Source organism: Cottoperca gobio, chromosome 24 (assembly GCF_900634415.1).
Source record: "Cottoperca gobio chromosome 24, fCotGob3.1, whole genome shotgun sequence".
NCBI lineage: Eukaryota > Metazoa > Chordata > Actinopteri > Perciformes > Bovichtidae > Cottoperca > Cottoperca gobio.
Window position 1 is genome coordinate 21,545,928 of NC_041378.1, and position 228,773 is coordinate 21,774,700.

General features: G+C 40.6%; 1 protein-coding gene and 1 long non-coding RNA gene across 2 annotated transcripts; both read left to right on the plus strand.

Moving 5' to 3' along the window:
• The first annotated feature begins 36,589 nt into the window (after positions 1 to 36,589).
• On the plus strand, positions 36,590 to 178,586 carry LOC115003977 (BCL-6 corepressor-like protein 1). Its single transcript, XM_029425918.1, has 3 exons — positions 36,590 to 36,745; positions 139,494 to 140,086; positions 178,325 to 178,586. The coding sequence occupies exons 1-3, from the start codon at positions 36,590 to 36,592 to the stop codon at positions 178,584 to 178,586; spliced, it is 1,011 nt and encodes a 336-aa protein (XP_029281778.1).
• On the plus strand, positions 66,403 to 67,544 carry LOC115003703 (uncharacterized). Its single transcript, XR_003831693.1, has 3 exons — positions 66,403 to 66,543; positions 66,829 to 66,945; positions 67,236 to 67,544. It is a non-coding gene; the product is annotated as an uncharacterized LOC115003703 (long non-coding RNA).
• Positions 178,587 to 228,773: the final 50,187 nt, after the last annotated feature.

The window sequence follows — 228,773 nt, forward strand, 5'->3', positions numbered from 1 at the left end:
ATCCCAGAGGTCAACAGGAGTGTTTTGAGTGGGTGTATGCCTGTGTGAGGGTCAGGGCGGGATTCTCTGCAGATCACCCTCTCACTGGGCAGCAATGTGAGCCATGAAGGGAAATCACAGAATGGCCTATTGTAAATTGTGCTGAGTGTGAGATGTGGGGCCAGCACTATGACACTATTATCTTTCCATCTGACATGAGATGTGCCACATTATTCATGGCGAATGAATAGATGGAGGATCTCAAAGGCTTGGGTGAGAGGAGACGGGCAAACAAAATAGTAGATGATTATTTATGCAGTCGCTGCAGTGGAAGCGCTGCCAGGAGATTACTTACAAACTGATATATAGCGTGCGTGATATGCCATCCCTTTAGGAATGATTAGACTGTGCAGATCTGCACATTTTCATAAAACCAACACCAATTGTTAACATCTGTCTCTTCCCTGCTTTTTCTTTTGCACACACACATTTGCAGATAACATACAGAAGCTCCTGAAATCAGCCACAATTCATTGCAACTCTAACACTGAATGAATAATAGTCTGGCCCTAGTGGCAAACAGCTGCTTGGCTGTCCTCTCACAGGACGCTTGATTTCGATAAACACAGCTGATAAACGCATCTCGCACAGTATCCAGTAATGACAGTAATAATAACAGTGCTCAGTTAGAACGCATGAGAGGTTATTAACACACGTGATGCACCTTTAGGGGCTGCAGCTCGATGGACGAGTGCTGCAGCAGCCGGTGGGGCCTGTAGGGTCTTTTCACCGAGCGGGGGTGGGCAGGTCGATGTTTAGAAGTCAGACCCTATAGGGGTCCCTAATGGGCCTGTATTGATCCTAGCATAGTGTTCACCCCAAGGGTCTAATGGAAAAAGACTACAGAAAAAAAGCGCTCTCCGCTCTCAGAATTTGGATCACACATTGGGACAGAAGTGTTCACTTTGCCATGCCCTTCAGATACACCAAACTGGTCTGGAAGAAGTTCATTTGAGAAAGTGAAAGTCAGAGTTGTCGCTCTGAGGTGAGCTAATATAGTAAAAGAGCAGCTGAGGAGGCTCATGCTGGAAAAACAGGCTGCCCTTTAGTGCTCACAGTCCCCAGCTTTGATAAATAGCCTACACGTCCCATAATGACCATGATGTGGTATATTGAATGTAAACTAGGTTTCATAGTATGTTTGTGCATAAAGTGTGGCCGTGCTACATGGTTAGAGGGTCATCATCAGTCTCAAGGCCAGATAAACAGGCACCTCTGCTGTGATTTGCATCAGGCGGCTTGTGTGGTGAAGGTGCAGGTTAAATAAGATAAGGTATGTGGCACAGAGCAGCCCACTTTCTCTGGGAATGACATTCATGGACAATTCTGCAGAATTCATGTATTACTGTATGAGAAACCATAGTCTGCATCTAGATACCATTGTCTTTTTTTAAACCACAACCACAATCTTTACCATTTCATTATCTTAAACACATTTAGTTGCCATGACCATAAAGCTTCCCGAGCCTCACTTTACTCTAGTTACCATACACAGATATTGTAGAAAGAAATGATTGTTAACCTGATCATCCAATGTTAACGCTGTGTCTGGTTATTGGGTTGCACATATGTGTGTGTGACCCCTAACAGAAGCCATATGCAGTCATTTGTATTTTGTTGTGCTAAATATGACCATGGTATTAAGTGGGTACAATTTAACATTTCAGGTGTTATATTTCATATACATATATTATATTATCCTAACGTGTTGGTATTATATTTAAATGGCTTTTATAAACAGCCTATTTACATTGCTTCAAAGTTGTTATAGCATGTGTGTGGCAGGACCGCCTCTCAGCTTGTAATGCTGTTAGTAAGCTAGAAGCATGTAGTGACACATGGCGTGAGAGAAACCCTGTGGATGCTCTGTTTCTCCACAATTGCAGAGAAGTTATACGGGTGCCTTGCAAAAGAAAGTACTTTAAGATCCTCTTCATTCCACTATACAACGCAACTCACAAGTTAGACCCACTAAACGTTCACCTGCTGACTTACCATGTGTGCACAAAGGGTGAAGATGGAAACCTATATGTGACGGTTGATTGATTTCACAGTGATAATTGTGTGTAAGGACTAATAAGTGTAAGTCCTGAAACTTTCCAACAGTATTTCCAGCAAAACAGTGTCTTCGGTTTTGTTCCTGTAAAGGAGAACAAAGCCAGGAGTCAGCGTTGTGTCAGCTTTGTAGTCCTTGGAGAGGGCTGTACTTTGTTACCATTTGTTTGGTTACTATACATTTGGAAAGTTTCTGCTCAGTAAATTTAGCACCTTTCTATATGAGACATCCCCAAAGTGCTTCACAATAAAAGACAAATTAAAGACATAAAATAGAGGGTTAGGGACACGATTTAGATGTAATAAAAATAGAGATAAAGCTAATCAAACTGTTCTCATGCTTAGTTTCATAGAATTGTGTTGTACATCCTTTCAGCTGGGAAATATCCTGGTCTTTTGATTCAATGTTAAATGTCTCCTGTCCATAAAATTGCAGCTACCATTATTGCAGATTCACTGATTACCAAATTAACCTTCAGATCACTATTCAGATCACTAATTGTTAACAAGAAATGTTTGACTGCAATTGCTCATTCTATTTCAGCCACTGACACAGCTGCAGCTGTCAGCTGCGGTGCACATCTGCAGGGAAATTGAGAAAAGAACGCGCAGCAGCCAGCAAAGACATGCTTTCCAACACAAAAAGGATACTATGCATTATACCGCCAACTTCTCCGCATCCTGCAGAGTTCGATCAGATCACTCAGCTGTGCTTTATGGGAAAGGTCAATAAATGCATGACAAAATGATTGCCTGAAGATCAAAGTGCTGTTCTGCTGAGGTTTAGTGAGGCAGACGTTATCTTTCCTAAAGAAAGACTCAGTCAACATTACCGCAAGACAGGCAATAATTCACTTCCATTTTATACTTGGAATATCCATGTGGAGTGATTTTAAAGCATGAAATAACTGCATTAGTGACCGTCGTGCAGCAGGTTTGACCAGAGATGTTTTTCTTCAATGCATGTGAACCTGTACCTTATGAATCCCATTCCTTGGGAAATGTGAACTAACTGAATGTTTTAATGTGTAAACTCATTTTTATTAACCTTGATTTTAAAAATGATCTTGGATTTCTTTCATTTGTTTCTCAATGCTGCTGTTGTTTAAGCCTTACTTTTATAGCAGAGCAGGAATCAGCATGGCGTGCAGTCTGAAGGAAGGCTGTGAGAAGTGTTGTCTTTAAGACTCAGAAACTTAAAGATTAAAGCTCTTTATCATAAATTGTAGTAAGCTCCGGACGTCTGTTAGAGTGCTAGATGATCATTGGTCATGATTAAAATATTTTTTGTGAAGTATTATGCATAACTCCGAATAGGACACAATAAGTGTTTTACATGCTGCTTTCTTATGAGCTGATATTTCCAGAAACAGATGTTACACTTATTTAGCGTTCCTCCTCTTGCAGCCTATTTCCAGGCCGCTTTTTTTGTCTGCACATGTCAGTACATTAAAGTGTATCATCTCTGATGTACCTCTTCTACCAGCAGCATACTTTTCTTCTTGCTCCAGGTTGGTTTTCTTTTTGTTTTCATTTCAAGTTGTTAAATCAAGTGTTAGTTACACATCATGTGGGCTTTTGCAGAATACATGTTATACTATGTTATATAATAAATAAGAGCTGTTCTTAAAAGTTACTGCTGCTCACTGAGTTAGTTGTTTTATAGATGTTTCTCTTTTAACTTTTAGTGAAACCTTTTTTATTTTATGAATTTGTTCTCTTGTATTTTTAAGTGAAATTCTCAGAACTTTGATAAATACCTCAGAACCAGGTTCACATCCTTGTGCTATTGTTTAATCATGGCCACAGCCTTCCTAAAGCACCTAACCTGACTTTACCGTAACATTAACAACACTTAGGTGCTTACAGATAAGAACAAAAGGGAGATTCTAAAGAACAAAGATAATCCAGGCAGCACTGCATCCCCCATAGCTGCATTTGAACACAACAGATCCTGTTTGTATCTGTTTACCAAACAAAATTTAATTTAATTGGAACAGCTGAACTGGGATGGTGGAGGGGTACACACAACTGAAATAATGCCCCAAAAATGTAGCATTCATCACACAAATGATAAAGGATGATGGATTGAGAGTGAGCAGCAGTGAGAGGAAACTGGATTCTTCCTGATCTGTGCGTCAGGCCATCAGAAGAGGTGAGGAATGGATGCAATTAACACTGTGTCATTGGTGGCATTATCATAAATATTGCAAGGTGAGGGGTAATTTGTATGATTGATTGGAGTCTCTGACCAAATACTCCAAATATTCCTTTCCCTGAAGACGTTGCAGTTGACGGCCGACGGGAGACAAACCAAATAATCAGGTAAAAATATCTCAAACATTATCTTTCTCATGTATGCTCATGCTGTGTAGAATGGTTTAAAGCAACATTATTTAACTAGTTACTCTAAAGTAACAGCTTCAAAATCATTGTGATGGGACACTGACTTGTACTGGGTAGACTGGTGTCTCTGTCAGTCCCACTCTGCACCCAAAATGCTTGTTCTTGTAACTTTGGTGAGCGGGTCGTACAATCTCCCCGAGAAGTTGGTTTTGGTGAAAGTGGATCATATTTTATGGAGTTATTATTTTACTGGTTTTATCCGGTGGACTGTTCGTGTTCACACCGATAGCACAGGAGATTTGGACTGCTGGGAGGAGGAGGTTATCAGACCCGGGCAGAGGAGGAATGCTGGCGAGAGTGTCATGCCAGAACCGGAGTGGGCAATGGAGCCTGGTAAGAAATATTAGCTGGCTTGGCACGTCTTGTGTTGTTGCACTTGTTTGGGTGTTAACAAAGTTGTCGACTCCTTACAGCTGTCCATATGTCCGACAGCGATGTATACGTGAATTGTATTTTGAAAACTGTAGTGGCGCTAAATAAAAAAATATCTTACATTAGGTTGCATTATATAGTAACTCTAAATACACACTTTTGAGTTAGTAAGAACCTTAAGTGCATTCTTTTAATCTGTGAAGGGGGCATGTCCAAACAGAAGTCCAGTGTCAAATTTCTCTTTTACTGTGAAGATCAGCCACATGTAGTCTGAGCTGTGGAGTGCCTCAAGGTTCAGTGCTTGGTCCGATTAAATGTTTCTGATTACATGCTGCCTTTGTGAAATCTTATACACTGACATAATACCAATTTCCATATTTCCGGAATTTATTTTTGTCATAATTGTAGAACCAGAGTCTACGCTGTGTACACGCAGGTGTTTCAATCGCGTCTTTCAGTTGTCCGTCTTACACATGTCTGATGTAAATATGCTTCTATTTCGATCAATGCTGCTGTCTATGCAGGCAGCGTAATAGCTAGCATTTGACTTGCGCTACATGCTTTAAATGCGACCCTCGTAAGCAAGGTCTATTTTCATCATTATCTGAATGTAACTACAGAGATTGCATTGCGAGAGCTATAAATGCTTTTTTCTAGACATTCCAAAGTTGAAAGTCAAGTGTTAGTTACACATCATGTGGGCTTTTGTCAGCCTCACAGGTTTCTGTTAGGGCTCCCAGACCCTGAAATGACAGACCTATGGAGAGCAGCACAAATCTCTTTATGCCGAGTAACTGGCATAGTGGTATTTATTTTACCTGACTGTTTTATTACATTGTGTTCTGTAACCATGTTGTAAAAAGTGCTAAATAAATAAAGTTTATTGTTATTAATATTATTATTATTATTACAATAATGACTCAATTAACCTCAGTTCTATCACAAACAGCTGAGCTGTGATCCCATATGTAAAGCCAGCTAGCTTTTAAAAGGGACATTAAACAGGCAAACTGTGAGACGAGCATGGTAGATTAAAACATCGTCTTGGTCTCCATCTGTACATAAGATTATTGTGGTATCTCTCACAGCGTGTGTTCATGCTGCAATTAATCCTCAGAATTGTATTTTCTGCATTTGCATAACTGATTACGTTAGTCTGCAGCATCCATATGTTCCACCTGTGTTAATTGCTTAATGGTGTCACAGGGGTATTTGGGACTTGCATGAAGATGATTTTTAAAGAACGCCTGTGGTGTTGGCTGTGTCGTCCCCAACCTAACTTGGCATTTCCTTTTTTCTTAATGTCTGGAGTTGAGAGCAGAAACGCCACTCTGTGGAAGAAGCTGTTGATCCTTTATCACACTTTATATACAAGGTCACTGCAACGGCGGCGCCAAGATCAATTGTATTCATGTCATTTCCACTGACGCTGCTGTCTTGTAGCAGGTGAGTCTACTCACTCGAGCTGTCACCAGACACTAACTCAGCCCTGTAGAGGATCATCTTGATCTCCCACACATTCACTAGGTCTTTTCTCCTTGTTGCTGCACATTTCTTTAACAGAACCACTGTAATGTTACCCTTTACACAAAACAACTACACTATAGGCCTATGTTTCTTTTGACGGCATTTGAGGAGTGGATAGAGGAAAAACTGTTTCTGAGTGTAACTGTGTAGGTATCCTCCACTGAAACCACATATGTCAAGGGGCTTTGAAAGAAATCTGTTTATCTGCAATCTGTCACTTCAGCTTTTTTTGTTGGCTTTGATCCCCATAAGTGAGATTGCAATATTAAGGTCATGGGCTAAAGCTGTCTCCTTGGCATCTTTTGGTAAGTGTGCCCTTTACTCATGGTAGCTACCAGCCGTGTGTTGAGTAAGGTGGGATGTAAGCATTAATTGCTTGTATACAGACATTTATGGTTAATTTCACTGCTAAAGCATAACGTGACCTACTCACTGCTTAGTAGGCATTAGTTAGCATTAATTGAAAAAGGGCGTTTGACTTTCTAAAGTGATCTATTTTTTTTTGCTTCTGATTGTGACAATAATGTGAGTGGGAGGCCACTGCTTCCTGAAGCTAAACTACATTAGAGTAGCGGGGCACTGGCTTGAATAGCAGCTTCATCTGAATGGCATGGCTCGCTCAGTAGTCCAAGTACAATCACTTTTGATCTAGTTCTAGCTTTACCAATCTGAAATGAGAAACTATTCCATCTGACATGACAGGTCATATAGCAGACACTCTTATCCAGAGCGACTTACAGTGAACTAACTACAGGGACAGTCTCCCTGGAGCAGCTCAGGGTTAAATACCTTGCTCAGGGGCACAATGGTGGCAGCCTTGGTATTGAACTCACAACCATCTGGTGTTCTGTTTGGAAGCTGAACCACTAGACCACTAGACCACCTCCTCATTCTCTTCCTCTCTCCTCCCCTCCCTCCCATCTTCTCTCTCTCTATCTGTATGTATTTATGTAAATGTATGTTACTAACTCATCATCCGGGGCATCATCCCCGGAGTGTCTGTCTCTCATGTGGCAGGTTGCCACTGATAAAGTTTACGTCAGGATCAGGAATCGTGGCTGCGCCTGCTGACCTGGTCCTGCTGGACACCGGGAAGCCTTTTTGACATTTTCCTGGACTCATCCATACTTTCTCTTTTTCAACACAACATAATTTCTGTCAAATGTTGTATTTGTACTATGTTGTTTATCCTGTACATACGACATCTATTGCACGTCTGTCCGTCCTGGGAGAGGTATCCCTCCTCAGTTGCTCTCCCTGAGGTTTCTTCCATTTTGTCCCCCTTTAATTATGGGGTTTCTTTTAGGAAGTTTTTCCTTGTGCGATGCGAGGGTCTAAGGACAGAGGATGTCGTAACCTGTACAGTCTGTAAAGCACACTGAGACAAATGTATAATTTGTGATATTGGGCTATACAAATACATTTGATTTTATTTGACTAGACCACTAGACCACTTAACCATCACCACCACCCCCCATCTGTGTTATCAAAAAAAAGACATGGTTTTAATATGAAGTTGTGTGTGAGGGTGCAGGCAAGCTGATTGAACAAGTTTGGCTGAGTTGGGCCCATGACACAGAGAATTCTCTACCTTCCAAAGTGAGCCGCATTCACTTGTATCTACATAGTCACCAGCTAACATCATCAGCTGACATGATGCTGGATAACAACATGTTGGCATCGGCGGGGAAATAAAACACAATTTTGACTCGTCAATCACCGGCCGGCTTGCCTCACTTTAGCGTTCCTATTGGCAAATGCAATAGTGCAAATGCAAACTGAAATAAGCCCTTAAAAGTATGTAGTCCTTGGGGGAGCTCCCCAGTGGGCAGTTCCTCTAAGGGGGTCCTAAAACAGTTTGGTCTAAAAAGGCCTATTGGTAGCATGCTGCTTGACCCATCTCGACTACGATCTGTAGAACAAGATCCCTCCAAATCTGATTCTAGCATATTGAAACCCTATTCATAAACTCATACATACATCATGAACTCTGCATCCAAAACAAACATTATTAAGTTAAGGTCGTCATAAATTAGATTAAAGTAGACTGAAGCACAATTTTAAACAGGTGATTATCAAGCTACAATTATATTGTACAATGAATCTCAATGAATGATATATCCACATAGTTGTCGTTATTTGGAGCTGCCAATGTGTAAACCAGCTCACACACAATTCAGTCATCAAATGGTGAATGGACTGCAGTTATAGCGCTTCATAACACAAGCCAGCATTCACCCATAGACACACACATTCACACACTGGTGGCAGAGGCTACCATACAAGAAGCCACCTGCTCATCAGGAGCGATACACATTCACACACCGATGGTTGTGCAATATCAGTATCTTCCCTAAGGGCACTTTGACATCTCTACCTCCTGAGCCACATCCGCCCCAAAACCTGAGTAAAGGTCATGAGCTGAGTTATAACATTACCCAAAATGCTATTTTGTGAGAGTCATTTCTTTTCTAATGGTGGACATCTTATTAAAGGCCCTGTCACACATATCCGTATGAGAGAAACGTATGCCGGCGCATACAAACATTTGTCCAAATATGTCCAACTTTTCATCGGATCACTTTTCCAGCTCCGTTGGCCAGACGCTCTGATACGTTTTAAATAAGTAAGTGATACGCTATCAATGTTTGACATACGTATAATAATTCATTATGTACTCGTTATGTATACGTCAGCTACAACACCGCTGTGGAAAAGTTGGACGTATTTGGACTCTGACACATTTTCAGCTCATTTTCATATACGCCGGCATGTTTCTGCCATACGAACTGTGTATGTCTGGCATGTTTGGCGTAACGTCTGCGTCCTTCAAACGATCACAACTTACCCTTAATTTATATCAACCTATTGCCGATATTTCGTATGCACCGGCATACGTTTCTGTCATACGGATATTTGTGACAGGGCCTTTAGGAATCATTAGCTCATTTTTTTTAAAGATGTGTTCACCTGATATGGATTTTGCCACTTGTGCTCTCTGCAGTACTGAGTAGCATAACAAATCAATGTTGACGTTTGGTAACCACACAGTAAGTAAATAAGGGTTCACATTGATATCCACTATGTCCCTATCATTTACACATGCCGTTTTAATTTCTGCTTTGCATTTTTTTATTTATATTTGGAGATATTTAAAAAACCCTCATACAATCAGAAGGGTCTAGGATTAATTTGTATTTTTCCAAGAACTCTTTTTCCAAAAGAGCAGAAGAGAGCAAAAATGTTTCTTTTACCACGTCTAACTGCAAGCTTGTGTTCAGCTGTGATGTGGGACAGTATATACTTTACATAGATAAAAACAACCAACTGTTCTCAACAGGAGGTTTACGTCTCAAGGTCTCGACTGGGACAAGTATCGATGAACAGTGTGAGCATGTAGAAAACACTCAAAGAGAACATAGCTCAAAAAGCCCCGATCCAAAGATCTTAAACCCGTTTTTCTTTTCACCATCACTGTAGATTTGGATCATTCCTCAGAGGGTGCACAGGCTTGGAAAGAGCACAAACAGAGAAAACATATTTAAGCAGCTATGATGCTTTCAAAAACACTAACACAATATGAAACAATGCTTTCGATAAGTGGAGTACTATTTTCTTGTATTTTGTGTTGATAATAATAATAAGGTAATAAACTTAATTTATAGAGCAACAGACAATACATTAAGACAATAAAAAGCCAGTAGATAACAATAATAACATACAGCTAAAATATGATATATATATATATATATAATATAATATATAGTATATATATAATATAAGTGAAATTAAAAACCGAGACCATTAAAAATAATAATAACTAGAGAATTATTAAATAACATAATGAGAATTACAGTAATTATAAGCCAAGTTAAAGGAAATTAATTTGGCTCATAATTAATGTAATTCCTTTTCAACTCAATCTTTCTGCCAATAGTTACATGACATTACAATGAGAGCCTTGATCTTGCCACTGCATTTGCTGATGTAAACAGCTAAGATAGAGTAAGCTAGGGTGCAGCTTATCTCCTAAGGAGTTAGCTTAAGTTGGTACCAACAGGCCCATAAAACGGCTCTTCAACCAGAGAGGAGGTGAACAGAGATAATCTGTCGGCCAGTATAAAGCCAATACATATTTTATGAGAATACAATTCTGGTCGCTCTATCAGCAGACAGTAATGCAAGTTGCTGATCGTGTTGCTATTTCTGCCTTTCGCCGTGTCTAAAGCTGACTTTCTGAAGCACACTGTCTTCTGCTGTGCCGTGTAGGTCAGTCACAGTATTGACTGAGAGTGTTTTCAGGCATATTAAATCCAGTGACAGTTCCTGAGATCAGGGGTTTGAGAAGTTGCTGATTATAGTATGTATTTGAAAAATCCCTGAGTATTTATTTGCTTACATAGTTCCACTACTAAAACCTAAATGTGTACACAGTGTGAGTGGGCATGTGTGTGGGGGGATTGATTTCATATTTATAGATTTTTGGGTGTGTTACTGAGGAAAGCAAAGCAAGAGAAAAACAAAGAAATGGAGCAATGTTGACCAAGTAATTCAGACTTGATTTTTATTTTTTATTTTGCAGCCTGACGCTCCTCTCAACTGAAGAACTGTTGAAGAAGTCAATATATGTGGCTTTAATAGACTACCATTAAAGACAGAGCTGTTCATCTAAAGTAAGTGCTAAATACTGAGAGGCTGGTGTGCCCAAGAGTCTGTTGTAGATGTAGTGAAAGGGAATCCTTGTCACTTTTTTCTTCTGAAAGTCCTACATTGGATGCACACAGTTTGTTCTGGATACAGATGCTAATTGCATTTTAATGTGTCATTAAAAGTAAACCCATAAATCAAAAGGTAGCACAGTAATTGAGGTTTAGAGACTTAGCGGCCCCTTAGGACAAATAATCCCACTTTTAGAGGAGAGGAGGGCTTCTGAACAATGCTGGAATTCAGGGCAAACACAGATATATAGCCAGCTTTTCTGTCTGACCACAGTATGTTCAATGGGGTGCTATTTAGCACCGAGGCATGATGGAATCAGCATGGAGATGATTCAGGATCCTCCGTGAATGAAAACACTTCCCCCAGGGGAGGTGAGTCAGGATGTCAGGAGCTTTGAATCCAAATGTGAATACAATCTGTTAAACCAACAGGGCACATGCAGGTTAAAATGAGCTAATTTCATAACTGTGTGTTTAGGGGAGTTACTCATAAGTCAAGGTGGTCTGCTGCAATGTCAGACTCCCTATCTGCAGATCAGTGTGAAAGAAAGCTGCAGATCCCACTCAAACCATGTGACTGATCCAGTACACAGTACAGGTTGTGATATATGTTTTGAAGGGGAGGCTGGCATAAGACTGAAAAATAAGGTTTACTTTTATTTACCTCCTTTATGAAATGTTTAAAATCCAAGCACCATGATGTTACTCAACTGTTCATAACAGCTGACCTGTTCTAATCACCTGGATGGTCAGTTCACTCAAATGACAAAATAACACATTTCTATCCATGCAAATAGTTTTTGATTCATGGTTGTGAGAAGTCTGTCTCTGAAATGTCTGCTGTTATCCCATAATGAAGGTAAATGGAGTGAAGTGCTGAAAACTGAACATTGGAAAAACTCAACAGCATCTTTCCCTAAAACATTTCCCAGGTTACTGTAGGTAATCCACATCTCTGTGATCACTTATAATAAATGCTTTCCACCAAAACAAATAGTACATAGTGTATTTTTTTTTTCTAACTGAACAATTCCACATCCAATCATTCAGAATCCCATGGTATCTGTGACCTCACAAAGAAAGCTGGTAATAACATTACAGGTGCACAAATCAATAAGTTTCATTTTAACAATGGATCAAATGACCATGAATTATCACCAACTCAACTCAACGTGACTGTTTTGGTGCAGTGGTACAGTTGTCATTAACTGTCCAGCAGCTAACAGCAGACAAGGTAAACAGCTAGCTGGTGAACATGGGGGAGTATTTAGCAGCCAACAAACAAGATTTATTTTTCAGCAGTTGGTGGAGACCAAAATAGAGCTAAAAGGCTTGTGAACATTTGACGCATATTTACAGAAACTCAACTCCAAATGAATGCTAATGTTGTTCTCAGCTTATTCTGCTGCCTCCATGTGGCCAGCATCAAAATCAATGAACGCAGCTTTGTGAGTGTGTCAGCTAGATGTACAAACCGTCAAACATAATTTATTCTAGACCTTTTGAAAAAACAGTTTGCACGAGTTAGCAGCAATTGCCACCATGACTAAACAAACAAAGAAGACTGCTTAAAGACAAAATCAAAAAAAGAAAGAATTATGGATCACCACTCTTGCAGACTCTATACATGAGTATGCACACACAGACATACAGTTAAACCATAGAGAAAAAAAGAATATGTATTTCATCTATATATGAAAGGTGGAAGATAAGCTGTTGAAATCTTCCTGTCAGACGTTGCTGCCCTGATCTGTTGTTTTAACGGAATTAGGAGGATCTAAGGTGGATTATTGTTGGGGCTGAACCAACACTGTGTAGGACTGCTGGGCTGTGCTTAGATGTTCCATGCATTTTATACTGTTGTCAGAGATGTGACGAGGAATGAAAGGCTTTTCTGTGCACACAGGCTGAGACGTCGGGAGGAGGAATGTAGCATGCTATTGAACTCTGCTGGAGACACAATGATTAAGAAAAAGACATATTACTATTCGCCCTATGAATTGGGGATTAAATAAATTCCAAACTGATTACATTTTGGCAAGAGAAACTTTTTCTCTGAAAACTCATGTTGCTTTGGTGCCGTGTCAAACTAACCCTGTCAGGCAACTGTTGAGTGATTTGTCATACAGTGATTATTTGGCGGGGCTGAAAAGGGAATTAAAACTAATCTGACGTCCAACTTCTGTTTTACACAGGCACATACACACCGCTGGAGTTAAAGGGAAACCCAAAACATTGTGCTGCTCTAACAAACAGTATGGTGTTTTATTTTAACAACACTTCCAGGCATTGTTCTCTCCTCCCTGGTTTTATTTTACTAGTAAAAATGATTATGCTTTTGTCTCCAGGAGATCAAAGAGAGCACCTGTGGGTGCTGTCAGATGTACAGTCCCTGATATCAAAGTACACGATGCATGGAGAGGGCCGGAGGATACATCCCAAAAGTAAGCAACAATACTTGTTATCACTTGATGTCAAAAAAGTATTAATGATACTTACAAACTGAATGATATTACATAAGAGTGATGTAACAATTGAATAACAAAAGGCATTAAGAGTATAAAAAGTATCAGAAGAGCCTATGTATCATAATCCTAATGTTTTGTGTGCAATATACTTTTCAATATATGTTAAGGTAAAGGTAACCTGTGAAGTTTTCAGTTATGTTTGCATTCAGTGTTTTTTTCAGAAATTGAGCCTGATTCACACAATTGCTTGTCTTAAATTTGTTTGGAAAAACTGAAAAAGAAGAAAATTGATCAGAAGTCTTAATTAGCTGAAAATACCTTTGGGTGTGTTTGCAGCCTGCAATACTTTTGAAATGTTTTATATTTGGTAGTTTCCAGCTGTTAGTTGTGTTTTATTGGTATGTTAGGGTATATGACTCAAATGTATCATTATCATACCTGCATTGTTTTTTAGATCAATGTTTACAATGTTTCCTATCATGTTACAGCCACCTAGCGTAAACTTATTTGCACAATTTGGTATCGCATTTCCTGATTGTGCACTTATACGGGCGTCCTTGTAGAACACATCATACAGTATAAACACAACAGGGAACCACTTTAGTTTAGTTATTTGTTGCAGTATACTTTTTACTGTTACTCAGTCCCCCGCTAACTGAGTTAGCACCGCTAACACCAAAATAGCTACATTTTAGACAAAAAATCAATTGATTTCAATGGTGAAAAGGGCAAAGTAAATCAGCACAAACCCTCAAGTTCAACTTTGTTGAAGTTGTGCCATTGACCTTTAGCAAACCATTTGACCTTTGAAAGTTAGAGAGTCCAAAACAGACATTAAACAGTAAACTGCTTCATGGAAGAGGCTTGGTTTACAGACAGTTAGGATACAACAGTTGATCTTCAATGAACTGTCCGGTTAGCAACTGCCAATAATCAAACTATTGTAACTTAGGCCTAATACTGCTAACATGTTTCCAGGTACCACTAACATGTAGGCCTACCCAGTTAGCTAGCAAGCTCACCAGCTACAGTAAAAGTACACACTGTGTTACGAGTTTCCAGTAGGCAACTGGATATCCGAATGTCTTTATTTTTGTTTTCTGTCAAATAAAAATAAATACATTTGAATAAAAAAGTTTATTTGAACCGCCAAAAAAACCGAAACAAGTGCAGATAAACTGGCCAGGGCTTCAGACTTTATACGCACACATTAAACTTTCATTATGTTATTAGCTTTTTTATTTTGGTAACACACAGTGATGATTTATGTTTGAGAATCCTTCTGATGCAGTGTTGGGTATACTAATTTATTCTTGTAACCGACGCATGAAAACGGTGAATGTTTACATGTTGTTGTTATTGTTGTTGTTGTTGTTGTTGTTGTTGTTGTTGTTGTTGTTTGGGTGGAGGGTGTTGTCTTTGCAGTATGAGCACAATTTGTAATTTAATTGAAGAAATGTTAAGTGTGCCATCTTGAAATAGGCATATAGTTGATAGTTGTTGTAGAGTGTGTTAATATGCTCCACAATAAGCCCTGCAAATTAGAATTAAATGTTTCTTTAACTGCATGTCCATGGATTTGGAACAAAAGTGGTCCAACAGAAACAAAAAAGTAATGAGATTACAATGGAGATTTAATTTCCTAGTCCATTCCATTACTAAGTACTATTTGAAGTAGATGTTCAGTGTTGTGTAGCAGATGACACTGAAAGTAACCTTCTTAACCCTTACTGTGACTGTCTGGAATAGAATGACGCCATATAGCTAATGGGAGTCTTTCAATTTGTGGTATTACTTTGTTGGTGGTAAGATTATTTTTAACAATAGGATATTACCTTAATGAAGAGCATTTTAGGGTAATGTAATGATCAATAATTGGAGAATTTATGGAGGGTGGATGAGTGAAAAGTAGTCTTCCATGAAAGAAAATCAGCCAAATTATGTCTGAGAGGAAATAAGGATGGAATAGTTCACACAGAGAGACCCTCAATGTCTGTGTCTTCCTCTCTTCTCTACTTATTTATGCAGAATTCAAGCAACAGCAGAAACAACTAGAAGAGCATGGAGGTGGGCGATAGGCAGTGGCTAGTGGGAAGAGACAATGTGTGTTTTAAAATTCTAGTCATTTTTGTTGCCATCCCACAGCAATGTGTCACTGTCAAATGGTTTATCTGTAAACTGCACTCTTGCCCATAGACAGCCCTGGGCCTTCTGGGAGACTTCACGGTTGCTTTTCTGTCCGTTCCCTCACGTCTGCCTGTGGCAGGTGTGGAGTCATCACAACTCTATTAGTTTTACCACGGCAATAAAAACACATTAACCTGCTACTCAGAGGACCGCACTCATTACCCTGCTGGGCTCTGAGGAGTTCTGTGGACTGGGACGTCTACTAATGGAGGCTGGCCAATGTGGGGTCCAAAATCCTCGAAACACTGAGCACCTGACATGACCCACACTGTCCAAACGTTCAATGTATATTTGTCTGAGGTTTGTTTAAATTCATTCAACCTGAAAGAACAAAAAACTACTAAAAAGTTCAGCATGATGACAAAACATAAATATGAAGGAATATTCCAGTTTATTAAAACTTGTTTCTCATTTTTGTAGTTTTCTCTCTGGTATGTAAAATTGTATTGAATAATTTCCAAAATTTAGGAACATCACAACATTCCTCTTTTTAGAAATGAAAGTCAAGTTATAGCTGTGAAATGCACCATGAACCTCTCCTTTGTGTCTGGTCAGGCTATACTCCAGTTGCTGTCAAGTCCACTCAGACCCAGAACTGGATCAAGCCCATCTTAGATAAGTCACAGGTAGTATTTTGAAGGCCTCTGGTATCAAACACTCAGCTGGAGTTAGTGTTAGATCACACTCTACTCTGAGGCCTGCAAAGACTGCCTTTTAAAAAGATGAAATCCCCCTTCACTTTCACCACCAGTGCCATCTTTCAACAAAAGACAAGCATAATAGGTAGCCACATTCCACACTTGGCCCTCTCTGCATTTCGCTCTGCATCCTGATAAAGAGGCCTATTGGTGCTCTTGTCGGGTGGGGTGGACGTCTGACTGGCTCACCGCAGGGGTTTGTTCAACTCCCTCGCTGTCCTCACTAATCCTAGTCTTGACAACCGGTGAGAGGACCAATCAGAAGATGCCTGGCAGGTCCTCCAAATCCACCCAGGTCAGGGATAATTAGCCTGTAGATTTCTCTTTCTATCCACTGTCTGAACATGTCTGAGAAAAGCCCACTGTGAGAGACACATGTGCGGAGTCTCAATGAAATTATGGAGGTGCAGAATGGTTAGGGTCAGCTTCTTGTGTCCCAGCTTCCAGGCCTCCCCAGGAGATCAAAATGTGGCTTTTTTTTTTAAAGAATCGTGTGTGTCTGCCTGGAGATTTGGCAAAGACTAAAAGCTCTGCAGCTCTATTCAAGCAAAACCACATTCTATTAAAATTCAGTTTACCACCATCCATGCTCAGTTATGTTTTGTTAACTTGTGGTTTTGTAATTAATTACTCTGGAATAATTGATTTACAAAATGTTTAGCCTGGAAGTGAGCCAACGAGAGCAATTTCTTCATGTAGTTTTGGGTGAAGTACAATAGTCCAGAATCAAAGGCAGAGAAGTTTTTTTCTCTCATCTTCCTCTCAACAGCCCTGAACAACAGAGGGAAATCTGGAAAACAAATTGCAATCTCCCTAAAACTAGTTCAACGAAACAGTTTCAACACAAGGTCCACATATTAGCTTTTTACAACACTATCAGCTGTATGAAGCTAAATACGGGCCAAAGGTACAAAGGAACATTGAAAAATACAATAATATATTTATATATATTTGTTTTTACAGTTCCAGATCTTTTCTTTACTTTCAGATCGTATTTTTTTGGCCCTGATCTGGCTTGGGGTGCGTGGCTTTGGCTGAGAGGGGCGTTGAAATGTGAGTGGTGGTGATAGACTAGTGGTCTGGTGGTACGCCTTCCAGGAGGTTGTGAGTTCAATACCAGGGCTGCCACCATTGAACAAGGTAATTAACCCTGAATTGCTCCAGGGAGACTGTCCCTGTAGTTAGTTCACTGTAAGTCGCTCTGGATAAGAGCGTCTGCTGAATGACCTGTAATGTAATGGCAGCAAGCAAACAGCCTTCACCATCAGTAAGTGAAGTTGGCTCAATTATCAAATCAAATGTATTTATATAGCCCAAAATTACACATTTGTCTCAGTGTGCTTTACAGACTGTACAGGATACGACACCCTCTGTCCTTAGACCCTCGCATCGCACAAGGAAAAACTTCCTAAAAGAAACCCCATAATTAAAGGGGGAAAAATGGAAGAAACGTCAGGAAGAGACAACATTTGACAGAAATGATGTTGTAATAAAAAAAGAGAAAGTTTGGATGAATCCAGGAAAATGTCAAAAAGGCTTCCCGGTGTCCAGCAGGAACAGGTCAGCAGGCGCAGCCACGATTCCTGATCCTGACGTAAACTTTATCAGTGGCAACCTGCCACATGAGAGACAGAAACTCCGGGGATGATACCCCGGATGGTGAGTTAGTAACATACATTTACATAAATCCATACAGATAGAGAGGGAGGGTTGTCAGGGCGATTGATTGATGGAAGTTCATTCTTGACATTGGAAATAGTAGTTTGGGTTATCCCAACTCAAGGTCCACATACTGGCCTTTTCCTGAGCTTTCAACATCTACCACTTGTGATACGTCTTAAATTTGAGTTAACTTACACGTCAACGTCCTCTTCTACTGACCATTCAGCTGCTTTTTGGGCTTACTTGTAACTGATGTTTCAATTCTAATTATGTCCATCCATCCATCCATCGTCTACCGCTTATCCAGGATCGGGTCGCGGGGTCAGCAGCTCCAGTAAGGAACCCCAATCTTCCCTTCCTAATTATTCTTCCTTTCTAATTATGTATTACTCTTTAATAGGGTTGGGAACTGAAACTCCAAAATGTCAGGTACCCCCAAAAAAGAGAACTACTCTAATAACACCAGCCATCATTCACAACCCAGTGGTATGTTTTTCTCTTTAGCGTTTCAACTCGCATGTTGTTTATATTGACCACCATTTCCTCTATGAAGTAAACGAGCCTGCCTGTGTGTCTGCGCGCGGCGTGCTGTACTCACATCCCGGGACTGCGATACAGACACGGGCAGAGCAAAGACAATTATTTGAATTAAGTGATTCTTTTTTTTTTACTTTTGCGAGCAGTGATGCGACCAGGCAGCTGGCTGATTGTGTTTACTGTTTGTTGGACACTGTCTGTGTCACTTCGGCAGGTTTCAGTGTTACAGTAGGGGAGACCGGGGGAAATTGTAACATCTCAAATTCCATCAGAATTAACTAGTGATTGAAAAAAAGAATAAACTGATTTTTATTGAATCATATTATTTCATTTCCAGCAAACAAATGTGAGTGTATGCATGTACATGTTCCATAAACCTTATGAAGTGAATAGTGAATGGTGAATATACATGTGTCTAAAGGTTTTCATAAATACCTTTTTTTCCTGAGAAATAAGCAAGTGACCTGTTCTGACCCCCTCAAAGAATCAAAATGAAGAATAATTAAGAACCAAATCCAAACAACAGCCAACCCTACTCTTTATCTTTCAGTGCTTATAAGTTCAAATGATACTTCCAATTCATTTACTGTATCATCTGTCATGCTTCTCTCATCACTTCACATTTTAACTTCTACTTAAACATTGTTTTCCTCTTTAAGATAATTGAAACGCTAAAAGTTTGAGCAGCAGTACAAATGTTCAGTTGTGAGAACAGAAAGTGTGTCATTTTCTAGTTGTATTAGTTTTCTGTTTAGAAACACTGATAATTATTCTGGCTCTACAGCACAATGCACACTCGTAATTTTCCTCTACGACAATGTGTCCCAACATGGTGATTTAGGAGCTCTGCAGACAAGCAGCACAAAGAGGAAGGTAACTGAAGCCACATTAGCAACATTGATATTATCAAACTCCAAGCCCCTTACTTCATTCTCCAACCATTCAAGAATCACATTAAGGTTACAGAGAGCTTTTTTTATTGCTTTTAGCTTTTCAATTAGGCCGGATAATTTGTGTCCACCTCCTTTAGATTAGATTTTAAATGAGAAACATGTTGTGCCATTAATTATCACAATTCTTATTTTGTGGGCAAAGCTCTTTAATGGCCAGCTGAAAAGAAGAGAAAAGAAAAAAAGGGAAGAATAAGATGGAGAGAAGAAAAAAGTGCTAATGTGATGAACAGCACAGGTGACTGCTGGGTAGTGGACAAGCTTAATGATTAGCTCAGTAACGAGAAGGACTAAGACAGTGATGCTCTTTCAAAGAGTGTGCTGCCTTATCTGCCGATGTGTCCATCAGACTACCACACACCCATGTCACTGATGTGAGTGTATATGTAAATTAGTGGTTCTGACCTGAGGTGATGTTAGTGAGCTGCTGAAGATGTTTGTTCCTTCGTCCAGCTCCCCGGCACCCCTCCTTCCCACCCAGCTGAGGAGCAAACACTTCACTCCTAGTCAGGTCTGAAAGTGGGTCAGGCCTCTGTGTAGCCGCAGCTGCGGTTTGTCTACAGCACTGCTGTTGCCTCTGGAATCTGAGAACAGCAGGATGTGCCTCTGCAGCAAGATAGTCATGAGATACTGCAGGCAGACACAGCAGCAGGCTCTGTACTGTATATGTATACATACATATACAGTATATATATATAAAAATATCTATATAATTATAGATATGCATGTACATATACAGATATACATATTCATATATGTATAGTTATAGTTATATAGTTATGGTTTACCTTTTGGGATAAACAAATCATGGGAAAATTGAGCTGAAAATATTGAATAAAAGGTAGAGAAGTTAAACTGACTATTATTAAATGCCATTTACACTATTTGGAGAAAAGGAATTAAAGCTTTATAGGGTGAAATAAGAACATGGATGTTATCTTTCTTCAAAGCTAGCTACATTCCTCAAAAATTGTGTCAGAAAAATGACAGAAACAGAGATAATCATGGATCAGATGATCTTAAGATATTCACATATTTTCTCAGGTGTCTTTATAGCATTCACTAACAGAGCCTCCTTTTGACAGAATGAAATTGTGCTGGCAGGATAGATCAGTGGTGGTTCTTGGGCCACATGCAATTGTAGCGGTACCAAATATATTAGACAGAACCGTTACATACCACTTCCACCACCCCCGTGGGTTTTGATATCCAAAAGACTAAAGATACACATATAACAACAATACACTCAATACTCATTCAGTGTTTACGTAAATTATTTTTAGCACTGCAAATTAATAATTACAATTTCCCCTCTCATGGGATAAATGTGAGGTGATAATGTGGGGGTCCAGCCTTAACATTATGAACCCTAGAACCGCCCATTGGATGGATATTTCACGGAGCATTTGGACCTGAACAAACAGTTTCAAACAGTGGACTCGCTGTCCACCCTCCACATCTGATAAATGCTACAAGAGCATTCAGGCTCCTGTAAGTTTGCTATTATTTCAAGAATTTCTACATATTTATTGATGTTGCTACTGTCACAACCATGATGTGTCAACACTGTCTGTTTTGTAAATAAATCATTATTTTATATTAGGACATAAATGTATGCATTTTAAGTGAGAAAACAAGATGGCTCCTGTATACAACTACCGTCAGAAGTCACCACCGTCAGGTTTTCTGTCTTATTTATGCTTAAAACATTGCAGTTGTACTGTAGATTTTATCTTGCCGTTCGCCATTGTTAATATTTACAGAAGGATAACATGTACATAACAAATAGTTTGTTGTAATTAGGCCACTGTCACCACCGTCAGGTCTCAGTCACCACCGTCAGGTCTCTCAGTCACAACAGTCAGGTCTCAGTCACCACCGTCAGGTCTCAGTCACCACCGTCAGGTCTCTCAGTCACCACCGTCAGGTCTCAGTCACCACCGTCAGGTCTCTCAGTCACAACAGTCAGTTCTCAGTCACCACCGTCAGGTCTCAGTCACCACCGTCAGGTCTCAGTCACCACCGTCTCAGTCACCACCGTCAGGTCTCAGTCACCACCGTCAGGTTTCAGTCACCACCGTCAGGTCTCAGGTCTCAGTCACCACCGTCAGGTCTCAGTCACCACCGTCAGGTCTCTCAGTCACCACCGTCAGGTCTCTCAGTCACAACAGTCAGTTCTCAGTCACCACCGTCAGGTCTCAGTCACCACCGTCAGGTCTCAGTCACCACCGTCTCAGTCACCACCGTCAGGTCTCAGTCACCACCGTCAGGTTTCAGTCACCACCGTCAGGTCTCAGGTTCTCAGTCACCACCGTCAGGTCTCAGTCACCACCGTCAGGTCTCTCAGTCACCACCGTCAGGTCTCTCAGTCACCACCGTCAGGTCTCTCAGTCACAACAGTCAGGTCTCAGTCACCACCGTCAGGTCTCAGTCACCACCGTCAGGTCTCTCAGTCACCACCGTCAGGTCTCTCAGTCACCACCGTCAGGTCTCTCAGTCACAACAGTCAGGTCTCTCAGTCACCACCGTCAGGTCTCTCAGTCACCACCGTCAGGTCTCTCAGTCACAACAGTCAGGTCTCAGTCACCACCGTCAGGTCTCAGTCACCACCGTCAGGTCTCTCAGTCACCACCGTCAGGTCTCAGTCACCACCGTCAGGTCTCAGTCACCACCGTCAGGTCTCTCAGTCACAACAGTCAGGTCTCAGTCACCACCGTCAGGTCTCAGTCACCACCGTCAGGTCTCAGTCACCACCGTCAGGTCTCTCAGTCACCACCGTCAGATGGAACTTTCTTTGTTTTAAATGAATATGACTACAATATGTTCCAATGCAGTTGATGTATTGAAGTAATTCTATTTGAAATCAAAACAATTTTTATGTCAAATTATTATTTTGTATATGTACTGCTAATGGTGAAAGTGATACTAAGCAATGACAGGAAAAACACATAATTTATGAAAAAATGACTAAATCAGGAGGTTGCCCAGAAATATTGCGCGATTGCTGAGACCTTGTTCTATAAACACATACGTTTAGATTTCTTAACAATAAATCTTTTTTTTTCAAATTCTCAAGAATCAGTGTAATAACAGAGCAACTGTTACATGTGAAAAGTGAGTTGTGATTTGGCACTATATACGTATATATATATTTTTAACGGTTTAAAACGGTGTTCCGTTGCGGGGGGGGCAGCATCTCAGACTTGTTCCTTTGTTGGCTGCTCGTTTATTGTTGGAACACTTAAGAGTGCAAATTGTTTTGCATTTCTGAGGCTGCTGTGTTTAGCACCAATTGAAGTTTGAATCTATGACACCGATTAAAATTTGAATCCCAAACTTCTTACCGTTGCATTTGTTTAACACTCCTGAATAAAATGTCTTTGTTTGGTCACTGGGCACATGGCGTATTAGGGCAATTTAAGGTAAAAAAAAACAAAAAGATATTTGAATAAAATAATATTTATTATTATTTAGAAATGCTATTATGTAACTTCAATCTCAGAGAATTTGAGTTTTTATAAAAAATGTATATAGCAGTCTAATAATAAGAAAAATAATATAGGAATTTAAATACAAAATTAATATAATACATATGTAATATAAGTAATAAATACTAAGAATAAAAATGGGGTGAGGGCAATCAGTAGCAAGTGGCAGCTACAGTTACTTGCAAATTACTATTTCCGTTTTACTATAATGACAGATTCACGGATTTCGGTTAGTGCATGTCCCATAGACACAGCATTTTGCGTGGTGTGGAATTTAGCATCTATTTCACCGAAAAATAAATATCACTGGGTGATACTGACATAATCGTTATTAACAGAATGTGGCGGTTTCTTGATTTAATCCAGGAGGTTATTTGGTGTGGAAATGCAGGAAATTTGTTTTAAATTACAATTTATCTTTTCTGTGGGACGATCCCACGTTTGCTTCCTCATTTTAAAAACCAAGCGCCCCATGCTGAGGATAATACATCTTTCCTTTCCTTTGTTTTGAGGAAAAATATGTGTTATATCTGCAGTGTATATCAAAACCCGACCCAAGAGACACAAATAAGCAAAAGGGAAGGTGGTCATAAGGCCAGAGAGGTTGAGTGGTTCAATTTAGCCCCGGAGAATATTAGCTCAGGGAAATGTCTGTCCCCCCTGGCCCTTAGCTTTCTGAAAATATGGCCCCCTGAACAAAGTAGTTGAATAGCCCTGGTCTATAGTGTCAGCCAGTCTGAACTTCTACTTTCTTCCAAACCTGGGGCATACACATTTAATGGGGCTATGACTTTATTGAAACCATACAATTTAATGGGTGCTTTTACACTTATGGGGTTAGACTGTAGCGTTGCTACCGTAAACGAGTGCATTGACTCACTCAAAACCCAACAAGCAGCGGCTTGAGTACATCCTGAACGGGCACTGCACTAGTTTATATCAATGAGAGTAGATTAACACAATAATATTTATTATGTAATGTAATTAAAACCACAAACTACACCCTCCAAAAATACCCAGTCCCAGGCTGAATTTAAACCGCTGGGTAGCCCAAGGCCAAAAAGGAGCTCTTCTTCAACAAAAATGTTTTTGTACCTGTCAAGAGTTATTATATTTACATTAAGAAATCTTGTGCAACCTACTTTGGCGATTAGTTGATTGCAGTAATTTTGTTTTTGAGAGACAGAGGAATCGTGTATGTATATGTACACGACATAGTGTTCATATACATACACGATTCCATGGAGTTTCTCTGGAGTCCCAGGCTGCTTAACAAGTGATAATGATCCCACTGGCTGAATTCAAATCAGATTACTGCGCTCTCTCAGGACAGCCTGCATGTGTCTCTCACATTAAAAGGTTCTTCTTCTGGAAACGGCTTCCTGCTGCAGGGGTAAAAGAAGCAGTGGTCTATTAGCTCCAAGGTGTTTTTACCCGCTTCTGAGGAAGTGACTCATATATGTTTTGGTTTGACAGGCAAATGTGATGATAAGCCTCACAAGCAAGAGGTGACTGACAGTATATGCGGCATGCACATGCTGACCACCTTAGAATTAATGTTTTTTAATGTGAATATAATACACCCAAGAGCACGCTTCTTGCAGCACTTCTTTGTTCTGCTTGATTGCATATTTGACTGAAAGTGCATTATAGTAAATCTTTTGTGGCATGTTCAGTTATTTTTTAATGAATTAAACTTTGTTCACAAACCGAAAAGGGCTATTAGAAAAGCTAAACCTCCCCTTTGAAATAGACTATAAATCATTATTATACTGTATTATTATATTAGCTATTCCAATTTCCTAACAGAGGAGGTTCTGCTTTAGAAGTGGTGCGGTGCAGCAGTCTCAAAAGAAAACACACCCTCAGGGTTTTTTTTATTTCACATCTCTGCAATTCCAGCACACTGACCTAATTGTAACCTGTTTTCCACATAGAGCATTTTGAATTTTCTCCATCGCCTTTTGAAGTTGAAGCAATAAAAAGCTGTTAAGCTGATATATTCAGATAAGCAAATATTTCTGCAAAAAGAGAAAGTGCAATATGTAATGAAAGTCTTACACTTTAAAGTCGTGGTTTATACCTACAGGTATATGCAAGCCATTATCTTCATTATCATAGTTGTTTAATCTGTTTGAAGATTTTAAAATTGATTGAGTAGATGTGTGAAAACAACAGATTTTATTGACATAGAGACGCGCCAGGTCTTGCTCTCTCTCTCTGCCTCTCTCTCTGCCTCTCTCTCTCTCTCTCTCTCTGCCTCTCTCTCTGCCTCTCTCTCTGCCTCTCTCTCTGCCTCTCTCTCTGCCTCTCTCTCTCTCTCTGCCTCTCTCTCTCTCTGCCTCTCTCTCTGCTCTCTCTCTCTCTCTCTCTGCCTCTCTCTGCCTCTCTCTCTGCCTCTCTCTCTGCCTCTCTCTCTGCCTCTCTCTCTGCCTCTCTCTCTGCCTCTCTCTGCCTCTCTCTCTGCCTCTCTCTCTCTCTGCCTCTCTCTCTGCCTCTCTCTCTCTGCTCTCTCTCTGCCTCTCTCTCTGCTCTCTCTGCCTCTCTCTCTCTCTCTCTCTGCCTCTCTCTCTGCCTCTCTCTCTCCTCTCTCTCTGCCTCTCTCTCTGCCTCTCTCTCTCTCTCTCTCTCTCTCTCTGCCTCTCTCTCTCTCTCTCTGCCTCTCTCTCTGCCTCTCTCTCTGCCTCTCTCTCTCTCTGCCTCTCTCTCTGCCTCTCTCTCTGCCTCTCTGTCTCTCTCTCTCTCTCTCTCTCTCTGCCTCTCTCTCTCTCTCTCTGCCCTCTCTCTCTCTCTCTCTATCTGCCTCTCTATCTGCCTCTCTCTCTGCCTCTCTCTCTCTCTCTCTCTATCTGCCTCTCTCTCTGCCTCTCTCTCTGCCTTTCTCTATGCCTCTCTCTCTCTGCCTCTCTCTCTGCCTTTCTCTATGCCTCTCCCTCTCTGCCTCTCTCTCTCTGCCTCTCTCTCTGCCTTTCTCTATGCCTCTCTCTCTCTGCCTCTCTCTCTGCCTTTCTCTATGCCTCTCCCTCTCTGCCTCTCTCTCTCTGCCTCTCTCTCTCTGCCTCTCTCAATGCCTCTCTCTCTCTCTCTCTCTCTCTCTCTCTCTCTCTCTCTCTGCCTCTCTCTCTGCCTCCCTCTCTCAATGCCTCTCTCTCTCTCTCTCTCTCTGCCTCTCTCTCTCTCTATCTGCCTCTCTCTCTGCCTCTCTCTCTCTGCCTCTCTCTCTCTGCCTCTCTCTCTATGCCTCTCTCTCTCTCTCTCTGCCTCTCTCTCTGCCTCTCTCTCTCTCTGTCTTCTCCACCTGTCTCCATGGACTCAGGCTACTGCAGGAGATCAGATCAAGGTTACCGCCATGCTTGTATTATGTGACTGATTACCTGATTCTATACAGCTGTTTGATCTCCAGCTGAGTCACTCCCACCTCTCCACCAGCAGCCGGCTCCATAACCACACCCCACTGCCACATATCCCCACCGCCCGACTCATGCCGGCAGTCTTTTCTACCTGTGGCCACACCTGCCCACCACCTAAGTGGTACCCCAGATTCCGTACCTCCCTCCACCCAACTGCACACTTATTCAGGTTGGCTGTGAGCCCTGCTCTCCTCAGGGACTCAAGCACCGCCCCAACCCGCTGCATATGCTGCTGCCTACTTGGATGACGTCATCATTCACACCTCATTAACCCTACAATAGTCCATACAGAACCGTATTGAACCGTCACACCAGTCACGGTTGGACTCTTCTATTACCCCCATCCCTAGCATGGCCTGAACAATTCCCCAGGGCAGGGAAACTCAGGGGGATGGTTTAGGAGCTGCGGCAAAAGTTTTTTCTGACTAGGAGGGTGACCAGGAGACAGGACCATAGGGTGGAGCCGCTCTGGGGGAAGGGCAGAAGGACTACAACATGAGTGGGGCTGCTCTTGGAGGCAGAAGGACGACCAAATGAGCAGAGCCACTCTGCTAACTCTGATAGCCACTCAGTTAACTTGGTGCCACTCGAGTGGCAGCCTGTTACAGCAGCTCCTACTCACCGCTGAGTAGTTTCTACTTTATCGTGTTTTTTATTATTCTGAGTTTACTGCTCTGCAACTTTGTCTGGGAATCATGGACACCAAACCCGCTATTTTTGCACTAGTTTTCTTCTTACTTTTCCTGTTAACAACTGTGACCGGGATCACACGTGTAGCCAACGCATTGTTTACACCAGGGATCAGCTGTTAGCATCCCTTAGCATGGCGGTGCTAACCGGCGAGAGACCCGATGTTCCTAACATTGGACGGTTTTCAACTGATACGGGCGGACAGGACGAAAAAGAGTGGTAAGAGGAAAGGAGGAGGACTGGCTGTGTTTGTGATTGATAGATGCTGTAACCCTGAGCACATCACTATTAAAGAGCAGGTTGGCAGTGGGGATGTTGAGCAACTAGCTGTTAACATGCAGCCATTATATTATAATGCATATATTCCCCCCTCTGCTAGCGCTGATGTGGTTTGGGACGTCATCAACTCCACTGTAAGCAGGCTGCCCACACAGCACCCAAACGCCCTCCTTCTGATCTCTGGTGACTTTAATCATGCCTCTCTTTCCACCACTCTTTCCACATTCAAACAGTATGTCACATGCTCCACCAGAGACAATAAAACACTGGACTTACTGTATGCCAACACCAAGGAGGCATACAGCTCATCACCTCTCCCTCCCCTTGGTAGAGCAGACCACAACCTGGTACACCTCCTACCTGTGTGAAAAGATGGTCTGCAGAGTCTGAGGAGGCCCTGCAAGACTGTTTTGACACCACTGCGTGGGATGTGCTCACAAACTCTCATGGGGAGGACAATAACAGCCTTATAGACTGTATCACGGACTATATCAACTTTTGTGTGGATAACGTCGTACCTACCAGGACTGTATGATGTTTCCCAAACAACAAGCCTGGTAAATCCTGGTGGTGCTGACATCGCAGCTGATGAAGACCCTGGAGAGGCTGGTCCTTGGCTATCATCGGCCCCTTGTGAGACCATCGATGAACCCACTTAAGTTCGCCTACCAACCTGGCAATGGGGTGGATCACGGTGTCATCTACCTGATGCAGAGATCCCTCTCTCACCTGGAGAAAGCTGGGGGCCCTGTGAGAATCATGTTCTTTGATTTCTCCAGTGCTTTCAACACCATTCAACCCAGGCTGCTGGGGGACAAGCTACCGTAGATCCTTTCTTCCTGCAGTGGTCAGCCTGTACAATCACCACGGCCCCTGGTAGACCACCACACCAAGAACAGACTATTCCACCACTGTTGTGCAATTATCACTAACATGTGCAATATTCACTCTTACAACTTTTTATCAACCACTTTGTACTTATATTAGTTTTACTCTATTTTATTCTATTTAATTGTTGTGTACTCGCCACTTTACTTTCTTGTTCTTTTGCTGTAACAAGGTCAGGCCGGATTTGCTCTGGGGGATGTCCAGAATGCCGAGGCGGGACCACCAACAAAGTCGAGAGAGTGTAGGGGGAAGTTGTTACCGCTGCAGCTCAGCGGAACAATTTTTTGACCGCTGCAGCTCGGCAGAGGGAACAGGAACAGAGTTCTGCGGCAGCTCTTCAGGGAAAACATGGGTATCCTTCAGCAGAGTCAAATGTCTGCGGCGGCTCGGCAGCAGGATCAGGGGTCTGCCGTGGCGTGGCAGCAGGACCATGGGACTGCCGCACCTCGACAGCAGGATTTAGGGTCTGCCGTAGCTCGGCCGGGGGAACAGGGTACTGCCGCAGCTCAGCAGGGAAAACATTGGTCTCCTTCAGCTCAGCAGGGGGAAGCAGAATCTGCTGCAGCTCAGCAGGAAAAACTGGGGACTGCCGCAGCTTGGCAGGAGCAACTGGGAACCGCCGCAGCCCGGTAGGTGAAACTGGAGTCTGCTTCAGGAGGGACTGCTGCAGCTTGGCAGGAAAAACTGGGGACTGCCGCAGCTTGGCAGGAGGAATTGGGAACCGCCGCAGCCCGGTAGGTGAAACTGGAGTCTGATTCAGGAGGGACTGCTGCAGCTTTGCAGGAAAAACTGGGGTCTGCCGCAGCTGGGCAGAATCAGGTGTCGGCTGGGCCGCTAAGGCTAGGACCCGATCTTGCTTGGTGTCAGCCAAGGAGCTGGGCAGCTGAGACTCAGGGTTTCTGGGTAGCGAAGACTCAGGGTTGCTGGGCAGCAGAGACTCAGGATTGCTGGGCAGATGAGGCTCAGGCCGAGGAGCAGACTTGAAGCTGACAGGATGGTGTCTGGAACGGCTGGATTTCTTCCCAAAAATACTGGAAGTCAGACAGAAGCTTCCAGGACCTCCCAGGGCAAGGTGAGTTCCCAGGAATGGGCTTGAGTCTGGAGCCAGAGGGTCGGTGGGCTGCAGAGTCAGGAACCCAAGGTTTATAGAATGGTGGCAAGCATGCTGAAGGCTAACAGGCCGGTGGCTAGTTGACTGAGAACAGGGTGTGAATCAGGATGGTGAATGTTCTTACAAAGTAAAACAGAAAACTAAAAAACTAAAAGGCAGGATCATGACATCCAGCCTTTCAGAGGAGAGGATGTCACTTTGTGACACATTGAAACATTGTCATTTTTTAATTAAATATTTTTTATTTTTTTAAATCCTTTATTTGTCTCACAACGGGAAAATATACGTTGTTTCAGCAAAGAGAGTAAAGTGACAAGTAACAATCAAATAGAATAAAAATACAGTAACAGCAACATAAGTAATATAAGTACTGTCATTGGAGGAAAAGAAAAAAGTGTAGGAGTGAATATTGCGCATGATAGTGTAATTGCAAAAGTTATAAAAAGTGAATATTGCACAAGGCATTGGTAATTGCACACTGTCGGAATAGACTTGTGTTGGTGTGGTGGTCTACCAGAGGCCGTGGTGATTGTACAGTCTGACCGCTACAGGAAGAAATGACCTACGGTATCTCTCCGTGAGACACCGCGGGTGAAGCAGCCTGTCACTGAAGGAGCTGCACAGTACGGACAAAGTGTCCTGGAGGGGTTGGGACATGTTGTCCAATAGAGATGACAGCATGTGACACAATTACTGAATTCAGGCAACAGAGGGAGGAGAACTGAAATGCAGACAAACCATGGGGGAGCAGGAGAACTCACCTGGTGGTGTTAAAAACAACACCACTATTAGAGGGTTTGTGGTAAGCACTGACTCCCTGTGATCTGACAGTCCAGCACTCTCTCCATCCTTCACCCACTGATAGGATGTTTTGCCCTTTGTGTAAGGGTTAATAATTAGGCTTTTACCTAAACAATTTACCCAAAAACATCACATCTGTTCAAAGCTAACAGTATAGGAATAAATAGGAATAAAACTGATCTTATGTTCAGGGAATTACCAAATTGTTTATGTCTAATTGTCTATTGTCTATTCTCCCTGAAATCATATTGTTGTGTGGAGAGCGACACAATGTAAACATAGAGCACCACAAATCTGCAGCCAGAGTCAGATGGTGTGTTTCTTTGGTTTAGTACAATAATGATATAAATATATAATACAAATTATTGGTTAGCAAGCCAATACTGTTTTGGTTGTACTTTTGAATATTATGTCTGAATTTGTCACATCATATATGGATTGATGTTAGTGTAAGTGTCTGCTTTGTAATGCATTTTAATAATAAAACCACTGCGCTAACAAAACCCCTTTTGCCAAACGCAAAGTTATAAAAGAAGCTGTGTCACACAGGATCCTAATCGATCAGACTGATGTCTGTCGAGGTGTGTGTGTGTGGTTATTCTGTAGCAGCCTGGTGTCATTGGCTGACTTAATGAAGGTAAACACAGTGGATGGCTGTGCGTAATGGCAATGCACTCTGACGCAGCATTTCTCAAATCAGAGGCCTCAGATTTATCAACATATCTGTCCCGCTGCCTTCAGATGGCTGCTGGGATTTAATAAACTGAAGGTGAAGCTTCTCATACAGTATAAAGTAGCTGTGAACAACACATAGTGAAATAATCATTCATATTCTCAGTCTATTCTCAGTGCATTCTTCAAAACCATTTTCCTCCTCCAGTTTGCACCGGTCCTACCACACAGTTAGTAAGAAGACATTGCTCATTAAAATTAAATGTTCCTTCTTATGATTGTAAAAACAACAGAAGCAGCAGCAAATCAACACAATGATATCAGCACAATTGTAAATGGGCAGTGGCTTAAAACTTTATCAATTATGGTTGAATTTAAATGTCTGGACTTCTATGGACTATATTAACAACAAACGCTGCACATACTATAAGTTGCATACATTTGTATTGTCAATAACAGTAAGAACTGCTCAGAAAATACTTTGAAATTGTCTACAGGGTCAAGAACTAGCTTTTATGTCCATGTATACAAGTGACGTTTGAAGTCCATACTACACATTTTATCGTCGTTGCAGACTTGGCATGACTTACGAGTGCTTGAAGTACATAATACGGAAGTTTGTGAGGGTTCAGTCTGTAAGACCAAAGTGTGGACATCTGAATTGTTATATGTCCATGTCTCTGCAGAAGGCAGATGACCTCACCCAGTGGCTGTTCTTTTGCCCCGTGGGTGAAAAGGGTAAGAGATATTTATTTAAACTGACCACAAAGACACTTCCAATAAATCAGCAACTACTGACCAGACCACTGACTTTAAAGACATTAGGCCAATTGAATCTGAGAGACAGTTTAACAGCTCCCTCTCCTTCCATCAAGAGCTCAAGCAATTTAATCCATGTTTTGCAGCTTTTGTAATTCCGCCTCCACTCAAACACCCCAAGATACTTGTAATTACTGACAATAATTGAGTTTGTGTCGATGTGAAACACAGCTTGGGCTGGACGGGACTGGGAAGAAAGTGCATTTGTTGTGCTCGTTTGGCAGAATGACAGTGATCCAAAGCTGCAAAGACAACAAGCGCTGCACGTATTTAAATGTTTGGTGAAATTAAATTAAATGTGACACAATGAGAGGAAAGGGGAGTGGACCCCACAGCCTCATCCGGGGTGGTTGTAATTAACTTGTGTGTCACAGAAACACAATTAATACACAACAGTCTTTATGACAGCTGTGCTAACGTCGCAGTGCCACGTTTCCATCAGTCAGGAGGGCTCATTGTTTCACCTATTTGCCTCTGATTGGAAAAGAATATCGTTGAACATTCTCCAATGGCAGACTGTGTACCCCAAGTGTTATTTGCATGCGCTAGAGTAATATTTGTCAGCCAGAAAGAGCTTATAGGAGAATTGGTGTATATTGCTTCAATTTTAATTTACTAAAGCAACAGAAGTTTGGAGATTAGGTAGTATCTGATCAAATGATTGCTGGTTTGGTTCACCATGATCACAATCTGGAAAGTGACAGAATTTTCCCTTATAACAAGACAATAAGCCTCCAACTGCTCTGGTGAAAACTGCAAAATAGAGAAATTATAAAACAATGGCTACATCAGGCAGCTCTCTGGTGTAATAGTGTACTAGAAAGTGAATGTGACGGGTAAAAAAGCAGAACTTTGTGCTCAGCAGACCTGGCTCATGTAAATACAGGTGAACCATCATAGCAGCGTTGGGCCGCTGTATCTGGCCTTGTCATTGTTTACACTTACATTTGTTGTTTTAGAGGCTCCACTCCACTGCAACACCGACATCTCTTGGATTGCTGCCTAGCCTGCAAGCGTTGAGAGTTGCAGTGTACGGGGAGTGCAGTGCAGCTGAGTCTGCGGGGAGCGCAGGGAGGGCCTTAGGTTGAAGCTTTGGCTGACCATCGTGCCGGTCCTGTTGTCCTCTAGAGTTGGCCAGCTGCGTAAATGAGCGCCAGAGCAAGATGCCAACAGCCAGGCCAAATCACACAACCAACGTAATGTCCTTTCACAGGTTGAGGTCAGGCTTTGTTTCTTTTTTCTATGTTACAGAGTGATATTGTCCTCGGGTACCATCTTCTTGTCCTGGGCCAGCTGGAGGAGAGACCCAGCATCGGGGATGCTTGAACTCTTTTTGAATGACGAATACAGACTACCTTTGGCATTGAGAGTTAGTTCCTCTTACGCAGAATTAGAACACACATGCTAGTTAGCCGTTGGATGTAGTCTTTGGCGGTGTGTTTAAATACGACTTTTTGGTTAAGATGCAGGCAATGGGAGGCGACGCAACAATCGACTTTGTTGCCGCTAGTTCTCTGATGTCTGCTTGGTGCGTCTGGGCCTATTGCGAGACTAGAGGCAAATCATGAGGGAAACTTGAAAGTAAGTTTCCTCTAGGAATGGATTTCATGGTCTGGCTTCATCCTACATTTGTGACCTTTTTTGCCTATGCGTTCCTACACATGTTGTACTTTACATCCTTCAACATAAGTTGTTGATGTTGTTATTGTAGTTTTGGTGTCAGGGCCACCAAACCCTGAAACAGTCTCCTTACTTTCCTTAAATGTCTACTAAAAACAAAATAATTCCTGTGCCCTGCTTGTTTTTAATTCATTTCAATAATTTTGGAGGTCTTTATGGATTGAACCACTTTGTATTTTCTTGTTGTACTATGTTATTGTTTTCATTTTAATTGTCATTTATTAGGATCCACATTAGGTGTAGCTGAATGTTAGCAACTATACAGTTGAACTGCATGTGTATATTGATGTAATAATATAAAACAAGCTAATTTTAACATGTTTTTTGCGTTATATCTATTTAATATATTTCAGTGAAATAAATTATTTAATTTATCATCTGATAATTATGACATGCTGAAAATACCACAAATCATAGTGTTATTTAAGTTACAATACTGAGCAATACTTTAGGATTAATGTACTTTTATTAAATTATTTCTCTTTATTTTATCTATGTACGTTATTTATTACTCTGAATAGGTTGCTATAGGTAACAGCATGTTATTTCCTATATTTTCACATATATCTCTGCAAGCACTTCCTCAACTGGCAAACCTTTGGAATCCTTAAGGGCCAAAAAGTCTTTGGGCTTGTCATATTTAGTCCATTTCCCATGGGTCCTGATATTTTTACCATGTGCTTCCTCTGTGAAAGGTATTAATCCTCATTAGGCTGTAGTGAGGCTCTCATTGACTGCTCGGAGGCGTGAAACACAGAGATGTGAAACACAGCCCAGTTCTGTCCAGGGAGAGTCGCCACCCCGAGGAGACGAGATGGGAACTGTTTCTGCTGATAATTTGTGATCTGTTGTGCTGTGCTCTTTTCTGTTCAAATGGGGAATTGCTCTACCTATTCATTATCAATGCTACATGTTGCATAATTTAGACATCATATACAGTATATGCGGAGAAGGGAGCCTGACATCAAAGCCTCCCTCTTGCTGCATCCCAATGCCTCCCTTCACTTGGTTATTCACACGAAAGGTGACAAAATAAGTTGTGTAAAGAATACAAACAGAAGGCTTGAGAAAAAAGCTCAAACCCCTCCTACTTTCTCACCTCACCAATCACTGCAAGAAAAACAAAAAGTTAAAGAAATGTTTGTACATAGTAATCAATTCTAACTGCGTAAAGATGTGAGGGGAGATAATTATTTGGTTGTTAGCAATTACTTTGAAACATAATGAGGCTCTTTATCCCAAACTTCACCAAAATCACTCACCCTAACCATAACCAAATGAATTAATCAAAAATACAGATGTCTGTAAGAGTCAGAGGGCCCCGTCTCCAGCCTGCACAAGCAGCGCTTCAACAGTTTGGTATACAGGACTGTCTCAGAAAATTAGAATATTGTGATAAAGTTCTTTATTTTCTGTAATGCAATTAAAAAAACAAAAATGTCATGCATTCTGGATTCATTACAAATCAACTGAAATATTGCAAGCCTTTTATTATTTTAATATTGCTGATTATGGCTTACAGCTTAAAAAAACTCAAAAATCCTATCTCAAAAAATTAGAATAGTTCCTCAGACCAAGTAAAAAAAAAGATTTATAACAGCAAAACAAAATCAAACATTTGAAAATGTCCATTAATGCACTCAGTACTTGGTTGGGAATCCTTTTGCACGGATTACTGCATCAATGCGGCGTGGCATGGAGGCAATCAGCCTGTGGCATTGCTGAGGTGTTATGGATGCCCAGGATGCTTCAATAGCGGCCTTTAGCTCATTAGCATTGTTGGGTCTGGTGTCTTTCAGCTTCTTCTTCACAATACCCCACATATTCTCTATGGGGTTCAGGTCAGGGGAATTGGCAGGCCAATCGAGGACAGTAATGCCATGGTCAGTACACCAGTTACTGGTGGTTTTGGCACTGTGGGCAGGTGCCAGATCATGCTGGAAAATGAATTCCTCATCTCCATAGAGCTTTTCAGCAGACGGAAGCATGTAGTGCTCTAAAATCTCTTGGTACACAGCTGCATTTACTCTGGGCTTGATGAAACACAGTGGACCAACACCAGCAGCTGACATGGCTCCCCAAACCATCGCTGACTGTGGGAACTTCACACTGGATTTCAAGCAACTTGGATTTTGCTCCTCTCCAGCCTTTCTCCAGACTCTGGCGCCTTGACTTCCAAATGAAATACAAAACTTGCTTTCGTCTGAAAAGAGGACTTTGGACCACTCTGCAACTGTCCAGTGCTTCTTTTCCATAGCCCAAATCAGACGCTTCTTCCGTTGTCTTGAGTTCAGAAGTGGCTTGACCATGGGAATACGGCTATTGTAGCCCATTTCCCGGACACGTCTGTGAACAGTGGCTTTTGATACCTGGACTCCAGCTTCAGTCCACTGTCTTTGAAGCTCCCCCAAATTCTGGAAGCGACTCTTCTTCACAATGCTGTTAAGGCTGCGGTCATCTCTCTTGGTTGTGCAGCGTTTCCTGCCACATTTCCCCCTTCCAACAGACTTTTTGTGGATGTGCTTTGAAACTGCACTCTGTGAACAGCTTGCTCTTTGAGAAATTTCTTTTTGTGTCTTACCCTCCTGATGGAGGGTGTCAATGATGGTCCTCAGGACAGCAGTCAGATCAGCAGTCTTCCCCATACTTGTGATTTAGTTTACTGAACCAAGCTGAGTGTTTTTCAAGGCTCAGGAAACCCTTGCAGGTGTTTCGAGTTAATTAGACGATTCAAGTGATTCGTTGAACACCCTACTAGTATACTTTTTCATGATATTCTAATATTTAGAGATAGGATATTTGAGTTTTCTTAAGCTGTATGCCATAATCAGCAATATTAAAATAATAAAAGGCTTGCAATATTTCAGTTGATTTGTAATGAATCCAGAATGTATGACTTTTTTGTTTTTTTAATTGCATTACAGAAAATAAAGAACTTTATCACAATATTCTAATTTTCTGAGACAGTCCTGTATATACATGTGGCCCACTTTAAAACTGTTTAACCACCTTTGTGTTCATTTAATTCATTAAACTGAAAAGTCAATTTCATAGATTTCCCAGGCCTAATATCATCCCTATTAATGTAGATGACAATCACATAATTTAACCCTTTTCATATATTGTGAAGAGATGTTAAATGCCAGCAGCACCCAGGTGGAACTATTGACACAGGAGCAGTTGCACCCCGGGTTGTCTCAGGGGGGAACCTCCGCCCACTACTCAGGTGCGATCTGGATGACGAACGGAATGTCTTCATCACTGCTGCACTCCATCTGCATTTTACAGGTTAGTAGTTGGTGAAAATGATCAATGTCAACTTCTTTAAGCCGAGCTTTATTTGGGCGAGTGTTATACATATATTTTGATATCTTTTTAAGCAGTTCTGTCGAACTATAGAAACTCTTTGATCTTCCGCCACTGTCGGCCAGTTCAGACGTCTCTGTCGCCACACCGCAATTTTGGGTGTTTTCTTTACCTGAGTATAGTCTTGCAGGCAGGCGAGTCGCCGAACTGTGGGGACATTTTTTAATTACCTGAGTTTAGTCTTACAGGCAGGTTGCCAGGTTTTAGGTTTATTTACTTTACACAGTATTTGTATTTTGTCTCACATGTGTATAAATAGCTAAAGGAAATGGGTATATTGTTCAGTGCTGAACACCCAACCGTTAGATGTTACAGAGCTGCACTGGTTAGTGTAAAATGTTAATAATGTAATGTGTGTAGTTTAAAGGTGTATATTTACTGTGATGTGTTTAAATGTAGCCTTATGGGTTTATATTGAAAATGTTTTCTTTTTCTTTTTGAGTGATAGCTGTGTCCACATTAAGTGTGCAAATCGTGAAGAATTGCAGATGAGCCATTTTCTTGAAATACAGTTTAATATTGCTGAACTTGCACTCTGATAATATAGAAGCCCTGAATCACTCCTATACAGGTGATCATGTGTAGAATGTTGCTGAAAGTTGAACACTCTTATGTATGCCAGAAATGTGAGAGCTATACCTGTGAATGTATTCTGGGAGATATTATGAAAATTAGGTTTATGGATGTTTTGCACTTAAGCCACAGTGATGGACTGAAATAGAAACGGACACTCAGAGAAAGGTTATGTGCATTTTTTTTGTCAATTTGATTAAGATGCAATTTGGATGACAAACTGCTCCGTGTCTTCATTGCTGCTGCACTTTATTTGTATTTTACGGAATTCTCTATTGTTGCTGTGGTACTAACTTTGGGACCCTTAACATATGTGAGCTTTAAATTTGCAGACCGTTTGGAGGTTCATTCAAAAATAGGCAGCAAATATGTATTTTGGGGGGAAATGGGCCTTCACCTCAGACGGGTTTGTTATAACTTGTTGTTCTGTTGTTTAGGAGGGAGATGTTTGATTACAGCAGCTCATTCATTCCGTGTGTCATTGCCTCCTATCCAACTTTCTTTTTTGCCACAGTTACATTTTAAGTTTTATTATTGAAATGCATGCAATGCAATTGTTGTTGTTTCACATGTTTAAGATTGTGACCATTTATGACGTGATAATTAAAATTATTATCATTGGTTTGGTTTGTTATACAAATTAATGATCACCTTTTTTTATTAATATCTATCAATTATCATAGTTCAAATTTAGTAACAACCCACATCTCTCTCAAAATAAACAAATAGAAAATATATATTTTTAATTGCAATATGAATGCCATCAAAGACCACCCTGCCCATACTCATCATTGTGTTATGAAGCAAAACAGAATATGGAGATTTTTATAAATGAAAGGTGATATCAGGCTATAATGAGTTAGAGGTGATGAGTAATACATAACTGCCACTGTCCAATTTCCCAAACAAGGTTATATGGAAGCATTATGTGAGAAGTGATGGCTGGGCTTTATTTCAAGCCAGCCTATGACTGATATGCATGGCTTACTTTTGTAATTGTCTTGGTGCATTGGACCCAAAGACGGACATAGTAATCTTTCCAGCCTAGTAATGTAGTATGTGTTAAAATGGCTTCAGATGTGAATTATCACTTTGCTCCCTGGCACAGGGACTCTAGAGATGAACATCACAATCACCTCCCCTCTGATGCATTACAGAAGACACTAAATGGTGCAGACTAATCTTACATTTCCAGTATGTAGGGTAGCAGGTAGCATGGCGCCCTGCTGGCGAACCGACCGTTCTGTAAGTAGAAGGTCGTTCTGTCCCATCTGGGAAATGGGCGCAGGTACATGTGTCTCAGAGGAACCTGTGAACGAATAAATTCCTCATTATATACTGCTGTAATGGCATTGAAAGTCCTCTAAAGTCCAGAATGGGTGTCATCGCTAATACAGTTGTTCTAGTGTTTAATGTTAGCTATACAGGGGCACCTTTATCACACTTCAGGTTTCAATTTGCTTCAAAAGATCTTTGTTGTAACATCCAACAAAGTTGAAGGCACAAGTTTCTATGTGTTTTTAAGTTTCACATTCAAAGGAGGGGTCAAATGCCGAATTTCCACTGCATGGTACAGCTCGGCTTGAATTCACTCGACTAGACTCACTTTTGGTACCAGGTATTTCTTTCTGTTTCGTATTCTACTGCAGATAGTACCCTCTTAATGTAGGCAAGATACTTAGCTGATTGTCATAGTAACACTGTATGAAAATGCTGTGACATAATCGTCAACGCTACACAAACACAGCGTGTCATCTTGTTGGGTCCTTTCATCAGCAACCAGGCAGAGGAACGTCTGCACTTTGTCGATTTACAACAGTGCGGCGAGTTTTTCAAATCAGGGCTGAGTGAATAAAAAAATTGCAGTTGCTATTGATGGTAGCTTGTTTATTTAGAATTGGCTGGTCTGTGCAGAGTGTCGCAAGTGATGATTCTAGTGACAATTCTGACCAATCATTGGTCAGGGTCCTTACCTGCTGCACCTCAGTACTTCTGCAGGGTTTTAACTCCACCTCTTAGACCTCAACCGAGGTGGTACCAAAAAATGTACCAGGTACTCTCCACAACTTTTGCCAATGGAAAACCAAAAAAGAAGGGTCCCGAGCCATGCCATACAGTGCAGGGTAAATGCAGCAATAGTCACCTGGCTGCATCCCCACTGTCTCCTCAATCACTTTCCAAAACTCTTTTGTGTCTTTTGCATTTCTTTTCAGCGTTGACATAATTAATTGTGCAAATGGGGATAATGGCACACACTTTCAGACAGTCTCTCCTTGAAAGCTTTCATGATGTTGCACTCAGTTCTTCATATGAAAAGTATTTGCGATAAATAAATAAAACTCCTTGAGAGAAATTAAAACCTTGCTTCCAAAGACCTGGCCAATCAGGAGGGGAGGGGACATGACACCTGCAAACACCCATGGTCATTTTTGGGAAACCGTGTGCGACATCCAAAGTTGTAAATATAAATACAGCAGCTCAAATATATTGCCAAGAGCGTATGAGTCTTTTAAAGTTGAATTCATGTTTCTGGACATGATGAAGGCAACAATCACCATGTTTTCTGTGGGTTGCAGGGAACAATTTTAATTGTGCGACACAATGATCCATACATTACCCAACTGCAGTTAGTGATTTGAATACAATTCGATTAAATTCAATTTCTCACGATCTAGAAAATAAATAGTTGCCTCTTTCATCTTCATATTGGCACATGATCTTGGTAATAATCCACAAATGAAATGAGGTTATTAAAATAACAGTCTTTTTTTTCCGGGAACACCATGATCAAATGTAACCCTAACAACCTCTATCCCATCATGTTGATCATCATGGATACATCTTCCTGTGTTGTAATTAAAATTAACAGGTGATGCTTTGACCAGTCTCATTAAAGCATTATAATTTCTGTATCAAATGACAACGTGAAAACAATGATAATTTTAAAGGGGTTTCTGTGTATTAACTGACGGAGATGTATCGGCTGAATTTTCAGCTCCCTTCCTCTTTACAGAGCTTTAAAGTGAGTTTCAGCTCATCGTCTAGCTGACTGGTCCACAACTTTGCTGATTTGGTTCACTCTCACTTCTCTCATTGAGTTGTTTTCAGACGTCAGCTCTAAAAACCTACTGCTAGCAGATAAAGAGTCTGATATTTTCCTCAGGAGTTGGTAGAAATTATAAACAGAACTAAAAGAAAAGTGAATTATCCACTTACATTCATCTGATGGCCAGAAACATGAGTAAATGAATAACATTGTTCCATAACTGGTGGATGTGAAAATAAACAACAAACGTTTGTAAATACTTTCACCATATCAACTTAAAGATATGCCAATGTTTTTGGATGAAGACATGATGGTTTTGGTTTGTACATGTTAACTAACGATGAATTATCCATACAAGCCAAAGTGAGTCATGGAGTCCCGCAAGGTTCTGTACTCAGACCTATTCTTTTCACCTTTTATATATGCTTCATTTAGGCAATAGTTTTAAGAAACACTTAACATAAACTTTCCATGTTATTCAGAAGATACCCTATTATATCTATTGGTCAAGCCAGATGAAACCAATCAATTAGCTAAACTTAAAGCATGCCTTAAGGACAATAAAACAGGGATAACCTGCAATTTTCTGATGTTAAACACATACAAAACTGAAGTTATTGTCCTCAACCCCAAACAACTCCGAAATGCATTATCTAAATATATAGTTACCCTGGATGGCATTACCCTTGCGTCCAGCACCACTGTAAGGAATCTCTGCGTTATCTTTGATCAGCATCTGTCCTTTAACTCTCACATAAAACAAATCTCAAGGACTGCCTTCTTTCATCTACATAAGATTGAAAAAATCAGGCACATCCTGTCTCAAAACGATGCAGAAACCCTAGTCCATGCATTTGTCACTTCTAGGATAGATTATTGTAATTCTTCATTATCAGGCTGTCGTAAAAAATCCCTTATGGCTCTCCAGTTAATCCAGAATGCTGCAGTACGTGTATTGACAAAAACTGGGAAACAAGATCATATTCCTCTCATTTTAGCTGCTCTGTACTGGCTTTGAGTAAAATCCAGAATATAATTAAAAATCCTTCTCCTGACCTACAAAGCCCTTAATGGTCAGGCTCCATCTTATCTTAAAGAGCTCATAGTACCTTATAATCCCACTTGAGCATTGCGCTCACAGTAGTAAGGGTTCCTTTTGGTTCCTAGAGTCTCTAAAAGGGGAACCAGAGCCTTCAGCTATCAAGCGCCTCTCCTGTGGAACCAGTTCCCAGTTTGTGTTCAGGAGGCAGACACCCTCTCCACATTTAGGACTAGGCCTAGGAATTTCCTATTTGATAAAGCTTATAGTTAGGGCTGGCTCAGGCTTGCCTTAAACCAAGGCCCTAGTCAAGCTGCTATGGGCTTAGACTGCCCGAGACTGCTGGATAATAAGTCGTGGCTGCGCTGTTGCAGTTGTCCCTCTTGACACCCAAGTTATTATTTTTGGTGGCGCCTGAAAGCTGTTTGACATCCTCCCAAATCAATCTTTTTCATATATGTTCATTATGGATTTTCTATGTTGTAATTTTATAATGTTGTTTATTTTGTACACACAACATCTTCTACACGTATGTCCGTCCTCTGAGAGGGATTCCTTCTCAGTTACTCTCCCTGAGGTTTTCTCCATTGTTTTCCTAATTGATTGTGGAGTTTCTCCACTGTAAGGACAGACACTGGCGTATGCTTTACAGACTGTATCCCCCTGAGGCAAATTTGTAATTTGCAATATTGGGATATTAAAGTGATCCTTAATTTTTCATGGAAATGTGTGTCAGTCTTTTTAATAAAAACTATGTAGAATAATGAATCATAACAGAGTAGTCTGATGTGCACATCACAAACACAGAGTTTTCTGTGGTTATTTTTGCAACAGTCTGGTGCTTGTTGTGAAATGATTTAACCATCTGCCGTGTGTAATTGATAGTGCACATCATCACTCTAATTAGAGTTTACAGATGGAACAGTTACCTATAGGCTACCTACTAACTGTTGTGAATTACAGAGCTGTTCAGAATCCCTCATTATTCTTTATATCTCTATGGCTGCTGACCCTGTCTTTGACATCTCTTTGAGATACAGTGGCCTCCAAATGAACATGTCAGGCAGGACGTTTTATTGGTGCATCTTTTTCAGGCCGATTTATTTCTGAATTTGTAATAGCTGGTTATTGGTTTCATGGATTAGCATTGAACAGAAGCTAATAGGATTTAGCACAATGCTTCCAGTTTTAGCTCCGTTGAATGTCAGGGACCGTTTTCGGGGATGTGACCATAATTCCTTAATGCAGTAATACTTTTATTCACTGGTCAGTCCTGGTGTGCTGCAATTGTTTTGCAATCTGGAATCTCCTTTTTATTTGAGTTAATACTGTGTACGGCCATTTTGTTGATGACTTTTCTTTTTGGATGAACAGTGAGCCTCCCTCTCTTATTACAGAGAGAGGTTGGGATTAGAACTACAGTAATGAACAACACTCAGCCAAACTCATTAGTGCAGTCACACACTGTTATTGTCCCACGTTGTGTTTCATGCACTCATTAAAAGAAGAGGCGTTCAGGGACAGCAAGGGATGGTGAAAATATGATTTATCAAAAACATAATGTAGGTGATTTTTTAAATTGTAATAACTAATGACAAATGTATGGACTAGCAAACTGTAAGCGCAACAAAGTAATACATAGGTGATATTCCATAGACCTTACATCAGGCATTAGAAGAGTACCCAACCCAGCATCACTTGTATAATATGGATGGATATGAATGGAAAATATGGAAGCAGCAGAAATATACTTTTTATTCCACACATTTTTCTTCATTGTTAAAACCTGGTGCCCACATTACCCACAATGCAACTCAACCTCTGACAGAGATTTGAGTATGTATGGTGTATTTGTACGTACAGTGCATTTCTTTGTCATGTACATGTTGTAAAATTGGAGAATGTGTATCTTTGATTGCTTGTTTTATTTCTTATTAGAAAAGGACAAAATAAGGATATAAAAGGAAATATGTTGTATTTCCTTACTTACTTACTAGATAAATATGTAGTGAAATGATAATAAAATAATATAAACTATTAATAAGTGTAAATAGTGTAAATAATATATTCTGGAAAATACATAAAAATAAATAGTTTTTTTTAAATAACATTTAAATTTAAAAACCAAAAGTTATGTATAAACCAGTTTATATTTACAGTATCTAGTAAATTAGTAGTACTGAAGTACATTACGCATGCTTCTTTTTATCGCCTACAAACGTGTATAGTATTGTACAGACAATACATTCCCATTAATTAAACCATTATTTAGTGTAAAGGTATTTGGCTATTGATAACATGATCAGACAAATGTAAGAGTTCTTGGGTTGATATAATCTGGTGTTACCTTTTAATTATTAAGAAAATACATATAAATAGAATAACGTATTGCAAACAAACAAAAACAATAGAATAAATAATAATAATAATAATAATAATAATAATAATAACATATATCTGAATCATATCCTGGCGATGGAGCATTAAAAAACCCAGCCTTTTCTAAATTTGTATTTTAATTGTTTTGTTCTAATACTTTAAAATAAAAATTCAAAAAAATAATTGCCGGCCTTTGCGACTGCTAAACCTGTTCAAATAAGACACAAAGAAAGTGTGTAATACTCCCTGCTGCTGTGCTGTTTGCTCAGATCTAAATGAGGTAATATGCAGAAATTTAGAGCAAAATATCCTATGTCACTTTCTATTCAAATGAGCCTTATTGCAAAAACAGTCCAATTCACAAAGAGTTGAAGAGTTGGTGGTGGAAGCGCATTTATAAGAGGGGTCTGCTCAAACTCAACACAACATTTTGGGACACAGAGATAGGATGCAAGTACAGTTGTGTCATCAAAAAAAGGCTCTGCTAAATATAATTTTTGTAAATACATGATAAAAAAGGTGCCTCGTGCGTAAATGTGCAATGCAGCTCTCTTAATGGAGACACAATTAATGTTTCTGCTGTGGTGGGATCGCGTAAGTATTGAATGAACTCAAAATATTCTGCAAATCTGTCAAAAAGTTTCCTTATTAACGAAGTTTTATTTCACCCTCCCGTGTTAAATGAGCCCCAGTGTTTCCCCTAGGTTAACTGCTTTGGAGGAGTGCTCACCGTCGAAGGGGGGGGGGATTGCGTGGTTTCTATTTAGTTCGCCCTTCCCTTCATCTGCTCTGTAGGTGTGTGCGCATGTGTGTGTGTCAGCTGCGAAGCCCCGCCCTTCGCAAAACAGAGCGAGGGAGAGAATGTGAATGCGTAAAGTAGACATTACAAACTGAAACATGCACATAAATTATATCAATAGCATAAGCGTTTAGTTTATTTAATAAAAGAAAACGTTATGTCCACGTTCGCACTGTAATATCATTAGCATAATATCTATTGTGAAATGGACCTTGAGACGAGGCAGATAGCTGTAAATGATGCACATTTCATGGAGCTATGTGCAGCTGCAATCCATTCTTTGTGAATTTGCCCCCGAGTGTATGATTTCATTGTGATCTTTGGATTTCCTGCCTGATCTTTCACACACTGACAATTAGTGAGAATTATAGAGCCCCGGTCTAATTAGGTTGTCAGAAAGCATGTATTTAAATTAAGCAGGATTGGTCGTTTGGCGAATGACGGCTGCAGTGTGATTTTCCAGTGGTTTGACACGGTGTGTGCAGCGGACACTGGCTCTGCCTCAGCTCTGTGTCTGATGAAATGACATGTTCATGCGCTTTAGACATTGATGGTTTACTGCCCACCCTCTGCCCCCACACACTGGGCTCTTGCTTAATGGGGTACTTTAGAAAAAGACAATATGTATTAAAATATATGTTCTCTCATTACTATAATTAGTTATTTTACTGCCATTTCAATTTTACAATCACATTAATTTACCATAGTTCTAAATTAAAAGTGTGTTCTCTTAGATCCAGCAAATGTGGCCCACTGATGTTGTGGTTCATGTTTCCCGTTGCTCTGATGTGTGTTTGGTGTTGAGAGGGAAAAGGGAGAGATTGGGACCACATTCTTTATACAGTATGAACATCTATGAATTGTGAATGTAAAACCTCTATACATTTATCTGTTTCAGACATGACTCCAGTGTTTAGACTATTATCTGTATTGCAGTTACTGAATTATCCATGCAAATTTCAATGTCTACAATTAATGTTTGTGCAAGCCATTCTAATGTTTTGTATTAGCACCCTTAACGTTAACATGCAGTGCTCACTTTTGTTTCCCTTTCAGGAAATAGCTGGGTTTTAAAGCTGCACTAATCCATGTTTGCATTTTTAAAATGAGTAGTAATGGACCCACAAAAAACCTGACTCTTCTGTTCTGCTCAGTTCTACAGAGCTTTGTAGCGTCTTTCAGCTTTAACCTCAACTTTACTGTTTTGGTTGAGTCTCATGGTTCTCACCAACCTGGTTTCCAGCAGCTACAGGCAGCTCTTTTCAACAAGAAAGCATTGATAAACCCACTGTACGCTACCTGTCCAGCACCAAACGGCACACATACTGTAGTTAGGAAATATATGTTGAACAAAGCAGAGCATGTAGCAGCTAAAGAGCCACTTTACTCGGGAGTTGGCAGAGAACAGAGGTAAAGTTAGACTTACGAGAGCTGGACTAACATTCATCAAGTGGACAAAAACATGATTCCAAATGAATGCTAATCTTGCTCTGTGTCTAATGGCTGTGTAAATAGGCAACTGTTTAGGCAACAATATATGGTGATACTATGTCAATGTTGTGTTTACAGCTTGTTATACTGCCCCCGGGTGGCCAACAAATCAATTCGGATTATGAATAGTTTTTATGGCAGAAAAAAGAAAATGTCATTCTCTAGCTTTCATAGCTCCCTTTTTAAAAACACTCATGCGTTTCATTTATTTCCCTTATACCTACAGTAATTATCAGTACACAAATGTATTTGTGTAAGAGAATACTTGTGTAATTGAACAACATCATATTGATTCTCTATGAATCTGTTTAATTTACTGTGCAGGTGATATGATGCAATTAAATGCCAATTTGTGCAGATAAAAAAAAGAGTCCATCCTTCATTTGTATTTCTTGGAACATCGTACTTCCTTCAGCTCCGAACATGAGAGAGCCATATCTACTTTGTGTGTTTGAAATCATTTCAGGGACATTGCTGTTTGGTTTCTCTCATCACTTCCCACTCGTCTGGCCGAGTCCTCCGGGGTAAAAACTGGCAGCAAGAGCCCATTCTAGATTCTGTTTGTGCATTAAAATTGACAAGTGAATCAGAAGTGTGTTACATATGATTATTCATTTCACAATGTGAGGGCAAAAAAAAGAATCACTGGATCAAACTTTCTTAAATAAAGCAGAGTGTCGGGCAAAGGTGCAGTAGTGAACCTCCTGCTTACCGATGGACTGTTTTAAGACCTAACTTGTAATGAAACGATGCTCCATGCACTCCACCCTGCTGACTTGTCTAATAGCCCACAGATCAGTTAGAAATGACCATAATGGTGTTATTCTCCAGCCGGGCCCAGACTGTTAATTAAAGGAACACCACAGTTTACAATTTGGGTTTTATTTCAGTTACCAGGGTCACCGCTTCTATTGGTTGTCATAATAATGTACTCGCCAAAATAATTTCGGAAATCTCAGATTGCGGATGAAATGCTAAAAAAAAGGTCAAACTATAGGCAATAATCAGAAGCAGGCAGACCCCCAGGTTGCACTCTGAATCTCGTTGTACTTTTTGTATAATGACAATAAAAGGCTTTAACTTGAACTAAACTTATTTTGACCGCCATCGTTGGGCACTTTTTTCATGTGCGCGCACAATGAAACCTATTGGTTTTTGTAGAGATAATCATTTTTGCTGCTCTTTGAACGTATTTCTGAGCGGCTTGGGATGCTCGAAAACTCACATAGGTTGGTACAGACATCAGGACCGGCGCAAATTGCAAAGTTCTGCAATGACTAAGTTTGGGTGTGGCCAACGAGCTTTCTAGCGCCCCCTAACACACACCATGGTTGATGTTCATGAGATTTGTTAGGATCGTAGGCCTCGTTTAGGAGACTATATATATATATATATATATATAAATATAAATATAAAATAAATAAAGAACACATTTTTGATGCATTAACTTTAACTGGTAGTTTTATGATTCGATGTTGCGATTGGGCATCATTATGGCACACAGGCTGTGTAGCACCGCTAGCTACTTCTACCCACTTTGGCCCCTCGGAATTCTCCAAAACTCACGAACAATTTTGGTTGGAGTAATGCGACGACTAATGTGACTAAATTGCGAAGGAATAGTTAATACCTCAAACGATGACGTCATAGTTCAAAGGACAACACAACATTTTAGACGATTTACATGTGTCAAACTTTTCTAAACTCCTCCATATATTCGCTTCAGGTTTGGTCAGTTTGACTGGACATGTGGGATAATAAATTGCGAAGCTTTCGAAAAGTTGTGTCGTTCCTCGCCATGAAACAGGAAGCTGTTGTAACGTCACTGTTCTTTGCCCGATCTGCTCCACATTTCACATACCACAGCGCCACCTACTGACAAAAGGAAATATTCACTATTATTATTATGTAACTACTCCTAAAAAGTTGATTAGATCCACCGCAAACTTGGTCACTGAAGTCTAAAGACATGCACCGCGATGTGGCGTTCTTCACCATGAACCAGGAAGTTGTTGTAACATCACTGTACATTGTCCGATCTGCTCATAGCTGCTTGATTAGAATCCAGGCCTGATGACATCTATACAGAAATATTGGGCCAAAGTCATAGCGCCGCTTACTGGAAGCAGGAAATATATAGTGCCATCTACTCCACAGAGTACAGTATAGTGTTCTCCTTCACACAGTGTCCAGTGGTCGTAACAAGACCGCGGCTAGCAAACACGGGGGGGTTGTATTGTTCATGAGATCTGTTGATAATAGGAAAAAACTGCAGCCTTATCCTTGAAATTAATTCTGACAAAAAACACATTTCAGTAAGCTCATCATACCGTCCTTCATGTGAGGAGCACACAGTCAGTGTAGGTGAGCCATATTTGGCACATTAGAAATGCATGCAATTTGATATTGGCTCTTATCCACATAAGCCATTAGGATTTGATCCCATGCTGTTTTACCTGTCATGATGGAATGTCTCAAAATGATTTACTAACGACTCTCATTGATAAGAGAACTTTTCAAATGTACTACTAATAAATACAATCTCTAATGTCGTGCAAAGGACAACCTTTAAATGGTGAGCAATACTATGATGGTAGTCAAGCCCATGAATACATGGATTGTTATCGTGAGAGGTGAAACAGTGTGTCGTGTGCCAACAATGTTACGGTTGCAGCTGAATGAGACTGCACAGTGGGTGAGATGGTGCAAGTGGTTTTATAGGTTTCTCTACTATTCCTTGAGGGATTTTGAATACTGATGCAGCACCAGCTGAGACGGTAGTTAGTGTTAGTTCTGCATTGTAACCAAAGTGCAATGATCCACGGATTTTTCCCCTAATGCTGACTCCAAACGTCTTCCCTCTGGAGGGACTGTGGACGCTGTGGAGCCCTTGCAGATTGGTACATAAAGTGACATTTCTATTGGCTCAAACACGTTGTTTTATATCCCAGCCCAAGTGTGGAAACCAGTAGTTGCGTTAGACTTTCTCATTGTCTCATTATTACCCGCTTTTTATTTTTATGATAAAAAGGCATATTTATAATGGAGAACAGAGACACTGACTGTGCGTCACTTTTCATGTCAACACACACGAAGCAGATGTCAGTGATGGCATCTAAAAACACTGCAAACATTGTGCCTAAACAGGCAAATATGAATAATGCCATTTTATAGAAGTAGTCCGTGTGTCTTTGCTTCGAAGAGACGACATATTGATCTGAAGGCTAACCCGCAGCGCTCTGCTGCCACACCGCTTCCACCGCAGACTGAAGGAAGTCAGAGCAGTCAGGAAACATTTCTCCCAAGGAAGTGATCAGAAGTTAGAAAGACTCTTTGAATGTGAGATTTACTTTAAAAAGCTCTTTATCGAGAGGAATGCGATTGACGGAGAGATCGAGTAGTGGCTGATGGTATGCCGCCCGTGTTCCACCGTCATACATGTTATTTATTATTCACCGTACTTTGAAGGCGTACCTGTTGCTATCATTGTGGCATTAGCCGTTATGAACACCAGCATACCACTCTGATCCACGGGCATTTTGTGTTTGTTTTATACCAGATATCAGCTGTATCAGTATACATATGTTGTCATATCGGACTATCTGAAGATGGATCATAGTGAGATCATTTCTATCATCTATCATTTCTGTGGGTAGAAAACGGCTCATGCCACAATGATGGCAAGTACTCATTCAAAGTATTTATGGTGAATAATTACGTAATATGCCATACGTATGCCTGGTTAATGTTCGGCAACGTGGAATTTGACTTACTGTTCCTGCAGCATGCGCTCCTCCTGCACCAGCAGCACCGCTGCTCCTCACGGAGAGGAGACGCGCTATGAACTACTTAAAGTTACCAGAGAGCCCCGACAGTCAATGTTTAATCCGTCAAAATGACGGGCAGACTTCAGATCTTTCCATCATTCTTTAAAACAATCTCAATGACGGAGAATATTGGGTTAACACAACTCTTCCAGCAGACACAGCGCAACATGATCAGTCATTTAGTTTGTGTTATATTGTGTATATTGTGTTGTGTGTCCACCTGATGAATGGAAGTGCAATATTCCTTCTCTTGAGAACTTTGGTCTCCCCCACTCCTGAGAAAAGGAACTGACTCTTGCTGCACTTTGTGGTCCCACATTGAACTACTTATTTTAGTACATGGGAATATAAATGTAATTCTTTTTTTTTTTTGATAGAAAATAAGAAAATTGCTCACGGGGAGAACATCGCATTAATTGAGCTGAATTGGCTAAACATAACAGCTCCTCTAAATCACATGGGGGAAACCATGTAAACCAATTAAAACCATGTCCAGTAGTGATGAATCGCTGGCCTTGGCAAAACTACCAATTTTTTGAAAATTAGAAAATAAAAATCAGAAATACTATAATGATGCATCAACTCAATGTTAACAACACTTTCATTTGTTATCTCACAAACAAACATCTACATTTATTTCAAATATGGATCACTTTATCTATACCATTGTTTTGACTGAACTTTTGACATGTATTTCATCCATATTACACCTAGTATGCTATGCTTACATCATGCCTGGCAGATTGCAGCACTTCCCTGTAGTGCACTTTGATGGAGTTTTGCACTCTGGAGAATCGTCAACATGAGATCAGGGTGAACTACATGTGCTCCTGTAGTACTGTAGCAGATGTAAAGATCAAAAGGCCACTAGTCTCTGAGATCCTGGAGAGGAAGTCAACATGTCAGTTTGATTTTCTATGAACATGTCTCTTTTACTGCTCTAAGTACTCTACTGTATATCCTGTAAGTGGAATCACATCTGAGCCCGGCATGGCTGCAGACACGCAGTCAAATATACTTGACGGCCTGTTTCCAGGTGTGTCACTGATGGAGTATATGTCTTGAAACTGTTGGCACTTGGCAGATGAATTTGAATTGTGTTTTTTGCATTTTAATGTTATGCTTGCCATGGTATGCTAGAGTGAGAAGTTTAGAATACAAGAAAAAAAGCAACGCTCACAAGGTGATCTTGTATGATATTGTATCAATAAAAAGTGTTTTCTATTTTGTTTATTGTTAGATGCATTTGTCAACATCATAATTATGGATTGTGTTTTTAAGAATGCGTCTACATGTCATAGTTTTGATATAATGATTTAGTATTATAAATACATTAAGCATTCCAGCAGATATTGTTTTCTCCTTCACTGCTTTATTATTCTGAAGTCCTTAATGAATTATTATTTTCCAAAGAGACAGTGTTCATGCTTCTTGTCTTGCTGCTGCTGAAGTTACTGTAGTTCCTTTAGATCTTCAGCACCTGTTCGGACAGTCAAAAAGGGACTGAAAACAATGGCTGCCAAAAATGTTAATTGTGCAGGCTGAGCTGTAGATAAATATGATTCTCATTTAATTTTTCTGGAACTCTACAACCAAACTTTGTTTACTACTGTAGTAAAGAACAACGTAGTGAAGTCATCGCCATGCTGACTTTTACATATCAAATATAAAATGTGTCCTTTGGAATGACCAAGTGGTCATTGGAATCAAATTAGTATATAACAATATAGTGTGTGTGTGTGTGTGTGTGTGTGTGTGTGTATATATATACATACATTTGTGTTTCACATTTCATTTGGGATTGTATTCCAGGTTGATAAAATATGTGAATTTGCTAAATCCAAGGTCTCTTATAAAATCTAATAAAAACATAATAAATGATAAAGCTGCAAACTGCCTGGTGAAAGAAGCACCACTCACTTTGCTCGTCCAGGGTGGACGCTGTGCTTTTGTAGTTCAATAATACCAACATATTGAGTTTTCTCTACAGAAACAATCTCGTTGTGTCTGTTAATCATTTCAGCGTATCAATCTACGTACTGTCTCATCTCATCCTCTAGAATGTGGATCAAGTAGCTCTTAAAAACAAGTTCAAAAGGCTACAACTTTAATTTTATTGTGCCAGACACATACATGTATTTAATATGTAATTCATATGTTCATATGCTGATCATCTAACTTTCAGATTGTACCTCTGAGTTGGGACCATTAATTAAACTGCCACTCAGAACTGTACTGTTCCTGCCTGCTCAAATCAATCCTTTTATTTATTTTTAAATAACCGTAATTATACGTTTCAAGGAGAGTGTTTATCTATGTAGAAATGTAACCTGAGGGTGGCACTAGTGGAAAGGTCAAAGAACCACAAACATCATTATGAGTCATCGTCATGAATACCCATGACAATCTATGTAGTAGCTTTTCAGACATCTCACTGAGGAGTGAGAAGCAAATGGCCGTCGGCGAGCAGTTCAACAATGTCTTTGGAAAAATGATTACTTTTTTTACGAGTTAACCTGTAACCATCCACAGCCTTCATCACGGCAGCACTGTGGAGTATCTACTTTTGGTAATATACATTTGAAGGGTACATACATTCACTGCATGGGCAGTGTATGTATCTGTGCACAAGGGCAGAGGCCTTCACTAATAGCTTTACTTATTTGATACTTTTCTATTTGTCATCCAATACTGCGTTTTTTCATTTGCTGCTTGTCAGTGTCATCTGAGATGGGGCCGGTAGGTCTTCAGCAGCTGTAGCACAGGCTCGCCTGAGGAGGCGCTGACAGATCTTTCTGGAGACAGTATATCTGTACCGCTGACCCACTCCAGCACAGCTACTGTATGTGCTGCCAGCTCGGCTGAGGTGTCGACGGAGGCGCTCATCCAAACATCTTTACATAACTGGGGCTTGTTCCAAAAGACCCAGCGGGTTCCTCCTGGCGATGACAAACAAAGGCTCAAAACAATCATTGGCAAATGTAGCTAACAAAACAAATGTGACTGAATAAAAGCTCTTCCAAGAGCACTTAACCTCCTTCATCCAACATATTTAGTTTTTAGTTTTTGTGAAGGTTAATAATGAGGAATACTTCACTACAACTCTTAGTTTGGTTAAGAAGTTGAAGCTCAGTCTGCTGTCCTTGCTCAGGTTGTCTGGTCATGCTTTTTGCATTTGTGACTGCCAAATGCTGATTGTGACCGAAACAATTGAAGCGTGGCCAGCCTTTCTGCCTGACAGCCTCTATACAGTACTCGTCCCGTTGACTGTGGGATGGACAGCTTTTTCTTTTCACATTTCAACTGCAAATCCAGGAGCTCAGACAAGTTATCTGCACAGTGACTTTGGCAACTGTCACGTTAATGTTCCACCACATATGCATTCCACCATTATTAGCATTCTCCTTCTCTTCTTGTTAATCATTCATTTCAATATTACAAGAACACTGTGTGTCTGGCTGGGCACATTTTGTTTTCAAACGTGTGCTTTCTTACTTCCATTGTAATGGATATCATTCATTGGTGTCAACTGATGAAAATGCATCATTTTAAAATATGCTTCTGGCTTAGTAACTCGTTGCTAAGGAGCTGAGTGACAGGACCATCATTGCAGAGAAAAAGATCATATTGTACCCATATCAACTCTCTTGGACTTTCTTAACATATACCTTCATTTTCAGATTTCTTCGATTTGTAAAGATTTTTTTCAAAACTTTTAGCATTTTTCAGGTCACTGATTTGTTTCCCGACCGGGAACATTTCTGTTTTGGTGGTCTCACACCTCTCCTCAACCTAGACTCCAGCAGCAGCAGTCAGCTGTTTCAGTCTGATAAAGCCACTGTACACTTCCTGCCCAGCAGTGAAGAGCAGAGATATAAAGAACCAGAGCTAAAAGAGTGAATATTGAACATTTGTTTGGTAGTTAGATACATGACTCCAAATGAATGCTGAGCGTGCTTCATGTGTAATATTGGTCTGGTCTTTGGGCATTTTGACCCGGGAAAAAAAATGGTATAAAGATGATTTTTACACCCCATAAGCCAAATGTGCCATAGAACAACATATCCAAAATCTGCAAAAATCCCCTTTGGGGAAAATGTTTTATGAGTGTTTGAATATTTTTGAACATTTTTGCATGTTTTTGTATGGAAAAGGTAAAAACGTAAGGATTTTATGGCTTTTGACGGTTTATTCACCTTCATTGTAGAAAATGCAAAGTCTAAGTTGCTGAAAATTGTTACTTTACTATGAACTATAATGGTCATTACCGCATTACCTCTGGTATAAGCACAATCCCCCCACCCCTACCCCCCGGCAATGGTAGAGTCCTCTCAAAATTGTATAAGTGTGCAATGGGCATGTATGTAAGTTTACTTTTAATTAACTATTGAAACACGATTTCTTCATTAGTGTCAACATTGTCTTCATCGTTAAGGGTAACCTCCTCGTCATTTTGACAACAGACTCCACAGGCTGTTACACATTTCAGTCCATGTTTACGACAATATCAACTGTTATTGCCACATGGATTTCTGGCAGAAAGTTTACATTTACATCTGACAAACTTCAGTAAGGTCTCTGGTGCTGCATCCAAGTCTGTCAGGACTGGTGCTAGTATGGTATCAGCAAGTTTCCAACCCCATTGCATCGGATCCAGGTCATTGCTCGTGAGCTTGTATGTTCTGGTTCCAGTGGTGCATCAAGAGGACAAGTACATCCGTGTCATCTGCTACTACATTTACTTCCCTTCCTTGTCTTGTAAATTGAAGGGCACATTCCACTATCATTGTGTCAGCATCTCCAGTACTGCTGTGCACGATCTGACCATCAGCTTCCAAGCATCAACTCAGCAACGCAATGAACTGACTTTTGTTCTTTTCATTGGAGAGAAAGGTTTGCTGGTCACCGTGAGCCTTTGTAGATTCACTAAGCTGAATATCTGCACATGTTTTTCTAACTCTTCGCTGGTGCTCGTGATCTTTGATTGACGGACCCTGTTCGTAGCCATCAAACACGATGCAACAGTCGCCATACCTTGCACGCACATAGTTGGCATATTGTATCGTTATGTCTTTGTATGTCACCTTCTTCTGCCATTTCACTCAATAAATAAGGGCCCCGCCATCAAGAACATGCATAGCTTGCACCTTTTCCGCACACGGTTGCACACCATTTCCTAGGGATTTAGCTAGTTGTGCCTTTATAGTTTTACGCATTAAATTGTCCTTGAATAGTGAAGTTGGCATTGTTGTAAGCTCATAGCCAAAGTATGGAGCCATGTCTTCCTCTCTCTGTACAATAGCTAGCAGGCGATAAAACAGATGATTTGGGTGGATATAAACTTTCTGTTTTTCAACCTGGATTCCTGGATACAGATGATCTAAAGATCGAACTTGATCACTTCTTTAAATAGATGCTTTGACGACGCTCACATTGTCAAGCTTCTTCTGGATGTGTGCCCCAACCTCCTCGGTCTTGTCGCAGTTTACGCCATCACCATCAGATGCCGTTAAACCAGAAGATAAGGACCGTAGTCTTGGCTCATTCAAATCAAATGGCTCGTGTTGGTTGAACCATTCTTGAATGTTGTGCAGGTCAGCGAAATCCCAGTTGCTCCTGGAAGTCCCGAGTTCCATGTGTTGTTCACTGGTTTTATGTTTTACCTTTGTCATGGATGTCATAGCATCATGGACCCCAGCACACTTGTTATTATGGTCGAAAGATCTTGTCGAAATTTCCGGGAAATTCTACATAAATTGTGCTCGAACGTGGATGACGCTCCGAACGGGACGCCCTTTTTTTATATGCATCGTAACCAGGCCTTTGTACCTAAAACACAGGCAGCCCATTGTAGTTCTGTTGACAAAAACTAGCGATACCTACATTACGCTTAATGAGTATTCAATGATTATTTTAAATGAGTAGCAAAGTAATTTAGATCCGCTCAGAGACGGAACATCTTTCATTAACAGTACGCTTATATTGATGAACATTTCTAATGCCATTTGTTTGTTTTTTAAATACATATAATAGAAATTCCCCAAAGGGGATTTTTGTGGATTTTGGATATGTTGTTCTACTCAGAATTCTGCTTCGTTTGACACCAAAACCAGCTTTAATACCAAGTTTTTCCGGGTAAGCACCTAAATTTACTCTTCAAGGACCAGACTCCGTATATATATATATATATATATCTATATATAATATATATATTATATACATATATTATAACATATATATATATATATATATTATATATATCTCCTATCTATATATATATCTATATCTATCTCTCTCTCTATATCTCTCTATCTATATCTCTCTCTCTCTCTATCTATTATATATACTCTTATATATATATTGTTTCTCTTCTATCTATCTATTATCTGTATCTATCTCTATATGTTATGTTGTCTTCTTATCTCTCTCTATTACCTCTCTCTCTAACTTCTATCTCTATTGTCTCTCTATCTCTTAATCATATTACTGTATATTTCATCTGTATACTATATACATATGTACTATGTATATATATATATATCTATATAGTACTACATCTATGTATAATTACTCTCTCTCCCTCTTATCTACACATACATACCCTCCCCCTCTCATTCATCTCTCTCCCCTCCCTCATATACCTATATCACCCCTCTCTATGCTCACACCTATCTCTCCTCTCCTCTATCATCTCTATACCATCTCTCATCACTCTATACTTACTCTCTCTCTATCTACTCTACTATCTAGTGTTCTATATCTATATCTTCTCTCTTCTACTCTGTGTGGTCCTCATCTCTCTACTGTGTCTCTCTGTCTCTGGTCTGATCGTGTCCTCTTCTCTCGCCTGTCTCTGTTCGTCCTGTCTGTCTGTGTCTCTCTCTCTCTCTCTCTCTTTTGTCTGTGTGTCTCCTCCCTCTTCTCTCTCCTCCTCTCTCCTCTCTCTCTGTGTCGTGTGTGTGTGGTCTCTCTTCTCTCTCTCTCTTCTGTGTCTCTCATTCTGCTCTAGTCTCTCTTCTCTCTCGCTCCTCCTTCTCTCCTCTCTCCTGTCCTCTCCTCTCTGGTCTCTCTCTCTCTCTCGGTCTGTCTGTCTTCTGTCTATACTGTTCTCTCTTCTTCTCTCTGGTGTGTGTCTCGGTCGCTCTGTCTGTTTGCTCTATCTGTTGGTGTGCTCTCGTCCTGTCTTCTGCTTCTCCTGCTCTCTCTCCCTCTCTCTCCTCTCTCTCTCTCTTATCTCCTCTCTCTCTCTCTGCTCTGCTCCCCCTCCTCCCTCCCTACCCCCTCCCTCCCCCCCCCTTCCCCTCCCTCCCTCTGTTCTCTCTCTGTCCTCTCTCTCTCTCTGTGTCTCTCTCACTCCCTCCTCCTGTCTCTCTCACTCCCTCTGTCTCTCTCTCTCCTCTCTCTCTCTCTCTTCTCTCTCTCTCTCTCTTCTCTCTCTATCTCTCTCTCTCTCTCTCTTGTTCTCTCTCTCTGCTCCTCTCTTCTGTCTCTCTCTTCTCTCTGTTGTCCTCTGTGTCTGTCTGTCTGTGTGTCTCTCTGTCTGTCTGTCTCTCTCTATCTCCTCTCTCTCTCTCTCTCTCTCTCTCTCATCTCCACATACATACTCCTCACATACCATATCATCTATTGATGTGTATCTATCTATATCATCTAGCTCATCTCTCGTATCTCTATCATATCTTCTCTCATCAATCCAATCCTATACTCTATATATATCTCTCTCTCATCCATCATCATATTCTTCTTTCTCTCTCTCTCTCTTCTCATCTTTGTGTGTGTGTGTGTCCTCTCTCGTACCTCTGTGTAGGTGTGTGTGTTGTTGGTGTGATCTCATCTACTCTCTGTGTGTGTGTGTGTCTCTCTCTCTGTGTGTGTGTGTGTCTCTCTCTCTTTGTGTGTGTGTGTCTCTCTCTCTCTTTGTGTGTGTGTCTCTCTCTCTCTGTGTGTGTGTCTCTCTCTCTCTCTGTCTCTCTCTTCTCTCTCTTCTCTCCTCTTACTCTCTCCTTGTGTGTCTCTCTCTCTCTGCTACTCTACCTATCTCTCCTTCTGTGTCTCTCTCCTTCTGCTTATCATTGTATATATGTGTACTGTATGTATATATATGTAGTATGTATCCTGTATTTATGTATGTCTGTATGTATGTGTATATATATATTATATATATATATATATATGTAGTGTGTGTAATTATATTAATATATATATAATATATCTATATATCTATATATAAAATAAGAAACAGCAGCTTTAGGCTTCAGTTTAGATGACTTTACTTCAGCTGAGGTGATGTGTGTACATATCACACAAAGAATAAATTCAAACATTTGCTGTCATCATCAAACTGAAAAGAAAGCTCAACGGACAAAGCCTATTTAAATAAGGCTACATGTGAAGCACTGAGGAGAAGTTTGCTATTTACCTGGTAAACGTGTTGGAAAGCTGTGTTTACAATAATAAACTGATTGACACCGGTGCAGAGCAGCTGTTTGGTCAAACATGAGAACAATCAATAGGGACTCTTTGTTTTGTTCCGCACACTGAGGGCCGGAGTGGTGCTGTACAATTTGGTACAATATTTGACGTGCTAATACTGTTTTGAGTGATCATCATTTCCCACTAGGACCACGTAAGTGGGTATACAAATATGAATTATGTGTGCGGTATAAACACTTTGCAGAGCCATCAGGAGACTCCAGTGACATTTTATGCATGGACACGCTGCAGCTCAGCTTCACAGTATCTTCAGTTGCATTTCAGACTGAACATTGTGAAGACGTGGACACTCGGCACGTTAAACAAGGGCTGACATGGTATTATATTATATACTATATATATATACTGTAGGTATAGTAATAATATCTTCTTAAACTGAGAAACTTTGTTGCAGGTCTCTCTTAACGTCCATACCAATGCACACTTTGGTATGTTTTCTATGCATTTCAGTTTGTTATGGGTATGCTAGTGGAATGCCAATTATATTTGGTGATGGTTTATTTTAAGTTTCAGCTGCATGCTGGTGTCTGTCTGCGAGGAGAAAGAAAGAGAAGTTCCCATCATGTTGCAGTTATTATAACCACACATGTATCTACCATCTGCAACTACTATGCTCACTATACTGTAATTAGGTAAAAGTGGGCATACTAGGCTACAAATAAAACATGCAAGCTAGCCAGAGTTATATCGTAAACTTGAGTTTGTTGATTGTTGGTGCAGTTTGTCTGCTTTGGATGAAGATACAAGTCTGGCGGATGTGTCTCAGCCAATCACAATCAAGGACGAGAGCCATCCGTTTTATAAAAGCAGTTACGTTATTGTCAGCCTGGAAGATTCTGGAGGAGCATAACGGGAAAGTAAATCTATAAAACTAAAGACCAGGCTCAGGATATTGCTGAAAGGTCTTGCAGTAATGCAGTATGACCCAGCCTGATGTATAAGAGGTTGGATAACTTTGGGATTCTTTAGATCTTTGTCCAAGGCTCCAAGAAGCTGCACATATCATTACACCCCACAATGCAAAATGATGGGCAGACAATTTAGCAAAGAGTAGTGAGGCTAATAACAAGTTGTACAAGTTATTGTTGAGCTTCCAAAAAGTCTTTTAACACAAAATTCAAAAGGTCAACTTGATTTCAGCTACAACTCATGTCCTTTATCAGTGGATGACGTTTGTTTAGTTATGTCATTGGGAGGAGGGGAGATTGTTTAGTTCTTATCAAGTGACCTAAGTATGGAATTTTAGAGCTTTGGTAACAGATGGTTGTATATATGGGGGGGAGGGATGAGAGACTGGCCTCCTTGATTATTCCTCATGTCCACTAAGTGCTGGTGAATGACTTAGAGCCCTTTTTAAACATGTATAGTTTTAGGTGCAAGGCACAAGAGGTGAAGGGGTTGTACTTGAGTCTCTTAAACAATCATAGCTGTGATTTGGTCTTGACATGAATCAAACCCACAGAATGTCCTCTCACATTCCCTTTACAGCCAGGTGGCTTTTATAAAACGGTTACTACATATACCTGGCAAGGTTACATAAAATAAACACACAACAACAAAACATTGAATCATCAAATGATCATTCTAACAATGTGGTTTTTCAACGACATAGCAGAATGGTTACCAAGCAACACAGACGCTGCAATAAACAGACGCTGTGGAGCTTAATTAAAGATCGGGCTGATTATTAACATTTATCTGCATATCCAATTGTTGAAATAATGTTCAATCGTGTCCGCACTTCTCTGCTGGTGCAGGGCTGTCTGTCTCCGGTGTGGTCCAACGCTGGAAGTCACAAATCAACTGACTGGCATCGGACTCCTTAGACTCTGCAGGTCAAACATCAAAGCTACAAAGCAAACAATATTTTATTGCACATTGCAAATACTTATTTTTTTATGTGGATCTGTTTACGGAGGAACCTCCATCTGGCCAAGAAAGCAGGATTTAGTGTTTAATAAAAAGGCAGTATTGGCAGCAGTGTGTGTCTGGAGCAGCGCTGGTGCAATGGAGAGCCAATATTTGATGAGTGGACTGCAGAGAGTCCAGTTGCCAGAGGAGTGGACAGCCCAGACTAGTTGCACACATCAAACCCAAGCCCGGTCTCTGTGTGGATATCACAGGGATGAGAGCTGGAGCAGATTCATCATGTAGAACTAATGGACAGGGGGGCTGAGAGTGAGGAGCTGCCGATCCAACCCCCCCGAAAAACACAGCTCATCACATCAGTGCTGACAGACAGACACACACACACACACACACACGCGTATATAAAAAAGTATGAGTAAGAGGTGAGCCAGTAATCAGAGAACACTTGAGCAGCTTAATCAGCATCGCTTGTCTGATGAGGAAGAACACTTCTGGTTTTTGTGGGCAGGAGCCTTCATTAATCATCCTCAAAAGAAACACCCCTCTACCACAACTTGAGTGGAGCACCCTCTTTCTGCGGCAGTCGATGTAGTGCACAGCTGAGAAAAAGTAATTCATACTCTTTTACAATCAGTCGGATCAGCTTCGGTCAGCTTCAGTGTCCACAGGTTTGATGTTTCAGAGGAACACCAGACATCTGCATGTGGTGGTTCGATGGTTCATATTTCCGTGAAGGAAAGACTTTCTAGTGTCCGTTACACACACATTACCTTTAGACCCTAAGGCTTACTTTAACAAAGTGGTTCCACTTTACCACCTCCCGAACTGCTGAAAAGTGTTTACTAAACATGTTTGTAATACATACCTGTAAGTAAACCCCATCATACAAGCTTAACATGTATATTTTTACCAGACATTTCAACCCAATCCATATTTAAGAGTGTAACATTAGTTATGGAGTCACTGTTCAAAGCTTTGCTATACGTGAGATATCTTTAGTCTATGGCACCAAGGCCTCACTAAATTCCTTGTTGGTACTTCATTGGTCGACAAAAAGAATTGCAATTTAATGTATTGTCTGTTCTTTGGGAGAGAAAACAGTTGAACAGAAACAGCAGTTTAGATAAGACAACATTCTTCTTTTACATTCTAATTCTAGTTTTATAATTCTAATTGTTTTCTCCCCTTTATGTGGTTCCTCTTTTATTTATGTTTCCTTGTCTTCCCAGTTCTTTTCAAAGTGAGAGTTTTTATTACTTATTTGCACACTTAAACACCTTAATATACTCTCTATCCTGAATCCTAATCCACACTCCTTCTGTTAGTTCGGGTTTCATTTTGAACCCGTTCCTGCTCCACACAGCTGACGGTGTAGAAATGGGAACTCGGTTCTGTCGGTTCTATTCTTGAGATAAATGTACAAAACAACTCTCAACACAGACTGTGGATATCACAGCACGGAGGGTCTGTAACTCTGCTATTCATTTAGCGTTTTCATGTAAGTGAGACTTCAAAACAAATGACATCCTTTGTGACATGAAGTGGCCTTCAGAAAATAAACACCCTCCAGTGAATCCAGGTGGAAGTTTGGCAGTTCATGTGTGCCCCTGCAGTCTGAGGAGCATTATAATTCCAGGACACGCACGCACCAAGAGATGCAATAATCTGATTCAACCAGGGAGTGGGATATAATTAATATCACAGTGTTATTTAATTAAAACCTGAGCATGAGTAAAATAAAGCCACTGATTATTATTATTTGCAAATGATCACACAGCACAATTTTAATACAGCCTGACATTGAGATTGATTGTCTCTAAGCATGGACAAGTATTAACTTTAAAGATTACACCGGTTTTTTTTCTCTTCTGTAAAAGTGTATTATTTTCTGTTTCCTGTTCAACAATGGAGAATTGGATTGTGTCAGTCATTTCCTCATTTATATTTTATATTTTAATTTGTGAGGCTGTGTGTGTGTGTGTGTGTGTGTGTGTGTGTGTGTGTGTGTGTGTGTGTGTGTGTGTGTGTGACCTTACATTTACCAGTCAGGGGACATTATGTTGTTTTTGTGACATGGAACTTGAACCATTCTAGGGAAAAAGCAAAACATTGACGAGACTAAAAGTGATTATATATTTGTGCCTCTGACCATCCTGTTGCTTGCGAGTCCTCAACTCTGGAATTGAAACGCTACATCGCTGCAGTGCCCCGTTTAGGAGAGTGCTGCATTAAGGGTTGTTTGTTGTGTGGCGAGTTTCTTCGGGTCTCTTAACTGCCGTTAAGGGTTTTTATTAGATAAACAAGAGCAGTTTCTTTCAGCTTGTGGTTTTTAAAGAAGAATCATGCAATATTACCCACTGTAACTCTACTGTGTTAAACCCCCCAGCTCTACTATCATATTAGACAGAGTTATAAATCAACAGTTACACTGCTTTTATGTAGGCTACGTTTAGACGGACACATATGTTATGTTGTATACTTTGTGAGCAGCTAAACTCATATATGCATATATAACAGTGTAAATGGCAGTTACATTACAGCAGTGTTGCACGGAGTCCAACTGCTCCCAGCTGTAGTGAGAATCTGTATAAAGTTATATTTTGTGACATAAACAAGCACATGTAGTAGCTTTGTGTTGCACCCTTCCAAGATACAGTTTAACAGTGTAAATATACATTTCACTGTAATAGCAAAGACAGGGCTGGCAGTCCAATGAGTCCTTGCACTGAGCAGGGCAGGATTTGGACGGGGGAAGTCTTGTCAAGACTCAGCTTCAGGTACTGGAAGGTGAGGCAGACGTGCATATCGGACACAATACAGAAACATACAAGATTACATATGAGTGTGTCTTTGTGTAGTACATCAGATGCATGTCTAATGCATAAATGATCTTCTGTACATGTTGCCTTCTGCCATGTTACTGCCGTGATTTAGCTTGACCCTACTGTGTAACACAATCCATACTCTCTGAAAGGAGTGTCTTTTTCTGTGGATTGCACTGTGTCCTGTGAGGACTAGTTAAAATGGTAATCATCACTTAAGCACAGAACTGAGGTTCCCTGAATAAAATCCAGCCTTCAGATACACTTTTCTGCCTGTGGACAGCACAGGGGACCAGCCAATATTGATCCACAAAATATCTGCACGTCCACTAATTCAGCCCATGTGTTCACTTGAAACACTGCAACGCAGATCTGCAATGAGGTTTGTTTCTTTATCGTTCAGTAGAAGCTTATCTATTTCCCGGAGAGATTTTCAATGAGGCAAAATTTAATTAAAAATCTGATTAAAATTGTGCCTCAACACACTATCTACTACCACACATCTCATAAAGGGAGAAGAAGCACAGCCGTATTGACCATTACACTCTTTCCCTGATGCCCTATAAAAGAGTTTGCCCTGTCATGTAGGGAAGTCAAGTCTGAGAAGACTTCGAGGAACCTCTTGTGGCTGAGATCGAATCATTCAGGTACTCTTTGCCCTCTTCTTTTAGCTTTTTTTTTTGTTTCATCAGGGAGGTGTCTGCACAATTCTGGTGCAATCAGCAAGCCACGCTGACCTTGGTTCAGCTATAACTACATCCTCCCAGACTCATATGACCCATATTTATCAGACTATAGCTGCTTCATATTCATGGCACAGTGCAATACTCAACATATAAACAAGGCATTCCTATAAAACACTGCAATAATAACTGACTTTCCGTTATGCATCAACGGGATTACAAGTCTTCCGCCCGGCGAGGGCTTCCTGGAGCTTGCAATGTTCATGCCACACAACAATACAAGTGTCGGATAGTATTGGATCAAATGAAAAAAGATTTTACTATTAAAATGTAAATGTGCTAAACACCTCATTGTGTTCGGGTGGTGCAAAAGGGCATTACAGAAAGACATGTAGTTGGTAAATTATATGGACAAGTACTTTCTTATACTTCCAAGTGATCTGGGTCCTAGTATATTGCGTTCAGTCTCATTAGCATTTTTACATTTTACAATATTTGTATTTGAAATTTACATAACAAGGCGAAGGTCATATTAACTGAGGACTGGCAACGCTCCACTATCAAGACATTAGAATCAGGAGTCTCTTCTCAGCAGTGTACAGACTTGTATTTCTTTCTTCCTGGATGCCACAGAAGGTCTAAATGCAGGTATTTCATGCTGTCTCCACAATTCACAGAACCTTAGTTAGCAGAGTCACTTGCTGTCTTTTCAAATTCCAACTGGAAACAAGAAGAGTTGCATGAGCGTGGACGACTTCAGTGGTCTGTGAGGTAATGCAGGCGCTGGCTTTTGAGAAGGAAGAAGAATGTGTGGAATAACACATATGATATCTCTGCTGTATTTTCAGTACATTAGCAGAGCCAAACATAACACCAAAGCAGATTAAGTTTCAGCCGTCTTATGTTATATGTGTGTATTCTTTCAAGAGCCACACTTCATTTAATGGTCAATCATGGATACCACATCGGCTTGTTATATAGATCTTATAGCACTCTTTTAAAGCTACTCAACAAGAAACAAAAGGTGAAACGTATACGTATGTTGAGTGGCTGAAAGTGTGAAAAACAACATTCTGATCTGATGGTGTGACATGTAAAAGGTCAAAGGGTCAGATCTTACTCTGGGGATCATTAGTATGTATCAAATGTCACTGCAATCTGCCCTGTAGCTTTCACACTGAGGATGAACCTGATCCTGGTGTGCACACTGAATGTGACAGAACATTTAGAGGCACAGCAAATTTCTACAAAGTCATGGTAAAGATGCAAACAGATTTGTTCTTGGAGGTGTGAACTGAGACAAAGAAAAAGCACAGTGTAGGCTTCATAGAGCTTGAAAGATTTGGATTTCTATCATAGCTCACACGATGGGAAGGAAGTGCCACAAGGCTTCATTTCACATCAACATGACAAAACTGGTGCCTCGTGTGACACTGATTAAAGTCTCACAATGTCCTGCACAAAGTATGACTCTTTCTTCAATGTGGAAAAACAGATTCAAGGCTTTTTTTGAGATGTGTCGAAGTATATGTCATGTTATGAACTGTAATTATGTTTTAGTTTATTTCATTATTATTATTATTATTATTATTATTATTATTATTATTATTATTATTATTATTATTATTATTATTATTATTATTATTATTACCTGTACCTAAAACGAAATCCCTGCTGAAGGATACATGGAAAGAGATTTAAAAGAGCATATTTAAGAATTCCCAGTACGACTACAACACTCACAACTCAACTTCTCAGATGAGATGATGACGAGGTCGCAGCAACACCCTTACAATTACTCTGACGTGAGTAAAGACGAGACTAAAATGTCTCGTCTAAATAAAAACTTTACTTAATTTTCATCACTTTACACCTTCTCTCTCGCTCTCGCTCTCGCTCTCGCTCTCTCAAAAGCACACACACACAGTGATCGCCGCAGCGCCTCAGTCTTCAGCCCTATAATGGTGCTACTATAATGCATAAAGTTTGGTGAGTGCTGGGTGGGTTGGGGTGGTTGATTAACGGGTCGGGTGAGTGCACCACGCCACGCGTCACTAATGAATACAGTCCGGAGGACTCGGAGTATAAAAGCAGCATTCTTAATCATTCCACTTTTTCACAAGATTAAATCCTATGTGAAATACATTTGACTAAAATGACTAGATTAATATTCAATATAATCTGATGGTTAAAAACAGCAAGCCTGACAAATAGCTGACTCAATTAGGAGAGAAAACCTATTGACTAAAATGTAATTTTAAATTTGAGTTGATCATGGGAATAACACCTCCTACTAGCATCCATGGATGACCTCTACACCCAGCTGTAACACTTGGTTACTAAGAGACTGATACAAATATAAATAATTATTAGTTTTATTAATAATTAATTAATAATTAAATAACTCATTAGTAACTTCAATATTCACAATAGATAAAAGAAGATATTGCGATTTAGAACAAAATTCATGATAGCACTCAAACTAGTGTGATTAGTTAAATCACCTGTCCATCTAAAATGCAGATTAAAAACAAGCCAATCCAAATGTAGCCCCGCCCCTGGGACTGCGTGTAGCGGGAAGTGACAGTGCACTTCCTTCTTTTGGACAACAGATTTAGTCGATGTAGCTGCATGTGAATTATTTGGGAAACATAATTGATGTGATTTCCAAGTGCATCGCCTCTTAAAAGACACAATTGGTGAGTTTTGTCAGAAAATGTAAATGTTTGTTTTAATGAAAAGATGTATGCTATATTTGCCGCGGCTAACCGTTGCTAACGTGTTAGCATAGTTTTGTGTGTGGATTTCACTTTGTTTTGCCGCCTGTTGGGGCATATTAAAGTGGCGCTGACCACAGCTAAGTTTGTTGTTTTATAAATATAAAAGTAAAGCTAACTGTAGCTGTGTGAAATAAGATGAAGAGATGTATTAATTGACATTTAATTGCATTTATGTGTGGCTTGACTCTTGGCCTTGTTGTCAAGGTCGGGTCTTTGTGTGAGTCTTGAAAGATTCTGGCTGCTCGTCCTTGCTGTGGTGCTGCTCTGCCGAGCCACCCATTGAGTGACCAGAAGACTGAATGTCCTTAGTTCTAAATAACGGTGATTATTTGTATGTATGCTGAGTTGATGTTGAAGAGTTCTAATTGTTAGAAAAGTGTTTTTATGCATTTTTGGTAAGTTTTCTTCATTTTAAGAATGAAATAAGACGTTGAGAAGAAACAAGTCCTGGTTTCTAAAATTAGAGAATAAATCATTTGTGTTTATATTTAAACATACCTGCTGTGTGTCTTGTTCACCATTTCTGCATTTTCTCCTGAGCAACCTACATCTTCTCATGCACAGGCCCATGAAATGTCTCCACTGATTTGTTGATATAATTCTGTGCTCAGGACTCTGTACTGGTGTTACACAGCGGTGCAGGAAGAAGGCACACAGGATCATTAAAGACCCCATCACCCCGGCAACACACTGTTCTGGTACCGCAGCAGACTCGGGGACAGTTTTATCCCACGGGCCATGAGACTGTTAAACTCCTGAACTCTGTGAAGTGTCACTACTTACATATGTTTATAGTACACATCTGTTTATTCCACATATTGATATATTATTACAGTATACAGTATTTATTCTACTGTACAATTTTACATTCGGTTTTATCTTATCTTATGTATATATTTGACTTATTCCTGCATTTTACTTGCACCATTATGTCTCTTGGACAATTTTTATTGCACTATTTTATTTTTTTCTCCATACAAATAAAATAATTTAGGAAAATGGTTCATTTTCCTAAATTATTATAATTCTGTTTAATCTAAACAAAAATATATAGATTCCATCGAACAATTGTTTCTCATTTAAGAAATACAATTTAATAATAAATATTGGTTTTATCCATTCAGAAAAATAAAGATATTGTTAAAGAATATTTTTCTCATTTAAAAAAGGAACAAAAACTCAATGTTTAATCTAATCAATAAAATATGTATTACATTAATAATTCTTATTGATATTTGGTAACTTGTTTATTACTTATAAAACAAGACCTCATTTACAGGGTATCTGCAGTGTTGCATTAAAATAGATATATATTGAATCGCGGTTGTATGCCTGCGCCAACTGGTGCTGTTTATATCAAAGTCTGTCTAGATTTTTGGCCATATGTTGTTATCGCTACTGACCTTTGAACCACCTAAATTGTTGTTAGTTCATACTTCTATCATATTTTTATGTCTATGGGACATGTGTGTGCAATTGTCATAATTATTGGCATATGAACTTCTAAGTTATGGCCAAAAAACATCTTTGTGAGGTAAGTTCATCCTTCAAAAAAATAATTGTTGCCATAAAAGTTGTGAAGGGTCTGAATGGCAGCGCCACATATCAAATGTCTTAAAGAAACCAAATGAAAAACAGTCGTACTAAAAAGTGACCTTTGTTTTAAACATGCAAAGATACGACATCAGTTTACATTGAGAAAATCAGTTATTTTTCATAACTGATGGATGAATCCCGAGCACCAGGCAATCTACTTTAGTGATTTATGTTCTGTGTCCTTCACAAAAGAAGGTTTGCTGCTCTAACAAATTTATAATTTTCAACTTAACATTGTTCAACTCCTTAAAGGCCCTGTCACACATGTCCAATATAACCCACTTTTCCGATCCGATGAAAAGTTGGACGTATTTGGACTCTAACAAATTTCCATGCATACGTTTCTGCCATACGGATATGTGTGACAGGGCCTTAACTTTGAATCCCAAACCTCAAGTGGGGGTTCACTGTGAGCTGAAAAGGGATGAAGACATTTTACAGATTTTAATAAAATCTTGTATAATAATTCATCCAAGTTCTCAAGGGTCGGATTTGGAACTTTTACGAGCTGGCAGCCCAACATATTATTCACCTTTGAAAGCAAAAGAAAAACACAGTGTCACAGGGTAATGCAACATGCCTTTAGTCTCGTTAGCTCAAAGTGAACCTGCAACTATAACCAGTCTCACAACAGCTGCGTAACCTTTTCATTCTCCAGGACAGTCACAGAAGTTTTCCAGGATTTGTATTGCGTTTATTATTTTTCATGCGCTTTCCATGACTAGAAAAGTGGGACGTGTGGGAACCCTGAACTAAGCTCTATCGTACAGCCTCTTGATCTTGTTGGTCAGGCCTTTCGGGTCCAGCTCCATGAAGACTTTCTGGATATATTCAAATGTCAATTTCAATGTCTTGGGATGTTCCACATTTAGAGCGTAAAGGAAGCCCAGGAGAATGTCTAAAGCATTTGCGACAACTGGCAACTGGTTCACAACATCGATCCTCATGTATGATGCCAATACTAATACCAATAAGTTGGTACAGCTCGTGCATCTCTGATGACACAGATTGCAATAGTTTCCTGCTGAAAAATGTGTCCAGCCTCTTCCTTCACCCACACCTGGAAAAAGATTTAGGAATTCAAAAAAATCTGAATTTGATACAGCTCGGGTTCAGCTCAGAGAGAGAGAGAGTAATTAATATATATATACAGTATATCTCAAAAGTGAGTACACCCTTTAGATTTTTGCAAATATTCTGTTATATCCTTTCAGGGGATAACATTATCCTACTGAAACTTTGATATAACTTAAAGTAGTCAGTGTGCTGCTTGAATAACAGTATAGATTTATTGTCCTTTGAAAATTACTCAGTACACAGCTGTTAATGTCTAAACAGCTGGCAACAAAAGTGAGTACACCCCATAGTGAACATGTCCTAATTGTGCCCAATGATGTTGTTTTCCCGCCCTGGTGTCATGTGACTCGTTAGTGTTACAAGGATTCAGGTGTAAATGATAAGCAGGGCTGTTAAATTTGGTGTTTTGGGCACAATTCTCTCTGAATGCTGGACAACATGGCACCTCATGGCAAGGAACTCTCTGAGCGGCTGAAAAAAAGGATTATTGCGCTTCACAAAGATGGCCTTGGCTATAAGAAGATTGCCAACACCATGAAAATGAGTTGCAGCACAGTGGCTAAGATCATACAGCGGTTTTCCAGGACAGGTTCCACTCGGAACAGGCCTCGCCAGGGTCGACCAAAGAAGTTGAGTCCACGTGCTCAGCGTCATATCCAGAGGTTGGTTTCCAAAAATAGACGTGCGAGTGCTTCCAGCATTGCTGCAGAGGTTGCAGAAGTGGGATGTCAGCCTGTCAGTGCCCAGACCATACGCCGCACACTGCATCAAATCGGTTTGTATGGCCGTCGCCCCAGACAGAAGCCCCTTCTGAAACCGATGCATAAGAAAGCCCGCAAACAGTTTGCTGAAGACAATGAATCCAAGAACATGAGTTACTGGAACCATGTCCTGTGGTCTGATGAGACCAAAATAAACCTGTTTGGGTCAGATGGTGTCCGGCGTGTGTGGCGGCACCCTGGTGAGGAGTACCAAGACAAATGTGTTTTGCCTACAGTCAAGCATGGTGGTGGCAGCATCATGGTCTGGGGCTGCATGAGTGCTGCCGGCACTGGGGAGCTGCATTTCATTGAGGGACACATGAATTCCAATATATACTGTGACATCCTGCAGCAGAGCATGATCCCCTCTCTTCGGAAACTGGGCCGTAGGGCAGTTTTCCAACATGATAATGACCCTAAACACACCTCCAAGATGACAACGGCCTTGCTGAAGAAGCTGAAGGTTAAGGTGATGGACTGGCCAAGTATGTCTCCAGACCTAAACCCAATTGAGCACATGTGGGGCATCCTCAAGAGGAAGGTGGAGGAGTGCAAGGTGTCCAACATCCGTGCGCTCCGTGATGTCGTCGTGGAGGAGTGGAAGAAGATTCCAGAAGCAACCTGTGCAGCTCTGGTGAATTCCATGCCCAGGAGGGTTAAAGCAGTGCTAGATAACAATGGTGGTCACACAAAATATTGACACTTTGGGCACAATTTAGACATGTTCACTATGGGGTGTACTCACTTTTGTTGCCAGCTGTTTAGACATTAACAGCTGTGTACTGAGTAATTTTCAAAGGACAATAAATCTATACTGTTATTCAAGCAGCACACTGACTACTTTAAGTTATATCAAAGTTTCAGTAGGATAATGTTATCCCCTGAAAGGATATAACAGAATATTTGCAAAAATCTAAAGGGTGTACTCACTTTTGAGATATACTGTAGATCTCTCTCAAAGACAGACAGATTGATGACATGTGCCTCAAGCAAAAGCGAGTGATTTAGCTTTACATTTTTTGCCATATTATTATGAATACAGCTCTTGTACCGAGTGCCAGCCATCTCTCGATGATATCGTACAAAGAAATATTCTTGTCGACAATTTCTTGCCTCCAAAATGTGAGCGTCTGAGCCATCTCCTGTCTTTGTTCCTTTTCTTTACCTCTTAGGGCCATTCTCTCTTGCTCCATGGACTCTGGGGTTGTTGAGAGGTAGAGACAGGTAATGCTTGGACTCAGCTCGCATGGGTTTCTTTGTGTTCTCTGCAGGGTGGGCATCCGTCTGGGACCTTCTTGTCATAGTATTAAGTCAGATGGTGTGATTTCAGGTACGTGCAATAGTTATACATCAGGTTCTTTCACACAGGGGTGTGTCTGCGAGTGCCTGTGCCACTTCACTCACGTCTGCATCACGAGGATAGGATTTGTATGAATGGAGTTGGTCAGCGAGCGATTCCAGTATGCTGGAAAGCATTTTGGAGCTGGGAGTGAGTTTAACCTGGCTTCTCTGCTGCTCTGCATTTCCAGCCATAAATTAAGATTCTGGTGAATGAGCAAAAGTAGAGATGAGGAACACCTTGGGCCACTGCTCCTTTCTGTAGGCGTCAGAAGAAGAGGCGCTTAAAGGTAATGTGTCATCCAAGCATGCAGATGAAGAGATACTTGAATCATCTTAGCTGTGAACATTGACTTTATCCACAGATAAGTCAACTGTCTCTAAGAACAAAGCGACACTGGGTTCTCCATGATTAACTTTCAAAGTGGCAGGATCCCTGAATTCTGAAATTGTAGGTTAGTTAACCAAAGTGTCAACATCAGCATTGTACTGAAGCTGTATTTCATTGGTTAGACCTCAGAAGGTCTACATATATTAGAGAGATATTAGAGATGTGGATACCTCACATTTATTATGGTTGACTAATAAGTGTGCTATGAACAAATGATGGTTTTAAGTGCAACATTAGTTCTGCTGAATTTAAATGATATGAACATTTATGTTCATTTGAGTGAAAGAGAAATAAGCTGCATATTTCATCACATCCACTTTGACCATCATGAACGGAATATTGAAGTGTCTGACCCCAACAGATATTACTTCATGCAAACCTTAAACTTGAATATATCGCTTGGCTGTTATGAGTCCAATTGCCTTGACTGTGTCGTCTGCCAGGATGGAACTTTAAAGTGCACACGGAATATTCCATGAATATTCTTTGTTGAGGGGAGCGGGGAACTTATTCTCAACCATACCTGATGCCATTACTACTGCAGGGCTGTAAATACTGTTAATGTTTAACCACTTAGAACAAAACATCTGCATCTCTCACAATGTTTAAACATGAAGCATTTATATTCATTAACAACTGAATGTGTGCCCTAGTATTCTACTAACAAAAAATAATATATATGTTTTTCTTTCTTGTTTAATGCGCATGTGCTGGCCTATGCATAACCCAATATTTCTTAGTTGAGCGGCTGAAATGTGTTTTCTCAGACGGGTGGCTGGCGTCTCCCTTAGAGATAGGATGAGAAGCTCAGCCATCCGTGAGAGACTCGGAGTAGAGGCGCTGCTCCTTTACGTTGACGGGAGCCAGTTGAGGTGGTTCGGGCATCTAGTAAGGATGCCACCTGGGCGCCTCCCTAGGGAGGTGTTCCAGGCACGTCCAGCTGGGAGGAGACCCCGGGGAAGACCCATGACTCGGTGGAGAGATTATATCTCCTCACTGGGAACGCCTCAGGATCCCCCAGTCGGAGCTAGAGGATGTGGCCCGGAGAAGGGAAGATTGGGGTTCCTTACTGGAGCTGCTGCCCCCGCGACCCGATCCCGGATAAGCGGTAGACGATGGATGGATGGAGCTCTGAATGAAAAATATTCACATTAAAAGTGTTTAAAAAATATAACGAATAATAAACTGAATGGAAGGACGCTTATAAATGAAGTAAACTCAAGAACCTTTCTTAAGTGTAAGTGTACTTTATGTTGCATTGCTGGAGGAGCCTGGGACTTAAGAATTGTATTGCCAACAACTACGCTGTAGCTTTTGTGCATATGGAAATTAAGCCTTTGAATCCTTTGAAATGAGCGTAACATAAATAAATCATATTTATAGTTGGTTTGGTAAAGTTTAGGCAACTGAAACTACTCGTCTTACAGGATTATGTTGAATACTGAATCATTGAATAACAGTAGCACGAGTCATAAAGTCAGAGAAATGACTCGCAATGTCCGTTACACAACATTATTATATTAGTCATCATATCTGCGCTGTAAAGGTGAGCAGAGCTGTCATTGTGTTGAACTTGTACGTGTTAACTCGCACAACATGTTTTATTCGGCCAGAATCTGCAGTATGAGCTGAGCTCACACTGAACGCAGCAGTCCTCATTCTCCCATTTGATCATTTAATAATATGTATTCAATATTTTAACATGACATACTTGGTACTTAATGAACTCTGCATGTAGCTGTAATACCAGGCTATTCAGAAACAAGTTGAACATTGCAACATTGTCATGACTCTGGATTTGTGTTCCTGTTTTATTTTGTAGAGTTCACCTCCCTTGTGTCATGTCTTGTGTTTACTTCCTGTCTTTGTGTGGTTTCCCACCATCATCGTCGTCTGCCCCGCCCCTGATTGTTTTCACCTGTTCCCACTCACCTCTTGTATAAATTGTCCTGTCTCCCCTTGTCGTGTGTCAGTTCGTCTGGTCTTATCCTTGTCATAGCATGTGTAAGTTCCAGTGTGCCAAGTACCAGTGTGTTTTTTCAGAGAACTTTGTTTATCCTCCTAGTGAGCGCTTTAAGTTAAGATTTTGTTTTACTGAAGTAAAGTATTGTTTTTTTTACACTTCAAATCAAATCAAATCAAATTTATTTGTATAGCCCAATATCACAAATTATACATTTGTCTCAGTGTGCTTTACAGACTGTACAGGTTACAACATCCTCTGTCCACTTTACATTTGTGTCGTGAGTTTGAGTCTTCCTTCCCTGTGTCTGAGGCGTAACAAACATGAGTACAAATTATTTAATATAATCATTTTGTCATCAAAATTCCCGTCTCAGTTTGGATATGAGTGTTTTGATTTGTAGAATATCCAACCAAGTTTATGCCTTTGCTATTTTTAGCAAACAGAGCGTGTTGGTTTCTGAGCCTCTGCATTAATCCATATTCCATAAGGCTTGTACATATTATGGTCTGTGTTTCCTGAGCAGGCACGAGAGAAGACACTGAGGAAGAAGGATTCATGAATAATAATAATAATAATGCAGAGAGACCCTGAACACTGGCTGTTATTGGTGTAGGATAAATCCATACTGTAAGGCTCATCTGTTGGGAGCCTTGCTTCCCAAAGCCGGTGTCATCCCTAATAATTTATAGATGCAAAACAGAGGAAAACATTCATCAGAAATGTGCCACCGTGTACAAGCCATGCAAATGCTTTGTTTCAAACTACCCGAGTGAAACAGACAATGTTTTCAGTCATGACACAAAATGAATGTATCGAAAAAGCATATTTTTCATGCACAGGTCACAGGACACACCTGCACATCTGCATAGAACAAAACAATAGAACTTAAAGGGCCTACGAAATGATAAACATGAATTTCTACTGATGATAGTAAATGCTATTTGTGTTGTAAAATGATGTGTTATTTATGACACTATGATCGCAGTATTTAATAAATCATAATTTATTATGTCGACCACCGATGTTTACATCGCCGCTACCGGAAACACCCGAACGCCGTGTTCTGATGTCACAAGTAGAAATTCAACTGATGTCCACCAGTTGAATACACAGACAGGTCTCGGCAGTATTGTAGGCACAGCATCTGCGTTCAGTTTTAAATTCTTTTTCAGTCTCATTTCCTTGGCGAGCATAGTTTGTTCGAAACACGATCTCTCAAAGTGCTGCCCACAAATCATCGGTTTCATCAACGCACTTGTCTTGTCCATAAACGCGACATTTTATCATCTTTTGGCCACAGAAAGCTGGATTTGGAGACGGCCCCACATCCCCATACAACACATCGCTTGCCAAGTATTCTTGGCGGTCGATAATTTCTCGTAATAATTGACAGCAGTCTTTGCTGGACGCTTCAACGCAGACAAACACTGGCGGCGGCTGTATTCTACTTGTGACGTCATCGCTCGAACATTGCCAAAGTAGATGTTCCCGGCGCAGTTGTTAGCGGAAGTCATTTTTATGCTGTTATGATCGTGATTTATTACGAATACATCAATAATAAAAATATATATATGGCACATTTCACAATAGAAATGCAACATCGATCATATACCAAGGCCAATAACACGGACAAAATATCATTTCGTAGGCCCTTTAAAACTTTGGGCATTTGAAATATTCATGATTCTAGCAAATAATTAGAAGAAGACAAAGGAGGAAGATGTGCTGAACATGTCCACTCTTTCAGTACATTCTCACTGGGGGGTTTCCTGCTGATGGAGTCAAACATCCACCAGAGCAGGTGGAAGTGGAGTGCCTTGCTCAAGGGTACTACCTTCACTGAGGTTCCCTTAAGCAAAGAATGATGCAAAGCAGTTATCTTTCAGTAATTGCAATCATTTAATTCTTCTGTTGGACACATTTTAATTTAATTTAAGCGAATCAGAACTCCAGGAATGGATACATGAGCTTTCATTGCTGGACCAAGAGATGCATCCAGTTGAATTAATTTATTCAATTGGTAATTAATTCATTTCAGCTTGAGACGAAAACTTTCTTCTGAGGTGGTTTCACTTCAAAAGCCTCCAGAAACGAGAGACTAGAGGATGAACACAGAAACAACTGGAGTTCTGAGTGAATGCGTGCATTACCAGCTGCTGGAGCTAGCATCGATAGTCTTTACTAATTGGGCTGAATAATAATATAATATGATAACCCTTTTCAGCAACTTCAGCAAACATTATTGGCAAGAATAGTGAAACTATCTTCACAGTGATGGTGGATAGACTGATGGTGAGCTGCTGCATTCAGATGATTCTCCCATTCAAGCCAGTGGGGGCAGCCATTGGAGATACAATGTAGATGACAGGCGGGTGCAGAGCAAGTGTCTGCTCTTTGCTTGGCAGTGTAGCATGTAAAGGCAGGTTAAAGCTACGTATTCCACAAAGCATTGACTGACAACTAATGTATACATACAGTTGGTCATGGAGAATCATGACATCATAGGGACAGATTTTGGTTAGTGGGTTAGTTGGCGAGTAGAGCAAAGTCTTAGAGAGCAGAGCATAGTAACGTCGCTGCTGAAGGAAGGTCAGGGAAATCCTTTTTCTATTTCTTTACATTTTTGAGCACTTGCCTGAACGTGCAAACGGCTGACTGTATGTCCTGGCCTGACGTATGTTGGAGCCTGTGTCATTTTGGGAAGTTCAAGAATTGTTAAGAACCGGAATTCACAAGCAGAATCAGAATCGTTAAAATCCAAACGATACCCAGCCCTAGCAGTGACAAATGTATTATTTTGTTGTCAAGGTATGGAGCCCCCACCCAAGATGGGACCTACCTGCCGTCACCCTCCTTGTTTCATTACCTGTACTCCAGCTTCCTATGAGGACATCTGACATTGATACCGCTATATTTGACTTAACATTTGTCGTACTCTTCAGATTGAATATTTTCTAGAAGAAAACATGCTTTGAATGTTGTTGACCTTCACAGTGTTACCTGCATAATATCTTATGAGGACAGCCTTGTTGCTTTCTGCCTTCACTGGAGGCAGCGAGTGGGACTTTACTTGAAGGTGTTAATGACGTTCCCCACATTGTGTATGATCGGGGCACAGGTGGGAAGCTGAGGTCAGGTACAGCCTGCAGACACAACACGCATTCCAAGTCCGACAATAAGTCCAGGCACAGATCAGTACAAGCAGAAGCCTCTTTTCAAATACCTTACTGTAAAACACAATTGGACATGTCATCATTTAAATCAGTCCCACCATATAGAATAACAGCAATACATATGAAAACAGAGCTTTCAGTTTTCCAACATAGTATTCTGATTTACTGGCATTTATCACAGTTATGTGTACCTAAGGGAAAAACAACATCTTGACATCTTGCACAGGCCTGCCTTCAAAAGCCAGTGTGTGACCCTCTTGACCTCCACGAGTTCCCCCCTGTCCTCTGTCAGAGCCAGTCATGGTGATTTATGCAGCATCAAAATAATGTGAAGTGTGACGCCTCTAAGGGCCGGGGCTGGGCGGTGCCGCTGATGGGTGTAACAGATAACCCCCTTTGGAAGTTTCTCCAGATCTCAGAGAGGCCATTAGTGTTGTTTTGAACATGTTAACTGATACAGGCTTTCAGGGAGACGGGCAGCTACAGTGAAGGTAGTGACAAGACATCCTTTCCCCTGGACGGCCTGTCCTGCGTGTCTGCACTAGCACAATCTTGACAGGGTGAAAGGAACAATAGAGTTAGTGATGAACTGGTACACCTGTGTTGTCTGCCTGAGGCTGTTGCTGCTTTGTAGACCTGTTCAAATCCCCAAAGCTTTCCGATTTTGTGACCATTTTACCCTAAATCTGTGTCCAGAGAATCCTAGCACTTTGACAACACACTCTATATGGCTGAGCCGAGCTGAGCTGAAGTAGAAAGGTTCCAGATGGAGGCTACTAGGAGTAGCTAAACTAGAGTAACTCTACACTCACTGAAGCTCTTTCACATTAAGGAATATACGAGTTACGCAGTATAAAGAACAAATGCACTCATTATTTTGTGGTGTAATATAGCCAACACTTGTTTTTCTATTTACCTATGTTACGATGCTACTCCGTGGAAGAATTGCTTGCTACCTCAAATGTTACAAAGAGCTACGCTACCTAAACAGTACTAAACTAGTGTCGCCGCTACACATATCCTTTAACGCTGCACACATGGAATATTGTGTCCACTTAAATGCAGAAAACATCCTTGAAAACACAGACTCCAACATTAGCACTTTATTAAGTTATAAACAACTGCCTCACACATCAAACAGACACTAAGCAACATTTGCATTCATTTGGAGTTGTGTTTGTGTCCACCTGACACATAAGTCCAGAATTCACTTTCCTTTAAGCTCCAGTTTGGTCTCCAACTCAAATATCTGGGCCTTTACTCTGCTGTTCCCCAGCAGTAACCAGCTAGTTGCTTACTGCTGCATGGTGCTGCATACTGCGGCTTTATCACAACTTTCTTGCTGCTGCTGCAAACAAGAGTGAAATATGAAGGCCATAACACAATAAAGAATAATTAGCTAAAAATCAACATAAAGCTGAGGGGAACGGAGTTGGGCGATAATTGTAGGAGGATTTGTCACTACGCCCACAACTTTCACTTTCCATGTAGTCATTTAATCCATTATCCATGTTAATGGTGGAGCTTTAAGTTCTTTGTGTCAAAATATCTGATGACCAAACTACAGTTCCTGTTTACAGAGGAAAGTACACTTTTGTTCTCCAAACCATGCAAAATGAATGAATCGCCCAGCAGAGATAACAGCGCTACATTTTTAATGTTACCAGTGGGGCTACTGCAGCATTCTCCAGAGACATCGATTAGCAGGAGATGGAGTGACAGATGACACCCCGGGGGAGCCCAGGAAAAAAGAGAGAGGGCTGTTGTCCACTGAACACACTCATCGATATGTCATTAAACAATGACAGCACCTCAGGCTGTTTAATGAAGTGTTTGCAATGTGATTTGGTTCTTAATAGCAGAGGTATTAAGGAGTGTCAGGTCCTCACTATAGCTTCTGTGTACTAAACAGCAACGCGTGCCAAAGCCTGATAATGCACAATTACATATACTGTCAGAATGAATGGGGAAGATGAAGCTGGGAAAAGGACCGAGTAGGCAAGGCTGAACACTACCCGCAGAGAAAAAGAAGAAGTCCAGAACTGCTCAACTTCCCCTGCTGTGACATTACAGCCAGGCAGGAGGTTTTACATGCTTACCTGTTGGAAGTAGAATAAATAAGCAAGGCAGTGCTGGTAGTATGGAGGTCACACACACTGCAGGACTTGACATGAGGCCCAAATTTCAAGGTCGTGAAAAGGGCAACGTGCACAATGGTATGTGTTCTGGGGAATGGGGGATGTATCTTCCAGGACTTAAATCATTAGTTTCCCGTGCAAAAGTCAAACACTACTCTGGGAACCAGGTGAGAGTAATGAAAAAAGCAAAACAAAAGGGCGGAATAAGTTGTTTCTTTTGAGATAAGAAACGGTATAGCTGAAACCACATGCATGGATTTCTGTGCTGATGAGTGACGTGTGGTTTTAATGTCGCTTCATCGGTCTTTCTGTAAGAGGCAAAGAAGTTGCGCCGTACAGAGCCTTATTTACTGACTTTCTTAACACAAAGACACAAATAAAGAAACATTGGCCATAATGATTCTCTAACTTTAATCGCATTAGTCCACATGTATCTCAATGGTGGAAACTACATACAAATATTTCTCCTATAAGAGACTCCCATATTTTCTTTGTTAAGAAAATATGGGAGAGAAAATATGGGAGTGCAAAGTTTTAAAAAGCTGACAAAAAATAAAAAAAAGAAGTCAAATGAAAACTGACTGTTATTGGCTTTATTATTAGCTATTATTAATATCTCATCAGCAAAAGTGTCAGGAATAAAGAGGATTCCAAAAATAAAATAAAAATTAAACTTAGATAGTCAAATTAAATAAATACAAAGGAGGAGGTCCCCTGATAAACAAGGGGGATCAGTGATTGGCTGTTAGCTACGCACATGCACAGCTCATTCATGTTTCTGTCTGGCTGCTGATTGGCCGACTGCCCAGCTGCAGCTCACTGAACACTGGCCAAAGAGCTGCAGTCACATGAGAGTACATGTGACGTTATCATCTTTATCCACAACGTTTCCATTTAAAGCAGGAGTGTGAAACGTTAGTCTCCCCCCTCTGACATTGCGAGCAACTACCATATGGGAGAGCCCGGAGCGTCGCAGTAATGCAGGAAGCTTCGTTTGTGGAGTGGATGGTCCAGATAAAAACGAAACTCGGCCTTCAGAGGAAGGATTAAAGTCAAAAGAAGAAAGGAAAGACTTGAATTGTTCATTTATACGTTTATGTATATGTAAAACTCCTGCACTCCAGCTTTAAGTTCCGTGACACATATTAATAAATGCATCAGAAATGATTGGTGTGCATGTGCACATTTCTTCTGTGCTCGTCTCATTAGTTTGAAGTGGGTCGACCTCTTTTGGAAAAAAGTGATGAGAATCTGATGACAGCTGTTGGGCTGTTGAGTCACTCTAAACTGATCAAACCTCAGCTGCACGTTCCCGATGAAGCAAAGGAGCTGAGCTTGTTGAGTTTTATTTTACTTTGATTGTAATTTAGTCATGAATATGTCGTGTTTCAGAGAAATACTTCAAGGCAACTTTCAGGGGCTTGTAGGAATATAAGTTAAGCTTTTGGTAAGAGCAATACATGTAGAACAGTCACAGTTACTCTATCTGTATATTAGTCTTTATCAGCAAAAAATGTGAGTCTGTGAGCAGACAGATTGTGAACATGCCTCTTGGTGTATGATTAACTGGGGTTTTAATTCTCAGCACTGCATCAAGACGCTCATGCAGTTCATCAATTTTCTGTAGGAAGAAGCCGACAGCATAATTAAACACTTCCTTTAGCTCCACAAATAAACAATCATTACTCATGTTTGCATGTGGAAGAACATGTGATGGCCAAAAATATAAATAAAGAAAATGAGAATTTTAAAAAGTTCCATTTAGTGCCTGTATGGAAAACCAGCCTGCTTGCTTTCACTCCAGCCACACAATTATGCAACGGTCTCGAATTCTGCCAAGTTACACAAAAGCAAACACTAAGTAAGCAGATTGAGTCTGGGAAGCCTGCATTCAATTTGTCCTGCGATAACTGGACATGTAGTACAAGCACACATTTCTTATAAATCCCTTGTCTCTATTAGCAAACACTGACAAGCTGCCTGAATCTGGCTCTCCAACTGAATCCTCTGTTTATTGTCATAAATTACAATACATAGGCAGGTGTGAAGAATGGACCACCTGCTGGGGATTTTTAACTTGAATACACATAATATATGCAGTGACCATATACTGTAAATATGCTAGCAGCATCAAACTCTGTTCACATGGTCGAGACATTCCATTACAAGCCGCTTGCTTGCATGACATTGTCCAGTTACTTCAGCACATGTACAGCAGTGATGTGAGCGTGCACAAGCTGTTATATTTAGTAGAGTTCTGAATATGTGCTTGTATCAGATTTTTCTAAAACCACAAACTCACATTTCTGAAGCAATTTGAAAGTGTGTAATTTTATTATGACAGCTATTCAATTAATGTAATATGGCATTTTGTGCATTAGGTACAGGGAATGACCAGCACCACAGAGCAAATGGATGGACACGAATATGGGGGGGGGGGGACCAGCCAATAGTGTCTTATCTGGCTCCCTCCCCTTCCACAGTCACCTGACCTGCCAGGAGAACCCACAGTAGTCCAGACGCCCCCTGCTCTCTCCCTCGTGTTTCCAAGTATTGAAACATTTGACACAGTTACACTTCAGTTTAAACTGAATGTCACTTAGGCTAATCTTTTAACTGTTCAGATTTGTATAAGTATATGTTAATATAATATTCCTATGCCATGTGTGCATCAAGTATGATGGTTTCTGAGATTAATCATCTTCTCCATACTGGCTGCGATTACCCACTTCAAATGTTTTCAGCCGATTACAATGGCGGTTATCAGTTGTTCTGGAGCATAGATTTGAGGTGATATGACCCTACTCTACCTCCTAGTTGGCTCAATATTACTAAGCGGCCGCAACCTTTAGTGGTCCTAGTCTTTTTTGACGGTACCAAAGGAGGAAGTCAGCCAGTCTTGAAGCGCAACACAGTCCTTGTAGGGAAGAGGTTGGGGTGGATGGATGGTTCTGCTGTTCGGGTCGCGTTTGAAGCCAAAACTGGACACGTCGGCTTATACTTACGTACCTTACTTAAATGAACAAAGTGTAAGACTGACAGCTAGCATTCAGAATGGGGACTGCAAGTCAAATTCAAAGCAATTGAGTGAGTTGTCTCCCACCGCCCTACCTCCCCCGATTGGAACATCACGTGGGGTGCCAAGTTGAGCACAATGAACCAACACGAGTGTAAGACGAGCGCAATATTATACTTTAAAATAACAAGCGATGATAAATGTCTACGTTTGCAATGTATTTATTGATTGCAAATTATAAACTTGCTCATGTTCTTTTATAATTCTGTCAATGTTCGCTAGATGCATGACTTGTTTATGTTACCCTGTTATACTAAAGCTGACTGCTCCAAAAATACAAACTGCAGTTGGAGTTCACTGCCTGGCCTTTTCAAACCCTGTTAAAGGGATTCTCAACCATCTCTGTGTCATCGCAGTGTGTGCAGATGAACGGCAGCCCTCCTCCGCCGCCCACCCACGTGTTGCAAGCGAGCGGCTGGAGCGCCCCACATATACGCCAGTAAAAGCTAGCAAGCAAAATAATAAAGTATTTGAACATGGGTTAGGGTTTCCATTAGATAAATAGCTCGGATGGACATAATTAACGTTCCTCTAGGACTCGATTTGGACGTCAGTATTCATTTTACATGACCTTATAGCGCAGGGGTCGGGAACCTTTTTGGCTGGGAGAGCCATAAAAGCCAAATATTTTTAAATGTATTTCCTTGAGAGCCATATATTTAATAACATTGAGTTTTAAGTATATCATGTCTCCGAGTACTAAAAGCGCTATCAGTGTTTCACCTACCATTGTCTAATTGTCCAATTCTTACTTGTTCAGGATCAAATGAGCAACTCAGAAACATTATCTGTCTTAAAATCCTTCTGGCTGTCTGCATCTTTCAAAAGCATCTCCAATATTTAGACTGCTCATGTTTTTAACACGTCTCTGGTCATGGAGCTTTAACGAAAGATGCCAAGGCTTCTTAGGTAGAGTAGGATCCAACGTTATCTCCGTTGATCCAGTTTGTGTGCTTGCTTCCATGGCTTCAGTACGCTGTGTTTGCGTGCCAATTTGTTTCATATCTGGCAACACGGCATGTCATCCAGGCCAAGTAAAACGTTCCGCACCAGAATGGAAATCACAAAAGAGCATACTGGCTGTTGAAATGACGTAAGAGAAGAACTTATTGTGAATTAGCATGTTTCTTTAATCCCTGATGACATATGTCATTTTATGATTTAATACAATATATATAATAGGTATTGTTCCTTTAAATTATGTAACAAACATACTTATTTTAACCAAAGCCATGACATTTACCTAAACCTAACCACGTCTCTCCTGAACCTAACCAGATGGTGAAAGATTAGGGACAGAATCTAAAGTCCTCGTTCTGTGCAAAATGTGGCCAAAGTTTAGGGTTACTTCATGAGTCTGAGTTAAACTGCTTTTAGAAATAAGGCAATTTAAACATGAAAAATGTGCATATATATTGCCACGTTTAGTATTTTATTATTTATCACTTTGATTTTCTCCCATTTGAGTCTAAGATTTACGACTATGTATTGGCTTTGAGCAGTAACGTCCTGGACTCTCTGCTAGTTGACACAACCTACTGTTTGGAAACAGCTCCCAGCCAAAGAATTGTCCGGCAGTAATTTGTTAACAGTGATTTGTCATTTTTACTCTTTGGCTTTTTGTATGGATAAAACAGACATGAATCAACATCTTAATTAGTAGGCTTTGGAGGTGTTGATAGCCATATTTTATTGTTGTTGGACGGAGCCAGGCAAGCTGTTTCCTCCTCATTCCTTTCTTTATGCTAAGCTAAGCTAGCCCACAGCTGGCTGTAGCCGCATAATTAACAGATAGATATTAGAGTGGTCTCAATCTCATTTGACACTCTGCTAGAAAACGAATAAGCGTATTGCACAAAATGCCTATTCTTTTAAATTTGCATTGGTACATGTAAATACTTTTGGTGCTACAATTTTACAAAAATGTTTAGTAGGCTCATACACACTTTATGTACAAAGACCTAAATTAAGTAGATCTTCATCCTTGGTTTACAGCCATATTTAGTCCCGACAATAAATAATATGCACATTTAAGGCGTAAGTATCCCTCCGCCAAAGCTCAACAAGGAAACAATGTTAAGGAAAACCCAAAGATTAATTTTGTATTAAAAAGAGACTCATCATATCCTTTAAATGCTGCTGTACACTATAGACAGCCGTCCTTTCCTCCATCTGTTACTATTTTCTGGTGCTTTCAACTACCACACATTTCCCTTAAAGAGCACATTTCTGGTTGGAGCTGAGAGGCTGCTCTTGTAATCTGCAGCTACCAGAAACACATTTTGTAGCGAACTGTTTATTTGGTTAACATGTGCTGAGACTTGGAGACGAAGCACAACTTAAATCGCCTTCTTTTGAGCATTCAGAGTGCTACTCAGCCTTTCTTTGAGTTAGATGTGTCCAAATGCTCGTTAACCACCACATTCATACCCTTCATGTCCTTTAACAAATAGCACTGATCACTTTGCGAAAGGTCTCATTTGGCAATTTGGGGCATCTGGGTGATTGATTATAATGATAGCTAAATTGCAAAGCTAAATTTGCTCTCTTTAGTTGCAATCCTCCATATGCCATGAGTGAATAGCCATGTAACCTTTGTGCCAAATATAACTTCCCTAGAGGTTGCCCACAGGAAAACAAAACACTTTCAGAAATGTGTTTCCAACTCATGAGCCTTTCAAACAGAGAGAATAGATACACTATGGAGTATGGCAACAGCATTTGGTAAATGCCTCTCAGCTCCTTTTTTCCATTAACAACTCCTAAGAAAAGAGCAGAAGTTTTGGGTATTCAGTCCAGGTCACTGACTTTGTGTGCATTGTCTTCAGCACAACCCTCTCTGATTGTTCAACTTCTGGTTTTCTCAGCCTGACCACTAACGCCTGCCTTCATTTTTTATAAGACTAATGGACTCCTACACTGCCTCTTCCCTTGTCAATATTACCTTCTGTGCTTCCTGCCTTATTTATAGGCATGTGTTGCTTCCAGTAATGTCCATTGTCTTTTCTGGAAAAGCACGCAAACAGCATAACGTGAACATCGGCTGCAGGCCAATTACCCCCCTCGCTTCACCGAGCACTGATTCAGCTTTTCCATCTCCCGCTCACATCCGCACGCTTCTTGGCTCTTCCTGACTAAACACCCACAAGTCACCCAAAATGTCACAGGCCTGGTTTTCCATCATGGTTGACCATATGAAAACACATTCAAGACTTGTAAACTGACCTCAGCGGGGCTTTTAGAACACATGGAAGCTAGATTGGGTGCAGTAGTTTTAGCCATACATCACTGCTACTCTTGCTTCGGTGGTTTCACAGTTGTTTTTTGCACGGTTTTCAATCCAATGGATTTTATAGCAACAACTGTGCCACACTTTATTTACTTCTAGTTTTGATTGTTTTCCTTGTGTTTAATTGATTTAGTTGACTTCAGAGGTGTGTCTAATCACCAGCCAGGAAGTCTCACTCTCTGAAAGCCCTCGTCTGTTTTCCACCACAAACACAAAAATGTTAATGCAGCTCCTTTTTAATTTCTCCTCCCTTACCTTCTGTCAGACTCCTATTTCTTCTTTTTCTTTTAAACTATCCTTGAATATTTCCATGGACATTATCCATCTTTATTTTTGCTGCCGTTTCTCTTTTGGACTGTCTTGATTTGTGTTTTTGTCTTCTTTTGCCTGCCAGAACCTGCGAGGGCACAGACTGTCTGCTGCCTTCTTAGACCCAACCTTGGGCTTCCTCTGTCATGGTTCTATAGCAGGCTTCTCCTCCTCATCAAGCATTCAGTCTGCATCTATGCCTGCCCTTGCCCTCCCTTGTTCCTTTAACCCTTCTAGCTCAGGTTCAGCGGCTATAAAGGAGCCGCACTTCACGAGGGCCCGCTATCGATCCGTATCACACAGGACACGCCGCTCTCTTTGCTCAGCAGCAAAAGCTTTTAAAACAGTTTGTGTTCAACAGCAAGGTCATCATAGCAGAATTGTCAAGGAGTGAATGGTGTATGTAATTGTTATATGCAGCTGTGTAAGCCTGTATGAGTGGCTGCATGTGTACATGTGCACAGTTTAGTAAGTTTGCAAAATGAGGAGAAAAAACACCTAATGACATTAATATCCACATGCTCTGAGAACAAAAGTGTCGACATCGGCTGAATATTGGAGCCAAATCTAAGGACAAAAAAACCTAAATACAAAAATGACTTATGTTATATAGTTTGCAATATGTCTTCAAGTGGGCGATACAGCAAGAGATACATGAAGATACAGCTTTAACCTTGCCTGCTATAATGCCACTTTATTTTACATAATTGCTGTTTATACTTCGTTTATGTTACAATTTCATAACACCGCGTCAAATGTTGCAATACATTACAGAGACCCAGACTTCATCCCTGGCCATTGTGCTTCTAGCTTGAGCAGGTGCTCCAATGAACACAACTGGCAGTGTGTTGCAGTGGGAAGCTGGTGAGGGATCATGACCATGGCTCTGATCTAACGGCTCAGACATGGGTCTTAGGTCATGACTGCAACGACAGCAGCATGAGAGTTTTGCATCTCTCAAGCAAACAACTCTCTGTCTGATTAGTTTTTCTCTTAAGGTTCTCTGTGATTGCACATTGCTTTTCCAGGATATGGACAACAGTGATACATGATTCAGCACATTCTCCTGGCTCATGATTGTGTCTATTGTGTGATGCAAAGCTTCATCCCCTAAATCAGCAGTAATGACGCTCAAGATTATTTTTCATCACCGCAAGCGCGTCCGCACAATCTAGGTACACTGGCCTTTTACTTCCACAAAGAAATAATCGTTCGTCCATTTCTCCTGGAAAGTGTGACATTCCGCATCCACCTTTCTCTTTGTTACACTCGCCACGTTGCGTTCACTGATGTCAATGCCAGTCTCGTTTAATATTGAAGTTTTTTGACATGACGTGACCACGTGATGACACGTTCCGCTCGTCTTGTCCAGGAAAAACAGTCAGTTGCCCGTTTTATTCTATTGCTGTCTAGATCTTTTGGGTCTTTTGGGTTCTTTTGGCCATATACGGCCCGGAGGCCGGAGGTTCCCCACCCCTGATCTAGAGAGTACATCGATGTGTTTACTATGGTGAGTCAGTAAACACCAAGTCTCCAGGAACAACGGTGTAAGGTATAAAGTAGTGTGGCCACTATGCCACAATCTAAGGTGATTGTGGCATAGTGGCCACACTACTTTCCCAAACAGAATCATTGGAAAATGAAGGACTGTATCATTACAATATCTTATGCCAGGAGAAATCTTTAACACACATGTTCTTAACTAGCGAGAGAAGGACTCGCACATAAATCTTTTTTGGTATGTGAGAAACTTTCCGACCCAGAATATGCAAAGAGAGATGGATGCTGTCTGTTTTACTGCCACGTATTATGCCATGCATTTAAAAATAAAAGTCCAGTGGACAGGTCTATTTCATTCCAAAGTAATGCCAAGAACTTTTCTGCTTCCAGTTAATTTTGCACACACTGTAAACTGAAGTCCAACGCTTTTCATTGTCACATAATCCTCTCAGTGTGGAGCAATGCAGGATTCACATTGTGTCCACTAAACATAATCTGTTCTTTAGAGTGTGTACTTATTCAAACAAAATGTAGAGACTGCTGTATTTTACAGAACAATTGTTGTGATCACTGTGAAAAGTTCCATGAACTCTGGTTCACCTCATAATGCTTAGTCGGTACAACGTTTAGTGCGATACAAAGACATGGTGATTAAGGACACTGAAAATTATCTTTTATAGCAGCTGCTGCAAACAATACAGTTTGTATATGAGACAAGGAATTACCTAAAGACAGCTTTAAAGAACAGAGCTCATTTCCAAATGCATTTTAAGTAAATGTATAAATATAAATGTGCAGAATTGTCATAGTCACACCAAGAGAAATAGCCAGACATGTAATAAACTCATACATCCCAGTGCCTGCATCTTTTGAGGACATACCAATGTTGCACTTCCTGTAACATGTGCTAAATCATATCTTCTTGTCTTGAGTCTAGGTGAAGTAATGACAAGGTTCCACCCAAGGTGAAGGACATACTAATTCACTCTGCACAGCATTGTTTTGATGTAGAGATAGCGGCAGGCAGAGGTGAGTGATGAAGCTGTCCGACAGGAATGAGAGGAGGCCGGGCCCTCTGTCACAGCAGGACAGACAGATGGGGCATCATGGGAAACATGCCTGAGATCATAAAAGACTCTACGGGACATAATGAGAGAGTTCGGGGTGGGGGAAAAAACTCCCAGGAAGGCATCATTTAACGGCTGTTCAAAAACAGCCTCAAAAGCAGCCTGGTGAGTGAGTGATTTTCATCTCACTTGTGATCACTCTATCTGTTGCTCCATTCATGAGTTCCTGACAGACATGCACTTGCAAGGACCTTTGGACTCCCGGTAAGTAAAACAGAGTCCTTTTTGTCTTTGATTTGGGTAAACGACATCTTTACGAGGTTGCATCACAGACGGATGATCCACCACGGCACATCCATCAGCGCCAGAGCAAAGGGGGATTGAGTTTCCAGACTCTCTCAGCGTGTCTTGCTCTCTATCTGTAACACCCCTTTATGAGTCACCTTGTCAAAGTCTCTGAAGCCAGACAACCTTATTTTACTGTATGGACATGTCTTTGTTTTTTTCATACTCACTGAAGGGGAAGATCGTCAAGGTCTAAGGTGGAAAAAAAAGATGGAAATAAAAACGTTTCGGGCATTCTAAGTCTAAGAAAAGAAAAGAAAAATTCTAAGAAAAGAGAAAAAAGAAGCAATAGAGGAGTGTATTTATAAACCACAAAGTCAGAATCTGAGGCCTACAATGCAGCTTGCATGACCTGTTATTTTCATAGTGACTTCCAGCATTTATCGAGATTTACTCCCGCAGAGTCTTGCACAGAAGCTTAACTTCTTCTCCCAATTCTGATCTCCATCTCGCTGGTCGGCTCCAGGAGATTTTCAAACCTTTTCAAAGCCCAGCTGAATAATTCTGTGGCACTCTGGATTTCAGGGACAGGGACTCGCTGTCACATATTGATGTGATCATTATCAAATTAAGTACACCTTTTTTGATGTATTAAAAAGCCATTGGAGTTCTGTAGCACCCTAACAGGAGCAGGAGCCACAGGGCACTGCTCACCCCCTCCTGAACCCTTATCATTCTCCCTTACATCTGCCGTTCACATTACTGCCGCTCATGCTGAAGACTGGAAAGGTCATCCATGAAATGCTCTGTGTGGGATTATTCAGCTCGCTGTTCCCTGTCATCCAGAACTGTGAATTTACATTCCTCACTTTCTGGTCTTCATTGCATCAGAATTGCAAAAACAAAAACCTCTAGCGTTTGTTTTTTACAATCCAGTAACAGACACTCAAACACAAAAACCTAATGCAATGTATATATGATGAAGTTAATGTCAGAGTTCAAGAGGACAGCTCAATTTACACCTTGTCTACATTGGCAGTGTGGCCAAATCAGGTCAGCAACAGCAACAGCTTCTTTCCTCTAGTTAACATCTACATTAGCATTCATCTGTAGCACTTGCTGTGTCACAGCCCAATACACAATCAATGTAGTTACTTGTGTTAGTCCGAAGACTTGAAGCCAAAAAAGATGCTTCAGGTGTGCGCAAAGCACAAGCCATTAAGCTCCCAGCATGCTGTGTGCGCACTTTCTGTGTACTTGTGTTATGTACATGTGCACATGCTCTCGCCTCTGCGGGAGTTGACATTGCTCTCCAACACTGTAGTGGGCGCTGTGAACACAGCCACAGCAAGTACAAGAGCAGAACGATGTAGAAGAAGACATCTAAAAAAGTGCTGTTGTCGCCCCAAATTATTCTACAACAACGCTATTAATATTTAATATATGGTTGTATATTTACTTAATAAAGGGTTGTTCCAGGATCCTTTGGGGCGATAAAATAAAACATAATGTACACTGCACTATAAGCATTTAACTTTTCAGTTATATTCTGGTTTTACACACTGTCACCAATCTGGCTCACTCGTACAGTAGTGTTATTAGTTTGGCTATTGCAGGGTTTCATGCTAGCTAACGTTTAGTTTGAGAACAATAAATGTGGAAGGAAGGAAATATAAAGAAAAACAATTGACAGATCATTTGTGAAAAATTGCATAGTTTTCAGTCATCTCATCCACAGTGAACAAAGAGTGACGATTACTACATTCTGTGTAATCAAGCATTAGGGACCTTTGAAGATTGACCCATGCTAGGTACCAAGAATCAGGATTTCTCAGCCCCTGTTGACCTTTCTTTTTTAAACATATCTCTTGTCAGCCCAACAACTAAATGGAAGTGCAATGCCAAATAATTGAAGTAGCTACTATGGAATGAAATGCTTAATTCCATGTTATGTTTAATTAGTTTTGTATTGCAGTTGCAATCCTGCCAGTTTCATCAACATCAACAGCATTCATGTTTGGTAAAGGGTCAGAGCTGCAAGACACCAACAACTTTCCTGTTATTCCACAATGAGAAGTGCTCGAGGAAGAAATACAAGAAACATGAGTGAAGTAGTGAGGTAGGGATGCTTTATTTTTTATATATCTAGATAAAAGCATATTGGATTGAGTAGAGGAGACGTACAGGTGAGGTGATATGATTCAGAGGGGAGACTATGATAAAAACCACTGGAGCAATGTAGGGATTCTGGGCCTCGCACACTGTTGCTGCGACTTATCACTGTTTCGGCTCATCCGTGAAAATCTGCAGGAACTTGCTGTAGCTCGTCGGTGGGACAAAGTCTATCTACGAAATGTATCCAACGTTACTTAACTTACATTTATCTGTTCACACATGAGGCTCATGACACACACAGTTTGAGATAAAATAAACAAACCATCATCAATAATTATTCAACTATTTTTACATTTAGAATGAGAAATTACATTAATTTATTATTGGCTGAAATGAAGGTCAAGTCAAAATTTGCGAAGGACCCAACCATCATAAAAGTAACGTTAAAACTAAATATTTATTCAATATCGAAAGGAATTACAGTGTTGCCACACTTTCTTTTGAATGTTTTTTATAACGCTCGGGGAGAAAGGGGGTTTACCTTTTCCTAACAAAGTACAGTAACTACGACTGTGCACAATGATGACATTTGTGTTGTATTGTGTTCAAAACTGTTTAAAGCACTAGTTTATTTTCTGGGGACAACGGAACAAACTGGAACACTTTACAAAGTTGTCGGATCTGTTAGCAAACGCAGCCAGCAACCAAAGATTAGCACGAGTAGTGTTTTTGTTCACCATATTTACTCTCCTTGTATCTTTGTTTTGGTCTCCACCGACTCTTCAGAAAGATATCCTTTAGCTGGTAAATGTTTGACTTTCTTCAACAGCTAGTCTCTAACTGTATCTCTCTGATGTTTGGTGCTTTCCCTGGGTTTGTAGAGCTTTATTCTAAAACAGATGCCTTCTGCAGCTGGAACCCAAACTAAGTTTGCTGGCTAGAGAACCAAAACATTAAAGCTAAAAGAGGCTAAAAATCTGCAATGTGATTCATTGTTAAGAAGGAAGATTGCTCTGAATGGTTAGGCCAACACCTGTCATTGGTGAGTGAGATGTAAAGCCCTTTAAAAGCAATACAATCAAGGGCTGTGTGAATGCGTACAGACTGACGTTGACATCCTTGGGTATATCCAAAATACTGGTTGTCAGATAGCAAAACAACATGCAGCAAATGGCTGCAGGTCGGTAGGGCCTCATCCTTAATACATAGGGCGCCCGCTCTACACTTACACTAGTTTTTACATTTCCTTGTGAGTCAATTGACTATATAGGTGTAGGGTATAATCATTCTCGACTACTAAATGGACAATGCACCATATAGTTCACAGTGTAGGACATAGTCGATGACTTCTCTGTCAGTTTTGCTTCATCATTATAGACAGGACAAATTATACCTTATGATTCTCATCAATTCCTAAAATGAAGTTACCAAGTCACCAAGCTTCTACATCAACTATTATTATACATTCATTTACAGGCAGCTGTACTCCAGCAAAAGTCAACATGAGCAGAAGTTTAATTCGTCAGAAAACACCTAGAAACAGGTTCAGTGAGCTAACAATGGAAGCGCTTGTCATCCACCACTGCCTTGACATATCATATGTCACAATAACTGTATATCTGCAGTATGCAAGCTGGTAAAAGACCCTCAACCAGAAAAGTTACATTATTTGTTTTGTCACTTGTTTCTCATTGTGGCATCACACTGAGTGGCTAGTTTTAATGGTGCAATTTTATTCACCACACATTGAATTTGAAAATCCTGGTTCATTCTTTGCAACACTTAAATAACTTGATGGAAAAAACACTCCTTTACTTTTGACTTACAAAAAAAGCATTATTTTCACTGAAACTTCAACAGCATTTATCATCTCGTACAGTCAAGCAGAAAGTAACTTCCCATGTGAAACCATACACTATCTCCTGCCAGAGTAATTGCAGCCAAAGTGGACACTCTTCCTCCAAGTGCAATGCATTAGCTCCCCAATAAATGATTTATACATATGCAACCCCCTCGCCCCTGTGATTACAGTGCAATGAAGAAAAAAGGAAAAGTGATAGAGTAGCACACCTCTCTAGCTTTTCCCTCCGTGTTCTTTCTCCCAAATGGAGTAAGATGGACATGTTTAGCTCTCTGTCCTGACAGGTGGGATTCAGGGCTGAACTCAGGCCTGTAAATGTACAAGAGAAGGCTGTACTGCAGGGATTTCTGCGATGATGGAGTAAGTGGCTTCTCTTGGAGCTAAAGCATACAGATCAGCTGTCCCTTAGACAATACTCCCAGCTCTTGAGCAGAAAAGTTTTTTTCACCATCCCACTACCCTCGTCTCCAGATAGAAGCCGATAAAAATAGCCCCATTCATTCCAACAGGAGGGTTGTTCTCGAACAACAGGGCCATTTTCTGCCAGGAGAATAATTCATTTTCTCTGTGTATTATTCTGAGTATCTAAATGAACATAAATGACTCCTTTTTTGTTTTAAACTTTAAATCATCCATTCACTTTCCTGAATACTGTACAGCTACAGATGTAATGCATCACCTTTCTCTGTGATGGCAGTTTAAGGAAGAATTACATATTGTATTGTTCATTTATCCGTCTGAATACTCTGTAATTCACTGCACACAATGACATGATATTTATACCCACTTATAACCCAGTTAATTTTTATGAAGAAATCACATGAAATAAATGATCTGAAACATTATTTAATAGGGAACAATTGACAGGGATGTTACTGTTTTGGGTGAATATAAGACCTTTATTTCAGGTATGTATCTAATGTTTGTGTGAAAGCAATGAAAAAACTAAAGCAAAATATTATCTGACAATCCATATGAATAGTACGGTCTTTGTTTTAAAGTTTCATTGTATTTGTATTTGAATACAAGATGTCCTACTAATTTGTAGCAACCAGATTTGTTTTATCATGTGTTGCAGTCTAGACATTTGCTCATGCAGTTGATCACAGATTCATAAAACAAACAGTGATGCCTCATGACAGATCACATTCACCACTATTAGAAAGGATATCATAAATCCTCCTTTAAGCTGTCCTTATACAGTATAATGCCCAGAATGGAGGAATACATTTCAGGGCAAAGGCATTATGATCCTGCTTGGAGGCCACAAGGTGAGTTTGTTACGTTATGTATGGGCAACATGTAAACTGCTTCTCTGAACACGGCTCTCAGTACTCGTTCCTCTCACATCATTCTCATAATAAAGACCCCGACTGCACGATCAGAGGACACCAGATCTTTATTAAGCCTTTATTGAATTGTATGATGCAAAAGCTGACCTTGATAAAACTGTGTTAAGGTGAAGAAAGAAGACATTCAGGATCTCCCTGGCTGTCCGGGCACTCAGGTGCAGCTAAACAATTAGTTTTTACTTTCATGGTCATTGTTCAACCATGAGTGAAACCCGGCATGGAGCTGCAGACTCGTCAAAGCAAAACAAGCCTTCGACCCCTCAGTGAGGTCACCGCTCACTTTCTGTCGAGGCCTAAGGCCTTTTCCAGTCACTTCACCTAAAGCATAAAGCCGAGCTGTTTACTGTTCATGTGGAGAGGGCTATCTGATGAAACACTTGTATAATGGAAGAATGGAAACGTTCTCCATTTATTTGTTACCCCCAGCTGAATCAAAGTGTTGAACAATAGCCGATGTTAAACATTTCCAAACAACCACTATCCAGCCAACAACCGGCGATGCTGATCTATGTGTGTGTGACGCAGCAGAATATTGCAGAATACTCCAATATCAACGTTTTTTTGTGGCAATAGGGTTGCCCCAACACCTGGTTTTAATGTGCCCCAACACCTGGTTTTAATGCACACCCCCAACCCACCAACCCCATGACCATTCCCCCTTATATTTTCCCATATAATGTCTAGATAATACATACGGCGTCAGTCCTCCAAGTCTTCCACCTTCACTCAAAGTCCAGATGATGGTTTAGAGCCAAACGTATTTGAACTTAGCAAGGCTTCAACAGATGAAGCAGAGGCAATAGATTGTGACTGAATCTAACACTGATCCACAATGTAAAATACTAGTTTACTATAAGTAGTAGTGGTCACATGCTCTCAGTCTCGGAGTCTTTGTAAATTACACCGCCAAACTCTCGACACTGCTGACAGATGCATATTGCATAGTTTCCTTGTATGTGGAGTAGAAGGCGATGTTATAAAATGTTCACATATTTGTTGGTATATCCAGCAGTATTATTTCATTTTCTATCAGAAAAGGAAAATAACTGTTTTGTGATTACATAGGCCTACAGACTGCGACTACAACCAATTGATAGTATAAGAAAGTTACTCCACATAAACATGTTCACGTTGAAATTCAAAGCAGTGGATTTGTAAAAGATTAAACACATTCTTCCTCTCACAAATAAATAACTGAATTTATCAGTAAAAAATGCACTCTTGCACATTCCAATACATTCAGCAGTTTCGTTGCTACAGACTTATTTGGTGTTTTATGACCAGCAGCTAAAGTTAACTAATAAAATCTAATGTTAAACAGATATTGCTGTAAAACTGACAACACTACATCTGTTTGCAGACTTTATGACTACTGTTACACTATGGGTAAACATGTAAACATTTCCCTCTTTTCTTTTACCACAAGAGCACTTTACCTCACCAGACGTTTGATGATTCCTCTGTAGTCTCATTCCACTCGCCCTCAGTCATGTCGCCTAATGATGATGCCTTTGGAGCACCTGACTCAAGAGAATCATGGGACATTTAATGTATCATTATCCTGTAATTGTCACCTGTGGCTACAATAGCTGCTGCTCAACAAAGTTACATCGTCTCATTTTAAAGACATTGCAGACGTACCAAATCACACTGATTCTGCATCTCTCAACATTGTATACTGAGGTCTTATTTCCACTATTCCACGTAAAACTGGCCAATGCTGGGAGGATAAACCCAGATTTTGGGACGGGCAAGGAGGACTGAAACCCTTTTCTACCTCTTGCAGAGAGAGCTGTATTGATTGGCAGCACTGCTCACGATGGTACATTTGGAGAAGCTTTTCTATCACTCCCCAGATGGGGGGTGAGAAAAAAAAGATAATCCTAACAGCAGCCTCACAAACTGTGCTGAACACATCCTTCTTAAACCTGCAGGAGCTGCCCCCTTTAGTTCCAGTGGCAGCTCCGGGAGAATGGTAAAGTGCACCACAGTGTGACAGGCACTCACAATCGGACACGCTTAAGGACAGTTGCAATGCTGGCGACAAAGTTATCAACATTTCGCGCAGATTGCCGCCAGCACTTTGCCGCCAGCACTTTGCCTCGCTAAAAGGTCGCCATGCTGACCTTGCACTGACCACAATCTGAGGGGTTTTTGGCCGATCAGAAAAGAGGAAACAGGCTAATAGGCTCTGGACAGTGGTGAGATGTCTCCCTGTCAGACTTCATCTGGCCTGATGCATCAGGATTGTTTCACCGCTCAGGCCGAGCAATTACTGTCCTATTCCAATCTACTCCTCAGCGCCACTCTAATGAAAAATAATTAAGAGGCTGAAAATGAGTTTTCTCATGAAATGGTTTCAGTGGTTGAACACAATTGTACTTGGCAGATGGCTACTGGGCTGTGTTTTAATACAGCAAAGATAGTTCATTATGTACAAGGTGTATTTGGCAACAAAGTTTTAAAGCTATTTCTGTCAGCGAGAGAGATAACAAGTTCCTCAATGTTCAGTCGACAAGCATCCATCTGTAATGCTGGGGTAAAAAAAAAGGCTAAATCAGGGTTCTGTCAATTCAAGATTATTCATACAGAGCATTTTAATACGCAGGGGTGTCAAGTGATTTGCAAAAAACAGGGGACACAAATAGAAAAGGAAAATCAAGGCAAAAATCTTAACAAGTGTAGGACAAACTGAAAGAAACACAACAGATCTGGATTGTTTTTATTTATTTATTTAGGCTACATACTCATTCATCCAGTCTCCAGTTTTTGCATAGGGCAAGTGTGGGTCAGAGTGGGCTGGGTTACAGGGTTAACTTATCAACATGATTTGGTTGGTGGTGTTTAGTGGAAGGGGAGAATGATATCCTCTGAGACTCTTGTTGGTGGTCACAAGGGATTATTTGACTACAAACAGTGATTGTGTGTCAAAGAGACTACTCAAAGAGATTCACCACAGATGTTTCCACATTTTGTTGTCCAATGCCCTCCGACTGTTTACTTCAAATGTATTGACATGGAGAGAAGTATATTGATTGAGGAAGCAGTTTTCCTGCCGGCAGTATCTACGTGTACCAGGGTGCATTGCTATCAAGTTCCACTCCTGTGGAACACCCTCTCCATATTTAAGATCATGCTAAAGACTTTCATCTGGCAGGTTGCCATGCTTGTTGGTTGCGACTGTTGCCATGGTCCAGCCTGATGTCCACATTATTATATTTTTTGAGGGAACCTGGAAGCTTTTTGAAATCCTTCTGGATCCCTCTTTTTCATATTTATTCACACAATATTTTTTTTAATATAGATTTTCTATGTTGTAATTTGATTATGTTGAATATGCTGTTCACACGTCATCTATTGCACGTGGGTCCGTCCTGGGAGAGGGATCCCTCCTCAGTTGCTCTCCCTGAGGTTTTTTTTTGGGGGAGTTTTTCCTTAGCTGCTGCGAGGGTCTCAGGACAGAGGGTGTTGTATGCTGTATAGATTGTAAAGCCTCCAGAGGCAAATTTGTAATTTGTGATATTGGCCTATATACATAAAAAATGGGATTGATTGATTTAATTAGTCAACTGATATAATATAATAAAATATTCTACAACATTTGTTGCAAGGGTATTATGTTATTGTTTTTAAAATGTACAGGTGGTCATATATTATGCCCACCTCTTGTACATGCCACAGTAATTTGAAAGATTGACAGATAATCTTTGTGTGTTAATCAGGGTATGTACACTCAATTTCAACCTTCATACCGTAACTGACATAACCTTGTTAAGGTGTTCACATAACACCTGCAATAATGGCTGTATATGTTTAATCTGGATATACAGTAATTCAATTATCAGTGTAAATACAGCGTGTGTTGCACAACACTTGGCAGGCTGAACACCCTAACAACTAATGCAACTAATTGAAAACAGTGTAACACACATTTTTCCTGCTTTATTAGCTGGATTAGCCATGCCATGTTAGAATTCCACTGTAATCACAGAATTTCAGTATTTCTTTTGCAAAAAAGTGTTGTATCTAAAGACATCAGTTGTTGACTAGAGATGTGCTGAGCCGTTCCCAACTTCAGACACTGAGGTGGAAAAATTTTGTATACTCAAGAATAGCAAAGAGTTGTGTACCCAATGCTGCACACCTGGTCAATTGCTGCATAAAGTTGGATAACATTGAATGACATGAACATGTCAGACTGAATGAATGAAGTGAAAAGAAAGGGGAATTATATTGTCAACTATTTAAGGGAGCGTTCACTTGATCTTTGTCAACTTGTAGAGTCAAAACATATTGACCACATTTTTGTTATTTGTGTAGATATTTGGTTATGGTTCAGGTCAGTCCCTGGGTAATATACCACATGCAGTAGATCAATGACAAAACCACGACCAGTCAATAAAAGACAAATTACATAAACTCCAGTTTGTTCTTGTTAGTAGTCTGGTTGGTAATCACTTTTGTTTAAAGTGACATTTCATTTGGCACATAGATACAAGGGGATTAGTGTCTTTCTCAAAGACATTTTAACATATGGGGATTAAACTACCAGTTTTACAATTAATGGTCAGACCGCTTTTCACCTGAGTTACACCCTTCCCAGTATTTCTTATTTGATGAACGTCAACATATACTTCCTGGTGATAGTCGCTGAACCTGAACACACCATTACTTTTGATTTGTGAGGAAGGACCTGCTCGCTTTGGGAGGATGTGCAGGTTCAGTCTGGTCTCCAGTAGGCTCTGTTCTTGGTCTAACTCCTGAATTTGGAAGGCTTAGCTGGTATCAGCCTCCCAAAACCCACCCAACACTGGTAACTTGTGTTCTCTGTGAGGCTGCGGGGAAACCTCTGCAGATATCTCATTTGGGAAAGAGAAAGCTCTTGTATATGTCATCCTTCACTGAGCAGATTGAATACAGATCGGTGGGTAGAGGTTAAACGTTTGAAACGGGAGTTTTTAGTGCAATAGAACTCCAGCTGGGCAGTGAAATATCAGTACATGACATTTCTGGCACCAGAGCAGATGCTGAGTCACCAGTATTGATCAGCAACTTCAAATGAGAAAAAAACATCCTCGGCCGGATGCAGGGCTCCTGAATACACAAGTCCCTGGAGCGAGGGCAATGTGTGTTGTTTACTGTGTTTTACCAGCCTTCAGCAACCCCCTGCTCATATTTACCTGTCATATTACTGTTGATGAAAACAGACACACTGGACGTACTGAACAACCTGCTGAATGCCTTTTGTAGCTGAAAACATGAACCACTGCTTCTGCATCTTTAATTCATTTCATATCGATTTGTACCTGCATGTTTGCTTTTCTCCAAAAAAATTAGATGATCCATGGGTAAGATTTTGTTCTGAGGTAATACTGCTGTGATAAGGAACGTGGCTTTGAAAATGGGACACATTGATTTGGAAGTTTTACAGATCATGATTATGCTACACTGCATTATTTTAAGTCTGCAGAACTTTAATCTGTGTGATTGAGTTATGGCTGCTACACCGTTGAAAGCCTAGGGGAAATGTGGCTACTTAGATGTTTTGTGTGTGTATTTTTAGGTCAGACTTTTTTTGCAAAGGTATTAATTTATCCCATTGATTGCATTTGAATTCATATTTTTGAACCCATCATCACACGTTGGTCCAGAAGAAGATATTGCACCCTTTCTGTTCTTCTTTTTCTCTTCTGTGGGACAATTTTAGGAAGTATCTCTGTTCTCTGTTGCTAAAACAAGAGACAGGGTTTGTCCTTTAAACTTTCCCAGTGCGTAATAGGATAGCAGAAAAGTAAATACATTGAAAGATAGCGAACACGATTTGTTTAGCATGTTTTAAAGAAGGGTCTATGTGCTGTTCATGTCAGTGGAGCGGGTCCAAGCTGTGCATTAGTTCTGGCTGGATTTACAGATTACAGCCTCGGTTCTCTTGTTCCAGCCTTTAGAAGTGAGCTGTTCATGGTTACATATTTGCTGAGTCATCCAGTGACACAAGAAGAACCCGTAAAGTCTTATATTTTAGTTATATTTTATACTTTCTTTCCGCAATCAACCATTTGGAATCCAAACAAAAATGTACTTTGGTTTTGGATTTTGTATCTGGAGCATACGCTGTTGGGAAAACATTGAATTTGTTCATGTTTAGATAGTTAATTCCTTTTTGATTTCAAATCATGTGTTTTGTTCAGATTGCAGTATTGAACAGTTTTTGAACATTTATGAAAGGCAGATGTTTGTCTGTGGACAAATGACATTTTAGAGGTAAATCTCTTTGGGTGGATTGCTTTCAAAGTCAATAAGTCATCGTAATATTATTGGTTAGTGGTTTACAAGCCTTACTCTAGCTTTTTATCTTTTACTCTTTTGTGTAGTACTATGCTCATATTGTCAACATTCTTCAAAGGCATATAAGCAATGTGTTGCTCAAAAAGGTCAGATGATGCCATACAATCATTGCTGATGATCATTGATGATGCCATACAATCATACAATGTCTTGTCAAGGAGAAGGCAAGCCCTGCAATGTCAAATATGTTTTATTATTGATGATTTTTGGACCTGAAAAATCTGATACATTTACAAATAGTTTTGCAACATAACTGAGCCAGAAACACTGTGACATGTCTGCTGCAGGAGGAACTGTCCCAGAGATGTTGTATAACTACAGCTCAACATGCAAGAGAGTCCATAACATTATACAATGACACCTTAGTTCAATGTGAATGAAACAGAAACACAATATCTGACATATAAATCACATATTAGTTGCTATGGTGTATGTTTAGATAAACAGTTGTTATCATTTATTTGGAGTTGTGATTGTGTAAAGCAGATACATGTAAGCAGGGATTCAGACAGTCCTGCTTTAGAACAGCACAGCGGGCTGCTTTGGTGGAGGAGTGCTGTTTAATACTGATGAGACAATGAAAAACTAAATCCAGTTGGATTAATGCATTTAAAGGCTCATCAGACACCACAAAACAGTTTGTAGTACTCACGAAACAATTCTACAACTCTGGATGGCGGCAACCAATTTATCTTTCATCACAATGATTGCAAGGTAAACAGTAGAAATAATATATTCATTCTGCTTTAAGCTTTGTTTTGGTTTTCAGCATTTATTCCTCCTTTCCCTTCCTTTAACACCTTTAAACTAATAATAACAAGTCATTGACACAGCAGCTCACAACACAATTTGAACATGGAGGCTGTGAGCAGAACTGTAGGAGTACAGTGTGCAGCTCTCTGGGCATCAGCTAAAGGAAATATTCCAACCTCCTGTCATCTGTCACGTCTTTGACGTCTTAGATAAATGGACACCTCACTAGAGAGAGTAAATGATCTGCTGTTCTCAGTAGATGGTGAGCATGAGACAAACAGGAAGCGGTATGCTGACAGAGCAGACAGCCACATCCCTCCTCACCCACCTCTCTCCCACAGGTGAAGATGTAATGGTCTCTTTCTTAAAATGGCACGCAACAACCAGCCACTGAGGCAGCCGACCTGTTTGCTGCAGGCACTCATGGGACAGAAACTGTTTGAAATATTTTGTCATTTCATTGGCTCTTCAGCGGCTTTGACACACCAGACATAAATACTGTATCGGTGGAGAATTTGAGATAATGCTGTCTCCAAAACAGTTAAGCAGCAGAGAATGCATGCCTTTATATGATACAAATCTACACCATATGTGTTTACGTTTGAGAGAAAGGTTGGTCTGCTTTACTTCAGATCACAGTAATCAACCAGGAAGCTGCAGCTCAGCACCAAAAAGAAAATCCATCCTAAAGCTGCTGGGTCAATGTTTTCTCCACTTCCCACAAATCAGCAAAAAAGCTGACTCGCTGCCCTCATTCTGGACATAATGCTCAGAGGTCAGGGGTCAAAGTAACCTGTGTATGGTTCCCTATCTGCTGTATGGCCAGACATTAACCCCGTTTGACTCAAACATATAGAGCCACTTGTAAGCAGCTAAACGAACGAATGCTCTGCAGCAGGGGTGGACACAAACATATAACACATGTACACATACAAGGTGAATCAGCAAGACATGATAGATATGATTTTGAGTTTATGAAATGAGTTTATAGTGAAATACAAGTGACCAGCATGAAAACAAATAGATAGAAAATATGAGACATGGAAGGACTAGAAGATTTTTCTGTATGTGCACAATGTTTGTTCCTGTAAACATAAAGAGAGATATGAGTGGTAACATGGAAACACTTTCTTTTATGGGTCACATAGTTTCCTATAAAATCAGAGCAAAAAAGTGATATATAACTTTTTAGAAACATTCCCTAGAAAGCACACTTTAATGTAGTGCTATGTTTAGGACACAAACAGACAGTGTTCAATTGGCAAACTTCCAGTTAATTACCTTTTTATTTAATGGATTCCAGTTAATTGCTAGAGTTAGTTAGTTAGTCAGTGCACATCAGGACAGGTAATCATGCATAAATGGAACATTTGTCTACAGGGAGGCAATTCACCAAGTATGGAGAATAAAGTGATAATAAGTGAATGTTAAATTAATATTTACTTTAAATGACAGTTTTGAAGAGCCTCTCCAAAGAAGTTTTAAGACATGGGAATACTCTGCTTGGAATAATAATGTGTATATTATGGTATTCCCACAAAAATATAAAATAAAGTACAAGTGCATTTCTGAAATTGCTTTTTTGTATAGTGTGGGCAGGTTTTGGTCAACTATGACATCATATTACATTTTTTATACTGTGTCCAAGTTCTTACAAATAACAATTACCAAAATGGTGTGCTCTGAAGCCGTAGCCTCTGATCCACGTCAGTGCCCCAACCATTGGCCATTGCTGTACACCTGGTTCACCTTTTGCAGATGATTCAACTATTTATATATTGGCTTTCAAATCCAATGAGTTAAATACTGAGATGTTTTTATACTTTTCATTTGTCCTGACCCTGAGTATATGTTAAGATAATCATTGCTCTTTGTATGTAATTGTACAAATAAGGTATTAACTAGGTTCTCCAGGTTTGGATATGATAATAAATCCTATGGATTTATTTTGTAGTATTACAAGTAGATTTGTATGGGTACTACTGTACATGCACAGTACTGTACATTTTCACTGTACATGTTGCCATATCTCTACACACATGTGATGTGTGTAACAATTATTGAGATACTTTCTACAGAATCCATAGTTATTTTACATTCCTGTCACAGCAACACAGAATACCTAATATGAGGCACCACACGCCACTCTCAGTTTGAATTTGCACACCAGTCACAAGAGCTCCACAGTTTTGCTCTTATTAATTTGACCAACTTCACTTGATGGATTCATTACATAATGTAATTGAAAGCAAAGCCACTTGGGAAAGTTGACCTGAAGCGGATACATATGCGCAGCACATATCAAACTTCATTTGCATCATTTTAATTGAAAACACACTTTTGCTTTTATCCTTTAGTCTAGCACAGGTTGAGCACTAGCCTGATTTGTCATGCTACACATGAGTCTAATGGTGGATTCCTGCTTCCCACTAAAGACAGATGTGATATTTTGACGCGTGTCACAACAAGCTCTGCACTTCAGAGAGCTCACAAGAGGAAACTGCTCTGAAATTAGTTGGTTATTTCCTGCTTTTATTGCTCAGTATTTAACCAATTAGAAAGCTGTTCCTCTACTTATGGAGCAAAATGAGGCAAATCTTATCAGCTATATTTCTGTCGCTGTTGTTTTAATTTGTCACAGTGCAGGAATTTCATAGAAATGTACGACTAGTTAAAGCACTTAGCTTTCATTTTTTGTGATGCAAGTGTCCTAGCAGGAGAAATACAAAGAGAGCTGTAGCTCAGTTTATGAATGGCACCAGAGGTGAGTTTTAATTGATCACTGCAGGTAAAAGCTACTTTTTCGTATATTTCACACTAACGAAGCCTTTCAGTAGTTTGGGAGAGGCCTGATCATTTGCAGTGATGGAGGTGAATCTCACGTGTTGCAGATGGAAATATGTCTTTAAAGCTGGGAGGTATTTCATCATAAGTGAAGTGCATTTTGTAACAGCTAGTCTCCCTCCTCTGCAGGGAGCAGGTTCTGCTTCATTAATTATTAAGCCAAATTCCGTGCAGCTATGAGTCAAGCCACTATTTCTGCCAGGCTGAAGCTCACCTGCCCTGTAATTATAAAGACCTAGCATTTAGTACAGCACTCCATCTTGATCTTTGATTTCCCTGTCAGAAACAATTAAAGCAGCTCCTGGTCTTTGCCACAGGCTCAGTATGGGGCCGCGTCTGAATTGAATCAATCAGATATCATTGGAACAATTTGAAGGCTTGGACAACCACATGCAGTGCTTTAGTGCTTAAACATCACTGTGCAGTTCCCCCTCCTGATAAATATTATACATCTACACGTATTTCATCTTGCTAAGTTCAACTCCTTTGTTTCAGTATTTGGCAATCAGCAAGTTACTCTGAGAACCAGACAGAGAAACCATGTTCCATTACTCCCCAGTAATACATTCTGCTAATGAATGCATTTACTCTCATAGTGAAATACAGTGCTGAGCAAAGACATTCTGGATCCTCTATTGAAAGTCATTAATTTGTGTGTATATATATATATATATATATATATATATATATATATATATATATATATATATATATATATATATATATATACAGTATTGTGTGCAGGTCAATCACATTTGGCAGTGCAAATACAATACAAAACCACTGAAGTTACACGTGACTTGAAGCCTAGGAAGACACTTGTGGGAGGTAATGTGTGTAAAGCACTAGTGAAACACGTCTTTGAATAAATCATTCAAACAGAAATGTATCTGTTCTGTGTTACACGTGTGAGACAGACGACCGAAAAGTGTGTCTGAAATGCCTCTTGTGTAGATAAACAAGGTATTAAGCTTAAATTTACACATTAGGAAACGGCAATGGAACACAAATTAAAATTCAATCTCAACACCAAGATCCCAATAAACTCAATTTGTAAACGTGGATTGGAGGATGGAGTACATGGAATGCACATTTTGTGATTATTAACTGATTTCAATTTAATGATATGCATTTGTATATTTGTAGATGTTAGATGATATCAATACAAATATATTTAATAATTCTAAGGTGCTGCTGTTAGCTTTTTCCCGCTGCTTCCAACCTTTGCTAAGCTAACCACTAACCACCTTCTGACTGCAGCTCTGGGCTTTACAGACAGACATGAGATTGATATACAGTGTCTAATCCCGTATATAAGTACGTTTCTCAAAATCTTGAACTTTTCCTTTTCTCCAAATACATAAACACAGATTATTCAACAGTAGACATATACAGTCTGTCACAGATGTTTGAGTTTCTCTAATAATACATCACTACAAACCACGCAGACCTCACCTGTCCATCAAACCTGCTGATTTTGCACTACAAGCTTCTTTGTAGTTGACTTTAGGATGCATTTCAAAGTCAGATCCAATACATCAATAATTTGCATCAAATACTTTATTCACCCATGTGTGCTTGCTCGTCTAGATGACATCATTGTTGGCGGCCTTCAATACAGAAGCTTCTCCCTTCATGTTTACCTTCACATCTTCACACCGCAGCCATCAGATTCTTCCCGCCTGCGATCCGATAGCCAAGAGCCCTCACTTTGTTGTTTCCTCAACTCTTTTTTCTTTTTCTTTTTTCCACAGCAGTTACCAGCTCTTTTGTTGACCATTTTGATATGTTTATTTACTGTGTGGATAGCTTTGATCGAGCCAGGGCAGGGAGAGTGCTGTTGGGAATGTGTGTGATTGTGTGTGTGGGGGGGCAAATGTCCCTGTGGAGGAAAATGCTTGTGAGCAGGCTGCCATGTCCACTAAGGCTGAGGAGAGACAGCTGAGGGGGGTTGGGACTGATGCATAGCAGGTTGTGTGTCTCTCCAGGGCTTAAAAGTGTGCTACTGCAACGCACTCAGGAACAACCCTGGTCACCTACGCACACGCACACGCACACGCACACGCACACGCACACGCACACGCACACACACAGACTGACCACATCTGAGGCAGCTGTGTGAGGTCTGGTCTGCACTTTTTACCATGCGTGTACAGGTTTTACACAAAGCCTTGGACTATATGCTGCAGTTTATGTAATCCAGGCTGATACATTAGTTTGTCAATACAGGACTTTTAAGATCAGCTATCGACCAGTAAATGTCATTCACACTCACACACCTGGCTACAGATACATAAAATCAGCTTGTAAAACCTGCAATGAAATGTTATTTTCTTCACACATTTTTTTAATTCATTTAACAGTTGAAATTGAATTTAAGTCTTCACTCAAGCCGATTCCGGCCTTTGAGTTTAAAGGGAAGTCAATCCTATTACTGCCACTCTCTAGTAAACAGTGTGATCGAACAGATTGACAGTTTTCACAGCACTTGGTCTGAGCAGGTGAAAGCCTCAGTATAAAGCAGAACACAGAACGCCATGCAGGTGTTATTGTACTGTAAATGTTTGTGTTGTCCAGAACAGATGTTGTCTGTAATAATTAGGTGTCAGCAGAGACTGTATAAAGAAGTGTACGTAGTCCCCGTGACGTCACCCATTGGTTTGTGGACCATCGCTTTGTAGCCTGGAGTTTTGCATTATGGTCGTCGCCATCTTGTTTTCTTGGAACCAGACAACGTGGTAGAGATTTGTTAATCACAACGTAGCGTTGCCCTAAAACATACCCTGCTTTATCGTCTATTTCACTCACCATCATTTACAAAGTGAACATCGTGCTGTATTAAAGAAGACTTGAAACTAGCGATTGAGACCATACACTCATTAGGAAAATGTTTACTGAAGTAATAAATCAAGTTTACATGAAACCAGCCTGTGATGTTCAAAAAGAATTAATTAACTGACTGCTGGTAAACTATTGTTTATCAATCTGTATTAGATGGTAGCATAATGGACACATATTGATATCACAGTACTACAGATTATCACTGTAATTCTGTTTGATTGATCCAGCACAGTGCAAATTCACTGCTGTTTTTGCTACCCTGGCAGTCTTTGTGCATGTTGTCAGTCTCACTAATGGACTAATCTACTTTATTTCAACACATGATCATCTGCACAGTGCAGCTCATTACATCATCACCAAGGTACTGTCTCTTCTCCCTGTTTATTAAACACATGCATACTGCAGAGCTGCTTAAATTCATTTTTCATCCCCATCTGATGCTTATCTGTAAAGCTCTGTTGAACAGCTAAGACAAGCTTTACCTTTATCACCATTCAAGCCTACACTGAACAAACCGTGATGGTGTGTTGACTCGGGGAGAAACATGACACACATCGACACACACTCTGCAAGTGACTGAGGTCAGCAATCAGCTATGTGTCTTCGTAATTACTATTGATTGAAGAGCTGTCTACACCCACACTTATACACACACACACACACACATATACAGACACACACACACACACACACACACACACACACACACACACACACACACACACACACACTTATACAGACACACACACACACACACACACACACACACACACACACACGCACACACACTTATACAGACACACACACACACACACACTTATACAGACACACACACACACACACACACACACACTTATACACACACTACACACACACACACACACACACACACACACACACACACACACACACACACACACAGCATGTCTGCCATGATCGGTTACAGGACATGGGAGGATGCTATAGTACAGCAGTTGGCTTTATCGGTGGATTCTTCAGCCCCTCCTCTAATGGGAGGATCATATCAGGACTTTGGCTAATGTTTGGAATTGCTGCTTACATTTCCAGGAACTGTTTGTTTCATCTATGTCTCCAGAGATTAACTTTGATAATGAAAATACAGTCAAACCATATAGATTTCCCTTTTATTATCACAGTGCAGGTCTTATACTGACACCAACACTGCATTAATCATCCTAAAACTAATTTTCATCTGGGCAAAATCCAAACAAACAAAAGCTGAACCAAGAAGTTGATTAATTTGAAAAGATCAGGGAGGTAGCTTGCTGAATGTCAAGTACTTAGGGAAACTACCAGCCTTGATACTTACGGTCCAACTGAAATGATTAGCAAACAGATCTGATTTGCAAATCCCTTTTCCTGTGCTCTCTTTTGAGGAAGAAATTACTCAATAGGGAGAAATTTATATTTCATATTTTTGATAATAAGTTTCATGACAACGCCTCCCGTCCAGACATTAATCAGTTGGAATGCCGTTGGGTCTTCGTCTACGAAGACAGATACATTCTTGGAAGACTTTATTATATGGGTCTGTAATTTCCTAATCATTTTCAAATGATGTCGTAGTACTTTCCAAGAACAGAAAAAAGGAACCATGTAAGTGTGAGCAGATCATAGCAAGACATCTCTGCACAGCTGCATTCAAACAGGTGGGGAGCGATGTGTCACAACAACTTTAAAAAACTCAGCTTCCATGCAACACTTGAGATAAATGTACTGCATAGCTTCACTGAGGTTCACAAGAACGCAGCAAGAAACTGCTTGAGAAAGAAATGAAGCCTCACTAAACTCTCTGTTTGACTCATAATCAGTACCAAATGACATTGCTTTTTCCAAGAAACTCCCAACAAAATGATTAGGAAATTCTCGACCCATAAACTAATGTGTTACAGCAGCTTACACACAAAAGCCCCAGACTCTGTGTACATGCAGTATGAATATTTCTTCTGCAAATGTGGACACACTTTCACACCTTAGCTTGAGGAACAAGCAAACAAACAAACATTCACCACCAAAATCCGCAAGTGCAATTATCTAGGGAGCTTTAGCACTTGGAATAGCTTAATTTACCCTGCAAATGTCAAGTTCAGTTTGAGATGCTAAATTGTGTAATTCTTACATTGTTGACACCAAATAGTGACGAGCAAGGACTCTTTCATGCTAGCCTCCTAGAAACATAGACTGCAAATAAAGAAAATGCTGGCATTTACAATATCTCCCACTTTTCTAAAAGGACTGTCAACTGTTGTTAAAATTACTGAAAAACTATCATCCATGGTATATTTCAATAAATATTATTATGTATGCTGCATTTACACAGTGTCAGCAAAAAATAAATAGGACAGCCTCTTGTTACACCGACTTGGGAGCAGTTTTTACGCATTATTCAAAATATATTATGCTAATTACAATCTATTTAGCTAATAAAAAAATATACACTGCTACAAATATGTGACATACAAAAAGCTGAAAATAGCTCCATTTCCATCTGTCTGGTGTGGCGGGCTTGTAACCGGGGAATAGTGCAGAACTCCAGGCAGAATAAGAGGTTTACATGTTTTACCAACTTGGTGTGAATGCAGCATATTATTCAATACCACTGGCACCTTCACCCTGTCTGTCCTTATTAGCTTGTGTCTCTGTTCGACAGCTCAGCTGTCAATCAAATATGTCCCAACCCATCTACTCAGAACCTCTGAGGCTAAAGGACTATTTCTAATATATGTCCCTAAACCTTTTTTTCTTCCTTTCAGTATTGAAAAACTGTCAACAATCACTTTGAAAATGATTTTTGACTGCAAAAGCAATGACATTTGGTTGGACATCAACACGGCAGAAGTGGCCTTGGCAACACGAGCGTGCATGATGTGTTTCTGAGAGAAACCGTTGCAAGAAGGTTATGCTGGGTTCTGCAGAGCGCCACAGCCCAGATCAAAGGCATCTTGTATCATGAATAATAACAGTCAAACCTGGTCCTGCTGCCTGGCTCGGTGATAAGCATGTATACAAACTGAGCCATCTTGTTACAGCAGATTGCTTGTGGATGTTCCACACAGCCCTTATGTCTCCATCCTGGCAGACACAAAGGACTACATAGGGAGATAACACACTGAATTACAGCATAGTCTGTGTACAATCACGCTGCTCCCTAGTAGTCGGTGGCAGGTAAGGTGCCTCTCAAGTCTGCTCTTTACATTCAACATGCACGTTTCCAAACCAACTAATAATATCTACATCACAGTGGGAGCTAGAAGGCTCAGTGCTTTTTTTCCATTGAAGACATACTTGTTTCTCATTTACACCATTCCACAGCCAATCAACCACTCCCTCTCTTGGGAATTGAAATCACAAAGCTTCCGTGGATCACGCATCCTTTGACATTTATGCAACAATTTAAAGGATTCTTGTTATGCATTTATTCATCAATTCATTCATTTAACTGCTCATGAATACAGATGTGATGGGTGACCTGTCATATCAGACCTTAGTCCTCTATGGGTAATTTTGCCACTGAGGTTGATTCAGTGCTTCCTCATGCATATACATCAGTCCAATAAGGAAATAAAAGTAGGAGCACCAGAGGAAAGCACTGCCATGGCATTAAAAAGAGACAGCTTTCTTCTCCTTCTTCACAATGCAATGTTCAGTGTTTAAATGGGAGTTTAGGTGGTGAGCGGACTGCTGAGAGTTCTTCCAGCGTAGTTCAGTGTTAATTAAACAGGATTTATACTAATAAAAATGATCTTGCTACTAGTTCTTGCAACCAAGTAGACAAAGTCTTTTTATGGATGCAGCCAACATTTGTCATGCATATGATCTTTTCTCAAATGCTCTATTATGTTACATCTTGGGGTCAAACAGTAGAAAACCACTAGAGTGTTTGTGCAAAGTAATAAATAATAATAAATAATCTGGATACAAAGACAATTTAATATCATCACTGCAGGATACTGGAGAATTGAGAGTTTAAGATTGTACTCAAATGTGTTTATTGCATTACAAAAAACACAAAATCTTTATAGGAGGATACATGTTGCATGTCACAATAGAAATACGTGAACAGACCACATGGTACAAAAAGTACTAACATAAGTATAAATAAATATGCCCTTAAAGTACAAATCTTCACATTGTCATAAGGTGTGCAAAACAAATGTAAATATAAATTATAAGTTAAAAGGATGTATTGTACATTGCCAGAAGTTACATAAATGTAATTGCGTCCAGTGAGACATGAGCAGGCTCCCTGTCTTCTGATGTCCAAACTTCAACAGACTAGGGATGAGTTAAACAGTTTAATGGCCACCGCACACGCAGCAATGAGCTCTAGTGCCGCTCGGTGGAATACCTTGGGAGCCTCAATTAGCAGGTCATGGAGGGTTTTCATATGCTGTCCAGGGCGCTAACCAACAGAGAGTCCAGCTCCACTCCTCCTCCAATCACTGAGCCGACCTAGCTTGAACTACCTTGTTCAGCTTGTAAGTGTCTCTCTCTCTCACAATCCGTCCCCAGCACAAAGCCGTATAAAAGACAGCACTGGCCCCCACAGACTACTAGAACATCTGCACCATCCTGTTGCAGATGTTGAAACCTCTGAGCCTCTGCAGGAAGTAGAGCAGGCTCTGGAGTTTCTTGTAAAGGGGCTTTGTGTTCCCAGCCCTCTGTAGTCTGTCGTCCAGGTGCACTCCGAGGTAATTATTAGAGTGAAACATTTCGACATCCTCCCTCTATAGTTGTACTGCACCCTTGCATCGCAGAGTATTTGAGCAAATAGATAGAATGTCCAATAGACTGTCAACCAGATGAGAGTGTACTTTTAGTATGAATACATCACATTTGTTTAATATTGTACATGATCTCTTCCAAAGAAATGAAATACATAACAATGTATGGTGTTATTATGTTAGTTAGTTAGTATGCATGTTAGATATGGTATTCCATTGTCAAGCTAATTTCTCTCCTGCTCCCAGTTGGACTCAGGGATGATGATGTCACTTTGTCCCTACTTTCCAGTACTTCATCCAAAATCAAGATACCATAAAAATACTGTGATAGATTGCCATGAAATGTGGTATAAAGATTCATGGTCTTCTTCGTTCGTGCCAACTCACTGATCATCTCTGGATCCACCATCAGGTCAAACTTTCATCTCGAGCCAAGAAAAGATCCTGAAAAGCAGTGAAATGTATGTAAGCATATTCACACTTTCTCGTGAAGTTGAACTCTTTCTCTTTGGACTCCATTAAGTTTTATCAACCACCAAGTCCTTCAGCAAGTGGTGTTTACAACTATTCCAAAGGGAAAATATCTGTTGTAGATATTTTTAGATATGACAGGATTGATCTTCTCAATGCCACAGTGTTACCTATTTTATTAAACTGATTTTGTGCATAAGAGACAATTATTCATATAAAAAAGTATTACAGTGATCTTTGGCATTTAATCTTTCGTCCTCTGTGTTGTTTACCTTGTGCTGCTTTTTCTTTTATGTTAATCTGACGGCATTCAATTCAAATGTATGCAGTGTTGAAAGTGATACAGAAATGTTACTAGATCCGACCTATCCATTATGACTTTCACTGTACATAAAACAGTCCTTTTCACACCATTAGATTAACGTAAAGTGGTGCATGTCTTAAAATGGCGGATGCTGACCCATTTTGGCTGCCGCTCTGTCTCTGATCCTAAAGCTCTGCAGTTTTGCTAAGACTTTGACGCTATTACCTGTCCGGTACAGTTGTCCTTTGGTTATGTGGGTACATACTACTTATTTCCGATTCAGACAAACACTTTACTGATTTAGCGTCTCCAGATCAATTTATAGTTTTATCTACCTTCCCTCTCTCTCTCCTAGCTCGGCTCTCCGTCCTCCTGCTACCGGACTTGTCAATCTTCCAGACTCTGCATGTTATATCACTAGCCAACACGAGCCCATGTACTTATTCAGCCGGGGCCTTTCCGTCCCAGTGTGGTCAGCCCTACCTGGTTTACCTCCGTTCTCTGAGCAGTATTGTAAGGCTAGCCGGCCTGTAGCTTCTCAAGGCAACCTCTGCTCCTCACAGGACTGTTGGTGTGTTGCCGCTGTTATGCTGTGCATTACCAAGTGGATACTCCTGAGGTGCACATCGCTACTCCTTCCCAGGACACTTGGTCTCCGGTCACAAGCTAACGCTAGATTTGTGCTATCGCTCCCCGACTAGACAATGCCACTGCTGTACTCAACCTCAGATCTTCACAACCTTTATAACCAACTGAACTGCATGGACATCTCAAAGAAACTAGAATACTCCGCAGAGGCCATCCTCAATACAGAGGCTCTGGCCGTGTCTTCACCTACAACTTCACATTCCCAGATTCCATACCATCCCTGTGTTCCTCTTGTCAGTCTGTCTGTGCAATATTCTCTTTTTATAACTTTTGCAACTACACTGTCATGTGCAATGTTTACTCCTACACATTTTTTTTCCAATGACTGTACTTATAATTTATATATATTTTATTACTGTTACTGTATTTTTATTCTATTTAATTGTTACTCGTCACTTTACTCTTTTTACTGTAACAACGTAAATTTCCCCGTCGTGGGACAAATAAAGGATTTCTGATTCTGATTCGGTGTTCCTCCTGTCACACCACAACTTCCTCATTATGTCATCACAACAAGCAACGCCCCTTTCCTCAGTCATCTCAGTTTATCACAAAGCAACGTCACCTGAAACTGTCTTTGCTCACTCAACAATAAAAGCCTCATTCTGAATATATCCATCACTGATTATAACCTGGATTCCCTCTAGGCACAAATCCCATGACAATAAAACCAGCACCATTTCCATCACTGCCGCTCATTATTTTTTTAACACCTTGCATTCAGACTCTCTTGTTCTACTCCCTTGATCACTGTCATTATCGACTGTCCCCCCTAAGCCCAACCCACTCTTTTTTCTCTGTCCTCTCTGATTTTCTAACCCAGCTATGTGCCATCTCACCTTCCATTCTCCTCCTAGGGGATTTCAATATCCACATTGATGACACTATTTGTAAACCTGCCATAAAATTCATGGAACTGCTACAATGCTTCAACTTCACCCAACATATCAACTTCCCCACTCAGAGCCGTGGTCACATCCTGGATCTGGTCTGCTCCCCCTGTCTCACAATACATCAACTCTCCAGCTTCAACCTTAACATCTCTGACCATCTAGCAATCACCATGGACACCGGCATCCCTATCCCCACCGTTGACAAGATGGATGGATGGATGAATGGCTGCCATGTCTCAAGCTGCTCTCCAACTCTGCATTTTTATTGTTTTTTGTTTTTAACTTTTTTCACAACATGCAAGCAGCCCAAGCAAGCCTTATCATTCAATATGATAGAGAACAACTACTGCACATCAGAACATTGGTGGACAGTAATCTTCCACCACAACCAGAAAACAATGGGTAATATCCATGGCAACCTGCTGCTGCTTTACCTGGGGAGCGCAGGAGGAACCTCCTCAGCTTCCCGGCTGTGAAGGTACAGAAGGCTCAGGATCCCTGCCCACTGGTTTTAACCTGAGCAGATTTGTGCAGATCTTTCAAAAGGATTAACCCACACAAGGCTCCTGGACCTGACGGCCTCCCTGGCCGTACTCTCAAGGTGTGTGCAGTTCAACTGGCAGATGTGTTCACAGACATTTTCAACAGGTCTCTACTCCAGTCTGTAGTCCCCACATGTTTTAAACAGTCCATCATTGTTCCTGTCCCCAGAAAGACATTATGTTGGCCACGTAGTTCATGCTCAACTGCGTGGCCAACAACAGCTCCAACACCATTATCAAGTTTGCTGATGACACGAGAGTCATCGGCCTGATCACAGACAGCGATGAGACGCCATACAGAGAGGAGGTCAGAGCCCTGATGTCTTGGTGCCAGGATAACAACCTCCATCATGACGTCAGCAAAACTAAGGAGCTGATTGTGGATTACAGGAAGCAACAAAGAGGGAGACACGCCCCCATCATCATCTACAGGGTTCACATCAGTGAGGACCTGACCTGGACTCATCACACCAGTATCATCACAAAGACAGCGAGACAGCAGCTCTTCTTCCTCCGCAGGCTGCGGAGGTTCAACATGGACTCCAGGATACTCTGCGACTTCTACAGGTGCACCATCGAGTCTCCTGACTGGCTGCATCACGGCCTGGTACGGCAGCTGCACTGCCCTCAACCCTAAGCCTCTACAGAGGGTGAACACTGCTCAGCACATCACCAGGATGGAGCTGCCATCCATGGAGGACCTCTACACCCAGCCGTGTGGGAAGAATGCAAACAAGATCTTTAAATAGCCCGTCACCCCAGCAACAAACTGTTCTGTGTGCTGCCGTCTGGCAGACGGTACCGCAGCATCCGGGCCAAGATCAGCCGACTCACGGACAGTTTTATCCCACAGGCCATAAGACTGTTGAACTCCTGAACTCAGTGAAGTGTCACTACTTACACAGTTTACAGTACTGTTTATTCGGTATATCCACATATTTATATATTATTAGAATATACATTATTTATCCTACTGCACAATATTTAATTTTATATTCTGATTGATCTTGGTTTTATGTGAATATATTTTTCTTATTCCTGCATTTTAGTCGCGCCATTATGTCTCTTGCACTATTTTATCACACTATTTTATTTATTTATTTATTATTTATGTCTTAAGTATACTGTATGTTGCATTACTTGAGGAACCTGGTACTTAAGTTTCATTGCCAAAAACTATATTGTAGTCATTTTCCATATGACAATAAAGCCTCCCCTCCCCCGCTGTCTGATAATCCCTCCAATCTCTTCCACAATTAAAATGACACAATCTTTTCTTGTCTTGATCACCTGGCTCCCAACCAAACCAAAACAGTCTCATTCACGCAGTCAGCTCCCTCGTATACTCCAGAAGTCCCTAACATTGAATCTCATAAACACCAGTTTGAAAGAACAATGATTTAACAGTGCATCTGCAAGCCTCCACAGACTACCTTCTACAATATCAAGACACTCAGCACTGGTAAAAGCTGTGTGTTATGGATCTCATCCCTTCCAATCCTGTTAAGTATTGTCTCCCAGCTATCTCCTCACTCATCACAGACTTCATCAGACATCCTTCATCTCTGGATCTGTCCCCCAAACACTCAAACTGGCTGCTGTCCCCCCCATCCTCAAAGAACCTGGACTAAACCCTGACAATAATTTCCAGCCCATCTCCCCTTTCTGTCAAAAATACTTAGAACATGTTGTCTCCTCTCAGCTCAAAGCCTACATTCAACTCCAATGACCTGGGAAACCATTTCAAACTGGTTTCTGCTCACAGCACAGACACAGCCCTCCTCGACTTCCTGCTCTCCTCAGACTCTGGACACCTCAGCGTTCTCATCCTCCTCGACCTCGCTGCAGCTTTCAACACCATCAACCACATCATTTTTCTCTCCCACCTTGAATCCTTCCTCAACATCACCGGTACTGCCCTCTCCTGGCTAAGGTTATACCTCACAAACAGATGACAGTTAATCAACATCAACTCCCAAGACGTCCCCTAGGGTTCGGTGCTTGGTCCTCCCCTCTTCATCCTCTACTTGCTCCCCCTTGGTAACACTGTATGGCCTCCACTTCTACCCCTACGCCGAAGACGTCCAGCTCTACATTTCCATAAAATCCATCATCACTGCAACTCACTCCACTGCCTCAATGAAATTAAATCATGGATGCAACCCTACTTGCTCAAACTCAACTGTGATAAATCTGACAGGATCATGATCTCTCACAACTTCTGCCACACTATCAATAACTCTACTCTGTCTCCCTCCCCACACATCCCCAACCTAGGATTGATTTTTGACAGAAACCTCTCTTTCGGACATCAGATCACCAGAACTGCATTTTTTCTCCTCAAAAACATAGCTTGTCTCTGCCCATCACTCTCCCTCTCTTCTGCCGAAACTTTGATCAATACCTTCATCACATCCAGAATAGACTACTGCAACAGCATCCTTTATGGCACATCATCCTAAATCCTAAATAAACTCCAGTACATCCAGAATCTCCACTGGCTCCCTGTCCCACAACAGATCCATTTTAAAGTAATTCTCCTTACTCCAAAAGCTCTCCTCAACCAGGCCCCCTCCTACTTCACCGACCTTCTCCATCACCACACTCTTTGCCGCAGCCTCCACTTCTCTGACGCCAACCTCCTGTCTCCAAAAGCTCACCTTTTCAGAACTGTTTTTAATGTTGTGTGTTGTATATTTTTAGTGAGTTGTTATATGATCATCTTGACCTGTAAATGTAAAGTTTATTTGAGTATTATGAAAAGCTCTCTATAATTGTATCATTTATTATTATTATTATTATTATTGTTATTGTTAAAGGGGATGAGGACTAAATGCCTGTAAAACTAATGACATTGCCATCAGCTTCTGCTGCAATTTGTTTTTAGTGCTAATTAGTAAATGCTATTATGCTAACAGGCTAAACTGAAATGGAAACATTATATATGTATAACATCAGCATGTTAACATGTTATCATGTAACTCTAAGCAACACTTTGCCTGAGCCTCACAGAGCCGATAGTGTGGTTGTAAAATCTTATTCTTATTATAGTTCATTTACTTTAACAGAACAATGTTAACTTCCACCTAGTTCGTGAACACAATTTACATTTATTGTTCTAACCTGGAGTTTTTTTTTTCCAGGTCTTTCCTCTCAATATTAACTTAAATAAATATATATATAAATTAAGCAGATAAAATTAAAAAAATGGCATAGTCTTAGTGCAATACAGTACTATAACACCATAGCAATGATCACTTGGCAGCAGAGATTTTGTGTAAGTACATGGATGAAGCGATAGTTAGTCTCTGTGTTTTGTTGGATCCTGCCATGAGTAGAGAACTGATAGCATCTCTCCTCATCATCACCCCTGCACTTCTTTTACTACATACAGTAAGTATGAGCAGTGTTTGCCTATACAGGAGGAGGAAGCTAAACATGACTCTCTTGAGACCTTTGTATGGATGCAAAGTATTAACAATAAAAATAAAATGATTTAAAATAATTTTCAGCAGAGACACATGTTGGGGATGCAAAGGCTTTGGGAAACTCATTTCATGCTTATTGTTTACCTAATCCGACATTATAATTGCTTAGTGAGACTAATTAACTTATGGAAAAGTAACAGGAGTAGTGTGTACCCCCATGTCATGCTGTTTGTATACGTCTATGAAATATTCATACCATGACCAGGCAGTTTGACAACTTCTATTTTGTTGTGATATGATTTTGCTTGGTCTCTGAGTTAGACTCTGCCATGTGGCAAAAATATGTAGAGCTTTATTCCACTTGGGATTTGATCTGTTAATTAATTTTGCAGAAAAAGAAGTAGTCCTACGTATTAAAGAATAAGGCTGGTAGTATTCAGTATTTCCTACGGTCAACAAATTCCATTCAAAAAGTAAAGCCAACAATGTGTCTCACTGTCTAAATCCTCTACCCTGTCAGTGGCACTCAAACTAAAGCCCATTAGTTTTAACTGGAGACATAAATATTTAAAAACAAGTCACAAATTTCAAGTTTTTTTTTAAAAGCTCAGTCGTCCCCTCAGCTGGTCACAGTAGTTGTTAGCACATGTTACTCAACAAGAGGAAATAGTGCATGTGTTGGGACTATTTTTAGTGGCAGATTAATCCACATGTGATGCTCTAGTGAGTGTCGGTGGCAGCAGGACAGTGTGTGTGGGATTGAGATGAAAATCTACAGTGTGTGCATGTTCATGGTAATGAAGGAACATGTCACCTTGTGCAACAGTGTGTCTCACTGACGTGTTTTTAATAGTTTTTGAACAACACTGAAGCTCTATGGCACAGAGGAAGAACATATATCCGGCGGTGATACACTTACAATACTTTCATTGATGGTTTGGTGTGCACATGGGATTTGTTGACAGTAAAAACAATATATAAAATCACCAGCTTCCTCCTTTAAAGATTGTTTTTGTTTTTGTTTAATGTTTTACATTTTGACTACTGGATTTTGGATAATATTTCTTATTATAATTCTAGATATTTTAAATATATATTCATAGTGTATTTGTATTGAACTGTTAAAATGCCCTTCTCCTTATCAAGGATCATTGATGCAGCATTTGATACTATTGGCAGTTTTGCATCCAATCAAATTAAGTAAAAAATAATCAGTTGTTAGTTAGTAGGAACTAATAAAACAGCAGTATTAATTAGATTTAATCATATCAAAGCCCAGTTATGGTTTTACTCATGGTCAGCATCGTCTCTGTAATCACAATTCCTGTGCAATAATCTCTCTATATAGGACCAAGACACACTCATTTTACATTGTACTTGCTGTTATCACCAGACCACAGGTGTAAACAAACAACAAAATGACTTTCATTTTTAATGATTATAACTTTTGAGCTATATTAAACCCTGGCAGCTGCAAAACCAAAACAATAAGCTAAAAGATGCTAAAGGCTCAGTAGCGCCTTGAGATTGCTTTTAGCTTTAAAAGGCGCTTTACAAATACAATTTTATTATTATTATTATTATTATTATTATTATTATTATTATTATTATTAGAGCTGAGAGGAACTATGATAAATCTCTCTGGTACATACGACCGTGTCCACATTTGACGTAAACATTTGATCTGTTGTTAATATGTATTAATGCAGCTTTAAAAGATTTGTGATATGGTAGTTTCTTACAACATTCACACATTTCATTGTGTCAAAATCAAGGATTCTGTTATGTCAGAATTTAAATACAGACATGTTGTTTTCCACAGTTCAGCACTGGGAAAAGAGTGCCAACAGTACACAATAATCACTAACAACTAGCTCATGCTTACAGAAGATAACAAATAGCAGGCTGGCTTCCATTGGTACCCCAGAAAATACCTTTTTTTGACAAAAAGAAAAATAATACAGTTCCACTTTGCTGACATTTCTCTTTTCATACTATCACAGGTGTTTGGAATAGGATGGTCAGTGCTGGATGTCACACAGATGTGACCTCCTGGCATCCCTAGACTACCAGCCTTCCAGCAGGTGTTTGTTTCACTTTGTAGAATCGCTGCCTCTGACCACCCTCCACTATAAATTACAGCCCTGCATCCTCAGACCTAAGTGTCATGGTAACCAGAGAGTGTGATCCCTCTTGTTATTTCCCTTCCCCCTGTGCTATTCACCCCCATTCCAGGCTATAAAGTGAGGCTCAGCTGAGGGCGCGCTGCAAAAGGTCTTTATTAATATGAAAATTAAATCTGTGATGACATTGCTCGTGAATTTAAATTTAACTCGCAGTGCCTAGAGGAAGGACAATATTCTGCTGACTCAGGGAGAAGAGCATTTTCGAAAAAAAAGGTCATATAAATAATGATAGAATCACACAGTGAAATAGGTATTATGCAAAATTGTCATGATTCATAGAACACATAGGAGCTAAAACACGGGAAGCGTGCAGTCACTTATTTGTTTTCAACTCTTGATAACACAAAACAGCCTGTGAGCCAACTTAAAACATCCATGCATTTGCTCTTGGGCTGTTTACTTACTCCCCTATTTGAAGCCCTTCCCTCATTGTTGGGAGACAAATGTCACCTCCCTCCCTCTCGCCTGGAACACTGTCTAGTAGCTGACAGATGTCTCGTATTCATGAATATTCTGTGCACCGCCAGGCCTCGATACTGCCGACGCAGCTTTGATCTTCATTTCAAAAGAAAGTTGTGTCTGTGCCACTGCCAGAGACTTTGTGTGACTCACAGTGCATTTGCTGTTGTAACCTGTTTGTTTGAGTGCAGTAATTGAACAGTGACTCTGCGATTGTCGGGGCAGAGATCTGCTTCGTAAAGCAGGACTTACCTGCCAATCATGATCCACTGAATATGGCTGGAACTTTTTATTGTTTGAGCTCTAAAGGGATAATTTTTTAATTTTGGATTCTATTTTAGGAAATTGAGACTAACAAACATTCCAGGTCCAAGGTATTTATATGTCCAATGCACAACAGTTACAGGCATGGCAGGCGTTGCTGGAAATGAATGCTTGGGAAATATATATTTTAATTATATTAAAGCTGTATTAAACAACGAACAATGTATCAAATAACTGTGACCGTTACTTCCATCCGAGGAAAATAGCTCTCCAATTATATCTTATTGTGTTGTTTTTCAATAAAAAAATAAAAAATGACGTCATCTAACCGTGTTATATAATTAAGCAATAGCTCACGACAGGCCGTGGTATATGCTCATTATATCACAGTTAAGGGGCGTGGTACAACCCCCTTAACTGTGATATAATGAGCATATATCACGGTCTGAAGTGAGCTATTGCTTTTATAAAATGGTTACCAAGTGGGGCAATATGAAAGAAAAATACACACTCCAATTTAAATAGTTTTTATTATTAAATAATGATGTTCAAAATAAAATAGTCCCTCCGTTGCCTTCTGCACAAAACATAGTGCGAGGTGGTTGCTATGCAACAACACTAACAGCTCTGCTCCTCACGTAGCTCTGCATGTCGTCTTTTAGGGGCTTTTTTCTCTGGAGATAGGCACTGATCAATCCACTCCTCCAGAGTAAAACTTTATAAGTTTGTTTCTTAACGGACGTAATTTAACAGCTGTAACGGTTGTAGCTTTTTCTCAGAAGTGGAAGGTTACTGACTTGTTATTAAAAGTAATTACAATTCTACCTGTGATATATGCTCATTATACCACGACTAAGAACCAATCAGATTGCTTAATTTGACATGTCTGTTTTCTAATTTCTATTTTAAGACAGACACATTTTACTGTTTATAATCCAACATGTGTTCACTGTCAATCACATTGTTAACTGGCATCCAAAATTGTGATGTACTTTATGTAGTAATATAAACATTGTACACAGACTGCTTTCAAAGCAGGCTATTCCCAGCCAGGTATTCATGCAGGTGAACAGCTTTGTAGAGAAGAGAACCCTCATTCCCACAATGTTGTGAGAGTCTGGCTAAAACAAAGAGACGCCACCATCTGCAGTCTGCCAGCGTAGCTACAATGTTTCCCCTTTTGACCTCAGTAAAAACCCATCGGGCTCCATTCACTGGCTGGCCTTTTCAGCACACATACACTTGCATTGCCAGTAATGATATTGGTTTCTCTCAACACGCCTTTTGAGTAGTGGCTGGGTCTCAGGACTCTTTTGTTGCATGGCCTGGATGGAGAAGTATCTATTTCCCAGTCTCCAGCAATACAAGCAGTGAGAGTACAGAATGCGCAAAGCCCCCTGTAGACTCTAGCGTTCTCTTTTATAGACCACTGCAGCTCCACTTCCTCTAGAGACAGTCTCAGTGGGCTTGCTCTTTCTAGTAGATGATTAATCTTCTCATTATCTGACATCACACTTAAAGCAGCATTCCAAACAGGATGCTGTAGTAATGCTGCTGGTGTGATAAAATGTTCTAGTGTTTAGACGTCTTTTGATAAGCAGGGTGCCGTATCGGGAGCTGAAGCTGTCTATATTTGATAGATACATTTGGATTTTGGAAGAACAAGTCCTCTTAACCACAGTGACCCTTTCCACTTAATAATGAAGGCTATTTGTAAATCTCCACTAAGGTATAGTATGTCAAATATCACAATGTACAATGTACAAGGCCAGACTAGCGGTTGTGGTAATCTTACAAACGACAAAAGGTACCAAGATCATATAGCCATTTATTCGCTATAGGATTTGCTAAGTCGTTTTAGAGACTGGTAGTCGCAGACTGAAAACTCACATGTTTCAACTGCACCTCGGCCAATGAAGAAGGGGGAAAAAAATAGAATAAAACTGCTCTTTGTATGTTGTTACATTGGTTTGACTTATGTGTAGCTAATAGTTGAATTTGTATTCTATTGTTTCTGTATGTTGCACTTGGTTTGTCTTATTTGAAGTTATTGTTCTGCACTTAAAGGATTGTACCTATTTGAAGATAATGTACTTCCAAGACTCTATTCGGAGTTGTATCCTCATGACTGTTTGCAGTTATTGTAAGTCGCTTTGGACAAAAGCGTCAGCTAAATGAACTGTAATATAATGTAATGCAATGTAAAGACACCTTTAATACCTTTAATCAATAATTCTGTGTTGCAAATAGTCTAAAAAAAATACATGCAGTGAGAAATAAGCAGCCATACCCTGAGTGTGTACATCCATGGAACATAATGGCACTTAGCTGTGCTAATATGCAGTATTATGCAATACTGCATATGCAAACACATTGCCGCTGAAAGGTGTCCGAACTGCAAGTCAAGCCATCATTGACGTTCATTTGAGTTTTAAAGCAAAAGACTTGGTACAAAGTCTCGACATGTGAACCCTTTCACTGCAATGGGGTGCACCAATGCAGCTAGTCCAATATATCACATCCTTATAGTTATATCAGTGATTGCTGATACTTTCACGAGCAGTTTGCACTGTATTTCAGCCACAAATGTCAGCACAAATGCTGAGTCCAACACAAAAGTGCCCTACAGTATAAGGTCACTGTGCTGGTGCCAAAAACTTTAACTACTTCATATTGAAGTAAGTGACAAAGACCCCAATCTTCCCTTTACAAATCAAATGTCTACAGTTATTTAAACAGGCTTTCAGTTTTACTTCTTATAACGTGTCACAGTTATAATTTTCATTAAGATTACATTTAAGGAATACTTTACCAACATTTTTAGAAAAATGCTTAATTGCTTTCTTGCTAAGAGTTAGATGAGAGCATTGATTCCAATCTGCTATCACATCAGTGTGGTAAATATAAGGCTACAACCAGAAGCAAATTAGCTTAGCATGAAGAGTGGAAACAGGGAAAGGTTTGGCTGTCATTGTCCAAAAGTAACCAAATCCACCTACAACCACCTCAAAGGGTTACTGATTAACACATATCTTATTTGTTTAATCAAAATAAAAATGAAAATGTGCCGTTTAACTTTGGGTAAGGTGTTGGATTATTTCCTTAAACTATTTGAACTTTAGATGTGTTGCTAGGCAGATTGTGTTACCTTTGGAATCAGAATCAGAGTCAGAATTGCCAAGAAGGTTTTCACATACAAGGTATTTGCTTAGGTGTATAATGGTGAATACATAAACACATTCAGAGAACATTTAATCTAAAAAAAGGGCAAATATATATATATAAACTATTGTAAAAACTATTTTAAAATAGATAAATGTGTACAAGAAATATAAATGCAATAGGAATATGACAATTACTATGAATAAATGTGTACAGTATACCTGAATTAAAAGTGAAAGAGCTGTGCAGTTTTAAAAGTGGCAGTATTGTGCAGAAATGTGCAAAGAAGTGAGAGGAATGTGCAAAGGTTCACAGTACAGAGTGCAAGGAAGAGTCTGTAAATGTTCAGATATATAAACACAAAGATGTGAGTTAATGTAACATCTAGTATCTATGGGAGGAGATAAGAGTCAGGAAAATGGCTTTGATCCTGATGGAGCGCAGCCTCCTCCCAGAGGGGAGCCATTCAAACATTTTTTGTCCAGGGTGGGAGGGATCGCCAAAAGGACCCTGCCCGCCTCACGGTCCTGGAGGTGTACAGGTTCTGGAGGGATGGCAGATTGCAGCCAATTACCTTCTCTGCAGAGCAAAATGATACGGAGCCAGCCCTTGTCCTTTGGTGTAGCTGCAGCGTATCAGATGGTAATGGAGGAGGTGAGGATGGGTTGGATTATGCTTTTGTAAAGCAACAACAAGAGGTTGGGGGCAACAGACACTTCTCTGAGTTTACATATGACATGGAGATTCATAATTTTTGGATGTAAGTGATGTGTTGATCAAAACTGAGTGAATTATCTATGGTGAGTCTGAGATATTTGAAGCTGTTCAACTGTTCAACAGTCTTGCCTGTGATGGAGTCCAGTGTGGGAAGTGTTAGATGTGGTAATGACCATGTGTCTTGTCCACGTTTAGTTGCAGGTAGTTATCAGTGCACCATTGTGTGGAGTGAGGAATGGAGTTTTGTTAGTTTGTGACAGAACTGTTACAGTCATTAGTGTAAAGGGTGTAAAGGAAGGGACTGAGGACACAGCCCTGAGGGGCTCCGGTGTTGATGGTGACGGTTGATGATGTTACTGTGCCTATTCTTACAGCCTGTGGTCTGTTGTTGAGGAAAGTGTGACGCCAGTGGGTGAGACGCAGAGATATATTGAGGTGGTGAAGTTTCTTGATCATCTGGTGTTGTTGGATTGTGTTAAAAGTGGAGCTGATGTTGTATGAGGGAGTGGAGGAGACATGCCACAGCATTCTCTGTCCCTTGTTTGGCTTTATCGCCTAACTTGTGGGGGCCTAACTGTGGTCTGACACTTGGCAGGATTGCGTTCAGGATCAGTTTTTCTTGCGTTTCATGGCTATTAGGGTAAGTGCAACCGGTCGGTAGTGGTTGTGTTCTGACGGGCGGGGTTTCTTTGGTACTGGTATCATGGTGGATGCTTTCCAGAGGGTGGGAATTGATGCGGTCCTGTAGGATTCCCATATGATGGAGTGGAGGATGGGAGAGAGCTCCATGGCACAGAGTTTGAGAACCCTAGCAGGGATGCCATCTGGTTCTGGTGCCTTGCCAGGCTTTTACCTGCCCAGCTGCTGCCATATATCCTCCAGTGAGAAGGGGGGAGGTGCAGGCTCATGGAAGAGGAGGGCTCTTAGTAGATCCTCATTAACAGAAACTCTATCTGTGCATGCCAGTGAGCCCTGTAGATGTGTAATAGCATCCTCTGACCATTGGGTGGTGCAGTGGGTCTGACGCTTGGTGCGTTTTAGGTTCGGTTTGTAGTATGGGAGCAGGAAAACAACATTTTGGACTGAATAACCGAGTGGAGGATGTGCCCGAGTATGTGCCCATAACACAAGTACAAGTACAGAATATTGTTATTCCTCGTGGCAACGTCTACATACTGTTGGAAAGAGGACAGAACATCGTTGAGTCTCCAGTTAAAATCACCCTCAATGAACACCGAGGCTCCAGAGTATTGAGCTAGCAGAGAGTTAGCGCCTTCCGCTACCAGGTCTGCTGATGCTTTAGTGTTAGTGCTGTGACACACCTTTAAGTAGGTAGCCCTGTTTTAAAGGAGATGCAAATCCCAGGGATAAACAATGGTTAACCTTCTGAGTCATCACAAGGCTGTGCTGGGCTGATGCGCTGAGTCATACCAAGCCAGCACATGTGTATGAATAGAATAATAGATAGCTATGTCATTCAGTGATGAAGCCAAATGTATTAGTGTACTCCTAAAACAGAAAACTATTTTAATAGACCTCTTAAAGCCTGTTGCATAACTGTGAGACATAAGCTGTATGTAGGAGGGTGAGGTATTTAAATTCAGTCTGTGCATTTCGCCACAGCTCTTACTCAGTGTGACCTAGAATGAACACAGATGCAAATAAAGTTTAACCAACAACACATGTCACATAATCTGAAGTCATCTACGAGGAAAGCAATGCATTGGTTTGTTCTAGTCTTTCATCTTTATATTAGTCTAGCCATAGTTGAATATTTGCAGGATGTTCTCCATGAAAGCATGATGAAATTGTTCCCCGAGCAAAGTGCAAAGAAAATGACAAGCTCTTTGACACAAGCCTCAAAAATGAAGCTTATATAATTAGGCTTGGCAGAGCACCAGTCATCAAATCGAAGGATGGTGCTGACTAATTGAGCAGACATATTAGCAGTGGTCTGACACGGCCAAAGAGTACTAAAGGAGGACTGAGGTAACACTGGTTGGAGAATTGAGCCTGGCACCGACCATAAAAGGAAAAGTCCATTCTCACATATGTTATATATCGTCAAGTATTAATATGTCATACATTCCAGGGTTATTCTACTGTGAAATATTTATAATTTACATCCTTGTAACATAATATTTCTTGTACATATCACTGTATATCATTAACTTGCACATTTATCTGGTTGCATTTCTTACTACTGAAGATACAACTGATACAATCTCTGTATGAATATTAATCAGACATGTTGAGAGTAATGGGAAGCTCTTGACACAAACTCCTTACACTTACAGATTTGTGAGATAACTGAAACATATTATGCTATTAATTTCATGCTCATAATTCAATCTGATTAAACGTTAAACATGCATAGGAGTAATGGACAATAAACAATAAAATGGACACAAAAATGTACAGTACCCATAAAGCCAAATGTGCAGTCTTTGATGTGCTGGTACAATAAACGTTCTAGTTCACACCAGATATTGGATGTGTACCAGAAAGCTTTTTGTGTGCACAAGAAACTTTTTCTGGTAGAATCTGCAAAAAGAGCATTATTACTTTTCTTAAAAGGTAGCAGACCTGGATATTCCAACAGTCAAAAAACTTCAATCCACAAATATGATGATAATGCAAATATTACCGCTATTAACTCAGCATGCTCTGTAGAGAAATCCAGTGCGCATTAGATTCCATGTTTCCATGTGCACTAAATAGTGTGCTGTAGATATCTTCTGGTGCCCATCAGAAACTTGAAGTACAAAACAGGACCCAAACTATTCAGTACCTTAAACACAAATCATTTGCTTGACAGTGGATGACTTTATGTAACCAAAGTTGCCACTGAGGTGACTGTAAAAACCCATCCCTATGTTTGATGTTTTCTCTCTTTGCAGTCTGTCTAGTTTATGTCTAGTGTAAAGACTGTTATCATTTCTTTAAAATGACATGTCACGAACCACGGAACGGAAAAACATAAGATCCAAAATACACGACTCAAACAGCGATGTTCAAACAAAAAAAGATCTTTTAATCCAAAATCCCCTTAACAAGAAACATACACTTGATTAAGTTTACAAGACAAATGGGCACAAAACAAGGGGCGACAGGACTATTTATACATGAGGTAAGGGGACACAGGTGACAACAATCAGGGACGGGGCAGACGATCACAGAAGCGGGAAATCAAACAAAGGCAGGAAGTTAAGTGACCTGGAACGAGAGGGAAAGGTGAGTTTCAAAACAAACAGGAAGTGCAAGACGACACTAGACAAGAGTGACGGTAACTTAACATAATGTGACCTAAGAAATATTCAACACTGAACATGAACTAAACTATGACATAAATACATGACATAACATTAAATAATCTGACGGGACATGACATTACAGACTAAAACACAGTCATTTTGGGCATGGCCATATTATTGTGTATACAGTATATCCTGATTTTCTTTGGAATTCACTTTTGACACACTTGTCCAGGAATCACACCAATAACTTAGAGCACTCTGACATATTTACTACATTCATTAATGTGGCTGTAGTAAAATATTTTGTGCACGTAAGCCATTATCTGAAAAACAATGAGGCAGTCAACTACGTATACAGGCAACATCAAGTCGCACACAATTTGGAAGTACAGCTTACCATCATTGGTAGAATTTAAGGATGGTGTAGAACACAGCACTTGTGTTGCTGAAACTGAAGAATATGGTTTCAAATGTTGGATAATTTTGTGATGAAATTCTGATGTCAATTAATGACAAATTAAAATTGTGTGGCAGTATGTTTTACTCTAAATAATAAAGTGATACTACAAACAGCAAATATTGATTCTGCAACACTTTATGTTGTCTCCTTTAACAAATAGATTGAAGAATGGCATGACATCAGAAGTTGAGAGTCACTGTGGATGATGATAACTATAGAAGACTTGATCTCAATTCAGAAATGCAAGAAACTTTGACAGAGTTACACAGTACAATTCCCTAGCATTTAGAATTAAAAGAGACTTTGTATTCTGTTCATAGGTCATGACTTCAATAATGAATTCATGAACATTACATTACAAAAACAATCCAGTTGGTATACATGCTGAATGACGTGGGTGTGAGTCCATCGTCTTCAATACAGTAGGTTCACAGCACATCCTGGTCATATGGAGCACCAGTGAGCAGCCAAACATCTCGCAGTGTGTCCTCATCGTCCTCAACAGACAGTGCTTGATCACGATGTAGAGGTGAAGCTTGTAGCGCTCTCAAATGACAGCATCAGATACACTGGCACTCGACTGAAGTCAGACATCTTAGCAATGCTAGCTGTGGAAATGTTCCAGTGTATGGCATATCTACAAAATGACCAAATAGATGAGGTAGCAGGTTCATTCATCAAAAAATAACCAACTGCCTCCAGTTGTATGGCTGGGTGATTAGCCTAAAATATACAAGGGCCAATTACAGGACAAAGTTGCAAAACTCTGGCTGACTAGAAGTGACTCACTGCTTTGAAAAAGGATTCTAGCGATAAATGCCTCCCAGCCAATATGTAAAGAAACCTAAAAAGGCTGAAACCAATGATTGTCCTTCACACTCTGATTGTTAAACAGATGAAAGCCTCAGAAATGTAAGACTTGAACTGTTGAATTCATTTCAGACAAAGAAATGGTGCGTACAAGAGAAGATGTCAAAGTGGCATACTTGTTAGAGAAGCAGGTTGGTGACAGGAAAGTTGCCAATTAAATACCCAGGTGGGAAAAGTGAAAGAGCACCACCTGCCTAGAGCAAGGCACTTAATTCTTAGGGGCAAGCAGATCTGACTGTGGCTGTACAAACAGCCTCCAGGTGTGAACTGCATTGTTTTCAGTGAAGCTTCCCTTGATGAGAAGTTAAAAGAGTGCAATTTCTAGACATTTCTGTAATTATTAATGTAATTAGAAAATTGTAATCCTGTTACATAGGCTGTAGTAAGTCATGTAATTGCATTTGCCAGCCACATGTACTGTCTTGTATTTAATGTGGTAACACTTTGTATGAAGACCACATCTAAAGAGCATTATCAATCAACCAATCAATTAATTACGATGGCATTCATCGTGAATTTATAATGCTTCATGTCTGCACTCTAACAAAGGCATTATACGTGTTTTATGTTGCTCTTGACTAGTTATACAATGTTTATAATACATTATAACTGCCTATACTCACCTGTATACATCTCAACAATCAACTGTAGCAAAGTCTCATAGAACACTATAATAGTACATGCAGTATCATTGTTATCATTGTATGTGTTAAGTAAAGTGGAGTAGATATTAATGAATATATGATAATGTATGTAAGTGTTTCCTTGTGTGGTGCGAGGTTCTAAGGACAGAGGGTGTCGTATCCTGTAAAGTCTGTAAAGCACACTGAGACAAATTTGTGATATTAGGCTATATAAATACATTTGATTTGATAATAATCACTTATGATGCTCATGATATACCCAACTCCGTCGAAAATAAGATAAGTCTGGTGGTTCGTGCTATGATGATCCTTTAACGCCTGCGAGCGCATCAGGTCAAACGTGTGTGTCCAGGATGAGAAGAGTCCTTTAGAATGTGTTTGGCTCTGCAGAGGCAATGGGAGCTGGATAAGTCTTCCATGGAGGCCAGGGGGCTGCAGATGATTTTCTGTGCGGTGTTGATGATCTGAAGAGCTCTCCTGTCTGCTGCTGAGCAGCCGGTATACCACACTGAGGTGAAGAATGCCCATATACCATTGATGGAGAAGTGGTAGAAGGTCACCAGCAGCCTTTCTCCCAGTCGGTTCTTCAGGAGCACTCTCAGGATGAGTAGTGGCTGCTGTGCCTTCTGAACAACCCCTGTGGTGTCAGCAGAACAAGAAAGGTGGGAACCCTTTCCACACAGTCCCCACTGATGGAGGGGGCAGGGTCTGCTCTGTGCTTCCTGAAGTCAACGATGAGTTCATTTGTTTTTGTGGTGTTCAGTGTCAGGTTGTTTGCTCTACACTACATTGTCGATTTCTAGGCCTCACCTCGAGTCTGACCGCAGTGGTGTCATCCGTGAATTTGTAGGTGGTGTTGGTGGGGGTTTACTGCAGTCATGGGTGTATAGATCATGTTCACACCAGGGCCCAGAACAGTATTTGCTTTCTGCCTAAAATATATATTTTTTGTTTTGTACCTTCTATACTATAAGAAACCCACACTAATTATGTATCTAAATGTGTTCATCATAGCTATGTGTTTATTATATGTTAGAGATGGCCTTTAATACGAGGCTTAATGCTCAGTTTATAATATTTTTGGGGCTTCGTGGATTTTTCTAGGAAAGATATGAAGCTCTCCTGCTTCCACTACTAGTAATTATAATTATAGGCCTCATTGATGTTATGCTCTCATTTATCCTATGGGGTGAGGTGTTATAGTTTACCATTTACATTGACGAAAGGTCATTTCTGACTTGTATAATGTCCAGAGCAAAACATCAGCTAATGCATTTGAAAATGAATAGTTCTCTATATGTTTCGTTGACAGCAAAGTATGTTTAGCTCTCTTTTGTAGGCTAATCACAATCACAAGCAAGTTTAACGGCTTTCCTTCCCCAGATGTTGTCTCCCGTATTAACCAGGCCAATCTCTGGGTCTGAAAAGTGAAGCCAATGCGGGATTACCTTAAACTTCAAGGGGCGACTACAAAAAGAAGTCCGGATGTGTAGGAGTTAATAAGAAAATAAACCCTATTTCTCATTTGATTTATTACCTCAGTAAACATTTTCCTAATGAGTTTATGGTAATAATAGAGTGCTTTTAAAAGGTACTAAAAGACACTTTACATGTACATATAATATTACAAATTACATTACGAAAAACAGGACATCAACATTAAAAATACATAGAAGTAATTACACATTAAAAGATCTGAAGAGGTGGGTTTTGATTTGGGATTTGAACATCATCAAAATCAAATCAAATGTATTTATATAGCCCAATATCACAAATTATACATTTGTCTCAGTGTGCTTTACAGACTGTACAGGATACGACACCCTCAGTCCTTAGACCCTCGCATAGCACAAGGAAAAACGTCCTAAAAGAAACCCCATAATTAAAGGGGGAAAAATGGAAGAAACCTCAGGTAGAGCAACTGAGGAGGGATCCCTCTCCCAGGACGGACAGACGTGCAATAGATGTCGTGTGTGTACAGGATAAACAACATAGTACAAATACAACATTTGACAGTAATTATGTTGTGTTGAAAAAAGAGAAAGTATGGATGAATCCAGGAAAATGTCAAAAAGGCTTCCCGGTGTCCAGCAGGACCAGGTCAGCAGGCGCTGTCACGATTCATGATCCTGACGTAATCTTTATCAGTGGCAACCTGCCACATGAGAGACACAGAAACTCCGGGGCTGATGCTCCGGATGCTATGTTAGTAACATACATTTACATAAATGCATACAGATAGAGAGGGAGGGGAGGAGAGAGGAAGAGAAGGAGGAGAGCAGGGAGGTGTCCCCGGCAGTCTAAGCCTATAGCAGCATAACAGGGGCTGATCCAAGGCAAGCCCGAGCCAGCCCTAACTATAAACTTTATCTAAAAGGAAAGTCTTTAGCCTACTCTTAAATCTGGAGAGGGTGTATGCCTCCCGAACACAAACTGGAAGCTGGTTCCACTGGAGAGGAGCTTGATAGCTGAAGGCTCTGGCTCCCATTGTACTCTTGGAGAACATGATGAGATCGGTACAGTCACGGATGTGTTTGGGGAGGGAGTTCCATAGGGAGGGGGCGGTGATGGAGAAGGCTCTGTCACCCTAGGTCCGGAGCTTAGTCCTTTGTGGCAGGGACAGGAGGTTGGCGTCGGAGGAACAGAGGGTGCGAGAGGGAGTGTGGTGATGGAGCAGGTCGGTGAGGTAGGAGGGGGCCTGGTTGTGGAGGGCTTTGTAGGTGAGGAGGAGGATTTTAAAATGGATGCGTTGGGGAACTGGAAGCTAGTGGAGGTTCTGCAGGACGGGGGTGATGTGGTGTGGGTCAGGAGACGGGCGGCAGAGTTTTGGAGTTTTTTGATGAGTTTGGATGGTGTTCCGTAGAGGAGGCTGTTGCAGTAGTCGAGTCTGGATGAGATGAAGGCGTGGATGAGGGTTTCGGCTGCAGGGAAGGAAAGTGATGGGCGGAGACAAGCTATATTTTTTAGATGAAAAAAGGCAGTTTTGGTGATTAATTAATGTGGTTCGAGGTTGCTGTCGAAAATAACTCCAAGGTTCCGGATGTGTGGGGAGGGAGAGTGGAGTTGTCAATGGTAAGGGAGAAGTTATTGTTGTTTTTGCTGAGGGATTTGGGACTGATAATGAGCATGTCAAATTTATCACAGTTGAATTTTAGAAAGTTCTTTTGCATCCAGGATTTTATTTCAGTGAGACAGTTGGTCAGAGTGGAGAGGGTTGCAGAAGTGATGGATTTTGTTGAGATGTAGAGCTGGACGTCGTCGGTGTAGCAAAGGAAATGGAGGCCATGACGACGTATGATGTGACCGAAGGGGAGGAGGTAGAGGATAAAGAGGAGAGGACCAAGCACTGAACCCTGGGGGACGCCTTGGGACAGGGGAGCAGGAGAGGAGGTGCAGTTGTTGTTGTTGATGAACTGTTGACGGTTTGTGAGGTATAATTTCAACCAAGAGAGAGCGGTGCCGGTGATGTTTAGGGAGGTTTCGAGACGGGAGAGCAGGATGGTGTGGTGGATGGTGTCAAAAGCTGCAGTGAGGTCAAGGAGGATGTTGGAGTTGGAGGAGATGAGGAGATTGTTGGTGACTTTCAGGAACGCTGTTTCTGTGCTGTGTTGTGAGTGGAAGCCGGATTGGAATGATTCAAACAGATTGCTGGAGTTGAGGTGGGTTTTGAGTTGCGTTGAGACTACACGATCAAGTATTTTTGAGAGAAAGGGGAGGTTGGAAATGGTCCGGAAATTACTCATGATGTCGGGGTTTTGTCCAGGTTTTTTAAGGATGGGGGTGACAGCAGCCAGTTTAAGTGAAGAGGGGAAGAGGAGAGACAGTTCTTGACGAGATGGGAGGGGATGGGATCCAAAGTGCAGGTGGAAGTTTTCATGCCGATCATAATGTTGGAGAGCTCCATGGGGGACACAGGGGAGAACTGAGATAGGGTCTGAGTGTTAGAAGGGGGGAGCGCATGGTCGGAGGTGGGGAGGGCAGGGGAGGTGGTCATGTTGCATTTTTCTTTGGGGGTGGGGATTGGGATGTTGATGCCAATGGTGATTGCCAGATGATCAGAGATGTTGAGGTTGAGGCTGGAGAGTTGGTGAATTGTCAGACCAGTTGAGCAGACTAGATCCAGGATGTGACCGCGGCTGTGGGTGGGGAAGTTAAAGCAATGGAGCAGTTACAGAAAGTCTATGGTAGGTTGGCAGTTGTCGTCGACATGGATATTGAAATCCCCCAAGAGGAGGGTGAAATTGCACAAAGCTGGGTCAGAAAGTCAGAGAGGTCGGATAGAAAGGAGGGGTTTGGCTTGGGGGTGCGGTAAATAATGGCAGTGACGAGGGGAGTGGAGCCAGAGTGTTTAAAGACAAGGTGTTCAAATGAAGGAGCGGCAGGAGTGGAAGTGGTGGTTATTTTAATGTCCTTTCTGTAGACTGCAGCAACACCACCTCCCCGCCCTTCAAGATGAGGTTTATCGATGTATGTGAATCCGGTGGGTGTGGTCTGGTTGAGTGAAAAATAGTCCATGGGTTTGTGCAAGGTTTCAGGAGACAGAGGAAGTCCATGTTATGGTCAGTGATTAATTAATTTAGAATGAGGGTTTTATTGATGAGTGAACGGATGTTAAGCAGGGCCAGTTTTAGATGACGTTTTTGTTTTTTGATCGGTTGGGAGGACTGAGGGAGGAGACGGAGAGTGGACAGATTCACGTGCTGTTTGTTGTGATGACATAATGCGGAAGTGGGGATGCGACGGGATGGCCACAGTGACGGGATGGAGTTTGGGGATGTGAAGTTATAGGTGAAGAAGTGGCCAGAGCCTCTGTATAGTGGATAGGTTCTGCGGAGTATTCCAGTTTCTCTGAGAGTGTTGATACGGTCTGGAGGCAGGTGGTGGTTGAGGTTATGGAGATCGGTGACGGAATATAACGGCGGCATTGTCCAGTGGGTTAGCGGTGACACAGAGCTAGCGTTAGCTAGTAGGAGAGAGCAGAGTGTCCTGGGAAGGAGAAGTAATGCACACACCAGTAGTATCCTCGGGTTACACCACAGCATACCGGCAGCCCGGCGAGGAGCAGTGGCAGCCTGGATAGGCACCGCTACAGGCTCGGTTAGCCTGTCGATCCTGTGCCGGGAAATGGAGGTAGGCCGGGTGCGGTGGTGTCTAGCGGATAAATCCAAACAGGGCTGACCACACTGGGATGGCTCGACCCCAGCTGGAAGAGCAGGTGGGCTTGTGTTGGCTAGCTAGGATACTGGTAGAGAGTGGAAGCAAACTTCGGTAGTAGGAAAGAGAGCCGAGTAGCAGTAGAGGGAAGCGTTGGTGTTACGACCCCGGCTCGGCGAGGGAAAAGGGAGTAACATACACCAGATGTTGATGGCAAAATAAGATATTAATAATAAAACACACAAGTACGAGGCATGTGGCTGACAACACCAGCAGCCCCGACTGTCGAGCTGGCCTGGCATTTGTATCCACCGGTCTCTCCAGTGCGCCTCGGATTGGAGAGCCGGAACAGGTGCACACCAATCACAGCCGGCCTTCATCAAGGTGGGAGGAGGAAGTGTCGCAGCCAATCAAGCGGGCGGCGGTCACACATCCAAACCTGCATACCTAAATAGGGACACAAGGTGCATGCATCCACAAAGTAATCCCCCTCAGATAAACAAGGCCGTGGCCGTAACAGTTGGTAGGTACAACTTTTAAACTAAGCTAATCTTGAGACGCTGAGTCTATAAAGTTATTATTTCTTTCTGTGTTAGACATATGGTAGAATGTCTCCACAGACACAAAGGAAGGCTATACCAGACAGGTTATAGACTTTGGACTTAAAATAAACGGCAAAACTTACAGATTGGAGACAGAGCAGCATTAGACGTCCTACCGCTCTCAGCCAGTGTAGTTATATGTCTTCTCATATGTGGTGTAGTTATATGTCGTCTTCAATACCATTAGTAAATTATGTCCCATTTAGAGTAAAATAGATGATAAAGAAGCGTATGCTTTAGGGCTTGGCTACCTTGTGATTGACAGGTTGGGACCAAGGTGTTGGGTCCTGTCTGGGTGCTCTCGGTGTTTTTGTCTTTCACAGCGTGTTTACAGTTTATGAAAAATAATTGTAGTAAGTTTCGACATCCTAAAAAGGTATTTTTCAGCATGCGGTTTCACTTTGCTCCACCCTCTCATGTCACTTCTGGTTCCAAAAAAACAAGATGCCAAAACACCAAACTCGAGGCTTCAAAACCATAGTCCACAAACCTTCACGATGACTACGAACACTTCTTATATCCAGTGTATGGTATTGACGTCCGAGAAAATCTTTGGATCCTGTGAGCAAAAGTAATTATTGTCTTGTTTTAATCTGCATCTGAAATTCACATGGAAACAGCTGCGGACGTGTGAGTTATTTGCTAGAATTATTCGCATTTGTTGTGAAAAGACCAAAAGAAGGCATCTCTTCCATTCACTTCCATACATAAAACTAATCCTGTGTGCTCTATATCTGTTAACTGCATAAGTTAAATGTTTATTATATACTCAAAGTCCTCCTGACGGTGCTCATTAGTGATGACCCACCCAGAGAGCCAATCAGCACCACCCAAAATGTGGAAATATGCGTTAAATTAAGTCAGTGCCGTCTCGTCATCATCTCTTCAAAAAAAGGAAAATAATATTAAAAACACATTTTGTTTTGTTTTGTTTTCATCAATGAAAACAAAACATATATTTAGCGTTTCCACATTCATACCAATGTGAATAAAGTAAGAGTATAAGCTCGTAAAGGATGGTGAAAATATTACAACATCAACTCAGATTCCGAAGTGTGTGAATCTCCATGGCTGTAAGACTTGTGTTGCATAAAATAAATAGTTTCATAGTGGTGACCCCATGACTTTTTATCAATCAAGCCATAAAAGTGCTCACTGACACCAAAGAAATATTAACAATTAATGAAATGATAAAGTGTATTCATGCTCCCCGGAGGATGAACCATCTGCAATTGGACACTATGACCTTGTTGGTTTGCCATCAAGGTTTCTGGTCACATTTATATTTCAAATTGTGTAATCTTTTAAATTATAATAATTACATTGCCTTTCTTCTAATGCCACCTTACAGGAGAACTTCCTGTTCACTCCACTATTGGTATGCTGTTGGTTCCATCTAACTGTTTTTATCATGAGGTGTAAGAAATAAGCAGTCAGTCTCCAGCGGCTGCTCGTGTGGTTGTCTTTTTCCTTCTTAAGATACTCTTCCTCAACTAAACATAGTCTTTCTCTCTCTTAATGACCAGGAAGATGCAAAATCAAAAAATATATTCTATAGATTAACATTGATTCCTATGCTTTGACTGTAAAGGCAGACTTTTCTTTAGTGTCGGCACTTTTAAAAACGGATACTTTACATATCACAAGAACATGTTTGGTTCTTTGAATATATTCCTTATTTTCTATCTATTTTTCTCAAGAAAACCTCTGTATAACAAACAATTCAATGTTTCCCTTGGAACTAGGAAAATATTTTATTCAGCGAGTTCACACACCTGCACAGGACACATTCCTTCCCTAAAACAATTTAAAAGGGGCAATTTCTGAACCAGGGACTGCATGAATAATAGAGGCTATGCTAATATGACGCTAGAAAACGAGGGTTATCTTGTTTTATCCACACTGTGCGAGTGCCTCCGTTACTGCTGCTGGCTGTTTGTGCTATGCCAGAGGGGCCCGCCTTTGAAACTCTTAATGAAGATCTTCTACTGACAGGAGGACTGAAAAAGTGACATCTGTTGCACTGCAAACATGACCACATTCACAGATAGATAGATAGATAGATAGATAGATAGATAGATAGATAGATAGATAGATAGATAGATAGATAGATAGATAGATACTTTATTTATGCCGAGGGAAATTCAGGATGTGGTAAATGGGTAAAGGGAATACATTATGCAGCGAGTGTGTGTCTAGGTTAGGGCGCTCTTAGGAAATCCACCATGCGTCCCACTCATTAATCTTATGAAAAGAAAGGCCGCTACAATCAATGGCTTGGTTGTTAGGGGTGATACACATCAACACTGAGACCTGATGGACAGCAGTACAGGCATCAATATCACAGCTCATAATGACCAGCTCTCTATGACGATGTCCAGAGCAGGTCAAGTGCGTAATATGGAGTGCAGCAGAGAATCTCTTCACGCAGGATTACTAATATTGAAACAACTAGAGGATTTATGATCTGTGTTCCTTGATAAATAATTTGTCATGTAGGCTCATACTGTATGTGCTGGTGAGTCTAAAAATCACATTGGTCACACTCTGTGCATTTTTCATTTTCACCATCTATTATTAACAGTTTCTCTCAATTGCTTTTCTATCCTGATTTACAGGCAGACAGTGTGAAAATAAATATCTGCAGCGATAAATATCTTAAGCATTCTCGTTTTTCTTTCCCTTCATTCCCCCAAATGCTGCCATAATGGTTTCAGTACAATACACCGAGGTATTGAAAGGTAGATCAACCCACTTCGGTGCCACACCACGCTTTGAATCATTTATAGATGAGCTGTTTGTCTCATCACACAGAATATACTGATTCACTATGCCGGGAAACTGCAGGGAAGAAAAATATCACCAAAAGAAAAGATTGGCCCTTATACTGTTGGAATATCTCAACACATCTGATCAAAAAGAAGACTGAAAATCGTCTTTTTTCGAGTATCAGACAGGTCAAAATATCCCAAAGACATATCAAATTCAAACAGGCAGACAGCTATGAAATAAAAAACATTCATGCTTTCCAGAGGATGAACCCATTGAACCCCATGAGCATTCCTCCAGCGCCACCAATAGGCCACATGTAACAATCTGCTTGTTCCGTGGTGTCCTGTTTTATGTTGAAGTGTTCACTCTCCCTTATTATATGTCTAGTGGTACTTCCTGTCTGTGTCTTTACCCTCCCCTTCTGATTGTTAATGTGTTCCTCCTGTGTCCATTTACTCTGCCCTTGTGTTTCTGCCTTTCTCATCAGCTGTGTCTTGTTCCCTCGTTTGGTGTCTGTGTATTTATCCCTGTCTGCCTCAGTGTGTTTTGTGGGATTGTCATTCATGTTACGTAGTGTCCTGCTCGTGTCCTGCTCGTGTCCTGCTCGTGTCCTGCTCGTGTCCTGCTCGTGTCCTGCTCGTGTCCTGCTCGTGTCCTGCTCGTGTCCTGCTCGTGTCCTGCTCGTGTCCTGCTCGTGTCCTGCTCGGTTTGTGTATGTTTGTTACTTTGTATTTGTGTACCTTGTTAGCTTCGGCTTTGTTTTCAATAAAGCTTGTTTTTTGTTCACATCATCGTCCAGTGAACTGCATTTGGGTCCTCACCTTCACCACACCGTGACAGTACAATCCCACCCAAAGATGGACCCAGCAGTGCTGGACGACGATGATTATTTTTGTCTTTATGTCGAGTTATAATATGTCTTTTGCGGGAATGGAAAGAGGCCGCCTGTGGAAGGGACCAGCAGGCCCTTTTTCGAGAGGGGCGGGCAGGTAGCTAAGAAGCCTTGGTTGAGGAATCTTCTGCCTCAGAGATTTCCTCAACCTTGCCAATCGGTCTGCCTTTCCGTCAGCTCCGTAGACCACCGTTCCTGCTGCCAGACCTCTGCAGACCCCGGCTGTCTCCCTGCCGCCTCTGCAGACCCCGGCCATCTCCCTGCTGGATGAGATGGACAAGCTTTTTGACCCTGCAGACTCATTTTTTTGTTTCTGCTGCAGGGCCACGACAGCCTCCAGGTCCTCTGCCGCCTCTGCAGACCCCGGCCGTCTCCCTGCCAACTCTGCAGACCCCGGCCATCTCCCTGCCGCCTCTGCAGACCCCGGTCGTCTCCCTGCCGCTTCTGCAGACCCCGGCTGTTCCCCAGCTGCACCTCGAGGACCCAGCTGTTCCCCAGCTGTTCCCCAACTGTTCCCCAACTGTTCCCCAGCTGTTCCCCAACTGTTCCCCAGCTGCCCCTCAAGGCCCCACCTGTTCCCCTGCTGGCCCTCGGGGCCCCAGCTGTTCCCCAGCTGCCCCTCGAGACCCTAGTCCCTGTTCCTGCTGTTGGGCCACGACAGCACCCTGTTTCTGCTGCTGGGCCGCAACAGCCCCCTGTTTCCGTTGCCAGGCCGCGACAACCCCCTGTTTCTGCTGCCGGGCCGCGACAGACTCCAGTTCCCGCTGCAGGACCTCCGCAGGCTCCCGTTCCCACTGCTGGACCTCCGCAGACCCCCACTGCCGGACCTCTGCAGACCCCTGCTGCCGGACCTTCGCAGACCCCCGTCCCCGTTGCCGGTTCTCTGCTGACATCCGCCCCAGCTGTTCACCACTTGTTTGTTTTCAATAAAACTCGTTTTTTGTTAACATCATCGTCCAGTGAACTGCATTTGGGTCCTCACCTTCACCACACCGTGACACCACATTACATACAAGATGTCTCAACATCAAACAAAAAGAACTAAAGAAACATATTTTTGCTGATTAATTTTCTGGCATGGCCTAATCAAATAAATAACTGATCATTTCAAGTCTAAAAAGCATTAAAGTTTTTGGAGTTAACCCTTTTAACTAAATATAAGCTAAAATGATAAGGACCTACATAGTTATTATCCTTTTACATTGTTAATGTCTGTTTTTGTAAAGTACAATTGTTACATTTGTAACATAAATATATATGAAATGGAAAGACATAAGATACATTTAAAATATGATATTTATACATTTATCAGAATAAGTATGATAAATTAGATACACGCATTTGTAGAAAATAAATTAATTATATGAACTGAAAAAGACATTTGTTCACTGAACAGCAGAGCTTTATAAATACAACTCCCCTCTCATGCTCCTTACATATACTCAGAAAATAATATGAATATGAAAACATTTCTTTATCTTATTAGAGTTGTCGACATTATTTACATTCATCATTCCACCTACATAACTTCATCAGGAATGTGAAACCACGGCTGAACTCGAGGAACAGCAGCAGTGAGTCATGAATACACCAATTGTGATGATTGTCATGGCTGGTGCAGCTCATTGTGACGACGGGGTAAGAGAGAGGTCAGAGCCGCCAACCCGCCCAGGTGATCCCACAATATGTGAACTTCAGACACACCATCAATGGAGTGATTATAAAGTTAGATGGGGCAAAAAAAAACTCTTTCTTCTTTTTTTAAGTGCTGGTATTTTTTAAAACATTTCTTTCTTGCAGCGTAATTCACCACAACAATCGCTCAGATAGTGTGGTTATCCAAAAGCAGGTTGCCGGGGTGTCATTGGGACAGGTGGTAGAAAGACAGGAGTGAGCTCTTATCCTGTACTCCTCTGCAGTCGGAGCTACCAGAGAGGTTTAATAATATCCCAGAGGCACAGATGAAACACTTTCTCCACAGTGGCTGTTTACTGAGGAGTGTGTTTGAAGTTGAGCTCAAGATGTCTTCATTTCTGTACCAGAGGAATTTTCCATGGGGAAAAATTGTAATTCAGATAAGGAGCAAGGGGAGAAAAAAAAGGAAAGAGGAGGGTGGGAGAAGACAGACAGAATCCAAGCGCTGCTTTCTGCTCCTGTGCTACATATAATTCAAGATAGGACAATGCAAGTAGACTCATCTGCCACTTTCATATTTTCATGATGTGATATCTTAAAAATCTACTGAACCACTTTTAACATGGGGCTTAGAAACCCCTTCAAATTAAGAAATGCCTGCTGTTGGCACCAGCAGGACCATTATTTATTCATATCACTCAGCCTGCTCCTGCAGAACTGCACTGCAAAAATCCTACAGTTTGGAAGTGAAGATTTAAATGTCCAGTCCGTTTGCTACCAATCTCTCTAGATGTTTGCTGTCGATGCCAAAGCAACACAAAGGATTATCAATCTGTATTTGCACAGAAAGATAACATTTCAGTTTTGTAGTTTGAATTGAAAAAAATGACAAAAAGTGACTCCAGAAAATGAAGATGAAATAGAAAGGTCTAACATTGGAAGGATATGGTGTGCTGAAGGTTTTTATAGAGGGTAACACATGCAGTACCTTTTTAAATTCAAATTGGCCACATGCTCTACCAAGTGAGCTACCGGACCGCCCACAGGCATGCACACGTTTAAGAATGTTCCTGTGTCATGTCTCTGCATTTGAAACTTTCTGCATGTTATTTGCCATCCAGTTTTCATTCCCAACTCGTCACACAATCGCACAGTTGTAAAAATGTGCTTAATGTTGCAAATACAAACATCACTACTTAGTTAGGTTTAGGAAACAAATCCTGTGTTGGGTTAAAAGGTTAAAGTTTTAAGTAGTCACCGTAATAAGTCAATGGTTGAAAGCGTTCTCCTGGGTGAAAGTGATATGTTGACCAGTCCCATCCCGTCCTTCCTATGCAGACTGTCTCACTCTTTATACTACGCCACCTGAATTCTGGACCACCTGCTCTGTGGGTCTAATATTGCCCCGGCTTGAAAGAAAAGATAAAAAGCAAAAAATGGAAAGTGATGACAGGCAAAAGGACGCCATTTGGTGACACCAGGCTTCTATCAGTGCGTATCAGGGATGTCCCCATCATGTTGTTTGGCCTCGATCAGAGTCCTTACATATTGGGTTTGTACTGATACCTATAAGATAAGATATACTTATATAATATTTCCAAATGAACCTTAGCGGATGTTTTGTCAGGAAGACTCTTATTGTTCACTCGAACTGATGGAAATACTCATAAGCCTAAATTATTGACATGATTTGAATGAAGTTTAACTTGAGGATGTGAATCCTTTACAATTTAGTCTTGTCATGTTTGTTCAGTGGAGCTTTTTCCTTTATTCTTTGGACACTGAGAACATTTTCACCACACAACAGACTTTAATTTTGCCCTGTAATCAAGTTAGTCACAGATTTAACATTAATAAGCTGCAGCTGATATAACCTGCCATCCACGACACTTCTCTTTGCTAATAAGAAAGAGAGGATATACAATGTCTGATCTCTCAAATCATGCGTCACAATCACACACCCTTCTTTTCACGTGTATGCGCTTAGGAATATTCCCACTGTGAGGCCTCGCTGAAGGAGAGAAGTGTTCCAGCTGCAGGTGGACAAAAAACAGGAGAATACAGTAAAAAAAGGATCCAATCGTGATCAGCTTTGATTTAGACGATACCGATCCACTAAAATATGTCAGAATCAGCCCGTTACCAATTCTTAGGATCAGCTTGGGAAATCTCTCGGGCCTATACAGTAATTTCATTTAGAAACATAACCTCCTGTATCACCCATTTTAAATACAAATATCAAAGTTATCAATGTTGTTGATAGTGTTGGCCGCTCAAAAACACCTTCACTATTTATAAATGTCATCGCAGGCAAATCAGTGATGGTCTGAAACTGTGTGCGCTGCATATAACAACTTATTTCCTATATGACTTAAATCATTAGAGATTCTCCAGCAGGCTTCTCGTCCCAGCTCAACGTTACCAGGAGCGTTCACTATCTAACGGCCATCGTCAATGATCCTTCACTAATAGCTGCAAATAAATATATTTTCCACTAGTAAGAGAAACTAAGTCATAACACAACACTGTTTACAAGTAAGTGTAACTATTGTGTGTTTAATGAATCCAATGTGATTCTATAACTCCACAATCAAATCAAATCTCAATGTGTTATCTCAGCAGCTAATGCAGCTGCACATTGTTGTCAACAGAACGAACACATGCAGCATCAGATGTGATCTGACTAAATAAATGGATCAATCTGTGACCTTTGGTCTTTATCATCAGCTGCACTTTTGTTGTTCATCTCCATTTCCATGTTCATTTGTTAAGTCAGTTTACACAACTGTTCTCTGCCTGTTAATGGCTCAACATATAGAGTAAATATAGACTCATGAGATGTGATAAACTTCTGACCCCCAAACACTCATCCCTCTATGAAGCCGGGTGTCCAGTCCACTGCCAACACCGTGGAACTGTTTTTATCTCATTGGTTTTTATCTCAACGCCGGCCCACAGGTCGACCGGCCCACTGGGAAACTCCCACTGCTCCAGATGGCCAGTTGGTGTGCTTCCAAAATGAGCAATGGTGAGTTTTTAATCCAATGCAAGTCCTTATAACAAATCAATTGTATTCTGTTTGATATAACAACATTTTATATTTTTTAACAGGGTAACAGTTGTTTCAGTATATTTATAGAATACCAAATCATTTTTAAAATGTATTTAATCATTTTAAGATTAGATTCATGACTCAAGTCCAGATCAAGTCATGTGACTTTGGAATTTATTTGATAGAGGATTCAAGCAAAAAGCAGATGACAGTGAAGACTCTAAATCAAATGTGACATTATCTCTGGAGACATGTTGCTGCAAAATGATATTGTCAGAAATATATCTCAAAACCTGAACAAATAAAACTGAAAGTATCTGTAAAGCTACAGATATACCAGTGGAGAAAATGTATGTTTGCAATTTGGGTAAACTATTTAACTATTATTATAAATTATATATATTTTTTTATAATAATGATAATAATTAAAATAACAAAACATTTTTTTGCAAAAATAAAACATTTCCCTTTGTGAAGCATCTGATTGAGTTTTGTTCAGCAGATCTGTGGGCTGGTTATCAGGACTGCTCCAGCAACAGCCCTGCTTTCGCTCAAATAAGCACTAATTGAGATGGCCAGCAAAGCGAAAAAGCACGGTGCACTCGTTATCTATCAAGGTATTGAATGTGATCAGTATTGTGTTTCAGAGAAGGAGGTTGTGTCACTGCGTTGTAGCCATGTGAGGCTCACAGGCTGTGTGGTTTCAAAAAGCACAATGAAAGACTGTGGTTTTTAGTGAGGAGATGAGATGGAGGTCATTGCCAAGAGTGGCCTCTATAGTGCTGCTGAGAGCATGAGGCATCCTGGCAGCCTCTCCGACAGCACCGGGGGCCGCTGATTAAAGACAACAAGAAAGGCTGGATACAGGAGGGGATGAGAGGAGCAGTCAAACTGTCACCGGGGTTGTAAAATAGCTACTGCAGAGGCAAAGGACACCATTCACTCACTGACAGCTCTCTCTGTCTTCCACCCGTGGGGGTGAGCTGAAGGAGGGCGGCGGCCTCTCTGCTCTGCTTTGGTGTCAATGCTGACATGCTTAAATATTCTCAGTTTGCATGTATTTCAACTCATGGCCGACAAGCTCTTCACTTGCCACTTTACTCGTGAAACAAAGCGAACGCCTCCTTTCTCATTCTGAGTGTTGTTTGTGTCTATCTGCATTCACAAAGGTCAGGGATGGAGTGATAACTTATCTCTGCATGCTGCTTGTCTTTGATATATGAGGGTGGAACACAGAAATTAAAAGATAAAATCAAAGTTGATGAAATAATAATCGATCTGATAAATGTGCTCAATACTTTTAACTTCCTTTCATATCGTCATTATCTCTGTGATTATCATTCATCACTAAGCGTTTTACCAAAAATTAGCACACTTCATTTTTTAGTCTGTAATTCTTTTTCCATTCTTAAATTGCCTAAGAACAGGATATATATATATATATATATATATATATATATATATATATATATATATATATATATATATTTGACAAAATAATCTTTGTTTTGACAAAAAGAAACAACCTTGTGGCCTTACTCAGTGGGGTTTAATAAATTAGGAAATTGTTTTTGTGAAGTTTTTTAATCGCACGTTCTTTTCTTCAAGCTCCTTAGCCTTGTGTAATATGTTGTCATTACAAATTAATCAAACCAATTTTCCCTGCTGCACTGTTGTTTCTAAACTCCATCCTGATTGCTGCCACAATACAATAATAGTCTATATACAAACCATAAGTGTGAAGATAGAAAAATTACGATTTTATTAAGATTTATATTTAGAATGAATAGAGGGGGCAGTATAGCACGATATCAAACTCAATGAATGACAGCAACAATGACAGTCATTAGACAGAAAGTCTAACAGCCAGGCAGGCCAGAGAAACTGCCTCATCTACCGCCTTGTTAAAGTAAATCAGTTATGCTATTACAAATATAAACAATAAACAATACTAGCCTTTTAGTGGCTGTTAAATGTATATAATCATATGCTCTTGTTAAACTTCCAGGCAAGGCTGATTTACTAGACGGAGCTATAACCCCAAGGTGAGCCAAGAGGCCAAAGTTCACTGCATGACATGTTTTTATTGGTCATTTAATGGATTTGTTGTTTGAACGACTGAAGTACAACATCAACTTAAGCAGGACCTGCATTATTAGTTAATTATGTGTGATGTAATTGATTTATCCATCCATCCATCGTCCACCGCTTATCCGGGATCGGGTCGCGGGGGCAGCAGCTCCAGTAAGGAACCCCAATCTTCCCTTCTCCGGGCCACATCCTCCAGCTCCGACTGACTTCCATCAGGGAAATTGACGATGATCCCCCATCAGCTTCCAGCTCTGCCTCAACCATAGAGGGCGTGTTAGTCGGATTCAGGAGTTCCTCAAAGTGCTCCTTCCACCGGCCGATAAACTTCTCAGTTGAAGTCAGCAGGGTCCCACCCTTGCTGTACACAGCTTGGATGGTTCCTCGCTTCCCCCTCCTGAGGTGCCAGATGGTTTTCCAGAAGCACCTTGGTGCCGACCGAAAGTCCTTCTCCATAGCTTCTCCGAACTTCTCCCACACCCGCTGCTTTGCCTCTGACACGGCAGAAGCTGCCGCCCTTCTAGTCCTTCGATACCCTGCAACTGTTTCCGGAGTCCTCCCGGATAACATAACCCGGAAGGACTCCTTCTTCAGTCGGACGGCTTCCCTGACCACCGGGGTCCACCACGGTGTTCGAGGGTTACCGCCCCTTGAGGCACCTAAGACCTTGAGACCACAGCTCATCACCGCAGCTTCAGCAATAGAGGTTTTGAACATCGCCCACTCAGGTTCAATGCCCCCAACCTCCACAGGGATGGCTGAAAAGCTCCGCCGGAGGTGTGAGTTAAAGATCCCCAGGACAGGGGCTTCCTCCAGACGTTCCCAGTTCACCCGCACTACCCGTTTGGGTTTACCAGGTCTGTCCAGAGTCTTCCCCCACCCCTTGATCCAACTCACCACCAGATGGTGATCAGTCGACAGCTCCGCCCCTCTCTTCACCCGAGTGTCCAAAACATGCGGCCTCAGGTCAGATGATACGATTACGAAATCGATCATTGACCTTTGGCCTAGGGTGCTCTGGTACCACGTGCACTTATGAGCATCTTTATGTTCGAACATGGTGTTTGTTATGGCCATTCCATGGCTAGCACAGAAGTCCAACAACAAACGACCGTTCGGGTTTAGATCAGGGAGGCCCTTCCTCCCAATCACGCCTCTCCAGGTGTCTCCATCGTTTCCCACGTGTGCGTTGAAGTCTCCCAGCAAGACTACGGAGGCGCCTACTGGAGCTCCCTGCAGGGCTCCATTCAGGGTCTCCAAGAAGGCCGAATACTCAGAACTGCGGTTTGGGGCATAGGCACAAACAACAGTCAGAGTTTTCCCCCCCATAACCCGAAGGCGTAGGGAGGCGACTCTCTCGTCCACCGGGATAAACTCCAACGTAGCGGCGCTCAGCCGGGGGCTAGTGAGTATCCCCACCCCGGCCCGACGCCTCACACCTTGGGCAACTCCGGAGAAGAATAGAGTCCAACCCCTATCCAGGAGTACGGTTCCAGAGCCAAGACTGTGCGTGGAGGTAAGCCCCACCAGATCCAACTGGTAGCGATCCACCTCCCGCACTAGTTCCGGCTCCTTCCCCCACAGAGAGGTGACGTTCCACGTCCCCAGAGCCAGCCTCTGCTGCCCGGGTCTGGTCCGTCGAGGTCCCTGACCATCACCGCCACCCATGTGACAGCGCACCCGACCCCAGCGGTTTTTCCCATGAGTGGTGGGCCCACAGGATGGATGGATGGGAGGCACCACGTAGCTTCTTCGGGCTGTGCCCGACCGGGCTCCGTGGCAAACCCGGCCACCAGGCGCTCGCTGTCGGGCCCTCCCTCTGGGCCTGGCTCCAGACGGGGGCCCCGGGCTTCCTCCGGGCAGGGTCTCTCCTTTCCTTTCCCTTTCTTTCATGAAGTCGTTTTTGAACCATTCTTAGTCTGGCCCCTGGTAATTGATTTAGTACATATCAAATTACCACAAACTATTCAGTAGGGGGTCCATAGCAATGTTTTCGTTTTTTCCCAGGGGCCCCATAACATGTTAATCCGGCCCTTCCAGGAGCTAAACTGCCCAATGTTCTTCTACACATATTTACAGGCACACAACCACATACAAACATTCTGTTAGCCAGGTGGAATATAATATGCAAATATTTCTGAAGTGAAAACTACGCAACAAAATATGGTGACCTTTTAAAGACGGCTGCACAGCGTGACCTCTTACAGCTCTCTAATGGTCCACACATGTGATATCCCTGTGCAGTAATGAGAGGCTGTCATATTGTTAGAGCACACACTGATCTTGAAAGCATTCCACAACATTCATCATTCTTTTTACACCCTCCTCCATACTGCTCGCTCCAGCTCACATGTACAGTAACATCCACACAGTATGCCTCTTCCATTACATAAGTTAGTATTTATAAAGAAAGGCACACTTCTTTTTTAATTCTGTAAGTTGAGGCAGAAGTTTTTCAAAGTGCCCCTGTTGCCGGATCCATTTGTTTCTAACAGCTTAATGTCATTCAATCTTAGGGGATTTATTGCCACTCCTTGCCTTTTGTTCTAAGACACGTCCCTTCAATACATGTAGAGGGACTCTAGAAAGAGAATAGCTCCTTTTGAGCCTCAGCCAGTGTTAGATGAGATGATTGATGGATGCAGGTCTGTGCTGGGAATACGAATGGCAGGTTTTGATTCCCGCTCCCTTTGGGAAATGGGGGGACTTTAGCTTTCATGACAGAGGACTTACAGAGGAAGCTACAGGAGAGAGACACAGGGGGGTGTATATAGCCATGTATATTCCTACAAATCTTAATTTTTACTCTCAAACATATTCCAAAGGATACTCCAGTGCTGTAGATTACTGATCCACCTTCCAGGCAGCCATTGTTTTACATTCATTTCAGTTTATGGCGAAAATCAGCCTTGAAAATGTGTTTAGCTAAAAGATTAGAGTAAATATATCTGCTGGTATATTATTGAATGGAGTAATACAACAAATCTATGAGACATGTTTGCTGAGCAGGACACACAATAAAACAATCTGGATGGGATGAGAAGCACAAAGTCAATCTGACAGCTACTTGCATTGCACTTCTGTTGTTATACTGTTGTTACACTTCATCCTTTAAATATTGAAAAAATAATTGAAGTAGGAGAGTAATATGACAACAAATCTCAATTTCGTTTTCATAATCTGATACAAATACTTATAAGTAAGACTACATTAATAAATGATTACTTCAAACTGGCTAAATTGAAAGTGGCACACCACCGATTGGAAACATGAAATCCAGTTTACTCATAATAAGGTGTTCTACTCAGTTACTACTCACATTCTTAACAGAGAGTCTGTGTACCAAGCTGGAGGTGTTGGTTTAGTTAGTAGGTGAGTTGCATTATGGGAAGGATATTAACACTATAGACTGGTACTAGGGACAAAGTGCAACACCAAGGCCTTGATCAGACAGAGCGTGTTTTAGCAGTTTGTATTTGTTTTCTATCACAGTGAAGCGTTTTGCACGCAGCTTTTGCGTTTCTTGCATTTTTGCAGGAGCGTGTGGAACGCCTCGAGTTGAAAGAACATTAACTGGAAAACAGTCTGGAGGCAAATTAGCGCTGCACTTTGTTTTCATTTATTTATACTGTGCTATTAAATAGTGATGTGTCCTTTCGTGTCGAGGCTTCGAAGGGTGTGTCGAGTAATCGCGGAAGATTTTTGTGAAGCGCGTATCGAGGCTTGTGTTGATGACGTATGTGATGACGTTCGAAGCCGTACCACGTGACTGATTCAGGAACAGGTTCGCGGGTTTGGTGTGCAATTCGAAATATAAGGGGGAGCGAACCGCAATCGAGCCCCCTCATAATCAACACTTTATATAATATATAATTTGTTGGTTGTTGTTGTCGTAGTATGCATTGTTGCTGTTGAGTTGTTGGTATTGCGTTTGTATTGGATCATTATGGAGCCAGCCAACTAGCAAAACAATTGTAATGCACGCCAGCATCATCTTCCTTGTGAGAAAGTAAAGATACCAAATCTAAATCTGTTGAAAGAATAATGTACATCCAACGTGTACATTACACATCCCTGGTGGCGCAGCTCGTAGAGCAGGCGATCCACAAATTCTTGCCGCTGGGGCCCGAGGTTCGAAAAAGACCTGCTGTTATTTGCTGCATGTCATTCCCCTTCTCTCTGTCCAATCTTAAACTGCACTATCATTTAAGGCGTAAAAAGCACACATTTATTTTAATAACACGTAATAACATCAATCTTTATTTTTAAATTGAACATTATATTCAGTCTTATATGTGTGTGTCAAAGAATCTTCAGGGCAAAGATACTTTACATCCACTGCAGCCTTGCACTTCGCCGGTTTTACATTTATTGTCCACTTGATGGCGCAGTAGAGCAAATGAAGCACCATGAAGCTTCGGCACATGTGCAAACCAATTGGATGGAAAGCTTCAATGCTTCATGAAGCTTCATCTCGCCATCACTACTATTAACTACTAGGTAGTGTACAGTTCATGATTTGCATTAGGCTAACGTTAGCACTGGTTGCCTAACAACAATAAAATAAATAGCCCTTTTTTCAACCTGCTAAACGCTCTCTGTCTGATTAGGTCCTATAAATTGTTCTCTTTCAAGGTTATTGTAAATTCATTTAGCACAAACTGTCTAATTTAGGGTAAAGTCAGTGACAGTTCTTGGCTGTTTTTGGGCCTTTTTAGTTTCACAGAAGACATTTTAAAAATGATAAAATGAAAATGAAATGTTGGCTGATTCTATTTATCCGCTTCATGGTGCTGGCTCACCGTCACACTGTCAGGACTAACTGGGACATTTGAATAGAACAGAGGCATCATTAATGTTATTAGCAACACTTGTGCCTTTCCTACTATGATAAGTCAAAACATCAAAATGCCAAGAGAAAAGCCTATTGTATCCGTGTTAAGGTTATTTTGTCTATTTGATTCATATTATATTGCTTGGTCTACAGCATTGTGATATACTCATTGTGTAAAGACACAAATAATAAACCAATGAAGGCTGGCAGTGTAAAAATAAACTTCCACAGTTATACTCACCATATATGTCTCAAGTTTCTCTTTTTAACAGAAAACTCATTTATTTTCATTTACTTCCACTCTGTTTGTCTTACAAAATGTCATCCAAGGTGCTTTAGAGAGAAATTACAATAAAATATTTAAAATAAAAACAAGGATAAAAAGGTGTAACGGACAAAAGAAAAGCAATTACTTTTTATTTTTCTTAATCGCTGTTAAACTAGTGGCAAGTCCCCCAATAAAAGTATTTCCAGCTAAAGTAGGGGATTATACCCGTTCAGCTGCTAGATGACTTTCAGTGAGAAGGAAGTATTTAGTTCAATGACGGTAGCCAATGAAATTACTAATTATTGAATAAAAACAATATTTCTGTTAAAAAGAGAAAGTCAGAGAAGCATAGTGATGAGTTTAATATGACTCAGTTGTACAGGTGGAAATACGTACATGACTCTGACATTATCAATACAGTACATAAATATGGAGTAAACTATAAACCTGGTTCTTCCTGCACTTGAGGTAAATAAAGGTCATTTACGATAAGTTCTTCTCAAAAATGTCAGTGTATTGCTTAAATGCCTAGTAAGTCTTTTGTCCTTGCCGGCTATGGATCCAATTGCCAGCAACATAGTGCGCTCTTGAAGAAATATTGAGGAGCGGACAGACATTGTCACGCTGGTTCAATTCCTTGATAATTGACTCACAGACACACAAGGTGACAGCAAAGTGTGTTCAAACGTGTACACTGAAAAGTCATCGCCAGTGTCACACCACGAGACAGAGCCCCATTATATTTTCATCACAGCCTCCCCCAGCTTTTGTAATCATCGCTCCTTTCACCTGCTGCGTTCAAGCTCCAATCTGGGAAGCAGGGGAGAAAAAATATGATAGACCGCTTCCCAATCTGCCCAGCATGGCCAGTGGAGAGACTAGTGGGGCCAGTCAATACTGTGTAAAGGCTCTATTTAGCACTGACGTGCCTGCAAGACAGGGCCTCCGGAGTAAGTGGAGGGGGGAGGAGGGGAGAGGGGGTTCTTGAGATGCTTGCCTCTGACAGAGATGGATAGTCTGAGGCTCCACAGCCAGCAAGGACAAAGGGACACCCAGCCTAGTTGGCCCTGCTCCGTCTGCCCGCCCAGAACCAGCACTTTCACTCACGGGATCCTGAGCTGAGGTGAAAATGAAATTACTGCAGAGGGGAGAACTGGTGGAGAAGAAAGAGCAGGAGGTGGAGTTAGAGGAGGGGCGTGAAAAAGCCCGAGCATTTTGCTGATGAAGTCGTCTCCGGTTTTCTGACACTGTGCATTTTGTCATCACATCGGATCAGCTGAATAATTCATCACGGGAGATCCAGCAGAGCAAACCGCTGTCCTTTACACACGTTTCTCCCAATGGAACTGCTGAGTGACACAACCCGTTTCATCTTTGATCTTTAACCTGGCAGTATATGGGAGGGAGGCTACAGTGCATCCACAATTATACACTCATCCCATTTCAATGCTTATTAACTGCTTCATTCTGGGAAAGAAACATGACTGACTCATCTCTAAATATCTCTGAAGTTCAGATTTTCCCATTTATTATTTGATGAATTACCCATATTTCCTCACACCATTTGTTCTTTGAAGTGTCCTCCTTAAGCAGAATCTAGTGAGACACACAGTGCCAATGACTGTGCTGAACTTTTCTTTTGCAGACCCAGATTTGAAAGAGCATGCAGGTTGGCGGTGTCTAATAATCACCATCACCTCCTACTAAAGTTGTGGCACATTTCAGAGTCCCTGTAAAAAAACAACAACACATAAAGAAGAATCTTTCGAAAGGACGCAAACAACAGTTTGGCACATTTAGTCACAGCATCCTACCAGTTCTAGATGGAACAAATGTCACCAGACTTCTGCAAAGAAATGTCAAAGAAACACCTCCTCTTCTCCTCTTCCAATGTGAACCCCTGCAGTCTGTGTTGTCTCACATAACAATAAGAGTTCTTTTAAAACACTATGAGTGGTTCTTTTGAACACACTGTAAGTGTGATTTGGTTTGAAATATCCACTTTGATATTCCACCTTAATGAAGATAGTATAATATGTGATGAATTATGAATAGGGCTTTGGTTTTGTTTCATCATTATTTAAATTCTGACTCCAAATGAATGTATTTAAATAGCTTTTTTTTTCATCCGGTCTCAAACAGCAACATAGATTACTGTAAATTACTGTACTCTTCATTCCACAATATTTCTTCAAAGCAATGGTGTACGCACAAAATGTAAAATATTGTAGTATTTCATATCATATGAGTGAGTAACTACCCAAACAATTAATAGGAAAATAAAGGTGTCTCTCTGTCCACCTGGTGTTCATTTGTAGATATGGATGTAAACACAAATACAGATTTAAAGATTCCACACCAAACTGTGAATTACTTAAAATAGAAGCTAAGATTGCAGGTTCTCTTACGATTACTTACTAACAGCGGACTAGTTTCATTTTTCTTTCTCTCCTCGACTCAGTATGATTGGACAATATGTCAGTTATCCAGTAAAAAGACCGGACATGTTCTTCTACTCTGCTGAGCTATATGGACTGTTTTCATCATGATTGTTTTAGCTACTGCCACAAAAATAATGTCTCCCTTCAGCAGGCTTGCATTTCCCTACTGCATCATTTATGTAGGCTCATGAACTGAATTACAAAGATGTATGATATTTGTATATTAAAGATAGACGTTGTCTAATTGCTGCGTTTTGTCTTTTTAAGTTTAGGCCAAAAAATGCATCAGAGACACCGTACGACCTCATTTTCCCAACCACATCCCTTGCATGTTCTGGTGCTGCTTACCTCCCTTTAAACACTTATATTCATAACACCAGTTTAACTGACAGTGTTGGACATAGATACAACAAACTGAATGTCACCCTGAGACCCAGTCTTATTAAAAAATAATGGTAATCATGCAGAGACAGAAAGAAACAAGCTGCTGACCCCCTGGATCCTGACTCATCGTTTGGGAAACGTGCTCTGTGTATGTCTTAATTAGCCACTTGCATTGAGAAAATATTAAGACGTGTCTCTGCATGGGTGTTGCCTTTGTCTCCGGTCTTCCATATGAATTTAGTAAAGATAGTGAAGTCATTTAACGGCCGCTTATGATTTAGCGTGTTCACCTTTAACGGAAGTGTCATTTAAGCAAGTTTACATTTCTGCTGTCTCAATTAAGCTGAAATAGAGCTCATATTTTTCAATGAACGCCACATAATATATCTGACCATGTCACCCACGTAATGACTCTGAAAGACTTGGACTGGAAAACGGAGCAGTCATGGATTTTTATATCATCCTCCCATCATTTGGGAACGAGCACTCATAAAATTGTGAATAATGTTCGATGTGATTTTCCTCACTATTAGACAATTCACATGGCACAGTCTGTTAAAGCCAATGGCTTGTGGAGGAGTAAATGTACTGTACTCCACCATGTGTCATCCATCTCCTCCAGGTTTTGCAAGTTTGTATGCCAGCTGTCCACAAATCTCCCCATATCATACTCCATCATTTGTCATTTCTTCCCAGTAAAAGGAAGTTGAATGGCACCACGCAGCCTGCAGTGTCAGCCGAGAGCACGCTATATAAAGCATCGCTGCTCACAACAGGTCACCCACCGGAGGCATCTCATTTCCCAGCGGTGAGCTTCTGAGTTACGCACTTGGTTCTCTGCCATGGTGGGCCATTTCATAGAGGCCAGACAGTGTAACCTCATGGTGGATGGCTGGGCATTTTGATAAAGCCTGCAGGGGGATAAGAATCGTCCCCCTCGCCTCCGCTGTGGATATGGGGTTGCCACATGCTTTCCTCTCCCAGAGGCGAGTGCACGCCTGCTGCAGGTCACATGAGTGATCAAAGACACAGCGGGGCGGCCCGGAGCCACCGGTGTCTCCTGACTGCAGGCTGGGTGATGGAAAGCAGAGCCAACAGGTGGGCACCAGACAGAGCAGGGATAAAAGGAGCTTTGTCTGAAAAACAAGATGGAGGCACGCAAAGGGGCTCGAGAAAACAGAAAGGAAGGGAAGGGAAGGAAAAGAAACAGGCAGCAGCTAGCCTTGAAGGTAAAGATGCTTCACAAATAGACTTTTTTTTTAACAGAGGAAAGCGCTCAAGATGACAAGCGTGCGTCTTAGTAAATGATACAGTAAACAGCTGTACGAGAGGCATATGGCAAGAATAAGTCTTTCCAAAGAAAGCCAGTCAAACAACTGTTACTTCTCTCCACAGCGCCCACACAGTCACAAACAAAAGCCAGGTATTTCATGTTGAGAATTTCCATATAGGGTATATTGAATAAGTAGGATAACAAGTTTAAATCACCATATGTCTGTGTGATACCAGGAGGGGGGCACTGTATCGGCTTAACAGGAGGAGACCAAGGTGAAATGATTTGTTCTAATTGACCATATGGAAGTGATCAGTGTGTCCCTGATGTGACGCAGACACTGAAGAATTGAAACAAAGGAAGAAGTGAAGAAGTGCTTCACACAAATTACTCCCATGTTCTTCCTTTAGGCGGAGGTGGAAACAGAGCCCACAGGGCACAAAGGATTCAGAGTTTAAGAGATGATATGGCTGTATTTGCTCTAAAATCAGATACATTTTTCATTTATTTTATTATACATTTATGTAAATATTAATATTGAGAATCTCCTCACACATGATACTGAGGCTAAAGCTACTTTTACGCACCGTGAGGTTGTGTCCTCTTGTTTCTTCTCTGGGGTTTTGGAGCTGTAGCAACCTCGGGGGAATTACACTGTATATAATAAATAAATAAAAAATGTAAATGCTAATTATATATAGTTTATGGTGGGTATTATATAGGCTGATACCAGTTATTTTAAACTGAATATTTCATTATCAACTCTAGTCTTTTAGGTCAATTCTAAATTTACTCACCTTATTTGTTTGTCCTGGCAGTGCAGACAATGCTTTTTAACTGAATTTAGACCCTTATTAACATTTACATTCATTCATTTCAAAGTCTTTTTTACAAGACTTTTGTACAAAGTGCCGTGCAGATCAATGTTAATTTAACAAACCTCAGTAAATCAAAGAGAAGCTGCAGGAAACAAGTGCCACAAGGCTGCAGGTGCACTAAGTGAGACATACAAGGCAGTGCAGAAAAAATGAGAAATAACATTTACAGACAATATAATTCAACATTTAAGTGAATAAATACAAGATTAAGAATCCAAATCATTTATATTTACTTTTTTCCTGCTAATGAAAATACAAGATGAGCCTCTAAACCCAATTTAGTATTATGTTGACATGAGCAAATATCTCATCTCCCATAGTTTTGTCATTTTAAATGAACAACATTTGGATAAGAAACAACACACGTAGGCCCATATCCATGAGTCTACAAATGCATGGTCAAATCAACCATTACTGGAAAAATTATTCATTTATTTCTTTAGGCATTTTTACTTAATCAAAAAAGAAAGGCCATTGTAACAAACTTGCCTATATAAAATGAGGAAATAAATGGGAATATAAAGGTGTTGCTATCATATCATAAAGTGTATTTATTAATTTTTAATAATAATAATACAGTTATCTAAATAATATTCCAAATACATGATGGAATTTTAGTCGTGCTATTTTGGCACGACAGATAAGACTGTAAGTATAAATTGACATGACAAATACTAAACGCATGTTCAGATTTGGGTCAACGATGATTTCTTCTGTCTGTTTATCCTTCTGTCTGCATGAATTTACATGTGCCAAGATGGAGGAAAACAACACAATGTGAGATACAGTGTCTGTTTCTGTATTCAGTGTTAAACAGATCCACAGCATATGATTAGACAGAGAAAGATGTAGGTATATTTTGATCGAGCATCTATGGATCAATGGATGTGAAATAAGCCTCCATTTTCCCATATACAGTAGAATAATGTGTGTCAGAGATCAGGCCTGCAGTGCAAGTGTTGTAACCTATCTTTCCTGCACTTGTAGGGAAAGCGTTGGAAATGAAGAACTGGCTCCAGTTGTTCCGAGGGGAAAAGGTCAACCTTCCACGTGATAAACGACTTACATCAGAGAAATCAATAAATGTAAATCAAATGTGTAAAACTCTTCACCGCCTTGATATGCCACTGAGCTGAACCTGGACACACTGCCAATCCTAATATATCCATTTTTGTTTAAAAAGGAGCTAAAACTGGAGGGAGGGAGGTGGTGGAGAGCTGCTGCGAGTAAACCACTGAAGCTGAGAGGGCCTGAGTGCTGGACTCACTGTGGGAGACAATAAAGCACAGGCTCACTGTTGTTGGGCTACAACTGAAAAGATATTTTCATAACTATTTAGAAATCAAATATAATTGCATTGCAGGACAGATTGGTTTGTACAATTTTGTTCCAAATCATTATCTCACTGGAAGTCATGAAAATCTTTAAAATCTGAAAATTGGTTTGCTTTTGCGCCAGTTGGAGCAACATGGCTTCAGCTGACGGATGCAAATTGGTAGAGGGACAATATGCACAGATAGATTAACTGCCTCCGTAGCGTTTACACTAAAGGTAGGCTATTCTTTCAGCAGGGCCAGCCAACAACTCTCTGTGTTCCTCAACATGCCCCTGGTGCCCTCATGCGTAAACTAAGTAAGTCACCTGGACTTGCACACAGAAAGTACCAAGCCACTTGATAACCTAATATTGCTTTGCACTTGGACACAATCATTGTGGGAAAGAAAACTTTCCTTACACATTTGGAGAGTGGAGTTTATAAGATGTGGCTGTTTAACAGCGAGGGAATATCAGCATGAAAGAAAATGTGCAATCAAGTTGCATTCCAGCAAATGTTAGATCCAGTGCTTTTTAAGCTTGACCAACTTTTGTTATTTTAGTCCCATTCTTTTAAAAATATGTATTTTTCAAGTCACCAAAGGTTGTAATTTCAAATGAAAATGGGAGGTATATGTAACTTTCACTTCTTAACCCTAACCCTTCAACCAGTTTTTATTTCTTCACTAAAATCATTATAAACAGTGTCCTTTGAGGACAATGTTGATGTTTTCATCTGAGAAGCCTTCAGTCATTAGAGCGCTTATAGCAATAAGCTTTATGAGCAGTAATGAGCGCTCTGTGTTACTTTCCCCCTGCAGACAACATGCACACTGCCTTACCTGTTATTGTAGGTCGTCGTGGGATGTACATAACCGGAGTGGAAGAGCGCAGGCACCTCTCAGGGATGAAACAATAAATTCTCTGTCATGTTAGTGAAACACTGAATCTATGTTTACAGTCAATATTTCTAAATTGTATAACGTCTTTGTGTATCTAGGAAAGCGCTATATAAATTGAATGTATTATTATTATTATTATGATTAATATTCTCAACCATGGCAATTATTTGTTATCTGCTAGATTGTTATGAATGTAGTGAATGCCCCCCTGGTGATAACAAGGTTCTCAGCAGCCTGATTTGTTATGGCCAGGGTCTGCAACTCAGTAGTGCGTGATGCTAACTCTGCCAGGGAGAAGGGTCTACTGATTATTAAAATTAGATACATTTATGTATACAAGAAACCAGCTATTATTATGAATCATGTTAAAAAAAAAAATAGATCTAATTCAGAAGGAGCCGACATGTTATTTACAGGTGTCCAATTGATCATGCAGCTGTTTTGAGGGTGCTTGGTGTCTCAGCGGCAGTGTTGGCTGGAAGATGAAAAGTTGTATGACACCAGCACTGCTGGGGACTCTGTGTTCAGGGCATCTGCTGTGGGAAGAAAAGGGAAGGCTGGCTTGTAGCATTTCTCCCCTCTGGCTCTCTGGAGGTGAACGTCAGAACTAGACACTGGCTCATGATGAATGTAAGCTATGACTGAGAGGCGAAGTCAAACTGCATCTGCCTCTCTCTCACCATCAAAACAATACACCCACCTCTCACTGCTGTCCTACAGGGACTACAGTGAAGAGTACTGTGCTGAATGCTACTCTCCAAATGTGTGGACAGTCAACAGAAATACCAAATAGTGTTCCCCTCTATTCAAGCTCTTATCTGGAAACAACAATTCTTTAACCCTTTCAACCCTAGGGTATTCTTGCTTACATTAGCTTTATGTTCATGCATCGTCAAACATGACTTAGCTTGGATTGCTATTTACATATGCACAGTATATTTATATTTATTTTTGCAGAATAACTTAGGTTTCTCAGATGTGTCATTATGTGGCCTGTGTGTGGTAATATACATGTTCTAGGTACATTTTTAGAAAAATTTAATTTAGTGTAAAATTAGCAAATGACAAAACAGCAAATGTCTTGGATTCTTTTAATTTTGTTTTTTTGGTTCTCACTTCCATTTGGGCTGAATATGTTTGAGCTTTGGAACTACAGTCAAAATCCTAAATTACAAAGAGCTTTTATTTAAAGTAGATTTATGGGCGAATATCCTCAATGGATATGGCAAGATCTGAATGTATATGAGTGATTAAAAGCCATTATTTGCAGCAACGTCAGAAATACAGTTAGCACTTAAGGAAGAAGTTGCGCTTATTCCAATAGTCAGCTCAATGTCATAGGACATTATGAGCATTTTGAATGATTCTGCAGTGCATGATTTAGATCCAGGATCAACATTCAGTGCCAGTGCAAGATGCAATGTGTACTTTATGTAGCACCCTAGTGCCATGGCTCTTAAAATGGCAATATTGGTCTTTAAATCGGTCCACTACCTTGGTACAAACAACAACTGTTAGATGGATTGCCGTGAAATTGGGTACAAACATTCATGGTTCCCAGAGGATGTATCGTACTGACTTTGCTGATCCCCTGGCCGGACTCTTTTAACGCCAGCAGGTTGACATTGTGTGGCTTTAAGTGAAATGTCTGAACAACTTGTAGATGGATTGCCATTGGTAGGCTTCACATTCATGTGCCCATCACTTTGGTGGTTCCCTGGTTTTCCTTTTACACCATGGTTTTACTTTTAGACTAAATACCTGCAAAACTTATGGCATTCCCATCAGCTTTAGCTTTACATTATGTTTAATGCTCATGAACATAGTAAACATTATAGAGTCTTAGGACTCAACCTTTAGCCTAATCTCATTTTTACCTTAACCGTAGTATACTGTAATATGTACAATACACACACATATATATATATATATATTGTATTTTAGAGATATGACTCTAAAAATAAGCTAAATGTACCAACATGGTGCTGAGGATTAAAATGGATTTCTCTAACTATCAACATCTGCAGTGCCATGGTGATTTTGTATTTATAAAACATGCAATTTCATTTTAAATTCAACCTATTCATCTCCTGTCACTCTTTATTATTAGTGTCAAATATACACAACCCCATTCTACTCACATACTGTACATATGTGTGGTACAGCAGGTTCTTAAACAAGCTAAACCAACTGAATAGAGTCTCTTGTGCTAAAATGACAGCATTATATATAATTGATGCATCTCAGCAAGAATAGTGTTAGGTTGAAATAAATCTACACTTCTGCTGAAAGCTTGATAGAAAAGATGCTCAGGAGAGAAACAGTTTGAGGCATGAAGCCTTGAACAAGATCCACAAGGCACACAGCAGGTCAGCTGATTTGTTCACTGCTGCTTCAAAGCTGCTGGTATAGATTCACCTTACCTGTACCATGTTTTCCCTGAGCAACAGCTGTGTGTGGGAGTCTACGCTGTCCTATCTGCATTGTTTAGCTGCTCTGCCAAAACTCCAGGCTCTACAATGTTGTCTCCTTAGCAACAATGCAAAGCACTCAACTAAAATCTATTGAATGTATTCCACTGTAAGACAGATAGGGGGGAGTTTAGAGTTGCTGGTGTCCAAAGTGTATGGAACACAAAATCAATATTCTACTTGGCAGAGAACTTTAGACGCTGTGTTGTTTGCCCGTTGGCTCATCGGTCAGGAGGTCAACTCTTTGAGCATCCATCACGGGCTTCTGCGTCCAGCCGGGAGCCAAGCCGTGCCCAAGACAAGCTCCAGCCGAGAGGGTCGACCAAGGAAGACGGAAGGGAGGGGTGTGGGGTAGGCAAATGAGCTCACTGGAGAGATGGGTCGCATATGTTAAATAATCACTCTTCTTCTGCTCGGTCAGGTGGGTGGAGGAACTGTTTGAATGCTGCGTTCAAAGGTTTGATTTACATTGCAGTTGAAAAGGCGTGCTTGATTTCTTTATCCTCCCTCCTCAGGCCTCCTCTCTGAGCTCTAATTGCCTGCTCCTAAACATACACCTTTTGTTGCGCGCTGATAAAACTACCACTCTCATACAAATTGGTTGTCAGAAGCAGTAACACAGACGCTCTCCAAACCATCCCATTAATTGCCTCATTCTTTAATGGACATAATTGTTGTCTCCCCCGAACAAACCCTTGGACATACATGAGATAATTAATGTAGTGTGTTTTATTTCATTAATGGAAGGGAAGATAAGCATGTGGGAAGTGTAATTTCATTAACACTGTGCTAAACAGTGTACTAAATAATTTGCCAAATCGGTGTCATTATGTATAGCTAATTGTATCTTTCTCACAAACAGAGCAACAATCCGAGAGGCAACAGAGGCGTAGCTGCAAACGTGTCAGCATCCTTAACTGCTTGGAAATGCAACTTATATGATGTCTTGTGCGTGTCGCCACGCTTCCTCTTTTTCAAGCACGCAGGTCATTTTCTTCAAAATGGTACGGCATTGTGCTGCAATGTCAGAAGTGAGTGGGCTGAGAGTTAATCATTTAGAGATTGTGTGGAGATTGCTCTGAGGCTAATTTCTTTCTTTGCAGTTGGTGATTAATGCCTGGTCTGCGAGGTCATTGGAGATAAGGCCCCGGTCGCTCTGTTAGCTCCCAGTGAAGATAATGCAGAGCAGACTTTATCAAGGGCACGGAGGCAAGGGGAGCACAGAATACTGGGGGGACACTCCATGCATATGGCCATAACGAGATATTATCACCCATCATGCAGCACAATCAATTACCTCATCCCTGCAGGACTCCTCATGGTTGAATAAAGAAGACAGAAGGCACAATATGTCACACGGAAATCTTTAAGAATTGTGTCATGCTGGTGACCTGCTTTTTTAAAGCTGTTTTTATATACAAAAGAAAAAACTGAAATATTTATTTCCCCAAGTTACATTGTTATCCTTAAAATGAACTGAATATCAGATCATCTAGCAGTGTTGAAAACCTACAAATGCTTCATTGTTAAGGGACGATTATGGTCAACAATGTAGACTATTGGTAGGAAACAAGAGGTGAGCAGTGTCGAAGTCATGTCGAAGATCTGCCAAGTTTTGGTTGAGTTTAGGCACCAAAATTATGTATGAAAGTGAGATAAATATTGTAGCTGTGGTAAGGTCAGGGGGCAGCTGCAGATCTGCTTTACATATAGCGGATACATTTGCTCATGGTTAAGAGTTTTGACCTGCTTTTCCTAAGTTGTGTTTTTGCCAGAAAAACACAAACAGAAATATTCCTTTTCCCTAAGGAAAGTCCTTCGTATTCTTAAAGTTAAGTTTATATCAGATCATTTAACAGCATCTTAAGCCATTGCAACGCCTTTTCCGTTGGGCTTATAGACACACAGACTTGTGTAACAATAACGGTCATGGTGAAAATGAAAAAGCGTTGATTATTGGGAGGAAACGGTCTGTGAAGAGCTGTCCTCAATGTCAAAGTCACATATGGTGTCTGCCGGGGTTTCATTTGTCAGAATCTTCTTGTTTAAGGGAAAGATCGTGGTCATGGTAGAGTTAGAGTTGCTGCTGAACTGCTGAAGAAATACAGCAGCAGAAACATTTGATATCTCTCTCTCTCTATATATATATATATATATATATATATATATATATATATATATATATATATATATATATTACAAAGGTCTCAGTATGCACAGCGTCTAAAAAAGATTTTATTTGGGTTATTTTAATTGTTAGTGTTAAAAAAAAGATCATGATCATGGCTAGAATAAAACAATGTTGACTATTGGCAAGAGAAATTATGTGATTACTATTATCCCATGTTAAAGTCAAACCTTTTGTACACTGATCTGCCAAAGATTGGAAAAGTTAGCCACAAAATATATGCAGTTTTGGAAAGATGAGTGATCTTGAATTCATGAGATACTCGTTAGTTACCTGGGCACTGGGCCAGGCTTAGTTTTACACACACACACACACACACACACACACACACACACACACACACACACACACACACACACACTAGGTGCAGGGGTAGCCTACAGTTATAGTGGTTGTTTGAGGTTTGTTAACAAGGTTCATTAATGAGTTTTTTTTGTTTTCAGTTTGGTTTCATTAGGAAGGTTTACATGTAGCTTTTACTTTAAGATAACAATTCTTTGAGTCTTTGTCAATTACTATGGGATAATTGATTGCATCAATTTATCTAAGTTACATTAAAAAAATGACTTTACTTTACCACGTTTTATGTTTCTTCCCATTATATACTATATATATATGAGGGCTGTCAAGCGATTAAAAAAAAAAAAGGAGCGCGATTAATCTGCGTTAATATTTTTAACGCGCTATTTTTTCTGTGATTAATTAATCGAAATTAACGTGTTAATTCGACAGCCCTAATATATATGTATATTACTATATATATAGATATAGATATATAATAATATATAATCATTCAAAATATTCAAATGGATTTTGGAAGATGAGTGAATCAATGAGTAGCATTATAAACTGGTCAACACGTCTTTTATTTCAATACTATTTCTTCAATATCTTGTTTGCCACAATTATCTTAGACAACACAGACCAAAAGTTTGACATAAAGTGTAATTTCAAATCTGGCATAACATATTTCATTGCACAATAAACAATATGTTTAAAGGTTGTATCATTTAACTTCATGTGTAAAGCCTCCGTTAGCCCCCTGTCCTCTACCACCTGCAGTACATAGCAATACATTTGGTGATGGAGTTGTTAATGTGTCTCAGGTAGACCGACTCATTCTGCGTCTGAACGCCTGATCGAGAGATGACGAGACTGGCCGCTCACTTTAGCATCAGCGGCGGTGCTAGCTAGCTCCGAGCTGCTAAGTGCTTTGCGTTGAGGTGATATTTCAGCTTGAAGTTCTCCGATGGTTCGAACATTCTTTGCTGCATGAATCGCACAGAACGGAGCATCAACAGTTACATCCGGGAGTTTATTAATGTAAACTGTCCATTCACTGGGCCAAGTAACGTTTTCTCATCCGCTTCATGATGTTGACGAGGCTGCTGTGGCTGCGCCGCGTCGGTGACATAAAGGGTCAAGGGGGGGGGGGGGGGGGGGGGCATCGAAGAGCGCGATTAATATGCGTACATTTTTTTTTTGACAGCCCTAATATATATATATATATTTATTTTTAAAATATTTTTTGTAAACTATAAAACCATGACAAGATGGAAGGACAGAAGATCGCTAATTGTGATCAAATTGTGTTAGACTGCCATAAAATGATTTTGCTTCCAGCTTTGGCAGTCTTTAACACTATGTTATATTTTTATTATTGGTCAAATGTATTAAGCTGTCAGCAGGAACAGATGTCAACCCACACAGCATGACCCACTCCCACTTCCAGAGGGAGATGTCAACATATTTCAGTGGAAGACTTCTTTGTGGCTGAGAAACAGAGGTTTTGGTGTTTTGATGGAATTTTATGTTAATAACAAAAATATATAACATCATCAGCTTATTCTTTACAGTAAAATCCCTGGACTTTTTGTTATATAGCCATGTATATTGTAGTTTCTTTATCAAGCTAAACCATTTGTGCTTTTGGAAAACATTTGATACGATGAAGACACTGGATCGTAGAATTGTCCCTCTTCTTTGTGTCACTCTTCACAGTATGTGTATGATTTCAAACATATTTCTCTAAAGTGGTAGAAATGCTCGAGCACATCATGCAAATTAGTTTTGATTACTGCTGTAAAACTGCCATAGGGACATCTCTCGCAAGTGGATATGATTGGAATCAAACTGATGTTTGATATGTGTTAGCAACCGGCAGGAATTAAAGTTGCACCATATGAAGCAATTTTAATTACTTTACCCAAACACAGGGGCAATGGGACTCCCGCATCCTCTCTGAATGGCATTGCAGGATGGAGATTATTTCAAGCCCACAGCACATTAAATTAATGACAATTATGAAGGATCTTGTGGTCAGCCCTTACACATGACGTGAGTGTCTCCAGGCACCACTTGGCAGTGTGTGAGTGGTGCGTGTTTGCTTACGTCTATATGGCCAGAATGCACAGTGAAACCCTTCAAGTTTCACTTAATTAGACCCAGCACGTACTTCCAGCTCTCATAGAGTGTACTGTTTCACTCCACACCCAATTATTTTAATCCTCTGATTGCTCAGAGAACACCCGGCCCGAGAGTCTACAGAGAGAGATACTGCTGGGGAGATAAGTGCGTCTGGAAATGTGGACACATCAGCCACCACTGGGGCCTCATCACCGGGCCCTCTGCCCCCAGGGTTCTATAGCTCTGGCCTACTGTGTGCTCCACTGGGGTTACTCCGCCTAAAAGAAGATGTCAAGGGATTTTCCATGCTCTTGTCAGCATTTCTACCCGCCCACTGGACTCCTTAGTGGATTAGAAGACGGTATGATTTATTTACCAAGACAGTCTCCTCAATATGTGGCAAACTTAAAAATAACATTTCCTTTGTTTCCTATATATATATATTTCTATATTCCCGTATATTATACAAGAAATTACGTGATACATTTATCAGGATGTGCCTGTATAATGAAGTACAATGGATAATTCCCTCTAGGTCAATTATGATGACCATACTGAATAACAGGGAGAGTCACTTTAAAGGCTAAGGGTTGGGAATATGATCCCTGCATGAAGCTGCATATAGAAAGACACAAAGAAAGATGTCTCACTTTCCCCCTGTCACTCAAACACTGCACAGAGTCTTTCCACATTTCTTTGTTATTGTTTCTGCTGTGGACTCAGCACAATGTAAACTGCTTTATGCTGTCACATTACAGAGGATACTGTGTCATTTTTCAAGTCAAAGTGTGAGTAATGTGATAAAGCTGTGAAACACAGTGGAGTGGGTATATAATACTCACCTAAAATTCCCACAGTGGCTCATCTAATTGATGTAATAACGTTACACCCTGAGGTTAATAATCCATCTGCAACTGTAGTGTCATTGTCATTCCAGTGTCCCCCACCCCCATTCATCCAGACTTACTGGGCCACAGCAATTAACAAAACAAAGGAGAAAACATTGAAGAAAAATTCAATTATACCTTCATAAACCATGGCCAGAGAGAAAACGTACACGCCTCTGATGTTGCGTATTCGTCACCAAACTAAGTTACTACTCAAAAGCATGGTTGTTACATTTAAAATGACGTTTAAAAACACAGTGACTGTGTGCAATCTGAAAGGTGACACTTCGAGTGATGAACCTAGATATAATTATGCTGTCTCTGCAGCTTCCCTCGGTTTTACGGACCATTTTAGCATCTTTCAGCTCATTGTTGGGGTTTACTGGCCCACATGTTAATTGTTTGGTTCACTTTCACATCAATCGTGTTTCCAGCAGCTGCAAACAGCTGTTTTCAGTGAAACCCACTGTACTCTACCTGCCCGGAACCAAACAGCAGCAGACGACTTTAGCGACTAGTTGGTAAAATAGTGGAGCATTTAGCAACTAACGAGCCGAGTATTGTTCTCAGGACTTAGTGGAGACCAAACAGAGCTAAAAGAGAGATAATATTGAACGTATATTCATCAGATGGCCAGAAACAACTCCAAATGAATGATAATGTTGCTTCATTCATACATTCATGTATTTGCTGGATGAGTAAATGGACAGATGTTTGCTAACATGGGGATACAAAGACCTCACTGTGAACTCCAGTCACTGGGACTTTTTCTTTGGTAAAAAGTATTTAATTTGTCTTGAAGCAGATTCGGGCCGCCACTGGTAGCCAGTGAAGGGGGCGGAGGAGTGGTGTAGTATGGGTGAACGTGGGTAGCTTAAAGACCAGTCAGGTTGCTGCATTCTGGATGAGCTGTAGAGGTCGAATGGCACATGTAAGCAGTCCAGCAACGAGGAAGTTCCAGTAGTTGAGGCGTGAGATGACAAGAGCCTGGACAAGAGCCTGGACAAGAACCTGCGTCGGCTTCTGAGTTACTAGGGGACGTATCCTCCTGATGTTGTATCCTCCTGATGATGTACAGAGTGTGTCTGCAGTAGAGGACGTATCCTCCTGATGATGTACAGAGTGTGTCTGCAGGAGGGGACGTATCCTCCTGATGTTGTATCCTCCTGATGATGTACAGAGTGTGTCTGCAGTAGGGGATGTATCCTCCTGATGATGTACAGAGTGTGTCTGTAGGAGGGGACGTATCCTCCTGATGTTGTACAGAGTGTGTCTGCAGTAGGGGACATATCCTCCTGATGTTGTACAGAGTGTGTCTGCAGTAGGGGACATATCCTCCTGATGTTGTACAGAGTGTGTCTGCAGTAGGGGACGTATCCTCCTGATGTTGTACAGAGTGTGTCTGCAGGAGGGGACGTATCCTCCTGATGTTGTACAGAGTGTGTCTGCAGTAGAGGACGTATCCTCCTGATGATGTACAGAGTGTGTCTGCAGGAGGGGACGTATCCTCCTGATGTTGTATCCTCCTGATGATGTACAGAGTGTGTCTGCAGTAGGGGATGTATCCTCCTGATGATGTACAGAGTGTGTCTGTAGGAGGGGACGTATCCTCCTGATGTTGTACAGAGTGTGTCTGCAGTAGGGGACATATCCTCCTGATGTTGTACAGAGTGTGTCTGCAGTAGGGGACGTATCCTCCTGATGTTGTACAGAGTGTGTCTGCAGTAGGGGACGTATCCTCCTGATGTTGTACAGAGTGTGTCTGCAGGAGGGGACGTATCCTCCTGATCAGTGGCAGGCCGTCGGGGCCAGTAAGGCCTTCTCTGCTGGCCTAAACATCATCAGAATATACATTTAATTTTTATATATTTTTCCACAAATATGTATTAAATTATTCCCCATAGTCTATTCTCTTCATTTCATAGCTTTCCTCTTGGTTGCGCTGCTTCCAGCCTCAGATCGAGGTTTGGAGGTCTGGCCTTTATGTTAGAGCTTTTATCCAATCATATTCCAAGAGATCTGCCCTTAGGTCTTCAGAATCAAGAGTGCGGGCGCCTGTCGCTTAAAGTGAACGGAAACAAAACTGTGACGTTAACCAATCAGATTTCGAGTTGCGGACACCGGGGCCAGCTAGCAGGCGTACGATAACGTGCACGTCTTTTGATTGGATACGCACTATTGAGAGGCAGAGCTAGCAAACTTTGAACGAGCTAGGTTCACAGCCTCCGAGAGGCACTGCACATTGTACTGCTGGGAATGCCTGCTATTTACAACTAAATGTTTTGTAAATATTAATATAACTCTGTTGTTAAGGTGATGCAACGCCCGGTTATTCTGCGTCTCTGTCTAAATGTATAGTTTCTAGAGCCATGGCGTCATAATGATGGTATTAAGAGGTGGAATAATTCAGGTAGGACTGTGTAGGACATCACTGAAGGCCTAGGTGTGAAATGCACGGCCTACCACTGCACCTGATGTTGTACAGAGTGTGTCTGCAGTAGGGGACGTATCCTCCTGATGTTGTACAGAGTGTGTCTGCAGGAGCGGGTTGTTGCAGCGATGTTGGCACTGAAGGACATTAGGTCATCCAGTGTCACACCCAAATTCCTTGCAGTCCGAGTCGGGGAAACAACCGAAGGGCCGATGTTGATAGTAAGGTATTGGATGGGAGAGCCCTTCCCGGGAAGGAAAAGCAGTCATCTGTGTAGCTGTGGTAGGAGAAGCCATGAGAGTGAATTACAGAGCCAATTTAATTGGTGTACATATTATCTTCAGCGCCTCAAACCTCATATACAGACAGGGATCTAAATGGTAGCGTTAAGTATTGTCAATGAGAAAGCTGTGAAACATTGATTACTGGGTTCACTGCAGCAGTTTGAGGAGAAAAGGTGGGATTAATAAAAGATAGTCTGAATGTGAGGATTAAGAGAGGGTGACATAGGGCCACTGCTCTCTGTCTGCACACGCAGGGAACCAAGGCTCTTCTTGTCCTCAAATATTTTTACCACACTCTGCTGCTTAAGTCATCAGCAACAAATACAAAGAAAATGATGCGACCATAAAAAGCATCTTGACAGCAGCAGAGAGAGTTACCGCAGTGTTATGCCTCTTGCAGTGTGAATTTATGTGAGATTCCATTTTGCCACGGGAGATAGAATAAAGAAAAAAGTTTATCGCCATCACCTGGCCTCCTTTGTGTTACGTTATGTCAGATGAAAGGAAAAACATTATCACGGCATAGAGATACGATCTGAATTGCTACGCCCCATCTGATAACATGTTACTATGATTATCAGAGACATCTGGCCATCTTGACTGAAAAATAACCTTGAACATCATGTATCCTTTGGAAGCATCCAGTGCTAACAAGTCGCCCAACTAACAGACAAAATGTGTTGTTTGACATGGGCTTTTGAATCCATATGAGCACTTTTTGTCGTACAACTCTATTTGGACAATATCGTTTGTCAGTGCTTTGCCAAAAGGCAGTTGTCAAACATATGACTGCTTTCTGATCAACCAGTGCTTTGGTAAAATTTTAAACAATTAAACTAGAGGTTTTAGATGCTGTTCGACGATAAAAATCACTCCAGTCACACACTTTGTACGCTCATCTGTTATAAGCAAGAAATATTTTCCTGCTTTCTTCTTCTACACTGGCCTTCCTGTGCATTGCTGTAGATTGGTCCACATCAAAACTGCATGTTCACATGAATTGGTTGCGCTGCTCAGACCATGCTAAGAGTTGAAAGGCCTCACTATGCTTCCATCAAAGGGCTTGTTGGATCATCCAATCGTCTAATATTCCCTTTACGATGACTCTGTCCGACAATCATGCCCCCTTTAGGCAAGTGTGTGGAGGTGTAAGAGTAGGCGTTTGAACTTCTCTCTCAAACTCTTTTCTTTTCATTCTTCCCACAACTACTTCCATCATGTTTGGAGTGTACGTCAAATAAGTGCTGTTGAGCGCAACAGTATAAATGCCTTTGAGGAGAGACTCTCTTAAAGTGTGCACATGTATCCCCATTTGTACAATTCATTGTGGAGATACTTCAATTACACTCCAAACACACACAATTCTTGAAGAGAGATCATGGAGACAGTGTGATACAGTCAGGAGAGAGAGATTGGACAGCGATGTGGCCTTACAGAACAGGTATAAACACTTGCTTCAAGACGTGGTCAGTACAAAGCAATTACTTTGAAACATACTGAGGCAACAAGAGGCTTTGTAGCGTTATCACAATTCCCAGCTTCTTCTGCCTTTGCTTCTTAAAGACAACAGAAACATTTCCTATGACCACAAGAGGTCCTTGTCATCCATCCATCCATCCATCGTCTACCGCTTATCCGGGATCGGATCGTGGGGGCAGCAGCTCCAGTAAGGAACCCCAATCTTCCCTTCTCCGGGCCACATCCTCCAGCTCCGACTGGGGGATCCTGAGGCGTTCCCAGGCCAGTGAGGAGATATAATCTCTCCACCGAGTCCTGGGTCTTCCCCGGGGTCTCCTTCCAGCTGGACGTGCCTGGAACACCTCCCTAGGGAGGCGCCCAGGTGGCATCCTTACTAGATGCCCGAACCACCTCAACTGGCTCCTTTCAACGTAAAGGAGCAGCGGCTCTACTCCGAGTCTCTCACGGATGGCTGAGCTTCTCACCCTATCTCTAAGGGAGACGCCAGCCACCCGTCTAAGAAAACCCATTTCGGCCGCTTGTACCCGTGATCTCGTTCTTTCGGTCATGACCCAGCCTTCATGACCATAGGTGAGGGTAGGAACGAAGATCGACCGGTATATTGAAAGCTTTGCCTTCTGGCTCAGCTCTCTTTTCGTCACAACGGTGCGGTAAAGTGACTGTAATACCGCCCCCGCTGCTCCGATTCTCCGGCCAATCTCTCGCTCCATTGTCCCCTCACTCGCGAACAAGACCCCGAGGTACTTGAACTCCTTCACTTGGGGTAATGGCTCATTCCCTACCCGGAGTAGGCAATCCACCGGTTTCCTGCTGAGAGCCATGGCCTCAGATTTGGAGGTGCTGATCCTCATCCCAACCGCTGCACACTCGGTTGCGAACCGATCCAGTGACTGTTGAAGGTCACAGACCGATGATGCCATAAGGACCACATCATCTGCAAAGAGCAGCGATGAGATCCTCAGGTCACCGAACTGCAACCCCTCTCCTCCACGACTACGCCTCGATATCCTATCCATGAAAATCACAAACAGGATTGGTGATAAAGCGCAGCCCTGGTGGAGGCCAACATTCACGGGAAACGAGTCCGACTTACTGCCGAGTATCCGGACACAACTCTCGCTTTGGGCGTACAGGGATTGGATGGCCCTCAAAAGTGACCCCCTCACCCCATACTCCCGCAGCACCTCCCACAGTATCACCCGGGGGACCCGGTCATACGCCTTCTCCAGATCCACAAAACACATGTAGACCGGATGGGCGTACTCCCAGGCCCCCTCCAGGATCCTTGCAAGAGTAAAGAGTTGGTCTGTTGTTCCACGACCAGGACGGAATCCGCATTGTTCCTCTTCAATCAGAGGTTCGACTACCGGCCGAACCCTCCTTTCCAGTACCTTGGAGTAGACTTTACCAGGGAGGCTGAGAAGTGTAATACCCCTGTAGTTGGCACACACTCTCTGGTCCCCCTTTTTAAATAGGGGAACCACCACCCCGGTCTGCCAACCCCTAGGCACTGTCCCAGACTTCCACGCAATGTTGATGAGGCGTGTCAACCAAGACAGCCCCTCAACACCCAAAGCCTTCAGCATTTCTGGACGGATCTCATCAACCCCTGCGGCTTTGCCACTGTGGAGTTGTTTGACTACCTCAGTGACTTCCATCAGGGAAATTGACGATGATCCCCCATCAGCTTCCAGCTCTGCCTCAACCATAGAGGGCGTGTTAGTCGGATTCAGGAGTTCCTCAAAGTGCTCCTTCCAGCGGCCGATGACCTTCTCAGTTGAAGTCAGCAGGGTCCCACCTTGCTGTACACAGCTTGGATGGTTCCTCGCTTCCCCCTCCTGAGGTGCCGGATGGTTTTCCAGAAGCACCTTGGTGCCGACCGAAAGTCCTTCTCCATAGCTTCTCCGAACTTCTCCCACACCCGCTGCTTTGCCTCTGACACGGCAGAAGCTGTCGCCCTTCTAGTCCTTCGATACCCTGCAACTGTTCAGTTCCGGATAACATAATCCGGAAGGACTCCTTCTTCAGTCGGACGGCTTCCCTGACCACCGGGGTCCACCACGGTGTTCGAGGGTTACCGCCCCTTGAGGCACCTAAGACCTTCAGACCACAGCTCATCACCGCAGCTTCAGCAATAGAGGTTTTGAACATCGCCCACGCAGGTACAATGCCCCCAACCTCCACAGGGATGGCTGAAAAGCTCCGCCGGAGGTGTGAGTTAAAGATCCCCAGTACAGGGGCTTCCTCCAGACGTTCCCAGTTCACCCGCACTACCCGTTTGGGTTTACCAGGTCTGTCCAGAGTCTTCCCCCACCCCTTGATCCAACTCACCACCAGATGGTGATCAGTCGACAGCTCCGCCCCTCTCTTCACCCGAGTGTCCAAAACATGCGGCCTCAGGTCAGATGATACAATTACGAAATCGATCATTGACCTTTGGCCTAGGGTGCTCTGGTACCACGTGCACTTATGAGCATCCTTATGTTCGAACATGGTGTTTGTTATGGCCATTCCATGACTAGCACAGAAGTCCAACAACAAACGACTGTTCGGGTTTAGATCAGGGAGGCCCTTCCTCCCAATCACGCCTCTCCAGGTGTCTCCATCGTTTCCCACGTGTGCGTTGAAGTCTCCCAGCAAGACTACGGAGTCCCCTACTGGAGCCCCCTGCAGGGCTCCATTCAGGGTCTCCAAGAAGGCCGAATACTCAGAACTGCGGTTTGGGGCATAGGCACAAACAACAGTCAGAGTTTTCCCCCCCATAACCCGAAGGCGTAGGGAGGCGACCCTCTCGTCCACCGGGATAAACTCCAATGTAGCGGCGCTCAGCCGGGGGCTAGTGAGTATCCCCACCCCGGCCCGACGCCTCACACCTTGGGCAACTCCGGAGAAGAATAGAGTCCAACCCCTATCCAGGAGTACGGTTCCAGAGCCAAGACTGTGCGTGGAGGTAAGCCCCACCAGATCCAACTGGTAGTGATCCACCTGCCGCACTAGTTCCGGCTCCTTCCCCCACAGAGAGGTGACGTTCCACGTCCCCAGAGCCAGCCTCTGGTCCGTCGAGGTCCCTGACCATCACTGCCACCCGTGTGACAGCGCACCCGACCCCAGCGTTTTTTCCCATGAGTGGTGGGCCCACAGGATGGATGGATGGGAGGCACCACGTAGCTTCTTCGGGCTGTGCCCGACCGGGCTCCGTGGCAAACCTGGCCACCAGGCGCTCGCTGTCGGGCCCTCCCTCTGGGCCTGGCTCCAGACGGGAGCCCCGGGCTTCCTCCGGGCAGGGTCTCTCCTTTCCTTTCCCTTTCTTTCATGAAGTCGTTTTTGAACCATTCTTAGTCTGGCCCCTCACCTGAGACCAATTTGCCTTGGGAGACCCTACCAGGAGCACTAGGCTCCAGACAACACAGCTCTCAGGTTCATAGGGACACACAAACCTCTCCACCACGATAAGGTGATGGTTCCCAGAGAGTGTCAATTTATGTCAATTAGCCATAAATATAGTTTGTTTTAGGCATTTCAACAAACCACCTAGGCAGTCATTTCTTTAGTGAGGACAGTCTCACTGATAAATATTTTACTGGTCAGGCTAAGTTCTGTTGAATTTAGAACTTGTGAATAAAGAGTTTTCTCTGCAGTTTGGTTGAACCCCATATAACCTTCTATAAAGACATTTTCATTTGCAAATTGAAGCAGTTGTGGATTGAGAAGGCAATTCATGCAGCTTCAGTATCTGGTTCCGGCCATTTGTTTTACAAATTAATACATTCTAATCCCTTAAGCTATTTGCCACTTCTCACATACTGAATTTGTTTAGAATTATATTAATTTCAAAGGTTTTAAACCACTCAGTAAATCCATCCCACTGGCCTTGAGTGGAGGGGTGAGAAAGTTGTCAACATGGCATGTCTCTGTCTGTTCTCTATTTCTCATACCTCTCTAGCCCAAGGTATAGCTGCCCCCCTCAAAATAAACACATCAAAGCATTACAATACACGTGAGCCTTTGAAGAGAGCGTAATGATTTTTTAGCTTCATTTGCTGGAGACTGTGAAGGGTGCCCATGGGCCCTTGCTGGTAGAGTGGTGATTGTGGAGCAGGTAGCCACAGTCTGTCCTACTCAATAATTCAGTGCCAGTGCAGAAGACCGGGGGCCCCTCACCACTAATGTGACCTCGCTTTGACTCTGGGGTCCTGCCACTGGAGGCTGGCAGGCACCCAAGTGGGAGGTCGTGTGGAGTCAAGTCGCTGGGAACCATCAGAAATAAGGTATGAGACGGCACAAACACATAGCAATTTAGTCTTTACACAACTAAAACTGCAGGAGTGTCATCTGAAGCTCGGCCTGCCTCTGCCGTAATTGTCCTCAGTGTCAAGAATATAACTATAACTGCATACTTTGCATTTTTTTTTTTAACAGTGATATGTCAATTTTTACTATGCTACTATTAATATGCACCAATACACAAAAGCAAATTCCTTGTATGTGAAAATTTACTAGGCAATGAACTGAATTCTGATTCTTATCTGACCCTGAAATGATATACTGTAGGTGTATTAGAGAGAAAGTGGTTTCCAAAAATCTGAAATGTTATATGAATACATACAATATGTGAAAGCCATCCAACAGCAGAAATGATATGCTGCACAAACACAAATCTGTAATAATCTAGATTAAGAATGACTGAATAGGATTTCCTTTCAACAAAATCCATTAGCTCATTTAACAAAATAATCATCTTATGCATGGAGAGCAATAAAATATCAGGGTCAAAATGATGATAATACAAGCGTGTGTTTGTGTGTGAATACCCATTCAAGCATGTGCATACGCATGAGCATGAACGTGATTGTACATGCTCTTGTGTATGCATAAACAAAGACACTGACACATTATACCCATTTGTCATTTTTAAACATATCAATCCAAAACCATGAGCATCGATCTGTTACTATAACTGCCTCCACTCTATATTCTTATCATATATTCGCATATCTGTGTCAGCTTCTTGAGCCGTATTGTTAAAAGTGCAAATGTAACATTCCCTTGTGTTACTTTGCGCCGGGTACTTTTATGTATGATGTGAGCGATTATAAGATATGAAAGTAAGCCTACTTACTTTGAATTATATTTTCTTATTTATTTTTAATTTGCTCCCAAGTCTGTTTCACACCACCGAATTGCAGCTGATAGAATAAAGCTATTACCAGTTCATAAATTGTTGTATTGCCAAGCCGATCTACCCCAATAAGAAAAGAACCAACCAGGGTTAAACCTCACTAAACCCAAATCCTTAGCAACTGGATTGTAAAGAAGGAGTTGGTGGAGAACAAAAAATAGCTATATAACCCACTAATGCAGCTTTACTGAAAAAAAAATCTATTTTCCAAAACAAGTAAGTATCCTTTAAAGGGCACAACAGTACACATTGTTTCAATATGTCAACATTTCACACAAATCTAAGAAATTATTTATTTTTAACAACAAACAATTACATGTATCTTACTCCTTTAACATGAAATTGTGACTTTAAGATAGATGATTAGCATATTTTCTGTGCAATGCCGTTAGTTCTGTCTTGGAAACATCCCACCTTTCTCATGCAGCTAGTGTAATAACCTCATAAGTTCGGAGTGTGTAAAATCATTATAGGCACCTTGGGGGAAATAAACACACTGACCTGAGGATTTAAGGTGACCCATGTCTCGGATGATCCTCCCAACCCCTTAGGCTCGTCTCTTTCCCCTTAAGGTCATAAACTATGCATTAGCTAGCAACCATGAGTTCAAAACTCAACAGAGACATAAATGCAGTAATGGTATAGTTTCCACAATGTGTGTGCATTGTTGCTTTAGATGCAACGATGTACATGTTGGAGAAGAATTGCTTCTGAGCTGGATGCATTGTTTTTTTCCATTATATTTTTATTTGGGTTGGTTTTGATTCAAGCAGGGGAAGCACTCCCATGGGAATACACTGTTTGTTTCTATTGCCAAAGGGAGACAATGCAGCAGGATGTGAAGGATCAGCCATCGGGCACCAGATGGGATCTGGACGTACAGTGTGTTCAGTGAGAGGGAGTGGGAGGGGGGGTTTTTTTGGGAGTGAGAGGCACTCGGACAACCTGCTCGCAAAAGTAAAAGTTGATGGCTTCTTTCCTCTACATTTAGCAATGGTCTTTGCTGTCGCACCGCCGTCAACATCTGTCTTTTGGGCTCAGAGGAGGGATCATCTCCTGATGGTGCTGGCATCGGGCTCTTTATATGTTAGTGATTTCTCCTCAATTAGTTGTGTCAAAAGCAGCGAAATGGATGGTCTTCAAGGGGGCGAGGATTAGTCTGTGGTGAAATAAATTGTGCAGTGAACCTTGAATGTATTACTGTACCCAGCAATGTATCAGTGAGTGCACCTGGCACACACACTGAGCTCTCCTTCTATTTAATGTGAATGCCACATTCCTGTTGAGTTTATTTTATAAATTTCCCTCCGTATAAACTCTGCAGTCTGGATTTTACCTGGGAGCCTCTAGGGACGATGTTAACCAGTTTGTTTGTAGTCCTGTGAACCTTTTAAGACATGCCGGTATCAAGACAATTAGGCCACTTTTCATAATCATTATTCACTGGTCCACAGGGAGAACTTAGATATAGTAAGCTTATGGCTGCAGTAGTCATTTGTCTGGTGTCTGCTAGGTAATTCTTCTATTTATAGACGGTCATTAAGCTGTGAAAATCTCTCTTCACTGCTAACCCATCTCAGCTATGTCATTTCTTACTATAAAATAAAAGCCTGGGTCCAGTTCAGTCTAAATGTCCAGACCACTTAAAAGTCCATTATATTGTCCCGGTGTCATTACTTTCAGTGAGACAGCTCTGAAACAGTAGTTAGAAAAGAGATAGGACTTAATAAATGCTTTGGGTATTTACTTTTCTCAAATCTAAAGAAGTGCCTCATTCTAACAAATCTCTTATTGAGCATTAACATATTACAGATGATATAGATTTATTGTGTCCCATATCTCATTCAGCATTTGTATTCTTCAAGTCAACTGGATTTGAAATAGAATTCTTTCACTTTCAGGAACACATTTCCAGAGGAGGACATGACTAGAAGAGGCAGCCAACATTAGCAGGGCCAGATATTCAGAGTCCTGCCTGTCCTCCCGTCATTCGTCTGTCTCCTATGAAGAGCTGCACAAGCCAGTTTATTTGCATGAAAAATCAAGAGTGTACATTTCTCAGGGTTTGTAAAAAGTTTAAAGTTGGAAATAGATGGTTTTAACTCAACAACATAGACACATCACCACACCAATTGACAAAGCTAACTTTGAACGAACATGCAGTTGGTACACAGAAGAATTAATTACAAATAATATTTATTTAATTTGTATAAACAGCTAACTTTTTAAAATATAAAACTTTAGCTCAGAGCTCCAGGCTTAAAATATGAACTAGCTAATTTGGTTAACAGTATCAACAGTTTATGATGTTTCAACTTGCCGATGTGACCATGCTAACCACAGAAACCAAAGGGATGGAAACAATACAGGAGCTAATGTTACTGGTATCTGAGTTCACTAAATGATACACCTCCTTAAGGATTCAGGGATTTATTCAATTCGATTAATTTATTGTCATTTTGCAACACAGGGTTGCAAACAAAATGCAGTTGTAGCCTAGTGTATTATGCTACACGGAAAAACATGAGAGCACAGAAGAGAACAAAAACAGTAGTAGCAGTGCACTCCTGAAGTGCATTTTTTGAATTTGCAACAGGCGGAATATAATCAAACAAAAACACTGATGAATTATTTGGCCAATTAATATGTCTGGCATCTTTAACATTAAAAAACTCAACATCGGGGAAACATTGTCCTTTGACTTTTGAGCCCCGAGCATCAGTGATGTAAACACAGTCCGCCTCCTCTCGTCTCACCAGAGTCCTGCGCTCTATCCTATGGTCCGCCCGTCAAGTGGAACAGCTTGATCCGGGACGATGGAGCCACACAGTTCTGTTGCTGGTATGGCTGAGTCTTATTTTACTGCGACCGGACATCGGCCCAGGTATGGGTTTCCTTCACTCCCATCTCGGCTCTTTTCTGTCTCTTCCTGAGGTGGTCATTCTGCCCTCGCTGGTGTTTGGTTTGGGCAGGTCTCACAGGCGGGACGGTCTGAAGATGCTCAAGGTCCGCTGCACTTAATCCAACCACGCTTCCTTCTCCGATGTTGATGAGTGTATCTCTGTCAGACAACATGTGTTCCAGTAAAAAAAGAGACGAAAAGACAACAATTAAAACAGAAATGTAGCGAAGTTCATGGGAGATACATGCCGCTTCATCTACATGCCATAACAGCATTATCCATGAGCAGCATTAGCTTCACCGTTTGATTTTTCGAGTTGGTACAATAAATAGTTTTTATAATCTCTAGTAATCATGTCATATGCTAACCTTTTGCGCTATTTAAGCTACAACCCGCTCTATTTAGTTGCATGATTGATTATTCTAGCTGGATAGCAGCAGCCTCCGGGGTAGCAGTTAGCAGCTTGGGCGGTGTTGTGGCCTGCTACTGCCAATCCAAAAAAGATCAATGTTGCCGGGCGGCAACCTCTCACTGGCTGAAAGCACCTTAAGAGGCTTCACGCTTTAAGGCTTTTAGTGACAAATTGCATTGTGAGCTAATGTCCAGCTCAAACAACTTTGGTTTGGGTAAAATTGAACAATTTACTTTTTGTTACTTGGGTTTGGTTTGATGTTCGGGTCAGGAATGACCTGTTGTATTGGATGGAGGTACAACAGCCTCTGTCTCTGCCCTTTGCTTTTCAACTTTTTAAATATAATTTCTCCAGACGTTGATGAGCTTGGTGAGCTGCTGTCAATGTGTTAGCCTACTAACCAAAACAATCAAAAAAACACAACTGCTCTTTGTATGTTGCACTTATTGTTGGCTTATTTGTAGCTAATAGTTGAATTGGTATTCTATTGTTTCTGTATGTTGCACTTGGTTTGTCTTATTTGAAGCTATTGTTCTGCACTTAATTAAAGGAATTCACCTATTTGAGGCTAATGTACCTGCAAGATTCTTGCTGTTCGGAGTTGTATCCTCATGAATGTTTGCACTTTGATTGTAAGTTGCTTTGGACAAAAGCGTCAGCTAAATGAACTGTAATGTAATAATATAATGTAACCAATGAACCCACATGAATTAAAGACACTATGTGTAGAATTTGGAATGAACGTGTTCATTGCTCCGTAGTCGCGAGTACCAATACGCTACTTCAATACGGTCAATCAGACACTGCGATAATTGTGTGAAAAAATTACTTGAGCAATTTTTACTGAGATTTTGATATTTTAAACAAAATAACCTTTTCCGTCACAATAAATAAAAAATGGTTTAATTCTACACTGGCTTAAATTGTAAACACAAATATAATAAAGCAAACTATATATTTCTTTAGCAGGTTTAAAAGGCAGTTTGATTTCATTGTATATCATTGCCTGCATTGTTCCCTGCCTCCTCTCCAGTACACCTTACTGTGCATTGAATTAGGGATGCAGAATGCAAATGAAGACAAACACTGTAAAAGCCAATGAACCATAGACAATAGCATTACATAATCTGCATGACAAATGCTCATGCCTCTGTCAAGGTAAAGGTGGTTTAGCTGTCTGCTGCACACAGCCAGCAGTTTACTACTGTCTTCTGATATGTGACTTCCTGGCATCTGCATGTTCCCTGGAATATCTCTCAGGCCTGAGATAAACATGCTTCTGATTATGCTTTTACATCCTGAATTCCTTCAGAGCATTGTTTTTGGGTGTGCTACAGTTATTTTAATCTTTTATTTGTTTTATTTTATTGTATTTGTTAAACTCTAGTTGTTGGCTCTGTCAGTTAAACTGTAAGTGCTGAGATCTTGGAATGTGGCTGCATGTGTCAGACAATCATACAGGTTGTAAACCAACCCCCAGGTTAGATGAATTTATGCAGAATAGAGTGTGTCCTGGTTCAACTTTGATTTATCATACTTGCCTAAATTGTACATGGTTGTCTTGTGATTATTAGCAACATTACAAACAAATCTGAATTCTAAACCAGATCAACCAGACACATTCTAACTTGTCAGATTAGACAGACAGCTAGTGCAGGGGTCACTAACAGGCGGACAGCGGTCCGAGTCCGGACCCAGACGCCGACCTATCCGGACCTGGATTTATAATCAATAAATTATTAAGGGATTTTCAATTTTGATGGGGCGTTTCTATTTTAACCGGCGCAGCTTTTCTCGTTGTTACGGCACTGGTTTAGCGGTTCAGGAAACTCACAGACCAATTACATGCGAGTTAAGCCATCCCACGTGATGCTACTCAGCCAATCTTAGCGCCTTGAGATTGCTTTTAGCTTTGAAAGGCACTTTACAAATACAATTTACTATTATGATTATAATCAAATATGTGCATTCCAGGCTACAAACATTGCGACTCTGAATACAGACAGATGAGAGGCGAGAGACAGACGGAAAGACAAGTTAGCGATACAGGGAGAAGACGGAGAGACAAGTGAGCCGGAGACAGGGAGAGAAAAATAACTACACATGGCCCTTTCTAAGAAGAGAAAAGTGAACAACGTTTTTGACCAAACATACCCACTCAAGTCTGAATTGAGGTCACAGAAAATCTCAGAGCCCAATATGATGAATCCAGCAGGATCCTGACTCATTCACTGCCCAACGACCTGCTCATGAATGTTCCCTCAGAGGTGCTTGGATTTTGGGTTAACACAAATTTTTAAATGCAGCCCGAGAAGAACACTATACATATCTACAGTATTATATATATCTGTATAGTTCAATGTTAAGTGACAATAAAATGTTTTTAAATTGTACTTTCTTTATTAGATTTGACAGTCAGCTGTTGATGACGTGCAGACGTTGATACAGCTACTAGGCTACTTCAATATATATCACACTAATTCATAACGCACGTTAGACATTATGATGCTCCGGACTTTTGCTTGCGAAAATGTTCTCTAACTGGACCTCTGAATACCCCTGAACTAGTGTAATCTTAACCAGTTGCCTTAATGCTGTGAACCTTATTTACTTTTTTCTTTCTTTCTTTCTTTTTGTTTTATAGATCAAAGATATAAACAAGAAAAATCTGCCCTGTCAAAAACTGTTACATTGGGCATCAGATCTGATCTAATGATGGTTTTGGGATTCTGTGTGATCCTATACTTCCACAAGACTGAAGCACCAAAGGCTTTGTATGAAACAATGCTATCAAAATAGTCCGAAGAAGAGGAGGATGGCTGTGATGCCCTTATACTAACAGTGAGTGTGTTCTGCACACTGGCAGTTGATAGAGGACATGTGCAGGACTGATAGCACAAAAGTATCCAAAGATATTAGGGCACCACTTTCGAATAAGAAACATTTCATGAAGGGTTTATGAGTTGTAACCAACTTCATTAATGATAATTATTCATTAATTTATCATTTACAGAACACACTACACGACTGGATCATTTTAATTTACTTTAACAATTTGAAGAAGCCAGTTCCCTACAACAAATGTTTGTAATATATAATGAAAACTTGAATTGAACTTTATGCTTGAAAGACTTGTTTTTTCATGTTCAATACACTGAAAGCCACATTATTTGTACCTAAATGCTTAAATACAGAAGAGCAACACATTGCTTGGTGTTGACATATACGTACATACGCTCTATTATTTCCATCCCATAAAAGTATTTTTATACCTTTTTTCGGGGGGCCAGCTCTACACTTGGAAACCAATTTTATTTAGATTTACAATGTTTTGTGAACTCTATAGTTCAGCATCGCCTGTTGAATAAAGGTAAAATAAAGTTAATAAATTCTCACCCAGGAAAATATAAACACGAAACCATGTACACAAGATGAAAACATCACACTAATAGAGGAAAGAGCTCTCAAATGTGCATGTACACAGCTTAAAAACATCACATCAAACGTGACACATGCTATGCCAAATTGGGGCAGAGGTGTAAAGTGTGTGTGGGTTCCTAACCTTATTTCAGGCGCACCACAGTTTGCCTTGCTGACACATATGACTCACAAGGTGAAAATAATACCAGTGTCGCTGTCGTGGCAGGGAAAAGAATAGAAACACAGATAAGTTCACATAATTAGCAGGAGGTACCTGAGTAAAGTTAAATTTACATTTCTTAATGCACTACATATGTGAGTAGGCGTATGTCTGTGTATAGGAGTTGTGTGTGCAAGGATATAGAGGGAAGAGAGATAAACAAAAAAAGAAAGGAACGATAAAAAAATAATTTTCAAATGTTTAAGAATTATAACAATAATTAAAGCTGCAAGCAGCTATAAACGGGCCCTCAGTCCACATGCTCGTCGCCGTGTTAACCAGCCGCGGTCTTGTTACGACCACTGGACACTGTGTGAAGGAGAACACTATAATGTACTCTGTGGAGTAGATGGCACTATATATTACCTGCTTCCAGTAGGCGGCGCTATGACTTTGGCCCAATATTTCTTTATAGATGTCGTCAGAATTGGATTCTAATCAAGCAGTTATGAGCAGATCGAACAATGTACAGTGATGTTACAACAACTTCCTGTTTCATAGTGCAGAAAGCAACGCCATGGCGAAGCTGTCCATCGAAACTCAAAGGCTTCACAATTTAACATTCTGCATGTCTTCAGACTTCACTGACTAAGTTTAAGATTGATCTGATTCATTTTGTATGAGTAGGAACTAAAAGTGTAGCACTTGTGGTTTCCATTTGCCAGTAGGTGGCGCTGTGACTAATGCTCAATATTGACGTGTAGATTTCTGGTCTGGATTCTTATCTAACATGTGACAGTTGGAGAAGTTTGGACAATGTTGAATGAAATTACAGCCACTTCCTGTTTCATGGCGAGGAACGCCACGCCATTTCCAAGGTGTCTCAATAAAACTCGAAAGCTTGGAAATGTATTATCCCGCATGTTGTACAGTCAAACTAACCAAACCTGAAGCAAATACGTGGAAATCTGTGGGAGGAGTTTTGGAAAATTCGACACAATCGTCTAAAATGTTGTGTTGTCCTTTGATCTATGACGTCATCCTTTGAGGTTTCAACTATCAATTTAGTGTCACATTGGTCATCGGGTTTATCCAACTAAAATTTGTGTTTTTTTTATTAACTCTCTAGAAGGAGTTTGTAAAAGTTTACAAGAAATACAAGAAAAACGCTCCTTCTCAAAGCCAATTTGAAATATGTCCACAATGACAAGAACAATGTGCGTTATACATTTTGTGAAGATCAGAGCAACTATATGCCACTATGGCCCTACCACGCAATAATTATATTATATTATAAAATAATTAACACAATTCTCCACGTGTTTAGAAAATTACAATAGAAATGAAAACTAGTAGAAATATTGAGCGTAATCGTAAGTTGACATAACAGCGAGCGAGGGGAGGAGACTTGTTGTAAAGAGCCCACTGGCAAAACCTAAGAACTGAACTGTGCAATTTTCACCAGCCCTACCGTCTGTGCCAATTTTAGTGAGTTTTGGGGCGTCTTAAACCCTTAAAAAATATGGTCAAAGAGCAGAAAAATAATAATAATTTGTACAAAAATAATAGGTTGTTTTTCCCTAATGAGGAGATGGAGAGAGTGAAGAAGGAGAAGAAAATAATTGTCCGTGCCCCCAAACCTCCCTCGGCTGCCAGGGCCCACTGAGATGTGTCCCACTGAATCAGTGATTATGGAAGTGGTGAAGAGATGAACAATATAATAGAACAAAGACAAATTGTAATATTTTTCATAACATTACAACCTATTATAATAGCAGACTTGAGAAACCTATGAGAGATTGGGAATGATTAATGACTCAATTGCCAGAAAGCATTTTCACAAACTGAAAAAAAAGTTCTTCATATTAATGGACTAAAACTCAACTGAGTTTTTTTGACCATCGATAAAGCCCATAAGTTACAACTAATAATCCCTTTATAAAGGGTGATTTATCCAAAAGTTGTACCAATATTTGATTCATCTGTTATGAATCCACATAGCCGACAACAGAGCTCCACGTTGCTAAAGAATATGGTAATGATCTGAGCCTACAATGCATCATACCAGCCCTAACAGTGTAAAAACAGTCCAGTCCTTCCACGCAGGGAGAATAAGATTAAAATCATGTATCACTGAATGTGTTTGACAATGGTAATGGACTAAACAGCTGTTTTGGGCTGTGCACAAAATGCCCTTTTGTAACAGCTTGTGCATCGAGATGCAAATTCCCACCCACATACTGAACACTCATGTACTCCCATATCAGCCCATACACCGTCGCTGAGTTTAAACCTGAGTTTGCATTTGCAAGAGCAGGTGCGTTCTGATGAGACTCCAGTGTTGTCTTGCAAAAGCTCTAGTAGATGCCAAGCTAGGATTTATTGCTGCATATGTTACTTTAAACGGATGGAGCTCTCTGCGATTTCACCAGTAAGAAGCGAAATGAGAAGAGAAAACCTAAGAGACCCGCAGAGAGGCTGAATAAATTAGTCTCAGCTTCTATATGAAAAGGAGAGGCAAGGAGGAAGGAAACATGATTTAGTGTCTTCTCCCCGCACCTCTTCGGGGTGGAGAAGCTGGTCGGAGCTGTTATGCTCTCTATCATGTGGAGTCTCTTTGGTGAGCTGCGCAGACCTTCACTGCTCCTCTAACTGATCATCAATGTGTCACATTAGAGCTGCTCATGTATCACAACTGGATAGCAATGATACAATCAGATATTATTATTGTATTACAAGCTTCAATGATCCTCTTCAATTATACCAAGCCTGGTAGGGAACAGGAGCTACACATACAGCAATGGTTGAGCTATTTATTTACATGCCACTGTAAATGAACCCTAACTCCTATATAATCGTATAATCATGTCATGGAATCTGGATCATTTGTAAAAGGTATTTTGCCGAGGAAAAATATGTTCCTATATTGTTTACAGCTATCAATATACAGGACCGTGCTGTTGCAGGCACTGCCCATGGTTCCAACCGCCCATTATTCCAAAACACCAAAAGATTTGTCCGAGAGCCCGTTACTTGGAAAACAATCAGCCTTTGTTCCGAAGGCCAATTGCTCTGAAAATTCCTGCCAAACCATGCACACAGTAAAAACATGTTTGCATCTATTTTTCTTCCTTCTGTTTACTCACAATTTCTTGAATTCATGATCTAAACAATCCTATTCAACGTTTTCAAAGCATGTGCAGCATTCTGAATGTGATTGAATGTAATGAGGCTATAATTCAGTTAGCATATATCAACACGCAACATAATCTTCAATAGACAGTTGATACTAAAGAAGGAAAAATAGAGCTTTGTTTGCGAAAGACTTCATATGAAGTGTTCAAAAGAGGACAATAGCATGCATCAGCTTTGATGGTGGTGAAAGCTCTCCTGGCAACCATGACATAGAATTTGAAATTCTTCAATTGCTTCTGACTTACTGTGACATGTGAGAGAGGAAGGATTTTGTTAGGGGTATGTGCTGTGGGTTGATGCAGTCCACTTTCTTCCCATATGCACAAAACAATGCTTTTGCACAAAAAGGATTGAAAATTGACTTTGACATCACCTCTACTTGCTGAGATCCCTGACTCTGTCTGCTAGACGTTAATATTCACCAAACAAATATACAGTATTATTATTATTATTATTATTATTTTTAGGCTCCTCAAACAGCTAGTGACTTATTTTTAATAAACATTACTTAAAGAAGAGAACAAAGTCCATTTGTATCGGACGGTGTGTGTGGGATTGAGTCAAAACAAAGTACAGTGTGTGTTCATGGTAATGGAGGAACATGTCCCGCAATGCAACAGTGTGAAACACTGATGAGTTTTTAATTCCGTTTCGGACAACAATGGAGCTCTATGACACAGAGGAAGAAGATGTATCAGGCTTTGATACACACACAATACTTGTTGATAAATACATTCACTGTTGGTTGAGTCTCAACATGTGATTTGATGACAATAGAAGAAAATATAGAATACCACCAAAGTTCAGTGCTGAGATCTGGAAGCACACCAAAATCACAAATACAAAACTGTTAATTTTGTTTGCGAGCTAACATATACTTCAACAAATATGGTCTTATGGAAAGTCCTATTTCCCCCATATATTAGTACCAAACTACTAAACAACAAAACTTCTTGTAAATGATTTGAATAAATATGATACATAAAGAGTTTTTGATGGTAACAATGGTGTTGGGTTAGACCTGTTTGATGTTCATTGATTAGTACAAAGTTAGAAATGACGACCAAACCTACAAAAATGGTAAAAATGTGGTAATGCTTCGTGTTATGTAGAGTAACAACTGCTGCTTGTGATCACCTTGGGCCTACATTTTAGGAAATCTCTCTCAGGTTTTATAACATTTACAATGTGAAGGGCAATCTGAAAAACATCCATTGCTATTCATGTAGCTGATCCATGTTCCCACACTGCTCTGGGAGCAGCTAAATGTGTCAGAACTTGTTGGTGTCTGTGTTTTATTATGTGTTTTTAATAATAAAATAGAACAAAAGTCTTCCGTGTAGCTGTTCAATGAGTACTACAATATGTTGTCATACAAAACACAGAGTCACAGTGGTCGAACTGAAAAGTTAGAAAGTCTGGACCAAAGGGTTAGGATAGGTTTATAAAGACCCTAAATGACCCTCCTCAGACTCTTCAGATATCCTTCTGTCAATCACTGAGCTCTCAAACCTCTGTTCATATGGTTACACTATCTATTCCTGTTTCTGGATTACGTCAACAGGACATCAAGGACTTCTGTATTTTAAAGGTTCCCTCAATGCAACCAAAGCAGCCTTTTCTAACTGGAATTCAGAGGGTCATACCATTGTTCCGACGGCCTATTATTCCGAAACCCTAATGGTCAGAAAAATGTCCCATTGGACCAAAAGCCCATTTGTCCAACAGCCCAATAGCCGTGAAAAAAATATTGGGGTTTTGGAATAATGGGCATTTGAGAACATCATTAGTGTTTTCTTTGTGGTCTTCTGTATACAAAAATTCATTGCACGGCAGTGAGCAGGTGCACACAATGAATTCAAGGTGATCCTTAGCAGACGAGGCACATGTTCAGCCTACTAGCCTTTAGTCTTCACAGCAGGCGGCGGCTGGATGGGACTAAGCTAAGCATGTATCCGTGTGATAAGTTGGCAAAAGTGGGCCATTTATCTTTTAAAAGTTTACATTTTAACACACCACCCATTACAGATACTGATTACCTTGGTTCATGAAAAGTACAAAACAATCATTAGTATTTTTCTCTCACCTTGTGCTGCTCTCATATTATACAGTATATCATCCGAACCCTACTGCCAGGCTGAATTTTGAGAATGGATGATTCAGTAAAACACTTTATTGCGTTCAATTACATTAATGTTTAACATCCAATGTATTACGTATTTGAAAAACTATATGTAGATGATTAAAGTGTATATTACAGTATTTTTGTAGTTTTCATTATTAAAAAAATGCACATCACGCATTGACTTCATGAAAACTTTATATGTAAAACCGTGACACTATTTATTAAGTCCCTGCCATTGGAACCATCGCTGCAAAGGTAAGTGGTTGTAAGCTGTGGTCTGTACAGCTTTTGTGTGGTTTCCCTGCTTTCTTTGTAGCTGCTTACTAAAACATGAAAAGGCCTGTATTCCATCCACATTACACTTCTAATCAATAAATGTGCTGGTGGTGCGACTCGCTGGTGCTAATCATAGCTTGGTGGAGGCGTGGGGGTCTGAGCTGAAGCCGAGTTCACACACTGCCAGATGTATGAGAGCTGCACCACTAATATCTCATTATCATGGATCTCCTGATTACTTTGCCATAGTCCCACCCTGCATCGGCCTTTTCCTTCTCATTTAAATACATTTAAATACAGCGCATGGCGGATGAGGAAGGCAAAGTGCTAATTTGATAGCAAAAGAGACAGGTTAGAGGTTTTTTTTACGACATTGGGCTCTCACTTATTTCCTGGTTCAGTAAAAAGGGATGAGGTGTGACCTATCACATATAGCCTAAGCTCCATCAACCACTGCTGTTTTAATCAGCAATGTCACCTCTCCATTCAGCCCCCATGCAGACTATTCCCCTCTTTCTGATGTTTGCAAATAATGCAGTAAATATTTCCCACATGGCATACCTTTGGTTCTGCAGAGGGAGAATTGATTTCTGATTACAGCTGACCTGATTTGCGCATGTAAGCTTTTCCGTGTCTTATTTTTCCTGTGATCTAGTGTTCCTCTGTTTACATCGGCAGTGAAAAGATGGGCAACGTGGCACAGATGGTGCTTTATGCAGAATGATTCCTCAACAGACGTTATTTGAATGGTTATTCAATGTTAAATGTGATAAGTGCTTGGGGGGGAGCGCAATAGAGGCGGAGAAATGCAGGAGTTTGTTTCTGCTACACGTGCTTTGCATATTAATCAAGAACGCAGCGCCGCAGAGCCACATAGTCACATAGGCGCATTGGGATGTATATACCCACACCCCCACACTCACACAGGAGCTGCATGCATGTAGAAAATGAAACGGTCAACGGTGCTCTGATTGGGTCTGTTTTGATGTTCTTTGGCTGACTGAGCAACAACATTTAGCTTTATTTAATCTGCCCATTTCCCATGAGAATACCTTAATTACATTGTTTATACTAACACAGCATATGATGCAGTAGGCCACTAAGAAGAAGCTGGTTACTGTAGGTCAGTGTGATCCAGGCTGCCAGTACAAGATGTAGCAATAAAGCACTGGTGAAATGTTGTCTTTAAGGAGTGTTTTGACCTTGGAGACGTTTTATTGTAAACTGGAGCTTCCATTTTCTGTTGCAGAAGCAAGAGAACATTGAAGATTGAAAATCACATTGACATTATAGACATTGAAGTGTTGTGCAGGACGTAATAATAATAATAATAATAATAATAATAATAATAATAATAATAATAATAATAATAATAATAATAATAATAATAATAATAATAATAATAATAATTTAAGTTAAATAAATTGAAACATAAATGTAATTTACACCAGATGGAATAAAGCAATCTAATTTAAAAAAAGCTATGATTGTTGCTAAGCTAATGCTTTTTAGGCAATTCTTCCAATATGTGTCTTGGTGGCCACTTTGAAAACAGTTGTTCCATCAAGAAAATATTACAATTTGGGATTTTTGAACCTTGATTGACATGTCCTATGGCAATCTGATACATTCAGGTTTAATTTGATCCATCCACCTGTGGTCCATCTCATCACCTATTGTAAATGTTCACATTGCATATGAATGAGTGTCCATGATTAACCCCTCTTCAGACAGAAGCAAATAGAATGGCTTATTATGAGACACTTATAAAAAGCTGACATGAGAAGGATGTCCTTGCTAAGTCCTTTGGGACTTGCCTTTGTTAAAAGGCTCCATCTAAATAAATGAACTTGAACTTAATACTGAATGTTCATGGTACATAAAGCTCCATTACATCCTTTATAAATGAAATGATGACCAAAAAGCAAAACTAAAGCTGTCTTGTTGTTGACACATCCAGTTACAGGAATACGTGTAAATGACCTCAGTAACATCAGACTGAGTTGCACTGGGTAATGTTTTTTTACTTTTTATTTTATGAAAGCTCTTTGAATTGTCATTTATTATGTGAATGATATGATCCTCATAAATGGTATACGTGTTGCACCGATTGGATAACTTTCCATGAATCCACCAGTTTGTATGGATGGATATATTGTATGTCTATATTTTGTAAAACAAAGATAATGATATTATGATTTGACATAAATAATAAATGCTTTAATTACTGTGACATAACTTATGGTTTAAGAGATCCGATTTTCTTGTTCTCCTTCTTAATGTAAATCAGTCAAAGGAAATCATGGTGGGCGACTCAAAGATGCTGATCCCATCACAGATGTTAAAACACCAGAAAGCATGCGGAACCACAACAGGAGTCTTTAGCATGATCAAAGTTGTCACTCATACTTGTTGCCACTGTTTCCCCAAAGATTCCATGTTGTGTGGGCCGGATGTATCGCTGGATGCCTCTTAGATGTTTCAAAATGTGATATTTGCTTGTGATTTAGATCAAGAGGCACCACAGGGACCGATGAAATTACTTTTCTCTGAAAGCTATGCTACTATTCCCATCTGTGTTCAGTATTTGTGAGTATTTAGAAGGATTGCAAATAAGCTAATAAATGGAGGCATTCAAAAAGGATTGCATGTCTAAAATTATAATTGGTCCAATAAAGAGTGTAGTATGTCTTTGAACTCTGAGGAACATTGAAGCTCTCAGCTGAGATGTACAGCACTTATATCGTGAAGGTAAGTGACCCAAGTGACTAATGGGATCGGATTCTGAAACACTTACTCACTTACAAATAACTGTGTCATGGGACTTTACTACAGGATTCACAAAAACCACAGGTTCACTACATTTTTGACTTTCACTTGGGGGCTGACGAACAAGATATAAACCCAAGTAGTATCACTTTATACAGTTGTTGGAGAAGTGGCCGATATTTACTTGCCTTTTAGCTGTGTTTTGGTCTCCAACAACGAACATTTCAGTTCAATCTCTCCGGTAGTTCTTTAAGTCAGGACAAAGTGGTGAACCGACTGACGGACCAACATTGCCATTGTTAAAGTCACACCACTAATGTAGCCTAAAATGTGTTAACTTTCCCGGTGATGGTCGTTTCAGGCTAGGTGACTGTTATAAAATATCGCAAGAAACTCAAATATCTGATGCTGTTCATATGACCTTCGGGATGTAGCTACAAGTAAAACCCTAAAAACTGAAGTGTTTCAGAGATAACAGATATTTGAATTGATCTTTTACAGATCTTTGTTATTATAACTTGAATAAGTTTAACATTTTGAGAGCTAAACCTAATTAGATGTCATAGTTGATTTGAAAGGATACAGATCTAATAAGAGGATTTTATACCTGATTCGGATTCAATAATGCTTTTAAAAACCAACGCTAGCTGAACACCAGGCTGATCGGGGCAGAGTTTGTTGGCCAGAAACTGAAACAATGTGCTGAAAGAACCTAAAAAGCTGAATTCCGCTAATAGGAACTGTAGACTTACCTTTTTTTTTTTCCTCTGTGGGTTAGTTTCTGCAAATGACACTTACATTATGCATTGTCATTTGATCCGTCCTTGCTATAAAATACATTGATTTATGCGGGTTTAAAAATTAATTAAATGTTGGCAAGTTATGGGTGCAGCAATTTAGAGGCGAATGCAAACAAAGAACAAGTAGCAGGTTGTCGTATGAAGGAGCTACTCAGATTAACAGGGATAGGCATATTCTAAATGCTCATTTGTCCAGGCCTTCTGTTGATACTCTACTGTATATAATGACATATTGCTTCCTCCATTCAGTGTAGGTTTTACAGATAACTTTAGCCCACTTACTTGGAAAGTTTCTGCCTTTAGGCGTTCACATTAATAATACATTGATGGCTGGAATTGCGAACTTGAGCACTGAAACAAATGTTTTCTGGAGTGATAAGAGCACCTTCTTGTGTTCAAGGAAATGATCTTTCCTGATGGCCCTGGTTTCTCCCTTCATCTCTAATTATCCCTTTTCTGAGCCAATCATTTAAATGTAATAATTCTAGTCACGCAAAGAAATGAGCCATGTCCTCTTCTCTCGTGAATATTTATAGCGCAATGCAAAACAGTCGACTGCCTTCTCCCTCCAGGCCAGACAATTTGGACTTCATCAATATGTATTTCCAAGGACTTCTGGAAAAGGCACTTCAAAGGAACTTCATCAAGGATTCCTTTTGTTTTTTCAGCCGGTCTTATAACTGAGCCCACATACCCTCTTTGCTCTCTTAGTTTGACGTACATCAATAAATTATTCCTCTCAGGGTTAGCATGATGTCTCACTCAGTGAATTTCCTAGCTCTGCATTGGGGGGGAAAGGCACCGTGACATCTATCCAGTGATATTATCAGTATAAATGCATGAAGATGTAATGATGTCTGAACATTTTTTTATTGGAAAATGAGACGGAATATTTTAACATAAGTCAAGTAAAAATACAATTTATCTGCTGTTAGGGTGTCTTAGAAAAGCTACTGTGTCACATTTACTAACTGAGCCAAACTCAAGCCATTGTAACAGCAACGTGTCTTATCCCCAGGAGGCAGTACAGTGGGAGATTTAAGGAGATGGGATCCCCTTGTTTACACATATAATTCAATGCATCCCTAAGTTAACACATTTTTTTAGAAATGATCTGTTGAACACACATATTTCCTCCATGCTGCATAAACAAACACTCTGCCACTTGTGGCACATCTGCAGGTGGTCCTGAAAGCAGCGTAAAGCTGCCTTGTCTCCTCTTACCTGCAACTAAAGTTCAAACATTCTTCCATGTTTTGTGATTCACCAGTTTAAATTCATGTTTAAAGTCGGCCTTCATGTTAGTGAAGAATGTCTACAAAGTTTGGCTCGGAGAACCTGATACCATGTAACCTTTGAAAGATCAAATAAGAGACTCTTCCTCTTCTTTTCAAATGAAAAATGTAATTCATACAAAGCAGTACAGTACACATTTTGTTTTTTTGCTGCTTCTGCTTTACTGTTTACTTTAAGTATGACCAATGGTGGCTAATATTAGCAAAGAGTGAGTAGATACTGTAGTATTGTGTAACACATTATCAAATGTATAACTCTTCTCTAATTGTGTTACTGTTACACTACACTTTACAGCTTGGACTTCTAAAAAAAAATACATTCCCATTCAACAAAACTACAATTTTGTTTGTAATTATGTTTGGAGTGAAATGTAGTTTATTTTTAACGTATCAAAGATACATTTGCAATCAAAGTCCGCAGGAGTCCATGTAAGGAGGAGGTCAGGGTGCATGTTTTAATTTTTTTTATTTTAGCTTGTCACAGATAAACATTCTTGGGTGGTATTGAAATTCCCTACTGACAATATAATTTAAAGAAAAACAACAATATGCAAAATGATCATCCAAAAAAATCTTCTGAGATAGACACACAAAGGTCTAAATACCTGTAGACTGGAGACGTACTGTATATGTTGCAATACCCATAAGTGGCCACAAGGTATAAGCAGAAAGCGCTATTTCATGCTGAGATTAGTAAATCAGATCAATCAACTGGTTAGGATATTTTTACTTTACACAAATATATTTTGTTGCTTTTGCAAAAGCCCCAATAATTGAGGTTAATTGCTCATCATGCCAGGAGTTTTGGTCCGGATGCTCTCAGAGGATGCAGTCATTTGCACACTTGTGTATGTTGGATGGTGAGGTTTTTTTTTGACATTTTGTCTCAACTTGTTTGCACAGCTTACAAATCACTTTGTTCACGTTGTCTGGCTCTCCTTCTTCGTTTGGTTTAAAACCAAAGAATGACAAAATAGGTGCATTTGCATTATTTTTGCATACGATTTTTGATACTCTACAACAGAGAAAGCAAGATATTGCTATTATTCAATTGTGTTACTTTTCCTTGTGTGAATGATGAAATAAACTATAGATCATGATAAAAACAAGAACATTGTCTTTGAGTTTAAATAATTTGAGTTTTCTTTTAAGGGTGTTTTTGTGCTATTGGAGCTCAGTGGAGTTTAAAAGTGAGGGTTTGCAGGATGCACAGAAGGTCATCTAACGTTATGATACCCTGGAAACTTAATAATGCATCAGCCAGCAGAATGTCTGATTGATTGTTTAGCAAACTGGGAAGCTCTCCCACCGCTTCTCTCTCTGGGCCCGAACCGGAGGGATGCTTCCACCTGCAACTCTGCTGTGGGCTGAGCAGGAGTTGCATAATACAGTCATCATTTTTTTCTTTGCCCTCAAACAGGAAGCTCCATAGGCCATACAGGATTTAGGTTTTGCTGCCTTCTCTCATATGTGGATATGTATGACTCCCCCAACCACAGCTCCTTCTTTGCTGAGTTTGAAGATGAAACCTTAAGGACTGAATGTTCATACTCTACATAATGTTTTTCTTTAGAACAAAGATATTTGTTCTGAGCAGCTTTGTTGCTGATCAAATGCTAAGCAGATGTGTAGCACATTAAATAATAATTCAAAACTGGAACAGCATGGTGTCAAATAAAAAACAATCGATCCTTCGGTCAATTCAACTCTCTAACAAAAAACATTGGTCCTGAACAACATGTCAACATTTAATCCAATATGGCATCAACCTATACCCAGAGGTTTCCAGTCAGATATAAGATATGTGGTTCTCTAATAAAAACAATATAAATGATGTGAGTGCTGCATGCTGTTGGCAAAGGCACTGGTGGACGTACATAGATTGAAATCTGCCGTGGGCAGAGCAGTTTGAGGTGAAGATGTATCTGCTTGTTCAACATTTAAACATTTTAGCAAAACCTTTGAACTCATCCTGAGGCTATATAAAAAGATAAGAGACACAAGTAAAAGGAGATACACAAATGGTTGCTGCTTGCACTGCTAGCTAGCTACAGCTAACATCAGTGTACGGTTGGTGCAGTTGGTTTGTGATGAAGAAAACAGACTGCAAGAATTTGGCAGCCAAATTCATACGTATATAATGAAGCAAAAATGTGCTTTACATTTAATCTGAACGCACCTTAACAGGCCAATAGCGTCACCAAAATCACCCCTTGCATACAAAGTATTACACGTTATACCTTTTCCATTCCCTATCAGCAAGCTTCTAAGATTAAAAGTGTTATTTCCTTTTGTGTTGTGATTGCTCTCTTCTACAATGTGTTTGGGGGGTAAGGTGAGCAAGTTCAACATGAGAGCTACAGAGGCCTACAGACTGATGACAGTGAACTGCAGTCTCTGACAGCTAACAGATAAAGGGTTAAGTTAAGCTATTTGACATCTGTCTGAATATGAAAGATGGTGTTAAGTGTGCAGACAGCAACATATTTTTCTCCAGCACTTTGTAGAAAACATGAGAAGTTTTATTTCATCACAACAATAAAAAAGCAAACAACCCAGCACAAAACAGATGTTTATTGGCAGCATAATTCACAGTGCAGTGAATTATTCTATTATAATTCAATTAAATTGGCTTACATTTGGCTCTCAATTCTATTTACTGTGGGGAAACATTACATCTAAAAATAGATTCATTTGTTATGGACTTGTTTTTTTGGCGAGCTGAAATCCTAAAATACAGATTTTTGTGAATTAAAGATTCCTGATCAAGTACCAAAGAAGAGTTTTCAAATAAAGAGGTATATAAATATTAATATATTATTATATAATATATAAAACGTTACAATACATTATAATATAACATATAATACAGTGAAGGACGGGCTTGAAAGAAAAGCACTAAGTCTTTGAACATATATTATTCTTTTATCCTTTATCATTCACCCATTTATGGTGATGAAAAGCATACAGTTGCCCATTGTATTCTTGAACTGACTTGAAGACGGATTACACTGCGGCTCTTATCTGTCCTAAAAGCCAAAGCATTCTTAATGTCAGAGCAAGTTTGACAAATGAGTGCGAGACGTTCTCTTACAGCCTGTTTGTCATCACGACTGTGACAAGCCCTGCACCGATCTGAATACAGGCAATCTGCTCTCTCTTTGCTTTCTCCCTGTGATAGGAAGCGCTCGTCTGCGCGGAATGTTCACACTTTTTAAATTTGCCAATGAAATAGAGAGCCTGGGAAAAGTGCAAGAAAGCTTTTTACATCCCAAAACATTTCACTGTTCAGTACATTTCCTCTGATATCCTCGTTTTTACTAAAGCACCACAGTCGTAAACACTTTGATGAAAAAAATATTCAACACAAGTACAGTACCAGATACCTTTCTCCTACACAGTGAAATGTATCAAAGCCAATGAGTGTAAAGAGAGGCTTTTCTTGACAGAGAGCAGCGATGGTCCACCCTGCGGGAGCCATTATGTGCATTCCAACTGCTGGTACCGCCAAAGAGAGCCTCTGATTCCTGAGAGCTTCCTGTAATGGTACTATGGCCCTGAGGTGGGTCATTGAAAATGACATGCACAGATGTTCATGTGGCTCTGTTGCAGGAAACCAATATAATAGGCTGCCATCAATGAACCTGTCACACCGAGCAATCCCTACCAATTTCCTCCAGCCAGATGATGCAAGACTGCGTCCCCAGGTGAACAGAGAGAGATCCCAGAAGCTCTATTACTCTTTAAGCTTCTCTCAAGAAGACACACGAGGACTGAGCCAGAAACGTGTTTGCCATCTTGCTGGCAGAGTGTCTCTTTATGGATGTCCCATCAGCCCAGGTAATAAAAGTCCAAGCCATTAGAGGGCCGAGGGGAGGCCTGACGCAGCACAGGATGCAGGGTGTGTTCAAAGGGACAGCGGAGGGTTTAAGATGGTAAGCAGTATTAATGAAAATCCCAAACCGCTATCTGGTTCCCATTTGATAGAAGGCTTTGTTTGAGGGATCAGTGGAATTCAGGAGCCTATAGCCCCACATACTCTCATACTACCATCTACAGAAACTGCACATTGTGTCGCTGCAAATCATTGCCTAAATGGCTCTGTCTTCTAAAAATGGCGTTCATGTGCAACTATTTTAATTTGCATTATCAAATACATTTAGCAGGAAAGTGTAATATTGACCGGATTAGAATTTGCCTCTACATAATCTGTAAACGATTGAACTAATGAAAAATGCTAATACTTTCTTACTATACTATACTTTGCTTTCAACTGTAAATCACAGTCCAAATTCTGCTCTTAAGGTATTGTGAGATGTGGTTGAGAGCTCCAGAATGTTCTAGTGTACACACTACACATATTTAACAAAGACATGCAATACAAGACAGCACACCTCATTTTAAGCCCTGCTCTCTATCACAGCAAATGAAGGAACATTAATATGGCGACATCATGAATGACTTTTAGGTCATATAGACTAATTAAAGCACAATATGCATACAATACATCCGCCTAGTGTTGTGGTGTGCAATCAGTGTGTGAACTGTACTGTAGATATTTACTTTACTACTGCATAACTACATCCAATTGCCATTGCTTGTTGATAGAAAACACTTTACAGTAAACATGTTATGGTATGGATATTTTCCTTGGATGTCTCTGAAAGGGTGTCATAAAGTTAAATAAATGTACAATGTACTTCAGCGCGGATAGTAATATGAGCATACATTGTCAACACTTGACACTAATGGGATGTTATTGGTGTTTCATAACAAAGACAGTATGTATCTTGGCTACAGTTTATTTAGAAGAGAACTTTGAGATGATTGCTCAGAGCAGCTAAGTTTCACATTTGTTAGTTTTTTATTCTTTTAGAAAAGGCATTATTTTTTCTTACATTACACAATGGCTGCTGTCTGGAATTAAGTGATTCCTTGAAAAGTCCAGACCTTCACAGGCGCCATGAGTACTTAAAAGCAATTGAAAAGGCGTAAGAGATAGGTTGAATCAATAGCCTGTTTTTTTTACTTCCCTGTCATCTCCCATTGTTGATAGCTCCAGAACGCACACAAAAGGCTGGCAAGCTGCGGCGTAAAAATAGCTGGCACCCTGGATGGCAAGTGGAGCATCCTGGGAATAATTGAGAAAAGTGGCACTGGAAGTGACGCGAAGATTAAGCGATTAACGTCCAATAGTAGGAGGCCCAGAGCTCTGGCTTAAATAGGATAGATGCCTGCTGGATACAGTGAATTATACACTCAGTGGTGTATTGTTTAGGTTTCCAGCTCGCCTGTTCAAACTCAAGTAAGACTTTCTTTTCTTAAAACAGCAGTGTGGGCATTTGGGATGAGGGTGATGGTGAGGCATGGAAAGACGGAGCAGCTGATGCAATGCCTTTCCTGTTTCTGCCCTGAATGCTGCAAACACACTTTGACCTGAATCAATGGAATCTTAAAACCAGGCGGTGTCTCGAATGGGGTTCCCTAGTGTGTGTGTGTGTGTGTGTGTGTGTGTGTGTGTGTGTGTGTGTGTGTGTGTGTGTGTGTGTGTGTGTGTGTGTGTGTGTATTATTAGGTGGAAAATGGTGTTTGTTGCTGCAGGGGCACAGAATGAATCTATTATCCAGGGGACAGTTTTGTTTCATAAGTGCATTTCTTTTACAGAATCTTCCAAATGTCTCTCAAACAAAAGACCATACTCCTTCAATATAATGTCATTGTATCATGCAAATACTTGTGTGTTTCACTGATATGAACCAACTCAAATATGACAATCAACATTATATACATACATGTACATACATCACCTGTACTTAAAGCTGCACTATACAATATGTTTTTAATAATGGCTCAGTCACAGATGTGTAACATTAAAGGGGCTTATAGGACAAACCCACTGGAGATCATCAGCAGCTCTTGGGATTAACTGAAGGTCTGGGGACATTGTAGCATGTTGATTTTCTTGTAGACTGACTCACCACACTCACATTTGAATCTTTTTTTAGTTTTTGATTTGGTTTGATCCAAACTTTTACACTTATTACAACTTATACATCTACATATCAAGTACTTGACATGACTATTAGGGCTTTAGGTTCACATGACATATTCATCTAAAATTAACACAACAAATAGGAACATGCAAACGAGGTAATTCATTCAAATGACGACAAGAATCTTACCCCACACTGATGCATGCTTCTCAGTGAGCACAGTCTCAGAGGAGTGTTGCTTTCACCAGTCTGTGGTGCAACGCTTGAGGCCATTACTATAAGTGCGAGCTCAGCAGCACAACAGAGCCAAGAGAGGTGTTCCGTGACAGCCCATCTACAGTATACGTCTCTGCACACTGTGCTCTCGTTAAACATTTAACATTAAGGCTGCTTAATTATATATCAAAGTAATTGTTCATCAACGAAGAGTAGCACATGCACCATCATGTTCTGTCTCATCAGTGAAGAGAAGAAGGCCAAGCTGCTGTTAGAGCTGAACCTCCTATTCCCCAGACCTCCAACATGCTCAAGTGAGCTGTAACACATGTTTCTGTCACCTTCATTCTTAAGTGTAACTCACTTGGTTAACTATTTGGCTGACACTGATGGAACGGAGGTGGGAGCTAGTTGTTTGTTTATGATGTTGTTGTTTGATGATTGGTGACACCTTTAGATTCTGAAAGTACCTTCTACATGCAGGATACTTCATTTTTTAAGAGGCTATTTTAAAACATATAGAAGCCAGTATGTGTCTCTTTACTTGTCTGTACAATCAATATATATATATAGATATACAGAATACAAAAAAAGGTTAATTCCAACAACAGAGTGAGACCTCTTCTCTCTGGCTCATCGCTTCAGGAGTCACGTTCATTACTATCACTGATTTAAGTTTATAACCTTAATATTTTTTAACCAGGACCTCCAGTATTTAGATGAATAAGCTCATTACAAATAAGATTGAATAGGCCACTGCTGTTATTTCAATGTGTAAGATAGATATGTGCAGATACCCACTATTCAAGACTTGGATCGGGATTGGTACATCCTTAGTACCTGACGTGATGGTATTTTGTTTTGATCTGTTGTGGCAGGAAGGTTTTGACACTATTTAGAACCCCCCTGCAGCATCACCATTCCATTGCCTAATTGTCACATTGTGTGCCTGGTATGTTATGGTGCAGCCAAAGGTGGTGGTGGGGCACCCTCTGAAAAATAAATCGACAACTTTAGACTACTGACTGCCAGCTTTCGCTCTCTGGATTTGTTTCCCTGGTCTTAAGATCTTCTGTTGCTGTCTTTTGAGCCCAAAGGTGTTTTCCCCCTACGTGTTACGCCTACTGAATCTACTTGTATGTATAGGTTAGGTTAAGTAACTGGTAAAATAGTCCTGGGTGATACACCCAATGCAGCACATTGACATGGCAGTTCTGGGAACATCATTCTATTGATCCACACCTGCAGCATCATCATCTTTTTTAGGCTTCTTTCTCTTTTTTACTTACGTTGTTAGATCCATCTCTTGCACCCAGCTCACCAGTGAACCCTTCCAATGGCACCAGCTGTGGTTCCTAGGAGATGTGTAAAGCCTCAACAGGATGTGTACAGTCTCCTGCTCCTTCATATGAAGTGGGCAAGGCATGGTGGGGGTGGGCAGCGGGCTGGAGAGGAGCAACCTTGCAGATGGTCAGAGCAGTGGGGCTCCTGGCAGCTGCCCAGTTTAAAAGAAGTACCAACAGCAGCTGCCTCTTGTACCATTCAGGCAGTAGAAAGGGAAGACTTCTGGACGATTACAACTGTACACTCTCTTATAATCACAGGCTCAGATACTGCGATGAATGGGCTATGGCTAACCTTTTAACAATTGCTCTGTAACAGCATTTTCTAAGCAACAGGTCCACTGACTCTCTGCTATCTACAACCTGCTATTTCCATGATGACTACTGTTGCGCTGTTATTACAATGTGCTCATGTGTGCCATTACTGAGATGCCAACTAACAGGGCAGTGATATAAGGAAGCCATGTTTAGTTTATTCGGTTCAATGACTTAAAGTCCAGTGTGCAGGATTTAGTGGCACCTAGTGGTGAGGTTGCAGATCAAACCCAACCAGATACCCCTTCATTCAGCCCTCCCTTTCCAAGAATGTCAGACAAATACAGTGGCCTTCAGGTTACGTAAAAACGTGGCACTATCTGGAGCCAGAATTTTGCTGCGGTCAAAATAGTATTTTTTGCTTAGTGAGTTTGCTTAAGTTCCTTAGTGAGTAAAAAGACCCAGAAGTTTGAAATGGCAGCCACAATAAGAGCTGTTTGAATTGAATAATGATAAGAAAAGGTGCTTCAATGCTTCCTTTCTTATCTCCTTTATCATAGGGTACACTGGACATTCATTTACAAAAGTAAAGGAGATAATGCCGTCCCTTCCTTTTGGCCCACAATAAAATCTTTAATCTGTTGTTTTTAAAAAGACTTCCACTATAGTCTCTGGGTAATATGCTATACATATAGGATCTGCTCATTTGTTACTGACATATTTGAAATTCATTAATATCAGAACCACATTACCAGCCCCTTGCATTCAAATCTAAATTAATTTCCTATAAACATGTATTTGGCATGTCTAAAGAAAAGTCTTGTGAAAACGACATAACTCACTAATTTATACAAAATGGCCGACAGTGGACCATGGGAGCAACAAGCAATAATGAGTTACATAAATTGCCTGCCGCTTCTTATAAAATGAACAGCTGGATAAAGCATCACACAAGGTGGACAACACATAACTCCATAAGCAACACCACAGCAGGTGCAACCCAAACTCATTACTGCTAAAAGAGTGCCTGCACATTTTTTACACATCATGTACTGCACACACTCAACTCTACATTGCAGTTGCTGACGTTCTCTTCTGGAGAGTGACTTTCAACCCATCATTTTAAGTTTAGAGAATGAGAATTCAGTGTTCACCACACTGAAGATAGAGGTTGCTAGAAGGTGGAAGTCAATGCTGATAGAGAAGATAGGGAAGCTTGTAGCCAGCCTCAGAAAAATAACTCCCGCTACACCACGGCAAAGCAGGTGCAGCAAATATGGCCAGTACAACAGTCACTATCATTTGCCACCAACACAAGCTCAGTGCTGTTGATGTCGTTTGTGAGGAGGTGGTAGAGCGCTACGGAGGGTGCAACTGTAAACTGATGGATGAGCTCCAAGCCCTGGATCCTGATGATCCAATGGTCCTGGATATTTACAGTTTTTCTCATTCACTTTGGCTCAATATTCAAATCTCTAAACAATTACATTTTAATGTGTTTTATTCAAGCAAATTGCACATGTTTTGGCGCATTTGTGCAAAAGAGAAAGTACAATTGTCTACAATTTGCAGAGTAACAACTGTTGAGTTGATTCTCAGTGAAATTGTCTTTCATGTCATTCAACTTCTAAACATCCTTTCATCGTTTGAGCCATCACATAAGCTGGGGAACAATGGTCTGTTTAGGGGGGGAAGAAAGGAAAAGAAGGGGGAAGAAGGGGGCGAGAAGAAAAGAGAGGAAAAAAGAGAGAAAGAAGAGGGAAAGAAGAGAGAAAGAGAAGAAAATACAATTTTCTAGCACCCATTCTCTGGCTATTTCAGTTCTGCTATTTTACCTGCTATTTTATCTGCTATTTCATACTATTTTAATTCTGCTATTTTTATAATGGTACTTCAGACTAATTTACATCAACATTGTGATTATTGTACTGTAAATGCTCTTATTCTGTCTAATCTTGTACTAATTGTTGTGTTTTTGCTGTGAAGCACTTTGGGCTGCAATTCTTGTATGAAAGGTGCTATACAAATAAAGCTTATTATTATTATTATTATTATTATTATTATTATTATTATTATTATTATTATTATTATTATTATTATTATTATTATTATTATCCCAAACCAGGTAGCGCCACAGGGTCACTCAAGGACTTTCATTAAGTAAGGTACATTATTGTTTCAAATATTTAGATTTGATTTCTTTACTCGCTCACAAGGAACAGATGATGCTGGCATGCATAAACATTGTTTCACTAGTTGGCTGGCTCCATAATAATCCAATACAAACGCAATACCTACAACTCAACAGCAACAACGAATACTACGACAACAACCCACACATTGTGCATTGTTTAGAACGGTTATAAAGTGTTCAGGCACTCTAATTCAAAACTGTCTCAACATGTCAGAATCGAGACGAGGCATGGCAAATCACCTGATTAGACGGCGAACCAGTCCGGTGATTCATTCAGGCAATGAAGCAGTTAGTGCTTCGGACGTCAAATGTCACGTTATTTGAAGCAAGCTTCTAAGCAGTGGTTCTATGGAATTGTAGTTCAGGGTTTGAAGCACGTATTGAAGCTTCAGTATCGCACTGCCATCACTAGTGCATCACGTGCGTTTGAGTCTTCCTTCCCTGTGTCCGAGTCGTAAGAGAACGAACTGGCCAGAATGGACTCAGTCGACTCCAAGAAGCTTCAGGACGCCCTATCACTCCGGGCGTAATGATCTATCAGCATGAGAATATGCTGGTATCAGTCAGTTGAGGAATCAAGGACTTAGCAGAAACATCAAACGGAGCTCCAAGCCTCTGTTTCCTCGCAAGTACACCTCCTGACAACGCAGATGCAACAACTCCTCACTTACTTGCAGACTGCTCCTCTGGTTACGTCACCCGCTGCAGATTCCTCTCCTCCTGTCTCGGTTCCTGCTGCGTCTGGCTCTCCTGGAGAGATTTTCCGGTGACGCCGACAATTGTAGGACTTTTATTGTCCAGTGTGACCTGCACTTCAGGCAGAATCCGGCAGCATTCTCTTTGGACCAAGCGAAGCTAGCTTTTATGGTGTCCCATTTAACTGGGAGAACTGCAGCCTGAGCTACTGCTGAATGGGCCAGGGACTCTGCCCCTGGACTTTGCCACTCGCTGTCCGAGTTTACAGACACGATGAGACGCATCTTTGACCACACGTCACCTGCCGGAGAAGCCTTCCACATACTGATGAGTATTCAACAGAGCATTCGTTAGGTGGTCGATTATGCCATCGAGTTCCGCACAATGGCAACTGACAGCGGGTGGAATACTCCGGCTCTCATCGACGCCTTCAGGAATGGACTCTCTGATCCGATAAAGGACCAGCTGGCTCCCCTCCCTGGAGGTACCACGGGACCTGGAATCCCTCATAGCAACTTCTGTCCGGCTGCACAATCGTCTTCGGGAGAGAGAGGAGCAGTGCCGGCAGACTGGCGTACGTCCCTCCAATTTCCTGGGACCTCCTCACTGGATTTTCTCTCCACGAGCAGCATCTCCCTCCATGGCTGCGGACTCTGGGAGGACAGGGCCTCCGCGTACGTCGGAGGAGCCCATGCAGCTGCGAAGGACCAAGCTCTCTCCAGAGGAGAGACAGCGCCGTCTACTGCGGCCAGCAGGGCCATCAACTCTCCTTCTGTCCTGGAAAAGGAGGGGCTCACCAGGCATGAGGAGGGCGCTGGTGAGCAAGATGTCCACAAACTTCCCTCCTCGCCCGTGACCAAGGTAAACCTCTCTGTAAATAATCAGGCCATAGTTCAAGGGGTGTTAATTGACTCGGGTGGATGCTGATGAAAGTCTTATGGACCGGGGGTTAGCGAAGCGGCTACGATTAAAGACCGTTCCGTTATCAATGCCTATTAATGCCTTAGACGGCCGCCTGTTGTTTAAGGTCACTCACTGCACGGAGCCCATTCAAATCACAGTGAATGGAGACCACACTGAAATGATGCACTTTCACTTATTTGACTCTGCACTGCACCCGGTGATTCTTGTCGTTCCCCACCTATCATTCATTTACCTGATGCAAATAATGTAAATGTGGTAAATTATCCTGACCTGTCAAGAGTACCTTCCTGCTACCATGATTTGAGAGAGGTTTTTAATAAAGCCAAAGCCATGTCGCTACCCCCTCACCGACCCTTCGACTCCTTCCTAGAGGGTGATTATATTCCATCTCTGGTCCAGAAAGAGCAGCGATGGACGAATACATTTCTTCCTCGCTCAAGGCGGGGATCATTCGTCCCTCCTCCTCACCTGCCGGAAGGGGCTTTTTCTTTGTGAGTAAGAAAGATGGGTCGCTGAGACCATGCATTGACTATAGCCCACTACATGACATCACGGTAAAAAAACCATTACCCTTTGCCACTCATCTCCTCTGCCTTCGAACTACTTCAGTCAGCCAAAGTGTTCACCAAGTTGGATTTAAGAAACGCCTATCATTTGGTTAGGATAAGAGGGGGGTGAGTGGAAAACAGAATTCAATACCCCTAGTGGACACTATGAGTATAGAGTAATGCCGTTTGGACTATGGAATGCTCCAGCAGTGTTCCAGACCTTCATAAATGAGGTTCTGATGGAGTTCCTGAATGTATTTGTATTTGTGTACCTAGATGACATTTTATTTTTTTCCCCAGACTCACACACTTATACTAATCATGTTTGTCAGGTTTCACAGAGACTGCTGGAACGTCAGTTATATGTTAAGGTGGAAAAGTGTGAGTTCCATGCAGAATCTGTGTCATTTCCAGATACAGATGGACCCTGCCAAGGTCAGTGCGGTAGCCAACACCGGACTCAAGAAAGTTCCTAGGATTTTCGAATTTCTATTGACGATTCACTCGAATTTTCAGTGTATCAATAAGTGTGATATTTTAGAGAAGTTTGTATATCCTCCTAGTGAGCGTTTTGAGTTGATTATCTGATTTATTAAAGTAAAGTATTGTTTTTTTTACACTTTACATTTGTTTCTGGAGTCGTGTGTTTGAGTCTTCCGTCCCTGTGTCCGAGTCGTAACACCACCACGTTTCTTTGTCTATTTCCATTCACAATTTGTCTGGATGTAATAAATGTGAAAGAAAAGTGTGTTTGTAAATGATTCAGTCATTACTATACGCCAGGAGAGTTGCAAAATATTGAAAGGAGCACATGCTAATGAGAAACAAACACATTATGCCTTTTACGCTCTTTCATGATCAACACAGGCGCGAAGACAAGAGACAAACATGGAGTCGCAGCTGGAAAATCAAACCGCAGCGTTATGACTGATCAGAGCTTGCCTCGGTTTAGGTGAGACAAAGCACCTGAGCTTTAAGAAAGCACCTGAGCTTTAAGATGCATTCACTCTCAGTCCGGCGGAGTAGAAGGAGCAGCTGAATGTTTGAAGGTGTTTCACAGGGAGCCATCCTCCAACCCTGAGAGACAAGAAGAAAGTGTTTCTGATCTCCTGTTACACTTCATTTGAGTCTTTGAACGCATTCACTGGATGTAATTGTTCTGAAGCTGAGGAATAATGGGATCACTTAGAAATAGAAATAATTTGAAAATTAGTGTGTGTGTGTGTGTATGTGTGTGTGTGTGTGTGTGTGTGTGTGTGTGTGTGTGTGTGTGTGTGTGGGCTGCCTTGTATCCAGTTGCGTCTTTCAAAGATATTCCAGTTTCTCCAGGCTTTGTATTGATTGTAACTCCAGTCCTCAAGTCTTTGCACGCTGATGTACAGGCTGTTTTTCAATCAGCTTATTTGTTGTATTTCTTACTGACATGTTTGTGAAAAAAATAGTGTCTGGGGGCCGATTATTAAAAAAGGACTGCTGTTACACCACGAACTGAGCAGAATGCACTACCAGAAGTGAGAGCAATTTAGAGAACATCAAATATTGCATTAAAACTTGGAAAAGGACGTTGTTTAGAGTGATTACTTGACTTCTTTTAAAAGGAGGGCAAAGAACAGGCTAAGATGTGAGGGGTATTTCTTCCATGTAAAACTATGTATCCATCCTCCCAGCACTTCTATGCAGCAGCTACAGCATGGGTTGCCAGATACTATCTATGAGCACAGGTTGTCAACTTAAAGTAAGCTAGCTTGAGGTTGTAGCAGTGGCGTTGAACTGGACTGCATTATATTGAGAAGTGTTTCTAATTCATTGAAAAATATAAGGTGGATCAAATTTTTTAAACACATTTCATTATAATGCAGTCCAGTACAACACTATAGCTAACTACGAGCTTTTTAAATAAATAATAGGTGACAGGTATGTTTTACTGGATTGCATTTGTTTGTATAACTTTTGTACATTTCATATCTCTTTCTCTGTATGTAAGCACTGTTAAATAAAAAAAAATAGTTGTTGTTTATTGTATATTTGAATCATATTAGTGATAAGTGCATCCTCTCTTAAAGAAACACTCACTCGACCCGTCTGAAGTGAACAACTACAGACCTGTGAATAACTACATTTAATGTATTTCCAATACACTTGGAACTAGAGCATTACGCTCCCAGACTGCAGGGTTACTTGTGGTTCCTAGAGTCTCTAAGAGTACAATGGGAGCCAGGCTCTATCATTCATTCTCGTGGATTCTCCTACAACAGCTATACAGATGACACTCAACTGATTCTGTCTTTTCCCAGATCTGAAACCCAGGTGGAGGCATGGATCTCGGCTTGTCTGGCTGACATATCTCAGTGGATGGCTGCACACCACTTGAAACTCTACCTTGACAATACCAAGCTCATTCATCCAAGGCCTTACCATCAACATCGGCACCTCTGTTGTTTCCACGACTCCGAATCTGTGTGTGACACTGGACGACCAACTGTCCTTCAGTGCCAGCATCACTGCAACAGCTTACAACATCAGAAGGATACGTCGCCTTCTGAGTCAGCAGGTTCTTGTCCAGGCTCTGGTTATCTCATCCCTTGACTACTGCAACTCCCTCCTTGCTGGACTACCTACATGTGTCATCCAACCTCTACAGCTCATCCAGAATGCAGCAGCCCGACTGGTCTTTAACCTACCCAAGTTATCCCACAATGCACCGCTACTCCGCTCCCTTCACTGGCTACCAGTGGCGGCCCAAATTTGCTTCAAGACTCTGGCTGACCTACCTTGCTGTGAATGGATCAGCCCCTTCCTACATCCAGGCTATGGTCAAACCATACACACCAGCACGTTCACTTCGCTCTGCATCGGCCAATCAGGCTCGCTGCTCCCTCACTTAAGTGGGACCCAGATTTCCCTCAAACAAAACCCTGCTTAGGAGACTGGACACACACACACACACACACACACACACACACACACACACACACACACACACAGGAAAATTACAGCAACTACTGCCTCTTTCACATGCTCAGGGTTTGGGTACCCACTTTAAGCTTTAAGTGTTACAGTATGGAAACCTAATGTTGCATATCTTAAGGTTGTAAGATGCATTTCAAACAACATGCTCCAATCTTGTGCTGCAGCATACACTTATTTTCTTTAGTTTAGTTGTAGTTTAGTAGAAGAGGCCTTCAGATCTATTACTTATTTAAACGGTTAAAAACAACATTGCAAAAAATACTCCATACACTACTGCATTCAAAATCAGAAATCAGAATCAGAAATCCTTTATTGGGGAAAGTTACCTTGTTACAGCAAAAGAACATATGAAGTAAAGTGGCGAGTACACAATAGATAAATATAATAAAATACAATAGAATAAAGATGTATTGAGATGTATTAGAATAGAATAAAAAAGTAGAATAGAAAATAATGTATTAGATTAGAATAAATAAGTATTGAGTATAGAAAGTATAGAAAACAATGTGAGAATGTAAAATTAGTCACTTGTAGTATTTTCACCTGAACCTGCAGCTACCCTCGGCTTTACCAAGCTTTATTTGACTTTCAGCTCATCATTTAGCCGTCCAGCCCACACTAGCTAGCACTGCCGCTGATGCTAAAGTGAGCGACCCGTCTCGTCATACATCTCAATCAGGCGTTCAGACGCAGAATGAGTCGGTCTACCTGAGACACATTAACAACTCCATCGCGAAATGTATTGCTATGTACTGCAGGTGGTAGAGGACTGGGGCTTAAAAAAGGCTTTACACATCGCGTCAAATGACACAACTTTTAAAGATATTGTTTATTGTGCAATGAAAGATGTTATGCCTGATTTGAAATTGCACTTTATGTCAAACTGATGGTCTGTGTGTCTAATATAATTGTAGCAAACAAGATATTGGAGAAATGGTATTGAAATAAAAGACATGTTGACCTTTAAGTTTATAATGCTACTCATTGATTCACTCATCTTGTAAATCCATTTGAATATTTTCTCACAGCAAATATTGATATATGCGATTAATTTAGATTAATTAATCACAAAGCATGTAATTAATTAGATTAAAAATTTGAATCGCTTGACAGCCCTAATATGAACGTATACAGAGACTATTGATAGCGTATCACGTACTTATACAAAATGAATGACCAACGTATTCGACGAATACCCAACAGATGCATAGCGCATTCCTAGCGTATTCCTAAACTATGCCGGTGTATACGGAATATACGCTGGTGTACGTTGTTGAACGCTGAGGTTGTGAAACGTTTTTTGAGCATGTTCAAAAACGCTAGGAATGCGTTATGCATCTGTTGGGCATTCGTCAAATACGTTGGCCATTCATTTTGTATAAGTACGTGATACGGTATCAATAGGCTCTGTATACGTTCATATACGTTGCATATGCTCATTTTCATATGCGCCAGCATACGTTTCTGCCATATGGCACTGTGTGACAGGGCCTTAAAAGAGGCTAAAAGAGTCCCGAAAAGGGCTGAGAGATATCATTTCTGCGAGTTCATGACTACCAGCGACACCTTTCACGTGAACCTTTTTTTTTTTTTCTGACATAGTTGCAGATTTTGTACATTCTACATTATTCTGCATTTCTGAAAAACACCAACATTTTGTGCACACTGGTTTCTTTCCTCACATGTTTGTGAAATGTATGTCTATTTCCAGAGAAAAATGTATCTTTGATATTAGCATACAGTATGGCACTCATTACACATGAAATGTTTTCAAAGAGATCCTCTTCCGCAGATCAACTCATGTCTGTGTTTAGAGAGTTTCAGCTTGTTTTGCATCCTACACATATATCCTACAGCAATGCCGATTGTATCACAACTAAGCTGACTTTTTCAACTTTCTGGCAACTCGGCTTCAGATAGGAAAAATTTGCATTAATTAGATAGGCTCTTTGAGTAGCAAGAATATGCTGCAGGATGAATATATTAAAAGAAATGTTGAGACATGCTATAAATACTAAACAACATTGTTTTTCAGAATCTGAGATAGATATATAGAAGGATGGGGCTTGAGGTGCGGAGACTGCTACCCAACTTGTACTTGTATTTATTTACAAAAATGGTTCAAATAAAATAATTACCGGTAAAAAAAAAAAAAACACTCCTTTTTAAATGTAAACTTGTGCATACCTGTTAGAGCTTCATCACTCTCAGTGGAGTTATATCTCTGGAGGTTTCAAGGATGTTACTTATGTATAAGCCTTCTGGCTCAAAGATAACATAAAGTAGAGTACCCACCAGCTTCAAGTGGTCAAAATAATCAGCCAGTTGAAGCACCTAATTATAGTTTTAGCACCATCCAGAACTAGTTATGCTACTACTTAAGGCAAACTCACTGCTCTATCTCAGTACTACAGCTGATTCAATTGTATGAGCATCAATTTGTGAAATACTTTCCAAAAACTACTTGACACTATATGTATAATGCGTCCATTTCAAACTGTGTGCTGTGTTGTTGTTGGGGGCCATAGTTCCTGGTAGGTCCTTCCAAGACCTCTTGAGGTCATGACAGTAATAATCGTCCGGGAATAAGCATGATGATGTTGCATCGACAGAGGTTGGGTTGGATGATTGAGCATGTGAGTGCCGTCTACATCTTGTATCCTGTAACCCTTTCTGTAACAATAACCCTGATCTCAATCTTTTTAACCTTAACCAAGTCATAATCCTAGAGCTAGCAGTTCAGAAAAAGCACAAATTAATTGTTTTTGGAAGACACTGACAAGCAACTAATTTTGTCGTTTAGGTATGAGGACGTGTTGGAAACCATGAAGACTCGGCTGCAATAAAGACAACATCAACGTCCATTTATTTATCTCTCTAAAGAAAATGAGAGTGAAAATATAGTATGGGAAGATAAAACACAAACTAGACAAGGATTAAAAAGCTGCCGGCTAGACAGAGACTTGTGAAGTCAATGATGTGAGGGTTATGGGATGATAATGATATAAGTGAGATGATAATGACAGCTATAATCATCATATAGCAGCACTTCACCTAAATAGCTTGTGAGATATAACTGTATCTATACTACATGGTGACGTGTGTCATTAGAAAAAGGACAAGATCGTTACCATTCGTCCATTATGATCGTCAGTGAGTGCTTACATTGTGACGCACCATTTGACACAATGCTGTTGAAGCAGTGCATACTGTCCTTTACCACATTTTATGATTGAGCATTTTCAAAAAGCTAACATCAGCAAAAAAGCATCAGCGACGTATTTCAGCATGCTATCCTTGCTAATCTTATTTCTCAACATAATTTTCCTCAGGCATGTCATGCAGTGTTATTACTGAGAATTACATCTAGGCAGCTTTATGATTATTGTATAGCCACATGTCATAAAAAAGCAAATTCACTTCCCACTGGTGGTATAAACCCTTTAATTAAATATGGTATTTGCAATGGAGCAATGCATCATAATACGCTTTATTGCTTTGAAGGTTTTGAGGTGCAGGCAGCACAGCCATAATTTTACAGCTGACTTTTCAAACATCCGAACACAAAATCTGTCAAAGTTACATTAACATCACACTGCTACCATGTATACGAGCAGCTATTCTGAGCTGTTCATGAGTCAGTGAGGTCACCCCGCGAAAAAAGATTCACCTGAGACAGACAGCTGTGTCGGTGCTGGCGGGCTTCCTTCTGCACCGCGGAACAAACAGCAGCATATGAAAAAAAAAGCCTCACTTCAATTATGCATGCATTCAAATGAGGAGCTTGCAGTGTTGGCTCCTTTGCTTCCATATGCATAGACAGCAAACTGGATCTCTACATTGTGTCTTCAAAGACCTTGCTAGTACAGTTTTCCCTACGTGTAATGTCAAGCTAGATGGAAAGATGGAAAAGTATCCATTCATAGCTGTTTGGTTCAACATGGTAGGATATGAACACTGCGTAAAGAATAGAGATTTTCTTTCAAACAATGAGGCCCCCAGTTAGAATTGTAGATTCTATGTGTCCCCTTTATGGAAACGTATGTTGACTGTATTCATGTCATAACAGTCACGTCTCCCCAAAATAAATATTTGTAATTGATGGTGAAGTGACAAAAAAACCCTTTTTCCACCCTGTTCACTTTTAATTGATATCAAACTAAACATAATAATAATAAAAATTAAAAATTGTAATAAAATAATAATAATAGTAATAATAATAATAATAATAATAATAATAATAGTAATAGTAATAGTAATAGTAATAATAATAATAATAATAATAATAATAATGATAATGTTTTAGTGTCCTTAAATTGTAACTGTAGTGTTAAAAGTGCCATGAATAATGTAAATAGACATAAACAGACACCATCATCAGATCCTTCCAAAAGATGAAAGAAATCCTGCTCAATTAATGTAATATCATATCATATAACATTACATAACAACATATAGTCTATCTTTATTTTATCAATTTATTTCTTCCCAACTCGAAGAGGGGCCTTGAAAGCCTGGAAATAAAAGTTTGTTTTTATTTGCAATGTTACGTTATACGCATTGTAAAACAAAGTATTACTGTAGACTGAATAAATACATTTAGAGGCTAAAATATGCTGGAATTTCAGATTGTGTCAGAAATGATGGTTGATGCAACTCAATGTCTCTTTAATGTTAGTCAGTTGAATCAAATCTGATGTCATTTATATCCTGACTATTGAAGTTTATTGTTCTGGCTTTTTTCTATAAGCTTTGCTTGATTTCTCGTACAAAATCTATATTATTGAGTTTGCCCTACTCAGAATACGAATCCAATAAAACATGTTGCCAAAGTTTCATGAATAAACTCAAAGTTTGTACCGGTATGTACCTCAAACTCAAACAGTTTGAGGTACATACCGTTTGTAAAGAAAGGTCGAAACCTTGTCCAAATTCCACCATGCATCTTGGTTTAAATGTCTGTAGTGTGCTTAAGTTAGAAGGCAAAGTCCTGAAAAAAATCATCTAGTGTAGTGGTTCATGCCCTGAGGTCATGTGTAGTGTAAACACAGCCGCAGTGTCCCTCGCCTCTTTATTTGATGATTGTCAGACATTTGATGTTAAATCCGCTCATGCTTGTAGACATAGTCTGGTACTATGAAATGATAGTGTTTTGACAGACTCATAATATATCTCTGTAGTGCTTGGCAGTGCCTATCAACAATAAACATGCCTGGATGCCTGCTGCAAGCTATTTTACAGCTCTTGACTTTGCTAATACATTTTGGGAGGAAAAACACTCCCTGCATGATGTTCAACACTTTGCTGTCTGGCAAGAGAAAATGGAACCTAATGTTAATGGGCCTTGGTTTGTCCTGTGCTGTGACCTTGCAGTGGATGGAGGAACGGTCTGTGTGTGTGCGCTACAGTACAGCGGACTCCAGACTACAGTCACCATGTAGGCTGGGGTTTAGCTGTATAATGCATAATGGATACATATTCAATTATTTGTTGTAGTCCAGGGGAGACCAGGGTCCTTGAGGTCAGACTGTTTTCATAGTTTTCCATTCTCTCTTTTGCAAACCTTCGGTCATAAATGTATGTCCGCACTAGGTTGGTAACTGTTGATGGTGTATAGATTTCTCCACACGCCCTCAATTGTTTTTATCATATTTATCATTTGTATTTTTCCAGGTATATTCTCTCCAGCTCTCTGTGGCTGTTGTATGTGTCCAGTACACAAGTAGCCTTGTTATTAATCAGTATCAATAACCGTTTCCAACTATTTGCAAAAATTGGGTTACTAATTGTATCATCTATGATAATATATCTGAGAGGAGGAGCAAGACACATTAGGTCAGGTGATTGTCACCCATATCCCACAAAAGGACAGACTTCTTTTGTATTACGGTACAACAGACTGATAACAAACTAAAAAGCATTTGACGCGTATCATAAACGTTGTTCCTCCCGTCCAAATAAAAAAAACATGAATGAATCTGTCAAAACTTCTTCATTTGGTTCAAGTGAAGATCAAATCTGCATGTATTGATGAGCTGAAATATCATTTTACCATATTGCATTCTTGGTATTGTTTTTACAATAATTCAAGAAAAAAATAATTTACACACTGCACAGGGTAAGCAGGTATGGATAAGAGAATAAATAAATAACAATTGTGTGATCAGTGTAAAAAAACAATTACTTTTAATCAGATCATAATATATTTAGACCGGCCTTATTATTAGAAAATAATGTACTTTTCCCTCTGCCCTCAAGAAACTCAGCTTGTTATTATATGATTATATTGTAACTTCTAGTCTAGAAAAGCATATTTCTCTGTACAGTGGTACTTTAAGACTTCACTACAAAGTGTTATGTGCCACTAGGTATAATGAAGGCCAAATGAAGCTTATGAATTCTTACTTCACATCAAAGACAGTCAAATGTACAATGAAATAAATCCTTCCAGACACAGAATACTGAGGTTAATTATAAGTAGGAATAGTGAATTATTTAGTCAAAGTTTTTATTCAGTTGAGAAAAGATGACTGTGTCAGTAGAGCTCTCTGCAACTATGAGTGATGGTGATTTAATATGATTGAGTTATATATCATGGTATCCGTGTTCATACAATGCACAGTGAATCATTTCCCCTGCAGTGTCTGACTGTGTAGCATCACACGCTACACACAGTTACAGTTACGTGTTTGTCCCATTTCCACATGCAAAACCTTGTCACAACAGTCCTGTGTGAATGGGTGTGCGTGCAGCGTGAAGGTTTCCCTTCCGACGAACCATCTGATGCTGCCTGCAGCTTTCAACTGTCACTTATTTACATGGCCCCTGGGGGTCGGGGATGGGGAAAACAAAGACCCCAGATTATGATGCCATAAATCTGAAGTGGCTTTTTATTCCCAGGCAATGAAAGGGTTGATTTATGCTGACATAATTGCCAACAGCGTAAACTACTTAAAGAACCTGAAGATCACTACATTTTGCATGGAAGCATTAACCATCTCTTAGCATTCATGCCTCTTACAGCTTCTTAGTAAGAGCAGATGAGGGGAACATGAAGCTGACTGCCGTTATGAGCTACTGAGCTTTTGACATGAACCATACACACCATTATATGCTATCATTACAGTTTGAAATGTAGCACATGACCTCAGCTGTTTTTCAGGACACAGTTCAAGACTTCTGAACATCATAATTGGTGTTTTAAAAGAATGGCCAAAGCAAATCAAAATCAGATCTCTTCCCTCGCCACTCACTGAAAATAGATTTTCTTCCATTTGTTTCCTCGTTGAAGGTTCTGTTGGGGGGTGTTGTAGGCTGTACAGATTGTAAAATTGACTTGACTTGAAATACAAACCTCAGGATGAACAGCTGACCTTTCCCTAACACTGCATCAGACTAAAACTGTCCCTGGCACATAATTACTGCACACATTCAATGATTTATCATAAATCACTAAATCACTTTCTTTCTAACTGTGAGATGTGAAGCTGGAGTCAGGATGTGGTTACACGAGCTTAGCATGAAGACTGGAAGCAGGACGAAATAGCTAGCATGTATTTGCTTAGCCTAACACAGTCACTATGAGGCTTGCAGCTCCCCCCCCTCACAGCACCATGTAGGATATGTTCTTTTGACCAAATTTACATTTTTATCAAGTGACAAAGATGGTTGTGAATGGTAAACACAAACAACCTCCCAGATCTCACACACTTAGCATCCACCTGTTTCCAAAGACTGTGGATGCTTGGAATGTAAATGTTTTATCAGTGATAGATACACATCTGGCATTACCTATAGCTAATAAAGATATTATATCTTTGTCACAAAATGAAAAATCCACCCAGCTCATGTGCTTTAAATGTCTGTCTGTTTGGTCATGCACAGCAGTAAAAGGTTAAACATCTTAAAATGCACAAAATAACTGGAGACCTTGACATTTTGATATTTACTCTGATGTGTTTATTTTCCTAGCACTTGTCTTTTTTGTAAAAGTGTTGTGTATTTGCCTCTGAGCTACGCTAAAAGCAAAGTGTTAACATTGTTCCCCATTCAGGGAGGGATACTAATGTTTTTCCCATCCCAGTACAAAAGCCTAGTGAAGGAAAATAAATTCTAAAATGTCAAAGTATCACTTTCACAAAGAGAATCTTTAGAGAAAACCTGCTTCCTGGAGCATCCAGAGCAGGATGTCTGCCTGTGTGATTCATCCCCTAACGTAGACCTCTTTAGAGGAAGGCCATGTTGGGAGACAGCTCCCCGCTCACTAAATGTGGATCAGCAAGCTTAATATTTCGCTGATTGCTTTTATTTGCGGAAATAGGCCTGAAAACAGAGTGGTGTGCTTTTTGCTTGCAGCACTTTACCACCTACTTGAATCATGCCCATCCATTACCATCTGTGAGCCCCATATTATAGGACAAACCTGTGTGTGACTGCTCCACATGGGTATTTATATACACCAGAGAGAACTGATGGATGAATTCAGATTTGCTTCCCAGGAGTTTGAGTGGATGTTTCCATTTCTAGACTGGGGGAAAATGCTCCGTGCAGCCCCTGGGAATAAAGTATCTGAGGTGCCTGTGCTGCAGTTTCCATTCGATTACCTCACCTCAAACTGGTGCTGTTATTGCAACAGCCTTCTGTTCACATTCTCTATGAAACAGAGCAACTGCATAAACATTATACAAAGTGAGAGCATGTTTAAAACCAAGCCTGTCTCCTACAATATTACATTCCAGGGGAAACGTATTTACTGCAGTATTACAGTCGCAGTTTAAAACACATGGTTAATTTTGTAAATTGAAACAAGACGGGAATAAAAGGCAACAGAGTGACTTAGGTTCAGCAACGGTATTTCAGCTACGGCACCGGGAAGTAGAAATACAGTGTGCGGCACTACGCCCACTTCTGCACTCCACTGTTTTCCTTCTCCTTCATTTGCCCGACAACATAGACGTTCATTTGCTTCAGTGCCATGCACACTATAATGGGACCTGAGCTGCTTTATCTCATATTAAAAGTTCAATCTAATTGATAACATGTATGTATTTGTGTCCATGGGGTCTAGTGTTCTTAATTGTGGGTCCCCGGGTTCGACCGGAGGGCCTGGTTCTTAACTCAAGCATTCTATAGAAATGTTATTCCAGCAATACCTTATAGTTTTATCTAGACACAATAATGCACACAGATGATATGGAAGTGTAATGAAAATAAGGTAAATACAACAGAACATTAAGACTGGTGAGTTAATCATCCATGATTTTAATGTTCCACTCAATTTGGTAATTTTAGATGCCTGTGCAGTGCTTGTAAGCAAAAATATAATTGTTCCACTGTGAACATGTTGTTCCCCTAATGTACAATAATAGTAGTTCTCCACACCGGAGCACATTCACTACAGGCTTGTGCACCAGATTGCATTAGATTATTGTGCACACACATCAAATGATGTATCCTCCAGAACACTTTCTTTGTTCCAAAGGGATCTGCAGCTGTTTTATACATGCAGGAGTTCATCTGCTTATAAACATGCATTTAATAATTCTAATAACATTAAAACATGATTATCAGCACTGGAGTTTTCATATAATAATGCATTTCAGGTATTAATGCATATTTTAAATAAAACAAACAAAGACCAACGGGTAGTAGTCAAATTAGACGAGAGATTCTTTATTTATTCATTTAATTTATGTTTTAATGTTAATAGTTTGTGTTTATTTTGTTGCTTTTGTCTCTTTCAACAGTCGGTCATCTGAATTAATGCATAAATGAACTTACTGTATTTTCTCACTTATGTGTAAAGGTCTTTATTTAATAATGCTTTTAGTGTATTCATCCAGGATTTCAGATATCTGTCCCTGAGCTTTTCCTTTTGTGATCCAAGATAACATCTTAGATAGACATATTCTATCTGCTGTTTATAGTTTTTTTATTTTTCCATTGATGGTAATTCTGATGAGAGTAATAATTTAAGGACTCACAATGCATTGTTCTCTTTCTGTACATCCAGTCAAATGATTTGAGACAACTAATGCTTAGTCACAGTCCTGAAAAGTCACGTTATAGGGCTGCAGCAAGAAACCTTTATTGCTCTGTTTGCAAAGCTTTAATGGCTCATATTGCAATCAAGTAGCTGATTCATGCTTTCCAAATAATCTTTGCAGGGTGTGTGTTAAGACCCTGCTGACCCTGGAAGAGTCTTACAAATCAAAATCAAACATGTTATGGAGGGAATGAGGGAGGCGATTTAGCAGTTTTGACACCATGATAGACAGCAACCAATGCAGCCAATCAAAAGGCAGAAGAAAATATAGGTGAAGATGGAGGTCTGGCCTTATCACATGAGTTCTGTGTGATTACAGTTTAAAGACTACAATAGAATTAGCATCTTAATTTGGATTCAGACCCTTTACTTAAAGGAGAACCGATTTGTCATTGCAGCAGAACTAGAGGTATCCTCTTTTATAGTTGTCAAATATAGTTGTCAAAGTTGGCATTGTCAAAACCTGTCACCTACATTACCCATAAGGCAACTGGACCACTAACAGGATGGAAGCCTGGGTTAACAAAGCAAGTTGATAACCACCGTCGAGGTACCTTTCATCTCCGATTGGAGATTTAAGTTTTGTCTATCCAGCTAACGCAAAGAAAGCCTGGCTCTGTCTGAAATCATTTTGACACCAGGTGATTATCATTGAAATGAGTCAGTTAAAATCAGTTTGATAAATCCAGTAAAAATAGATGTCAATGCAGCCTAATGTGAATCCTCTCTCTATCCTTTTACCTGGCTGCACGATCTGTGAGCTCAGCAGGATAACTTTGCTGTCCATGGGTGATTACCTGTGCAGGCTGACCAGCAGTGGCCTCAGAGTGACAGGGCCAGAGACTGTGCTGAGGAGAGGAGGGGATCAGGGCTTAGAGGGAGGCTGCATTGCCTACAGTAATCCTGGATCACAGAGTTAGCTCGGTTAGCTTCTCCCACTCACTGTGGGGATTAGAGACACTGAGCTGACCACTCTGATGAAACACTTGCAATATCTGGGGACTGACAGAGACCTGGCAGGAGTACGGGTTACTCAGGGGGTGACGGGGGGGGATGAGGGATGGAGCTGCATCAACTGACAGCTCTGATGGAGATGTCCAATGTGACTTTCTAATAGAACCAGGCCAGCCTAATTAACATTATGTCCATGTGGGCATTAATATTAAAACTGCATATCCTGCTAGTATTATATATGTATATGTTAGTGTGTGGTCTCTACAATGTCCTTCTCATGGATCAGGTCCAGGTGTTTACGTCCTGATGTGAATATGTGTTACCATGGTTACTAAATGCGTTATTATATAGCTTGTTTATAAAGATGATCCTTGACAGTTCAAGACATACTGTAATGGTAGTTTAGCCTTTGAAATAATGATAACATTTGGAACAGACATTTATGATTTATGAACATTCGGGGTTTAACATTTCTGTCTTTTGTTGGATGGATTGTCATGACATTTAATACAGATATTCATGGTCTCCATGTGATGAATTATAACCCTCTGACCTTATAGTGCCATCATAAAATAAAAAATGTTTAACATTGTACCTACTAAACATCAGCATTGTGACGTTTAGCTGACAGCACGTTGGTCCAGCCTCACAGAGCTTCTGGCAGGGCTGCAGACTCTAAGTCTGGTTGTTGCACACGCTGTCACCTTCCCACATGTTTTGCAAAGGTTTTTTTATGTATGTGTATAATTGTGTACGCACATTATGTATGATGTAAGTGTGTTTGTATACAAATGTATCAGTTTATATCTTCTGCTTATAAACCTAACCATTGTCACTGACATTAATCATACCTATCAAATAGTATACCATAACATTACAAGAGTCTTTTGCAGAAAATAGTTTTCCCATTGAGATTCTTCTTCTTAGGTTTTGTGATCTGGAGAGAATAATGACATAAATATGTCATGAAGAGCATTCAATCCTTCGGGTCCTAAATGTGGAAGAGCATGCAAAGAGTTTCCAGGTTAAAGGAGATCCAAGTATTGATGCAACCAACAGACACTTCACGCTCATTAATACAGTCATTTACACAGAAAAGTGCTTCTGTCAGCTTTAAAGTGCCACTCATTACAGTTATATCTGTCAGGTTGGCCATCTGCTGGTGATTATTAAAGGACCAGTTTGATTTGTGCAAGATAAATGCAACAACAATGCCTTGAGATGTTGTTGCTCAAGCCACCTGGCAGGCTCCATGTACAGTAAAGTGAAGTCTGACCACGGTTTTGTTTGTTTTACTTGAAATGGTTTATTTTATAGCATTCAGCTTTCATGTCAATCACTTTGTGCATTCAAGAGTAAAGTAAGTTAAAACTGGAGAATCTGACATAATGTATAATGTATGAGAGCATGCAGGATGCATCTTTTCACCCACTGCTGCTGGCATTATTTATCAGCTCTGTACTGAGTCATCACACCCAGACAAACTCCCGTCCTTCAGAATAAGTTTCTCTGGGTTTGCAATGGAATAGCTAATATATTTCTAAAAATATCACTATTTCAGCTCAGCTTAATATATCTATTAAACAAAATGTGATCTTTCTCTGTCATGTATGATACATTTAAATGTTCTGCCATGGATAATTAAGATGGACAAATATCAGTTAATGTGACTTTTGCTGTTGTGCAGCTGTGGAAGATATATGGCTCATTGATTCCAACCCTAACTATGATCTCAAACAAAACTTTTTAAAGTTTAACATTTTGAGAAATATGCTATATCTGCTTTTTCTTCCAAACAATAGATGAAAAGTTTGATACCAATGTCATGTCTGTCTGTTAAGTGCAAGAGCTTAAGCAACCAACATTAATGTTGTGTTCATTTAACCAGTTATCCATCCATCCATTGTCTACCGCTTATCCGGGGTCAGGTCGCGGAGGAAGCAACTCAAGAACCCCAAACTTTTACATTACAGGTAATTTAGCAGACGCTCTTATCCAGAGCAACTTACATTGAACTAAGTACAGGGAGAGTCTCCATGGCGCAACTCAGGGTTAAGTACCTTACTCAGGGGTACAATGGTGGCAGCCTGGTATTGAACTCCCAACCTTCTAGTGTTTTGTTTGTGAGGCATACCATTAGGCCACTAGGACCACCATCACCACCCTACTTCTTTCGGTCATGACCCAGCCTTCACGACCATAGGTGAGGGTAGGAACGAAGATCGACCGGTAGATCGAGAGCTTTGCCTTCTGGCTCAGCTCTCTTTTCGTCACAACGGTGCGGTAAAGTTAACCAGTTATTAAAAGAAAATATACAAACAGTTATATCAATATTTTGACTGTGTGTTAATCCAGTACGGAGCTTGAGTTAGCCTAGCTTAGCATTAAGACTGGAACCAGAAGAATTAATTACAATAAGTAACTCGTTGATTTTACATTTAAGTTTATATTTTTGTTCTAGTAGTTTGTCATATTTATTGTATACTAAGTATTCTACAGATATATCTCTCTCTCCTCTTTCCCTAAATGCTGAACTATTATAACAACCTCTGTCACAGGGAAGGAAGACTCAAATGCATGACGCCAGAGACAGATGTAAAGTGTAAAATAAAATACTTTACTTGCAAACAAGAAGCATAAACTCAAAACTCTCACAAGGAGAAACAATTCTAAAAATACTACTGACATGCTAGTTCAATACACAGGGACATAACAAGACGAACTGTCACAAGACAAGGGGAGACAGGACTATGTATACATGAGGTGAGTGGGCACAGGTGGAAACAATCAGGGGCGGGGCAGACGCTGACGATGGCGGGAAAACACACAAAGGCAGCTTCCTGCCTAAAGGGATCTGGAAAGAGGTAGGTACAAAATAAAACAGGAAGTGATAAAACGACATGAAAAACTCAAACAAACTCGACGAGACATGAAAGACAGTGACTGATAAGACTGGACGTAAGACACTGTAGCTGTGTCTCAATTCAGGGGTTGCAGCCTTCGGAGGACACAGCCTTCGCGGTCTTTAGAGGCCGGGTCCTCCGTATACCGCGGACGGTCCGGTCTACGGGGGACTTCCTGGTACGTCACCAGCTGTTCACACCCCTACCTTTTGCCGCTCCCGTCGCCTAGCAACTCTCAGATGTTATCAACGCAGTTAACAGCTTACTTTAACATTTTTTCCAGAGAACGGAACCAGAGATAATACTTTTATTTTTTGATTGAAGATATGCTTTATCACCGGCGTGTAATGTATTTTAGACGGTGAAGGGGCATCTCATACACACTCTGGAGACCCCCCCAGATGATGCATCAGGAGACACCAGGGGCTTTATTGTGGCAGCCCATCCAAGTCCAGCAGCAAACTTTATCTGTATATACTGTAAATGTTATATTGTTTTATAATACTTTTGTTTATAATAATAATTAAATCATTTTCTTTGTTCGATCATTCATTTCCATTCATTGATAGGTAATTGTCTAAATTAAATAATCCCTTTTCTAAATTAATAAATCAAATCTACAACATAAATCCTTCTTGAACCTTAAAATCAATTATATTTTAATTTATAGTTCATGTAAATTAAATACATAATATATTCATCATTATACATATTATTTATTTCAATGAATTTACATTTAATTTGTCCATCCTCCCTGCACTCCATCCTCTCCCTGCTCTCCATCCTCTCCCTGCTCTCCATCCTCTCCCTTTTACAAGCATTACAAGCATATATTAGAAAATGAGCAGCCTTTTGGGCAGCAGTCACTACGTGCAAAAAGAGGTCGGGCAATTGTTTATGTTTAGGTGTCTATTCGCCCTTAACCAAAGACAAGGTTGGCGATATCCTTCACTTCTCAAGTGTTAACAAATTCCCATGTTCGACACCAACAGTGGATGTGCCCCACTAACAGGTCCTGTGTGTGTATCCAAGGCCTGATTCCTGTGTGCCATAGAGCTCAAGTGCCTCACTGTTGCACTGGATGACACGTTCCTTCATTATCATGAACACACAAACTGTTATTTTGACTCAATCCCACACACAGTACACTCCTGCCTGATATAATCATTAGAGCACAAAATGTAGATGAATACGCTGCTTAAAAATAGTCCCCGACATATGCACCATTTCCTCTTGTTTGAGTAACGTTTGCTTTAACCTGCAGAGACCAGCTGTTTTAGGATATCTGTGAGCTCATAAAGAGTTGAACCCTGAACAGGAACTAACGGGCTGGAGGCTGAGCTCCACATGCAGAGAAGGAGCCTCAGAATATACTGACAACACAATGTTGGTTTTGGTCTTTTCATGGAATTTGTTGACAATAGGAACAAAAAGATAATGTCTTTAAAAAAGTACATTTTCTTACATGTTATAATAAAGTGTCACTACTATACAGTTAAGCTCCTTTGGACATCTAACTAAAACAGATTTTCTTCTCATTACCAAAGAATATTGCCTGTAAAACCCAGTGTATCATTGTAACAGAACGTGTATTGGCATTCCAGAGCGCATTTTGTTGTTTGTATTTTTTTCCTCCTGTAGACAACCAGATGATCAGACGTGAACCTTGAGTGAACTTGTGATAGCAGACATTCACCAATGATACAATACGATATAAAATGTTTCTTGCATCACAGCAGCTCCATTTGCAACATCAACAAAGACAAACATTTAAGACAAGAGACAAGGAAACAGACATCTAACGTAACATTACAGACACAGTCATTTCTTCTGTCGCCATTCTGACTTTTCCGTTTCTCTCCACCTTCACAGCCGCAGCACAGACAAGCCTCTTCTCCGAGGATCGTCAGAACCCATTCTGGGAAACGCAGGAAATCAGTACTTGAAGTAGAAGTAGATGAGGCAGCTTGAGGGAACATGGTTCCACCAAAAAAAAGCAAATTACAGCACTTAATCACTCCAGGGACACACTGAACATCACAAATTGATGATATCTAACAGTGTGAGAGTATCCGCAGGTGAATTTGCTCCTTTCACCTCAGAGTCAGTAATGCATGGCTTTAACCTGGATCCAACTTGTTTCTCTTTTAAGAAGTGGAGATAAACCACATTTTACCACATAGACCACATTTCATGTTCAAGGGTTTGTAGATCATTTCTACGAGAACTGCCAGTTATGCCTCACTGCGGCAGTGATGGCTCCATTAACGCCACCAGGCCCATTTAACCTAGTTACTGCTCAAACAGCAAATAAATGTTTCACTTCAGTGTTCATGAGGCCGTCACATTTCAGGACTTTGTGAGATTAATGACATCAGTCACAATGTGGTAATATCTACCTCTGTCTCCAGGAGGGCCAAAACCAGAATCCCCCAATATGTGAGCAACATTTCATGTTTCTCCAGCTGTTTTCTTTCAAGGACATGTTATAATAGAGCGAAGCACCGCAGACACTCTAAGCTAATGGACCTTGGATGTGGAATGATCCAAAAAAGTGGGCTACTCACTCTGGAGTGTGGCAGGCCCTGATTACAGAAGTGACAGTCTGGACATCCAGAAGAATTACTGTGATTGTTCTGCTGGAGTCAAAGGCAAGGGGAGGGCCCGCAGGATAAATCACTCTTTATCTAGTCTATCAGACTATTCCACAGTGCGTAGAGCAGTAAAAACAAATTCCTTGTGGACCTTGAGTAGTCTGTGCTTGACAAACAAAAACTCTGTGCACATATTTTCAGTATAAGATGCAGTTAGGAGCCCATAAGAAAGAGAAAATGACAACAGAGCTCCGCTACCCATTGACTTTCTTCTGTATCAGAATTAGCTTTGAATCTGTTTATTACTCCGCACAGTTCATTACAACTCCTGCAACGTGTTTCCCTTGAGTAGGCTTTTGAAATATTCACTGATGGTAAACAAAGTCAATGTTTACAATTACAAAAAACATTTGAAATCATGTCAAAGCCTTGCCACTACAAGCTTGCGTTTCTGAACTGCGAGCAGGTTCTTACTTCCTATTTGATGCCTGCTCACTCTCAGTGTCAAGAATTGTGCAGCTGTCAATCATGTCCTTCCAGTCCTCTAAGACATTACTCGGACAATATAGAAAAGAGCATGAATTCAGTCTTAGCTAAACAAACACAACAACAATATGCACAGCCACATCTTTAAATATTTATGAGTAAACTTTAAAAGGTAACTGTGTTATTTCTGTTCTTTTTTTTTTTAAGGAACTCAAAGTACAATTCATGTCTGAGTTCCATTCAGGAGAGCAGAGTTTAGCCTTTTTATTATCTATAACCACATTCTTTCTCCAAGCTTAACCAAGTGCTGTAGCTGCCTAGCCATACCACAACCATGCAACATCCACAGTCCATAATGATAATCACTCTATAGTTGCTAAGAGCAGATATTGTAGAAAGAGAATATTGTTAAAATATGACATGGCTGTAAAGAACTGAACAAAATGAAAATGTGGAAGGTCATCTGAACTTTAATTTTGATGTTTCTCTCTTAGTTATGATGCCATTGTACTCACCAAGTAACTGCGGAGATCTGGTAACATGGCAACAGTGTTTGTTGGGACGAGATGATATAGAAGGAAATGTGGGAAATTATTCCTCACGGCAAATACTTAATTAGTTGCATTCAAGAATGTTGATGGATTATATTCACACGCTGATTTTGTCAAATATGATAGCTTTTTTCAAAACTAATTCTGGAACAGTCCAGGCTTGGCGTTCTTTATGGCAACAGGTTGCTGCGCTCCCTGATGTCAGCATTTAAAGGTACTGGGGGTATAAGAACCTAAAGTAAATTTCCTTTTAAGTCTGTAGCTGTGTCAGTATCAGGATGCAGGGTCTCCTCAGTGTGTATGTAAGAGTGCAGCTGAAATGAGCTCTTTGCTGTGTTGTGCCTTGAAGTCTTGAAGGACATGCTGTAAGCCCTCTACCTTGTGAGGCAGGTCATGCGTGCTACCTGATATACTTTTTCATCCTGTTGGTGATAGCAGGGATTACAAATGTCTTTTTTTGTTTGCGACTGGCAGAATGTCATTCTTTTGTTCCCCTTCCTCAACCTCAAACACAGTGTGTCACAGTCTGTCAGCACCTCTCTACCTTTTTGTTTTACCAGTTGCCTTTCATTTACCTGGCCACTTCAAAAAGCAATGCATATTCAACTCCCTTCCTGAGATGAGGTCAAACACATACAGAGCACTGCCCACCACTCTTTTTATTACCATAAATGTCAGCAGTCCTCTTCATCCTTTTGCACACTTTTTCAACTCTGGTGGAAATGTCAAATGTATTTGTATCAGTCATATCACCGTGATGGCCCTGATGCTGAGGAATATGATTTTTTTCTTCTACCAACTGCTCTTTGTTGCACTTCAGAAAACTAAACAAATAGCTATTACCCCATCTGCACTTCTAATGTTTCCTCTCCTAATGGGGTGCAAATCCTTTCTCATTACTTTGATCATCTACTGAACTCCCACCCGGAGGTCATCAAATATGTATACCTCCCCAACTGTGTCGTCACATCAGTGCCTCGCAAAGGCATGTTAACATATAGCAATATGGCCGAGAGGGATATAGTTGTCATGCAACAGCTGCACAGGAACTTTGCTGCTCTTCTCGCTTGGTTCGGTCTCAGTGCTGCATAAGCTCTTAGTGAGCCAAGGCACTATCTCTCTTCATGCATAATGATAACTCCATAGTGCATAAATTGAATGTGTTTCCTTACACTTTTCTGCAGTTTTGCATGTTGTCAACACTGTGATGGTTGCTCACATCTCTGGCGACGCTTGCAGAGAGGCTTATTAAGGGTGACACGCTGGTGAAAGAGCACTGCTGACATGTCTCATTCAGAAGTCATTGGCATTCTTTGTTGCATGGCTCTGTGACAATGTTGTGTGTGATGTTGTCATTGAGAGGGAGGTCATTAAAACTGTGAGCTAGTGCTCAGCACAGACCGTGAGACGCTCTGCGTGAATATGAAATCCACCCGAGGCCAACTCCACGTGTTGTGACTTTACTTGCCCTACGCAGTAATTTATGGGGGACATTTGTATGTGTCCAGGGTGGATGTCCATATTCTGTTTGCAAACACTTAAACAAAAGAACAATGAATACAAGATACTACAAATCTTAAAGGGTCCGTTTAATCAAATCATAAATAAAATGTTTTCTCAGTTAGTGGTCCATCCATGCAGACAGTTTTGGTTGCATGTGAAGCTTTATTTAGATCGATTTCTACCACAATGAAAACCATTGATAGTGAAACACTGTTTCCGGAAATAGATTATGCTCTATATGTTTCTTATTATTAATAAATGCCACAAAGAGACCAAAGCCTACATTGTGTTAGTCCATCTCTCAATACTTAATGATTGTCATGCTCTGTCAGTGAAACTCAGCCTGAAGCCCATTGGTTCTTAATTTACAAACACAGATATGTAGCTGAAAACAATGTTAGAGGCTGAGGGGCGTATTCACAAAACGATTGTGCAGCTTTTGCAGCCTGCACAAATAATAATAATAAAATACAGCGCTAACTTGGATGCCAAGCAAATAGCGTTGGTGCTCCTTTGCTAGTTTCGCATATTTAAATGAGGTAATATGCAGACATTTGGAGCAAAATCCTTTTCTATGCAAATGAGCAATTCTTATTCACAAAGATCAGCGCTAATAGCCACACGCAGTTACAGGGAGATTATTAGCATCTTCAAAGAGTCGGTGGTAACTGCAGCACATTCAGGCTATAAGGGGTGTCTGCTCAAACTCATTTACTTTAGGATGCAGTGACAGGATACAAAGACAGTTGTGTCATGTGACACACTTATACTTTGCCAATTGGATAATTGCAATTAGATGCAAAAAATGCCAAATTGGACTCAGCTGCAAAACTTGAGCATACATGCCATATCATTGGTGCTGGTTTTTTTATCAAGGTTTGTGAATCGGACCCTGAGACGGGGCAGATAGCGGCTGCAGATGATGCACAGTTCATGGTGCGATGATGTGTTCTTAACATGTTGTGTACAACAATAGAGAGAAACACGATATATCAGAAAAACAAGGAAGCTGGATTAATGGAATCAAAATAAGAATGTTTCTCTAGTGAATCTGTTTTTGCATCATTGATGGATCACCTTAAATATTTAGGTGCGATAATGTTGTGTCCTGCCTCACAGAACGTCCCATGAGAAGAGCAGTGGAGGTCCTGTATGACTCAGAAAGTTGGACTCTGCCAACCAGGAGGAAACTTGTTCTCTTCCGCTGAGTGTTTACTACTTGTAGAGGTCTGGCAGCACGGTGTGATCACACATTCCAAGCCATAATGGAAAAGTTTACTTTGTGGCATTTTTGTAATTGGTTTGTTTACATGGCCCATTTATAAACAAACCGATTAACAAAAGTTATATGAACGCAAGTGACTCGTCAGAGTTTAGATACCCTACGGAAGTGGTTCACAAACTTTTTCTCATCCACGTTCTTATTGAATCTGATATTCTTGACTGCTGTTTTCTTTTATCTCATTTTCTCTTGATGTGTCTGCTGAGGCCTAAAGGACTGCAAACAGTCTATTCATTTTAATATAATCAACACAATGAGCAGATTCACTTGTGGTGATAAAGTTACTTTACACAAAACTCTTACAATACAAATTCTACTTTAGTGAAGTTTGACGTGCCAATTGGCACCGTTGACTACAGACCATCGGGACAATGCTTGAGTATATTTGAGTCGACGG

Coding starts and splice junctions, on each gene's coding strand:
- LOC115003977 (XM_029425918.1), top strand. CDS start 36,590: ATGTTAAATGCCAGCAGCACCCAGGTGGAACTATTGACACAGGAGCAG. Junction 36,746..139,493: donor ACTCCATCTGCATTTTACAG/GTTAGTAGTTGG, acceptor TTTCTGCTGCAG/GGCCACGACAGCCTCCAGGT. Junction 140,087..178,324: donor GCCCCAGCTGTTCACCACTT/GTTTGTTTTCAA, acceptor TCGTCTCACCAG/AGTCCTGCGCTCTATCCTAT.